We start from the raw sequence: 288,358 nt of genomic DNA, 5'->3' as shown, positions 1-288,358 counted from the left end.
TTACTTTTTCAACTAAAATAAATGTTTTTAAAGTCATTCAGTGCCTGAAATTGGTCAAAATTGAAGCTTCTGAGTAAGCAAAACACTGTAAAAATGGCAATTTTGGTCCCTGTGAGCGTTTAAAAAGTGGTTATTCAACATGATTCACGATCCAATTGACATTTTGAAACATTGTAGGTACAGCCCAAAAAATCAATTTTCTGCCGAAAAACGATGACCGCGGAGCTGTCGAACGTTCCTAAAATGGCCAATTTCGATGAAATTTTAACATTTAATCATTTGGCTGTAAATTGCGGTTGGATGTGAATTATTACTTTTTCAACTAAAATAAATGTGTTTAAAGTCATTTCTGTGCCTGAAATTAGTAAAAATTGAACCTTCTGAGTAAGCAAAAGTCTGTAAAAATGGCAATTTTGTTCCCTGTGAGGGTTTAAAAAATGGATATTCAACATGAGGCACGATCCAATTGACATTTTGAATCATTTTAGGTACAGTCCCAAAAATTAATTTTCTGCCGAAAAACGATGACCGCAGAGCTGTCGAACGTTCCCAAAATGGTCAATTTCGATGAAATTTTAACATTGAATCTTTTGGCTGTAAATTAATGTTGGATGTGAATTATTACTTTTTCAACTAAAATAAATGTGTTTAAAGTCATTTCTGTGCCTGAAATTGGTCAAAATTGAACCTTCTGAGTAAGCAAAACTCTGTAAAAATGGCAATTTTGGTCACGTGAGAGTTTAAAAAGTGGTTATTCAACATGAGGCACGATCCAATCGACATTTTGAATCATTTTAGGTACAGTTCAAAAGATCAATTTTCTGCCAAAAAACGATTACCGCGGAGCTGTTGAACGTTCCCAAAATGGTCAATTTCGATGAAATTTTAACATTGAATCTTTTGGCTGTAAATTAATGTTGGATGTGAATTATTACTTTATCAACTAAAAAAATGTGTTTAAAGTAATTTCTGGGCGTGAAATTGGTCAAAATTAAAGCTTCTGAGTAAGCAAAACTCTGTAAAAATGGCAATTTTGTTCCCTGTGAGGGTTAAAAAAGTGGATATTCAACATGAGGCACAACCCATTTGACATTTTGAATCATATTAGGTACAGTCCAAAAAATGAATTTTCTGCCGAAAAACGATGACCGCAGAGCTGTCGAACGTTCCCAAAATGGTCAATTTCGATGAAATTTTAACATTGAATCTTTTGGCTGTAAATTAATGTTGGATGTGAATTATTACTTTTTCAACTAAAATAAATGTGTTTAAAGTCATTTCTGTGCCTGAAATTGGCCAAAATTGAAGCTTCTGAGTAAGCAAAACTCTGTAAAAATAGCAATTTTGGTCACTGTGAGGGTTTAAAAAGTGGTTATTCAACATGAGGCACGATTCAATTGACATTTTGAATCATTTTAGGTACATTCCAAAAAATCAATTTTCTCCCAGCTGTCGAACGTTCCCAAAATGGTCAATTTCGATGAAATTTTAACATTGAATCTTTTGGCTGTAAATTAATGTTGGATGTGAATTATTACTTTTTCAACTAAAATAAATGTGTTTAAAGTCATTTCTGTGCCTGAAATTGGCCAAAATTGAAGCTTCTGAGTAAGCAAAACTCTGTAAAAATAGCAATTTTGGTCACTGTGAGGGTTTAAAAAGTGGTTATTCAACATGAGGCACGATCCAATTGACATTTTGAATCATTTTAGGTACATTCAAAAAAATAAATTTTCTCCCGAAAAACGATGACTGCGGAGCTGTCGAACGGTCCCAAAATGGTCAATTTCGATGAAATTTTAACATTGAATCTTTTGGCTGTAAATGAATGTTGGATGTGAATTATTACTTTTTCAACTAAAATAAATGTGTTTAAAGTCATTTCTGTGCCTGAAATTGGCCAAAATTGAAGCTTCTGAGTAAGCAAAACTCTGTAAAAATGGCAATTTTGGTCACTGTGAGAGTTTAAAAAGTGGTTATTCAACATGAGGCACGATTCAATTGACATTGTGAATCATTGTAGGTACAGTCCAAAAATTCAATTTTCTTCCGAAAAACGATGACCGCGGAGCTGTCGAACGTTCCCAAAATGGTCAATTTCGATGAAATTTTAACATTTAATCTTTTGGCTGTAAATTGCTGTTGGACGGAATTATTACTTTATCAACTAAAAAAAATGTGTTTAAAGTAATTTCTGGGCGTGAAATTGGTCAAAATTAAAGCTTCTGAGTAAGCAAAACTCTGTAAAAATGGCAATTTTGTTCCCTGTGAGGGTTTAAAAAGTAGATATTCAACATGAGGCACGATCCAATTGACATTTTGAATCATTTTAGGTACAGTCCAAATAATTAATTTTCTGCCAAAAAACGATGACCGCAGAGCAGTCGAACGTTCCCAAAATGGTCAATTTCGATGAAATTTTAACATTGAATCTTTTGGCTGTAAATTAATGTTGGATGTGAATTATTACTTTTTCAACTAAAATAAATGTGTTTAAAGTCATTTCTGTGCCTGAAATTGGTCAAAATTGAACCTTCTGAGTAAGCAAAACTCTGTAAAAATGGCAATTTTGGTCACGTGAGAGTTTAAAAAGTGGTTATTCAACATGAGGCACGATCCAATCGACATTTTGAATCATTTTAGGTACAGTCCAAAAGATCAATTTTCTGCCGAAAAACGATTACCGCGGAGCTGTTGAACGTTCCCAAAATGGTCAATTTCGATGAAATTTTAACATTTAATCTTTTGGCTGTAAATTAATGTTGGATGTGAATTATTACTTTTTCAACTACAATAAATGTGTTTAAAGTCATTTCTGTGCCTGAAATTGGTCAAAATTGAAGCTTCTGAGTAAGCAATACTCTGTAAAAATGGCAATTTTGGTCACTGTGAGAGTTTAAAAAGTGGTTATTCAACATGAGGCACGATCCAATTGACATTTTGAATCATTTTAGGTACAGTCCAAAAAAATCAATTTTCTGCCGAAAAACGATTACCGCGGAGCTGTTGAACGTTCCCAAAATGGTCAATTTCGATGAAATTTTAACATTGAATCTTTTGGCTGTAAATTAATGTTGGATGTGAATTATTACTTTATCAACTAAAAAAAATGTGTTTAAAGTAATTTCTGGCCCTAAAATTGGTCAAAATTAAAGCTTCTGAGTAAGCAAAACTCTGTAAAAATGGCAATTTTGTTCCCTGTGAGGGTTTAAAAAGTGGATATTCAACATGAGGCACGATCCAATTGACATTTTGAATCATTTTAGGTACAGTCCAAAAAATTAATTTTCTGCCGAAAAATGATGACCGCAGAGCTGTCGAACGTTCCCAAAATGGTCAATTTCGATGAAATTTTAACATTGAATCTTTTGGCTGTAAATTAATGTTGGATGTGAATTATTACTTTTTCAACTAAAATAAATGTGTTTAAAGTCATTTCTGTGCCTGAAATTGGTCAAAATTGAACCTTCTGAGTAAGCAAAACTCTCTGTAAAAATGGCAATTTTGGTCACGTGAGAGTTTAAAAAGTGGTTATTCAACATGAGGCACGATCCAATTGACATTTTGAATGATTTTAGGTACAGTCCAAAAAATCAATTTTCTGCCGAAAAACGATGACCGCGGAGCTGTCGAACGTTCCCAAAATGGTCAATTTCTATGAAATTTTAACATTGAATCTTTTGGCTGTAAATTAATGTTGGATGTCAATTATTACTTTTTCAACTAAAATAAATGTTTTTAAAGTCATTTCTGTGCCTGAAATTGGTCAAAATTGAAGCTTCTGAATAAGCAAAACACTGTAAAAATGGCAATTTTGGTCACAGTGAGAGTTTAAAAAGTGGTTATTCAACATGAGGCACGATCCAATTGACATTTTGAATCATTTTAGGTACAGTCCAAAAAATCAATTTTCTGCCGAAAAACGATTACCGCGGAGCTGTTGAACGTTCCCAAAATGGTCAATTTCGATGAAATTTTAACATTGAATCTTTTGGCTGTAAATTAATGTTGGATGTGAATTATTACTTTTTCAACTAAAATAAATGTTTTTAAAGTCATTTCTGTGCCTGAAATTGGTCAAAATTGAAGCTTCTGAATAAGCAAAACACTGTAAAAATGGCAATTTTGGTCACAGTGAGAGTTTAAAAAGTGGTTATTCAACATGAGGCACGATCCAATTGACATTTTGAATCATTTTAGGTACAGTCCAAAAAATCAATTTTCTGCCGAAAAACGATTACCGCGGAGCTGTTGAACGTTCCCAAAATGGTCAATTTCGATGAAATTTTAACATTGAATCTTTTGGCTGTAAATTAATGTTGGATGTGAATTATTACTTTTTCAAATAAAATAAATGTGTTTAAAGTCATTTCTGTGCCTGAAATTGGTCAAAATTGAAGCTTCTGAGTAAGCAAAACTCTGTAAAAATAGCAATTTTGGTCACTGTGAGAGTTTAAAAAGTGGTTATTCAACATGAGGCACGATCCAATTGACATTTTGAATCATTTTAGGTACAGTCCAAAAAATCAATTTTCTGCCGAAAAACGATGACCGCGGAGCTGTCGAACGTTCCCAAAATGGTCAATTTCTATGAAATTTTAACATTGAATCCTTTGGCTGTAAATTGCGGTTGGATGTGAATTATTACTTTTTCAACTAAAATAAATGTGTTTAAAGTCATTTCTGTGCCTGACATTGGTCAAAATTAAAGCTACTGAGTAAGCAAAACTCTGTAAAAATTCCAATTTTGGTCCCTGTGAGGGTTTAAAAAGTGGTTATTCAACATGAGGCACGATTCAATTGACATTTTGAATCCTTTTAGGTACATTCCAAAAAATCAATTTTCTCCCGAAAAACGATGACCGCAGAGCTGTCGAACGTTCCCAAAATGGTCAATTTCGATGAAATTTTAACATTGAATCTTTTGGCTGTAAATTAATGTTGGATGTGAATTATTACTTTTTCAACTAAAATAAATGTGTTTAAAGTCATTTATGTGCCTGAAATTGGTCAAAATTGAACCTTCTGAGTAAGCAAAACTCTGTAAAATGGCAATTTTGGTCACGTGAGAGTTTAAAAAGTGGTTATTCAACATGAGGCACAATCCAATCGACATTTTGAATCATTTTAGGTACAGTCCAAAAGATAAATTTTCTGCCGAAAAACGATTACCGCGGAGCTGTTGAACGTTCCCAAAATGGTCAATTTCGATGAAATTTTAACATTTAATCTTTTGGCTGTAAATTAATGTTGGATGTGAATTATTACTTTTTCAACTAAAATAAATGTGTTTAAAGTCATTTCTGTGCCTGAAATTGGTCAAAATTGAACCTTCTGAGTAAGCAAAACTCTGTAAAAATGGCAATTTTGGCCATGTGAGAGTTTAAAAAGTGGTTATTCAACATGAGGCACGATCCAATCGACATTTTGAATCATTTTAGGTACAGTCCAAAAGATCAATTTTCTGCCGAAAAACGATTACCGCGGAGCTGTTAAACGTTCCCAAAATGGTCAATTTCGATGAAATTTTAACATTTAATCTTTTGGCTGTAAATTAATGTTGGATGTGAATTATTACTTTTTCAAATACAATAAATGTGTTTAAAGTCATTTCGGTGCCTGAAATTGGTCAAAATTGAAGCTTCTGAGTAAGCAAAACTCTGTAAAAATGGCAATTTTGGTCACTGTGAGAGTTTAAAAAGTGGTTATTCAACATGAGGCACGATCCAATTGACATTTTGAATCATTTTAGGTACAGTCCAAAAAATCAATTTTCTGCCGAAAAACGATTACCGCGGAGCTGTTGAACGTTCCCAAAATGGTCAATTTCGATGAAATTTTAACATTGAATCTTTTGGCTGTAAATTAATGTTGGATGTGAATTATTACTTTTTCAACTAAAATAAATGTGTTTAAAGTCATTTCTGTGCCTGAAATTGGTCAAAATTGAAGCTTCTGAGTAAGCAAAACTCTGTAAAAATAGCAATTTTGGTCACTGTGAGAGTTTAAAAAGTGGTTATTCAACATGAGGCACGATCCAATTGACATTTTGAATCATTTTAGGTACAGTCCAAAAAATTAATTTGCTGCCGAAAAACGATGACCGCAGAGCTGTCGAACGTTCCCAAAATGGTCAATTTCGATGAAATTTTAACATTGAATCTTTTGGCTGTAAATTAATGTTGGATGTGAATTATTACTTTATCAACTAAAAAAAATGTGTTTAAAGTAATTTCTGGGCGTGAAATTGGTCAAAATTAAAGCTTCTGAGTAAGCAAAAGTCTGTAAAAATGGCAATTTTGTTCCCTGTGAGGGATTAAAAAGTGGATATTCAACATGAGGCACGATCCAATTGACATTTTGAATCATTTTAGGTACAGTCCAAAAAATCAATTTTCTGCTGAAAAACGATTACCGCGGAGCTGTCGAACGTTCCCAAAATGGTCAATTTCGATGAAATTTTAACATTGAATCTTTTGGCTGTAAATTAATGTTGGATGTGAATTATTACTTTATCAACTAAAAAAATGTCTTTAAAGTAATTTCTGGGCGTGAAATTGGTCAAAATTAAAGCTTCCGAGTAAGCAAAAGTCTGTAAAAATGGCAATTTTGGTCACTGTGAGAGTTTAAAAAGTGGTTATTCAACATGAGGCACGATCCAATTGACATTTTGAATCATTTTAGGTACAGTCCAAAAAATCAATTTTCTGCCGAAAAACGATTACCGCGGAGCTGTTGAACGTTCCCAAAATGGTCAATTTCGATGAAATTTTAACATTGAATCTTTTGGCTGTAAATTAATGTTGGATGTGAATTATTACTTTTTCAACTAAAATAAATGTGTTTAAAGTCATTTCTGTGCCTGAAATTGGTCAAAATTGAAGCTTCTGAGTAAGCAAAACTCTGTAAAAATAGCAATTTTGGTTACTGTGAGAGTTTAAAAAGTGGTTATTCAACATGAGGCACGATCCAATTGACATTTTGAATCATTTTAGGTACAGTCCAAAAAATCAATTTTCTGCCGAAAAACGATGACCGCGGAGCTGTCGAACGTTCCCAAAATGGTCAATTTCTATGAAATTTTAACATTGAATCTTTTGGCTGTAAATAAATGTTGGATGTGAATTATTACTTTTTCAACTAAAATAAATGTTTTTAAAGTCATTCAGTGCCTGAAATTGGTCAAAATTGAAGCTTCTGAGTAAGCAAAACACTGTAAAAATGGCAATTTTGGTCCCTGTGAGCGTTTAAAAAGTGGTTATTCAACATGATTCACGATCCAATTGACATTTTGAAACATTGTAGGTACAGCCCAAAAAATCAATTTTCTGCCGAAAAACGATGACCGCGGAGCTGTCGAACGTTCCTAAAATGGTCAATTTCGATGAAATTTTAACATTTAATCATTTGGCTGTAAATTGCGGTTGGATGTGAATTATTACTTTTTCAACTAAAATAAATGTGTTTAAAGTCATTTCTGTGCCTGAAATTGGCCAAAATTGAAGCTTCTGAGTAAGCAAAACTCTGTAAAAATAGCAATTTTGGTCACTGTGAGGGTTTAAAAAGTGGTTATTCAACATGAGGCACGATTCAATTGACATTTTGAATCATTTTAGGTACATTCAAAAAAATAAATTTTCTCCCGAAAAACGATGACTGCGGAGCTGTCGAACGGTCCCAAAATGGTCAATTTCGATGAAATTTTAACATTGAATCTTTTGGCTGTAAATGAATGTTGGATGTGAATTATTACTTTTTCAACTAAAATAAATGTGTTTAAAGTCATTTCTGTGCCTGAAATTGGCCAAAATTGAAGCTTCTGAGTAAGCAAAACTCTGTAAAAATGGCAATTTTGGTCACTGTGAGAGTTTAAAAAGTGGTTATTCAACATGAGGCACGATTCAATTGACATTGTGAATCATTGTAGGTACAGTCCAAAAATTCAATTTTCTTCCGAAAAACGATGACCGCGGAGCTGTCGAACGTTCCCAAAATGGTCAATTTCGATGAAATTTTAACATTTAATCTTTTGGCTGTAAATTGCTGTTGGACGGAATTATTACTTTATCAACTAAAAAAAATGTGTTTAAAGTAATTTCTGGGCGTGAAATTGGTCAAAATTAAAGCTTCTGAGTAAGCAAAACTCTGTAAAAATGGCAATTTTGTTCCCTGTGAGGGTTTAAAAAGTAGATATTCAACATGAGGCACGATCCAATTGACATTTTGAATCATTTTAGGTACAGTCCAAAAAATTAATTTTCTGCCAAAAAACGATGACCGCAGAGCAGTCGAACGTTCCCAAAATGGTCAATTTCGATGAAATTTTAACATTGAATCTTTTGGCTGTAAATTAATGTTGGATGTGAATTATTACTTTTTCAACTAAAATAAATGTGTTTAAAGTCATTTCTGTGCCTGAAATTGGTCAAAATTGAACCTTCTGAGTAAGCAAAACTCTGTAAAAATGGCAATTTTGGTCACGTGAGAGTTTAAAAAGTGGTTATTCAACATGAGGCACGATCCAATCGACATTTTGAATCATTTTAGGTACAGTCCAAAAGATCAATTTTCTGCCGAAAAACGATTACCGCGGAGCTGTTGAACGTTCCCAAAATGGTCAATTTCGATGAAATTTTAACATTTAATCTTTTGGCTGTAAATTAATGTTGGATGTGAATTATTACTTTATCAACTAAAAAAAATGTGTTTAAAGTAATTTCTGGGCGTGAAATTGGTCAAAATTAAAGCTTCTGAGTAAGCAAAAGTCTGTAAAAATGGCAATTTTGTTCCCTGTGAGGGATTAAAAAGTGGATATTCAACATGAGGCACGATCCAATTGACATTTTGAATCATTTTAGGTACAGTCCAAAAAATCAATTTTCTGCTGAAAAACGATTACCGCGGAGCTGTCGAACGTTCCCAAAATGGTCAATTTCGATGAAATTTTAACATTGAATCTTTTGGCTGTAAATTAATGTTGGATGTGAATTATTACTTTATCAACTAAAAAAATGTCTTTAAAGTAATTTCTGGGCGTGAAATTGGTCAAAATTAAAGCTTCCGAGTAAGCAAAAGTCTGTAAAAATGGCAATTTTGGTCACTGTGAGAGTTTAAAAAGTGGTTATTCAACATGAGGCACGATCCAATTGACATTTTGAATCATTTTAGGTACAGTCCAAAAAATCAATTTTCTGCCGAAAAACGATTACCGCGGAGCTGTTGAACGTTCCCAAAATGGTCAATTTCGATGAAATTTTAACATTGAATCTTTTGGCTGTAAATTAATGTTGGATGTGAATTATTACTTTTTCAACTAAAATAAATGTGTTTAAAGTCATTTCTGTGCCTGAAATTGGTCAAAATTGAAGCTTCTGAGTAAGCAAAACTCTGTAAAAATAGCAATTTTGGTTACTGTGAGAGTTTAAAAAGTGGTTATTCAACATGAGGCACGATCCAATTGACATTTTGAATCATTTTAGGTACAGTCCAAAAAATCAATTTTCTGCCGAAAAACGATGACCGCGGAGCTGTCGAACGTTCCCAAAATGGTCAATTTCTATGAAATTTTAACATTGAATCTTTTGGCTGTAAATAAATGTTGGATGTGAATTATTACTTTTTCAACTAAAATAAATGTTTTTAAAGTCATTCAGTGCCTGAAATTGGTCAAAATTGAAGCTTCTGAGTAAGCAAAACACTGTAAAAATGGCAATTTTGGTCCCTGTGAGCGTTTAAAAAGTGGTTATTCAACATGATTCACGATCCAATTGACATTTTGAAACATTGTAGGTACAGCCCAAAAAATCAATTTTCTGCCGAAAAACGATGACCGCGGAGCTGTCGAACGTTCCTAAAATGGTCAATTTCGATGAAATTTTAACATTTAATCATTTGGCTGTAAATTGCAGTTGGATGTGAATTATTACTTTTTCAACTAAAATAAATGTGTTTAAAGTCATTTCTGTGCCTGAAATTGGCCAAAATTGAAGCTTCTGAGTAAGCAAAACTCTGTAAAAATAGCAATTTTGGTCACTGTGAGGGTTTAAAAAGTGGTTATTCAACATGAGGCACGATTCAATTGACATTTTGAATCATTTTAGGTACATTCAAAAAAATAAATTTTCTCCCGAAAAACGATGACTGCGGAGCTGTCGAACGGTCCCAAAATGGTCAATTTCGATGAAATTTTAACATTGAATCTTTTGGCTGTAAATGAATGTTGGATGTGAATTATTACTTTTTCAACTAAAATAAATGTGTTTAAAGTCATTTCTGTGCCTGAAATTGGCCAAAATTGAAGCTTCTGAGTAAGCAAAACTCTGTAAAAATGGCAATTTTGGTCACTGTGAGAGTTTAAAAAGTGGTTATTCAACATGAGGCACGATTCAATTGACATTGTGAATCATTGTAGGTACAGTCCAAAAATTCAATTTTCTTCCGAAAAACGATGACCGCGGAGCTGTCGAACGTTCCCAAAATGGTCAATTTCGATGAAATTTTAACATTTAATCTTTTGGCTGTAAATTGCTGTTGGACGGAATTATTACTTTATCAACTAAAAAAAATGTGTTTAAAGTAATTTCTGGGCGTGAAATTGGTCAAAATTAAAGCTTCTGAGTAAGCAAAACTCTGTAAAAATGGCAATTTTGTTCCCTGTGAGGGTTTAAAAAGTAGATATTCAACATGAGGCACGATCCAATTGACATTTTGAATCATTTTAGGTACAGTCCAAAAAATTAATTTTCTGCCAAAAAACGATGACCGCAGAGCAGTCGAACGTTCCCAAAATGGTCAATTTCGATGAAATTTTAACATTGAATCTTTTGGCTGTAAATTAATGTTGGATGTGAATTATTACTTTTTCAACTAAAATAAATGTGTTTAAAGTCATTTCTGTGCCTGAAATTGGTCAAAATTGAACCTTCTGAGTAAGCAAAACTCTGTAAAAATGGCAATTTTGGTCACGTGAGAGTTTAAAAAGTGGTTATTCAACATGAGGCACGATCCAATCGACATTTTGAATCATTTTAGGTACAGTCCAAAAGATCAATTTTCTGCCGAAAAACGATTACCGCGGAGCTGTTGAACGTTCCCAAAATGGTCAATTTCGATGAAATTTTAACATTTAATCTTTTGGCTGTAAATTAATGTTGGATGTGAATTATTACTTTTTCAACTACAATAAATGTGTTTAAAGTCATTTCTGTGCCTGAAATTGGTCAAAATTGAAGCTTCTGAGTAAGCAATACTCTGTAAAAATGGCAATTTTGGTCACTGTGAGAGTTTAAAAAGTGGTTATTCAACATGAGGCACGATCCAATTGACATTTTGAATCATTTTAGGTACAGTCCAAAAAAATCAATTTTCTGCCGAAAAACGATTACCGCGGAGCTGTTGAACGTTCCCAAAATGGTCAATTTCGATGAAATTTTAACATTGAATCTTTTGGCTGTAAATTAATGTTGGATGTGAATTATTACTTTATCAACTAAAAAAAATGTGTTTAAAGTAATTTCTGGCCCTAAAATTGGTCAAAATTAAAGCTTCTGAGTAAGCAAAACTCTGTAAAAATGGCAATTTTGTTCCCTGTGAGGGTTTAAAAAGTGGATATTCAACATGAGGCACGATCCAATTGACATTTTGAATCATTTTAGGTACAGTCCAAAAAATTAATTTTCTGCCGAAAAATGATGACCGCAGAGCTGTCGAACGTTCCCAAAATGGTCAATTTCGATGAAATTTTAACATTGAATCTTTTGGCTGTAAATTAATGTTGGATGTGAATTATTACTTTTTCAACTAAAATAAATGTGTTTAAAGTCATTTCTGTGCCTGAAATTGGTCAAAATTGAACCTTCTGAGTAAGCAAAACTCTCTGTAAAAATGGCAATTTTGGTCACGTGAGAGTTTAAAAAGTGGTTATTCAACATGAGGCACGATCCAATTGACATTTTGAATGATTTTAGGTACAGTCCAAAAAATCAATTTTCTGCCGAAAAACGATGACCGCGGAGCTGTCGAACGTTCCCAAAATGGTCAATTTCTATGAAATTTTAACATTGAATCTTTTGGCTGTAAATTAATGTTGGATGTCAATTATTACTTTTTCAACTAAAATAAATGTTTTTAAAGTCATTTCTGTGCCTGAAATTGGTCAAAATTGAAGCTTCTGAATAAGCAAAACACTGTAAAAATGGCAATTTTGGTCACAGTGAGAGTTTAAAAAGTGGTTATTCAACATGAGGCACGATCCAATTGACATTTGAATCATTTTAGGTACAGTCCAAAAAATCAATTTTCTGCCGAAAAACGATTACCGCGGAGCTGTTGAACGTTCCCAAAATGGTCAATTTCGATGAAATTTTAACATTGAATCTTTTGGCTGTAAATTAATGTTGGATGTGAATTATTACTTTTTCAACTAAAATAAAAGTGTTTAAAGTCATTTCTGTGCCTGAAATTGGTCAAAATTGAAGCTTCTGAGTAAGCAAAACTCTGTAAAAATAGCAATTTTGGTTACTGTGAGAGTTTAAAAAGTGGTTATTCAACATGAGGCACGATCCAATTGACATTTTGAATCATTTTAGGTACAGTCCAAAAAATCAATTTTCTGCCGAAAAACGATGACCGCGGAGCTGTCGAACGTTCCCAAAATGGTCAATTTCTATGAAATTTTAACATTGAATCTTTTGGCTGTAAATAAATGTTGGATGTGAATTATTACTTTTTCAACTAAAATAAATGTTTTTAAAGTCATTCAGTGCCTGAAATTGGTCAAAATTGAAGCTTCTGAGTAAGCAAAACACTGTAAAAATGGCAATTTTGGTCCCTGTGAGCGTTTAAAAAGTGGTTATTCAACATGATTCACGATCCAATTGACATTTTGAAACATTGTAGGTACAGCCCAAAAAATCAATTTTCTGCCGAAAAACGATGACCGCGGAGCTGTCGAACGTTCCTAAAATGGCCAATTTCGATGAAATTTTAACATTTAATCATTTGGCTGTAAATTGCGGTTGGATGTGAATTATTACTTTTTCAACTAAAATAAATGTGTTTAAAGTCATTTCTGTGCCTGAAATTAGTAAAAATTGAACCTTCTGAGTAAGCAAAAGTCTGTAAAAATGGCAATTTTGTTCCCTGTGAGGGTTTAAAAAGTGGATATTCAACATGAGGCACGATCCAATTGACATTTTGAATCATTTTAGGTACAGTCCCAAAAATTAATTTTCTGCCGAAAAACGATGACCGCAGAGCTGTCGAACGTTCCCAAAATGGTCAATTTCGATGAAATTTTAACATTGAATCTTTTGGCTGTAAATTAATGTTGGATGTGAATTATTACTTTTTCAACTAAAATAAATGTGTTTAAAGTCATTTCTGTGCCTGAAATTGGTCAAAATTGAACCTTCTGAGTAAGCAAAACTCTGTAAAAATGGCAATTTTGGTCACGTGAGAGTTTAAAAAGTGGTTATTCAACATGAGGCACGATCCAATCGACATTTTGAATCATTTTAGGTACAGTTCAAAAGATCAATTTTCTGCCGAAAAACGATTACCGCGGAGCTGTTGAACGTTCCCAAAATGGTCAATTTCGATGAAATTTTAACATTGAATCTTTTGGCTGTAAATTAATGTTGGATGTGAATTATTACTTTATCAACTAAAAAAATGTGTTTAAAGTAATTTCTGGGCGTGAAATTGGTCAAAATTAAAGCTTCTGAGTAAGCAAAACTCTGTAAAAATGGCAATTTTGTTCCCTGTGAGGGTTAAAAAAGTGGATATTCAACATGAGGCACAACCCATTTGACATTTTGAATCATATTAGGTACAGTCCAAAAAATGAATTTTCTGCCGAAAAACGATGACCGCAGAGCTGTCGAACGTTCCCAAAATGGTCAATTTCGATGAAATTTTAACATTGAATCTTTTGGCTGTAAATTAATGTTGGATGTGAATTATTACTTTTTCAACTAAAATAAATGTGTTTAAAGTCATTTCTGTGCCTGAAATTAGTAAAAATTGAACCTTCTGAGTAAGCAAAAGTCTGTAAAAATGGCAATTTTGTTCCCTGTGAGGGTTTAAAAAGTGGATATTCAACATGAGGCACGATCCAATTGACATTTTGAATCATTTTAGGTACAGTCCCAAAAATTAATTTTCTGCCGAAAAACGATGACCGCAGAGCTGTCGAACGTTCCCAAAATGGTCAATTTCGATGAAATTTTAACATTGAATCTTTTGGCTGTAAATTAATGTTGGATGTGAATTATTACTTTTTCAACTAAAATAAATGTGTTTAAAGTCATTTCTGTGCCTGAAATTGGTCAAAATTGAACCTTCTGAGTAAGCAAAACTCTGTAAAAATGGCAATTTTGGCCATGTGAGAGTTTAAAAAGTGGTTATTCAACATGAGGCACGATCCAATCGACATTTTGAATCATTTTAGGTACAGTCCAAAAGATCAATTTTCTGCCGAAAAACGATTACCGCGGAGCTGTTGAACGTTCCCAAAATGGTCAATTTCGATGAAATTTTAACATTTAATCTTTTGGCTGTAAATTAATGTTGGATGTGAATTATTACTTTTTCAAATACAATAAATGTGTTTAAAGTCATTTCGGTGCCTGAAATTGGTCAAAATTGAAGCTTCTGAGTAAGCAAAACTCTGTAAAAATGGCAATTTTGGTCACTGTGAGAGTTTAAAAAGTGGTTATTCAACATGAGGCACGATCCAATTGACATTTTGAATCATTTTAGGTACAGTCCAAAAAATCAATTTTCTGCCGAAAAACGATTACCGCGGAGCTGTTGAACGTTCCCAAAATGGTCAATTTCGATGAAATTTTAACATTGAATCTTTTGGCTGTAAATTAATGTTGGATGTGAATTATTACTTTTTCAACTAAAATAAATGTGTTTAAAGTCATTTCTGTGCCTGAAATTGGTCAAAATTGAAGCTTCTGAGTAAGCAAAACTCTGTAAAAATAGCAATTTTGGTCACTGTGAGAGTTTAAAAAGTGGTTATTCAACATGAGGCACGATCCAATTGACATTTTGAATCATTTTAGGTACAGTCCAAAAAATCAATTTTCTGCCGAAAAACGATGACCGCGGAGCTGTCGAACGTTCCCAAAATGGTCAATTTCTATGAAATTTTAACATTGAATCTTTTGGCTGAAAATTAATGTTGGATGTGAATTATTACTTTTTCAACTAAAATAAATGTTTTTAAAGTCATTTCTGTGCCTGAAATTGCTCAAAATTGAAGCTTCTCAGTAAGCAAAACTCTGTAAAAATGGCAATTTTGTTCCCTGTGAGGGTTTAAAAAGTGGATATTCAACATGAGGCACGATCCAATTGACATTTTGAATCATTTTACGTAGAGTACAAAAAATTTATTTTCTGCCGAAAAAAGATGCCTGCAGAGCTGTCGAACGTTCCCAAAATGGTCAATTTCGATGAAATTTTAACATTGAATCTTTTGGCTGTAAATTAATGTTGGATGTGAATTATTACTTTTTCAACTAAAATAAATGTGTTTAAAGTCATTTCTGTGCCTGAAATTAGTAAAAATTGAACCTTCTGAGTAAGCAAAAGTCTGTAAAAATGGCAATTGTTTTCCCTGTGAGGGTTTAAAAAGTGGATATTCAACATGAGGCACGATCCAATTGACATTTTGAATCATTTTAGGTACAGTCCCAAAAATTAATTTTCTGCCGAAAAACGATGACCGCAGAGCTGTCGAACGTTCCCAAAATGGTCAATTTCGATGAAATTTTAACATTGAATCTTTTGGCTGTAAATTAATGTTGGATGTGAATTATTACTTTTTCAACTAAAATAAATGTGTTTAAAGTCATTTCTGTGCCTGAAATTGGTCAAAATTGAACCTTCTGAGTAAGCAAAACTCTGTAAAAATGGCAATTTTGGTCCCTGTGAGCGTTTAAAAAGTGGTTATTCAACATGATTCACGATCCAATTGACATTTTGAAACATTGTAGGTACAGCCCAAAAAATCAATTTTCTGCCGAAAAACGATGACCGCGGAGCTGTCGAACGTTCCTAAAATGGCCAATTTCGATGAAATTTTAACATTTAATCATTTGGCTGTAAATTGCGGTTGGATGTGAATTATTACTTTTTCAACTAAAATAAATGTGTTTAAAGTCATTTCTGTGCCTGAAATTAGTAAAAATTGAACCTTCTGAGTAAGCAAAAGTCTGTAAAAATGGCAATTTTGTTCCCTGTGAGGGTTTAAAAAGTGGATATTCAACATGAGGCACGATCCAATTGACATTTTGAATCATTTTAGGTACAGTCCCAAAAATTAATTTTCTGCCGAAAAACGATGACCGCAGAGCTGTCGAACGTTCCCAAAATGGTCAATTTCGATGAAATTTTAACATTGAATCTTTTGGCTGTAAATTAATGTTGGATGTGAATTATTACTTTTTCAACTAAAATAAATGTGTTTAAAGTCATTTCTGTGCCTGAAATTGGTCAAAATTGAACCTTCTGAGTAAGCAAAACTCTGTAAAAATGGCAATTTTGGTCACGTGAGAGTTTAAAAAGTGGTTATTCAACATGAGGCACGATCCAATCGACATTTTGAATCATTTTAGGTACAGTTCAAAAGATCAATTTTCTGCCAAAAAACGATTACCGCGGAGCTGTTGAACGTTCCCAAAATGGTCAATTTCGATGAAATTTTAACATTGAATCTTTTGGCTGTAAATTAATGTTGGATGTGAATTATTACTTTATCAACTAAAAAAATGTGTTTAAAGTAATTTCTGGGCGTGAAATTGGTCAAAATTAAAGCTTCTGAGTAAGCAAAACTCTGTAAAAATGGCAATTTTGTTCCCTGTGAGGGTTAAAAAAGTGGATATTCAACATGAGGCACAACCCATTTGACATTTTGAATCATATTAGGTACAGTCCAAAAAATGAATTTTCTGCCGAAAAACGATGACCGCAGAGCTGTCGAACGTTCCCAAAATGGTCAATTTCGATGCAATTTTAACATTGAATCTTTTGGCTGTAAATTAATGTTGGATGTGAATTATTACTTTTTCAACTAAAATAAATGTGTTTAAAGTCATTTCTGTGCCTGAAATTAGTAAAAATTGAACCTTCTGAGTAAGCAAAAGTCTGTAAAAATGGCAATTTTGTTCCCTGTGAGGGTTTAAAAAGTGGATATTCAACATGAGGCACGATCCAATTGACATTTTGAATCATTTTAGGTACAGTCCCAAAAATTAATTTTCTGCCGAAAAACGATGACCGCAGAGCTGTCGAACGTTCCCAAAATGGTCAATTTCGATGAAATTTTAACATTGAATCTTTTGGCTGTAAATTAATGTTGGATGTGAATTATTACTTTTTCAACTAAAATAAATGTGTTTAAAGTCATTTCTGTGCCTGAAATTGGTCAAAATTGAACCTTCTGAGTAAGCAAAACTCTGTAAAAATGGCAATTTTGGCCATGTGAGAGTTTAAAAAGTGGTTATTCAACATGAGGCACGATCCAATCGACATTTTGAATCATTTTAGGTACAGTCCAAAAGATCAATTTTCTGCCGAAAAACGATTACCGCGGAGCTGTTGAACGTTCCCAAAATGGTCAATTTCGATGAAATTTTAACATTTAATCTTTTGGCTGTAAATTAATGTTGGATGTGAATTATTACTTTTTCAAATACAATAAATGTGTTTAAAGTCATTTCGGTGCCTGAAATTGGTCAAAATTGAAGCTTCTGAGTAAGCAAAACTCTGTAAAAATGGCAATTTTGGTCACTGTGAGAGTTTAAAAAGTGGTTATTCAACATGAGGCACGATCCAATTGACATTTTGAATCATTTTAGGTACAGTCCAAAAAATCAATTTTCTGCCGAAAAACGATTACCGCGGAGCTTTTGAACGTTCCCAAAATGGTCAATTTCGATGAAATTTTAACATTGAATCTTTTGGCTGTAAATTAATGTTGGATGTGAATTATTACTTTTTCAACTAAAATAAATGTGTTTAAAGTCATTTCTGTGCCTGAAATTGGTCAAAATTGAAGCTTCTGAGTAAGCAAAACTCTGTAAAAATAGCAATTTTGGTCACTGTGAGAGTTTAAAAAGTGGTTATTCAACATGAGGCACGATCCAATTGACATTTTGAATCATTTTAGGTACAGTCCAAAAAATCAATTTTCTGCCGAAAAACGATGACCGCGGAGCTGTCGAACGTTCCCAAAATGGTCAATTTCTATGAAATTTTAACATTGAATCTTTTGGCTGAAAATTAATGTTGGATGTGAATTATTACTTTTTCAACTAAAATAAATGTTTTTAAAGTCATTTCTGTGCCTGAAATTGCTCAAAATTGAAGCTTCTCAGTAAGCAAAACTCTGTAAAAATGGCAATTTTGTTCCCTGTGAGGGTTTAAAAAGTGGATATTCAACATGAGGCACGATCCAATTGACATTTTGAATCATTTTAGGTAGAGTACAAAAAATTAATTTTCTGCCGAAAAACGATGACTGCAGAGCTGTCGAACGTTCCCAAAATGGTCAATTTCGATGAAATTTTAACATTGAATCTTTTGGCTGTAAATTAATGTTGGATGTGAATTATTACTTTTTCAACTAAAATAAATGTGTTTAAAGTCATTTCTGTGCCTGAAATTAGTAAAAATTGAACCTTCTGAGTAAGCAAAAGTCTGTAAAAATGGCAATTTTTTTCCCTGTGAGGGTTTAAAAAGTGGATATTCAACATGAGGCACGATCCAATTGACATTTTGAATCATTTTAGGTAGAGTACAAAAAATTAATTTTCTGCCGAAAAACGATGACTGCAGAGCTGTCGAACGTTCCCAAAATGGTCAATTTCGATGAAATTTTAACATTGAATCTTTTGGCTGTAAATTAATGTTGGATGTGAATTATTACTTTTTCAACTAAAATAAATGTGTTTAAAGTCATTTCTGTGCCTGAAATTAGTAAAAATTGAACCTTCTGAGTAAGCAAAAGTCTGTAAAAATGGCAATTTTTTTCCCTGTGAGGGTTTAAAAAGTGGATATTCAACATGAGGCACGATCCAATTGACATTTTGAATCATTTTAGGTACAGTCCCAAAAATTAATTTTCTGCCGAAAAACGATGACCGCAGAGCTGTCGAACGTTCCCAAAATGGTCAATTTCGATGAAATTTTAACATTGAATCTTTTGGCTGTAAATTAATGTTGGATGTGAATTATTACTTTTTCAACTAAAATAAATGTGTTAGTCATTTCTGTGCCTGAAATTGGTCAAAATTGAACCTTCTGAGTAAGCAAAACTCTGTAAAAATGGCAATTTTGGTCACGTGAGAGTTTAAAAAGTGGTTATTCAACATGAGGCACGATCCAATCGACATTTTGAATCATTTTAGGTACAGTTCAAAAGATCAATTTTCTGCCAAAAAACGATTACCGCGGAGCTGTTGAACGTTCCCAAAATGGTCAATTTCGATGAAATTTTAACATTGAATCTTTTGGCTGTAAATTAATGTTGGATGTGAATTATTACTTTATCAACTAAAAAAATGTGTTTAAAGTAATTTCTGGGCGTGAAATTGGTCAAAATTAAAGCTTCTGAGTAAGCAAAACTCTGTAAAAATGGCAATTTTGTTCCCTGTGAGGGTTTAAAAAGTGGATATTCAACATGAGGCACGATCCAATTGACATTTTGAATCATTTTAGGTACAGTCCAAAAAATTAATTTGCTGCCGAAAAACGATGACCGCAGAGCTGTCGAACGTTCCCAAAATGGTCAATTTCGATGAAATTTTAACATTGAATCTTTTGGCTGTAAATTAATGTTGGATGTGAATTATTACTTTATCAACTAAAAAAAATGTGTTTAAAGTAATTTCTGGGCGTGAAATTGGTCAAAATTAAAGCTTCTGAGTAAGCAAAAGTCTGTAAAAATGGCAATTTTGTTCCCTGTGAGGGATTAAAAAGTGGATATTCAACATGAGGCACGATCCAATTGACATTTTGAATCATTTTAGGTACAGTCCAAAAAATCAATTTTCTGCTGAAAAACGATTACCGCGGAGCTGTCGAACGTTCCCAAAATGGTCAATTTCGATGAAATTTTAACATTGAATCTTTTGGCTGTAAATTAATGTTGGATGTGAATTATTACTTTATCAACTAAAAAAATGTCTTTAAAGTAATTTCTGGGCGTGAAATTGGTCAAAATTAAAGCTTCCGAGTAAGCAAAAGTCTGTAAAAATGGCAATTTTGGTCACTGTGAGAGTTTAAAAAGTGGTTATTCAACATGAGGCACGATCCAAATGACATTTTGAATCATTTTAGGTACAGTCCAAAAAATCAATTTTCTGCCGAAAAACGATTACCGCGGAGCTGTTGAACGTTCCCAAAATGGTCAATTTCGATGAAATTTTAACATTGAATCTTTTGGCTGTAAATTAATGTTGGATGTGAATTATTACTTTTTCAACTAAAATAAATGTGTTTAAAGTCATTTCTGTGCCTGAAATTGGTCAAAATTGAAGCTTCTGAGTAAGCAAAACTCTGTAAAAATAGCAATTTTGGTTACTGTGAGAGTTTAAAAAGTGGTTATTCAACATGAGGCACGATCCAATTGACATTTTGAATCATTTTAGGTACAGTCCAAAAAATCAATTTTCTGCCGAAAAACGATGACCGCGGAGCTGTCGAACGTTCCCAAAATGGTCAATTTCTATGAAATTTTAACATTGAATCTTTTGGCTGTAAATAAATGTTGGATGTGAATTATTACTTTTTCAACTAAAATAAATGTTTTTAAAGTCATTCAGTGCCTGAAATTGGTCAAAATTGAAGCTTCTGAGTAAGCAAAACACTGTAAAAATGGCAATTTTGGTCCCTGTGAGCGTTTAAAAAGTGGTTATTCAACATGATTCACGATCCAATTGACATTTTGAAACATTGTAGGTACAGCCCAAAAAATCAATTTTCTGCCGAAAAACGATGACCGCGGAGCTGTCGAACGTTCCTAAAATGGCCAATTTCGATGAAATTTTAACATTTAATCATTTGGCTGTAAATTGCGGTTGGATGTGAATTATTACTTTTTCAACTAAAATAAATGTGTTTAAAGTCATTTCTGTGCCTGAAATTAGTAAAAATTGAACCTTCTGAGTAAGCAAAAGTCTGTAAAAATGGCAATTTTGTTCCCTGTGAGGGTTTAAAAAGTGGATATTCAACATGAGGCACGATCCAATTGACATTTTGAATCATTTTAGGTACAGTCCCAAAAATTAATTTTCTGCCGAAAAACGATGACCGCAGAGCTGTCGAACGTTCCCAAAATGGTCAATTTCGATGAAATTTTAACATTGAATCTTTTGGCTGTAAATTAATGTTGGATGTGAATTATTACTTTTTCAACTAAAATAAATGTGTTTAAAGTCATTTCTGTGCCTGAAATTGGTCAAAATTGAACCTTCTGAGTAAGCAAAACTCTGTAAAAATGGCAATTTTGGTCACGTGAGAGTTTAAAAAGTGGTTATTCAACATGAGGCACGATCCAATCGACATTTTGAATCATTTTAGGTACAGTTCAAAAGATCAATTTTCTGCCAAAAAACGATTACCGCGGAGCTGTTGAACGTTCCCAAAATGGTCAATTTCGATGAAATTTTAACATTGAATCTTTTGGCTGTAAATTAATGTTGGATGTGAATTATTACTTTATCAACTAAAAAAATGTGTTTAAAGTAATTTCTGGGCGTGAAATTGGTCAAAATTAAAGCTTCTGAGTAAGCAAAACTCTGTAAAAATGGCAATTTTGTTCCCTGTGAGGGTTAAAAAAGTGGATATTCAACATGAGGCACAACCCATTTGACATTTTGAATCATATTAGGTACAGTCCAAAAAATGAATTTTCTGCCGAAAAACGATGACCGCAGAGCTGTCGAACGTTCCCAAAATGGTCAATTTCGATGAAATTTTAACATTGAATCTTTTGGCTGTAAATTAATGTTGGATGTGAATTATTACTTTTTCAACTAAAATAAATGTGTTTAAAGTCATTTCTGTGCCTGAAATTAGTAAAAATTGAACCTTCTGAGTAAGCAAAAGTCTGTAAAAATGGCAATTTTGTTCCCTGTGAGGGTTTAAAAAGTGGATATTCAACATGAGGCACGATCCAATTGACATTTTGAATCATTTTAGGTACAGTCCCAAAAATTAATTTTCTGCCGAAAAACGATGACCGCAGAGCTGTCGAACGTTCCCAAAATGGTCAATTTCGATGAAATTTTAACATTGAATCTTTTGGCTGTAAATTAATGTTGGATGTGAATTATTACTTTTTCAACTAAAATAAATGTGTTTAAAGTCATTTCTGTGCCTGAAATTGGTCAAAATTGAACCTTCTGAGTAAGCAAAACTCTGTAAAAATGGCAATTTTGGCCATGTGAGAGTTTAAAAAGTGGTTATTCAACATGAGGCACGATCCAATCGACATTTTGAATCATTTTAGGTACAGTCCAAAAGATCAATTTTCTGCCGAAAAACGATTACCGCGGAGCTGTTGAACGTTCCCAAAATGGTCAATTTCGATGAAATTTTAACATTTAATCTTTTGGCTGTAAATTAATGTTGGATGTGAATTATTACTTTTTCAAATACAATAAATGTGTTTAAAGTCATTTCGGTGCCTGAAATTGGTCAAAATTGAAGCTTCTGAGTAAGCAAAACTCTGTAAAAATGGCAATTTTGGTCACTGTGAGAGTTTAAAAAGTGGTTATTCAACATGAGGCACGATCCAATTGACATTTTGAATCATTTTAGGTACAGTCCAAAAAATCAATTTTCTGCCGAAAAACGATTACCGCGGAGCTGTTGAACGTTCCCAAAATGGTCAATTTCGATGAAATTTTAACATTGAATCTTTTGGCTGTAAATTAATGTTGGATGTGAATTATTACTTTTTCAACTAAAATAAATGTGTTTAAAGTCATTTCTGTGCCTGAAATTGGTCAAAATTGAAGCTTCTGAGTAAGCAAAACTCTGTAAAAATAGCAATTTTGGTCACTGTGAGAGTTTAAAAAGTGGTTATTCAACATGAGGCACGATCCAATTGACATTTTGAATCATTTTAGGTACAGTCCAAAAAATCAATTTTCTGCCGAAAAACGATGACCGCGGAGCTGTCGAACGTTCCCAAAATGGTCAATTTCTATGAAATTTTAACATTGAATCTTTTGGCTGAAAATTAATGTTGGATGTGAATTATTACTTTTTCAACTAAAATAAATGTTTTTAAAGTCATTTCTGTGCCTGAAATTGCTCAAAATTGAAGCTTCTCAGTAAGCAAAACTCTGTAAAAATGGCAATTTTGTTCCCTGTGAGGGTTTAAAAAGTGGATATTCAACATGAGGCACGATCCAATTGACATTTTGAATCATTTTAGGTAGAGTACAAAAAATTAATTTTCTGCCGAAAAACGATTACTGCAGAGCTGTCGAACGTTCCCAAAATGGTCAATTTCGATGAAATTTTAACATTGAATCTTTTGGCTGTAAATTAATGTTGGATGTGAATTATTACTTTTTCAACTAAAATAAATGTGTTTAAAGTCATTTCTGTGCCTGAAATTAGTAAAAATTGAACCTTCTGAGTAAGCAAAAGTCTGTAAAAATGGCAATTTTTTTCCCTGTGAGGGTTTAAAAAGTGGATATTCAACATGAGGCACGATCCAATTGACATTTTGAATCATTTTAGGTACAGTCCCAAAAATTAATTTTCTGCCGAAAAACGATGACCGCAGAGCTGTCGAACGTTCCCAAAATGGTCAATTTCGATGAAATTTTAACATTGAATCTTTTGGCTGTAAATTAATGTTGGATGTGAATTATTACTTTTTCAACTAAAATAAATGTGTTTAAAGTCATTTCTGTGCCTGAAATTGGTCAAAATTGAACCTTCTGAGTAAGCAAAACTCTGTAAAAATGGCAATTTTGGTCACGTGAGAGTTTAAAAAGTGGTTATTCAACATGAGGCACGATCCAATCGACATTTTGAATCATTTTAGGTACAGTTCAAAAGATCAATTTTCTGCCAAAAAACGATTACCGCGGAGCTGTTGAACGTTCCCAAAATGGTCAATTTCGATGAAATTTTAACATTGAATCTTTTGGCTGTAAATTAATGTTGGATGTGAATTATTACTTTATCAACTAAAAAAATGTGTTTAAAGTAATTTCTGGGCGTGAAATTGGTCAAAATTAAAGCTTCTGAGTAAGCAAAACTCTGTAAAAATGGCAATTTTGTTCCCTGTGAGGGTTTAAAAAGTGGATATTCAACATGAGGCACGATCCAATTGACATTTTGAATCATTTTAGGTACAGTCCAAAAAATTAATTTGCTGCCGAAAAACGATGACCGCAGAGCTGTCGAACGTTCCCAAAATGGTCAATTTCGATGAAATTTTAACATTGAATCTTTTGGCTGTAAATTAATGTTGGATGTGAATTATTACTTTATCAACTAAAAAAAATGTGTTTAAAGTAATTTCTGGGCGTGAAATTGGTCAAAATTAAAGCTTCTGAGTAAGCAAAAGTCTGTAAAAATGGCAATTTTGTTCCCTGTGAGGGATTAAAAAGTGGATATTCAACATGAGGCACGATCCAATTGACATTTTGAATCATTTTAGGTACAGTCCAAAAAATCAATTTTCTGCTGAAAAACGATTACCGCGGAGCTGTCGAACGTTCCCAAAATGGTCAATTTCGATGAAATTTTAACATTGAATCTTTTGGCTGTAAATTAATGTTGGATGTGAATTATTACTTTATCAACTAAAAAAATGTCTTTAAAGTAATTTCTGGGCGTGAAATTGGTCAAAATTAAAGCTTCCGAGTAAGCAAAAGTCTGTAAAAATGGCAATTTTGGTCACTGTGAGAGTTTAAAAAGTGGTTATTCAACATGAGGCACGATCCAAATGACATTTTGAATCATTTTAGGTACAGTCCAAAAAATCAATTTTCTGCCGAAAAACGATTACCGCGGAGCTGTTGAACGTTCCCAAAATGGTCAATTTCGATGAAATTTTAACATTGAATCTTTTGGCTGTAAATTAATGTTGGATGTGAATTATTACTTTTTCAACTAAAATAAATGTGTTTAAAGTCATTTCTGTGCCTGAAATTGGTCAAAATTGAAGCTTCTGAGTAAGCAAAACTCTGTAAAAATAGCAATTTTGGTTACTGTGAGAGTTTAAAAAGTGGTTATTCAACATGAGGCACGATCCAATTGACATTTTGAATCATTTTAGGTACAGTCCAAAAAATCAATTTTCTGCCGAAAAACGATGACCGCGGAGCTGTCGAACGTTCCCAAAATGGTCAATTTCTATGAAATTTTAACATTGAATCTTTTGGCTGTAAATAAATGTTGGATGTGAATTATTACTTTTTCAACTAAAATAAATGTTTTTAAAGTCATTCAGTGCCTGAAATTGGTCAAAATTGAAGCTTCTGAGTAAGCAAAACACTGTAAAAATGGCAATTTTGGTCCCTGTGAGCGTTTAAAAAGTGGTTATTCAACATGATTCACGATCCAATTGACATTTTGAAACATTGTAGGTACAGCCCAAAAAATCAATTTTCTGCCGAAAAACGATGACCGCGGAGCTGTCGAACGTTCCTAAAATGGCCAATTTCGATGAAATTTTAACATTTAATCATTTGGCTGTAAATTGCGGTTGGATGTGAATTATTACTTTTTCAACTAAAATAAATGTGTTTAAAGTCATTTCTGTGCCTGAAATTAGTAAAAATTGAACCTTCTGAGTAAGCAAAAGTCTGTAAAAATGGCAATTTTGTTCCCTGTGAGGGTTTAAAAAGTGGATATTCAACATGAGGCACGATCCAATTGACATTTTGAATCATTTTAGGTACAGTCCCAAAAATTAATTTTCTGCCGAAAAACGATGACCGCAGAGCTGTCGAACGTTCCCAAAATGGTCAATTTCGATGAAATTTTAACATTGAATCTTTTGGCTGTAAATTAATGTTGGATGTGAATTATTACTTTTTCAACTAAAATAAATGTGTTTAAAGTCATTTCTGTGCCTGAAATTGGTCAAAATTGAACCTTCTGAGTAAGCAAAACTCTGTAAAAATGGCAATTTTGGTCACGTGAGAGTTTAAAAAGTGGTTATTCAACATGAGGCACGATCCAATCGACATTTTGAATCATTTTAGGTACAGTTCAAAAGATCAATTTTCTGCCAAAAAACGATTACCGCGGAGCTGTTGAACGTTCCCAAAATGGTCAATTTCGATGAAATTTTAACATTGAATCTTTTGGCTGTAAATTAATGTTGGATGTGAATTATTACTTTATCAACTAAAAAAATGTGTTTAAAGTAATTTCTGGGCGTGAAATTGGTCAAAATTCAAGCTTCTGAGTAAGCAAAACTCTGTAAAAATGGCAATTTTGTTCCCTGTGAGGGTTAAAAAAGTGGATATTCAACATGAGGCACAACCCATTTGACATTTTGAATCATATTAGGTACAGTCCAAAAAATGAATTTTCTGCCGAAAAACGATGACCGCAGAGCTGTCGAACGTTCCCAAAATGGTCAATTTCGATGAAATTTTAACATTGAATCTTTTGGCTGTAAATTAATGTTGGATGTGAATTATTACTTTTTCAACTAAAATAAATGTGTTTAAAGTCATTTCTGTGCCTGAAATTAGTAAAAATTGAACCTTCTGAGTAAGCAAAAGTCTGTAAAAATGGCAATTTTGTTCCCTGTGAGGGTTTAAAAAGTGGATATTCAACATGAGGCACGATCCAATTGACATTTTGAATCATTTTAGGTACAGTCCCAAAAATTAATTTTCTGCCGAAAAACGATGACCGCAGAGCTGTCGAACGTTCCCAAAATGGTCAATTTCGATGAAATTTTAACATTGAATCTTTTGGCTGTAAATTAATGTTGGATGTGAATTATTACTTTTTCAACTAAAATAAATGTGTTTAAAGTCATTTCTGTGCCTGAAATTGGTCAAAATTGAACCTTCTGAGTAAGTAAAACTCTGTAAAAATGGCAATTTTGGCCATGTGAGAGTTTAAAAAGTGGTTATTCAACATGAGGCACGATCCAATCGACATTTTGAATCATTTTAGGTACAGTCCAAAAGATCAATTTTCTGCCGAAAAACGATTACCGCGGAGCTGTTGAACGTTCCCAAAATGGTCAATTTCGATGAAATTTTAACATTTAATCTTTTGGCTGTAAATTAATGTTGGATGTGAATTATTACTTTTTCAAATACAATAAATGTGTTTAAAGTCATTTCGGTGCCTGAAATTGGTCAAAATTGAAGCTTCTGAGTAAGCAAAACTCTGTAAAAATGGCAATTTTGGTCACTGTGAGAGTTTAAAAAGTGGTTATTCAACATGAGGCACGATCCAATTGACATTTTGAATCATTTTAGGTACAGTCCAAAAAATCAATTTTCTGCCGAAAAACGATTACCGCGGAGCTGTTGAACGTTCCCAAAATGGTCAATTTCGATGAAATTTTAACATTGAATCTTTTGGCTGTAAATTAATGTTGGATGTGAATTATTACTTTTTCAACTAAAATAAATGTGTTTAAAGTCATTTCTGTGCCTGAAATTGGTCAAAATTGAAGCTTCTGAGTAAGCAAAACTCTGTAAAAATAGCAATTTTGGTCACTGTGAGAGTTTAAAAAGTGGTTATTCAACATGAGGCACGATCCAATTGACATTTTGAATCATTTTAGGTACAGTCCAAAAAATCAATTTTCTGCCGAAAAACGATGACCGCGGAGCTGTCGAACGTTCCCAAAATGGTCAATTTCTATGAAATTTTAACATTGAATCTTTTGGCTGAAAATTAATGTTGGATGTGAATTATTACTTTTTCAACTAAAATAAATGTTTTTAAAGTCATTTCTGTGCCTGAAATTGCTCAAAATTGAAGCTTCTCAGTAAGCAAAACTCTGTAAAAATGGCAATTTTGTTCCCTGTGAGGGTTTAAAAAGTGGATATTCAACATGAGGCACGATCCAATTGACATTTTGAATCATTTTAGGTAGAGTACAAAAAATTAATTTTCTGCCGAAAAACGATGACTGCAGAGCTGTCGAACGTTCCCAAAATGGTCAATTTCGATGAAATTTTAACATTGAATCTTTTGGCTGTAAATTAATGTTGGATGTGAATTATTACTTTTTCAACTAAAATAAATGTGTTTAAAGTCATTTCTGTGCCTGAAATTAGTAAAAATTGAACCTTCTGAGTAAGCAAAAGTCTGTAAAAATGGCAATTTTTTTCCCTGTGAGGGTTTAAAAAGTGGATATTCAACATGAGGCACGATCCAATTGACATTTTGAATCATTTTAGGTACAGTCCCAAAAATTAATTTTCTGCCGAAAAACGATGACCGCAGAGCTGTCGAACGTTCCCAAAATGGTCAATTTCGATGAAATTTTAACATTGAATCTTTTGGCTGTAAATTAATGTTGGATGTGAATTATTACTTTTTCAACTAAAATAAATGTGTTTAAAGTCATTTCTGTGCCTGAAATTGGTCAAAATTGAACCTTCTGAGTAAGCAAAACTCTGTAAAAATGGCAATTTTGGTCACGTGAGAGTTTAAAAAGTGGTTATTCAACATGAGGCACGATCCAATCGACATTTTGAATCATTTTAGGTACAGTTCAAAAGATCAATTTTCTGCCAAAAAACGATTACCGCGGAGCTGTTGAACGTTCCCAAAATGGTCAATTTCGATGAAATTTTAACATTGAATCTTTTGGCTGTAAATTAATGTTGGATGTGAATTATTACTTTATCAACTAAAAAAATGTGTTTAAAGTAATTTCTGGGCGTGAAATTGGTCAAAATTAAAGCTTCTGAGTAAGCAAAACTCTGTAAAAATGGCAATTTTGTTCCCTGTGAGGGTTTAAAAAGTGGATATTCAACATGAGGCACGATCCAATTGACATTTTGAATCATTTTAGGTACAGTCCAAAAAATTAATTTGCTGCCGAAAAACGATGACCGCAGAGCTGTCGAACGTTCCCAAAATGGTCAATTTCGATGAAATTTTAACATTGAATCTTTTGGCTGTAAATTAATGTTGGATGTGAATTATTACTTTATCAACTAAAAAAAATGTGTTTAAAGTAATTTCTGGGCGTGAAATTGGTCAAAATTAAAGCTTCTGAGTAAGCAAAAGTCTGTAAAAATGGCAATTTTGTTCCCTGTGAGGGATTAAAAAGTGGATATTCAACATGAGGCACGATCCAATTGACATTTTGAATCATTTTAGGTACAGTCCAAAAAATCAATTTTCTGCTGAAAAACGATTACCGCGGAGCTGTCGAACGTTCCCAAAATGGTCAATTTCGATGAAATTTTAACATTGAATCTTTTGGCTGTAAATTAATGTTGGATGTGAATTATTACTTTATCAACTAAAAAAATGTCTTTAAAGTAATTTCTGGGCGTGAAATTGGTCAAAATTAAAGCTTCCGAGTAAGCAAAAGTCTGTAAAAATGGCAATTTTGGTCACTGTGAGAGTTTAAAAAGTGGTTATTCAACATGAGGCACGATCCAAATGACATTTTGAATCATTTTAGGTACAGTCCAAAAAATCAATTTTCTGCCGAAAAACGATTACCGCGGAGCTGTTGAACGTTCCCAAAATGGTCAATTTCGATGAAATTTTAACATTGAATCTTTTGGCTGTAAATTAATGTTGGATGTGAATTATTACTTTTTCAACTAAAATAAATGTGTTTAAAGTCATTTCTGTGCCTGAAATTGGTCAAAATTGAAGCTTCTGAGTAAGCAAAACTCTGTAAAAATAGCAATTTTGGTTACTGTGAGAGTTTAAAAAGTGGTTATTCAACATGAGGCACGATCCAATTGACATTTTGAATCATTTTAGGTACTGTCCAAAAAATCAATTTTCTGCCGAAAAACGATGACCGCGGAGCTGTCGAACGTTCCCAAAATGGTCAATTTCTATGAAATTTTAACATTGAATCTTTTGGCTGTAAATAAATGTTGGATGTGAATTATTACTTTTTCAACTAAAATAAATGTTTTTAAAGTCATTCAGTGCCTGAAATTGGTCAAAATTGAAGCTTCTGAGTAAGCAAAACACTGTAAAAATGGCAATTTTGGTCCCTGTGAGCGTTTAAAAAGTGGTTATTCAACATGATTCACGATCCAATTGACATTTTGAAACATTGTAGGTACAGCCCAAAAAATCAATTTTCTGCCGAAAAACGATGACCGCGGAGCTGTCGAACGTTCCTAAAATGGCCAATTTCGATGAAATTTTAACATTTAATCATTTGGCTGTAAATTGCGGTTGGATGTGAATTATTACTTTTTCAACTAAAATAAATGTGTTTAAAGTCATTTCTGTGCCTGAAATTAGTAAAAATTGAACCTTCTGAGTAAGCAAAAGTCTGTAAAAATGGCAATTTTGTTCCCTGTGAGGGTTTAAAAAGTGGATATTCAACATGAGGCACGATCCAATTGACATTTTGAATCATTTTAGGTACAGTCCCAAAAATTAATTTTCTGCCGAAAAACGATGACCGCAGAGCTGTCGAACGTTCCCAAAATGGTCAATTTCGATGAAATTTTAACATTGAATCTTTTGGCTGTAAATTAATGTTGGATGTGAATTATTACTTTTTCAACTAAAATAAATGTGTTTAAAGTCATTTCTGTGCCTGAAATTGGTCAAAATTGAACCTTCTGAGTAAGCAAAACTCTGTAAAAATGGCAATTTTGGTCACGTGAGAGTTTAAAAAGTGGTTATTCAACATGAGGCACGATCCAATCGACATTTTGAATCATTTTAGGTACAGTTCAAAAGATCAATTTTCTGCCAAAAAACGATTACCGCGGAGCTGTTGAACGTTCCCAAAATGGTCAATTTCGATGAAATTTTAACATTGAATCTTTTGGCTGTAAATTAATGTTGGATGTGAATTATTACTTTATCAACTAAAAAAATGTGTTTAAAGTAATTTCTGGGCGTGAAATTGGTCAAAATTAAAGCTTCTGAGTAAGCAAAACTCTGTAAAAATGGCAATTTTGTTCCCTGTGAGGGTTAAAAAAGTGGATATTCAACATGAGGCACAACCCATTTGACATTTTGAATCATATTAGGTACAGTCCAAAAAATGAATTTTCTGCCGAAAAACGATGACCGCAGAGCTGTCGAACGTTCCCAAAATGGTCAATTTCGATGAAATTTTAACATTGAATCTTTTGGCTGTAAATTAATGGTGGATGTGAATTATTACTTTTTCAACTAAAATAAATGTGTTTAAAGTCATTTCTGTGCCTGAAATTAGTAAAAATTGAACCTTCTGAGTAAGCAAAAGTCTGTAAAAATGGCAATTTTGTTCCCTGTGAGGGTTTAAAAAGTGGATATTCAACATGAGGCACGATCCAATTGACATTTTGAATCATTTTAGGTACAGTCCCAAAAATTAATTTTCTGCCGAAAAACGATGACCGCAGAGCTGTCGAACGTTCCCAAAATGGTCAATTTCGATGAAATTTTAACATTGAATCTTTTGGCTGTAAATTAATGTTGGATGTGAATTATTACTTTTTCAACTAAAATAAATGTGTTTAAAGTCATTTCTGTGCCTGAAATTGGTCAAAATTGAACCTTCTGAGTAAGCAAAACTCTGTAAAAATGGCAATTTTGGCCATGTGAGAGTTTAAAAAGTGGTTATTCAACATGAGGCACGATCCAATCGACATTTTGAATCATTTTAGGTACAGTCCAAAAGATCAATTTTCTGCCGAAAAACGATTACCGCGGAGCTGTTGAACGTTCCCAAAATGGTCAATTTCGATGAAATTTTAACATTTAATCTTTTGGCTGTAAATTAATGTTGGATGTGAATTATTACTTTTTCAAATACAATAAATGTGTTTAAAGTCATTTCGGTGCCTGAAATTGGTCAAAATTGAAGCTTCTGAGTAAGCAAAACTCTGTAAAAATGGCAATTTTGGTCACTGTGAGAGTTTAAAAAGTGGTTATTCAACATGAGGCACGATCCAATTGACATTTTGAATCATTTTAGGTACAGTCCAAAAAATCAATTTTCTGCCGAAAAACGATTACCGCGGAGCTGTTGAACGTTCCCAAAATGGTCAATTTCGATGAAATTTTAACATTGAATCTTTTGGCTGTAAATTAATGTTGGATGTGAATTATTACTTTTTCAACTAAAATAAATGTGTTTAAAGTCATTTCTGTGCCTGAAATTGGTCAAAATTGAAGCTTCTGAGTAAGCAAAACTCTGTAAAAATAGCAATTTTGGTCACTGTGAGAGTTTAAAAAGTGGTTATTCAACATGAGGCACGATCCAATTGACATTTTGAATCATTTTAGGTACAGTCCAAAAAATCAATTTTCTGCCGAAAAACGATGACCGCGGAGCTGTCGAACGTTCCCAAAATGGTCAATTTCTATGAAATTTTAACATTGAATCTTTTGGCTGAAAATTAATGTTGGATGTGAATTATTACTTTTTCAACTAAAATAAATGTTTTTAAAGTCATTTCTGTGCCTGAAATTGCTCAAAATTGAAGCTTCTCAGTAAGCAAAACTCTGTAAAAATGGCAATTTTGTTCCCTGTGAGGGTTTAAAAAGTGGATATTCAACATGAGGCACGATCCAATTGACATTTTGAATCATTTTAGGTAGAGTACAAAAAATTAATTTTCTGCCGAAAAACGATGACTGCAGAGCTGTCGAACGTTCCCAAAATGGTCAATTTTGATGAAATTTTAACATTGAATCTTTTGGCTGTAAATTAATGTTGGATGTGAATTATTACTTTTTCAACTAAAATAAATGTGTTTAAAGTCATTTCTGTGCCTGAAATTGGTCAAAATTGAACCTTCTGAGTAAGCAAAACTCTGTAAAAATGTCAATTTTGGTCACGTGAGAGTTTAAAAAGTGGTTATTCAACATGAGGCACGATCCAATCGACATTTTGAATGATTTTAGGTACAGTCCAAAAGATCAATTTTCTGCCGAAAAACGATTACCGCGGAGCTGTTGAACGTTCCCAAAATGGTCAATTTCGATGAAATTTTTACATTTAATTTTTTGGCTGTAAATTAATGTTGGATGTGAATTATTACTTTTTCAAATACAATAAATGTGTTTAAAGTCATTTCTGTGCCTGAAATTGGTCAAAATTGAAGCTTCTGAGTAAGCAAAACTCTGTAAAAATGGCAATTTTGGTCACTGTGAGAGTTTAAAAAGTGGTTATTCAACATGAGGCACGATCCAATTGACATTTTGAATCATTTTAGGTACAGTCCAAAAAATCAATTTTCTGCCGAAAAACGATTACCGCGGAGCTGTTGAACGTTTCCAAAATGGTCAATTTCGATGAAATTTTAACATTGAATCTTTTGGCTGTAAATTAATGTTGGATGTGAATTATTACTTTTTCAACTAAAATAAATGTGTTTAAAGTCATTTCTGTGCCTGAAATTGGTCAAAATTGAAGCTTCTGAGTAAGCAAAACTCTGTAAAAATAGCAATTTTGGTAACTGTGAGAGTTTAAAAAGTGGTTATTCAACATGAGGCACGATCCAATTGACATTGTGAATCATTGTAGGTACAGTCCAAAAATTCAATTTTCTTCCGAAAAACGATGACCGCGGAGCTGTCGAACGTTCCCAAAATGGTCAATTTCGTTGAAATTTTAACATTTAATCTTTTGGCTGTAAATTGCTGTTGGATGTGAATTATTACTTTATCAACTAAAAAAAATGTGTTTAAAGTAATTTCTGGGCGTGAAATTGGTCAAAATTGAAGCTTCTGAGTAAGCAAAACTCTGTAAAAATGGCAATTTTGGTCACTGTGAGAGTTTAAAAAGTGGTTATTCAACATGAGGCACGATTCAATTGACATTTTGAATCATTTTAGGTACATTCCAAAAAATCTATTTTCTCCCGAAAAACGATGACCGCGGAGCTGTCGAACGTTCCCAAAATGGTCAATTTCGATGAAATTTTAACATTGAATCTTTTGGCTGTAAATGAATGTTGGATGTGAATTATTACTTTTTCAACTAAAATAAATGTGTTTAAAGTCATTTCTGTTTCAATGAAATTGGCCAAAATTGAAGCTTCTGAGTAAGCAAAACTCTGTAAAAATGGCAATTTTGATCACTGTGAGAGTTTAAAAAGTGGTTATTCAACATGAGGCACGATCCAATTGACATTGTGAATCATTGTAGGTACATTACAAAAATTCAATTTTCTTCCGAAAAACGATGACTGCGGAGCTGTCGACCGTTCCCAAAATGGTCAATTTCAATGAAATTTTAACATTTAATCTTTTGGCTGTAAATTGCTGTTGGATGTGAATTATTACTTTATCAACTAAAAAAAATGTGTTTAAAGTAATTTCTGGGCGTGAAATTGGTCAAAATTAAAGCTTCTGAGTAAGCAAAACTCTGTAAAAATGGCAATTTTGTTCCCTGTGAGGGTTAAAAAAGTGGATATTCAACATGAGGCACAACCCATTTGACATTTTGAATCATATTAGGTACAGTCCAAAAAATGAATTTTCTGCCGAAAAACGATGACCGCAGAGCTGTCGAACGTTCCCAAAATGGTCAATTTCGATGAAATTTTAACATTGAATCTTTTGGCTGTAAATTAATGTTGGATGTGAATTATTACTTTTTCAACTAAAATAAATGTGTTTAAAGTCATTTCTGTGCCTGAAATTAGTAAAAATTGAACCTTCTGAGTAAGCAAAAGTCTGTAAAAATGGCAATTTTTTTCCCTGTGAGGGTTTAAAAAGTGGATATTCAACATGAGGCACGATCCAATTGACATTTTGAATCATTTTAGGTACAGTCCCAAAAATTAATTTTCTGCCGAAAAACGATGACCGCAGAGCTGTCGAACGTTCCCAAAATGGTCAATTTCGATGAAATTTTAACATTGAATCTTTTGGCTGTAAATTAATGTTGGATGTGAATTATTACTTTTTCAACTAAAATAAATGTGTTTAAAGTCATTTCTGTGCCTGAAATTGGTCAAAATTGAACCTTCTGAGTAAGCAAAACTCTGTAAAAATGGCAATTTTGGTCACGTGAGAGTTTAAAAAGTGGTTATTCAACATGAGGCACGATCCAATCGACATTTTGAATCATTTTAGGTACAGTTCAAAAGATCAATTTTCTGCCAAAAAACGATTACCGCGGAGCTGTTGAACGTTCCCAAAATGGTCAATTTCGATGAAATTTTAACATTGAATCTTTTGGCTGTAAATTAATGTTGGATGTGAATTATTACTTTATCAACTAAAAAAATGTGTTTAAAGTAATTTCTGGGCGTGAAATTGGTCAAAATTAAAGCTTCTGAGTAAGCAAAACTCTGTAAAAATGGCAATTTTGTTCCCTGTGAGGGTTTAAAAAGTGGATATTCAACATGAGGCACGATCCAATTGACTTTTTGAATCATTTTAGGTACAGTCCAAAAAATTAATTTGCTGCCGAAAAACGATGACCGCAGAGCTGTCGAACGTTCCCAAAATGGTCAATTTCGATGAAATTTTAACATTGAATCTTTTGGCTGTAAATTAATGTTGGATGTGAATTATTACTTTATCAACTAAAAAAAATGTGTTTAAAGTAATTTCTGGGCGTGAAATTGGTCAAAATTAAAGCTTCTGAGTAAGCAAAAGTCTGTAAAAATGGCAATTTTGTTCCCTGTGAGGGATTAAAAAGTGGATATTCAACATGAGGCACGATCCAATTGACATTTTGAATCATTTTAGGTACAGTCCAAAAAATCAATTTTCTGCTGAAAAACGATTACCGCGGAGCTGTCGAACGTTCCCAAAATGGTCAATTTCGATGAAATTTTAACATTGAATCTTTTGGCTGTAAATTAATGTTGGATGTGAATTATTACTTTATCAACTAAAAAAATGTCTTTAAAGTAATTTCTGGGCGTGAAATTGGTCAAAATTAAAGCTTCCGAGTAAGCAAAAGTCTGTAAAAATGGCAATTTTGGTCACTGTGAGAGTTTAAAAAGTGGTTATTCAACATGAGGCACGATCCAAATGACATTTTGAATCATTTTAGGTACAGTCCAAAAAATCAATTTTCTGCCGAAAAACGATTACCGCGGAGCTGTTGAACGTTCCCAAAATGGTCAATTTCGATGAAATTTTAACATTGAATCTTTTGGCTGTAAATTAATGTTGGATGTGAATTATTACTTTTTCAACTAAAATAAATGTGTTTAAAGTCATTTCTGTGCCTGAAATTGGTCAAAATTGAAGCTTCTGAGTAAGCAAAACTCTGTAAAAATAGCAATTTTGGTTACTGTGAGAGTTTAAAAAGTGGTTATTCAACATGAGGCACGATCCAATTGACATTTTGAATCATTTTAGGTACAGTCCAAAAAATCAATTTTCTGCCGAAAAACGATGACCGCGGAGCTGTCGAACGTTCCCAAAATGGTCAATTTCTATGAAATTTTAACATTGAATCTTTTGGCTGTAAATAAATGTTGGATGTGAATTATTACTTTTTCAACTAAAATAAATGTTTTTAAAGTCATTCAGTGCCTGAAATTGGTCAAAATTGAAGCTTCTGAGTAAGCAAAACACTGTAAAAATGGCAATTTTGGTCCCTGTGAGCGTTTAAAAAGTGGTTATTCAACATGATTCACGATCCAATTGACATTTTGAAACATTGTAGGTACAGCCCAAAAAATCAATTTTCTGCCGAAAAACGATGACCGCGGAGCTGTCGAACGTTCCTAAAATGGCCAATTTCGATGAAATTTTAACATTTAATCATTTGGCTGTAAATTGCGGTTGGATGTGAATTATTACTTTTTCAACTAAAATAAATGTGTTTAAAGTCATTTCTGTGCCTGAAATTGGCCAAAATTGAAGCTTCTGAGTAAGCAAAACTCTGTAAAAATAGCAATTTTGGTCACTGTGAGGGTTTAAAAAGTGGTTATTCAACATGAGGCACGATTCAATTGACATTTTGAATCATTTTAGGTACATTCCAAAAAATCAATTTTCTCCCAGCTGTCGAACGTTCCCAAAATGGTCAATTTCGATGAAATTTTAACATTGAATCTTTTGGCTGTAAATTAATGTTGGATGTGAATTATTACTTTTTCAACTAAAATAAATGTGTTTAAAGTCATTTCTGTGCCTGAAATTGGCCAAAATTGAAGCTTCTGAGTAAGCAAAACTCTGTAAAAATGGCAATTTTGGTCACTGTGAGAGTTTAAAAAGTGGTTATTCAACATGAGGCACGATTCAATTGACATTGTGAATCATTGTAGGTACAGTCCAAAAATTCAATTTTCTTCCGAAAAACGATGACCGCGGAGCTGTCGAACGTTCCCAAAATGGTCAATTTCGATGAAATTTTAACATTTAATCTTTTGGCTGTAAATTGCTGTTGGACGGAATTATTACTTTATCAACTAAAAAAAATGTGTTTAAAGTAATTTCTGGGCGTGAAATTGGTCAAAATTAAAGCTTCTGAGTAAGCAAAACTCTGTAAAAATGGCAATTTTGTTCCCTGTGAGGGTTTAAAAAGTAGATATTCAACATGAGGCACGATCCAATTGACATTTTGAATCATTTTAGGTACAGTCCAAAAAATTAATTTTCTGCCAAAAAACGATGACCGCAGAGCAGTCGAACGTTCCCAAAATGGTCAATTTCGATGAAATTTTAACATTGAATCTTTTGGCTGTAAATTAATGTTGGATGTGAATTATTACTTTTTCAACTAAAATAAATGTGTTTAAAGTCATTTCTGTGCCTGAAATTGGTCAAAATTGAACCTTCTGAGTAAGCAAAACTCTGTAAAAATGGCAATTTTGGTCACGTGAGAGTTTAAAAAGTGGTTATTCAACATGAGGCACGATCCAATCGACATTTTGAATCATTTTAGGTACAGTCCAAAAGATCAATTTTCTGCCGAAAAACGATTACCGCGGAGCTGTTGAACGTTCCCAAAATGGTCAATTTCGATGAAATTTTAACATTTAATCTTTTGGCTGTAAATTAATGTTGGATGTGAATTATTACTTTTTCAACTACAATAAATGTGTTTAAAGTCATTTCTGTGCCTGAAATTGGTCAAAATTGAAGCTTCTGAGTAAGCAATACTCTGTAAAAATGGCAATTTTGGTCACTGTGAGAGTTTAAAAAGTGGTTATTCAACATGAGGCACGATCCAATTGACATTTTGAATCATTTTAGGTACAGTCCAAAAAATCAATTTTCTGCCGAAAAACGATTACCGCGGAGCTGTTGAACGTTCCCAAAATGGTCAATTTCGATGAAATTTTAACATTGAATCTTTTGGCTGTAAATTAATGTTGGATGTGAATTATTACTTTATCAACTAAAAAAAATGTGTTTAAAGTAATTTCTGGCCATAAAATTGGTCAAAATTAAAGCTTCTGAGTAAGCAAAACTCTGTAAAAATGGCAATTTTGTTCCCTGTGAGGGTTTAAAAAGTGGATATTCAACATGAGGCACGATCCAATTGACATTTTGAATCATTTTAGGTACAGTCCAAAAAATTAATTTTCTGCCGAAAAATGATGACCGCAGAGCTGTCGAACGTTCCCAAAATGGTCAATTTCGATGAAATTTTAACATTGAATCTTTTGGCTGTAAATTAATGTTGGATGTGAATTATTACTTTTTCAACTAAAATAAATGTGTTTAAAGTCATTTCTGTGCCTGAAATTGGTCAAAATTGAACCTTCTGAGTAAGCAAAACTCTCTGTAAAAATGGCAATTTTGGTCACGTGAGAGTTTAAAAAGTGGTTATTCAACATGAGGCACGATCCAATTGACATTTTGAATCATTTTAGGTACAGTCCAAAAAATCAATTTTCTGCCGAAAAACGATTACCGCGGAGCTGTCGAACGTTCCCAAAATGGTCAATTTCGATGAAATTTTAACATTGAATCTTTTGGCTGTAAATTAATGTTGGATGTGAATTATTACTTTATCAACTAAAAAAAATGTGTTTAAAGTAATTTCTGGGCGTGAAATTGGTCAAAATTAAAGCTTCTGAGTAAGCAAAAGTCTGTAAAATTGGCAATTTTGGTCACTGTGAGAGTTTAAAAAGTGGTTATTCAACATGAGGCACGATCCAATTGACATTTTGAATCATTTTAGGTACAGTCCAAAAAATCGATTTTCTGCCGAAAAACGATTACCGCGGAGCTGTTGAACGTTCCCAAAATGGTCAATTTCGATGAAATTTTAACATTGAATCTTTTGGCTGTAAATTAATGTTGGATGTGAATTATTACTTTTTCAACTAAAATAAATGTTTTTAAAGTCATTCAGTGCCTGAAATTGGTCAAAATTGAAGCTTCTGAGTAAGCAAAACACTGTAAAAATGGCAATTTTGGTCCCTGTGAGCGTTTAAAAAGAGGTTATTCAACATGATTCACGATCCAATTGACATTTTGAAACATTGTAGGTACAGCCCAAAAAATCAATTTTCTGCCGAAAAACGATGACCGCGGAGCTGTCGAACGTTCCTAAAATGGTCAATTTCGATGAAATTTTTACATTTAATCATTTGGCTGTAAATTTCGGTTGGATGTGAATTATTACTTTTTCAACTAAAATAAATGTGTTTAAAGTCATTTCTGTGCCTGACATTGGTCAAAATTAAAGCTACTGAGTAAGCAAAACTCTGTAAAAATTCCAATTTTGGTCCCTGTGAGGGTTTAAAAAGTGGTTATTCAACATGAGGCACGATTCAATTGACATTTTGAATCATTTTATGTACATTCCAAAAAATCAATTTTCTCCCGAAAAACGATGACCGCAGAGCTGTCGAACGTTCCCAAAATGGTCAATTTCGATGAAATTTTAACATTGAATCTTTTGGCTGTAAATTAATGTTGGATGTGAATTATTACTTTTTCAACTAAAATAAATGTGTTTAAAGTCATTTCTGTGCCTGAAATTGGCCAAAATTGAAGCTTCTGAGTAAGCAAAACTCTGTAAAAATAGCAATTTTGGTCACTGTGAGGGTTTAAAAAGTGGTTATTCAACATGAGGCACGATCCAATTGACATTTTGAATCATTTTAGGTACATTCAAAAAAATAAATTTTCTCCCGAAAAACGATGACTGCGGAGCTGTCGAACGGTCCCAAAATGGTCAATTTCGATGAAATTTTAACATTGAATCTTTTGGCTGTAAATGAATGTTGGATGTGAATTATTACTTTTTCAACTAAAATAAATGTGTTTAAAGTCATTTCTGTGCCTGAAATTGGCCAAAATTGAAGCTTCTGAGTAAGCAAAACTCTGTAAAAATGGCAATTTTGGTCACTGTGAGAGTTTAAAAAGTGGTTATTCAACATGAGGCACGATTCAATTGACATTGTGAATCATTGTAGGTACAGTCCAAAAATTCAATTTTCTTCCGAAAAACGATGACCGCGGAGCTGTCGAACGTTACCAAAATGGTCAATTTCGATGAAATTTTAACATTTAATCTTTTGGCTGTAAATTGCTGTTGGACGGAATTATTACTTTATCAACTAAAAAAATATGTGTTTAAAGTAATTTCTGGGCGTGAAATTGGTCAAAATTAAAGCTTCTGAGTAAGCAAAACTCTGTAAAAATGGCAATTTTGTTCCCTGTGAGGGTTTAAAAAGTAGATATTCAACATGAGGCACGATCCAATTGACATTTTGAATCCTTTTAGGTACAGTCCAAAAAATTAATTTTCTGCCAAAAAACGATGACCGCAGAGCAGTCGAACGTTCCCAAAATGTCAATTTCGATGAAATTTTAACATTGAATCTTTTGGCTGTAAATTAATGTTGGATGTGAATTATTACTTTTTCAACTAAAATAAATGTGTTTAAAGTCATTTCTGTGCCTGAAATTGGTCAAAATTGAACCTTCTGAGTAAGCAAAACTCTGTAAAAATGGCAATTTTGGTCACGTGAGAGTTTAAAAAGTGGTTATTCAACATGAGGCACGATCCAATTGACATTTTGAATCATTTTAGGTACAGTCCAAAAAATTAATTTTCTGCCAAAAAACGATGACCGCAGAGCAGTCGAACGTTCCCAAAATGGTCAATTTCGATGAAATTTTAACATTGAATCTTTTGGCTGTAAATTAATGTTGGATGTGAATTATTACTTTTTCAACTAAAATAAATGTGTTTAAAGTCATTTCTGTGCCTGAAATTGGTCAAAATTGAACCTTCTGAGTAAGCAAAACTCTGTAAAAATGGCAATTTTGGTCACGTGAGAGATTAAAAAGTGGTTATTCAACATGAGGCACGATCCAATTGACATTTTGAATCATTTTAGGTACAGTCCAAAAAATCAATTTTCTGCCGAAAAACGATTACCGCGGAGCTGTTGAACGTTCCCAAAATGGTCAATTTCGATGAAATTTTAACATTGAATCTTTTGGCTGTAAATTAATGTTGGATGTGAATTATTACTTTTTCAACTAAAATAAATGTGTTTAAAGTCATTTCTGTGCCTGAAATTGGTCAAAATTGAAGCTTCTGAGTAAGCAAAACTCTGTAAAAACAGCAATTTTGGTCACTGTGAGAGTTTAAAAAGTGGTTATTCAACATGAGGCACGATCCAATTGACATTTTGAATTATTTTAGGTACAGTCCAAAAAATCAATTTCCTGCCGACAAACGATGACCGCGGAGCTGTCGAACGTTCCCAAAATGGTCAATTTCTATGAAATTTTAACATTGAATCTTTTGGCTGTAAATTAATGTTGGATGTGAATTATTACTTTTTCAACTAAAATAAATGTTTTTAAAGTCATTTCTGTGCCTGAAATTGGTCAAAATTGAAGCTTCTGAGTAAGCAAAACACTGTAAAAATGGCAATTTTGGTCCCTGTGAGCGTTTAAAAAGTGGTTATTCAACATGATTCACGATCCAATTGACATTTTGAAACATTGTAGGTACAGCCCAAAAAATCAATTTTCTGCCGAAAAACGATGACCGCGGAGCTGTCGAACGTTCCCAAAATGGTCAATTTCGATGAAATTTTAACATTGAATCTTTTGGCTGTAAATTAATGTTGGATGTGAATTATTACTTTTTCAACTAAAATAAATGTGTTTAAATTCATTTCTGTGCCTGAAATTGGTCAAAATTGAAGCTTCTGAGTAAGCAAAACTCTGTAAAAATAGCAATTTTGGTCACTGTGAGAGTTTAAAAAGTGGTTATTCAACATGAGGCACGATCCAATTGACATTTTGAATCATTTTAGGTACAGTCCAAAAAATCAATTTCCTGCCGACAAACGATGACCGCGGAGCTGTCGAACGTTCCCAAAATGGTCAATTTCTATGAAATTTTAACATTGAATCTTTTGGCTGTAAATTAATGTTGGATGTGAATTATTACTTTTTCAACTAAAATAAATGTGTTTAAAGTCATTTCTGTGCCTGAAATTGGTCAAAATTGAACCTTCTGAGTAAGCAAAACTCTGTAAAAATGGCAATTTTGGTCACGTGAGAGTTTAAAAAGTGGTTATTCAACATGAGGCACGATCCAATTGACATTTTGAAACATTGTAGGTACAGCCCAAAAAATCAATTTTCTGCCGAAAAACGATGACCGCGGAGCTGTCGAACGTTCCTAAAATGGCCAATTTCGATGAAATTTTAACATTTAATCATTTGGCTGTAAATTGCAGTTGGATGTGAATTATTACTTTTTCAACTAAAATAAATGTGTTTAAAGTCATTTCTGTGCCTGAAATTGGCCAAAATTGAAGCTTCTGAGTAAGCAAAACTCTGTAAAAATAGCAATTTTGGTCACTGTGAGGGTTTAAAAAGTGGTTATTCAACATGAGGCACGATTCAATTGACATTTTGAATCATTTTAGGTACATTCCAAAAAATCAATTTTCTCCCAGCTGTCGAACGTTCCCAAAATGGTCAATTTCGATGAAATTTTAACATTGAATCTTTTGGCTGTAAATTAATGTTGGATGTGAATTATTACTTTTTCAACTAAAATAAATGTGTTTAAAGTCATTTCTGTGCCTGAAATTGGCCAAAATTGAAGCTTCTGAGTAAGCAAAACTCTGTAAAAATAGCAATTTTGGTCACTGTGAGGGTTTAAAAAGTGGTTATTCAACATGAGGCACGATCCAATTGACATTTTGAATCATTTTAGGTACATTCAAAAAAATAAATTTTCTCCCGAAAAACGATGACTGCGGAGCTGTCGAACGGTCCCAAAATGGTCAATTTCGATGAAATTTTAACATTGAATCTTTTGGCTGTAAATGAATGTTGGATGTGAATTATTACTTTTTCAACTAAAATAAATGTGTTTAAAGTCATTTCTGTGCCTGAAATTGGCCAAAATTGAAGCTTCTGAGTAAGCAAAACTCTGTAAAAATGGCAATTTTGGTCACTGTGAGAGTTTAAAAAGTGGTTATTCAACATGAGGCACGATTCAATTGACATTGTGAATCATTGTAGGTACAGTCCAAAAATTCAATTTTCTTCCGAAAAACGATGACCGCGGAGCTGTCGAACGTTCCCAAAATGGTCAATTTCGATGAAATTTTAACATTTAATCTTTTGGCTGTAAATTGCTGTTGGACGGAATTATTACTTTATCAACTAAAAAAAATGTGTTTAAAGTAATTTCTGGGCGTGAAATTGGTCAAAATTAAAGCTTCTGAGTAAGCAAAACTCTGTAAAAATGGCAATTTTGTTCCCTGTGAGGGTTTAAAAAGTAGATATTCAACATGAGGCACGATCCAATTGACATTTTGAATCATTTTAGGTACAGTCCAAAAAATTAATTTTCTGCCAAAAAACGATGACCGCAGAGCAGTCGAACGTTCCCAAAATGGTCAATTTCGATGAAATTTTAACATTGAATCTTTTGGCTGTAAATTAATGTTGGATGTGAATTATTACTTTTTCAACTAAAATAAATGTGTTTAAAGTCATTTCTGTGCCTGAAATTGGTCAAAATTGAAGCTTCTGAGTAAGCAAAACTCTGTAAAAATAGCAATTTTGGTTACTGTGAGAGTTTAAAAAGTGGTTATTCAACATGAGGCACGATCCAATTGACATTTTGAATCATTTTAGGTACAGTCCAAAAAATCAATTTTCTGCCGAAAAACGATGACCGCGGAGCTGTCGAACGTTCCCAAAATGGTCAATTTCTATGAAATTTTAACATTGAATCTTTTGGCTGTAAATAAATGTTGGATGTGAATTATTACTTTTTCAACTAAAATAAATGTTTTTAAAGTCATTCAGTGCCTGAAATTGGTCAAAATTGAAGCTTCTGAGTAAGCAAAACACTGTAAAAATGGCAATTTTGGTCCCTGTGAGCGTTTAAAAAGTGGTTATTCAACATGATTCACGATCCAATTGACATTTTGAAACATTGTAGGTACAGCCCAAAAAATCAATTTTCTGCCGAAAAACGATGACCGCGGAGCTGTCGAACGTTCCTAAAATGGCCAATTTCGATGAAATTTTAACATTTAATCATTTGGCTGTAAATTGCGGTTGGATGTGAATTATTACTTTTTCAACTAAAATAAATGTGTTTAAAGTCATTTCTGTGCCTGAAATTGGCCAAAATTGAAGCTTCTGAGTAAGCAAAACTCTGTAAAAATAGCAATTTTGGTCACTGTGAGGGTTTAAAAAGTGGTTATTCAACATGAGGCACGATTCAATTGACATTTTGAATCATTTTAGGTACATTCCAAAAAATCAATTTTCTCCCAGCTGTCGAACGTTCCCAAAATGGTCAATTTCGATGAAATTTTAACATTGAATCTTTTGGCTGTAAATTAATGTTGGATGTGAATTATTACTTTTTCAACTAAAATAAATGTGTTTAAAGTCATTTCTGTGCCTGAAATTGGCCAAAATTGAAGCTTCTGAGTAAGCAAAACTCTGTAAAAATAGCAATTTTGGTCACTGTGAGGGTTTAAAAAGTGGTTATTCAACATGAGGCACGATCCAATTGACATTTTGAATCATTTTAGGTACATTCAAAAAAATAAATTTTCTCCCGAAAAACGATGACTGCGGAGCTGTCGAACGGTCCCAAAATGGTCAATTTCGATGAAATTTTAACATTGAATCTTTTGGCTGTAAATGAATGTTGGATGTGAATTATTACTTTTTCAACTAAAATAAATGTGTTTAAAGTCATTTCTGTGCCTGAAATTGGCCAAAATTGAAGCTTCTGAGTAAGCAAAACTCTGTAAAAATGGCAATTTTGGTCACTGTGAGAGTTTAAAAAGTGGTTATTCAACATGAGGCACGATTCAATTGACATTGTGAATCATTGTAGGTACAGTCCAAAAATTCAATTTTCTTCCGAAAAACGATGACCGCGGAGCTGTCGAACGTTCCCAAAATGGTCAATTTCGATGAAATTTTAACATTTAATCTTTTGGCTGTAAATTGCTGTTGGACGGAATTATTACTTTATCAACTAAAAAAAATGTGTTTAAAGTAATTTCTGGGCGTGAAATTGGTCAAAATTAAAGCTTCTGAGTAAGCAAAACTCTGTAAAAATGGCAATTTTGTTCCCTGTGAGGGTTTAAAAAGTAGATATTCAACATGAGGCACGATCCAATTGACATTTTGAATCATTTTAGGTACAGTCCAAAAAATTAATTTTCTGCCAAAAAACGATGACCGCAGAGCAGTCGAACGTTCCCAAAATGGTCAATTTCGATGAAATTTTAACATTGAATCTTTTGGCTGTAAATTAATGTTGGATGTGAATTATTACTTTTTCAACTAAAATAAATGTGTTTAAAGTCATTTCTGTGCCTGAAATTGGTCAAAATTGAACCTTCTGAGTAAGCAAAACTCTGTAAAAATGGCAATTTTGGTCACGTGAGAGTTTAAAAAGTGGTTATTCAACATGAGGCACGATCCAATCGACATTTTGAATCATTTTAGGTACAGTCCAAAAGATCAATTTTCTGCCGAAAAACGATTACCGCGGAGCTGTTGAACGTTCCCAAAATGGTCAATTTCGATGAAATTTTAACATTTAATCTTTTGGCTGTAAATTAATGTTGGATGTGAATTATTACTTTTTCAACTACAATAAATGTGTTTAAAGTCATTTCTGTGCCTGAAATTGGTCAAAATTGAAGCTTCTGAGTAAGCAATACTCTGTAAAAATGGCAATTTTGGTCACTGTGAGAGTTTAAAAAGTGGTTATTCAACATGAGGCACGATCCAATTGACATTTTGAATCATTTTAGGTACAGTCCAAAAAATCAATTTTCTGCCGAAAAACGATTACCGCGGAGCTGTTGAACGTTCCCAAAATGGTCAATTTCGATGAAATTTTAACATTGAATCTTTTGGCTGTAAATTAATGTTGGATGTGAATTATTACTTTATCAACTAAAAAAAATGTGTTTAAAGTAATTTCTGGCCATAAAATTGGTCAAAATTAAAGCTTCTGAGTAAGCAAAACTCTGTAAAAATGGCAATTTTGTTCCCTGTGAGGGTTTAAAAAGTGGATATTCAACATGAGGCACGATCCAATTGACATTTTGAATCATTTTAGGTACAGTCCAAAAAATTTATTTTCTGCCGAAAAATGATGACCGCAGAGCTGTCGAACGTTCCCAAAATGGTCAATTTCGATGAAATTTTAACATTGAATCTTTTGGCTGTAAATTAATGTTGGATGTGAACTATTACTTTTTCAACTAAAATAAATGTGTTTAAAGTCATTTCTGTGCCTGAAATTGGTCAAAATTGAACCTTCTGAGTAAGCAAAACTCTCTGTAAAAATGGCAATTTTGGTCACGTGAGAGTTTAAAAAGTGGTTATTCAACATGAGGCACGATCCAATTGACATTTTGAATCATTTTAGGTACAGTCCAAAAAATCAATTTTCTGCCGAAAAACGATTACCGCGGAGCTGTCGAACGTTCCCAAAATGGTCAATTTCGATGAAATTTTAACATTGAATCTTTTGGCTGTAAATTAATGTTGGATGTGAATTATTACTTTATCAACTAAAAAAAATGTGTTTAAAGTAATTTCTGGGCGTGAAATTGGTCAAAATTAAAGCTTCTGAGTAAGCAAAAGTCTGTAAAATTGGCAATTTTGGTCACTGTGAGAGTTTAAAAAGTGGTTATTCAACATGAGGCACGATCCAATTGACATTTTGAATCATTTTAGGTACAGTCCAAAAAATCGATTTTCTGCCGAAAAACGATTACCGCGGAGCTGTTGAACGTTCCCAAAATGGTCAATTTCGATGAAATTTTAACATTGAATCTTTTGGCTGTAAATTAATGTTGGATGTGAATTATTACTTTTTCAACTAAAATAAATGTTTTTAAAGTCATTCAGTGCCTGAAATTGGTCAAAATTGAAGCTTCTGAGTAAGCAAAACACTGTAAAAATGGCAATTTTGGTCCCTGTGAGCGTTTAAAAAGTGGTTATTCAACATGATTCACGATCCAATTGACATTTTGAAACATTGTAGGTACAGCCCAAAAAATCAATTTTCTGCCGAAAAACGATGACCGCGGAGCTGTCGAACGTTCCTAAAATGGTCAATTTCGATGAAATTTTTACATTTAATCATTTGGCTGTAAATTACGGTTGGATGTGAATTATTACTTTTTCAACTAAAATAAATGTGTTTAAAGTCATTTCTGTGCCTGACATTGGTCAAAATTAAAGCTACTGAGTAAGCAAAACTCTGTAAAAATTCCAATTTTGGTCCCTGTGAGGGTTTAAAAAGTGGTTATTCAACATGAGGCACGATTCAATTGACATTTTGAATCATTTTAGGTACATTCCAAAAAATCAATTTTCTCCCGAAAAACGATGACCGCAGAGCTGTCGAACGTTCCCAAAATGGTCAATTTCGATGAAATTTTAACATTGAATCTTTTGGCTGTAAATTAATGTTGGATGTGAATTATTACTTTTTCAACTAAAATAAATGTGTTTAAAGTCATTTCTGTGCCTGAAATTGGCCAAAATTGAAGCTTCTGAGTAAGCAAAACTCTGTAAAAATAGCAATTTTGGTCACTGTGAGGGTTTAAAAAGTGGTTATTCAACATGAGGCACGATCCAATTGACATTTTGAATCATTTTAGGTACATTCAAAAAAATAAATTTTCTCCCGAAAAACGATGACTGCGGAGCTGTCGAACGGTCCCAAAATGGTCAATTTCGATGAAATTTTAACATTGAATCTTTTGGCTGTAAATGAATGTTGGATGTGAATTATTACTTTTTCAACTAAAATAAATGTGTTTAAAGTCATTTCTGTGCCTGAAATTGGCCAAAATTGAAGCTTCTGAGTAAGCAAAACTCTGTAAAAATGGCAATTTTGGTCACTGTGAGAGTTTAAAAAGTGGTTATTCAACATGAGGCACGATTCAATTGACATTGTGAATCATTGTAGGTACAGTCCAAAAATTCAATTTTCTTCCGAAAAACGATGACCGCGGAGCTGTCGAACGTTCCCAAAATGGTCAATTTCGATGAAATTTTAACATTTAATCTTTTGGCTGTAAATTGCTGTTGGACGGAATTATTACTTTATCAACTAAAAAAAATGTGTTTAAAGTAATTTCTGGGCGTGAAATTGGTCAAAATTAAAGCTTCTGAGTAAGCAAAACTCTGTAAAAATGGCAATTTTGTTCCCTGTGAGGGTTTAAAAAGTAGATATTCAACATGAGGCACGATCCAATTGACATTTTGAATCATTTTAGGTACAGTACAAAAAATTAATTTTCTGCCAAAAAACGATGACCGCAGACCAGTCGAACGTTCCCAAAATGGTCAATTTCGATGAAATTTTAACATTGAATCTTTTGGCTGTAAATTAATGTTGGATGTGAATTATTACTTTTTCAACTAAAATAAATGTGTTTAAAGTCATTTCTGTGCCTGAAATTGGTCAAAATTGAACCTTCTGAGTAAGCAAAACTCTGTAAAAATGGCAATTTTGGTCACGTGAGAGTTTAAAAAGTGGTTATTCAACATGAGGCACGATCCAATTGACATTTTGAATCATTTTAGGTACAGTCCAAAAAATTAATTTTCTGCCAAAAAACGATGACCGCAGAGCAGTCGAACGTTCCCAAAATGGTCAATTTCGATGAAATTTTAACATTGAATCTTTTGGCTGTAAATTAATGTTGGATGTGAATTATTACTTTTTCAACTAAAATAAATGTGTTTAAAGTCATTTCTGTGCCTGAAATTGGTCAAAATTGAACCTTCTGAGTAAGCAAAACTCTGTAAAAATGGCAATTTTGGTCACGTGAGAGATTAAAAAGTGGTTATTCAACATGAGGCACGATCCAATTGACATTTTGAATCATTTTAGGTACAGTCCAAAAAATCAATTTTCTGCCGAAAAACGATTACCGCGGAGCTGTTGAACGTTCCCAAAATGGTCAATTTCGATGAAATTTTAACATTGAATCTTTTGGCTGTAAATTAATGTTGGATGTGAATTATTACTTTTTCAACTAAAATAAATGTGTTTAAAGTCATTTCTGTGCCTGAAATTGGTCAAAATTGAAGCTTCTGAGTAAGCAAAACTCTGTAAAAATAGCAATTTTGGTCACTGTGAGAGTTTAAAAAGTGGTTATTCAACATGAGGCACGATCCAATTGACATTTTGAATTATTTTAGGTACAGTCCAAAAAATCAATTTCCTGCCGACAAACGATGACCGCGGAGCTGTCGAACGTTCCCAAAATGGTCAATTTCTATGAAATTTTAACATTGAATCTTTTGGCTGTAAATTAATGTTGGATGTGAATTATTACTTTTTCAACTAAAATAAATGTTTTTAAAGTCATTTCTGTGCCTGAAATTGGTCAAAATTGAAGCTTCTGAGTAAGCAAAACACTGTAAAAATGGCAATTTTGGTCCCTGTGAGCGTTTAAAAAGTGGTTATTCAACATGATTCACGATCCAATTGACATTTTGAAACATTGTAGGTACAGCCCAAAAAATCAATTTTCTGCCGAAAAACGATGACCGCGGAGCTGTCGAACGTTCCCAAAATGGTCAATTTCGATGAAATTTTAACATTTAATCCTTTGGCTGTAAATTGCGGTTGGATGTGAATTATTACTTTTTCAACTAAAATAAATGTGTTTAAAGTCATTTCTGTGCCTGACATTGGTCAAAATTAAAGCTACTGAGTAAGCAAAACTCTGTAAAAATTCCAATTTTGGTCCCTGTGAGGGTTTAAAAAGTGGTTATTCAACATGAGGCACGATTCAATTAACATTTTGAATAATTTTAGGTACATTCCAAAAAAATCAATTTTCTCCCGAAAAACGATGACCGCAGAGCTGTCGAATGTTCCCAAAATGGTCAATTTCGATGAAATTTTAACATTGAATCTTTTGGCTGTAAATTAATGTTGGATGTGAATTATTACTTTTTCAACTAAAATAAATGTGTTTAAAGTCATTTCTGTGCCTGAAATTGGTCAAAATTGAACCTTCTGAGTAAGCAAAACTCTGTAAAAATGGCAATTTTGGTCACGTGAGAGTTTAAAAAGTGGTTATTCAACATGAGGCTTGATCCAATCGACATTTTGAATCATTTTAGGTACAGTCCAAAAGATAAATTTTCTGCCGAAAAACGATTACCGCGGAGCTGTTGAACGTTCCCAAAATGGTAAATTTCGATGAAATTTTAACATTTAATCTTTTGGCTGTAAATTAATGTTGGATGTGAATTATTACTTTTTCAACTACAATAAATGTGTTTAAAGTCATTTCTGTGCCTGAAATTGGTCAAAATTGAAGCTTCTGAGTAAGCAAAACTCTGTAAAAATGGCAATTTTGGTCACTGTGAGAGTTTAAAAAGTGGTTATTCAACATGAGGCACGATCCAATTGACATTTTGAATCATTTTAGGTACAGTCCAAAAAATCAATTTTCTGCCGAAAAACGATTACCGCGGAGCTGTTGAACGTTCCCAAAATGGTCAATTTCGATGAAATTTTAACATTGAATCTTTTGGCTGTAAATTAATGTTGGATGTGAATTATTACTTTTTCAACTAAAATAAATGTGTTTAAATTCATTTCTGTGCCTGAAATTGGTCAAAATTGAAGCTTCTGAGTAAGCAAAACTCTGTAAAAATAGCAATTTTGGTCACTGTGAGAGTTTAAAAAGTGGTTATTCAACATGAGGCACGATCCAATTGACATTTTGAATCATTTTAGGTACAGTCCAAAAAATCAATTTCCTGCCGACAAACGATGACCGCGGAGCTGTCGAACGTTCCCAAAATGGTCAATTTCTATGAAATTTTAACATTGAATCTTTTGGCTGTAAATTAATGTTGGATGTGAATTATTACTTTTTCAACTAAAATAAATGTGTTTAAAGTCATTTCTGTGCCTGAAATTGGTCAAAATTGAACCTTCTGAGTAAGCAAAACTCTGTAAAAATGGCAATTTTGGTCACGTGAGAGTTTAAAAAGTGGTTATTCAACATGAGGCACGATCCAATTGACATTTTGAATCATTTTAGGTACAGTCCAAAAAATCAATTTTCTGCCGAAAAACGATTACCGCGGAGCTGTCGAACGTTCCCAAAATTGTCAATTTCGATTAAATTTTAACATTGAATCTTTTGGCTGTAAATTAATGTTGGATGTGAATTATTACTTTATCAACTAAAAAAAATGTGTTTAAAGTAATTTCTGGGCGTGAAATTGGTCAAAATTAAAGCTTCTGAGTAAGCAAAAGTCTGTAAAATTGGCAATTTTGGTCACTGTGAGAGTTTAAAAAGTGGTTATTCAACATGAGGCACGATCCAATTGACATTTTGAATCATTTTAGGTACAGTCCAAAAAATCGATTTTCTGCCGAAAAACGATTACCGCGGAGCTGTTGAACGTTCCCAAAATGGTCAATTTCGATGAAATTTTAACATTGAATCTTTTGGCTGTAAATTAATGTTGGATGTGAATTATTACTTTTTCAACTAAAATAAATGTTTTTAAAGTCATTCAGTGCCTGAAATTGGTCAAAATTGAAGCTTCTGAGTAAGCAAAACACTGTAAAAATGGCAATTTTGGTCCCTGTGAGCGTTTAAAAAGTGGTTATTCAACATGATTCACGATCCAATTGACATTTTGAAAAATTGTAGGTACAGCCCAAAAAATCAATTTTCTGCCGAAAAACGATGACCGCGGAGCTGTCGAACGTTCCTAAAATGGTCAATTTCGATGAAATTTTTACATTTAATCATTTGGCTGTAAATTACGGTTGGATGTGAATTATTACTTTTTCAACTAAAATAAATGTGTTTAAAGTCATTTCTGTGCCTGACATTGGTCAAAATTAAAGCTACTGAGTAAGCAAAACTCTGTAAAAATTCCAATTTTGGTCCCTGTGAGGGTTTAAAAAGTGGTTATTCAACATGAGGCACGATTCAATTGACATTTTGAATCATTTTAGGTACATTCCAAAAAATCAATTTTCTCCCGAAAAACGATGACCGCAGAGCTGTCGAACGTTCCCAAAATGGTCAATTTCGATGAAATTTTAACATTGAATCTTTTGGCTGTAAATTAATGTTGGATGTGAATTATTACTTTTTCAACTAAAATAAATGTGTTTAAAGTCATTTCTGTGCCTGAAATTGGCCAAAATTGAAGCTTCTGAGTAAGCAAAACTCTGTAAAAATAGCAATTTTGGTCACTGTGAGGGTTTAAAAAGTGGTTATTCAACATGAGGCACGATCCAATTGACATTTTGAATCATTTTAGGTACATTCAAAAAAATAAATTTTCTCCCGAAAAACGATGACTGCGGAGCTGTCGAACGGTCCCAAAATGGTCAATTTCGATGAAATTTTAACATTGAATCTTTTGGCTGTAAATGAATGTTGGATGTGAATTATTACTTTTTCAACTAAAATAAATGTGTTTAAAGTCATTTCTGTGCCTGAAATTGGCCAAAATTGAAGCTTCTGAGTAAGCAAAACTCTGTAAAATTGGCAATTTTGGTCACTGTGAGAGTTTAAAAAGTGGTTATTCAACATGAGGCACGATTCAATTGACATTGTGAATCATTGTAGGTACAGTCCAAAAATTCAATTTTCTTCCGAAAAACGATGACCGCGGAGCTGTCGAACGTTCCCAAAATGGTCAATTTCGATGAAATTTTAACATTTAATCTCTTGGCTGTAAATTGCTGTTGGACGGAATTATTACTTTATCAACTAAAAAAAATGTGTTTAAAGTAATTTCTGGGCGTGAAATTGGTCAAAATTAAAGCTTCTGAGTAAGCAAAACTCTGTAAAAATGGCAATTTTGTTCCCTGTGAGGGTTTAAAAAGTAGATATTCAACATGAGGCACGATCCAATTGACATTTTGAATCATTTTAGGTACAGTCCAAAAAATTAATTTTCTGCCAAAAAACGATGACCGCAGAGCAGTCGAACGTTCCCAAAATGGTCAATTTCGATGAAATTTTAACATTGAATCTTTTGGCTGTAAATTAATGTTGGATGTGAATTATTACTTTTTCAACTAAAATAAATGTGTTTAAAGTCATTTCTGTGCCTGAAATTGGTCAAAATTGAACCTTCTGAGTAAGCAAAACTCTGTAAAAATGGCAATTTTGGTCACGTGAGAGTTTAAAAAGTGGTTATTCAACATGAGGCACGATCCAATTGACATTTTGAATCATTTTAGGTACAGTCCAAAAAATTAATTTTCTGCCAAAAAACGATGACCGCAGAGCAGTCGAACGTTCCCAAAATGGTCAATTTCGATGAAATTTTAACATTGAATCTTTTGGCTGTAAATTAATGTTGGATGTGAATTATTACTTTTTCAACTAAAATAAATGTGTTTAAAGTCATTTCTGTGCCTGAAATTGGTCAAAATTGAACCTTCTGAGTAAGCAAAACTCTGTAAAAATGGCAATTTTGGTCACGTGAGAGATTAAAAAGTGGTTATTCAACATGAGGCACGATCCAATTGACATTTTGAATCATTTTAGGTACAGTCCAAAAAATCAATTTTCTGCCGAAAAACGATTACCGCGGAGCTGTTGAACGTTCCCAAAATGGTCAATTTCGATGAAATTTTAACATTGAATCTTATGGCTGTAAATTAATGTTGGATGTGAATTATTACTTTTTCAACTAAAATAAATGTGTTTAAAGTCATTTCTGTGCCTGAAATTGGTCAAAATTGAAGCTTCTGAGTAAGCAAAACTCTGTAAAAATAGCAATTTTGGTCACTGTGAGAGTTTAAAAAGTGGTTATTCAACATGAGGCACGATCCAATTGACATTTTGAATTATTTTAGGTACAGTCCAAAAAATCAATTTCCTGCCGACAAACGATGACCGCGGAGCTGTCGAACGTTCCCAAAATGGTCAATTTCTATGAAATTTTAACATTGAATCTTTTGGCTGTAAATTAATGTTGGATGTGAATTATTACTTTTTCAACTAAAATAAATGTTTTTAAAGTCATTTCTGTGCCTGAAATTGGTCAAAATTGAAGCTTCTGAGTAAGCAAAACACTGTAAAAATGGCAATTTTGGTCCCTGTGAGCGTTTAAAAAGTGGTTATTCAACATGATTCACGATCCAATTGACATTTTGAAACATTGTAGGTACAGCCCAAAAAATCAATTTTCTGCCGAAAAACGATGACCGCGGAGCTGTCGAACGTTCCCAAAATGGTCAATTTCGATGAAATTTTAACATTTAATCCTTTGGCTGTAAATTGCGGTTGGATGTGAATTATTACTTTTTCAACTAAAATAAATGTGTTTAAAGTCATTTCTGTGCCTGACATTGGTCAAAATTAAAGCTACTGAGTAAGCAAAACTCTGTAAAAATTCCAATTTTGGTCCCTGTGAGGGTTTAAAAGTGGTTATTCAACATGAGGCACGATTCAATTAACATTTTGAATAATTTTAGGTACATTCCAAAAAAATCAATTTTCTCCCGAAAAACGATGACCGCAGAGCTGTCGAATGTTCCCAAAATGGTCAATTTCGATGAAATTTTAACATTGAATCTTTTGGCTGTAAATTAATGTTGGATGTGAATTATTACTTTTTCAACTAAAATAAATGTGTTTAAAGTCATTTCTGTGCCTGAAATTGGTCAAAATTGAACCTTCTGAGTAAGCAAAACTCTGTAAAAATGGCAATTTTGGTCACGTGAGAGTTTAAAAAGTGGTTATTCAACATGAGGCACGATCCAATCGACATTTTGAATCATTTTAGGTACAGTCCAAAAGATCAATTTTCTGCCGAAAAACGATTACCGCGGAGCTGTTGAACGTTCCCAAAATGGTAAATTTCGATGAAATTTTAACATTTAATCTTTTGGCTGTAAATTAATGTTGGATGTGAATTATTACTTTTTCAACTAAAATAAATGTTTTTAAAGTCATTTCTGTGCCTGAAATTGGTCAAAATTGAAGCTTCTGAGTAAGCAAAACTCTGTAAAAATGGCAATTTTGGTCCCTGTGAGCGTTTAAAAAGTGGTTATTCAACATGATTCACGATCCCATTGACATTTTGAATCATTGTAGGTACAGCCCAAAAAATCAATTTCCTGCCGAAAAACGATGACCGCGGAGCTGTCGAACGTTCCCAAAATGGTCAATTTCGATGAAATTTTACCATTTAATCTTTTGGCTGTAAATTGTGGTTGGATGTGAATTATTACTTTTTCAACTTTAATAAATGTGTTTAAAGTCATTTCTGTGCCTGACATTGGTCAAAATTAAAGCTACTGAGTAAGCAAAACTCTGTAAAAATTCCAATTTTGGTCCCTGTGAGGGTTTAAAAAGTGGTTATTCAACATGAGGCACGATCCAATTGACATTTTGAATCATTTTAGGTACATTCCAAAAAAATCAATTTTCTCCCGAAAAACGATGACCGCGGAGCTGTCGAACGGTCCCAAAATGGTCAATTTCGATGAAATTTTAACATTGAATCTTTTGGCTGTAAATGAATGTTGGATGTGAATTATTACTTTTTCAACTAAAATAAATGTGTTTAAAGTCATTTCTGTGCCTGAAATTGGCCAAAATTGAAGCTTCTGAGTAAGCAAACTCTGTAAAAATGGCAATTTTGGTCACTGTGAGAGTTTAAAAAGTGGTTATTCAACATGAGGCACGATCCAATTGACATTGTGAATCATTGTAGGTACAGTCCAAAAATTCAATTTTCTTCCGAAAAACGATGACCGCGGAGCTGTTGAACGTTCCCAGAATGGTCAATTTCGTTGAAATTTTAACATTTAATCTTTTGGCTGTAAATTGCTGTTGGATGTGAATTAATACTTTATCAACTAAAAAAAATGTGTTTAAAGTAATTTCTGGGCGTGAAATTGGTCAAAATTGAAGCTTCTGAGTAAGCAAAACTCTGTAAAAATGGCAATTTTGGTCACGTGAGAGTTTAAAAAGTGGTTATTCAACATGAGGCACAATTCAATTGACATTTTGAATCATTTTAGGTACATTCCAAAAAATCAATTTTCTCCCGAAAAACGATGACCGCGGAGCTGTCGAACGTTCCCAAAATGGTCAATTTCGATGAAATTTTAACATTGAATCTTTTGGCTGTAAATGAATGTTGGATGTGAATTATTACTTTTTCAACTAAAATAAATGTGTTTAAAGTCATTTCTGTTTCAATGAAATTGGCCAAAATTGAAGCTTCTGAGTAAGCAAAACTCTGTAAAAATGGCAATTTTGGTCACTGTGAGAGTTTAAAAAGTGGTTATTCAACATGAGGCACGATCCAATTGACATTGTGAATCATTGTAGGTGCATTACAAAAATTCAATTTTCTTCCAAAAAACGATGACTGCGGAGCTGTCGACCGTTCGTAAAAAGGTCAATTTCAATTAAATTTTAACATTTAATCTTTTGGCTGTAAATTGCTGTTGGATGTGAATTATTACTTTATCAACTAAAAAAAATGTGTTTAAATTAATTTCTGGGCGTGAAATTGGTCAAAATTAAAGCTTCTGAGTAAGCAAAACTCTGTAAAAATGGCAATTTTGTTCCCTGTGAGGGTTAAAAAAGTGGATATTCAACATGAGGCACAACCCATTTGACATTTTGAATCATATTAGGTACAGTCCAAAAAATGAATTTTCTGCCGAAAAACGATGACCGCAGAGCTGTCGAACGTTCCCAAAATGGTCAATTTCGATGAAATTTTAACATTGAATCTTTTGGCTGTAAATTAATGTTGGATGTGAATTATTACTTTTTCAACTAAAATAAATGTGTTTAAAGTCATTTCTGTGCCTGAAATTAGTAAAAATTGAACCTACTGAGTAAGCAAAAGTCTGTAAAAATGGCAATTTTGTTCCCTGTGAGGGTTTAAAAAGTGGATATTCAACATGAGGCACGATCCAATTGACATTTTGAATCATTTTAGGTACAGTCCAAAAAATTAATTTTCTGCCGAAAAACGATGACCGCAGAGCTGTCGAACGTTCCCAAAATGGTCAATTTCGATGAAATTTTAACATTGAATCTTTTGGCTGTAAATTAATGTTGGATGTGAATTATTACTTTTTCAACTAAAATAAATGTGTTTAAAGTCATTTCTGTGCCTGAAATTGGTCAAAATTGAACCTTCTGAGTAAGCAAAACTCTGTAAAAATGGCAATTTTGGTCACGTGAGAGTTTAAAAAGTGGTTATTCAACATGAGGCACGATCCAATCGACATTTTGAATCATTTTAGGTACAGTTCAAAAGATCAATTTTCTGCCAAAAAACGATTACCGCGGAGCTGTTGAACGTTCCCAAAATGGTCAATTTCGATGAAATTTTAACATTGAATCTTTTGGCTGTAAATTAATGTTGGATGTGAATTATTACTTTATCAACTAAAAAAATGTGTTTAAAGTAATTTCTGGGCGTGAAATTGGTCAAAATTAAAGCTTCTGAGTAAGCAAAAGTCTGTAAAAATGGCAATTTTGGTCACTGTGAGAGTTTAAAAAGTGGTTATTCAACATGAGGGACGATCCAATTGACATTTTGAATCATTTTAGGTACAGTCCAAAAAATTAATTTTCTGCCGAAAAACGATGACCGCAGAGCTGTCGAACGTTCCCAAAATGGTCAATTTCGATGAAATTTTAACATTGAATCTTTTGGCTGTAAATTAATGTTGGATGTGAATTATTACTTTATGAACTAAAAAAAATGTGTTTAAAGTAATTTCTGGGCGTGAAATTGGTCAAAATTAAAGCTTCTGAGTAAGCAAAAGTCTGTAAAAATGGCAATTTTGTTCCCTGTGAGGGATTAAAAAGTGGATATTCAACATGAGGCACGATCCAATTGACATTTTGAATCATTTTAGGTACAGTCCAAAAAATTAATTTTCTGCCGAAAAACGATGACCGCAGAGCTGTCGAACGTTCCCAAAATGGTCAATTTCGATGAAATTTTAACATTGAATCTTTTGGCTGTAAATTAATGTTGGATGTGAATTATTACTTTTTCAACTAAAATAAATGTGTTTAAAGTCATTTCTGTGCCTGAAATTGGTCAAAATTGAACCTTCTGAGTAAGCAAAACTCTGTAAAAATGGCAATTTTGGTCACGTGAGAGTTTAAAAAGTGGTTATTCAACATGAGGCACGATCCAATTGACATTTTGAATCATTTTAGGTACAGTCCAAAAAATCAATTTTCTGCCGAAAAACGATTACCGCGGAGCTGTTGAACGTTCCCAAAATGGTCAATTTCGATGAAATTTTAACATTGAATCTTTTGGCTGTAAATTAATGTTGGATGTGAATTATTACTTTTTCAACTGAAATAAATGTGTTTAAAGTCATTTCTGTGCCTGAAATTGGTCAAAATTGAACCTTCTGACTAAGCAAAACTCTGTAAAAATGCAATTTTGGTCACTGTGAGAGTTTAAAAAGTGGTTATTCAACATGAGGCACGATCCAATTGACATTTTGAATCATTTTAGGTACAGTCCAAAAAATCAATTTTCTGCCGAAAAACGATGACCGCGGAGCTGTCGAACGTTCCCAAAATGGTCAATTTCTATGAAATTTTAACATTGAATCTTTTGGCTGTAAATTAATGTTGAATGTGAATTATTACTTTTTCAACTAAAATAAATGTTTTTAAAGTCATTTCTGTGCCTGAAATTGGTCAAAATTGAAGCTTCTGAGTAAGCAAAACTCTGTAAAAATGGCAATTTTGGTCCTTGTGAGGGTTTAAAAAGTGGTTATTCAACATGATTCACGATCCAATTGACATTTTGAATCATTGTAGTTACAGCCCAAAAAATCAATTTTCTGCCGAAAAACGATGACCGCGGAGCTGTCGAACGTTCCCAAAATGGTCAATTTCGATGAAACTTTAACATTTAATCTTTTGGCTGTAAATTGCGGTTGGATGTGAATTATTACTTTTTCAACTACAATAAATGTGTTTAAAGTCATTTCTGTGCCTGACATTGGTCAAAATTAAAGCTACTGAGTAAGCAAAACTCTGTAAAAATTCCAATTTTGGTCCCTGTGAGGGTTTAAAAAGTGGTTATTCAACATGAGGCACGATTCAATTGACATTTTGAATCATTTTAGGTACATTCCAAAAAATCAATTTTCTCCCGAAAAACGATGACCGCGGAGCTGTCGAACGTTCCCAAAATGGTCAATTTCGATGAAATTTTAACATTGAATCTTTTGGCTGTAAATTAATGTTGGATGTGAATTATTAATTTTTCAACTACAATAAATGTTTTTAAAGTCATTTCTGTGCCTGAAATTGGTCAAAATTGAAGCTTCTGAGTAAGCAAAACTCTGTAAAAATAGCAATTTTGGTCACTGTGAGAGTTTAAAAAGTGGTTATTCAACATGTGGCACGATCCAATTGACATTTTGAATCATTTTAGGTACAGTCCAAAAAATCAATTTTCTGCCGAAAAACAATGACCGCGGAGCTGTCGAACGTTCCCAAAATGGTCAATTTCAATGAAATTTTAACATTGAATCTTTTGGCTGTAAATTAATGTTGGATGTGAATTATTAATTTTTCAACTAAAATAAATGTTTTTAAAGTCATTTCTGTGCCTGAAATTGGTCAAAATTGAAGCTTCTGAGTAAGCAAAACTCTGTAAAAATAGCAATTTTGGTCACTGTGAGAGTTTAAAAAGTGGTTATTCAACATGTGGCACGATCCAATTGACATTTTGAATCATTTTAGGTACAGTCCAAAAAATCAATTTTCTGCCGAAAAACGATGACCGCGGAGCTGTCGAACGTTCCCAAAATGGTCAATTTCTATGAAATTTTAACATTGAATCTTTTGGCTGTAAATTAATGTTGGATGTGAATTATTACTTTTTCAACTAAAATAAATGTTTTTAAAGTCATTTCTGTGCCTGAAATTGGTCAAAATCGAAGCTTCTGAGTAGGCAAAATTCTGTAAAAATGGCAATTTTGGTCCCTGTGAGGGTTTAAAAAGTGGTTATTCAACATGATTCACGATCCAATTGACATTTTGAATCATTGTAGGTACAGCCCAAAAAATCCATTTTCTGCCGAAAAACGATGACCGCAGAGCTGTCGAACGTTCCCAAAATGGTCAATTTCGATGAAATTTTAACATTTAATCTTTTGGCTGTAAATTAATGTTGGATGTGAATTATTACTTTTTCAAATACAATAAATGTGTTTAAAGTCATTTCTGTGCCTGAAATTGGTCAAAATTAAGGCTTCTGAGTAAGCAAAACTCTGTAAAAATGGCAATTTTGGTCACTGTGAGAGTTTAAAAAGTGGTTATTCAACATGAGGCACGATCCAATTGACATTTTGAATAATTTTAGGTACAGTCCAAAAAATCAATTTTCTGCCGAAAAACGATTACCGCGGAGCTGTTGAACGTTCACAAAATGGTCAATTTCGATGAAATTTTAACATTGAATCTTTTGGCTGTAAATTAATGTTGGATGTGAATTATTACTTTTTCAACTAAAATAAATGTGTTTAAAGTCATTTCTGTGCCTGAAATTGGTCAAAATTGAAGCTTCTGAGTAAGCAAAACTCTGTAAAAATAGCAATTTTGGTCACTGTGAGAGTTTAAAAAGTGGTTATTCAACATGAGGCACTGTCCAATTGACATTTTGAATCATTTTAGGTACAGTCCAAAAAATAAATTTTCTGCCGAAAAACGATGACCGCGGAGCTGTCGAACGTTCCCAAAATTGTCAATTTCTAAGAAATTTTAACATTGAATCTTTTGGCTGTAAATTAATGTTGGATGTGAATTATTACTTTTTCACCTAAAATAAATGTTTTTAAAGTCATTTCTGTGCCTGAAATTGGTCAAAATTGAAGCTTCTGAGTAAGCAAAACACTGTAAAAATGGCAATTTTGGTCCCTGTGAGCGTTTAAAAAGTGGTTATTCAACATGATTCACGATCCAATTGACATTTTGAAACATTGTAGGTACAGCCCAAAAAAATCAATTTTCTGCCGAAAAACGATGACCGCGAAGCTGTCGAACGTTCCCAAAATGGTCAATTTAGATGAAATTTTAACATTTAATCCTTTGGCTGTAAATTGCGGTTGGATGTGAATTATTACTTTTTCAACTAAAATAAATGTGTTTAAAGTCATTTCTGTGCCTGACATTGGTCAAAATTAAAGCTACTGAGTAAGCAAAACTCTGTAAAAATTCCAATTTTTGTCCCTGTGAGGGTTTAAAAAGTGGTTATTCAACATGAGGCACGATTCAATTGACATTTTGAATCATTTTAGGTACATTCCAAAAAATCAATTTTCTCCCGAAAAACGATGACCGCAGAGCTGTCGAACGTTCCCAAAATGGTCAATTTCGATGAAATTTTAACATTGAATCTTTTGGCTGTAAATTAATGTTGGATGTGAATTATTACTTTTTCAACTAAAATAAATGTGTTTAAAGTCATTTCTGTGCCTGAAATTGGTCAAAATTGAACCTTCTGAGTAAGCAAAACTCTGTAAAAATGGCAATGTTGGTCACGTGAGAGTTTAAAAAGTGGTTATTCAACATGAGGCACGATCCAATCGACATTTTGAATCATTTTAGGTACAGTCCAAAAGATAAATTTTCTGCCGAAAAACGATTACCGCGGAGCTGTTGAACGTTCCCAAAATGGTCAATTTCGATGAAATTTTAACATTTAATCTTTTGGCTGTAAATTAATGTTGGATGTGAATTATTACTTTTTCAACTACAATAAATGTGTTTAAAGTCATTTCTGTGCCTGAAATTGGTCAAAATTGAAGCTTCTGAGTAAGCAAAACTCTGTAAAAATGGCAATTTTGGTCACAGTGAGAGTTTAAAAAGTTGTTATTCAACATGAGGCACGATCCAATTGACATTTTGAATCATTTTATGTACAGTCCAAAAAATCAATTTTCTGGCGAAAAACGATGACCGCGGAGCTGTCGAACGTTCCCAAAATGGTCAATTTCGAAGAAATTTTAACATTGAATCTTTTGGCTGTAAATTAATGTTGGATGTGAATTATTACTTTTTCAACTAAAATAAATGTTTTTAAAGTCATTTCTGTGCCTGAAATTGGTCAAAATTGAAGCTTCTGAGTAAGCAAAACTCTGTAAAAATGGCAATTTTGTTCCCTGTGAGGGTTTAAAAAGTGGATATTCAACATGAGGCACGATCCAATTGACATTTTGAATCATTTTAGGTACAGTCCAAAAAATTAATTTTCTGCCGAAAAACGATGACCGCAGAGCTGTCGAACGTTCCCAAAATGGTCAATTTCGATGAAATTTTAACATTTAATCTTTTGGCTGTAAATTAATGTTGGATGTGAATTATTACTTTTTCAAATACAATAAATGTGTTTAAAGTCATTTCTGTGCCTGAAATTGGTCAAAATTAAGGCTTCTGAGTAAGCAAAACTCTGTAAAAATGGCAATTTTGGTCACTGTGAGAGTTTAAAAAGTGGTTATTCAACATGAGGCACGATCCAATTGACATTTTGAATAATTTTAGGTACAGTCCAAAAAATCAATTTTCTGCCGAAAAACGATTACCGCGGAGCTGTTGAACGTTCACAAAATGGTCAATTTCGATGAAATTTTAACATTGAATCTTTTGGCTGTAAATTAATGTTGGATGTGAATTATTACTTTTTCAACTAAAATAAATGTGTTTAAAGTCATTTCTGTGCCTGAAATTGGTCAAAATTGAAGCTTCTGAGTAAGCAAAACTCTGTAAAAATAGCAATTTTGGTCACTGTGAGAGTTTAAAAAGTGGTTATTCAACATGAGGCACTGTCCAATTGACATTTTGAATCATTTTAGGTACAGTCCAAAAAATAAATTTTCTGCCGAAAAACGATGACCGCGGAGCTGTCGAACGTTCCCAAAATTGTCAATTTCTAAGAAATTTTAACATTGAATCTTTTGGCTGTAAATTAATGTTGGATGTGAATTATTACTTTTTCACCTAAAATAAATGTTTTTAAAGTCATTTCTGTGCCTGAAATTGGTCAAAATTGAAGCTTCTGAGTAAGCAAAACACTGTAAAAATGGCAATTTTGGTCCCTGTGAGCGTTTAAAAAGTGGTTATTCAACATGATTCACGATCCAATTGACATTTTGAAACATTGTAGGTACAGCCCAAAAAAATCAATTTTCTGCCGAAAAACGATGACCGCGAAGCTGTCGAACGTTCCCAAAATGGTCAATTTAGATGAAATTTTAACATTTAATCCTTTGGCTGTAAATTGCGGTTGGATGTGAATTATTACTTTTTCAACTAAAATAAATGTGTTTAAAGTCATTTCTGTGCCTGACATTGGTCAAAATTAAAGCTACTGAGTAAGCAAAACTCTGTAAAAATTCCAATTTTTGTCCCTGTGAGGGTTTAAAAAGTGGTTATTCAACATGAGGCACGATTCAATTGACATTTTGAATCATTTTAGGTACATTCCAAAAAATCAATTTTCTCCCGAAAAACGATGACCGCAGAGCTGTCGAACGTTCCCAAAATGGTCAATTTCGATGAAATTTTAACATTGAATCTTTTGGCTGTAAATTAATGTTGGATGTGAATTATTACTTTTTCAACTAAAATAAATGTGTTTAAAGTCATTTCTGTGCCTGAAATTGGTCAAAATTGAACCTTCTGAGTAAGCAAAACTCTGTAAAAATGGCAATGTTGGTCACGTGAGAGTTTAAAAAGTGGTTATTCAACATGAGGCACGATCCAATCGACATTTTGAATCATTTTAGGTACAGTCCAAAAGATAAATTTTCTGCCGAAAAACGATTACCGCGGAGCTGTTGAACGTTCCCAAAATGGTCAATTTCGATGAAATTTTAACATTTAATCTTTTGGCTGTAAATTAATGTTGGATGTGAATTATTACTTTTTCAACTACAATAAATGTGTTTAAAGTCATTTCTGTGCCTGAAATTGGTCAAAATTGAAGCTTCTGAGTAAGCAAAACTCTGTAAAAATGGCAATTTTGGTCACAGTGAGAGTTTAAAAAGTTGTTATTCAACATGAGGCACGATCCAATTGACATTTTGAATCATTTTATGTACAGTCCAAAAAATCAATTTTCTGGCGAAAAACGATGACCGCGGAGCTGTCGAACGTTCCCAAAATGGTCAATTTCGAAGAAATTTTAACATTGAATCTTTTGGCTGTAAATTAATGTTGGATGTGAATTATTACTTTTTCAACTAAAATAAATGTTTTTAAAGTCATTTCTGTGCCTGAAATTGGTCAAAATTGAAGCTTCTGAGTAAGCAAAACTCTGTAAAAATGGCAATTTTGTTCCCTGTGAGGGTTTAAAAAGTGGATATTCAACATGAGGCACGATCCAATTGACATTTTGAATCATTTTAGGTACAGTCCAAAAAATTAATTTTCTGCCGAAAAACGATGACCGCAGAGCTGTCGAACGTTCCCAAAATGGTCAATTTCGAAGAAATTTTAACATTGAATCTTTTGGCTGTAAATTAATGTTGGATGTGAATTATTACTTTTTCAACTAAAATAAATGTGTTTAAAGTCATTTCTGTGCCTGAAATTGGTCAAAATTGAACCTTCTGAGTAAGCAAAACTCTGTAAAAATGGCAATTTTGGTCATGTGAGAGTTTAAAAAGTGGTTATTCAACATGAGGCACGATCCAATCGACATTTTGAATCATTTTAGGTACAGTCCAAAAGATCAATTTTCTGCCGAAAAACGATTACCGCGGAGCTGTTGAACGTTCCCAAAATGGTCAATTTCTATGAAATTTTAACATTGAATCTTTTGGCTGTAAATTAATGTTGGATGTGAATTATTACTATTTCAACTAAAATAAATGTGTTTAAAGTCATTTCTGTGCCTGAAATTGGTCAAAATTGAAGCTTCTGAGTAAGCAAAACTCTGTAAAAATGGCAATTTTGTTCCCTGTGAGGGTTTAAAAAGTGGATATTCAACATGAGGCACGATCCAATTGACATTTTGAATCATTTTAGGTAGAGTCCAAAAAATTAATTTTCTGCCGAAAAACGATGACTGCAGAGCTGTCGAACGTTCCCAAAATGGTCAATTTCGATGAAATTTTAACATTGAATCTTTTGGCTGTAAATTAATGTTGGATGTGAATTATTACTTTTTCACCTAAAATAAATGTGTTTAAAGTCATTTCTGTGCCTGAAATTGGTCAAAATTAAGGCTTCTGAGTAAGCAAAACTCTGTAAAAATGGCAATTTTGGTCACTGTGAGAGTTTAAAAAGTGGTTATTCAACATGAGGCACGATCCAATTGACATTTTGAATAATTTTAGGTACAGTCCAAAAAATCAATTTTCTGCCGAAAAACGATTACCGCGGAGCTGTTGAACGTTCACAAAATGGTCAATTTCGATGAAATTTTAACATTGAATCTTTTGGCTGTAAATTAATGTTGGATGTGAATTATTACTTTTTCAACTAAAATAAATGTGTTTAAAGTCATTTCTGTGCCTGAAATTGGTCAAAATTGAAGCTTCTGAGTAAGCAAAACTCTGTAAAAATAGCAATTTTGGTCACTGTGAGAGTTTAAAAAGTGGTTATTCAACATGAGGCACTGTCCAATTGACATTTTGAATCATTTTAGGTACAGTCCAAAAAATAAATTTTCTGCCGAAAAACGATGACCGCGGAGCTGTCGAACGTTCCCAAAATTGTCAATTTCTAAGAAATTTTAACATTGAATCTTTTGGCTGTAAATTAATGTTGGATGTGAATTATTACTTTTTCACCTAAAATAAATGTTTTTAAAGTCATTTCTGTGCCTGAAATTGGTCAAAATTGAAGCTTCTGAGTAAGCAAAACACTGTAAAAATGGCAATTTTGGTCCCTGTGAGCGTTTAAAAAGTGGTTATTCAACATGATTCACGATCCAATTGACATTTTGAAACATTGTAGGTACAGCCCAAAAAAATCAATTTTCTGCCGAAAAACGATGACCGCGAAGCTGTCGAACGTTCCCAAAATGGTCAATTTAGATGAAATTTTAACATTTAATCCTTTGGCTGTAAATTGCGGTTGGATGTGAATTATTACTTTTTCAACTAAAATAAATGTGTTTAAAGTCATTTCTGTGCCTGACATTGGTCAAAATTAAAGCTACTGAGTAAGCAAAACTCTGTAAAAATTCCAATTTTTGTCCCTGTGAGGGTTTAAAAAGTGGTTATTCAACATGAGGCACGATTCAATTGACATTTTGAATCATTTTAGGTACATTCCAAAAAATCAATTTTCTCCCGAAAAACGATGACCGCAGAGCTGTCGAACGTTCCCAAAATGGTCAATTTCGATGAAATTTTAACATTGAATCTTTTGGCTGTAAATTAATGTTGGATGTGAATTATTACTTTTTCAACTAAAATAAATGTGTTTAAAGTCATTTCTGTGCCTGAAATTGGTCAAAATTGAACCTTCTGAGTAAGCAAAACTCTGTAAAAATGGCAATGTTGGTCACGTGAGAGTTTAAAAAGTGGTTATTCAACATGAGGCACGATCCAATCGACATTTTGAATCATTTTAGGTACAGTCCAAAAGATAAATTTTCTGCCGAAAAACGATTACCGCGGAGCTGTTGAACGTTCCCAAAATGGTCAATTTCGATGAAATTTTAACATTTAATCTTTTGGCTGTAAATTAATGTTGGATGTGAATTATTACTTTTTCAACTACAATAAATGTGTTTAAAGTCATTTCTGTGCCTGAAATTGGTCAAAATTGAAGCTTCTGAGTAAGCAAAACTCTGTAAAAATGGCAATTTTGGTCACAGTGAGAGTTTAAAAAGTTGTTATTCAACATGAGGCACGATCCAATTGACATTTTGAATAATTTTATGTACAGTCCAAAAAATCAATTTTCTGGCGAAAAACGATGACCGCGGAGCTGTCGAACGTTCCCAAAATGGTCAATTTCGAAGAAATTTTAACATTGAATCTTTTGGCTGTAAATTAATGTTGGATGTGAATTATTACTTTTTCAACTAAAATAAATGTTTTTAAAGTCATTTCTGTGCCTGAAATTGGTCAAAATTGAAGCTTCTGAGTAAGCAAAACTCTGTAAAAATGGCAATTTTGTTCCCTGTGAGGGTTTAAAAAGTGGATATTCAACATGAGGCACGATCCAATTGACATTTTGAATCATTTTAGGTACAGTCCAAAAAATTAATTTTCTGCCGAAAAACGATGACCGCAGAGCTGTCGAACGTTCCCAAAATGGTCAATTTCGAAGAAATTTTAACATTGAATCTTTTGGCTGTAAATTAATGTTGGATGTGAATTATTACTTTTTCAACTAAAATAAATGTGTTTAAAGTCATTTCTGTGCCTGAAATTGGTCAAAATTGAACCTTCTGAGTAAGCAAAACTCTGTAAAAATGGCAATTTTGGTCATGTGAGAGTTTAAAAAGTGGTTATTCAACATGAGGCACGATCCAATCGACATTTTGAATCATTTTAGGTACAGTCCAAAAGATCAATTTTCTGCCGAAAAACGATTACCGCGGAGCTGTTGAACGTTCCCAAAATGGTCAATTTCTATGAAATTTTAACATTGAATCTTTTGGCTGTAAATTAATGTTGGATGTGAATTATTACTATTTCAACTAAAATAAATGTGTTTAAAGTCATTTCTGTGCCTGAAATTGGTCAAAATTGAAGCTTCTGAGTAAGCAAAACTCTGTAAAAATGGCAATTTTGTTCCCTGTGAGGGTTTAAAAAGTGGATATTCAACATGAGGCACGATCCAATTGACATTTTGAATCATTTTAGGTAGAGTCCAAAAAATTAATTTTCTGCCGAAAAACGATGACTGCAGAGCTGTCGAACGTTCCCAAAATGGTCAATTTCGATGAAATTTTAACATTGAATCTTTTGGCTGTAAATTAATGTTGGATGTGAATTATTACTTTTTCAACTAAAATAAATGTGTTTAAAGTCATTTCTGTGCCTGAAATTGGTCAAAATTGAACCTTCTGAGTAAGCAAAACTCTGTAAAAATGGCAATTTTGGTAACGTGAGAGTTTAAAAAGTGGTTATTCAACATGAGGCACGATCCAATCGACATTTTGAATCATTTTAGGTACAGTCCAAAAGATCAATTTTCTGCCGAAAAACGATTACCGCGGAGCTGTTGAATGTTCCCAAAATGGTCAATTTCGATGAAATTTTAACATTTAATCTTTTGGCTGTAAATTAATGTTGGATGTGAATTATTACTTTTTCAAATACAATAAATGTGTTTAAAGTCATTTCTGTGCCTGAAATTGGTCAAAATTGAAGCTTCTGAGTAAGCAAAACTCTGTAAAAATGGCAATTTTGGTCACTGTGAGAGTTTAAAAAGTGGTTATTCAACATGAGGCACGATCCAATTGACATTTTGAATCATTTTATGTACAGTCCAAAAAATCAATTTTCTGGCGAAAAACGATGACCGCGGAGCTGTCGAACGTTCCCAAAATGGTCAATTTCTATGAAATTTTAACATTGAATCTTTTGGCTGTAAATTAATGTTGGATGTGAATTATTACTTTTTCAACTAAAATAAATGTTTTTAAAGTCATTTCTGTGCCTGAAATTGGTCAAAATTGAAGCTTCTTAGTAAGCAAAACTCTGTAAAAATGGCAATTTTGTTCCCTGTGAGGGTTTAAAAAGTGGATATTCAACATGAGGCACGATCCAATTGACATTTTGAATCATTTTAGGTACAGTCCAAAAAATCAATTTTCTGCCGAAAAACGATGACCGCGGAGCTGTCGAACGTTCCCAAAATGGTCAATTTCTATGAAATTTTAACATTGAATCTTTTGGCTGTAAATTAATGTTGGATGTGAATTATTACTTTTTCAACTAAAATAAATGTTTTTAAAGTCATTTCTGTGCCTGAAATTGGTCAAAATTGAAGCTTCTGAGTAAGCAAAACTCTGTAAAAATGGCAATTTTGTTCCCTGTGAGGGTTTAAAAAGTGGATATTCAACATGAGGCACGATCCAATTGACATTTTGAATCATTTTAGGTACAGTCCAAAAAATTAATTTTCTGCCGAAAAACGATGACCGCAGAGCTGTCGAACGTTCCCAAAATGGTCAATTTCGATGAAATTTTAACATTGAATCTTTTGGCTGTAAATTAATGTTGGATGTGAATTATTACTTTTTCAACTAAAATAAATGTGTTTAAAGTCATTTCTGTGCCTGAAATTGGTCAAAATTGAACCTTCTGAGTAAGCAAAACTCTGTAAAAATGGCAATTTTGGTCATGTGAGAGTTTAAAAAGTGGTTATTCAACATGAGGCACGATCCAATCGACATTTTGAATCATTTTAGGTACAGTCCAAAAGATCAATTTTCTGCCGAAAAACGATTACCGCGGAGCTGTTGAACGTTCCCAAAATGGTCAATTTCGATGAAATTTTAACATTTAATCTTTTGGCTGTAAATTAATGTTGGATGTGAATTATTACATTTTCAAATACAATAAATGTGTTTAAAGTCATTTCTGTGCCTGAAATTGGTCAAAATTGAAGCTTCTGAGTAAGCAAAACTCTGTAAAAATGGCAATTTTGGTCACTGTGAGAGTTTAAAAAGTGGTTATTCAACATGAGGCACGATCCAATTGACATTTTGAATCATTTTAGGTACAGTCCAAAAAATCAATTTTCTGCCGAAAAACGATTACCGCGGAGCTGTTGAACGTTCCCAAAATGGTCAATTTCGATGAAATTTTAACATTGAATCTTTTGGCTGTAAATTAATGTTGGATGTGAATTATTACTTTTTCAACTAAAATAAATGTGTTTAAAGTCATTTCTGTGCCTGAAATTGGTCAAAATTGAAGCTTCTGAGTAAGCAAAACTCTGTAAAAATAGCAATTTTGGTCACTGTGAGAGTTTAAAAAGTGGTTATTCAACATGAGGCACGATCCAATTGACATTTTGAATCATTTTAGGTACAGTCCAAAAAATTAATTTTCTGCCGAAAAACGATGACCGCGGAGCTGTCGAACGTTCCCAAAATGGTCAATTTCTATGAAATTTTAACATTGAATCTTTTGGCTGTAAATTAATGTTGGATGTGAATTATTACTATTTCAACTAAAATAAATGTGTTTAAAGTCATTTCTGTGCCTGAAATTGGTCAAAATTGAAGCTTCTGAGTAAGCAAAACTCTGTAAAAATGGCAATTTTGTTCCCTGTGAGGGTTTAAAAAGTGGATATTCAACATGAGGCACGATCCAATTGACATTTTGAATCATTTTAGGTAGAGTCCAAAAAATTAATTTTCTGCCGAAAAACGATGACTGCAGAGCTGTCGAACGTTCCCAAAATGGTCAATTTCGATGAAATTTTAACATTGAATCTTTTGGCTGTAAATTAATGTTGGATGTGAATTATTACTTTTTCAACTAAAATAAATGTGTTTAAAGTCATTTCTGTGCCTGAAATTGGTCAAAATTGAACCTTCTGAGTAAGCAAAACTCTGTAAAAATGGCAATTTTGGTAACGTGAGAGTTTAAAAAGTGGTTATTCAACATGAGGCACGATCCAATCGACATTTTGAATCATTTTAGGTACAGTCCAAAAGATCAATTTTCTGCCGAAAAACGATTACCGCGGAGCTGTTGAATGTTCCCAAAATGGTCAATTTCGATGAAATTTTAACATTTAATCTTTTGGCTGTAAATTAATGTTGGATGTGAATTATTACTTTTTCAAATACAATAAATGTGTTTAAAGTCATTTCTGTGCCTGAAATTGGTCAAAATTGAAGCTTCTGAGTAAGCAAAACTCTGTAAAAATGGCAATTTTGGTCACTGTGAGAGTTTAAAAAGTGGTTATTCAACATGAGGCACGATCCAATTGACATTTTGAATCATTTTAGGTACAATCCAAAAAATCAATTTTCTGCCGAAAAACGATTACCGCGGAGCTGTTGAACGTTTCCAAAATGGTCAATTTCGATGAAATTTTAACATTGAATCTTTTGGCTGTAAATTAATGTTGGATGTGAATTATTACTTTTTCAACTAAAATAAATGTTTTTAAAGTCATTTCTGTGCCTGAAATTGGTCAAAATTGAAGCTTCTGAGTAAGCAAAACACTGTAAAAATGGCAATTTTGGTCCCTGTGAGCGTTTAAAAAGTGGTTATTCAACATGATTCACGATCCAATTGACATTTTGAAACATTGTAGGTACAGCCCAAAAAATCAATTTTCTGCCGAAAAACGATGACCGCGGAGCTGTCGAACGTTCCCAAAATGGTCAATTTCGATGAAATTTTAACATTTAATCCTTTGGCTGTAAATTGCGGTTGGATGTGAATTATTACTTTTTCAACTAAAATAAATGTGTTTAAAGTCATTTCTGTGCCTGACATTGGTCAAAATTAAAGCTACTGAGTAAGCAAAACTCTGTAAAAATTCCAATTTTGGTCCCTGTGAGGGTTTAAAAAGTGGTTATTCAACATGAGGCACGATTCAATTGACATTTTGAATCATTTTAGGTACAGTCCAAAAAATCAATTTTCTGCCGAAAAACGATTACCGCGGAGCTGTTGAACGTTCCCAAAATGGTCAATTTCGATGAAATTTTAACATTGAATCTTTTGGCTGTAAATTAATGTTGGATGTGAATTATTACTTTTTCAACTAAAATAAATGTGTTTAAAGTCATTTCTGTGCCTGAAATTGGTCAAAATTGAAGCTTCTGAGTAAGCAAAACTCTGTAAAAATAGCAATTTTGGACACTGTGAGAGTTTAAAAAGTGGTTATTCAACATGAGGCACGATCCAATTGACATTTTGAATCATTTTAGGTACAGTCCAAAAAATCAATTTTCTGCCGAAAAACGATGACCGCGGAGCTGTCGAACGTTCCCAAAATGGTCAATTTCTATGAAATTTTAACATTGAATCTTTTGGCTGTAAATTAATGTTGGATGTGAATTATTAATTTTTCAACTAAAATAAATGTGTTTAAAGTCATTTCTGTGCCTGAAATTGGTCAAAATTGAAGCTTCTGAGTAAGCAAAACTCTGTAAAAATGGCAATTTTGGTCACTGTGAGAGTTTAAAAAGTGGTTATTCAACATGAGGCACGATCCAATTGACATTTTGAATCATTTTAGGTACAGTCCAAAAAATCAATTTTCTGCCGAAAAACGATTACCGCGGAGCTGTTGAACGTTCCCAAAATGGTCAATTTCGATGAAATTTTAACATTGAATCTTTTGGCTGTAAATTAATGTTGGATGTGAATTATTACTTTTTCAACTATAATAAATGTGTTTAAATTCATTTCTGTGCCTGAAATTGGTCAAAATTGAAGCTTCTGAGTAAGCAAAACTCTGTAAAAATAGCAATTTTGGTCACTGTGAGAGTTTAAAAAGTGGTTATTCAACATGAGGCACGATCCAATTGACATTTTGAATCATTTTAGGTACAGTCCAAAAAATCAATTTTCTGCCGAAAAACGATGACCGCGGAGCTGTCGAACGTTCCCAAAATGGTCAATTTCAATGAAATTGTAACATTGAATCTTTTGGCTGTAAATTAATGTTGGATGTGAATTATTACTTTTTCAAATACAATAAATGTGTTTAAAGTCATTTCTGTGCCTGAAATTGGTCAAAATTGAAGCTTCTGAGTAAGCAAAACTCTGTAAAAATGGCAATTTTGGTCACTGTGAGAGTTTAAAAAGTGGTTATTCAACATGAGGCACGATCCAATTGACATTTTGAATCATTTTAGGTACAATCCAAAAAATCAATTTTCTGCCGAAAAACGATTACCGCGGAGCTGTCGAACGTTCCCAAAATGGTCAATTTCGATGAAATTTTAACATTGAATTTTTTGGCTGTATATTGCGGTTGGATGTGAATTATTACTTTTTCAACTAAAATAAATGTGTTTAAAGTCATTTCTGTGCCTGACATTGGTCAAAATTAAAGCTACTGAGTAAGCAAAACTCTGTAAAAATTCCAATTTTGGTCCCTGTGAGGGTTTAAAAAGTGGTTATTCAACATGAGGCACGATTCAATTGACCTCTTGAATCATTTTAGGTACATTCCAAAAAATCAATTTTCTCCCGAAAAACGATGACCGCGGAGCTGTCGAACGTTCCCAAAATGGTCAATTTCGATGAAATTTTAACATTGAATCTTTTGGCTGTAAATTAATGTTGGATGTGAATTATTACTTTTTCAACTAAAATAAATGTTTTTAAAGTCATTTCTGTGCCTGAAATTGGTCAAAATTGAAGCTTCTGAGTAAGCAAAACACTGTAAAAATGGCAATTTTGGTCCCTGTGAGCGTTTAAAAAGTGGTTATTCAACATGATTCACGATCCAATTGACATTTTGAAACATTGTAGGTACAGCCCAAAAAAATCAATTTTCTGCCGAAAAACGATGACCGCGGAGCTGTCGAACGTTCCCAAAATGGTCAATTTCTATGAAATTTTAACATTGAATCTTTTGGCTGTAAATGAATGTTGGATGTGAATTATTACTTTTTCAACTAAAATAAATGTGTTTAAAGTCATTCCTGTACCTGAAATTGGTCAAAATTGAAGCTTCTGAGTAAGCAAAACTCTGTAAAAATGGCAATTTTGTTCCCTGTGAGAGTTTAAAAAGTGGATATTCAACATGAGGCACGATCCAATTGACATTTTGAATCATTTTAGATACAGTCCAAAAAATTAATTTTCTGCCGAAAAACGATGACTGCAGAGCTGTCGAACGTTCCCAAAATGGTCAATTTCGATGAAATTTTAACATTGAATCTTTTGGCTGTAAATTAATGTTGGATGTGAATTATTACTTTTTCAACTAAAATAAATGTGTTTAAAGTCATTTCTGTGCCTGAAATTGGTCAAAATTGAACCTTCTGAGTAAGCAAAACTCTGTAAAAATGGCAATTTTGGTCACGTGAGAGTTTAAAAAGTGGTTATTCAACATGAGGCACGATCCAATCGACATTTTGAATCATTTTAGGTACAGTCCAAAAGATCAATTTTCTGCCGAAAAACGATTACCGCGGAGCTGTTGAACGTTCCCAAAATGGTCAATTTCGATGAAATTTTAACATTTAATCTTTTGGCTGTAAATTAATGTTGGATGTGAATTATTACTTTTTCAAATACAATAAATATGTTTAAAGTCATTTCTGTGCCTGAAATTGGTCAAAATTAAGGCTTCTGAGTAAGCAAAACTCTGTAAAAATGGCAATTTTGGTCACTGTGAGAGTTTAAAAAGTGGTTATTCAACATGAGGCACGATCCAATTGACATTTTGAATCATTTTAGGTACAGTCCAAAAAATCAATTTTCTGCCGAAAAACGATTACCGCGGAGCTGTTGAACGTTCCCAAAATGGTCAATTTCGATGAAATTTTAACATTGAATCTTTTGGCTGTAAATTAATGTTGGATGTGAATTATTACTTTTTCAACTATAATAAATGTGTTTAAATTCATTTCTGTGCCTGAAATTGGTCAAAATTGAAGCTTCTGAGTAAGCAAAACTCTGTAAAAATAGCAATTTTGGTCACTGTGAGAGTTTAAAAAGTGGTTATTCAACATGAGGCACGATCCAATTGACATTTTGAATCATTTTAGGTACAGTCCAAAAAATCAATTTTCTGCCGAAAAACGATGACCGCGGAGCTGTCGAACGTTCCCAAAATGGTCAATTTCTATGAAATTGTAACATTGAATCTTTTGGCTGTAAATTAATGTTGGATGTGAATTATTACTTTTTCAAATACAATAAATGTGTTTAAAGTCATTTCTGTGCCTGAAATTGGTCAAAATTGAAGCTTCTGAGTAAGCAAAACTCTGTAAAAATGGCAATTTTGGTCACTGTGAGAGTTTAAAAAGTGGTTATTCAACATGAGGCACGATCCAATCGACATTTTGAATCATTTTAGGTACAGTCCAAAAGATAAATTTTCTGCCGAAAAACGATTACCGCGGAGCTGTTGAACGTTCCCAAAATGGTAAATTTCGATGAAATTTTAACATTTAATCTTTTGGCTGTAAATTAATGTTGGATGTGAATTATTACTTTTTCAACTACAATAAATGTGTTTAAAGTCATTTCTGTGCCTGAAATTGGTCAAAATTGAAGCTTCTGAGTAAGCAAAACTCTGTAAAAATGGCAATTTTGGTCACTGTGAGAGTTTAAAAAGTGGTTATTCAACATGAGGCACGATCCAATTGACATTTTGAATCATTTTAGGTACAGTCCAAAAAATCAATTTTCTGCCGAAAAACGATTACCGCGGAGCTGTTGAACGATCCCAAAATGGTCAATTTCGATGAAATTTTAACATTGAATCTTTTGGCTGTAAATTAATGTTGGATGTGAATTATTACTTTTTCAACTAAAATAAATGTGTTTAAATTCATTTCTGTGCCTGAAATTGGTCAAAATTGAAGCTTCTGAGTAAGCAAAACTCTGTAAAAATAGCAATTTTGGTCACTGTGAGAGTTTAAAAAGTGGTTATTCAACATGAGGCACGATCCAATTGACATTTTGAATCATTTTAGGTACAGTCCAAAAAATCAATTTCCTGCCGACAAACGATGACCGCGGAGCTGTCGAACGTTCCCAAAATGGTCAATTTCTATGAAATTTTAACATTGAATCTTTTGGCTGTAAATTAATGTTGGATGTGAATTATTACTTTTTCAACTAAAATAAATGTGTTTAAAGTCATTTCTGTGCCTGAAATTGGTCAAAATTGAACCTTCTGAGTAAGCAAAACTCTGTAAAAATGGCAATTTTGGTCACGTGAGAGTTTAAAAAGTGGTTATTCAACATGAGGCACGATCCAATTGACATTTTGAATCATTTTAGGTACAGTCCAAAAAATCAATTTTCTGCCGAAAAACGATTACCGCGGAGCTGTCGAACGTTCCCAAAATTGTCAATTTCGATTAAATTTTAACATTGAATCTTTTGGCTGTAAATTAATGTTGGATGTGAATTATTACTTTATCAACTAAAAAAAATGTGTTTAAAGTAATTTCTGGGCGTGAAATTGGTCAAAATTAAAGCTTCTGAGTAAGCAAAAGTCTGTAAAATTGGCAATTTTGGTCACTGTGAGAGTTTAAAAAGTGGTTATTCAACATGAGGCACGATCCAATTGACATTTTGAATCATTTTAGGTACAGTCCAAAAAATCGATTTTCTGCCGAAAAACGATTACCGCGGAGCTGTTGAACGTTCCCAAAATGGTCAATTTCGATGAAATTTTAACATTGAATCTTTTGGCTGTAAATTAATGTTGGATGTGAATTATTACTTTTTCAACTAAAATAAATGTTTTTAAAGTCATTCAGTGCCTGAAATTGGTCAAAATTGAAGCTTCTGAGTAAGCAAAACACTGTAAAAATGGCAATTTTGGTCCCTGTGAGCGTTTAAAAAGTGGTTATTCAACATGATTCACGATCCAATTGACATTTTGAAAAATTGTAGGTACAGCCCAAAAAATCAATTTTCTGCCGAAAAACGATGACCGCGGAGCTGTCGAACGTTCCTAAAATGGTCAATTTCGATGAAATTTTTACATTTAATCATTTGGCTGTAAATTACGGTTGGATGTGAATTATTACTTTTTCAACTAAAATAAATGTGTTTAAAGTCATTTCTGTGCCTGACATTGGTCAAAATTAAAGCTACTGAGTAAGCAAAACTCTGTAAAAATTCCAATTTTGGTCCCTGTGAGGGTTTAAAAAGTGGTTATTCAACATGAGGCACGATTCAATTGACATTTTGAATCATTTTAGGTACATTCCAAAAAATCAATTTTCTCCCGAAAAACGATGACCGCAGAGCTGTCGAACGTTCCCAAAATGGTCAATTTCGATGAAATTTTAACATTGAATCTTTTGGCTGTAAATTAATGTTGGATGTGAATTATTACTTTTTCAACTAAAATAAATGTGTTTAAAGTCATTTCTGTGCCTGAAATTGGCCAAAATTGAAGCTTCTGAGTAAGCAAAACTCTGTAAAAATAGCAATTTTGGTCACTGTGAGGGTTTAAAAAGTGGTTATTCAACATGAGGCACGATCCAATTGACATTTTGAATCATTTTAGGTACATTCAAAAAAATAAATTTTCTCCCGAAAAACGATGACTGCGGAGCTGTCGAACGGTCCCAAAATGGTCAATTTCGATGAAATTTTAACATTGAATCTTTTGGCTGTAAATGAATGTTGGATGTGAATTATTACTTTTTCAACTAAAATAAATGTGTTTAAAGTCATTTCTGTGCCTGAAATTGGCCAAAATTGAAGCTTCTGAGTAAGCAAAACTCTGTAAAAATGGCAATTTTGGTCACTGTGAGAGTTTAAAAAGTGGTTATTCAACATGAGGCACGATTCAATTGACATTGTGAATCATTGTAGGTACAGTCCAAAAATTCAATTTTCTTCCGAAAAACGATGACCGCGGAGCTGTCGAACGTTCCCAAAATGGTCAATTTCGATGAAATTTTAACATTTAATCTTTTGGCTGTAAATTGCTGTTGGACGGAATTATTACTTTATCAACTAAAAAAAATGTGTTTAAAGTAATTTCTGGGCGTGAAATTGGTCAAAATTAAAGCTTCTGAGTAAGCAAAACTCTGTAAAAATGGCAATTTTGTTCCCTGTGAGGGTTTAAAAAGTAGATATTCAACATGAGGCACGATCCAATTGACATTTTGAATCATTTTAGGTACAGTCCAAAAAATTAATTTTCTGCCAAAAAACGATGACCGCAGAGCAGTCGAACGTTCCCAAAATGGTCAATTTCGATGAAATTTTAACATTGAATCTTTTGGCTGTAAATTAATGTTGGATGTGAATTATTACTTTTTCAACTAAAATAAATGTGTTTAAAGTCATTTCTGTGCCTGAAATTGGTCAAAATTGAACCTTCTGAGTAAGCAAAACTCTGTAAAAATGGCAATTTTGGTCACGTGAGAGTTTAAAAAGTGGTTATTCAACATGAGGCACGATCCAATTGACATTTTGAATCATTTTAGGTACAGTCCAAAAAATTAATTTTCTGCCAAAAAACGATGACCGCAGAGCAGTCGAACGTTCCCAAAATGGTCAATTTCGATGAAATTTTAACATTGAATCATTTGGCTGTAAATTAATGTTGGATGTGAATTATTACTTTTTCAACTAAAATAAATGTGTTTAAAGTCATTTCTGTGCCTGAAATTGGTCAAAATTGAACCTTCTGAGTAAGCAAAACTCTGTAAAAATGGCAATTTTGGTCACGTGAGAGATTAAAAAGTGGTTATTCAACATGAGGCACGATCCAATTGACATTTTGAATCATTTTAGGTACAGTCCAAAAAATCAATTTTCTGCCGAAAAACGATTACCGCGGAGCTGTTGAACGTTCCCAAAATGGTCAATTTCGATGAAATTTTAACATTGAATCTTATGGCTGTAAATTAATGTTGGATGTGAATTATTACTTTTTCAACTAAAATAAATGTGTTTAAAGTCATTTCTGTGCCTGAAATTGGTCAAAATTGAAGCTTCTGAGTAAGCAAAACTCTGTAAAAATAGCAATTTTGGTCACTGTGAGAGTTTAAAAAGTGGTTATTCAACATGAGGCACGATCCAATTGACATTTTGAATTATTTTAGGTACAGTCCAAAAAATCAATTTCCTGCCGACAAACGATGACCGCGGAGCTGTCGAACGTTCCCAAAATGGTCAATTTCTATGAAATTTTAACATTGAATCTTTTGGCTGTAAATTAATGTTGGATGTGAATTATTACTTTTTCAACTAAAATAAATGTTTTTAAAGTCATTTCTGTGCCTGAAATTGGTCAAAATTGAAGCTTCTGAGTAAGCAAAACACTGTAAAAATGGCAATTTTGGTCCCTGTGAGCGTTTAAAAAGTGGTTATTCAACATGATTCACGATCCAATTGACATTTTGAAACATTGTAGGTACAGCCCAAAAAATCAATTTTCTGCCGAAAAACGATGACCGCGGAGCTGTCGAACGTTCCCAAAATGGTCAATTTCGATGAAATTTTAACATTTAATCCTTTGGCTGTAAATTGCGGTTGGATGTGAATTATTACTTTTTCAACTAAAATAAATGTGTTTAAAGTCATTTCTGTGCCTGACATTGGTCAAAATTAAAGCTACTGAGTAAGCAAAACTCTGTAAAAATTCCAATTTTGGTCCCTGTGAGGGTTTAAAAGTGGTTATTCAACATGAGGCACGATTCAATTAACATTTTGAATAATTTTAGGTACATTCCAAAAAAATCAATTTTCTCCCGAAAAACGATGACCGCAGAGCTGTCGAATGTTCCCAAAATGGTCAATTTCGATGAAATTTTAACATTGAATCTTTTGGCTGTAAATTAATGTTGGATGTGAATTATTACTTTTTCAACTAAAATAAATGTGTTTAAAGTCATTTCTGTGCCTGAAATTGGTCAAAATTGAACCTTCTGAGTAAGCAAAACTCTGTAAAAATGGCAATTTTGGTCACGTGAGAGTTTAAAAAGTGGTTATTCAACATGAGGCACGATCCAATCGACATTTTGAATCATTTTAGGTACAGTCCAAAAGATCAATTTTCTGCCGAAAAACGATTACCGCGGAGCTGTTGAACGTTCCCAAAATGGTAAATTTCGATGAAATTTTAACATTTAATCTTTTGGCTGTAAATTAATGTTGGATGTGAATTATTACTTTTTCAACTAAAATAAATGTTTTTAAAGTCATTTCTGTGCCTGAAATTGGTCAAAATTGAAGCTTCTGAGTAAGCAAAACTCTGTAAAAATGGCAATTTTGGTCCCTGTGAGCGTTTAAAAAGTGGTTATTCAACATGATTCACGATCCCATTGACATTTTGAATCATTGTAGGTACAGCCCAAAAAATCAATTTCCTGCCGAAAAACGATGACCGCGGAGCTGTCGAACGTTCCCAAAATGGTCAATTTCGATGAAATTTTACCATTTAATCTTTTGGCTGTAAATTGTGGTTGGATGTGAATTATTACTTTTTCAACTTTAATAAATGTGTTTAAAGTCATTTCTGTGCCTGACATTGGTCAAAATTAAAGCTACTGAGTAAGCAAAACTCTGTAAAAATTCCAATTTTGGTCCCTGTGAGGGTTTAAAAAGTGGTTATTCAACATGAGGCACGATCCAATTGACATTTTGAATCATTTTAGGTACATTCCAAAAAAATCAATTTTCTCCCGAAAAACGATGACCGCGGAGCTGTCGAACGGTCCCAAAATGGTCAATTTCGATGAAATTTTAACATTGAATCTTTTGGCTGTAAATGAATGTTGGATGTGAATTATTACTTTTTCAACTAAAATAAATGTGTTTAAAGTCATTTCTGTGCCTGAAATTGGCCAAAATTGAAGCTTCTGAGTAAGCAAACTCTGTAAAAATGGCAATTTTGGTCACTGTGAGAGTTTAAAAAGTGGTTATTCAACATGAGGCACGATCCAATTGACATTGTGAATCATTGTAGGTACAGTCCAAAAATTCAATTTTCTTCCGAAAAACGATGACCGCGGAGCTGTTGAACGTTCCCAAAATGGTCAATTTCGTTGAAATTTTAACATTTAATCTTTTGGCTGTAAATTGCTGTTGGATGTGAATTAATACTTTATCAACTAAAAAAAATGTGTTTAAAGTAATTTCTGGGCGTGAAATTGGTCAAAATTGAAGCTTCTGAGTAAGCAAAACTCTGTAAAAATGGCAATTTTGGTCACGTGAGAGTTTAAAAAGTGGTTATTCAACATGAGGCACAATTCAATTGACATTTTGAATCATTTTAGGTACATTCCAAAAAATCAATTTTCTCCCGAAAAACGATGACCGCGGAGCTGTCGAACGTTCCCAAAATGGTCAATTTCGATGAAATTTTAACATTGAATCTTTTGGCTGTAAATGAATGTTGGATGTGAATTATTACTTTTTCAACTAAAATAAATGTGTTTAAAGTCATTTCTGTTTCAATGAAATTGGCCAAAATTGAAGCTTCTGAGTAAGCAAAACTCTGTAAAAATGGCAATTTTGGTCACTGTGAGAGTTTAAAAAGTGGTTATTCAACATGAGGCACGATCCAATTGACATTGTGAATCATTGTAGGTGCATTACAAAAATTCAATTTTCTTCCAAAAAACGATGACTGCGGAGCTGTCGACCGTTCGTAAAAAGGTCAATTTCAATTAAATTTTAACATTTAATCTTTTGGCTGTAAATTGCTGTTGGATGTGAATTATTACTTTATCAACTAAAAAAAATGTGTTTAAATTAATTTCTGGGCGTGAAATTGGTCAAAATTAAAGCTTCTGAGTAAGCAAAACTCTGTAAAAATGGCAATTTTGTTCCCTGTGAGGGTTAAAAAAGTGGATATTCAACATGAGGCACAACCCATTTGACATTTTGAATCATATTAGGTACAGTCCAAAAAATGAATTTTCTGCCGAAAAACGATGACCGCAGAGCTGTCGAACGTTCCCAAAATGGTCAATTTCGATGAAATTTTAACATTGAATCTTTTGGCTGTAAATTAATGTTGGATGTGAATTATTACTTTTTCAACTAAAATAAATGTGTTTAAAGTCATTTCTGTGCCTGAAATTGGTCAAAATTGAACCTTCTGAGTAAGCAAAACTCTGTAAAAATGGCAATTTTGGTCACGTGAGAGTTTAAAAAGTGGTTATTCAACATGAGGCACGATCCAATTGACATTTTGAATCATTTTAGGTACAGTCCAAAAAATTAATTTTCTGCCAAAAAACGATGACCGCAGAGCAGTCGAACGTTCCCAAAATGGTCAATTTCGATGAAATTTTAACATTGAATCTTTTGGCTGTAAATTAATGTTGGATGTGAATTATTACTTTTTCAACTAAAATAAATGTGTTTAAAGTCATTTCTGTGCCTGAAATTGGTCAAAATTGAACCTTCTGAGTAAGCAAAACTCTGTAAAAATGGCAATTTTGGTCACGTGAGAGATTAAAAAGTGGTTATTCAACATGAGGCACGATCCAATTGACATTTTGAATCATTTTAGGTACAGTCCAAAAAATCAATTTTCTGCCGAAAAACGATTACCGCGGAGCTGTTGAACGTTCCCAAAATGGTCAATTTCGATGAAATTTTAACATTGAATCTTATGGCTGTAAATTAATGTTGGATGTGAATTATTACTTTTTCAACTAAAATAAATGTGTTTAAAGTCATTTCTGTGCCTGAAATTGGTCAAAATTGAAGCTTCTGAGTAAGCAAAACTCTGTAAAAATAGCAATTTTGGTCACTGTGAGAGTTTAAAAAGTGGTTATTCAACATGAGGCACGATCCAATTGACATTTTGAATTATTTTAGGTACAGTCCAAAAAATCAATTTCCTGCCGACAAACGATGACCGCGGAGCTGTCGAACGTTCCCAAAATGGTCAATTTCTATGAAATTTTAACATTGAATCTTTTGGCTGTAAATTAATGTTGGATGTGAATTATTACTTTTTCAACTAAAATAAATGTTTTTAAAGTCATTTCTGTGCCTGAAATTGGTCAAAATTGAAGCTTCTGAATAAGCAAAACACTGTAAAAATGGCAATTTTGGTCACAGTGAGAGTTTAAAAAGTGGTTATTCAACATGAGGCACGATCCAATTGACATTTTGAATCATTTTAGGTACAGTCCAAAAAATCAATTTCCTGCCGAAAAACGATGACCGCGGAGCTGTCGAACGTTCCCAAAATGGTCAATTTCGATGAAATTTTACCATTTAATCTTTTGGCTGTAAATTGTGGTTGGATGTGAATTATTACTTTTTCAACTTTAATAAATGTGTTTAAAGTCATTTCTGTGCCTGACATTGGTCAAAATTAAAGCTACTGAGTAAGCAAAACTCTGTAAAAATTCCAATTTTGGTCCCTGTGAGGGTTTAAAAAGTGGTTATTCAACATGAGGCACGATCCAATTGACATTTTGAATCATTTTAGGTACATTCCAAAAAAATCAATTTTCTCCCGAAAAACGATGACCGCGGAGCTGTCGAACGGTCCCAAAATGGTCAATTTCGATGAAATTTTAACATTGAATCTTTTGGCTGTAAATGAATGTTGGATGTGAATTATTACTTTTTCAACTAAAATAAATGTGTTTAAAGTCATTTCTGTGCCTGAAATTGGCCAAAATTGAAGCTTCTGAGTAAGCAAACTCTGTAAAAATGGCAATTTTGGTCACTGTGAGAGTTTAAAAAGTGGTTATTCAACATGAGGCACGATCCAATTGACATTGTGAATCATTGTAGGTACAGTCCAAAAATTCAATTTTCTTCCGAAAAACGATGACCGCGGAGCTGTTGAACGTTCCCAAAATGGTCAATTTCGTTGAAATTTTAACATTTAATCTTTTGGCTGTAAATTGCTGTTGGATGTGAATTAATACTTTATCAACTAAAAAAAATGTGTTTAAAGTAATTTCTGGGCGTGAAATTGGTCAAAATTGAAGCTTCTGAGTAAGCAAAACTCTGTAAAAATGGCAATTTTGGTCACGTGAGAGTTTAAAAAGTGGTTATTCAACATGAGGCACAATTCAATTGACATTTTGAATCATTTTAGGTACATTCCAAAAAATCAATTTTCTCCCGAAAAACGATGACCGCGGAGCTGTCGAACGTTCCCAAAATGGTCAATTTCGATGAAATTTTAACATTGAATCTTTTGGCTGTAAATGAATGTTGGATGTGAATTATTACTTTTTCAACTAAAATAAATGTGTTTAAAGTCATTTCTGTTTCAATGAAATTGGCCAAAATTGAAGCTTCTGAGTAAGCAAAACTCTGTAAAAATGGCAATTTTGGTCACTCTGAGAGTTTAAAAAGTGGTTATTCAACATGAGGCACGATCCAATTGACATTGTGAATCATTGTAGGTGCATTACAAAAATTCAATTTTCTTCCAAAAAACGATGACTGCGGAGCTGTCGACCGTTCGTAAAAAGGTCAATTTCAATTAAATTTTAACATTTAATCTTTTGGCTGTAAATTGCTGTTGGATGTGAATTATTACTTTATCAACTAAAAAAAATGTGTTTAAATTAATTTCTGGGCGTGAAATTGGTCAAAATTAAAGCTTCTGAGTAAGCAAAACTCTGTAAAAATGGCAATTTTGTTCCCTGTGAGGGTTAAAAAAGTGGATATTCAACATGAGGCACAACCCATTTGACATTTTGAATCATATTAGGTACAGTCCAAAAAATGAATTTTCTGCCGAAAAACGATGACCGCAGAGCTGTCGAACGTTCCCAAAATGGTCAATTTCGATGAAATTTTAACATTGAATCTTTTGGCTGTAAATTAATGTTGGATGTGAATTATTACTTTTTCAACTAAAATAAATGTGTTTAAAGTCATTTCTGTGCCTGAAATTAGTAAAAATTGAACCTACTGAGTAAGCAAAAGTCTGTAAAAATGGCAATTTTGTTCCCTGTGAGGGTTTAAAAAGTGGATATTCAACATGAGGCACGATCCAATTGACATTTTGAATAATTTTAGGTACATTCCAAAAAAATCAATTTTCTCCCGAAAAACGATGACCGCAGAGCTGTCGAATGTTCCCAAAATGGTCAATTTCGATGAAATTTTAACATTGAATCTTTTGGCTGTAAATTAATGTTGGATGTGAATTATTACTTTTTCAACTAAAATAAATGTGTTTAAAGTCATTTCTGTGCCTGAAATTGGTCAAAATTGAACCTTCTGAGTAAGCAAAACTCTGTAAAAATGGCAATTTTGGTCACGTGAGAGTTTAAAAAGTGGTTATTCAACATGAGGCACGATCCAATCGACATTTTGAATCATTTTAGGTACAGTCCAAAAGATCAATTTTCTGCCGAAAAACGATTACCGCGGAGCTGTTGAACGTTCCCAAAATGGTAAATTTCGATGAAATTTTAACATTTAATCTTTTGGCTGTAAATTAATGTTGGATGTGAATTATTACTTTTTCAACTAAAATAAATGTTTTTAAAGTCATTTCTGTGCCTGAAATTGGTCAAAATTGAAGCTTCTGAGTAAGCAAAACTCTGTAAAAATGGCAATTTTGGTCCCTGTGAGCGTTTAAAAAGTGGTTATTCAACATGATTCACGATCCCATTGACATTTTGAATCATTGTAGGTACAGCCCAAAAAATCAATTTCCTGCCGAAAAACGATGACCGCGGAGCTGTCGAACGTTCCCAAAATGGTCAATTTCGATGAAATTTTACCATTTAATCTTTTGGCTGTAAATTGTGGTTGGATGTGAATTATTACTTTTTCAACTTTAATAAATGTGTTTAAAGTCATTTCTGTGCCTGACATTGGTCAAAATTAAAGCTACTGAGTAAGCAAAACTCTGTAAAAATTCCAATTTTGGTCCCTGTGAGGGTTTAAAAAGTGGTTATTCAACATGAGGCACGATCCAATTGACATTTTGAATCATTTTAGGTACATTCCAAAAAAATCAATTTTCTCCCGAAAAACGATGACCGCGGAGCTGTCGAACGGTCCCAAAATGGTCAATTTCGATGAAATTTTAACATTGAATCTTTTGGCTGTAAATGAATGTTGGATGTGAATTATTACTTTTTCAACTAAAATAAATGTGTTTAAAGTCATTTCTGTGCCTGAAATTGGCCAAAATTGAAGCTTCTGAGTAAGCAAACTCTGTAAAAATGGCAATTTTGGTCACTGTGAGAGTTTAAAAAGTGGTTATTCAACATGAGGCACGATCCAATTGACATTGTGAATCATTGTAGGTACAGTCCAAAAATTCAATTTTCTTCCGAAAAACGATGACCGCGGAGCTGTTGAACGTTCCCAAAATGGTCAATTTCGTTGAAATTTTAACATTTAATCTTTTGGCTGTAAATTGCTGTTGGATGTGAATTAATACTTTATCAACTAAAAAAAATGTGTTTAAAGTAATTTCTGGGCGTGAAATTGGTCAAAATTGAAGCTTCTGAGTAAGCAAAACTCTGTAAAAATGGCAATTTTGGTCACGTGAGAGTTTAAAAAGTGGTTATTCAACATGAGGCACAATTCAATTGACATTTTGAATCATTTTAGGTACATTCCAAAAAATCAATTTTCTCCCGAAAAACGATGACCGCGGAGCTGTCGAACGTTCCCAAAATGGTCAATTTCGATGAAATTTTAACATTGAATCTTTTGGCTGTAAATGAATGTTGGATGTGAATTATTACTTTTTCAACTAAAATAAATGTGTTTAAAGTCATTTCTGTTTCAATGAAATTGGCCAAAATTGAAGCTTCTGAGTAAGCAAAACTCTGTAAAAATGGCAATTTTGGTCACTGTGAGAGTTTAAAAAGTGGTTATTCAACATGAGGCACGATCCAATTGACATTGTGAATCATTGTAGGTGCATTACAAAAATTCAATTTTCTTCCAAAAAACGATGACTGCGGAGCTGTCGACCGTTCGTAAAAAGGTCAATTTCAATTAAATTTTAACATTTAATCTTTTGGCTGTAAATTGCTGTTGGATGTGAATTATTACTTTATCAACTAAAAAAAATGTGTTTAAATTAATTTCTGGGCGTGAAATTGGTCAAAATTAAAGCTTCTGAGTAAGCAAAACTCTGTAAAAATGGCAATTTTGTTCCCTGTGAGGGTTAAAAAAGTGGATATTCAACATGAGGCACAACCCATTTGACATTTTGAATCATATTAGGTACAGTCCAAAAAATGAATTTTCTGCCGAAAAACGATGACCGCAGAGCTGTCGAACGTTCCCAAAATGGTCAATTTCGATGAAATTTTAACATTGAATCTTTTGGCTGTAAATTAATGTTGGATGTGAATTATTACTTTTTCAACTAAAATAAATGTGTTTAAAGTCATTTCTGTGCCTGAAATTGGTCAAAATTGAACCTTCTGAGTAAGCAAAACTCTGTAAAAATGGCAATTTTGGTCACGTGAGAGTTTAAAAAGTGGTTATTCAACATGAGGCACGATCCAATTGACATTTTGAATCATTTTAGGTACAGTCCAAAAAATTAATTTTCTGCCAAAAAACGATGACCGCAGAGCAGTCGAACGTTCCCAAAATGGTCAATTTCGATGAAATTTTAACATTGAATCTTTTGGCTGTAAATTAATGTTGGATGTGAATTATTACTTTTTCAACTAAAATAAATGTGTTTAAAGTCATTTCTGTGCCTGAAATTGGTCAAAATTGAACCTTCTGAGTAAGCAAAACTCTGTAAAAATGGCAATTTTGGTCACGTGAGAGATTAAAAAGTGGTTATTCAACATGAGGCACGATCCAATTGACATTTTGAATCATTTTAGGTACAGTCCAAAAAATCAATTTTCTGCCGAAAAACGATTACCGCGGAGCTGTTGAACGTTCCCAAAATGGTCAATTTCGATGAAATTTTAACATTGAATCTTATGGCTGTAAATTAATGTTGGATGTGAATTATTACTTTTTCAACTAAAATAAATGTGTTTAAAGTCATTTCTGTGCCTGAAATTGGTCAAAATTGAAGCTTCTGAGTAAGCAAAACTCTGTAAAAATAGCAATTTTGGTCACTGTGAGAGTTTAAAAAGTGGTTATTCAACATGAGGCACGATCCAATTGACATTTTGAATTATTTTAGGTACAGTCCAAAAAATCAATTTCCTGCCGACAAACGATGACCGCGGAGCTGTCGAACGTTCCCAAAATGGTCAATTTCTATGAAATTTTAACATTGAATCTTTTGGCTGTAAATTAATGTTGGATGTGAATTATTACTTTTTCAACTAAAATAAATGTTTTTAAAGTCATTTCTGTGCCTGAAATTGGTCAAAATTGAAGCTTCTGAGTAAGCAAAACACTGTAAAAATGGCAATTTTGGTCCCTGTGAGCGTTTAAAAAGTGGTTATTCAACATGATTCACGATCCAATTGACATTTTGAAACATTGTAGGTACAGCCCAAAAAATCAATTTTCTGCCGAAAAACGATGACCGCGGAGCTGTCGAACGTTCCCAAAATGGTCAATTTCGATGAAATTTTAACATTTAATCCTTTGGCTGTAAATTGCGGTTGGATGTGAATTATTACTTTTTCAACTAAAATAAATGTGTTTAAAGTCATTTCTGTGCCTGACATTGGTCAAAATTAAAGCTACTGAGTAAGCAAAACTCTGTAAAAATTCCAATTTTGGTCCCTGTGAGGGTTTAAAAGTGGTTATTCAACATGAGGCACGATTCAATTAACATTTTGAATAATTTTAGGTACATTCCAAAAAAATCAATTTTCTCCCGAAAAACGATGACCGCAGAGCTGTCGAATGTTCCCAAAATGGTCAATTTCGATGAAATTTTAACATTGAATCTTTTGGCTGTAAATTAATGTTGGATGTGAATTATTACTTTTTCAACTAAAATAAATGTTTTTAAAGTCATTTCTGTGCCTGAAATTGGTCAAAATTGAAGCTTCTGAGTAAGCAAAACTCTGTAAAAATGGCAATTTTGGTCCCTGTGAGCGTTTAAAAAGTGGTTATTCAACATGATTCACGATCCCATTGACATTTTGAATCATTGTAGGTACAGCCCAAAAAATCAATTTCCTGCCGAAAAACGATGACCGCGGAGCTGTCGAACGTTCCCAAAATGGTCAATTTCGATGAAATTTTACCATTTAATCTTTTGGCTGTAAATTGTGGTTGGATGTGAATTATTACTTTTTCAACTTTAATAAATGTGTTTAAAGTCATTTCTGTGCCTGACATTGGTCAAAATTAAAGCTACTGAGTAAGCAAAACTCTGTAAAAATTCCAATTTTGGTCCCTGTGAGGGTTTAAAAAGTGGTTATTCAACATGAGGCACGATCCAATTGACATTTTGAATCATTTTAGGTACATTCCAAAAAAATCAATTTTCTCCCGAAAAACGATGACCGCGGAGCTGTCGAACGGTCCCAAAATGGTCAATTTCGATGAAATTTTAACATTGAATCTTTTGGCTGTAAATGAATGTTGGATGTGAATTATTACTTTTTCAACTAAAATAAATGTGTTTAAAGTCATTTCTGTGCCTGAAATTGGCCAAAATTGAAGCTTCTGAGTAAGCAAACTCTGTAAAAATGGCAATTTTGGTCACTGTGAGAGTTTAAAAAGTGGTTATTCAACATGAGGCACGATCCAATTGACATTGTGAATCATTGTAGGTACAGTCCAAAAATTCAATTTTCTTCCGAAAAACGATGACCGCGGAGCTGTTGAACGTTCCCAAAATGGTCAATTTCGTTGAAATTTTAACATTTAATCTTTTGGCTGTAAATTGCTGTTGGATGTGAATTAATACTTTATCAACTAAAAAAAATGTGTTTAAAGTAATTTCTGGGCGTGAAATTGGTCAAAATTGAAGCTTCTGAGTAAGCAAAACTCTGTAAAAATGGCAATTTTGGTCACGTGAGAGTTTAAAAAGTGGTTATTCAACATGAGGCACAATTCAATTGACATTTTGAATCATTTTAGGTACATTCCAAAAAATCAATTTTCTCCCGAAAAACGATGACCGCGGAGCTGTCGAACGTTCCCAAAATGGTCAATTTCGATGAAATTTTAACATTGAATCTTTTGGCTGTAAATGAATGTTGGATGTGAATTATTACTTTTTCAACTAAAATAAATGTGTTTAAAGTCATTTCTGTTTCAATGAAATTGGCCAAAATTGAAGCTTCTGAGTAAGCAAAACTCTGTAAAAATGGCAATTTTGGTCACTCTGAGAGTTTAAAAAGTGGTTATTCAACATGAGGCACGATCCAATTGACATTGTGAATCATTGTAGGTGCATTACAAAAATTCAATTTTCTTCCAAAAAACGATGACTGCGGAGCTGTCGACCGTTCGTAAAAAGGTCAATTTCAATTAAATTTTAACATTTAATCTTTTGGCTGTAAATTGCTGTTGGATGTGAATTATTACTTTATCAACTAAAAAAAATGTGTTTAAATTAATTTCTGGGCGTGAAATTGGTCAAAATTAAAGCTTCTGAGTAAGCAAAACTCTGTAAAAATGGCAATTTTGTTCCCTGTGAGGGTTAAAAAAGTGGATATTCAACATGAGGCACGATCCAATTGACATTTTGAATCATTTTAGGTACAGTCCAAAAAATGAATTTTCTGCCGAAAAACGATGACCGCAGAGCTGTCGAACGTTCCCAAAATGGTCAATTTCGATGAAATTTTAACATTGAATCTTTTGGCTGTAAATTAATGTTGGATGTGAATTATTACTTTTTCAACTAAAATAAATGTGTTTAAAGTCATTTCTGTGCCTGAAATTGGTCAAAATTGAACCTTCTGAGTAAGCAAAACTCTGTAAAAATGGCAATTTTGGTCACGTGAGAGTTTAAAAAGTGGTTATTCAACATGAGGCACGATCCAATCGACATTTTGAATCATTTTAGGTACAGTTCAAAAGATCAATTTTCTGCCAAAAAACGATTACCGCGGAGCTGTTGAACGTTCCCAAAATGGTCAATTTCGATGAAATTTTAACATTGAATCTTTTGGCTGTAAATTAATGTTGGATGTGAATTATTACTTTATCAACTAAAAAAATGTGTTTAAAGTAATTTCTGGGCGTGAAATTGGTCAAAATTAAAGCTTCTGAGTAAGCAAAAGTCTGTAAAAATGGCAATTTTGGTCACTGTGAGAGTTTAAAAAGTGGTTATTCAACATGAGGGACGATCCAATTGACATTTTGAATCATTTTAGGTACAGTCCAAAAAATTAATTTTCTGCCGAAAAACGATGACCGCAGAGCTGTCGAACGTTCCCAAAATGGTCAATTTCGATGAAATTTTAACATTGAATCTTTTGGCTGTAAATTAATGTTGGATGTGAATTATTACTTTATCAACTAAAAAAAATGTGTTTAAAGTAATTTCTGGGCGTGAAATTGGTCAAAATTAAAGCTTCTGAGTAAGCAAAAGTCTGTAAAAATGGCAATTTTGTTCCCTGTGAGGGATTAAAAAGTGGATATTCAACATGAGGCACGATCCAATTGACATTTTGAATCATTTTAGGTACAGTCCAAAAAATTAATTTTCTGCCGAAAAACGATGACCGCAGAGCTGTCGAACGTTCCCAAAATGGTCAATTTCGATGAAATTTTAACATTGAATCTTTTGGCTGTAAATTAATGTTGGATGTGAATTATTACTTTTTCAACTAAAATAAATGTGTTTAAAGTCATTTCTGTGCCTGAAATTGGTCAAAATTGAACCTTCTGAGTAAGCAAAACTCTGTAAAAATGGCAATTTTGGTCACGTGAGAGTTTAAAAAGTGGTTATTCAACATGAGGCACGATCCAATTGACATTTTGAATCATTTTAGGTACAGTCTAAAAAATCAATTTTCTGCCGAAAAACGATTACCGCGGAGCTGTTGAACGTTCCCAAAATGGTCAATTTCGATGAAATTTTAACATTGAATCTTTTGGCTGTAAATTAATGTTGGATGTGAATTATTACTTTTTCAACTGAAATAAATGTGTTTAAAGTCATTTCTGTGCCTGAAATTGGTCAAAATTGAACCTTCTGACTAAGCAAAACTCTGTAAAAATGCAATTTTGGTCACTGTGAGAGTTTAAAAAGTGGTTATTCAACATGAGGCACGATCCAATTGACATTTTGAATCATTTTAGGTACAGTCCAAAAAATCAATTTTCTGCCGAAAAACGATGACCGCGGAGCTGTCGAACGTTCCCAAAATGGTCAATTTCTATGAAATTTTAACATTGAATCTTTTGGCTGTAAATTAATGTTGAATGTGAATTATTACTTTTTCAACTAAAATAAATGTTTTTAAAGTCATTTCTGTGCCTGAAATTGGTCAAAATTGAAGCTTCTGAGTAAGCAAAACTCTGTAAAAATGGCAATTTTGGTCCTTGTGAGGGTTTAAAAAGTGGTTATTCAACATGATTCACGATCCAATTGACATTTTGAATCATTGTAGTTACAGCCCAAAAAATCAATTTTCTGCCGAAAAACGATGACCGCGGAGCTGTCGAACGTTCCCAAAATGGTCAATTTCGATGAAACTTTAACATTTAATCTTTTGGCTGTAAATTGCGGTTGGATGTGAATTATTACTTTTTCAACTACAATAAATGTGTTTAAAGTCATTTCTGTGCCTGACATTGGTCAAAATTAAAGCTACTGAGTAAGCAAAACTCTGTAAAAATTCCAATTTTGGTCCCTGTGAGGGTTTAAAAAGTGGTTATTCAACATGAGGCACGATTCAATTGACATTTTGAATCATTTTAGGTACATTCCAAAAAATCAATTTTCTCCCGAAAAACGATGACCGCGGAGCTGTCGAACGTTCCCAAAATGGTCAATTTCGATGAAATTTTAACATTGAATCTTTTGGCTGTAAATTAATGTTGGATGTGAATTATTAATTTTTCAACTACAATAAATGTTTTTAAAGTCATTTCTGTGCCTGAAATTGGTCAAAATTGAAGCTTCTGAGTAAGCAAAACTCTGTAAAAATAGCAATTTTGGTCACTGTGAGAGTTTAAAAAGTGGTTATTCAACATGTGGCACGATCCAATTGACATTTTGAATCATTTTAGGTACAGTCCAAAAAATCAATTTTCTGCCGAAAAACGATGACCGCGGAGCTGTCGAACGTTCCCAAAATGGTCAATTTCAATGAAATTTTAACATTGAATCTTTTGGCTGTAAATTAATGTTGGATGTGAATTATTAATTTTTCAACTAAAATAAATGTTTTTAAAGTCATTTCTGTGCCTGAAATTGGTCAAAATTGAAGCTTCTGAGTAAGCAAAACTCTGTAAAAATAGCAATTTTGGTCACTGTGAGAGTTTAAAAAGTGGTTATTCAACATGTGGCACGATCCAATTGACATTTTGAATCATTTTAGGTACAGTCCAAAAAATCAATTTTCTGCCGAAAAACGATGACCGCGGAGCTGTCGAACGTTCCCAAAATGGTCAATTTCTATGAAATTTTAACATTGAATCTTTTGGCTGTAAATTAATGTTGGATGTGAATTATTACTTTTTCAACTAAAATAAATGTTTTTAAAGTCATTTCTGTGCCTGAAATTGGTCAAAATCGAAGCTTCTGAGTAGGCAAAATTCTGTAAAAATGGCAATTTTGGTCCCTGTGAGGGTTTAAAAAGTGGTTATTCAACATGATTCACGATCCAATTGACATTTTGAATCATTGTAGGTACAGCCCAAAAAATCCATTTTCTGCCGAAAAACGATGACCGCGGAGCTGTCGAACGTTCCCAAAATGGTCAATTTCGATGAAATTTTAACATTGAATTTTTTTTGGCTGTAAATTGCGGTTGGATGTGAATTATTACTTTTTCAACTAAAATAAATGTGTTTAAAGTCATTTCTGTGCCTGACATTGGTCAAAATTAAAGCTACTGAGTAAGCAAAACTCTGTAAAAATTCCAATTTTGGTCCCTGTGAGGGTTTAAAAAGTGGTTATTCAACATGAGGCACGATTCAATTGACCTCTTGAATCATTTTAGGTACATTCCAAAAAATCCATTTTCTCCCGAAAAACGATGACCGCGGAGCTGTCGAACGTTCCCAAAATGGTCAATTTCGATGAAATTTTAACATTGAATCTTTTGGCTGTAAATTAATGTTGGATGTGAATTATTACTTTTTCAACTAAAATAAATGTTTTTAAAGTCATTTCTGTGCCTGAAATTGGTCAAAATTGAAGCTTCTGAGTAAGCAAGCAAAACACTGTAAAAATGGCAATTTTGGTCCCTGTGAGCGTTTAAAAAGTGGTTATTCAACATGATTCACGATCCAATTGACATTTTGAAACATTGTAGGTACAGCCCAAAAAAATCAATTTTCTGCCGAAAAACGATGACCGCGGAGCTGTCGAACGTTCCCAAAATGGTCAATTTCTATGAAATTTTAACATTGAATCTTTTGGCTGTAAATGAATGTTGGATGTGAATTATTACTTTTTCAACTAAAATAAATGTGTTTAAAGTCATTTCTGTACCTGAAATTGGTCAAAATTGAAGCTTCTGAGTAAGCAAAACTCTGTAAAAATGGCAATTTTGTTCCCTGTGAGGGTTTAAAAAGTGGATATTCAACATGAGGCACGATCCAATTGACATTTTGAATCATTTTAGGTACAGTCCAAAAAATTAATTTTCTGCCGAAAAACGATGACTGCAGAGCTGTCGAACGTTCCCAAAATGGTCAATTTCGATGAAATTTTAACATTTAATCTTTTGGCTGTAAATTAATGTTGGATGTGAATTATTACTTTTTCAAATACAATAAATGTGTTTAAAGTCATTTCTGTGCCTGAAATTGGTCAAAATTAAGGCTTCTGAGTAAGCAAAACTCTGTAAAAATGGCAATTTTGGTCACTGTGAGAGTTTAAAAAGTGGTTATTCAACATGAGGCACGATCCAATTGACATTTTGAATAATTTTAGGTACAGTCCAAAAAATCAATTTTCTGCCGAAAAACGATTACCGCGGAGCTGTTGAACGTTCACAAAATGGTCAATTTCGATGAAATTTTAACATTGAATCTTTTGGCTGTAAATTAATGTTGGATGTGAATTATTACTTTTTCAACTAAAATAAATGTGTTTAAAGTCATTTCTGTGCCTGAAATTGGTCAAAATTGAAGCTTCTGAGTAAGCAAAACTCTGTAAAAATAGCAATTTTGGTCACTGTGAGAGTTTAAAAAGTGGTTATTCAACATGAGGCACTGTCCAATTGACATTTTGAATCATTTTAGGTACAGTCCAAAAAATAAATTTTCTGCCAAAAAACGATGACCGCGGAGCTGTCGAACGTTCCCAAAATTGTCAATTTCTAAGAAATTTTAACATTGAATCTTTTGGCTGTAAATTAATGTTGGATGTGAATTATTACTTTTTCACCTAAAATAAATGTTTTTAAAGTCATTTCTGTGCCTGAAATTGGTCAAAATTGAAGCTTCTGAGTAAGCAAAACACTGTAAAAATGGCAATTTTGGTCCCTGTGAGCGTTTAAAAAGTGGTTATTCAACATGATTCACTATCCAATTGACATTTTGAAACATTGTAGGTACAGCCCAAAAAAATCAATTTTCTGCCGAAAAACGATGACCGCGGAGCTGTCGAACGTTCCCAAAATGGTCAATTTAGATGAAATTTTAACATTTAATCCTTTGGCTGTAAATTGCGGTTGGATGTGAATTATTACTTTTTCAACTAAAATAAATGTGTTTAAAGTCATTTCTGTGCCTGACATTGGTCAAAATTAAAGCTACTGAGTAAGCAAAACTCTGTAAAAATTCCAATTTTGGTCCCTGTGAGGGTTTAAAAAGTGGTTATTCAACATGAGGCACGATTCAATTGACATTTTGAATCATTTTAGGTACATTCCAAAAAATCAATTTTCTCCCGAAAAACGATGACCGCAGAGCTGTCGAACGTTCCCAAAATGGTCAATTTCGATGAAATTTTAACATTGAATCTTTTGGCTGTAAATTAATGTTGGATGTGAATTATTACTTTTTCAACTAAAATAAATGTGTTTAAAGTCATTTCTGTGCCTGAAATTGGTCAAAATTGAACCTTCTGAGTAAGCAAAACTCTGTAAAAATGGCAATGTTGGTCACGTGAGAGTTTAAAAAGTGGTTATTCAACATGAGGCACGATCCAATCGACATTTTGAATCATTTTAGGTACAGTCCAAAAGATAAATTTTCTGCCGAAAAACGATTACCGCGGAGCTGTTGAACGTTCCCAAAATGGTCAATTTCGATGAAATTTTAACATTTAATCTTTTGGCTGTAAATTAATGTTGGATGTGAATTATTACTTTTTCAACTACAATAAATGTGTTTAAAGTCATTTCTGTGCCTGAAATTGGTCAAAATTGAAGCTTCTGAGTAAGCAAAACTCTGTAAAAATGGCAATTTTGGTCACAGTGAGAGTTTAAAAAGTTGTTATTCAACATGAGGCACGATCCAATTGACATTTTGAATCATTTTATGTACAGTCCAAAAAATCAATTTTCTGGCGAAAAACGATGACCGCGGAGCTGTCGAACGTTCCCAAAATGGTCAATTTCGAAGAAATTTTAACATTGAATCTTTTGGCTGTAAATTAATGTTGGATGTGAATTGTTACTTTTTCAACTAAAATAAATGTTTTTAAAGTCATTTCTGTGCCTGAAATTGGTCAAAATTGAAGCTTCTGAGTAAGCAAAACTCTGTAAAAATGGCAATTTTGTTCCCTGTGAGGGTTTAAAAAGTGGATATTCAACATGAGGCACGATCCAATTGACATTTTGAATCATTTCAGGTACAGTCCAAAAAATTAATTTTCTGCCGAAAAACGATGACCGCAGAGCTGTCGAACGTTCCCAAAATGGTCAATTTCGATGAAATTTTAACATTGAATCTTTTGGCTGTAAATTAATGTTGGATGTGAATTATTACTTTTTCAACTAAAATAAATGTGTTTAAAGTCATTTCTGTGCCTGAAATTGGTCAAAATTGAACCTTCTGAGTAAGCAAAACTCTGTAAAAATGGCAATTTTGGTCATGTGAGAGTTTAAAAAGTGTTTATTCAACATGAGGCACGATCCAATCGACATTTTGAATCATTTTAGGTACAGTCCAAAAGATCAATTTTCTGCCGAAAAACGATTACCGCGGAGCTGTTGAACGTTCCCAAAATGGTCAATTTCTATGAAATTTTAACATTGAATCTTTTGGCTGTAAATTAATGTTGGATGTGAATTATTACTATTTCAACTAAAATAAATGTGTTTAAAGTCATTTCTGTGCCTGAAATTGGTCAAAATTGAAGCTTCTGAGTAAGCAAAACTCTGTAAAAATGGCAATTTTGTTCCCTGTGAGGGTTTAAAAAGTGGATATTCAACATGAGGCACGATCCAATTGACATTTTGAATCATTTTAGGTAGAGTCCAAAAAATTAATTTTCTGCCGAAAAACGATGACTGCAGAGCTGTCGAACGTTCCCAAAATGGTCAATTTCGATGAAATTTTAACATTGAATCTTTTGGCTGTAAATTAATGTTGGATGTGAATTATTACTTTTTCAACTAAAATAAATGTGTTTAAAGTCATTTCTGTGCCTGAAATTGGTCAAAATTGAACCTTCTGAGTAAGCAAAACTCTGTAAAAATGGCAATTTTGGTAACGTGAGAGTTTAAAAAGTGGTTATTCAACATGAGGCACGATCCAATCGACATTTTGAATCATTTTAGGTACAGTCCAAAAGATCAATTTTCTGCCGAAAAACGATTACCGCGGAGCTGTTGAATGTTCCCAAAATGGTCAATTTCGATGAAATTTTAACATTTAATCTTTTGGCTGTAAATTAATGTTGGATGTGAATTATTACTTTTTCAAATACAATAAATGTGTTTAAAGTCATTTCTGTGCCTGAAATTGGTCAAAATTGAAGCTTCTGAGTAAGCAAAACTCTGTAAAAATGGCAATTTTGGTCAATGTGAGAGTTTAAAAAGTGGTTATTCAACATGAGGCACGATCCAATTGACATTTTGAATCATTTTATGTACAGTCCAAAAAATCAATTTTCTGGCGAAAAACGATGACCGCGGAGCTGTCGAACGTTCCCAAAATGGTCAATTTCTATGAAATTTTAACATTGAATCTTTTGGCTGTAAATTAATGTTGGATGTGAATTATTACTTTTTCAACTAAAATAAATGTTTTTAAAGTCATTTCTGTGCCTGAAATTGGTCAAAATTGAAGCTTCTGAGTAAGCAAAACTCTGTAAAAATGGCAATTTTGTTCCCTGTGAGGGTTTAAAAAGTGGATATTCAACATGAGGCACGATCCAATTGACATTTTGAATCATTTTAGGTACAGTCCAAAAAATCAATTTTCTGCCGAAAAACGATGACCGCGGAGCTGTCGAACGTTCCCAAAATGGTCAATTTCTATGAAATTTTAACATTGAATCTTTTGGCTGTAAATTAATGTTGGATGTGAATTATTACTTTTTCAACTAAAATAAATGTTTTTAAAGTCATTTCTGTGCCTGAAATTGGTCAAAATTGAAGCTTCTGAGTAAGCAAAACTCTGTAAAAATGGCAATTTTGTTCCCTGTGTGGGTTTAAAAAGTGGATATTCAACATGAGGCACGATCCAATTGACATTTTGAATCATTTTAGGTACAGTCCAAAAAATTAATTTTCTGCCGAAAAACGATGACCGCAGAGCTGTCGAACGTTCCCAAAATGGTCAATTTCGATGAAATTTTAACATTGAATCTTTTGGCTGTAAATTAATGTTGGATGTGAATTATTACTTTTTCAACTAAAATAAATGTGTTTAAAGTCATTTCTGTGCCTGAAATTGGTCAAAATTGAACCTTCTGAGTAAGCAAAACTCTGTAAAAATGGCAATTTTGGTCATGTGAGAGTTTAAAAAGTGGTTATTCAACATGAGGCACGATCCAATCGACATTTTGAATCATTTTAGGTACAGTCCAAAAGATCAATTTTCTGCCGAAAAACGATTACCGCGGAGCTGTTGAACGTTCTCAAAATGGTCAATTTCGATGAAATTTTAACATTTAATCTTTTGGCTGTAAATTAATGTTGGATGTGAATTATTACATTTTCAAATACAATAAATGTGTTTAAAGTCATTTCTGTGCCTGAAATTGGTCAAAATTGAAGCTTCTGAGTAAGCAAAACTCTGTAAAAATGGCAATTTTGGTCACTGTGAGAGTTTAAAAAGTGGTTATTCAACATGAGGCACGATCCAATTGACATTTTGAATCATTTTAGGTACAGTCCAAAAAATCAATTTTCTGCCGAAAAACGATTACCGCGGAGCTGTTGAACGTTCCCAAAATGGTCAATTTCGATGAAATTTTAACATTGAATCTTTTGGCTGTAAATTAATGTTGGATGTGAATTATTACTTTTTCAACTAAAATAAATGTGTTTAAAGTCATTTCTGTGCCTGAAATTGGTCAAAATTGAAGCTTCTGAGTAAGCAAAACTCTGTAAAAATAGCAATTTTGGTCACTGTGAGAGTTTAAAAAGTGGTTAACAACATGAGGCACGATCCAATTGACATTTTGAATCATTTTAGGTACAGTCCAAAAAATTAATTTTCTGCCGAAAAACGATGACCGCGGAGCTGTCGAACGTTCCCAAAATGGTCAATTTCTATGAAATTTTAACATTGAATCTTTTGCCTGTAAATTAATGTTGGATGTGAATTATTACTATTTCAACTAAAATAAATGTGTTTAAAGTCATTTCTGTGCCTGAAATTGGTCAAAATTGAAGCTTCTGAGTAAGCAAAACTCTGTAAAAATGGCAATTTTGTTCCCTGTGAGGGTTTAAAAAGTGGATATTCAACATGAGGCACGATCCAATTGACATTTTGAATCATTTTAGGTAGAGTCCAAAAAATTAATTTTCTGCCGAAAAACGATGACTGCAGAGCTGTCGAACGTTCCCAAAATGGTCAATTTCGATGAAATTTTAACATTGAATCTTTTGGCTGTAAATTAATGTTGGATGTGAATTATTACTTTTTCAACTAAAATAAATGTGTTTAAAGTCATTTCTGTGCCTGAAATTGGTCAAAATTGAACCTTCTGAGTAAGCAAAACTCTGTAAAAATGGCAATTTTGGTAACGTGAGAGTTTAAAAAGTGGTTATTCAACATGAGGCACGATCCAATCGACATTTTGAATCATTTTAGGTACAGTCCAAAAGATCAATTTTCTGCCGAAAAACGATTACCGCGGAGCTGTTGAATGTTCCCAAAATGGTCAATTTCGATGAAATTTTAACATTTAATCTTTTGGCTGTAAATTAATGTTGGATGTGAATTATTACTTTTTCAAATACAATAAATGTGTTTAAAGTCATTTCTGTGCCTGAAATTGGTCAAAATTGAAGCTTCTGAGTAAGCAAAACTCTGTAAAAATGGCAATTTTGGTCACTGTGAGAGTTTAAAAAGTGGTTATTCAACATGAGGCACGATCCAATTGACATTTTGAATCATTTTAGGTACAATCCAAAAAATCAATTTTCTGCCGAAAAACGATTACCGCGGAGCTGTTGAACGTTTCCAAAATGGTCAATTTCGATGAAATTTTAACATTGAATCTTTTGGCTGTAAATTAATGTTGGATGTGAATTATTACTTTTTCAACTAAAATAAATGTTTTTAAAGTCATTTCTGTGCCTGAAATTGGTCAAAATTGAAGCTTCTGAGTAAGCAAAACACTGTAAAAATGGCAATTTTGGTCCCTGTGAGCGTTTAAAAAGTGGTTATTCAACATGATTCACGATCCAATTGACATTTTGAAACATTGTAGGTACAGCCCAAAAAATCAATTTTCTGCCGAAAAACGATGACCGCGGAGCTGTCGAACGTTCCCAAAATGGTCAATTTCGATGAAATTTTAACATTTAATCCTTTGGCTGTAAATTGCGGTTGGATGTGAATTATTACTTTTTCAACTAAAATAAATGTGTTTAAAGTCATTTCTGTGCCTGACATTGGTCAAAATTAAAGCTACTGAGTAAGCAAAACTCTGTAAAAATTCCAATGTTGGTCCCTGTGAGGGTTTAAAAAGTGGTTATTCAACATGAGGCACGATTCAATTGACATTTTGAATATTTTAGGTACATTCCAAAAAATCAATTTTCTCCCGAAAAACGATGACCGCAGAGCTGTCGAACGTTCCCAAAATGGTCAATTTCGATGAAATTTTAACATTGAATCTTTTGGCTGTAAATTAATGTTGGATGTGAATTATTACTTTTTCAACTAAGATAAATGTGTTTAAAGTCATTTCTGTGCCTGAAATTGGTCAAAATTGAACCTTCTGAGTAAGCAAAACTCTGTAAAAATGGCAATTTTGGTCACGTGAGAGTTTAAAAAGTGGTTATTCAACATGAGGCACGATCCAATTGACATTTGAATCATTTTAGGTACAGTCCAAAAAATCAATTTTCTGCCGAAAAACGATTACCGCGGAGCTGTTGAACGTTCCCAAAATGGTCAATTTCGATGAAATTTTAACATTGAATCTTTTGGCTGTAAATTAATGTTGGATGTGAATTATTACTTTTTCAACTAAAATAAATGTGTTTAAAGTCATTTCTGTGCCTGAAATTGGTCAAAATTGAAGCTTCTGAGTAAGCAAAACTCTGTAAAAATAGCAATTTTGGACACTGTGAGAGTTTAAAAAGTGGTTATTCAACATGAGGCACGATCCAATTGACATTTTGAATCATTTTAGGTACAGTCCAAAAAATCAATTTTCTGCCGAAAAACGATGACCGCGGAGCTGTCGAACGTTCCCAAAATGGTCAATTTCTATGAAATTTTAACATTGAATCTTTTGGCTGTAAATTAATGTTGGATGTGAATTATTACTTTTTCAACTAAAATAAATGTGTTTAAAGTCATTTCTGTGCCTGAAATTGGTCAAAATTGAAGCTTCTGAGTAAGCAAAACTCTGTAAAAATGGCAATTTTGGTCACTGTGAGAGTTTAAAAAGTGGTTATTCAACATGAGGCACGATCCAATTGACATTTTGAATCATTTTAGGTACAGTCCAAAAAATCAATTTTCTGCCGAAAAACGATTACCGCGGAGCTGTTGAACGTTCCCAAAATGGTCAATTTCGATGAAATTTTAACATTGAATCTTTTGGCTGTAAATTAATGTTGGATGTGAATTATTACTTTTTCAACTATAATAAATGTGTTTAAATTCATTTCTGTGCCTGAAATTGGTCAAAATTGAAGCTTCTGAGTAAGCAAAACTCTGTAAAAATAGCAATTTTGGTCACTGTGAGAGTTTAAAAAGTGGTTATTCAACATGAGGCACGATCCAATTGACATTTTGAATCATTTTAGGTACAGTCCAAAAAATCAATTTTCTGCCGAAAAACGATGACCGCGGAGCTGTCGAACGTTCCCAAAATGGTCAATTTCTATGAAATTGTAACATTGAATCTTTTGGCTGTAAATTAATGTTGGATGTGAATTATTACTTTTTCAAATACAATAAATGTGTTTAAAGTCATTTCTGTGCCTGAAATTGGTCAAAATTGAAGCTTCTGAGTAAGCAAAACTCTGTAAAAATGGCAATTTTGGTCACTGTGAGAGTTTAAAAAGTGGTTATTCAACATGAGGCACGATCCAATTGACATTTTGAATCATTTTAGGTACAATCCAAAAAATCAATTTTCTGCCGAAAAACGATTACCGCGGAGCTGTCGAACGTTCCCAAAATGGTCAATTTCGATGAAATTTTAACATTGAATTTTTTGGCTGTATATTGCGGTTGGATGTGAATTATTACTTTTTCAACTAAAATAAATGTGTTTAAAGTCATTTCTGTGCCTGACATTGGTCAAAATTAAAGCTACTGAGTAAGCAAAACTCTGTAAAAATTCCAATTTTGGTCCCTGTGAGGGTTTAAAAAGTGGTTATTCAACATGAGGCACGATTCAATTGACCTCTTGAATCATTTTAGGTACATTCCAAAAAATCAATTTTCTCCCGAAAAACGATGACCGCGGAGCTGTCGAACGTTCCCAAAATGGTCAATTTCGATGAAATTTTAACATTGAATCTTTTGGCTGTAAATTAATGTTGGATGTGAATTATTACTTTTTCAACTAAAATAAATGTTTTTAAAGTCATTTCTGTGCCTGAAATTGGTCAAAATTGAAGCTTCTGAGTAAGCAAAACACTGTAAAAATGGCAATTTTGGTCCCTGTGAGCGTTTAAAAAGTGGTTATTCAACATGATTCACGATCCAATTGACATTTTGAAACATTGTAGGTACAGCCCAAAAAAATCAATTTTCTGCCGAAAAACGATGACCGCGGAGCTGTCGAACGTTCCCAAAATGGTCAATTTAGATGAAATTTTAACATTTAATCCTTTGGCTGTAAATTGCGGTTGGATGTGAATTATTACTTTTTCAACTAAAATAAATGTGTTTAAAGTCATTTCTGTGCCTGACATTGGTCAAAATTGAACCTTCTGAGTAAGCAAAACTCTGTAAAAATTCCAATTTTGGTCCCTGTGAGGGTTTAAAAAGTGGTTATTCAACATGAGGCACGATTCAATTGACATTTTGAATCATTTGAGGTACATTCCAAAAAATCAATTTTCTCCCGAAAAACGATGACCGCAGAGCTGTTGAACGTTCCCAAAATGGTCAATTTCGATGAAATTTTAACATTTAATCTTTTGGCTGTAAATTAATGTTGGATGTGAATTATTACTTTTTCAACTAAAATAAATGTGTTTAAAGTCATTTCTGTGCCTGAAATAGGTCAAAATTGAAGCTTCTGAGTAAGCAAAACTCTGTAAAAATAGCAATTTTGGTCACTGTGAGAGTTTAAAAAGTGGTTATTCAACATGAGGCACTGTCCAATTGACATTTTGAATCATTTTAGGTACAGTCCAAAAAATCAATTTTCTGCCGAAAAACGATGACCGCGGAGCTGTCGAACGTTCCCAAAATGGTCAATTTCTAAGAAATTTTAACATTGAATCTTTTGGCTGTAAATTAATGTTGGATGTGAATTATTACTTTTTCACCTAAAATAAATGTTTTTAAAGTCATTTCTGTGCCTGAAATTGGTCATAATTGAAGCTTCTGAGTAAGCAAAACACTGTAAAAATGGCAATTTTGGTCCCTGTGAGCGTTTAAAAAGTGGTTATTCAACATGATTCACGATCCAATTGACATTTTGAAACATTGTAGGTACAGCCCAAAAAAATCAATTTTCTGCCGAAAAACGATGACCGCGGAGCTGTCGAACGTTCCCAAAATGGTCAATTTCTAAGAAATTTTAACATTGAATCTTTTGGCTGTAAATTAATGTTGGATGTGAATTATTACTTTTTCACCTAAAATAAATGTTTTTAAAGTCATTTCTGTGCCTGAAATTGGTCATAATTGAAGCTTCTGAGTAAGCAAAACACTGTAAAAATGGCAATTTTGGTCCCTGTGAGCGTTTAAAAAGTGGTTATTCAACATGATTCACGATCCAATTGACATTTTGAAACATTGTAGGTACAGCCCCAAAAAATCAATTTTCTGCCGAAAAACGATGACCGCGGAGCTGTCGAACGTTCCCAAAATGGTCAATTTAGATGAAATTTTAACATTTAATCCTTTGGCTGTAAATTGCGGTTGGATGTGAATTATTACTTTTTCAACTAAAATAAATGTGTTTAAAGTCATTTCTGTGCCTGACATTGGTCAAAATTGAACCTTCTGAGTAAGCAAAACTCTGTAAAAATTCCAATTTTGGTCCCTGTGAGGGTTTAAAAAGTGGTTATTCAACATGAGGCACGATTCAATTGACATTTTGAATCATTTGAGGTACATTCCAAAAAATCAATTTTCTCCCGAAAAACGATGACCGCAGAGCTGTTGAACGTTCCCAAAATGGTCAATTTCGATGAAATTTTAACATTTAATCTTTTGGCTGTAAATTAATGTTGGATGTGAATTATTACTTTTTCAACTACAATAAATGTGTTTAAAGTCATTTCTGTGCCTGAAATTGGTCAAAATTGAAGCTTCTGAGTAAGCAAAACTCTGTAAAAATGGCAATTTTGGTCACAGTGAGAGTTTAAAAAGTTGTTATTCAACATGAGGCACGATCCAATTGACATTTTGAATCATTTTAGGTACAGTCCAAAAAACCAATTTTCTGCCAAAAAACGATTACCGCGGAGCTGTTGAACGTTCCCAAAATGGTCAATTTCGAAGAAATTTTAACATTGAATCTTTTGGCTGTAAATTAATGTTGGATGTGAATTATTACTTTTTCAACTAAAATAAATGTGTTTAAATTCATTTCTGTGCCTGAAATTGGTCAAAATTGAAGCTTCTGAGTAAGCAAAACTCTGTAAAAATAGCAATTTTGGTCACTGTGAGAGTTTAAAAAGTGGTTATTCAACATGAGGCACGATCCAATTGACATTTTGAATCATTTTATGTACAGTCCAAAAAATCAATTTTCTGGCGAAAAACGATGACCGCGGAGCTGTCGAACGTTCCCAAAATGGTCAATTTCTATGAAATTTTAACATTGAATCTTTTGGCTGTAAATTAATGTTGGATGTGAATTATTACTTTTTCAACTAAAATAAATGTTTTTAAAGTCATTTCTGTGCCTGAAATTGGTCAAAATTGAAGCTTCTGAGTAAGCAAAACTCTGTAAAAATGGCAATTTTGTTCCCTGTGAGGGTTTAAAAAGTGGATATTCAACATGAGGCACGATCCAATTGACATTTTGAATCATTTTAGGTACAGTCCAAAAAATCAATTTTCTGCCGAAAAACGATGACCGCGGAGCTGTCGAACGTTCCCAAAATGGTCAATTTCTATGAAATTTTAACATTGAATCTTTTGGCTGTAAATTAATGTTGGATGTGAATTATTACTTTTTCAACTAAAATAAATGTTTTTAAAGTCATTTCTGTGCCTGAAATTGGTCAAAATTGAAGCTTCTGAGTAAGCAAAACTCTGTAAAAATGGCAATTTTGGTCACTGTGAGAGTTTAAAAAGTGGTTATTCAACATGAGGCACGATCCAATTGACATTTTGAATCATTTTAGGTACAGTCCAAAAAATCAATTTTCTGCCGAAAAACGATTACCGCGGAGCTGTTGAACGTTCACAAAATGGTCAATTTCGATGAAATTTTAACATTGAATCTTTTGGCTGTAAATTAATGTTGGATGTGAATTATTACTTTTTCAACTAAAATAAATGTGTTTAAAGTCATTTCTGTGCCTGAAATAGGTCAAAATTGAAGCTTCTGAGTAAGCAAAACTCTGTAAAAATAGCAATTTTGGTCACTGTGAGAGTTTAAAAAGTGGTTATTCAACATGAGGCACTGTCCAATTGACATTTTGAATCATTTTAGGTACAGTCCAAAAAAACAATTTTCTGCCGAAAAACGATGACCGCGGAGCTGTCGAACGTTCCCAAAATGGTCAATTTCTAAGAAATTTTAACATTGAATCTTTTGGCTGTAAATTAATGTTGGATGTGAATTATTACTTTTTCACCTAAAATAAATGTTTTTAAAGTCATTTCTGTGCCTGAAATTGGTCATAATTGAAGCTTCTGAGTAAGCAAAACACTGTAAAAATGGCAATTTTGGTCCCTGTGAGCGTTTAAAAAGTGGTTATTCAACATGATTCACGATCCAATTGACATTTTGAAACATTGTAGGTACAGTCCAAAAAATCAATTTTCTGCCGAAAAACGATTACCGCGGAGCTGTTGAACGTTCCCAAAATGGTCAATTTCGATGAAATTTTAACATTGAATCTTTTGGCTGTAAATTAATGTTGGATGTGAATTATTACTTTTTCAACTAAAATAAATGTGTTTAAAGTCATTTCTGTGCCTGAAATTGGTCAAAATTGAAGCTTCTGAGTAAGCAAAACTCTGTAAAAATAGCAATTTTGGTCACTGTGAGAGTTTAAAAAGTGGTTATTCAACATGAGGCACGATCCAATTGACATTTTGAATCATTTTAGGTACAGTCCAAAAAATCAATTTTCTGCCGAAAAACGATGACCGCGGAGCTGTCGAACGTTCCCAAAATGGTCAATTTCTATGAAATTTTAACATTGAATCTTTTGGCTGTAAATTAATGTTGGATGTGAATTATTACTATTTCAACTAAAATAAATGTGTTTAAAGTCATTTCTGTGCCTGAAATTGGTCAAAATTGAAGCTTCTGAGTAAGCAAAACTCTGTAAAAATGGCAATTTTGTTCCCTGTGAGGGTTTAAAAAGTGGATATTCAACATGAGGCACGATCCAATTGACATTTTGAATCATTTTAGGTAGAGTCCAAAAAATTAATTTTCTGCCGAAAAACGATGACTGCAGAGCTGTCGAACGTTCCCAAAATGGTCAATTTCGATGAAATTTTAACATTGAATCTTTTGGCTGTAAATTAATGTTGGATGTGAATTATTACTTTTTCAACTAAAATAAATGTGTTTAAAGTCATTTCTGTGCCTGAAATTGGTCAAAATTGAACCTTCTGAGTAAGCAAAACTCTGTAAAAATGGCAATTTTGGTAACGTGAGAGTTTAAAAAGTGGTTATTCAACATGAGGCACGATCCAATCGACATTTTGAATCATTTTAGGTACAGTCCAAAAGATCAATTTTCTGCCGAAAAACGATTACCGCGGAGCTGTTGAATGTTCCCAAAATGGTCAATTTCGATGAAATTTTAACATTTAATCTTTTGGCTGTAAATTAATGTTGGATGTGAATTATTACTTTTTCAAATACAATAAATGTGTTTAAAGTCATTTCTGTGCCTGAAATTGGTCAAAATTGAAGCTTCTGAGTAAGCAAAACTCTGTAAAAATAGCAATTTTGGTCACTGTGAGAGTTTAAAAAGTGGTTATTCAACATGAGGCACGATTCAATTGACATTTTGAATCATTTTAGGTACAGTCCAAAAGATCAATTTTCTGCCGAAAAACGATGACCGCGGAGCTGTCGAACGTTCCCAAAATGGTCAATTTCTATGAAATTTTAACATTGAATCTTTTGGCTGTAAATTAATGTTGGATGTGAATTATTACTTTTCAACTAAAATAAATGTTTTTAAAGTCATTTCTGTGCCTGAAATTGGTCAAAATTGAAGCTTCTGAGTAAGCAAAACACTGTAAAAATGGCAATTTTGGTCCCTGTGAGCGTTTAAAAAGTGGTTATTCAACATGATTCACGATCCAATTGACATTTTGAAACATTGTAGGTACAGCCCAAAAAAATCAATTTTCTGCCGAAAAACGATGACCGCGGAGCTGTCGAACGTTCCCAAAATGGTCAATTTCGATGAAATTTTAACATTTAATCCTTTGGCTGTAAATTGCGGTTGGATGTGAATTATTACTTTTTCAACTAAAATAAATGTGTTTAAAGTCATTTCTGTGCCTGACATTGGTCAAAATTAAAGCTACTGAGTAAGCAAAACTCTGTAAAAATTCCAATTTTGGTCCCTGTGAGGGTTTAAAAAGTGGTTATTCAACATGAGGCACGATTCAATTGACATTTTGAATATTTTAGGTACATTCCAAAAAATCAATTTTCTCCCGAAAAACGATGACCGCAGAGCTGTCGAACGTTCCCAAAATGGTCAATTTCGATGAAATTTTAACATTGAATCTTTTGGCTGTAAATTAATGTTGGATGTGAATTATTACTTTTTCAACTAAAATAAATGTGTTTAAAGTCATTTCTGTGCCTGAAATTGGTCAAAATTGAACCTTCTGAGTAAGCAAAACTCTGTAAAAATGGCAATTTTGGTCACTGTGAGAGTTTAAAAAGTGGTTATTCAACATGAGGCACGATCCAATTGACATTTTGAATCATTTTAGGTACAGTCCAAAAAATCAATTTTCTGCCGAAAAACGATTACCGCGGAGCTGTTGAACGTTCCCAAAATGGTCAATTTCGATGAAATTTTAACATTTAATCTTTTGGCTGTAAATTAATATTGGATGTGAATTATTACTTTTTCACCTAAAATAAATGTTTTTAAAGTCATTTCTGTGCCTGAAATTGGTCAAAATTGAAGCTTCTGAGTAAGCAAAACACTGTAAAAATGGCAATTTTGGTCCCTGTGAGCGTTTAAAAAGTGGTTATTCAACATGATTCACGATCCAATTGACATTTTGAAACATTGTAGGTACAGCCCAAAAAAATCAATTTTCTGCCGAAAAACGATGACCGCGGAGCTGTCGAACGTTCCCAAAATGGTCAATTTAGATGAAATTTTAACATTTAATCCTTTGGCTGTAAATGGCGGTTGGATGTGAAATATTACTTTTTCAACTAAAATAAATGTGTTTAAAGTCATTTCTGTGCCTGACATTTGTCAAAATTAAAGCTACTGAGTAAGCAAAACTCTGTAAAAATTCCAATTTTGGTCCCTGTGAGGGTTTAAAAAGTGGTTATTCAACATGAGGCACGATTCAATTGACATTTTGAATCATTTTAGGTACATTCCAAAAAATCAATTTTCTCCCGAAAAACGATGACCGCAGAGCTGTCGAACGTTCCCAAAATGGTCAATTTCGATGAAATTTTAACATTGAATCTTTTGGCTGTAAATTAATGTTGGATGTGAATTATTACTTTTTCAACTAAAATAAATGTGTTTAAAGTCATTTCTGTGCCTGAAATTGGTCAAAATTGAACCTTCTGAGTAAGCAAAACTCTGTAAAAATGGCAATTTTGGTCACGTGAGAGTTTAAAAAGTGGTTATTCAACATGAGGCACGATCCAATCGACATTTTGAATCATTTTAGGTACAGTCCAAAAGATAAATTTTCTGCCGAAAAACGATTACCGCGGAGCTGTTGAACGTTCCCAAAATGGTCAATTTCGATGAAATTTTAACATTTAATCTTTTGGCTGTAAATTAATGTTGGATGTGAATTATTACTTTTTCAACTACAATAAATGTGTTTAAAGTCATTTCTGTGCCTGAAATTTGTCAAAATTGAAGCTTCTGAGTAAGCAAAACTCTGTAAAAATGGCAATTTTGGTCACAGTGAGAGTTTAAAAAGTTGTTATTCAACATGAGGCACGATCCAATTGACATTTTGAATCATTTTAGGTACAGTCCAAAAAATCAATTTTCTGGCGAAAAACGATGACCGCGGAGCTGTCGAACGTTCCCAAAATGGTCAATTTCTATGAAATTTTAACATTGAATCTTTTGGCTGTAAATTAATGTTGGATGTGAATTATTACTTTTTCAACTAAAATAAATGTTTTTAAAGTCATTTCTGTGCCTGAAATTGGTCAAAATTGAAGCTTCTGAGTAAGCAAAACTCTGTAAAAATGGCAATTTTGTTCCCTGTGAGGGTTTAAAAAGTGGATATTCAACATGAGGCACGATCCAATTGACATTTTGAATCATTTTAGGTACAGTCCAAAAAATCAATTTTCTGCCGAAAAACGATGACCGCGGAGCTGTCGAACGTTCCCAAAATGGTCAATTTCTATGAAATTTTAACATTGAATCTTTTGGCTGTAAATTAATGTTGGATGTGAATTATTACTTTTTCAACTAAAATAAATGTTTTTAAAGTCATTTCTGTGCCTGAAATTGGTCAAAATTGAAGCTTCTGAGTAAGCAAAACTCTGTAAAAATGGCAATTTTGTTCCCTGTGAGGGTTTAAAAAGTGGATATTCAACATGAGGCACGATCCAATTGACATTTTGAATCATTTTAGGTACAATCCAAAAAATCAATTTTCTGCCGAAAAACGATTACCGCGGAGCTGTCGAACGTTCCCAAAATGGTCAATTTCGATGAAATTTTAACATTGAATTTTTTGGCTGTATATTGCGGTTGGATGTGAATTATTACTTTTTCAACTAAAATAAATGTGTTTAAAGTCATTTCTGTGCCTGACATTGGTCAAAATTAAAGCTACTGAGTAAGCAAAACTCTGTAAAAATTCCAATTTTGGTCCCTGTGAGGGTTTAAAAAGTGGTTATTCAACATGAGGCACGATTCAATTGACCTCTTGAATCATTTTAGGTACATTCCAAAAAATCAATTTTCTCCCGAAAAACGATGACCGCGGAGCTGTCGAACGTTCCCAAAATGGTCAATTTCGATGAAATTTTAACATTGAATCTTTTGGCTGTAAATTAATGTTGGATGTGAATTATTACTTTTTCAACTAAAATAAATGTTTTTAAAGTAATTTCTGTGCCTGAAATTGGTCAAAATTGAAGCTTCTGAGTAAGCAAAACACTGTAAAAATGGCAATTTTGGTCCCTGTGAGCGTTTAAAAAGTGGTTATTCAACATGATTCACGATCCAATTGACATTTTGAAACATTGTAGGTACAGCCCAAAAAAATCAATTTTCTGCCGAAAAACGATGACCGCGGAGCTGTCGACCGTTCCCAAAATGGTCAATTTCTATGAAATTTTAACATTGAATCTTTTGGCTGTAAATGAATGTTGGATGTGAATTATTACTTTTTCAACTAAAATAAATGTGTTTAAAGTCATTTCTGTACCTGAAATTGGTCAAAATTGAAGCTTCTGAGTAAGCAAAACTCTGTAAAAATGGCAATTTTGTTCCCTGTGAGGGTTTAAAAAGTGGATATTCAACATGAGGCACGATCCAATTGACATTTTGAATCATTTTAGGTACAGTCCAAAAAATTAATTTTCTGCCGAAAAACGATGACTGCAGAGCTGTCGAACGTTCCCAAAATGGTCAATTTCGATGAAATTTTAACATTGAATCTTTTGGCTGTAAATTAATGTTGGATGTGAATTATTACTTTTTCAACTAAAATAAATGTGTTTAAAGTCATTTCTGTGCCTGAAATTGGTCAAAATTGAACCTTCTGAGTAAGCAAAACTCTGTAAAAATGGCAATTTTGGTCACGTGAGAGTTTAAAAAGTGGTTATTCAACATGAGGCACGATCCAATCGACATTTTGAATCATTTTAGGTACAGTCCAAAAGATCAATTTTCTGCCGAAAAACGATTACCGCGGAGCTGTTGAACGTTCCCAAAATGGTCAATTTCGATGAAATTTTAACATTTAATCTTTTGGCTGTAAATTAATGTTGGATGTGAATTATTACTTTTTCAAATACAATAAATATGTTTAAAGTCATTTCTGTGCCTGAAATTGGTCAAAATTAAGGCTTCTGAGTAAGCAAAACTCTGTAAAAATGGCAATTTTGGTCACTGTGAGAGTTTAAAAAGTGGTTATTCAACATGAGGCACGATCCAATTGACATTTTGAATCATTTTAGGTACAGTCCAAAAAATCAATTTTCTGCCGAAAAACGATTACCGCGGAGCTGTTGAACGTTCACAAAATGGTCAATTTCGATGAAATTTTAACATTGAATCTTTTGGCTGTAAATTAATGTTGGATGTGAATTATTACTTTTTAAACTAAAATAAATGTGTTTAAAGTCATTTCTGTGCCTGAAATAGGTCAAAATTGAAGCTTCTGAGTAAGCAAAACTCTGTAAAAATAGCAATTTTGGTCACTGTGAGAGTTTAAAAAGTGGTTATTCAACATGAGGCACTGTCCAATTGACATTTTGAATCATTTTAGGTACAGTCCAAAAAATCAATTTTCCGCCGAAAAACGATGACCGCGGAGCTGTCGAACGTTCCAAAAATGGTCAATTTCTAAGAAATTTTAACATTGAATCTTTTGGCTGTAAATTAATGTTGGATGTGAATTATTACTTTTTCACCTAAAATAAATGTTTTTAAAGTCATTTCTGTGCCTGAAATTGGTCATAATTGAAGCTTCTGAGTAAGCAAAACACTGTAAAAATGGCAATTTTGGTCCCTGTGAGCGTTTAAAAAGTGGTTATTCAACATGATTCACGATCCAATTGACATTTTGAAACATTGTAGGTACAGCCCAAAAAAATCAATTTTCTGCCGAAAAACGATGACCGCGGAGCTGTCGAACGTTCCCAAAATGGTCAATTTCTAAGAAATTTTAACATTGAATCTTTTGGCTGTAAATTAATGTTGGATGTGAATTATTACTTTTTCACCTAAAATAAATGTTTTTAAAGTCATTTCTGTGCCTGAAATTGGTCATAATTGAAGCTTCTGAGTAAGCAAAACACTGTAAAAATGGCAATTTTGGTCCCTGTGAGCGTTTAAAAAGTGGTTATTCAACATGATTCACGATCCAATTGACATTTTGAAACATTGTAGGTACAGCCCAAAAAAATCAATTTTCTGCCGAAAAACGATGACCGCGGAGCTGTCGAACGTTCCCAAAATGGTCAATTTAGATGAAATTTTAACATTTAATCCTTTGGCTGTAAATTGCGGTTGGATGTGAATTATTACTTTTTCAACTAAAATAAATGTGTTTAAAGTCATTTCTGTGCCTGACATTGGTCAAAATTGAACCTTTTGAGTAAGCAAAACTCTGTAAAAATTCCAATTTTGGTCCCTGTGAGGGTTTAAAAAGTGGTTATTCAACATGAGGCACGATTCAATTGACATTTTGAATCATTTGAGGTACATTCCAAAAAATCAATTTTCTCCCGAAAAACGATGACCGCAGAGCTGTTGAACGTTCCCAAAATGGTCAATTTCGATGAAATTTTAACATTTAATCTTTTGGCTGTAAATTAATGTTGGATGTGAATTATTACTTTTTCAACTAAAATAAATGTGTTTAAAGTCATTTCTGTGCCTGAAATAGGTCAAAATTGAAGCTTCTGAGTAAGCAAAACTCTGTAAAAATAGCAATTTTGGTCACTGTGAGAGTTTAAAAAGTGGTTATTCAACATGAGGCACTGTCCAATTGACATTTTGAATCATTTTAGGTACAGTCCAAAAAATCAATTTTCTGCCGAAAAACGATGACCGCGGAGCTGTCGAACGTTCCCAAAATGGTCAATTTCTAAGAAATTTTAACATTGAATCTTTTGGCTGTAAATTAATGTTGGATGTGAATTATTACTTTTTCACCTAAAATAAATGTTTTTAAAGTCATTTCTGTGCCTGAAATTGGTCATAATTGAAGCTTCTGAGTAAGCAAAACACTGTAAAAATGGCAATTTTGGTCCCTGTGAGCGTTTAAAAAGTGGTTATTCAACATGATTCACGATCCAATTGACATTTTGAAACATTGTAGGTACAGCCCAAAAAAATCAATTTTCTGCCGAAAAACGATGACCGCGGAGCTGTCGAACGTTCCCAAAATGGTCAATTTCTAAGAAATTTTAACATTGAATCTTTTGGCTGTAAATTAATGTTGGATGTGAATTATTACTTTTTCACCTAAAATAAATGTTTTTAAAGTCATTTCTGTGCCTGAAATTGGTCATAATTGAAGCTTCTGAGTAAGCAAAACACTGTAAAAATGGCAATTTTGGTCCCTGTGAGCGTTTAAAAAGTGGTTATTCAACATGATTCACGATCCAATTGACATTTTGAAACATTGTAGGTACAGCCCCAAAAAATCAATTTTCTGCCGAAAAACGATGACCGCGGAGCTGTCGAACGTTCCCAAAATGGTCAATTTAGATGAAATTTTAACATTTAATCCTTTGGCTGTAAATTGCGGTTGGATGTGAATTATTACTTTTTCAACTAAAATAAATGTGTTTAAAGTCATTTCTGTGCCTGACATTGGTCAAAATTGAACCTTCTGAGTAAGCAAAACTCTGTAAAAATTCCAATTTTGGTCCCTGTGAGGGTTTAAAAAGTGGTTATTCAACATGAGGCACGATTCAATTGACATTTTGAATCATTTGAGGTACATTCCAAAAAATCAATTTTCTCCCGAAAAACGATGACCGCAGAGCTGTTGAACGTTCCCAAAATGGTCAATTTCGATGAAATTTTAACATTTAATCTTTTGGCTGTAAATTAATGTTGGATGTGAATTATTACTTTTTCAACTACAATAAATGTGTTTAAAGTCATTTCTGTGCCTGAAATTGGTCAAAATTGAAGCTTCTGAGTAAGCAAAACTCTGTAAAAATGGCAATTTTGGTCACAGTGAGAGTTTAAAAAGTTGTTATTCAACATGAGGCACGATCCAATTGACATTTTGAATCATTTTAGGTACAGTCCAAAAAACCAATTTTCTGCCAAAAAACGATTACCGCGGAGCTGTTGAACGTTCCCAAAATGGTCAATTTCGAAGAAATTTTAACATTGAATCTTTTGGCTGTAAATTAATGTTGGATGTGAATTATTACTTTTTCAACTAAAATAAATGTGTTTAAATTCATTTCTGTGCCTGAAATTGGTCAAAATTGAAGCTTCTGAGTAAGCAAAACTCTGTAAAAATAGCAATTTTGGTCACTGTGAGAGTTTAAAAAGTGGTTATTCAACATGAGGCACGATCCAATTGACATTTTGAATCATTTTATGTACAGTCCAAAAAATCAATTTTCTGGCGAAAAACGATGACCGCGGAGCTGTCGAACGTTCCCAAAATGGTCAATTTCTATGAAATTTTAACATTGAATCTTTTGGCTGTAAATTAATGTTGGATGTGAATTATTACTTTTTCAACTAAAATAAATGTTTTTAAAGTCATTTCTGTGCCTGAAATTGGTCAAAATTGAAGCTTCTGAGTAAGCAAAACTCTGTAAAAATGGCAATTTTGTTCCCTGTGAGGGTTTAAAAAGTGGATATTCAACATGAGGCACGATCCAATTGACATTTTGAATCATTTTAGGTACAGTCCAAAAAATCAATTTTCTGCCGAAAAACGATGACCGCGGAGCTGTCGAACGTTCCCAAAATGGTCAATTTCTATGAAATTTTAACATTGAATCTTTTGGCTGTAAATTAATGTTGGATGTGAATTATTACTTTTTCAACTAAAATAAATGTTTTTAAAGTCATTTCTGTGCCTGAAATTGGTCAAAATTGAAGCTTCTGAGTAAGCAAAACTCTGTAAAAATGGCAATTTTGGTCACTGTGAGAGTTTAAAAAGTGGTTATTCAACATGAGGCACGATCCAATTGACATTTTGAATCATTTTAGGTACAGTCCAAAAAATCAATTTTCTGCCGAAAAACGATTACCGCGGAGCTGTTGAACGTTCACAAAATGGTCAATTTCGATGAAATTTTAACATTGAATCTTTTGGCTGTAAATTAATGTTGGATGTGAATTATTACTTTTTCAACTAAAATAAATGTGTTTAAAGTCATTTCTGTGCCTGAAATAGGTCAAAATTGAAGCTTCTGAGTAAGCAAAACTCTGTAAAAATAGCAATTTTGGTCACTGTGAGAGTTTAAAAAGTGGTTATTCAACATGAGGCACTGTCCAATTGACATTTTGAATCATTTTAGGTACAGTCCAAAAAAACAATTTTCTGCCGAAAAACGATGACCGCGGAGCTGTCGAACGTTCCCAAAATGGTCAATTTCTAAGAAATTTTAACATTGAATCTTTTGGCTGTAAATTAATGTTGGATGTGAATTATTACTTTTTCACCTAAAATAAATGTTTTTAAAGTCATTTCTGTGCCTGAAATTGGTCATAATTGAAGCTTCTGAGTAAGCAAAACACTGTAAAAATGGCAATTTTGGTCCCTGTGAGCGTTTAAAAAGTGGTTATTCAACATGATTCACGATCCAATTGACATTTTGAAACATTGTAGGTACAGTCCAAAAAATCAATTTTCTGCCGAAAAACGATTACCGCGGAGCTGTTGAACGTTCCCAAAATGGTCAATTTCGATGAAATTTTAACATTGAATCTTTTGGCTGTAAATTAATGTTGGATGTGAATTATTACTTTTTCAACTAAAATAAATGTGTTTAAAGTCATTTCTGTGCCTGAAATTGGTCAAAATTGAAGCTTCTGAGTAAGCAAAACTCTGTAAAAATAGCAATTTTGGTCACTGTGAGAGTTTAAAAAGTGGTTATTCAACATGAGGCACGATCCAATTGACATTTTGAATCATTTTAGGTACAGTCCAAAAAATCAATTTTCTGCCGAAAAACGATGACCGCGGAGCTGTCGAACGTTCCCAAAATGGTCAATTTCTATGAAATTTTAACATTGAATCTTTTGGCTGTAAATTAATGTTGGATGTGAATTATTACTATTTCAACTAAAATAAATGTGTTTAAAGTCATTTCTGTGCCTGAAATTGGTCAAAATTGAAGCTTCTGAGTAAGCAAAACTCTGTAAAAATGGCAATTTTGTTCCCTGTGAGGGTTTAAAAAGTGGATATTCAACATGAGGCACGATCCAATTGACATTTTGAATCATTTTAGGTAGAGTCCAAAAAATTAATTTTCTGCCGAAAAACGATGACTGCAGAGCTGTCGAACGTTCCCAAAATGGTCAATTTCGATGAAATTTTAACATTGAATCTTTTGGCTGTAAATTAATGTTGGATGTGAATTATTACTTTTTCAACTAAAATAAATGTGTTTAAAGTCATTTCTGTGCCTGAAATTGGTCAAAATTGAACCTTCTGAGTAAGCAAAACTCTGTAAAAATGGCAATTTTGGTAACGTGAGAGTTTAAAAAGTGGTTATTCAACATGAGGCACGATCCAATCGACATTTTGAATCATTTTAGGTACAGTCCAAAAGATCAATTTTCTGCCGAAAAACGATTACCGCGGAGCTGTTGAATGTTCCCAAAATGGTCAATTTCGATGAAATTTTAACATTTAATCTTTTGGCTGTAAATTAATGTTGGATGTGAATTATTACTTTTTCAAATACAATAAATGTGTTTAAAGTCATTTCTGTGCCTGAAATTGGTCAAAATTGAAGCTTCTGAGTAAGCAAAACTCTGTAAAAATAGCAATTTTGGTCACTGTGAGAGTTTAAAAAGTGGTTATTCAACATGAGGCACGATTCAATTGACATTTTGAATCATTTTAGGTACAGTCCAAAAGATCAATTTTCTGCCGAAAAACGATGACCGCGGAGCTGTCGAACGTTCCCAAAATGGTCAATTTCTATGAAATTTTAACATTGAATCTTTTGGCTGTAAATTAATGTTGGATGTGAATTATTACTTTTCAACTAAAATAAATGTTTTTAAAGTCATTTCTGTGCCTGAAATTGGTCAAAATTGAAGCTTCTGAGTAAGCAAAACACTGTAAAAATGGCAATTTTGGTCCCTGTGAGCGTTTAAAAAGTGGTTATTCAACATGATTCACGATCCAATTGACATTTTGAAACATTGTAGGTACAGCCCAAAAAAATCAATTTTCTGCCGAAAAACGATGACCGCGGAGCTGTCGAACGTTCCCAAAATGGTCAATTTCGATGAAATTTTAACATTTAATCCTTTGGCTGTAAATTGCGGTTGGATGTGAATTATTACTTTTTCAACTAAAATAAATGTGTTTAAAGTCATTTCTGTGCCTGACATTGGTCAAAATTAAAGCTACTGAGTAAGCAAAACTCTGTAAAAATTCCAATTTTGGTCCCTGTGAGGGTTTAAAAAGTGGTTATTCAACATGAGGCACGATTCAATTGACATTTTGAATATTTTAGGTACATTCCAAAAAATCAATTTTCTCCCGAAAAACGATGACCGCAGAGCTGTCGAACGTTCCCAAAATGGTCAATTTCGATGAAATTTTAACATTGAATCTTTTGGCTGTAAATTAATGTTGGATGTGAATTATTACTTTTTCAACTAAAATAAATGTGTTTAAAGTCATTTCTGTGCCTGAAATTGGTCAAAATTGAACCTTCTGAGTAAGCAAAACTCTGTAAAAATGGCAATTTTGGTCACTGTGAGAGTTTAAAAAGTGGTTATTCAACATGAGGCACGATCCAATTGACATTTTGAATCATTTTAGGTACAGTCCAAAAAATCAATTTTCTGCCGAAAAACGATTACCGCGGAGCTGTTGAACGTTCCCAAAATGGTCAATTTCGATGAAATTTTAACATTTAATCTTTTGGCTGTAAATTAATATTGGATGTGAATTATTACTTTTTCACCTAAAATAAATGTTTTTAAAGTCATTTCTGTGCCTGAAATTGGTCAAAATTGAAGCTTCTGAGTAAGCAAAACACTGTAAAAATGGCAATTTTGGTCCCTGTGAGCGTTTAAAAAGTGGTTATTCAACATGATTCACGATCCAATTGACATTTTGAAACATTGTAGGTACAGCCCAAAAAAATCAATTTTCTGCCGAAAAACGATGACCGCGGAGCTGTCGAACGTTCCCAAAATGGTCAATTTAGATGAAATTTTAACATTTAATCCTTTGGCTGTAAATTGCGGTTGGATGTGAAATATTACTTTTTCAACTAAAATAAATGTGTTTAAAGTCATTTCTGTGCCTGACATTTGTCAAAATTAAAGCTACTGAGTAAGCAAAACTCTGTAAAAATTCCAATTTTGGTCCCTGTGAGGGTTTAAAAAGTGGTTATTCAACATGAGGCACGATTCAATTGACATTTTGAATCATTTTAGGTACATTCCAAAAAATCAATTTTCTCCCGAAAAACGATGACCGCAGAGCTGTCGAACGTTCCCAAAATGGTCAATTTCGATGAAATTTTAACATTGAATCTTTTGGCTGTAAATTAATGTTGGATGTGAATTATTACTTTTTCAACTAAAATAAATGTGTTTAAAGTCATTTCTGTGCCTGAAATTGGTCAAAATTGAACCTTCTGAGTAAGCAAAACTCTGTAAAAATGGCAATTTTGGTCACGTGAGAGTTTAAAAAGTGGTTATTCAACATGAGGCACGATCCAATCGACATTTTGAATCATTTTAGGTACAGTCCAAAAGATAAATTTTCTGCCGAAAAACGATTACCGCGGAGCTGTTGAACGTTCCCAAAATGGTCAATTTCGATGAAATTTTAACATTTAATCTTTTGGCTGTAAATTAATGTTGGATGTGAATTATTACTTTTTCAACTACAATAAATGTGTTTAAAGTCATTTCTGTGCCTGAAATTTGTCAAAATTGAAGCTTCTGAGTAAGCAAAACTCTGTAAAAATGGCAATTTTGGTCACAGTGAGAGTTTAAAAAGTTGTTATTCAACATGAGGCACGATCCAATTGACATTTTGAATCATTTTAGGTACAGTCCAAAAAATCAATTTTCTGGCGAAAAACGATGACCGCGGAGCTGTCGAACGTTCCCAAAATGGTCAATTTCTATGAAATTTTAACATTGAATCTTTTGGCTGTAAATTAATGTTGGATGTGAATTATTACTTTTTCAACTAAAATAAATGTTTTTAAAGTCATTTCTGTGCCTGAAATTGGTCAAAATTGAAGCTTCTGAGTAAGCAAAACTCTGTAAAAATGGCAATTTTGTTCCCTGTGAGGGTTTAAAAAGTGGATATTCAACATGAGGCACGATCCAATTGACATTTTGAATCATTTTAGGTACAGTCCAAAAAATCAATTTTCTGCCGAAAAACGATGACCGCGGAGCTGTCGAACGTTCCCAAAATGGTCAATTTCTATGAAATTTTAACATTGAATCTTTTGGCTGTAAATTAATGTTGGATGTGAATTATTACTTTTTCAACTAAAATAAATGTTTTTAAAGTCATTTCTGTGCCTGAAATTGGTCAAAATTGAAGCTTCTGAGTAAGCAAAACTCTGTAAAAATGGCAATTTTGTTCCCTGTGAGGGTTTAAAAAGTGGATATTCAACATGAGGCACGATCCAATTGACATTTTGAATCATTTTAGGTACAGTCCAAAAAATAAATTTTCTGCCGAAAAACGATGACCGCAGAGCTGTCGAACGTTCCCAAAATGGTCAATTTCGATGAAATTTTAACATTGAATCTTTTGGCTGTAAATTAATGTTGGATGTGAATTATTACTTTTTCAACTAAAATAAATGTGTTTAAAGTCATTTCTGTGCCTGAAATTGGTCAAAATTGAACCTTCTGAGTAAGCAAAACTCTGTAAAAATGGCAATTTTGGTCATGTGAGAGTTTAAAAAGTGGTTATTCAACATGAGGCACGATCCAATCGACATTTTGAATCATTTTAGGTACAGTCCAAAAGATCAATTTTCTGCCGAAAAACGATTACCGCGGAGCTGTTGAACGTTCCCAAAATGGTCAATTTCGATGAAATTTTAACATTTAATCTTTTGGCTGTAAATTAATGTTGGATGTGAATTATTACTTTTTCAAATACAATAAATGTGTTTACAGTCATTTCTGTGCCTGAAATTGGTCAAAATTGAAGCTTCTGAGTAAGCAAAACTCTGTAAAAATGGCAATTTTGGTCACTGTGAGAGTTTAAAAAGTGGTTATTCAACAAGAGGCACGATCCAATTGACATTTTGAATCATTTTAGGTACAGTCCAAAAAATCAATTTTCTGCCGAAAAACGATTACCGCGGAGCTGTTGAACGTTCCCAAAATGGTCAATTTCGATGAAATTTTAACATTGAATCTTTTGGCTGTAAATTAATGTTGGATGTGAATTATTACTTTTTCAACTAAAATAAATGTGTTTAAAGTCATTTCTGTGCCTGAAATTGGTCAAAATTGAAGCTTCTGAGTAAGCAAAACTCTGTAAAAATGGCAATTTTGTTCCCTGTGAGGGTTTAAAAAGTGGATATTCAACATGAGGCACGATCCAATTGACATTTTGAATCATTTTAGGTAGAGTCCAAAAAATTAATTTTCTGCCGAAAAACGATGACTGCAGAGCTGTCGAACGTTCCCAAAATGGTCAATTTCGATGAAATTTTAACATTGAATCTTTTGGCTGTAAATTAATGTTGGATGTGAATTATTACTTTTTCAACTAAAATAAATGTGTTTAAAGTCATTTCTGTGCCTGAAATTGGTCAAAATTGAACCTTCTGAGTAAGCAAAACTCTGTAAAAATGGCAATTTTGGTAACGTGAGAGTTTAAAAAGTGGTTATTCAACATGAGGCACGATCCAATCGACATTTTGAATCATTTTAGGTACAGTCCAAAAGATCAATTTTCTGCCGAAAAACGATTACCGCGGAGCTGTTGAATGTTCCCAAAATGGTCAATTTCGATGAAATTTTAACATTTAATCTTTTGGCTGTAAATTAATGTTGGATGTGAATTATTACTTTTTCAAATACAATAAATGTGTTTAAAGTCATTTCTGTGCCTGAAATTGGTCAAAATTGAAGCTTCTGAGTAAGCAAAACTCTGTAAAAATGGCAATTTTGGTCACTGTGAGAGTTTAAAAAGTGGTTATTCAACATGAGGCACGATCCAATTGACATTTTGAATCATTTTAGGTACAGTCCAAAAAATCAATTTTCTGCGGAAAAACGATTACCGCGGAGCTGTTGAACGTTTCCAAAATGGTCAATTTCGATGAAATTTTAACATTGAATCTTTTGGCTGTAAATTAATGTTGGATGTGAATTATTACTTTTTCAACTAAAATAAATGTGTTTAAAGTCATTTCTGTGCCTGAAATTGGTCAAAATTGAAGCTTCTGAGTAAGCAAAACTCTGTAAAAATAGCAATTTTGGTCACTGTGAGAGTTTAAAAAGTGGTTATTCAACATGAGGCACGATTCAATTGACATTTTGAATCATTTTAGGTACAGTCCAAAAAATCAATTTTCTGCCGAAAAACGATGACCGCGGAGCTGTCGAACGTTCCCAAAATGGTCAATTTCTATGAAATTTTAACATTGAATCTTTTGGCTGTAAATTAATGTTGGATGTGAATTATTACTTTTTCAACTAAAATAAATGTTTTTAAAGTCATTTCTGTGCCTGAAATTGGTCAAAATTGAAGCTTCTGAGTAAGCAAAACACTGTAAAAATGGCAATTTTGGTCCCTGTGAGCGTTTAAAAAGTGGTTATTCAACATGATTCACGATCCAATTGACATTTTGAAACATTGTAGGTACAGCCCAAAAAATCAATTTTCTGCCGAAAAACGATGACCGCGGAGCTGTCGAACGTTCCCAAAATGGTCAATTTCGATGAAATTTTAACATTTAATCCTTTGGCTGTAAATTGCGGTTGGATGTGAATTATTACTTTTTCAACTAAAATAAATGTGTTTAAAGTCATTTCTGTGCCTGACATTGGTCAAAATTAAAGCTACTGAGTAAGCAAAACTCTGTAAAAATTCCAATTTTGGTCCCTGTGAGGGTTTAAAAAGTGGTTATTCAACATGAGGCACGATTCAATTGACATTTTGAATATTTTAGGTACATTCCAAAAAATCAATTTTCTCCCGAAAAACGATGACCGCAGAGCTGTCGAACGTTCCCAAAATGGTCAATTTCGATGAAATTTTAACATTGAATCTTTTGGCTGTAAATTAATGTTGGATGTGAATTATTACTTTTTCAACTAAAATAAATGTGTTTAAAGTCATTTCTGTGCCTGAAATTGGTCAAAATTGAACCTTCTGAGTAAGCAAAACTCTGTAAAAATGGCAATTTTGGTCACGTGAGAGTTTAAAAAGTGGTTATTCAACATGAGGCACGATCCAATTGACATTTTGAAACATTGTAGGTACAGCCCAAAAAAATCAATTTTCTGCCGAAAAACGATGACCGCGGAGCTGTCGAACGTTCCCAAAATGGTCAATTTAGATGAAATTTTAACATTTAATCCTTTGGCTGTAAATTGCGGTTGGATGTGAATTATTACTTTTTCAACTAAAATAAATGTGTTTAAAGTCATTTCTGTGCCTGACATTGGTCAAAATTAAAGCTACTGAGTAAGCAAAACTCTGTAAAAATTCCAATTTTGGTCCCTGTGAGGGTTTAAAAAGTGGTTATTCAACATGAGGCACGATTCAATTGACATTTTGAATCATTTTAGGTACATTCCAAAAAATCAATTTTCTCCCGAAAAACGATGACCGCAGAGCTGTCGAACGTTCCCAAAATGGTCAATTTCGATGAAATTTTAACATTGAATCTTTTGGCTGTAAATTAATGTTGGATGTGAATTATTACTTTTTCAACTAAAATAAATGTGTTTAAAGTCATTTCTGTGCCTGAAATTGGTCAAAATTGAACCTTCTGAGTAAGCAAAACTCTGTAAAAATGGCAATTTTGGTCACGTGAGAGTTTAAAAAGTGGTTATTCAACATGAGGCACGATCCAATCGACATTTTGAATCATTTTAGGTACAGTCCAAAAGATAAATTTTCTGCCGAAAAACGATTACCGCGGAGCTGTTGAACGTTCCCAAAATGGTCAATTTCGATGAAATTTTAACATTTAATCTTTTGGCTGTAAATTAATGTTGGATGTGAATTATTACTTTTTCAACTACAATAAATGTGTTTAAAGTCATTTCTGTGCCTGAAATTGGTCAAAATTGAAGCTTCTGAGTAAGCAAAACTCTGTAAAAATGGCAATTTTGGTCACAGTGAGAGTTTAAAAAGTTGTTATTCAACATGAGGCACGATCCAATTGACATTTTGAATCATTTTAGGTACAGTCCAAAAAATCAATTTTCTGGCGAAAAACGATGACCGCGGAGCTGTCGAACGTTCCCAAAATGGTCAATTTCTATGAAATTTTAACATTGAATCTTTTGGCTGTAAATTAATGTTGGATGTGAATTATTACTTTTTCAACTAAAATAAATGTTTTTAAAGTCATTTCTGTGCCTGAAATTGGTCAAAATTGAAGCTTCTGAGTAAGCAAAACTCTGTAAAAATGGCAATTTTGTTCCCTGTGAGGGTTTAAAAAGTGGATATTCAACATGAGGCACGATCCAATTGACATTTTGAATCATTTTAGGTACAGTCCAAAAAATCAATTTTCTGCCGAAAAACGATGACCGCGGAGCTGTCGAACGTTCCCAAAATGGTCAATTTCTATGAAATTTTAACATTGAATCTTTTGGCTGTAAATTAATGTTGGATGTGAATTATTACTTTTTCAACTAAAATAAATGTTTTTAAAGTCATTTCTGTGCCTGAAATTGGTCAAAATTGAAGCTTCTGAGTAAGCAAAACTCTGTAAAAATGGCAATTTTGTTCCCTGTGAGGGTTTAAAAAGTGGATATTCAACATGAGGCACGATCCAATTGACATTTTGAATCATTTTAGGTACAGTCCAAAAAATAAATTTTCTGCCGAAAAACGATGACCGCAGAGCTGTCGAACGTTCCCAAAATGGTCAATTTCGATGAAATTTTAACATTGAATCTTTTGGCTGTAAATTAATGTTGGATGTGAATTATTACTTTTTCAACTAAAATAAATGTGTTTAAAGTCATTTCTGTGCCTGAAATTGGTCAAAATTGAACCTTCTGAGTAAGCAAAACTCTGTAAAAATGGCAATTTTGGTCATGTGAGAGTTTAAAAAGTGGTTATTCAACATGAGGCACGATCCAATCGACATTTTGAATCATTTTAGGTACAGTCCAAAAGATCAATTTTCTGCCGAAAAACGATTACCGCGGAGCTGTTGAACGTTCCCAAAATGGTCAATTTCGATGAAATTTTAACATTTAATCTTTTGGCTGTAAATTAATGTTGGATGTGAATTATTACTTTTTCAAATACAATAAATGTGTTTACAGTCATTTCTGTGCCTGAAATTGGTCAAAATTGAAGCTTCTGAGTAAGCAAAACTCTGTAAAAATGGCAATTTTGGTCACTGTGAGAGTTTAAAAAGTGGTTATTCAACAAGAGGCACGATCCAATTGACATTTTGAATCATTTTAGGTACAGTCCAAAAAATCAATTTTCTGCCGAAAAACGATTACCGCGGAGCTGTTGAACGTTCCCAAAATGGTCAATTTCGATGAAATTTTAACATTGAATCTTTTGGCTGTAAATTAATGTTGGATGTGAATTATTACTTTTTCAACTAAAATAAATGTGTTTAAAGTCATTTCTGTGCCTGAAATTGGTCAAAATTGAAGCTTCTGAGTAAGCAAAACTCTGTAAAAATGGCAATTTTGTTCCCTGTGAGGGTTTAAAAAGTGGATATTCAACATGAGGCACGATCCAATTGACATTTTGAATCATTTTAGGTAGAGTCCAAAAAATTAATTTTCTGCCGAAAAACGATGACTGCAGAGCTGTCGAACGTTCCCAAAATGGTCAATTTCGATGAAATTTTAACATTGAATCTTTTGGCTGTAAATTAATGTTGGATGTGAATTATTACTTTTTCAACTAAAATAAATGTGTTTAAAGTCATTTCTGTGCCTGAAATTGGTCAAAATTGAACCTTCTGAGTAAGCAAAACTCTGTAAAAATGGCAATTTTGGTAACGTGAGAGTTTAAAAAGTGGTTATTCAACATGAGGCACGATCCAATCGACATTTTGAATCATTTTAGGTACAGTCCAAAAGATCAATTTTCTGCCGAAAAACGATTACCGCGGAGCTGTTGAATGTTCCCAAAATGGTCAATTTCGATGAAATTTTAACATTTAATCTTTTGGCTGTAAATTAATGTTGGATGTGAATTATTACTTTTTCAAATACAATAAATGTGTTTAAAGTCATTTCTGTGCCTGAAATTGGTCAAAATTGAAGCTTCTGAGTAAGCAAAACTCTGTAAAAATGGCAATTTTGGTCACTGTGAGAGTTTAAAAAGTGGTTATTCAACATGAGGCACGATCCAATTGACATTTTGAATCATTTTAGGTACAGTCCAAAAAATCAATTTTCTGCCGAAAAACGATTACCGCGGAGCTGTTGAACGTTTCCAAAATGGTCAATTTCGATGAAATTTTAACATTGAATCTTTTGGCTGTAAATTAATGTTGGATGTGAATTATTACTTTTTCAACTAAAATAAATGTGTTTAAAGTCATTTCTGTGCCTGAAATTGGTCAAAATTGAAGCTTCTGAGTAAGCAAAACTCTGTAAAAATAGCAATTTTGGTCACTGTGAGAGTTTAAAAAGTGGTTATTCAACATGAGGCACGATTCAATTGACATTTTGAATCATTTTAGGTACAGTCCAAAAAATCAATTTTCTGCCGAAAAACGATGACCGCGGAGCTGTCGAACGTTCCCAAAATGGTCAATTTCTATGAAATTTTAACATTGAATCTTTTGGCTGTAAATTAATGTTGGATGTGAATTATTACTTTTTCAACTAAAATAAATGTTTTTAAAGTCATTTCTGTGCCTGAAATTGGTCAAAATTGAAGCTTCTGAGTAAGCAAAACACTGTAAAAATGGCAATTTTGGTCCCTGTGAGCGTTTAAAAAGTGGTTATTCAACATGATTCACGATCCAATTGACATTTTGAAACATTGTAGGTACAGCCCAAAAAATCAATTTTCTGCCGAAAAACGATGACCGCGGAGCTGTCGAACGTTCCCAAAATGGTCAATTTCGATGAAATTTTAACATTTAATCCTTTGGCTGTAAATTGCGGTTGGATGTGAATTATTACTTTTTCAACTAAAATAAATGTGTTTAAAGTCATTTCTGTGCCTGACATTGGTCAAAATTAAAGCTACTGAGTAAGCAAAACTCTGTAAAAATTCCAATTTTGGTCCCTGTGAGGGTTTAAAAAGTGGTTATTCAACATGAGGCACGATTCAATTGACATTTTGAATATTTTAGGTACATTCCAAAAAATCAATTTTCTCCCGAAAAACGATGACCGCAGAGCTGTCGAACGTTCCCAAAATGGTCAATTTCGATGAAATTTTAACATTGAATCTTTTGGCTGTAAATTAATGTTGGATGTGAATTATTACTTTTTCAACTAAAATAAATGTGTTTAAAGTCATTTCTGTGCCTGAAATTGGTCAAAATTGAACCTTCTGAGTAAGCAAAACTCTGTAAAAATGGCAATTTTGGTCACGTGAGAGTTTAAAAAGTGGTTATTCAACATGAGGCACGATCCAATTGACATTTTGAATCATTTTAGGTACAGTCCAAAAAATCAATTTTCTGCCGAAAAACGATTACCGCGGAGCTGTTGAACGTTCCCAAAATGGTCAATTTCGATGAAATTTTAACATTGAATCTTTTGGCTGTAAATTAATGTTGGATGTGAATTATTACTTTTTCAACTAAAATAAATGTGTTTAAAGTCATTTCTGTGCCTGAAATTGGTCAAAATTGAAGCTTCTGAGTAAGCAAAACTCTGTAAAAATAGCAATTTTGGTCACGTGAGAGTTTAAAAAGTGGTTATTCAACATGAGGCACGATCCAATTGACATTTTGAATCATTTTAGGTACAGTCCAAAAAATCAATTTTCTGCCGAAAAACGATTACCGCGGAGCTGTTGAACGTTCCCAAAATGGTAAATTTCGATGAAATTTTAACATTTAATCTTTTGGCTGTAAATTAATGTTGGATGTGAATTATTACTTTTTCAACTACAATAAATGTGTTTAAAGTCATTTCTGTGCCTGAAATTGGTCAAAATTGAAGCTTCTGAGTAAGCAAAACTCTGTAAAAATGGCAATTTTGGTCACTGTGAGAGTTTAAAAAGTGGTTATTCAACATGAGGCACGATCCAATTGACATTTTGAATCATTTTAGGTACAGTCCAAAAAATCAATTTTCTGCCGAAAAACGATTACCGCGGAGCTGTTGAACGTTCCCAAAATGGTCAATTTCGATGAAATTTTAACATTGAATCTTTTGGCTGTAAATTAATGTTGGATGTGAATTATTACTTTTTCAACTATAATAAATGTGTTTAAATTCATTTCTGTGCCTGAAATTGGTCAAAATTGAAGCTTCTGAGTAAGCAAAACTCTGTAAAAATAGCAATTTTGGTCACTGTGAGAGTTTAAAAAGTGGTTATTCAACATGAGGCACGATCCAATTGACATTTTGAATCATTTTAGGTACAGTCCAAAAAATCAATTTTCTGCCGAAAAACGATGACCGCGGAGCTGTCGAACGTTCCCAAAATGGTCAATTTCTATGAAATTTTAACATTGAATCTTTTGGCTGTAAATTAATGTTGGATGTGAATTATTACTTTTTCAACTAAAATAAATGTTTTTAAAGTCATTTCTGTGCCTGAAATTGCTCAAAATTGAAGCTTCTGAGTAAGCAAAACTCTGTAAAAATGGCAATTTTGGTCCCTGTGAGCGTTTAAAAAGTGGTTATTCAACATGATTCACGATCCAATTGACATTTTGAATCATTGTAGGTACAGCCCAAAAAATCAATTTTCTGCCGAAAAACGATGACCGCGGAGCTGTCGAACGTTCCCAAAATGGTCAATTTCGATGAAATTTTACCATTTAATCTTTTGGCTGTAAATTGTGGTTGGATGTGAATTATTACTTTTTCAACTAAAATAAATGTGTTTAAAGTCATTTCTGTGCCTGGCATTGGTCAAAATTAAAGCTACTGAGTAAGCAAAACTCTGTAAAAATTCCAATTTTGGTCCCTGTGAGGGTTTAAAAAGTGGTTATTCAACATGAGGCACAATTCAATTGACATTTTGAATCATTTTAGGTACATTCCAAAAAATCAATTTTCTCCCGAAAAACGATGACCGCGGAGCTGTCGAACGGTCCCAAAATGGTCAATTTCGATGAAATTTTAACATTGAATCTTTTGGCTGTAAATGAATGTTGGATGTGAATTATTACTTTTTCAACTAAAATAAATGTGTTTAAAGTCATTTCTGTGCCTGAAATTGGCCAAAATTGAAGCTTCTGAGTAAGCAAAACTCTGTAAAAATGGCAATTTTGGTCACTGTGAGAGTTTAAAAAGTGGTTATTCAACATGAGGCACGATCCAATTGACATTGTGAATCATTGTAGGTACAGTCCAAAAATTCAATTTTCCTCCGAAAAACGATGACCGCGGAGCTGTCGAACGTTCCCAAAATGGTCAATTTCGATGAAATTTTAACATTTATTCTTTTGGCTGTAAATTGCTGTTGGATGTGAATTATTACTTTATCAACTAAAAAAAATGTGTTTAAAGTAATTTCTGGGCGTGAAGTTGGTCAAAATTGAAGCTTCTGAGTAAGCAAAACTCTGTAAAAATGGCAATTTTGGTCACTGTGAGAGTTTAAAAAGTGGTTATTCAACATTAGGCACGATCCAATTGACATTTTGAATCATTTTAGGTACAGTCCAAAAAATCAATTTTCTGCCGAAAAACGATTACCGCGGAGCTGTTGAACGTTCCCAAAATGGTCAATTTCGATGAAATTTTAACATTGAATCTGTTAGACCTGGCATCTTTGGCGTGGTTTCCCCTATCTTTTTGCCTCTACCTCCTGTATTTTTGATGCTGTGCTGGATTTCGTTTTTGCTGGTTTAGATGCTTTGGACACTCTGCCACTGCTGACCAGTGCCAGAGTGTAAGTGCTCCCTGTGTAAATTGTTATTCTGATTGAATATACATGTTTGGCATATTTGTATCACCATGAAGTCCCTAGTAAAGTGCACTGGGTGTGCCAGGGCTGGCGATGACAAATGCTACTAGTGGGCCTGCAGCACTGATTGTGCCACCTACATGAGTAGCTCTAAAATGGTGTCTCAGGCCTGCCACTGCAGTGCCTATGGGCAGTTTAGAACTGCCATGTCCTCCTGGTCAGTGTCCCCACTGACCAGGCCTAACCCTTCCCTTTTTGTGCACATCAGTCACCCCTATGGAAGGCCCAAGGTACCCCCCTGGGCAGGGTGCAGTGTATGTAAAAGGTAGAGCATGTACTGGTGCAGGTAACATGTTCTGGTAGTGAATTACAGCCATTTTCGTTTTTCACTATTGTAAGGCTATCTTGCTCCATAGATTAACATGGGGGATGCTGGCTACAGTGGTTAACAGCATTTCTTCCCATAGGAACAAGATAGGACATAAGTATCTAGTATCCCTGAACTCAGAATTTAATAACACATCTTTTAGGAAAGGTTGTTTTTAAATCCTGTGTTTGAGAACAGCACTTTTAGAAAGTTGCTGTTCTCTTGTCTGAACCTTCTGTGTGCCTGGGCCTGTTTGTGTATTGACTGTCTGGTTTGTGAGTGACAGGGGCTGGGGAACTCCCCGGCAGGATGGATGAGTCAGCACTAGGCTGAATGACTTGAGTGGTGGGAGGAGTTAGCACCTGGGCTGAATAGGGCTGTGCCTGCCTTCCACAATGCTGGCTCCACCCCCCTGCTGGGCGGCTGAGGACCCTGCCCCTCACTCTGAAAGGAAAGATGCAGCCACCAAAACAAAGTGCTCAGGATCCACCCAGAACTGGTTCAGACCGGGCACAGGGCCCACATGCACCAAGAGAACAAAGACTTTAGGGGTATAAGTACTGGACCCCTGACAACAGAAAATTAGATCATCCTGGAAATCAAGAAGGAACCTCTGCCAAGGAGAAAGCTGACTCTGAAGAAGGAAGATTGTCTTGCTGTTGCTCTGCTGGACTGACCTGCTGTTGCTTTGCTGCCAAGGAGAGGGGAAGGACTTTGCTGTGAGCTGTGTCCCCTGTCTTGAAAGGAATCTCCAAGGGCCTGAGAAGAGCTGGCTCCCTGTTTTGAAGTCCCAGGAACAAAAGGACTTCACCCCCAGCTTCCCTGAACTCTGCTGAGTGAGTTCTGTCCCTCCTAGAGTGCTTGATCCAGTTGTGGGGCCTCTGGAGGTTGGACCTGTGCTGGGAAGCTTGAGACTAAAGCTTGAGAGACTTTTGAAATTGAAAAGTGTCGCATCGCTCGCTTGCGGAGCGCATCCCCGACAGTGCGAGAAGTTTCCCGCCGCTACGGAGGTCGAGATCGTCGCAGCGCCTGACGCCGCTGCCAGAGACGTCGCATCCTCCGTTTGCGGGACGCACCAGACCGGTGCGGGAGAATCGAACATCGCTGCGAGTATCGTCGCAGAGCCTGTCGTCGCTGGGTGAGAACGCCGCACCGCTTGCTTGCGGACCGCATCACGTCGCTGCGAGTGTCGTCGCAGAATCATCGCATCGAGGAGCTGCGAGAGAAAGGATCGCCGCTGGACCGCGCATCGTCGCCCCGGAGATCGTCGCAGCACCTACGAGATCGTCGCATCGTGCCTTTGCGAGAACAGACTTCCTACGGAACCTACGCACCGGAATCCATACAAGTGTCCTTCCTCCCCATACAGACCGGATTCGTCGCAACACGCCCGCTGCTGCAGCGGGGCTGTCGCATCGCCTCCCCAGGGTCTCAGGAGCAACGCATCGCTTGTTTTCCACCGCACCAGCTTCTGCTTTTGGAACTTTGTTGCAACTAAAGGTACTGTGAGTAAACGTGACGCAACTGTGAACTTTTCACGCAACTGTGGTTTATTTTTACCGCAACTTGACGAACTTTAACGCAACCTTAAGAACTCTTTGAAACCATATTCTTGAACCGTGTATGTTGGATTTTTATCGTTTTGGTCTTGTGTAGTTTTAGAATAAATACCTTTATTTTTCTAAACTGTTGTGGAATCAGTTTGTGGTGTTTTCACTGTGTTACTGTGAGTGTTGGTACAAATACTTTACGCATTGCCTCTGATTAGCCTAGACTGCTCAGGCCAAGCTACCTAGAGGGCGAGCAGGGGTTATCTCAGAGAGTTATCTCCTTGTCCTGACTAGAAGCAAGGGTCCCTATTTGGACAGTGGTACCTACCCCTGCCAACTAGAGACCCCCAGATCTAACATTGGTGGTCAGGCGGTGGGATTTGAACTTGTATTTGTACTTGACCCACAGTAATTGGTGTACATCACTAGTGAGTGCAGACCACTACGCCACCGCATACTACTGGTTTTTGGTTTTGATTTTTCTATTTTTGAGTAACTCTTCAACACATCATGTCTGTGCATGGGAAGGCACCCAGTAAAGAGGCAGAAGTAGAGATGGAGTTTGCCATTGGAGATTTGTATTCATACAAAGTTGAGCAACTTAGGAAATTCTGCCTTGAGTTTGAGTGCCCCATAAAAAGCGCCTACAGAAAGGAGGAGCTTCAGAAAATCTTGATGGCCCATTGGGAGGCACAAGAGGGAGAAGATGATGTGGATGTAGAAAATGGTTTTCAAATCAAAGATCTGCCAGTGGGCAGAGTAGGCTCAGGAGCTGGCAGCAACCACTCCGGTAGGGGCCTCACCCCAGAAGAGTTACAAGAAAATCAGAGAGTAAGAGAATATGAATTGGAAGTCATGAAAATGAGAATGCAAATGAAGCAATTTGAAATGGATAAAGAGAGAGAAAAGGCGGCGGAGGAGAGCAAAAGTGCCCGCGCCTTAGAAGAGAAGAAATTGCTTTTGGCTCATGAGTTGAGCATGAGAGAACTGGATCTTAAAGCCAAGGAGGTGGATGCCAGTTCTAATGGTGGCAGCGCGCAGCCAGTGCATGGGGGTAAAGTATATATTCCCAAGGACCTGGTACAGAATTACCATAGGGGTGAGGATATTTATGCCTGGTTCACTTCGTATGAAATTGCATTGAAGATGAATGGTGTGCCTGATCAGCATTGGGGGGCGGGCCTGTGGAAACATTTTGAGGCATCTGGGAGGAGTGCTCTAGAGCCCTTAGAATTAGCAGGTGCCATGACCTACCCCAATATGAAGGAGGCCTTATGTCTCAGGTATGGCCTTACCCCAGAGCAGTACAGACTGCAGTTTAGGAACTCCAAGAAGAAAGAGTCTGAGACTTGGATGGAGTGTGTGAATTTGTACTCGCGTGCACTGGAAGGTTGGATGAAGGGCAGTAAAGTAACTGATTTTAAGGGGTTGTTGCATTTAATCAGTTGGGAGCACTTGAGTAGTCTTTGTGTTCCAGAGCTGCGCCAGCATCTTTTAGACAGCAAGCTGACAGACCCCATTGAGCTTGCTAAGGAGGCGGACCGCTGGACCAGTACCAGGGTCCACAGAGGAATTGTGGGTACCACAGCCAAAGGTGGGCAGGGTCCCCAGCAGAAGAGTGGGGGGGACAAGGGTAACCAAAAGGAGTTCTCAGAAGGGCCCCAAAATAGTTCCCAGGGAAAGGAATCCCAAACCCCCAAACCTAAGCAGCCATGGCCCTCTAAGGGCAGGCGGGACAATAAAGACAACAGGGGCCCACCTACCTGCTATCACTGCAATGAGGTGGGCCACATAGCTCCAAAATGTCCCAAGAAGAAGCAAGCACCCACTGGTGCCCCCACCCCAGCGTTAGCTAGTGTAGCTTTGGGAGGGGATTTGGTTTCTAGTGATTGGGGGGAGTTAGCGGTTATGACCCTTGTCTCTCTAGGAGACCAAGAGATGGTCCAGGAAACCTTACTGCCCCCTAACACTAAGAAATATGGGCAGAAGGTGACCATCAATGGGAGGGAGGTTGAGGCTTTGAGAGACACAGGAGCCAGCGTGACATCCGTGAGGTGTCAGTGGGTGTCTGAAGAGCAAATCATCCCTGGTGTACTCCGCCCTGTAGTGGCAGCTGACAGTTCAGTGCGCCTCTGCAAGCTGGCGAAAGTTCCCTTTGCATGGGGAGGAGTCTCTGGTCTTTTGGAGGTAGTTGTCAGTGATGCCTTGCCTGTAGACTGTCTGTTAGGTAACGACCTGGAGAGTTCTCCATGGAAGGATGTAGAACACAGAACTCACTTGGAGATGTTGGGTCTGCCTGCGTGGATCTGTGTGACCACGCGTGCTATGGCAGCCAGTAAGGGTGATTCAGCAGAACTGGAGCCTGAAACAGTGGCCCAGAGACCTGCCAGGAGAGGAAGAGGCCGAGGGCGCGGGAAACCAGCCCCAGCCGTTCCCACGGTCCAGGAAGGAGCAGAACCTGAGGGGGATGCCCTGGAACCTACAGGGGAACAGGTAGCCGAACTGGGAGAATTGCCTGAGCTGACCCATTGGCAGCAAGAAGGTGGTCCCTCCAGGGAGGAATTCTGCCAGGCGCAGAAAGAATGCCCTTCCCTCGAGGGTCTGCGGCAACAGGCTGTAGACCAGGCAGCAGGTGGAGCAGCCAGAGATCACTTTATCTACTGGGAAGATGACTTGTTGTATAGTGAGCCTAAGTTTGCTGAGCCCGGTGCAGCCCGTGTGCTGGTGGTACCCGAGCGCTTCAGAAACTTCCTAATGGGTCTGGCTCATGACGTGCCTCTTGCAGGACATCTGGGGCAAGACAAGACCCTAAACCGGCTTGTCACCCACTTTCACTGGCCCCAGATGAGAAAGCACGTTGGTTCCTTTTGCAGATCTTGCCAAACCTGTCAAGCCAGTGGCAAGACTGGAATGAAGCTGAAGGCCCCCCTTCAGCCCTTCCCAGTGGTGAGCACCCCTTTCGAGCGGGTGGGCATAGACATCGTAGGGCCCCTGGATCCCAAGACAGCCTTAGGCAACAGGTTCATCCTGGTCTTGGTGGACCATGCCACTCGGTACCCGGAAGCAGTCCCTCTCCGGACAATCACAGCAGCCCGTGGTGGGCCGTGCATTGATGGGGATCTTTTCCCGTGTGGGGTTCCCCAGAGAGGTGGTCTCCGACCGGGGTACCAACTTCATCTCTAGGTATATGAAGTCTCTATGGGAGGAGTGTGGGGTAACTTATAAGTTCACCACTCCTTACCACCCGCAAGGAAATGGGTTGGTTGAAAGGTTCAACCGGACCCTGAAAGGTATGATTATGGGCCTAGCGGAGCCCATGAGACGTAAGTGGGACGTCTTGTTACCATGCCTGTTGTTTGCCTACAGGGAGGTGCCTCAGAAGTCCTTAGGGTTCAGTCCCTTCGAACTCCTGTATGGCCACCCTGTTAGGGGACCTCTCTCACTGGTGAAGGAGGGTTGGGAAAAGTCCCGTGGGAAAACCCCCCAGGATGTGTTCAGCTATGTGCTGGCCATCCGCAACCAGACACAACGCTTCAGGAAGCTCGCTCAGGCGAACCTGGAAGCAAGCCAGGAAGAAATGAAGAGATGGTATGACCAGAATACCACTCTGGTCGAATTTCAACCTGGGCAGGAAGTGTGGGTGATGGCACCAGTGGAGCCTTGTGCGCTCCAAGACAAGTGGACTGGGCCATATGAGGTGGTGGAAAGGAAGAGCGAGGTAACCTACCTGGTTGACATGAAGACTCCCAGGCAGCCCCTGAGAGTCTTGCACGTGAACCGCCTCAAACCCCACTTTAAGAGGTCTGAAGTAACCATGCTCCTGGCTACAGATGCAGGAATGGAAGAGGATAGTGATCCTCTCCCTGACCTCCTGGCAGTTAAGGAGCAAGATGGGTCAGTGGATGGTGTGGTCCTCTCGCCCACCCTGACCCCAGAACAGCAGAGTGACTGTCGCCAAGTGTTGGGTCAGTTCTCCTCCCTGTTCTCCCTGACCCCAGGAGTCACCAACTGGTGCGTCCATGATGTGGACACTGGAGATAGTCTGCCTGTGAAACAGAAATTTTACAGGGTAGCTGACAAGGTCAGGGCCAGCATCAAGGAAGAGGTTTCCAAGATGTTGGCGCTAGGGGTGATTGAGCCCTCCAGCAGCCCCTGGGCTAGCCCAGTGGTCTTGGTCCCCAAGAAAGCTGCTACCCCCGGTGGCCCCACAGAACTCCGGTTTTGCGTGGACTACCGTGGGCTCAATGCGGTCACGAAGACTGACGCACACCCCATCCCCAGAGCTGATGAGCTTGTGGATCGGTTAGGAGCTGCCCGCTACCTCAGTACATTTGATTTGACTTCGGGGTACTGGCAGATTGCCTTAACTGATGGGGCCAAAGAGAGGTCTGCATTTTCAACACCAGAGGGGCACTTCCAGTTCCGTGTCATGCCCTTTGGGTTGAAGAATGCCCCTGCCACATTCCAGAGGCTGGTTAACCAGGTACTGACCGGGCTGGAGGAATTCAGCGCCGCATACCTGGATGACATTGCTGTGTTCAGCTCCACGTGGGAGGAACATCTGCAACACCTCTGCGAAGTGTTGAAGGCTCTGCAAAGGGCAGGCCTCACTATCAAGGCCAGCAAGTGCCAGATAGGGCAGGGATCTGTGGTGTATTTGGGACACCAGGTGGGGAGCGGCCAGGTGGCGCCCCTACAGGCCAAGATTGATACCATTCTGGCTTGGGAGCCCCCCAAGACCCAGACGGAGGTGAGAGCCTTTTTAGGACTCACCGGGTATTACAGGCGTTTTGTCAAGGGCTACGGCACCATTGTCGCCCCTTTGACAGAACTCACTTCCAAGAAGTTGCCCAAAAGAGTTGACTGGACTGACGCCTGCCAAACTGCTTTTGAAACCCTGAAAACTGCTATGTGCACAGCGCCGGTGCTCAAGGCACCTGACATTTCTCGTGAGTTCATAGTTCAGACAGACGCTTCAGAGCATGGTGTGGGAGCAGTACTCTCACAGATCACTGAGGAGGGAGGAGACCAGCCGGTAGCCTTCATTAGCAGGAGACTACTCCCCAGGGAACAGAGGTGGAGTGCGATTGAGAGAGAAGCATTTGCTGTGGTCTGGGCTCTGAAAAAGTTGAGGCCCTACCTGTTTGGGACTCACTTCCGTGTTCAGACCGACCACAGGCCCCTCAGATGGTTAATGCATATGAGGGGTGAGAACCCAAAGCTGTTGAGGTGGTCCATCTCCCTACAGGGAATGGACTTTACGGTGGAACACCGCCCTGGGACGGAACACGCCAACGCTGATGGTCTGTCCAGGTTTTTCCGCCTTAGTGAAGAGAACTCCCAAGAGGGTGGGTAGTTCTCCCCATTTTCAGCTGGAGGGGACACGTGTTAGACCTGGCATCTTTGGCGTGGTTTCCCCTATCTTTTTGCCTCTACCTCCTGTATTTTTGATGCTGTGCTGGATTTCGTTTTTGCTGGTTTAGATGCTTTGGACACTCTGCCACTGCTGACCAGTGCCAGAGTGTAAGTGCTCCCTGTGTAAATTGTTATTCTGATTGAATATACATGTTTGGCATATTTGTATCACCATGAAGTCCCTAGTAAAGTGCACTGGGTGTGCCAGGGCTGGCGATGACAAATGCTACTAGTGGGCCTGCAGCACTGATTGTGCCACCTACATGAGTAGCTCTAAAATGGTGTCTCAGGCCTGCCACTGCAGTGCCTATGGGCAGTTTAGAACTGCCATGTCCTCCTGGTCAGTGTCCCCACTGACCAGGCCTAACCCTTCCCTTTTTGTGCACATCAGTCACCCCTATGGAAGGCCCAAGGTACCCCCCTGGGCAGGGTGCAGTGTATGTAAAAGGTAGAGCATGTACTGGTGCAGGTAACATGTTCTGGTAGTGAATTACAGCCATTTTCGTTTTTCACTATTGTAAGGCTATCTTGCTCCATAGATTAACATGGGGGATGCTGGCTACAGTGGTTAACAGCATTTCTTCCCATAGGAACAAGATAGGACATAAGTATCTAGTATCCCTGAACTCAGAATTTAATAACACATCTTTTAGGAAAGGTTGTTTTTAAATCCTGTGTTTGAGAACAGCACTTTTAGAAAGTTGCTGTTCTCTTGTCTGAACCTTCTGTGTGCCTGGGCCTGTTTGTGTATTGACTGTCTGGTTTGTGAGTGACAGGGGCTGGGGAACTCCCCGGCAGGATGGATGAGTCAGCACTAGGCTGAATGACTTGAGTGGTGGGAGGAGTTAGCACCTGGGCTGAATAGGGCTGTGCCTGCCTTCCACAATGCTGGCTCCACCCCCCTGCTGGGCGGCTGAGGACCCTGCCCCTCACTCTGAAAGGAAAGATGCAGCCACCAAAACAAAGTGCTCAGGATCCACCCAGAACTGGTTCAGACCGGGCACAGGGCCCACATGCACCAAGAGAACAAAGACTTTAGGGGTATAAGTACAGGACCCCTGACAACAGAAAATTAGATCATCCTGGAAATCAAGAAGGAACCTCTGCCAAGGAGAAAGCTGACTCTGAAGAAGGAAGATTGTCTTGCTGTTGCTCTGCTGGACTGACCTGCTGTTGCTTTGCTGCCAAGGAGAGGGGAAGGACTTTGCTGTGAGCTGTGTCCCCTGTCTTGAAAGGAATCTCCAAGGGCCTGAGAAGAGCTGGCTCCCTGTTTTGAAGTCCCAGGAACAAAAGGACTTCACGCCCAGCTTCCCTGAACTCTGCTGAGTGAGTTCTGTCCCTCCTAGAGTGCTTGATCCAGTTGTGGGGCCTCTGGAGGTTGGACCTGTGCTGGGAAGCTTGAGACTAAAGCTTGAGAGACTTTTGAAATTGAAAAGTGTCGCATCGCTCGCTTGCGGAGCGCATCCCCGACAGTGCGAGAAGTTTCCCGCCGCTACGGAGGTCGAGATCGTCGCAGCGCCTGACGCCGCTGCCAGAGACGTCGCATCCTCCGTTTGCGGGACGCACCAGACCGGTGCGGGAGAATCGAACATCGCTGCGAGTATCGTCGCAGAGCCTGTCGTCGCTGGGTGAGAACGCCGCACCGCTTGCTTGCGGACCGCATCACGTCGCTGCGAGTGTCGTCGCAGAATCATCGCATCGAGGAGCTGCGAGAGAAAGGATCGCCGCTGGACCGCGCATCGTCGCCCCGGAGATCGTCGCAGCACCTACGAGATCATCGCATCGTGCCTTTGCGAGAACAGACTTCCTACGGAACCTACGCACCGGAATCCATACAAGTGGCCTTCCTCCCCATACAGACCGGATTCGTCGCAACACGCCCGCTGCTGCAGCGGGGCTGTCGCATCGCCTCCCCAGGGTCTCAGGAGCAACGCATCGCTTGTTTTCCACCGCACCAGCTTCTGCTTTTGGAACTTTGTTGCAACTAAAGGTACTGTGAGTAAACGTGATGCAACTGTGAACTTTTCACGCAACTGTGGTTTATTTTTACCGCAACTTGACGAACTTTAACGCAACCTTAAGAACTCTTTGAAACCATATTCTTGAACCGTGTATGTTGGATTTTTATCGTTTTGGTCTTGTGTAGTTTTAGAATAAATACCTTTATTTTTCTAAACTGTTGTGGAATCAGTTTGTGGTGTTTTCACTGTGTTACTGTGAGTGTTGGTACAAATACTTTACGCATTGCCTCTGATTAGCCTAGACTGCTCAGGCCAAGCTACCTAGAGGGCGAGCAGGGGTTATCTCAGAGAGTTATCTCCTTGTCCTGACTAGAAGCAAGGGTCCCTATTTGGACAGTGGTACCTACCCCTGCCAACTAGAGACCCCCAGATCTAACAGAATCTTTTGGCTGTAAATTAATGTTGGATGTGAATTATTACTTTATCAACTAAAATAAATGTGCTTAAAGTAATTTCTGTGCGTGAAATTGGTCATAATTAAAGCTACTGAGTAAGCAAAACTCTGTAAAAATGGCAATTTTGGTCACTGTGAGAGTTTAAAAAGTGGTTATTCAACATGAGGCACGATCCAATTGACATTGTGAATCATTGTGGGTACATTACAAAAATTCAATTTTCTTCTGAAAAACGATGACCGCGGAGCTGTCGAACGTTCCCAAAATGGTCAATTTCGATGAAATTTTAACATTTAATCTTCTGGCTGTAAATTGCTGTTGGATGTGAATTATTACTTTTTCAACTACAATAAATGTGTTTAAAGTAATTTCTGGGCGTGAAATTGGTCAAAATTAAAGCTTCTGAGTAAGCAAAACTCTGTAAAAATGGCAATTTTGGTCACTGTGAGAGTTTGCAAAGTGGTTATTCAACATGAGGCACGATCCAATTGACATTTTGAATCATTTTAGGTACAGTCCAAAAAATTAATTTTCTGCCGAAAAACGATGACCGCAGAGCTGTCGAACGTTCCCAAAATGGTCAATTTCGATGAAATTTTAACATTTAATCTTCTGGCTGTAAATTGCTGTTGGATGTGAATTATTACTTTTTCAACTACAATAAATGTGTTTAAAGTAATTTCTGGGCGTGAAATTGGTCAAAATTAAAGCTTCTGAGCAAGCAAAACTCTGTAAAAATGGCAATTTTGGTCACTGTGAGAGTTTACACAGTGGTTATTCAACACGAGGCACGATCCAATTGACATTTTGAATCATTTTAGGTACAGTCCAAAAAATTAATTTTCTGCCGAAAAACGATGACCGCAGAGCTGTCGAACGTTCCCAAAATGGTAAATTTCGATGAAATTTTAACATTGAATCTTTTGGCTGTAAATTAATGTTGGATGTGAATTATTACTTTTTCAACTACAATAAATGTGTTTAAAGTCATTTCTGTGCCTGAAATTGGTCAAAATTGAAGCTTCTGAGTAAGCAAAACTCTGTAAAAATGGCAATTTTGGTCACTGTGAGAGTTTAAAAAGTGTCATTCAACATGAGGCACGATCCAATTGACATTTTGAATCATTTTAGGTACAGTCCAAAAAATCAATTTTCTGCCGAAAAACGATTACCGCGGAGCTGTCGAACGTTCCCAAAATGGTAAATTTTGATGAAATTTTAACATTGAATCTTTTGGCTGTAAATTCATGTTGGATGTGAATTATTACTTTTTCAACTAAAATAAATGTGTTTAAAGTAATTTCTGTGCTTGAAATTGGTCAAAATTAAAGCTTTTGAGTAAGCAAAACTCTGTAAAAATGGCAATTTTGGTCACTGTGAGGGTTTAAAAAGTGGTTATTCAACATGAGGCACGATCCAATTGACATTTTGAATCATTTTAGGTACAGTCCAAAAAATCAATTTTCTGCCGAAAAACGATTACCGCGGAGCTGTCGAACGTTCCCAAAATGGTCAATTTCGATGAAATTTTAACATTGAATCTTTTGGCTGTAAATTAATGTTGGATGTGAATTATTACTTTTTCAACTAAAATAAATGTGTTTAAAGTCATTTCTGTGCCTGACATTGGTCAAAATTGAAGCTTCTGAGTAAGCAAAACTCTGTAAAAATGGCAATTTTGGTCCCTGTGAGGGTTTAAAAAGTGGTTATTCAACGTGAGGCACGATCCAATTGACATTTTGAATCATTGTAGGTACAGTCCAAAAATTCTATTTTCTGCCGAAAAACGATGACCGCGGAGCTGTTGAACGTTCCCAAAATGGTCAATTTCGATGAAATTTTAACATTTAATCTTCTGGCTGTAAATTGCTGTTGGATGTGAATTATCACTTTTTCAACTACAATAAATGTGTTTAAAGTAATTTCTGGGCGTGAAATTGGTCAAAATTAAAGCTTCTGAGTAAGCAAAACTCTGTAAAAATGGCAATTTTGGTCACTGTGAGAGTTTACAAAGTGGTTATTCAACATGAGGCACGATCCAATTGACATTTTGAATCATTTTAGGTACAGTCCAAAAAATTAATTTTCTGCCGAAAAACGATGACCGCAGAGCTGTCGAACGTTCCCAAAATGGTAAATTTCGATGAAATTTTAACATTGAATCTTTTGGCTGTAAATTAATGTTGGATGTGAAATATTACTTTTTCAACTACAATAAATGTGTTTAAAGTCATTTCTGTGCCTGAAATTGGTCAAAATTGAAGCTTCTGAGTAAGCAAAACTCTGTAAAAATGGCAATTTTGGTCACTGTGAGAGTTTAAAAAGTGTCATTCAACATGAGGCACGATCCAATTAACATTTTGAATCATTTTAGGTACAGTCCAAAAAATCAATTTTCTGCCGAAAAACGATTACCGCGGAGCTGTCGAACGTTCCCAAAATGGTAAATTTTGATGAAATTTTAACATTGAATCTTTTGGCTGTAAATTCATGTTGGATGTGAATTATTACTTTTTCAACTAAAATAAATGTGTTTAAAGTAATTTCTGTGCGTGAAATTGGTCAAAATTAAAGCTTTTGAGTAAGCAAAACTCTGTAAAAATGGCAATTTTGGTCACTGTGAGGGTTTAAAAAGTGGTTATTCAACATGAGGCACAATCCAATTGACATTTTGAATCATTTTAGGTACAGTCCAAAAAATCAATTTTCTGCCGAAAAACGATTACCGCGGAGCTGTCGAACGTTCCCAAAATGGTAAATTTCGATGAAATTTTAACATTGAATCTTTTGGCTGTAAATTAATGTTGGATGTGAATTATTACTTTTTCAACTAAAATAAATGTGTTTAAAGTCATTTCTGTGCCTGAAATTGGCCAAAATTGAAGCTTCTGAGTAAGCAAAACTCTGTAAAAATGGCAATTTTGGTCACTGTGAGAGTTTAAAAAGTGGTTATTCAACATGAGGCACGATCCAATTGACATTTTGAATCATTTCAGGTACAGTCCAAAAAATCATTTTTCTCCCGAAAAGCGATGACCGCGGAGCTGTCGAACGTTCCCAAAATGGTCAATTTCGATGAAATTTTAACATTTAATCTTCTGGCTGTAAATTGCTGTTGGATGTGAATTATTACTTTATCAACTAAAAAAAATGTGTTTAAAGTAATTTCTGGGCGTGAAATTGGTCAAAATTAAAGCTTCTGAGTAAGCAAAACTCTGTAAAAATGGCAATTTTGGTCACTGTGAGAGTTTAAAAAGTGTCATTCAACATGAGGCACGATCCAATTGACATTTTGAATCATTTTAGGTACAGTCCAAAAAATCAATTTTCTGCCGAAAAACGATTACCGCGGAGCTGTCGAACGTTCCCAAAATGGTCAATTTCGATGAAATTTTAACATTGAATCTTTTGGCTGTAAATGAATGTTGGATGTGAATTATTACTTTTTCAACTAAAATAAATGTGTTTAAAGTCATTTCTGTGCCTGAAATTGGCCAAAATTGAAGCTTCTGAGTAAGCAAAACTCTGTAAAAATGGCAATTTTGGTCACTGTGAGAGTTTAAAAAGTGGTTATTCAACATGAGGCACGATCCAATTGACATTTTGAATCATTTCAGGTACAGTCCAAAAAAATCAATTTTCTCCCGAAAAGCGATGACCGCGGAGCTGTCGAACGTTCCCAAAATGGTCAATTTTGATGAAATTTTAACATTTAATCTTTTGGCTGTAAATTCATGTTGGATGTGAATTATTACTTTTTCAACTAAAATAAATGTGTTTAAAGTAATTTCTGTGCGTGAAATTGGTCAAAATTAAAGCTTTTGAGTAAGCAAAACTCTGTAAAAATGGCAATTTTGGTCACTGTGAGAGTTTAAAAAGTGTCATTCAACATGAGGCACGATCCAATTGACATTTTGAATCATTTTAGGTACAGTCCAAAAAATCAATTTTCTGCCGAAAAACGATTACCGCGGAGCTGTCGAACGTTCCCAAAATGGTCAATTTCGATGAAATTTTAACATTGAATCTTTTGGCTGTAAATTAATGTTGGATGTGAATTATTACTTTTTCAACTAAAATAAATGTGTTTAAAGTCATTTCTGTGCCTGACATTGGTCAAAATTGAAGCTTCTGAGTAAGCAAAACTCGGTAAAAATGGCAATTTTGGTCCCTGTGAGGGTTTAAAAAGTGGTTATTCAACGTGAGGCACGATCCAATTGACATTTTGAATCATTGTAGGTACAGTCCAAAAATTCAATTATTTGCCGAAAAACGATGACCGCGGAGCTGTTGAACGTTCCCAAAATGGTCAATTTCGATGAAATTTTAACATTGAATCTTTTGGCTGTAAATTGCTGTTGGATGTGAATTATTACTTTATCAACTAAAATAAATGTGTTTAAAGTAATTTCTGTGCGTGAAATTGGTCATAATTAAAGCTACTGAGTAAGCAAAACTCTGTAAAAATTCCCAAATTGGTCCCTGTGAGGGTTTAAAAAGTGGATATTCAACATGAGGCACGATCCAATTGACATTTTGAATCATTTTAGGTACAGTCAAAAAATTAATTTTCTGCCGAAAAACGATGACCGTAGAGCTGTCGAACGTTCCCAAAATGGTAACTTTCGATGAAATTTTAACATTGAATCTTTTGGCTGTAAATTAATGTTGGATGTGAATTATTACTTTTTCAACTACAATAAATGTGTTTAAAGTCATTTCTGTGCCTGAAATTGGTCAAAATTGAAGCTTCTGAGTAAGCAAAACTCTGTAAAAATGGCAATTTTGGTCACTGTGAGAGTTTAAAAAGTGTCATTCAACATGAGGCATGATCCAATTGACATTTTGAATCATTTTAGGTACAGTCTAAAAAATCAATTTTCTGCCGAAAAACGATTACCGCGGAGCTGTCGAACGTTCCCAAAATGGTCAATTTTGATGAAATTTTAACATTGAATCTTTTGGCTGTAAATTCATGTTGGATGTGAAATATTACTTTTTCAACTAAAATAAATGTGTTTAAAGTAATTTCTGTGCGTGAAATTGGTCAAAATTAAAGCTTTTGAGTAAGCAAAACTCTGTAAAAATGGCAATTTTGGTCACTGTGAGGGTTTAAAAAGTGGTTATTCAACATGAGGCACGATCCAATTGACATTTTGAATCATTTTAGGTACAGTCCAAAAAATCAATTTTCTGCCGAAAAACGATTACCGCGGAGCTGTCGAACGTTCCCAAAATGGTCAATTTCGATGAAATTTTAACATTGAATCTTTTGGCTGTAAATTAATGTTGGATGTGAATTATTACTTTTTCAACTAAAATAAATGTGTTTAAAGTCATTTCTGTGCCTGACATTGGTCAAAATTGAAGCTTCTGAGTAAGCAAAACTCTGTAAAAATGGCAATTTTGGTCCCTGTGAGGGTTTAAAAAGTGGTTATTCAACGTGAGGCACGATCCAATTGACATTTTGAATCATTGTAGGTACAGTCCAAAAATTCAATTTTCTGCCTAAAAACGATGACCGCGGAGCTGTTGAACGTTCCCAAAATGGTCAATTTCGATGAAATTTTAACATTTAATCTTTTGGCTGTAAATTGCTGTTGGATGTGAATTATTACTTTATCAACTAAAATAAATGTGTTTAAAGTAATTTCTGTGCGTGAAATTGGTCATAATTAAAGCGACTGAGTAAGCAAAACTCTGTAAAAATTCCAAAATTGGTCCCTGTGAGGGTTTAAGAAGTGGATATTCAACATGAGGCACGATCCAATTGACATTTTGAATCATTTTAGGTACAGTCCAAAAAATAAATTCTCTGCCGAAAAACGATGACCGCAGAGCTGTCGAACGTTCCCAAAATGGTAAATTTCGATGAAATTTTAACATTGAATCTTTTGGCTGTAAATTAATGTTGGATGTGAATTATTACTTTTTCAACTACAATAAATGTGTTTAAAGTCATTTCTGTGCCTGAAATTGGTCAAAATTGAAGCTTCTGAGTAAGCAAAACACTGTAAAAATGGCAATTTTGGTCACTGTGAGAGTTTAAAAAGTGTCATTCAACATGAGGCACGATCCAATTGACATTTTGAATCATTTTAGGTACAGTCCAAAAAATCAATTTTCTGCCGAAAAACGATGACCGCAGAGCTGTCGAACGTTCCCAAAATGGTAAATTTCGATGAAATTTTAACATTGAATCTTTTGGCTGTAAATTAATGTTGGATGTGAATTATTACTTTTTCAACTACAATAAATGTGTTTAAAGTCATTTCTGTGCCTGAAATTGGTCAAAATTGAAGCTTCTGAGTAAGCAAAACTCTGTAAAAATGGCAATTTTGGTCACTGTGAGGGTTTAAAAAGTGGTTATTCAACATGAGGCACGATCCAATTGACATTTTGAATCATTTTAGGTAGAGTCCAAAAAATCAATTTTCTGACGAAAAACGATGACCGCGGAGTTGTCGAACGTTCCCAAAATGGTCAATTTCGGTGAAATTTTAACATTTAATCTTTTGGCTGTAAATTGCTGTTGGATATGAATTATTACTTTTTCAACTAAAATAAATGTGTTTAAAGTTATTTCTGTGCCTGAAATTGGTCAAAATTAAAGCTTCTGAGTAAGCAAAACTCTGTAAAAATGGCAATTTTGGTCACTGTGAGGGTTTAAAAAGTGGTTATTCAACATGAGGCACGATCCAATTGACATTTTGAATCATTTTAGGTAGAGTCCAAAAAATCAATTTTCTGCCGAAAAACGATGACCGCGGAGCTGTCAAACGTTCCCAAAATGGTCAATTTTGATGAAATTTTAACATTGAATCTTTTGGCTGTAAATTCATGTTGGATGTGAATTATTACTTTTTCAACTAAAATAAATGTGTTTAAAGTAATTTCTGTGCGTGAAATTGGTCAAAATTAAAGCTTTTGAGTAAGCAAAACTCTGTAAAAATGGCAATTTTGGTCACTGTGAGGGTTTAAAAAGTGGTTATTCAACATGAGGCACGATCCAATTGACATTTTGAATCATTTTAGGTACAGTCCAAAAAATCAATTTTCTGCCGAAAAACGATTACCGCGGAGCTGTCGAACGTTCCCAAAATGGTCAATTTCGATGAAATTTTAACATTGAATCTTTTGGCTGTAAATTAATGTTGGATGTGAATTATTACTTTTTCAACTAAAATAAATGTGTTTAAAGTCATTTCTGTGCCTGACATTGGTCAAAATTGAAGCTTCTGAGTAAGCAAAACTCTGTAAAAATGGCAATTTTGGTCCCTGTGAGGGTTTAAAAAAGTGATTATTCAACGTGAGGCACGATCCAATTGACATTTTGAATCATTGTAGGTACAGTCCAAAAATTCAATTTTCTGCCAAAAAACGATGACCGCGGAGCTGTTGAACGTTCCCAAAATGGTCAATTTCGATGAAATTTTAACATTTAATCTTTTGGCTGTAAATTGCTGTTGGATGTGAATTATTACTTTATCAACTAAAATAAATGTGTTTAAAGTCATTTCTGTGCCTGAAATTGGCCAAAATTGAAGCTTCTGAGTAAGCAAAACTCTGTAAAAATGGCAATTTTGGTCACTGTGAGGGTTTAAAAAGTGGTTATTCAACATGAGGCACGATTCAATTGACATTTTGAATCATTTTAGGTACATTCCAAAAAATCCATTTTCTCCCGAAAAACGATGACCGCGGAGCTGTCGAACGTTCCCAAAATGGTCAATTTCGATGAAATTTTAACATTGAATCTTTTGGCTGTAAATTCATGTTGGATGTGAATTATTACTTTTTCAACTAAAATAAATGTGTTTAAAGTAATTTCTGTGCGTGAAATTGGTCAAAATTAAATCTTTTGAGTAAGCAAAACTCTGTAAAAATGGCAATTTTGGTCACTGTGAGGGTTTAAAAAGTGGTTATTCAACATGAGGCACGATCCAATTGACATTTTGAATCATTTTAGGTACAGTCCAAAAAATCAATTTTCTGCCGAAAAACGATTACCGCGGAGCTGTCGAACGTTCCCAAAATGGTCAATTTCGATGAAATTTTAACATTGAATCTTTTGGCTGTAAATTAATGTTGGATGTGAATTATTACTTTTTCAACTAAAATACATGTGTTTAAAGTCATTTCTGTGCCTGACATTGGTCAAAATTGAAGCTTCTGAGTAAGCAAAACTCTGTAAAAATGGCAATTTTGGTCCCTGTGAGGGTTTAAAAAGTGATTATTCAACGTGAGGCACGATCCAATTGACATTTTGAATCATTGTAGGTACAGTCCAAAAATTCAATTTTCTGCCAAAAAACGATGACCGCGGAGCTGTTGAACGTTCCCAAAATGGTCAATTTCGATGAAATTTTAACATTTAATCTTTTGGCTGTAAATTGCTGTTGGATGTGAATTATTACTTTATCAACTAAATAAATGTGTTTAAAGTCATTTCTGTGCCTGAAATTGGCCAAAATTGAAGCTTCTGAGTAAGCAAAACTCTGTAAAAATGGCAATTTTGGTCACTGTGAGGGTTTAAAAAGTGGTTATTCAACATGAGGCACGATTCAATTGACATTTTGAATCATTTTAGGTACATTCCAAAAAATCAATTTTCTCCCGAAAAACGATGACCGCGGAGCTGTCGAACGTTCCCAAAATGGTCAATTTCGATGAAATTTTTAACATTGAATCTTTTGGCTGTAAATGAATGTTGGATGTGAATTATTACTTTTTCAACTAAAATAAATGTGTTTAAAGTCATTTCTGTGCCTGAAATTGGCCAAAATTGAAGCTTCTGAGTAAGCAAAACTCTGTAAAAATGGCAATTTTGGTCACTGTGAGAGTTTAAAAAGTGGTTATTCAACATGAGGCACGATCCAATTGACATTTTGAATCATTTCAGGTACAGTCCAAAAAATCAATTTTCTCCCGAAAAGCGATGACCGCGGAGCTGTCGAACGTTCCCAAAATGGTCAATTTCGATGAAATTTTAACATTTAATCTTCTGGCTGTAAATTGCTGTTGGATGTGAATTATTACTTTATCAACTAAAAAAATGTGTTTAAAGTAATTTCTGGGCGTGAAATTGGTCAAAATTAAAGCTTCTGAGTAAGCAAAACTCTGTAAAAATGGCAATTTTGGTCACTGTGAGAGTTTAAAAAGTGTCATTCAACATGAGGCACGATCCAATTGACATTTTGAATCATTTTAGGTACAGTCCAAAAAATCAATTTTCTGCCGAAAAACGATTACCGCGGAGCTGTCGAACGTTCCCAAAATGGTCAATTTTGATGAAATTTTAACATTGAATCTTTTGGCTGTAAATTCATGTTGGATGTGAATTATTACTTTTTCAACTAAAATAAATGTGTTTAAAGTAATTTCTGTGCGTGAAATTGGTCATAATTAAAGCTACTGAGGAAGCAAAACTCTGTAAAAATTCCAAAATTGGTCCTTGTGAGGGTTTAAAAAGTGGTTATTCAACATGAGGCACGATTCAATTGACATTTTGAATCATTTTAGGTACATTCCAAAAAATCCATTTTCTCCCGAAAAACGATGACCGCGGACCTGTCGAACGTTCCCAAAATGGTCAATTTCGATGAAATTTTAACATTGAATCTTTTGGCTGTAAATGAATGTTGGATGTGAATTATTACTTTTTCAACTAAAATAAATGTGTTTAAAGTCATTTCTGTGCCTGAAATTGGCCAAAATTGAAGCTTCTGAGTAAGCAAAACTCTGTAAAAATGGCAATTTTGGTCACTGTGAGAGTTTAAAAAGTGGTTATTCAACATGAGGCACGATCCAATTGACATTTTGAATCATTTCAGGTACAGTCCAAAAAATCTATTTTCTCCCGAAAAGCGATGACCGCGGAGCTGTCGAACGTTCCCAAAATGGTCAATTTTGATGAAATTTTAACATTTAATCTTTTGGCTGTAAATTCATGTTGGATGTGAATTATTACTTTTTCAACTAAAATAAATGTGTTTAAAGTAATTTCTGTGCGTGAAATTGGTCAAAATTAAAGCTTTTGAGTAAGCAAAACTCTGTAAAAATGGCAATTTTGGTCACTGTGAGGGTTTAAAAAGTGGTTATTCAACATGAGGCACGATCCAATTGACATTTTGAATCATTTTAGGTACAGTCCAAAAAATCAATTTTCTGCCGAAAAACGATTACCGCGGAGCTGTCGAACGTTCCCAAAATGGTCAATTTCGATGAAATTTTAACATTGAATCTTTTGGCTGTAAATTAATGTTGGATGTGAATTATTACTTTTTCAACTAAAATAAATGTGTTTAAAGTCATTTCTGTGCCTGACATTGGTCAAAATTGAAGCTTCTGAGTAAGCAAAACTCGGTAAAAATTGCAATTTTGGTCCCTGTGAGGGTTTAAAAAGTGGTTATTCAACGTGAGGCACGATCCAATTGACATTTTGAATCATTGTAGGTACAGTCCAAAAATTCAATTATTTGCCGAAAAACGATGACCGCGGAGTTGTCGAACGTTCCCAAAATGGTCAATTTCGGTGAAATTTTAACATTTAATCTTTTGGCTGTAAATTGCTGTTGGATATGAATTATTACTTTTTCAACTAAAATAAATGTGTTTAAAGTTATTTCTGTGCCTGAAATTGGTCAAAATTAAAGCTTCTGAGTAAGCAAAACTCTGTAAAAATGGCAATTTTGGTCACTGTGAGGGTTTAAAAAGTGGTTATTCAACATGAGGCACGATCCAATTGACATTTTGAATCATTTTAGGTAGAGTCCAAAAAATCAATTTTCTGCCGAAAAACGATGACCGCGGAGCTGTCAAACGTTCCCAAAATGGTCAATTTTGATGAAATTTTAACATTGAATCTTTTGGCTGTAAATTCATGTTGGATGTGAATTATTACTTTTTCAACTAAAATAAATGTGTTTAAAGTAATTTCTGTGCGTGAAATTGGTCAAAATTAAAGCTTTTGAGTAAGCAAAACTCTGTAAAAATGGCAATTTTGGTCACTGTGAGGGTTTAAAAAGTGGTTATTCAACATGAGGCACGATCCAATTGACATTTTGAATCATTTTAGGTACAGTCCAAAAAATCAATTTTCTGCCGAAAAACGATTACCGCGGAGCTGTCGAACGTTCCCCAAAATGGTAAATTTCGATGAAATTTTAACATTGAATCTTTTGGCTGTAAATTAATGTTGGATGTGAATTATTACTTTTTCAACTAAAATAAATGTGTTTAAAGTCATTTCTGTGCCTGACATTGGTCAAAATTGAAGCTTCTGAGTAAGCAAAACTCTGTAAAAATGGCAATTTTGGTCCCTGTGAGGGTTTAAAAAGTGATTATTCAACGTGAGGCACGATCCAATTGACATTTTGAATCATTGTAGGTACAGTCCAAAAATTCAATTTTCTGCCAAAAAACGATGACCGCGGAGCTGTTGAACATTCCCAAAATGGTCAATTTCGATGAAATTTTAACATTTAATCTTCTGGCTGTAAATTGCTGTTGGATGTGAATTATTACTTTATCAACTAAAAAAAATGTGTTTAAAGTAATTTCTGGGCGTGAAATTGGTCAAAATTAAAGCTTCTGAGTAAGCAAAACTCTGTAAAAATGGCAATTTTGGTCACTGTGAGAGTTTAAAAAGTGTCATTCAACATGAGGCACGATCCAATTGACATTTTGAATCATTTTAGGTACAGTCCAAAAAATCAATTTTCTGCCGAAAAACGATTACCGCGGAGCTGTCGAACGTTCCCAAAATGGTCAATTTTGATGAAATTTTAACATTGAATCTTTTGGCTGTAAATTCATGTTGGATGTGAATTATTACTTTTTCAACTAAAATAAATGTGTTTAAAGTAATTTCTGTGCGTGAAATTGGTCATAATTAAAGCTACTGAGGAAGCAAAACTCTGTAAAAATTCCAAAATTGGTCCTTGTGAGGGTTTAAAAAGTGGTTATTCAACATGAGGCACGATTCAATTGACATTTTGAATCATTTTAGGTACATTCCAAAAAATCCATTTTCTCCCGAAAAATGATGACCGCGGAACTGTCGAACGTTCCCAAAATGGTCAATTTCGATGAAATTTTAACATTGAATCTTTTGGCTGTAAATGAATGTTGGATGTGAATTATTACATTTTCAACTAAAATAAATGTGTTTAAAGTCATTTCTGTGCCTGAAATTGGCCAAAATTGAAGCTTCTGAGTAAGCAAAACTCTGTAAAAATGGCAATTTTGGTCACTGTGAGAGTTTAAAAAGTGGTTATTCAACATGAGGCACGATCCAATTGACATTTTGAATCATTTCAGGTACAGTCCAAAAAATCAATTTTCTCCCGAAAAGCGATGACCGCGGAGCTGTCGAACGTTCCCAAAATGGTCAATTTTGATGAAATTTTAACATTTAATCTTTTGGCTGTAAATTCATGTTGGATGTGAATTATTACTTTTTCAACTAAAATAAATGTGTTTAAAGTAATTTCTGTGCGTGAAATTGGTCAAAATTAAAGCTTTTGAGTAAGCAAAACTCTGTAAAAATGGCAATTTTGGTCACTGTGAGGGTTTAAAAAGTGGTTATTCAACATGAGGCACGATCCAATTGACATTTTGAATCATTTTAGGTACAGTCCAAAAAATCAATTTTCTGCCGAAAAACGATTACCGCGGAGCTGTCGAACGTTCCCAAAATGGTCAATTTCGATGAAATTTTAACATTGAATCTTTTGGCTGTAAATTAATGTTGGATGTGAATTATTACTTTTTCAACTAAAATAAATGTGTTTAAAGTCATTTCTGTGCCTGACATTGGTCAAAATTGAAGCTTCTGAGTAAGCAAAACTCTGTAAAAATGGCAATTTTGGTCACTGTGAGGGTTTAAAAAGTGGTTATTCAACATGAGGCACGATTCAATTGACATTTTGAATCATTTTAGGTACATTCCAAAAAATCCATTTTCTCCCGAAAAACGATGACCGCGGAGCTGTCGAACGTTCCCAAAATGGTCAATTTCGATGAAATTTTAACATTGAATCTTTTGGCTGTAAATGAATGTTGGATGTGAATTATTACTTTTTCAACTAAAATAAATGTGTTTAAAGTCATTTCTGTGCCTGAAATTGGCCAAAATTGAAGCTTCTGAGTAAGCAAAACTCTGTAAAAATGGCAATTTTGGTCACTGTGAGAGTTTAAAAAGTGGTTATTCAACATGAGGCACGATCCAATTGACATTTTGAATCATTTCAGGTACAGTCCAAAAAATCAATTTTCTCCCGAAAAGCGATGACCGCGGAGCTGTCGAACGTTCCCAAAATGGTCAATTTCGATGAAATTTTAACATTTAATCTTCTGGCTGTAAATTGCTGTTGGATGTGAATTATTACTTTATCAACTAAAAAAAATGTGTTTAAAGTAATTTCTGGGCGTGAAATTGGTCAAAATTAAAGCTTCTGAGTAAGCAAAACTCTGTAAAAATGGCAATTTTGGTCACTGTGAGAGTTTAAAAAGTGTCATTCAACATGAGGCACGATCCAATTGACATTTTGAATCATTTTAGGTACAGTCCAAAAAATCAATTTTCTGCCGAAAAACGATTACCGCGGAGCTGTCGAACGTTCCCAAAATGGTCAATTTTGATGAAATTTTAACATTGAATCTTTTGGCTGTAAATTCATGTTGGATGTGAATTATTACTTTTTCAACTAAAATAAATGTGTTTAAAGTAATTTCTGTGCGTGAAATTGGTCATAATTAAAGCTACTGAGGAAGCAAAACTCTGTAAAAATTCCAAAATTGGTCCTTGTGAGGGTTTAAAAAGTGGTTATTCAACATGAGGCACGATTCAATTGACATTTTGAATCATTTTAGGTACATTCCAAAAAATCCATTTTCTCCCGAAAAACGATGACCGCGGACCTGTCGAACGTTCCCAAAATGGTCAATTTCGATGAAATTTTAACATTGAATCTTTTGGCTGTAAATGAATGTTGGATGTGAATTATTACTTTTTCAACTAAAATAAATGTGTTTAAAGTCATTTCTGTGCCTGAAATTGGCCAAAATTGAAGCTTCTGAGTAAGCAAAACTCTGTAAAAATGGCAATTTTGGTCACTGTGAGAGTTTAAAAAGTGGTTATTCAACATGAGGCACGATCCAATTGACATTTTGAATCATTTCAGGTACAGTCCAAAAAATCTATTTTCTCCCGAAAAGCGATGACCGCGGAGCTGTCGAACGTTCCCAAAATGGTCAATTTTGATGAAATTTTAACATTTAATCTTTTGGCTGTAAATTCATGTTGGATGTGAATTATTACTTTTTCAACTAAAATAAATGTGTTTAAAGTAATTTCTGTGCGTGAAATTGGTCAAAATTAAAGCTTTTGAGTAAGCAAAACTCTGTAAAAATGGCAATTTTGATCACTGTGAGGGTTTAAAAAGTGGTTATTCAACATGAGGCACGATCCAATTGACATTTTGAATCATTTTAGGTACAGTCCAAAAAATCAATTTTCTGCCGAAAAACGATTACCGCGGAGCTGTCGAACGTTCCCAAAATGGTCAATTTCGATGAAATTTTAACATTGAATCTTTTGGCTGTAAATTAATGTTGGATGTGAATTATTACTTTTTCAACTAAAATAAATGTGTTTAAAGTCATTTCTGTGCCTGACATTGGTCAAAATTGAAGCTTCTGAGTAAGCAAAACTCGGTAAAAATGGCAATTTTGGTCCCTGTGAGGGTTTAAAAAGTGGTTATTCAACGTGAGGCACGATCCAATTGACATTTTGAATCATTGTAGGTACAGTCCAAAAAATAAATTTTCTGCCGAAAAACGATGACCGCAGAGCTGTCGAACGTTCCCAAAATGGTAAATTTCGATGAAATTTTAACATTGAATCTTTTGGCTGTAAATTAATGTTGGATGTGAATTATTACTTTTTCAACTACAATAAATGTGTTTAAAGTCATTTCTGTGCCTGAAATTGGTCAAAATTGAAGCTTCTGAGTAAGCAAAACACTGTAAAAATGGCAATTTTGGTCACTGTGAGAGTTTAAAAAGTGTCATTCAACATGAGGCACGATCCAATTGACATTTTGAATCATTTTAGGTACAGTCCAAAAAATCAATTTTCTGCCGAAAAACGATGACCGCAGAGCTGTCGAACGTTCCCAAAATGGTAAATTTCGATGAAATTTTAACATTGAATCTTTTGGCTGTAAATTAATGTTGGATGTGAATTATTACTTTTTCAACTACAATAAATGTGTTTAAAGTCATTTCTGTGCCTGAAATTGGTCAAAATTGAAGCTTCTGAGTAAGCAAAACTCTGTAAAAATGGCAATTTTGGTCACTGTGAGGGTTTAAAAAGTGGTTATTCAACATGAGGCACGATCCAATTGACATTTTGAATCATTTTAGGTAGAGTCCAAAAAATCAATTTTCTGACGAAAAACGATGACCGCGGAGTTGTCGAACGTTCCCAAAATGGTCAATTTCGGTGAAATTTTAACATTTAATCTTTTGGCTGTAAATTGCTGTTGGATATGAATTATTACTTTTTCAACTAAAATAAATGTGTTTAAAGTTATTTCTGTGCCTGAAATTGGTCAAAATTAAAGCTTCTGAGTAAGCAAAACTCTGTAAAAATGGCAATTTTGGTCACTGTGAGGGTTTAAAAAGTGGTTATTCAACATGAGGCACGATCCAATTGACATTTTGAATCATTTTAGGTAGAGTCCAAAAAATCAATTTTCTGCCGAAAAACGATGACCGCGGAGCTGTCAAACGTTCCCAAAATGGTCAATTTTGATGAAATTTTAACATTGAATCTTTTGGCTGTAAATTCATGTTGGATGTGAATTATTACTTTTTCAACTAAAATAAATGTGTTTAAAGTAATTTCTGTGCGTGAAATTGGTCAAAATTAAAGCTTTTGAGTAAGCAAAACTCTGTAAAAATGGCAATTTTGGTCACTGTGAGGGTTTAAAAAGTGGTTATTCAACATGAGGCACGATCCAATTGACATTTTGAATCATTTTAGGTACAGTCCAAAAAATCAATTTTCTGCCGAAAAACGATTACCGCGGAGCTGTCGAACGTTCCCAAAATGGTAAATTTCGATGAAATTTTAACATTGAATCTTTTGGCTGTAAATTAATGTTGGATGTGAATTATTACTTTTTCAACTAAAATAAATGTGTTTAAAGTCATTTCTGTGCCTGACATTGGTCAAAATTGAAGCTTCTGAGTAAGCAAAACTCTGTAAAAATGGCAATTTTGGTCCCTGTGAGGGTTTAAAAAGTGATTATTCAACGTGAGGCACGATCCAATTGACATTTTGAATCATTGTAGGTACAGTCCAAAAATTCAATTTTCTGCCAAAAAACGATGACCGCGGAGCTGTTGAACGTTCCCAAAATGGTCAATTTCGATGAAATTTTAACATTTAATCTTCTGGCTGTAAATTGCTGTTGGATGTGAATTATTACTTTATCAACTAAAAAAAATGTGTTTAAAGTAATTTCTGGGCGTGAAATTGGTCAAAATTAAAGCTTCTGAGTAAGCAAAACTCTGTAAAAATGGCAATTTTGGTCACTGTGAGAGTTTAAAAAGTGTCATTCAACATGAGGCACGATCCAATTGACATTTTGAATCATTTTAGGTACAGTCCAAAAAATCAATTTTCTGCCGAAAAACGATTACCGCGGAGCTGTCGAACGTTCCCAAAATGGTCAATTTTGATGAAATTTTAACATTGAATCTTTTGGCTGTAAATTCATGTTGGATGTGAATTATTACTTTTTCAACTAAAATAAATGTGTTTAAAGTAATTTCTGTGCGTGAAATTGGTCATAATTAAAGCTACTGAGGAAGCAAAACTCTGTAAAAATTCCAAAATTGGTCCTTGTGAGGGTTTAAAAAGTGGTTATTCAACATGAGGCACGATTCAATTGACATTTTGAATCATTTTAGGTACATTCCAAAAAATCCATTTTCTCCCGAAAAACGATGACCGCGGAGCTGTCGAACGTTCCCAAAATGGTCAATTTCGATGAAATTTTAACATTGAATCTTTTGGCTGTAAATGAATGTTGGATGTGAATTATTACATTTTCAACTAAAATAAATGTGTTTAAAGTCATTTCTGTGCCTGAAATTGGTCAAAATTAAAGCTTTTGAGTAAGCAAAACTCTGTAAAAATGGCAATTTTGGTCACTGTGAGGGTTTAAAAAGTGGTTATTCAACATGAGGCACGATCCAATTGACATTTTGAATCATTTTAGGTACAGTCCAAAAAATCAATTTTCTGCCGAAAAACGATTACCGCGGAGCTGTCGAACGTTCCCAAAATGGTCAATTTCGATGAAATTTTAACATTGAATCTTTTGGCTGTAAATTAATGTTGGATGTGAATTATTACTTTTTCAACTAAAATAAATGTGTTTAAAGTCATTTCTGTGCCTGACATTGGTCAAAATTGAAGCTTCTGAGTAAGCAAAACTCTGTAAAAATGGCAATTTTGGTCACTGTGAGGGTTTAAAAAGTGGTTATTCAACATGAGGCACGATTCAATTGACATTTTGAATCATTTTAGGTACATTCCGAAAAATCCATTTTCTCCCGAAAAACGATGACCGCGGAGCTGTCGAACGTTCCCAAAATGGTCAATTTCGATGAAATTTTAACATTGAATCTTTTGGCTGTAAATGAATGTTGGATGTGAATTATTACTTTTTCAACTAAAATAAATGTGTTTAAAGTCATTTCTGTGCCTGAAATTGGCCAAAATTGAAGCTTCTGAGTAAGCAAAACTCTGTAAAAATGGCAATTTTGGTCACTGTGAGAGTTTAAAAAGTGGTTATTCAACATGAGGCACGATCCAATTGACATTTTGAATCATTTCAGGTACAGTCCAAAAAATCAATTTTCTCCCGAAAAGCGATGACCGCGGAGCTGTCGAACGTTCCCAAAATGGTCAATTTCGATGAAATTTTAACATTTAATCTTCTGGCTGTAAATTGCTGTTGGATGTGAATTATTACTTTATCAACTAAAAAAAATGTGTTTAAAGTAATTTCTGGGCGTGAAATTGGTCAAAATTAAAGCTTCTGAGTAAGCAAAACTCTGTAAAAATGGCAATTTTGGTCACTGTGAGAGTTTAAAAAGTGTCATTCAACATGAGGCACGATCCAATTGACATTTTGAATCATTTTAGGTACAGTCCAAAAAATCAATTTTCTGCCGAAAAACGATTACCGCGGAGCTGTCGAACGTTCCCAAAATGGTCAATTTTGATGAAATTTTAACATTGAATCTTTTGGCTGTAAATTCATGTTGGATGTGAATTATTACTTTTTCAACTAAAATAAATGTGTTTAAAGTAATTTCTGTGTGTGAAATTGGTCATAATTAAAGCTACTGAGGAAGCAAAACTCTGTAAAAATTCCAAAATTGGTCCTTGTGAGGGTTTAAAAAGTGGTTATTCAACATGAGGCACGATTCAATTGACATTTTGAATCATTTTAGGTACATTCCAAAAAATCCATTTTCTCCCGAAAAACGATGACCGCGGACCTGTCGAACGTTCCTAAAATGGTCAATTTCGATGAAATTTTAACATTGAATCTTTTGGCTGTAAATGAATGTTGGATGTGAATTATTACTTTTTCAACTAAAATAAATGTGTTTAAAGTCATTTCTGTGCCTGAAATTGGCCAAAATTGAAGCTTCTGAGTAAGCAAAACTCTGTAAAAATGGCAATTTTGGTCACTGTGAGAGTTTAAAAAGTGGTTATTCAACATGAGGCACGATCCAATTGACATTTTGAATCATTTCAGGTACAGTCCAAAAAATCTATTTTCTCCCGAAAAGCGATGACCGCGGAGCTGTCGAACGTTCCCAAAATGGTCAATTTTGATGAAATTTTAACATTTAATCTTTTGGCTGTAAATTCATGTTGGATGTGAATTATTACTTTTTCAACTAAAATAAATGTGTTTAAAGTAATTTCTGTGCGTGAAATTGGTCAAAATTAAAGCTTTTGAGTAAGCAAAACTCTGTAAAAATGGCAATTTTGGTCACTGTGAGGGTTTAAAAAGTGGTTATTCAACATGAGGCACGATCCAATTGACATTTTGAATCATTTTAGGTACAGTCCAAAAAATCAATTTTCTGCCGAAAAACGATTACCGCGGAGCTGTCGAACGTTCCCAAAATGGTCAATTTCGATGAAATTTTAACATTGAATCTTTTGGCTGTAAATTAATGTTGGATGTGAATTATTACTTTTTCAACTAAAATAAATGTGTTTAAAGTAATTTCTGTGCCTGACATTGGTCAAAATTGAAGCTTCTGAGTAAGCAAAACTCGGTAAAAATGGCAATTTTGGTCCCTGTGAGGGTTTAAAAAGTGGTTATTCAACGTGAGGCACGATCCAATTGACATTTTGAATCATTGTAGGTACAGTCCAAAAATTCAATTATTTGCCGAAAAACGATGACCGCGGAGCTGTTGAACGTTCCCAAAATGGTCAATTTCGATGAAATTTTAACATTTAATCTTTTGGCTGTAAATTGCTGTTGGATGTGAATTATTACTTTATCAACTAAAATAAATGTGTTTAAAGTAATTTCTGTGCGTGAAATTGGTCATAATTAAAGCTACTGAGTAAGCAAAACACTGTAAAAATGGCAATTTTGGTCACTGTGAGAGTTTAAAAAGTGTCATTCAACATGAGGCACGATCCAATTGACATTTTGAATCATTTTAGGTACAGTCCAAAAAATCAATTTTCTGCCGAAAAACGATGACCGCAGAGCTGTCGAACGTTCCCAAAATGGTAAATTTCGATGAAATTTTAACATTGAATCTTTTGGCTGTAAATTAATGTTGGATGTGAATTATTACTTTTTCAACTACAATAAATGTGTTTAAAGTCATTTCTGTGCCTGAAATTGGTCAAAATTGAAGCTTCTGAGTAAGCAAAACTCTGTAAAAATGGCAATTTTGGTCACTGTGAGGGTTTAAAAAGTGGTTATTCAACATGAGGCACGATCCAATTGACATTTTGAATCATTTTAGGTAGAGTCCAAAAAATCAATTTTCTGACGAAAAACGATGACCGCGGAGTTGTCGAACGTTCCCAAAATGGTCAATTTCGGTGAAATTTTAACATTTAATCTTTTGGCTGTAAATTGCTGTTGGATATGAATTATTACTTTTTCAACTAAAATAAATGTGTTTAAAGTTATTTCTGTGCCTGAAATTGGTCAAAATTAAAGCTTCTGAGTAAGCAAAACTCTGTAAAAATGGCAATTTTGGTCACTGTGAGGGTTTAAAAAGTGGTTATTCAACATGAGGCACGATCCAATTGACATTTTGAATCATTTTAGGTAGAGTCCAAAAAATCAATTTTCTGCCGAAAAACGATGACCGCGGAGCTGTCAAACGTTCCCAAAATGGTCAATTTTGATGAAATTTTAACATTGAATCTTTTGGCTGTAAATTCATGTTGGATGTGAATTATTACTTTTTCAACTAAAATAAATGTGTTTAAAGTAATTTCTGTGCGTGAAATTGGTCAAAATTAAATCTTTTGAGTAAGCAAAACTCTGTAAAAATGGCAATTTTGGTCACTGTGAGGGTTTAAAAAGTGGTTATTCAACATGAGGCACGATCCAATTGACATTTTGAATCATTTTAGGTACAGTCCAAAAAATCAATTTTCTGCCGAAAAACGATTACCTCGGAGCTGTCGAACGTTCCCAAAATGGTAAATTTCGATGAAATTTTAACATTGAATCTTTTGGCTGTAAATTAATGTTGGATGTGAATTATTACTTTTTCAACTAAAATAAATGTGTTTAAAGTCATTTCTGTGCCTGACATTGGTCAAAATTGAAGCTTCTGAGTAAGCAAAACTCTGTAAAAATGGCAATTTTGGTCCCTGTGAGGGTTTAAAAAGTGATTATTCAACGTGAGGCACGATCCAATTGACATTTTGAATCATTGTAGGTACAGTCCAAAAATTCAATTTTCTGCCAAAAAACGATGACCGCGGAGCTGTTGAACGTTCCCAAAATGGTCAATTTCGATGAAATTTTAACATTTAATCTTCTGGCTGTAAATTGCTGTTGGATGTGAATTATTACTTTATCAACTAAAAAAAATGTGTTTAAAGTAATTTCTGGGCGTGAAATTGGTCAAAATTAAAGCTTCTGAGTAAGCAAAACTCTGTAAAAATGGCAATTTTGGTCACTGTGAGAGTTTAAAAAGTGTCATTCAACATGAGGCACGATCCAATTGACATTTTGAATCATTTTAGGTACAGTCCAAAAAATCAATTTTCTGCCGAAAAACGATTACCGCGGAGCTGTCGAACGTACCCAAAATGGTCAATTTTGATGAAATTTTAACATTGAATCTTTTGGCTGTAAATTCATGTTGGATGTGAATTATTACTTTTTCAACTAAAATAAATGTGTTTAAAGTAATTTCTGTGCGTGAAATTGGTCATAATTAAAGCTACTGAGGAAGCAAAACTCTGTAAAAATTCCAAAATTGGTCCTTGTGAGGGTTTAAAAAGTGGTTATTCAACATGAGGCACGATTCAATTGACATTTTGAATCATTTTAGGTACATTCCAAAAAATCCATTTTCTCCCGAAAAACGATGACCGCGGAGCTGTCGAACGTTCCCAAAATGGTCAATTTCGATGAAATTTTAACATTGAATCTTTTGGCTGTAAATGAATGTTGGATGTGAATTATTACATTTTCAACTAAAATAAATGTGTTTAAAGTCATTTCTGTGCCTGAAATTGGCCAAAATTGAAGCTTCTGAGTAAGCAAAACTCTGTAAAAATGGCAATTTTGGTCACTGTGAGAGTTTAAAAAGTGGTTATTCAACATGAGGCACGATCCAATTGACATTTTGAATCATTTCAGGTACAGTCCAAAAAATCAATTTTCTCCCGAAAAGCGATGACCGCGGAGCTGTCGAACGTTCCCAAAATGGTCAATTTTGATGAAATTTTAACATTTAATCTTTTGGCTGTAAATTCATGTTGGATGTGAATTATTACTTTTTCAACTAAAATAAATGTGTTTAAAGTAATTTCTGTGCGTGAAATTGGTCAAAATTACAGCTTTTGAGTAAGCCAAACTCTGTAAAAATGGCAATTTTGGTCACTGTGAGGGTTTAAAAAGTGGTTATTCAACATGAGGCACGATCCAATTGACATTTTGAATCATTTTAGGTACAGTCCAAAAAATCAATTTTCTGCCGAAAAACGATTACCGCGGAGCTGTCGAACGTTCCCAAAATGGTCAATTTCGATGAAATTTTAACATTGAATCTTTTGGCTGTAAATTAATGTTGGATGTGAATTATTACTTTTTCAACTAAAATAAATGTGTTTAAAGTCATTTCTGTGCCTGACATTGGTCAAAATTGAAGCTTCTGAGTAAGCAAAACTCGGTAAAAATGGCAATTTTGGTCCCTGTGAGGGTTTAAAAAGTGGTTATTCAACGTGAGGCACGATCCAATTGACATTTTGAATCATTGTAGGTACAGTCCAAAAATTCAATTATTTGCCGAAAAACGATGACCGCGGAGCTGTTGAACGTTCCCAAAATGGTCAATTTCGATGAAATTTTAACATTTAATCTTTTGGCTGTAAATTGCTGTTGGATGTGAATTATTACTTTATCAACTAAAATAAATGTGTTTAAAGTAATTTCTGTGCGTGAAATTGGTCATAATTAAAGCTACTGAGTAAGCAAAACTCTGTAAAAATTCCAAAATTGGTCCCTGTGAGGGTTTAAAAAGTGGATATTCAACATGAGGCACGATCCAATTGACATTTTGAATCATTTTAGGTACAGTCCAAAAAATAAATTTTCTGCCGAAAAACGATGACCGTAGAGCTGTCGAACGTTCCCAAAATGGTAAATTTCGATGAAATTTTAACATTGAATCTTTTGGCTGTAAATTAATGTTGGATGTGAATTATTACTTTTTCAACTACAATAAATGTGTTTAAAGTCATTTCTGTGCCTGAAATTGGTCAAAATTGAAGCTTCTGAGTAAGCAAAACTCTGTAAAAATGGCAATTTTGGTCACTGTGAGAGTTTAAAAAGTGTCATTCAACATGAGGCACGATCCAATTGACATTTTGAATCATTTTAGGTACAGTCCAAAAAATCAATTTTCTGCCGAAAAACGATTACCGCGGAGCTGTCGAACGTTCCCAAAATGGTCAATTTTGATGAAATTTTAACATTGAATCTTTTGGCTGTAAATTCATGTTGGATGTGAAATATTACTTTTTCAACTAAAATAAATGTGTTTAAAGTAATTTCTGTGCGTGAAATTGGTCAAAATTAAAGCTTTTGAGTAAGCAAAACTCTGTAAAAATGGCAATTTTGGTCACTGTGAGGGTTTAAAAAGTGGTTATTCAACATGAGGCACGATCCAATTGACATTTTGAATCATTTTAGGTACAGTCCAAAAAATCTATTTTCTGCCGAAAAACGATTACCGCGGAACTGTCGAACGTTCCCAAAATGGTCAATTTCGATGAAATTTTAACATTGAATCTTTTGGCTGTAAATTAATGTTGGATGTGAATTATTACTTTTTCAACTAAAATAAATGTGTTTAAAGTCATTTCTGTGCCTGACATTGGTCAAAATTGAAGCTTCTGAGTAAGCAAAACTCTGTAAAAATGGCAATTTTGGTCCCTGTGAGGGTTTAAAAAGTGGTTATTCAACGTGAGGCACGATCCAATTGACATTTTGAATCATTGTAGGTACAGTCCAAAAATTCAATTTTCTGCCGAAAAACGATGACCGCGGAGCTGTTGAACGTTCCCAAAATGGTCAATTTCGATGAAATTTTAACATTTAATCTTTTGGCTGTAAATTGCTGTTGGATGTGAATTATTACTTTATCAACTAAAATAAATGTGTTTAAAGTAATTTCTGTGCGTGAAATTGGTCATAATTAAAGCGACTGAGTAAGCAAAACTCTGTAAAAATTCCAAAATTGGTCCCTGTGAGGGTTTAAAAAGTGGTTATTCAACATGAGGCACGATTCAATTGACATTTTGAATCATTTTAGGTACATTCCAAAAAATCAATTTTCTCCCGAAAAACGATGACCGCGGAGCTGTCGAACGTTCCCAAAATGGTCAATTTCGATGAAATTTTAACATTTAATCTTCTGGCTGTAAATTGCTGTTGGATGTGAATTATTACTTTATCAACTAAAAAAAATTTGTTTAAAGTAATTTCTGGGCGTGAAATTGGTCAAAATTAAAGCTTCTGAGTAAGCAAAACTCTGTAAAAATGGCAATTTATTTCCCTGTGAGGGTTTAAAAAGTGGATATTCAACATGAGGCACGATCCAATTGACATTTTGAATCATTTTAGGTACAGTCCAAAAAATCAATTTTCTCCCGAAAAGCGATGACCGCGGAGCTGTCGAACGTTCCCAAAATGGTCAATTTCGATGAAATTTTAACATTGAATCTTTTGGCTGTAAATTAATGTTGGATGTGAATTATTACTTTTTCAACTAAAATAAATGTGTTTAAAGTCATTTCTGTGCCTGACATTGGTCAAAATTGAAGCTTCTGAGTAAGCAAAACTCTGTAAAAATGGCAATTTTGGTCCCTGTGAGGGTTTAAAAAGTGGTTATTCAACGTGAGGCACGATCCAATTGACATTTTGAATCATTGTAGGTACAGTCCAAAAATTCAATTTTCTGCCGAAAAACGATGACCGCGGAGCTGTTGAACGTTCCCAAAATGGTCAATTTCGATGAAATTTTAACATTTAATCTTTTGGCTGTAAATTGCTGTTGGATGTGAATTATTACTTTATCAACTAAAATAAATGTGTTTAAAGTAATTTCTGTGCGTGAAATTGGTCATAATTAAAGCTTCTGAGTAAGCAAAACTCTGTAAAAATGGCAATTTTTTCCCTGTGAGGGTTTAAAAAGTGGATATTCAACATGAGGCACGATCCAATTGACATTTTGAATCATTTCAGGTACAGTCCAAAAAATCAATTTTCTCACGAAAAGCGATGACCGCGGAGCTGTCGAACGTTCCCAAAATGGTCAATTTCGATGAAATTTTAACATTGAATCTTTTGGCTGTAAATTAATGTTGGATGTGAATTATTACTTTTTCAACTAAAATAAATGTGTTTAAAGTCATTTCTGTGCCTGAAATTGGTCAAAATTGAAGCTTCTGAGTAAGCAAAACTCTGTAAAAATGGCAATTTTGGTCCCTGTGAGGGTTTAAAAAGTGGTTATTCAACATGAGGCACGATCCAATTAACATTGTGAATCATTGTAGGTACAGTCCAAAAATTCAATTTTCTTCCGAAAAACGATGACCGCGGAGCTGTCGAACGTTCCCAAAATGGTCAATTTCGATGAAATTTTAACATTTAATCTTCTGGCTGTAAATTGCTGTTGGATGTGAAATATTACTTTATCAACTAAAAAAATGTGTTTAAAGTAATTTCTGGGCGTGAAATTGGTCAAAATTAAAGCTTCTGAGTAAGCAAAACTCTGTAAAAATGGCAATTTTGGTCACTGTGAGAGTTTAAAAAGTGTCATTCAACATGAGGCACGATCCAATTGACATTTTGAATCATTTTAGGTACAGTCCAAAAAATCAATTTTCTGCCGAAAAACGATGACCGCAGAGCTGTCGAACGTTCCCAAAATGGTAAATTTTGATGAAATTTTAACATTGAATCTTTTGGCTGTAAATTAATGTTGGATGTGAATTATTACTTTTTCAACTACAATAAATGTGTTTAAAGTCATTTCTGTGCCTGAAATTGGTCAAAATTGAAGCTTCTGAGTAAGCAAAACTCTGTAAAAATGGCAGTTTTGGTCACTGTGAGAGTTTAAAAAGTGTCATTCAACATGAGGCACGATCCAATTGACATTTTGAATCATTTTAGGTACAGTCCAAAAAATCAATTTTCTGCCGAAAAACGATTACCGCGGAGCTGTCGAACGTTCCCAAAATGGTCAATTTTGATGAAATTTTAACATTGAATCTTTTGGCTGTAAATTCATGTTGGATGTGAATTATTACTTTTTCAACTATAATAAATGTGTTTAAAGTAATTTCTGTGCGTGAAATTGGTCAAAATTAAAGCTTTTGAGTAAGCAAAACTCTGTAAAAATGGCAATTTTGGTCACTGTGAGGGTTTAAAAAGTGGTTATTCAACATGAGGCACGATCCAATTGACATTTTGAATCATTTTAGGTACAGTCCAAAAAATCAATTTTCTGCCGAAAAACGATTACCGCGGAGCTGTCGAACGTTCCCAAAATGGTCAATTTCGATGAAATTTTAACATTGAATCTTTTGGCTGTAAATTAATGTTGGATGTGAATTATTACTTTTTCAACTAAAATAAATGTGTTTAAAGTCATTTCTGTGCCTGACATTGGTCAAAATTGAAGCTTCTGAGTAAGCAAAACTCTGTAAAAATGGCAATTTTGGTCCCTGTGAGGGTTTAAAAAGTGGTTATTCAACGTGAGGCACGATCCAATTGACATTTTGAATCATTGTAGGTACAGTCCAAAAAATTAATTTTCTGCCGAAAAACGATGACTGCGGAGCTGTTGAACGTTCCCAAAATGGTAAATTTCGATGAAATTTTAACATTTAATCTTTTGGCTGTAAATTGCTGTTGGATGTGAATTATTACTTTATCAACTAAAATAAATGTGTTTAAAGTCATTTCTGTGCCTGAAATTGGTCAAAATTGAAGCTTCTGAGTAAGCAAAACTCTGTAAAAATGGCAATTTTGGTCACTGTGAGAGTTTAAAAAGTGTCATTCAACATGAGGCACGATCCAATTGACATTTTGAATCATTTTAGGTACAGTCCAAAAAATCAATTTTCGCCCGAAAAACGATTACCGCGGAGCTGTCGAACGTTCCCAAAATGGTCAATTTCGATGAAATTTTAACATTGAATCTTTTGGCTGTAAATTAATGTTGGATGTGAATTATTACTTTCTCAACTAAAATAAATGTGTTTAAAGTCATTTCTGTGCCTGACATTGGTCAAAATTGAAGCTTCTGAGTAAGCAAAACTCTGTAAAAATGGCAATTTTGGTCCCTGTGAGGGTTTAAAAAGTGGTTATTCAATGTGAGGCACGATCCAATTGACATTTTGAATCATTGTAGGTACAGTCCAATAATTCAATTTTCTACCGAAAAACGATGACCGCGGAGCTGTTGAACGTTCCCAAAATGGTCAATTTCGATGAAATTTTAACATTTAATCTTTTGGCTGTAAATTGCTGTTGAATGTGAATTATTACTTTATCAACTAAAATAAATGTGTTTAAAGTAATTTCTGCGCGTGAAATTGGTCATAATTAAAGCTACTGAGTAAGCAAAACTATGTAAAAATTCCAAAATTGGTCCTTGTGAGGGTTTAAAAAGTGGTTATTCAATATGAGGCACGATCCAATTGACATTTTGAATCATTTCAGGTACAGTCCAAAAAATCAATTTTCTCCCGAAAAGCGATGACCGCGGAGCTGTCGAACGTTCCCAAAATGGTCAATTTCGATGAAATTTTAACATTGAATCTTTTGGCTGTAAATGAATGTTGGATGTGAATTATTACTTTTTCAACTAAAATAAATGTGTTTAAAGTCATTTCTGTGCCTGACATTGGTCAAAATTGAAGCTTCTGAGTAAGCAAAACTCTGTAAAAATGGCAATTTTGGTCCCTGTGAGGCTTTAAAAAGTGGTTATTCAACGTGAGGCACGATCCAATTGACATTTTGAATCATTGTAGGTACAGTCCAAAAAATTAATTTTCTGCCGAAAAACGATTACCGCGGAGCTGTCGAACGTTCCCAAAATGGTCAATTTCGATGAAATTTTAACATTTAATCTTCTGGCTGTAAATTGCTGTTGGATGTGAAATATTACTTTATCAACTAAAAAATGTGTTTAAAGTAATTTCTGGGCGTGAAATTGGTCAAAATTAAAGCTTCTGAGTAAGCAAAACTCTGTAAAAATGGCAATTTTGGTCACTGTGAGAGTTTAAAAAGTGTCATTCAACATGAGGCACGATCCAATTGACATTTTGAATCATTTTAGGTACAGTCCAAAAAATCAATTTTCGCCCGAAAAACGATTACCGCGGAGCTGTCGAACGTTCCCAAAATGGTCAATTTCGATGAAATTTTAACATTGAATCTTTTGGCTGTAAATTAATGTTGGATGTGAATTATTACTTTTTCAACTAAAATAAATGTGTTTAAAGTCATTTCTGTGCCTGACATTGGTCAAAATTGAAGCTTCTGAGTAAGCAAAACTCTGTAAAAATGGCAATTTTGGTCCCTGTGAGGGTTTAAAAAGTGGTTATTCAATGTGAGGCACGATCCAATTGACATTTTGAATCATTGTAGGTACAGTCCAATAATTCAATTTTCTACCGAAAAACGATGACCGCGGAGCTGTTGAACATTCCCAAAATGGTCAATTTCGATGAAATTTTAACATTTAATCTTTTGGCTGTAAATTGCTGTTGAATGTGAATTATTACTTTATCAACTAAAATAAATGTGTTTAAAGTAATTTCTGCGCGTGAAATTGGTCATAATTAAAGCTACTGAGTAAGCAAAACTATGTAAAAATGGCAATTTTGGTCACTGTGAGAGTTTAAAAAGTGGTTATTCAACATGAGGCACGATCCAATTGACATTTTGAATCATTTCAGGTACAGTCCAAAAAATCAATTTTCTCCCGAAAAGCGATGACCGCGGAGCTGTCGAACGTTCCCAAAATGGTCAATTTCGATGAAATTTTAACATTTAATCTTCTGGCTGTAAATTGCTGTTGGATGTGAAATATTACTTTATCAACTAAAAAATGTGTTTAAAGTAATTTCTGGGCGTGAAATTGGTCAAAATTAAAGCTTCTGAGTAAGCAAAACTCTGTAAAAATGGCAATTTTGGTCCCTGTGAGGGTTTAAAAAGTGGTTATTCAACGTGAGGCACGATCCAATTGACATTTTGAATCATTGTAGGTACAGTCCAAAAAATTAATTGTCTGCCGAAAAACGATGACTGCGGAGCTGTTGAACGTTCCCAAAATGGTAAATTTCGATGAAATTTTAACATTTAATCTTTTGGCTGTAAATTGCTGTTGGATGTGAATTATTACTTTATCAACTAAAATAAATGTGTTTAAAGTCATTTCTGTGCCTGAAATTGGTCAAAATTGAAGCTTCTGAGTAAGCAAAACTCTGTAAAAATGGCAATTTTGGTCACTGTGAGGGTTTAAAAAGTGTCATTCAACATGAGGCACGATCCAATTGACATTTTGAATCATTTTAGGTACAGTCCAAAAAATCAATTTTCGCCCGAAAAACGATTACCGCGGAGCTGTCGAACGTTCCCAAAATGGTCAATTTCGATGAAATTTTAACATTGAATCTTTTGGCTGTAAATTAATGTTGGATGTGAATTATTACTTTTTCAACTAAAATAAATGTGTTTAAAGTCATTTCTGTGCCTGACATTGGTCAAAATTGAAGCTTCTGAGTAAGCAAAACTCTGTAAAAATGGCAATTTTGGTCCCTGTGAGGGTTTAAAAAGTGATTATTCAACGTGAGGCACGATCCAATTGACATTTTGAATCATTGTAGGTACAGTCCAAAAATTCAATTTTCTGCCAAAAAACGATGACCGCGGAGCTGTTGAACGTTCCCAAAATGGTCAATTTCGATGAAATTTTAACATTTAATCTTCTGGCTGTAAATTGCTGTTGGATGTGAATTATTACTTTATCAACTAAAAAAAATGTGTTTAAAGTAATTTCTGGGCGTGAAATTGGTCAAAATTAAAGCTTCTGAGTAAGCAAAACTCTGTAAAAATGGCAATTTTGGTCACTGTGAGAGTTTAAAAAGTGTCATTCAACATGAGGCACGATCCAATTGACATTTTGAATCATTTTAGGTACAGTCCAAAAAATCAATTTTCTGCCGAAAAACGATTACCGCGGAGCTGTCGAACGTACCCAAAATGGTCAATTTTGATGAAATTTTAACATTGAATCTTTTGGCTGTAAATTCATGTTGGATGTGAATTATTACTTTTTCAACTAAAATAAATGTGTTTAAAGTAATTTCTGTGCGTGAAATTGGTCATAATTAAAGCTACTGAGGAAGCAAAACTCTGTAAAAATTCCAAAATTGGTCCTTGTGAGGGTTTAAAAAGTGGTTATTCAACATGAGGCACGATTCAATTGACATTTTGAATCATTTTAGGTACATTCCAAAAAATCCATTTTCTCCCGAAAAACGATGACCGCGGAGCTGTCGAACGTTCCCAAAATGGTCAATTTCGATGAAATTTTAACATTGAATCTTTTGGCTGTAAATGAATGTTGGATGTGAATTATTACATTTTCAACTAAAATAAATGTGTTTAAAGTCATTTCTGTGCCTGAAATTGGCCAAAATTGAAGCTTCTGAGTAAGCAAAACTCTGTAAAAATGGCAATTTTGGTCACTGTGAGAGTTTAAAAAGTGGTTATTCAACATGAGGCACGATCCAATTGACATTTTGAATCATTTCAGGTACAGTCCAAAAAATCAATTTTCTCCCGAAAAGCGATGACCGCGGAGCTGTCGAACGTTCCCAAAATGGTCAATTTTGATGAAATTTTAACATTTAATCTTTTGGCTGTAAATTCATGTTGGATGTGAATTATTACTTTTTCAACTAAAATAAATGTGTTTAAAGTAATTTCTGTGCGTGAAATTGGTCAAAATTACAGCTTTTGAGTAAGCCAAACTCTGTAAAAATGGCAATTTTGGTCACTGTGAGGGTTTAAAAAGTGGTTATTCAACATGAGGCACGATCCAATTGACATTTTGAATCATTTTAGGTACAGTCCAAAAAATCAATTTTCTGCCGAAAAACGATTACCGCGGAGCTGTCGAACGTTCCCAAAATGGTCAATTTCGATGAAATTTTAACATTGAATCTTTTGGCTGTAAATTAATGTTGGATGTGAATTATTACTTTTTCAACTAAAATAAATGTGTTTAAAGTCATTTCTGTGCCTGACATTGGTCAAAATTGAAGCTTCTGAGTAAGCAAAACTCGGTAAAAATGGCAATTTTGGTCCCTGTGAGGGTTTAAAAAGTGGTTATTCAACGTGAGGCACGATCCAATTGACATTTTGAATCATTGTAGGTACAGTCCAAAAATTCAATTATTTGCCGAAAAACGATGACCGCGGAGCTGTTGAACGTTCCCAAAATGGTCAATTTCGATGAAATTTTAACATTTAATCTTTTGGCTGTAAATTGCTGTTGGATGTGAATTATTACTTTATCAACTAAAATAAATGTGTTTAAAGTAATTTCTGTGCGTGAAATTGGTCATAATTAAAGCTACTGAGTAAGCAAAACTCTGTAAAAATTCCAAAATTGGTCCCTGTGAGGGTTTAAAAAGTGGATATTCAACATGAGGCACGATCCAATTGACATTTTGAATCATTTTAGGTACAGTCCAAAAAATAAATTTTCTGCCGAAAAACGATGACCGTAGAGCTGTCGAACGTTCCCAAAATGGTAAATTTCGATGAAATTTTAACATTGAATCTTTTGGCTGTAAATTAATGTTGGATGTGAATTATTACTTTTTCAACTACAATAAATGTGTTTAAAGTCATTTCTGTGCCTGAAATTGGTCAAAATTGAAGCTTCTGAGTAAGCAAAACTCTGTAAAAATGGCAATTTTGGTCACTGTGAGAGTTTAAAAAGTGTCATTCAACATGAGGCACGATCCAATTGACATTTTGAATCATTTTAGGTACAGTCCAAAAAATCAATTTTCTGCCGAAAAACGATTACCGCGGAGCTGTCGAACGTTCCCAAAATGGTCAATTTTGATGAAATTTTAACATTGAATCTTTTGGCTGTAAATTCATGTTGGATGTGAAATATTACTTTTTCAACTAAAATAAATGTGTTTAAAGTAATTTCTGTGCGTGAAATTGGTCAAAATTAAAGCTTTTGAGTAAGCAAAACTCTGTAAAAATGGCAATTTTGGTCACTGTGAGGGTTTAAAAAGTGGTTATTCAACATGAGGCACGATCCAATTGACATTTTGAATCATTTTAGGTACAGTCCAAAAAATCTATTTTCTGCCGAAAAACGATTACCGCGGAACTGTCGAACGTTCCCAAAATGGTCAATTTCGATGAAATTTTAACATTGAATCTTTTGGCTGTAAATTAATGTTGGATGTGAATTATTACTTTTTCAACTAAAATAAATGTGTTTAAAGTCATTTCTGTGCCTGACATTGGTCAAAATTGAAGCTTCTGAGTAAGCAAAACTCTGTAAAAATGGCAATTTTGGTCCCTGTGAGGGTTTAAAAAGTGGTTATTCAACGTGAGGCACGATCCAATTGACATTTTGAATCATTGTAGGTACAGTCCAAAAATTCAATTTTCTGCCGAAAAACGATGACCGCGGAGCTGTTGAACGTTCCCAAAATGGTCAATTTCGATGAAATTTTAACATTTAATCTTTTGGCTGTAAATTGCTGTTGGATGTGAATTATTACTTTATCAACTAAAATAAATGTGTTTAAAGTAATTTCTGTGCGTGAAATTGGTCATAATTAAAGCGACTGAGTAAGCAAAACTCTGTAAAAATTCCAAAATTGGTCCCTGTGAGGGTTTAAAAAGTGGTTATTCAACATGAGGCACGATTCAATTGACATTTTGAATCATTTTAGGTACATTCCAAAAAATCAATTTTCTCCCGAAAAACGATGACCGCGGAGCTGTCGAACGTTCCCAAAATGGTCAATTTCGATGAAATTTTAACATTTAATCTTCTGGCTGTAAATTGCTGTTGGATGTGAATTATTACTTTATCAACTAAAAAAAATTTGTTTAAAGTAATTTCTGGGCGTGAAATTGGTCAAAATTAAAGCTTCTGAGTAAGCAAAACTCTGTAAAAATGGCAATTTATTTCCCTGTGAGGGTTTAAAAAGTGGATATTCAACATGAGGCACGATCCAATTGACATTTTGAATCATTTTAGGTACAGTCCAAAAAATCAATTTTCTCCCGAAAAGCGATGACCGCGGAGCTGTCGAACGTTCCCAAAATGGTCAATTTCGATGAAATTTTAACATTGAATCTTTTGGCTGTAAATTAATGTTGGATGTGAATTATTACTTTTTCAACTAAAATAAATGTGTTTAAAGTCATTTCTGTGCCTGACATTGGTCAAAATTGAAGCTTCTGAGTAAGCAAAACTCTGTAAAAATGGCAATTTTGGTCCCTGTGAGGGTTTAAAAAGTGGTTATTCAACGTGAGGCACGATCCAATTGACATTTTGAATCATTGTAGGTACAGTCCAAAAATTCAATTTTCTGCCGAAAAACGATGACCGCGGAGCTGTTGAACGTTCCCAAAATGGTCAATTTCGATGAAATTTTAACATTTAATCTTTTGGCTGTAAATTGCTGTTGGATGTGAATTATTACTTTATCAACTAAAATAAATGTGTTTAAAGTAATTTCTGTGCGTGAAATTGGTCATAATTAAAGCTTCTGAGTAAGCAAAACTCTGTAAAAATGGCAATTTTTTCCCTGTGAGGGTTTAAAAAGTGGATATTCAACATGAGGCACGATCCAATTGACATTTTGAATCATTTCAGGTACAGTCCAAAAAATCAATTTTCTCACGAAAAGCGATGACCGCGGAGCTGTCGAACGTTCCCAAAATGGTCAATTTCGATGAAATTTTAACATTGAATCTTTTGGCTGTAAATTAATGTTGGATGTGAATTATTACTTTTTCAACTAAAATAAATGTGTTTAAAGTCATTTCTGTGCCTGAAATTGGTCAAAATTGAAGCTTCTGAGTAAGCAAAACTCTGTAAAAATGGCAATTTTGGTCCCTGTGAGGGTTTAAAAAGTGGTTATTCAACATGAGGCACGATCCAATTAACATTGTGAATCATTGTAGGTACAGTCCAAAAATTCAATTTTCTTCCGAAAAACGATGACCGCGGAGCTGTCGAACGTTCCCAAAATGGTCAATTTCGATGAAATTTTAACATTTAATCTTCTGGCTGTAAATTGCTGTTGGATGTGAAATATTACTTTATCAACTAAAAAAATGTGTTTAAAGTAATTTCTGGGCGTGAAATTGGTCAAAATTAAAGCTTCTGAGTAAGCAAAACTCTGTAAAAATGGCAATTTTGGTCACTGTGAGAGTTTAAAAAGTGTCATTCAACATGAGGCACGATCCAATTGACATTTTGAATCATTTTAGGTACAGTCCAAAAAATCAATTTTCTGCCGAAAAACGATGACCGCAGAGCTGTCGAACGTTCCCAAAATGGTAAATTTTGATGAAATTTTAACATTGAATCTTTTGGCTGTAAATTAATGTTGGATGTGAATTATTACTTTTTCAACTACAATAAATGTGTTTAAAGTCATTTCTGTGCCTGAAATTGGTCAAAATTGAAGCTTCTGAGTAAGCAAAACTCTGTAAAAATGGCAGTTTTGGTCACTGTGAGAGTTTAAAAAGTGTCATTCAACATGAGGCACGATCCAATTGACATTTTGAATCATTTTAGGTACAGTCCAAAAAATCAATTTTCTGCCGAAAAACGATTACCGCGGAGCTGTCGAACGTTCCCAAAATGGTCAATTTTGATGAAATTTTAACATTGAATCTTTTGGCTGTAAATTCATGTTGGATGTGAATTATTACTTTTTCAACTATAATAAATGTGTTTAAAGTAATTTCTGTGCGTGAAATTGGTCAAAATTAAAGCTTTTGAGTAAGCAAAACTCTGTAAAAATGGCAATTTTGGTCACTGTGAGGGTTTAAAAAGTGGTTATTCAACATGAGGCACGATCCAATTGACATTTTGAATCATTTTAGGTACAGTCCAAAAAATCAATTTTCTGCCGAAAAACGATTACCGCGGAGCTGTCGAACGTTCCCAAAATGGTCAATTTCGATGAAATTTTAACATTGAATCTTTTGGCTGTAAATTAATGTTGGATGTGAATTATTACTTTTTCAACTAAAATAAATGTGTTTAAAGTCATTTCTGTGCCTGACATTGGTCAAAATTGAAGCTTCTGAGTAAGCAAAACTCTGTAAAAATGGCAATTTTGGTCCCTGTGAGGGTTTAAAAAGTGGTTATTCAACGTGAGGCACGATCCAATTGACATTTTGAATCATTGTAGGTACAGTCCAAAAAATTAATTTTCTGCCGAAAAACGATGACTGCGGAGCTGTTGAACGTTCCCAAAATGGTAAATTTCGATGAAATTTTAACATTTAATCTTTTGGCTGTAAATTGCTGTTGGATGTGAATTATTACTTTATCAACTAAAATAAATGTGTTTAAAGTCATTTCTGTGCCTGAAATTGGTCAAAATTGAAGCTTCTGAGTAAGCAAAACTCTGTAAAAATGGCAATTTTGGTCACTGTGAGAGTTTAAAAAGTGTCATTCAACATGAGGCACGATCCAATTGACATTTTGAATCATTTTAGGTACAGTCCAAAAAATCAATTTTCGCCCGAAAAACGATTACCGCGGAGCTGTCGAACGTTCCCAAAATGGTCAATTTCGATGAAATTTTAACATTGAATCTTTTGGCTGTAAATTAATGTTGGATGTGAATTATTACTTTCTCAACTAAAATAAATGTGTTTAAAGTCATTTCTGTGCCTGACATTGGTCAAAATTGAAGCTTCTGAGTAAGCAAAACTCTGTAAAAATGGCAATTTTGGTCCCTGTGAGGGTTTAAAAAGTGGTTATTCAATGTGAGGCACGATCCAATTGACATTTTGAATCATTGTAGGTACAGTCCAATAATTCAATTTTCTACCGAAAAACGATGACCGCGGAGCTGTTGAACGTTCCCAAAATGGTCAATTTCGATGAAATTTTAACATTTAATCTTTTGGCTGTAAATTGCTGTTGAATGTGAATTATTACTTTATCAACTAAAATAAATGTGTTTAAAGTAATTTCTGCGCGTGAAATTGGTCATAATTAAAGCTACTGAGTAAGCAAAACTATGTAAAAATTCCAAAATTGGTCCTTGTGAGGGTTTAAAAAGTGGTTATTCAATATGAGGCACGATCCAATTGACATTTTGAATCATTTCAGGTACAGTCCAAAAAATCAATTTTCTCCCGAAAAGCGATGACCGCGGAGCTGTCGAACGTTCCCAAAATGGTCAATTTCGATGAAATTTTAACATTGAATCTTTTGGCTGTAAATGAATGTTGGATGTGAATTATTACTTTTTCAACTAAAATAAATGTGTTTAAAGTCATTTCTGTGCCTGACATTGGTCAAAATTGAAGCTTCTGAGTAAGCAAAACTCTGTAAAAATGGCAATTTTGGTCCCTGTGAGGCTTTAAAAAGTGGTTATTCAACGTGAGGCACGATCCAATTGACATTTTGAATCATTGTAGGTACAGTCCAAAAAATTAATTTTCTGCCGAAAAACGATTACCGCGGAGCTGTCGAACGTTCCCAAAATGGTCAATTTCGATGAAATTTTAACATTTAATCTTCTGGCTGTAAATTGCTGTTGGATGTGAAATATTACTTTATCAACTAAAAAATGTGTTTAAAGTAATTTCTGGGCGTGAAATTGGTCAAAATTAAAGCTTCTGAGTAAGCAAAACTCTGTAAAAATGGCAATTTTGGTCACTGTGAGAGTTTAAAAAGTGTCATTCAACATGAGGCACGATCCAATTGACATTTTGAATCATTTTAGGTACAGTCCAAAAAATCAATTTTCGCCCGAAAAACGATTACCGCGGAGCTGTCGAACGTTCCCAAAATGGTCAATTTCGATGAAATTTTAACATTGAATCTTTTGGCTGTAAATTAATGTTGGATGTGAATTATTACTTTTTCAACTAAAATAAATGTGTTTAAAGTCATTTCTGTGCCTGACATTGGTCAAAATTGAAGCTTCTGAGTAAGCAAAACTCTGTAAAAATGGCAATTTTGGTCCCTGTGAGGGTTTAAAAAGTGGTTATTCAATGTGAGGCACGATCCAATTGACATTTTGAATCATTGTAGGTACAGTCCAATAATTCAATTTTCTACCGAAAAACGATGACCGCGGAGCTGTTGAACATTCCCAAAATGGTCAATTTCGATGAAATTTTAACATTTAATCTTTTGGCTGTAAATTGCTGTTGAATGTGAATTATTACTTTATCAACTAAAATAAATGTGTTTAAAGTAATTTCTGCGCGTGAAATTGGTCATAATTAAAGCTACTGAGTAAGCAAAACTATGTAAAAATGGCAATTTTGGTCACTGTGAGAGTTTAAAAAGTGGTTATTCAACATGAGGCACGATCCAATTGACATTTTGAATCATTTCAGGTACAGTCCAAAAAATCAATTTTCTCCCGAAAAGCGATGACCGCGGAGCTGTCGAACGTTCCCAAAATGGTCAATTTCGATGAAATTTTAACATTTAATCTTCTGGCTGTAAATTGCTGTTGGATGTGAAATATTACTTTATCAACTAAAAAATGTGTTTAAAGTAATTTCTGGGCGTGAAATTGGTCAAAATTAAAGCTTCTGAGTAAGCAAAACTCTGTAAAAATGGCAATTTTGGTCCCTGTGAGGGTTTAAAAAGTGGTTATTCAACGTGAGGCACGATCCAATTGACATTTTGAATCATTGTAGGTACAGTCCAAAAAATTAATTGTCTGCCGAAAAACGATGACTGCGGAGCTGTTGAACGTTCCCAAAATGGTAAATTTCGATGAAATTTTAACATTTAATCTTTTGGCTGTAAATTGCTGTTGGATGTGAATTATTACTTTATCAACTAAAATAAATGTGTTTAAAGTCATTTCTGTGCCTGAAATTGGTCAAAATTGAAGCTTCTGAGTAAGCAAAACTCTGTAAAAATGGCAATTTTGGTCACTGTGAGAGTTTAAAAAGTGTCATTCAACATGAGGCACGATCCAATTGACATTTTGAATCATTTTAGGTACAGTCCAAAAAATCAATTTTCGCCCGAAAAACGATTACCGCGGAGCTGTCGAACGTTCCCAAAATGGTCAATTTCGATGAAATTTTAACATTGAATCTTTTGGCTGTAAATTAATGTTGGATGTGAATTATTACTTTTTCAACTAAAATAAATGTGTTTAAAGTCATTTCTGTGCCTGACATTGGTCAAAATTGAAGCTTCTGAGTAAGCAAAACTCTGTAAAAATGGCAATTTTGGTCCCTGTGAGGGTTTAAAAAGTGGTTATTCAATGTGAGGCACGATCCAATTGACATTTTGAATCATTGTAGGTACAGTCCAATAATTCAATTTTCTACCGAAAAACGATGACCGCGGAGCTGTTGAACATTCCCAAAATGGTCAATTTCGATGAAATTTTAACATTTAATCTTTTGGCTGTAAATTGCTGTTGAATGTGAATTATTACTTTATCAACTAAAATAAATGTGTTTAAAGTAATTTCTGCGCGTGAAATTGGTCATAATTAAAGCTACTGAGTAAGCAAAACTATGTAAAAATGGCAATTTTGGTCACTGTGAGAGTTTAAAAAGTGGTTATTCAACATGAGGCACGATCCAATTGACATTTTGAATCATTTCAGGTACAGTCCAAAAAATCAATTTTCTCCCGAAAAGCGATGACCGCGGAGCTGTCGAACGTTCCCAAAATGGTCAATTTCGATGAAATTTTAACATTGAATCTTTTGGCTGTAAATTAATGTTGGATGTGAATTATTACTTTTTCAACTAAAATAAATGTGTTTAAAGTCATTTCTGTGCCTGAAATTGGTCAAAATTGAAGCTTCTGAGTAAGCAAAACTCTGTAGAAATGGCAATTTTGGTCCCTGTGAGGGTTTAAAAAGTGGTTATTCAACATGAGGCACGATCCAATTAACATTGTGAATCATTGTAGGTACAGTCCAAAAATTCAATTTTCTTCTGAAAAACGATGACCGCGGTGCTGTCGAACATTCCCAAAATGGTCAATTTCGATGAAATTTTAACATTTAATCTTCTGGCTGTAAATTGCTGTTGGATGTGAATTATTACTTTATCAACTAAAAAAATTTGTTTAAAGTAATTTCTGGGCGTGAAATTGGTCAAAATTAAAGCTTCTGAGTAAGCAAAACTCTGTAAAAATGGCAATTTTGGTCACTGTGAGAGTTTAAAAAGTGTCATTCAACATGAGGCACGATCCAATTGACATTTTGAATCATTTTAGGTACAGTCCAAAAAATCAATTTTCTGGCGAAAAATGATTACCGCGGAGCTGTCGAACGTTCCCAAAATGGTCAATTTTGATGAAATTTTAACATTGAATCTTTTGGCTGTAAATTCATGTTGGATGTGAATTATTACTTTTTCAACTAAAATAAATGTGTTTAAAGTAATTTCTGTGCGTGAAATTGGTCAAAATTAAAGCTTTTGAGTAAGCAAAACTCGGTAAAAATGGCAATTTTGGTCACTGTGAGGGTTTAAAAAGTGGTTATTCAACATGAGGCACGATCCAATTGACATTTTGAATCATTTTAGGTACAGTCCAAAAAATCAATTTTCTGCCGAAAAACGATTACCTCGGAGCTGTCGAACGTTCCCAAAATGGTCAATTTCGATGAAATTTTAACATTGAATCTTTTGGCTGTAAATTAATGTTGGATGTGAATTATTACTTTTTCAACTAAAATAAATGTGTTTAAAGTCATTTCTGTGCCTGACATTGGTCAAAATTGAAGCTTCTGAGTAAGCAAAACTCTGTAAAAATTGCAATTGTGGTCCCTGTGAGGGTTTAAAAAGTGGTTATTTAACATGAGGCACGATCCAATTACCATTGTGAATCATTGTAGGTACAGTCCAAAAATTCAATCTTCTTCTGAAAAACGATGACCGCGGAGCTGTCGAACGTTCCCAAAATGGTCAATTTCGATGAAATTTTAACATTTAATCTTCTGGCTGTAAATTGCTGTTGGATGTGAATTATTACTTTATCAACTAAAAAAAATGTGTTTAAAGTAATTTCTGGGCGTGAAATTGGTCAAAATTAAAGCTTCTGAGTAAGCAAAACTCTGTAAAAATGGCAATTTTGGTCACTGTGAGAGTTTAAAAAGTGTCATTCAACATGAGGCACGATCCAATTGACATTTTGAATCATTTTAGGTACAGTCCAAAAAAATCAATTTTCTGCCGAAAAACAATTACCACGGAGCTGTCGAACGTTCCCAAAATGGTCAATTTTGATGACATTTTAACATTGAATCTTTTGGCTGTAAATTCATGTTGGATGTGAATTATTACTTTTTCAACTAAAATAAATGTGTTTAAAGTAATTTCTGTGCGTGAAATTGGTCAAAATTAAAGCTTTTGAGTAAGCAAAACTCTGTAAAAATGGCAATTTTGGTCACTGTGAGGGTTTAAAAAGTGGTTATTCAACATGAGGCACGATCCAATTGACATTTTGAATCATTTTAGGTACAGTCCAAAAAATCAATTTTCTGCCGAAAAACGATTACCGCGGAGCTGTCGAACGTTCCCAAAATGGTCAATTTCGATGAAATTTTAACATTGAATCTTTTGGCTGTAAATTAATGTTGGATGTGAATTATTACTTTTTCAACTAAAATAAATGTGTTTAAAGTAATTTCTGTGCCTGACATTGGTCAAAATTGAAGCTTCTGAGTAAGCAAAACTCTGTAAAAATAGCAATTTTGGTCCCTGTGAGGGTTTAAAAAGTGGTTATTCAACGTGAGGCACGATCCAATTGACATTTTGAATCATTGTAGGTACAGTCCAAAAATTCAATTTTCTGCCGAAAAACGATGACCACGGAGCTGTTGAACGTTCCCAAAATGGTCAATTTCGATGAAATTTTAACATTTAATCTTTTGGCTGTAAATTGCTGTTGGATGTGAATTATTACTTTATCAACTAAAATAAATGTGTTTAAAGTAATTTCTGTGCGTGAAATTGGTCATAATTAAAGCTACTGAGTAAGCAAAACTCTGTAAAAATTCCAATTTTGGTCCCTGTGAGGGTTTAAAAAGTGGTTATTCAACATGAGGCACGATTCAATTGACATTTTGAATCATTTTAGGTACATTCCAAAAAATAAATTTTCTCCCGAAAAACGATGACCGCGGAGCTGTCGAACGTTCCCAAAATGGTTAATTTCGATGAAATTTTAACATTTAATCTTCTGGCTGTAAATTGCTGTTGGATGTGAATTATTACTTTATCAACTAAAAAAAATGTGTTTAAAGTAATTTCTGGGCGTGAAATTGGTCAAAATTAAAGCTTCTGAGTAAGCAAAACTCTGTAAAAATGGCAATTTTTTTCCCTGTGAGGGTTTAAAAAGTGGATATTCAACATGAGGCACGATCCAATTGACATTTTGAATCATTTTAGGTACAGTCCAAAAAATTAATTTTCTGCCAAAAAACGATGACCGCAGAGCTGTCGAACGTTCCCAAAATGGTCAATTTCGATGAAATATTAACATTGAATCTTTTGGCTGTAAATTAATGTTGGATGTGAATTATTACTTTTTTAACTAAAATAAATGTGTTTAAAGTCATTTCTGTGCCTGAAATTGGTCAAAATTGAACCTTCTGAGTAAGCAAAACTCTGTAAAAATGGCAATTTTGGTCCCTGTGAGGGTTTAAAAAGTGGTTATTCAACATGAGGCACGATCCAATTGACATTGTGAATCATTGTAGGTACAGTCCAAAAATTCAATTTTCTTCCGAAAAACGATGACCGCGGAGCTGTCGAACGTTCCCAAAATGGTCAATTTCTATGAAATTTTAACATTTAATCTTCTGGCTGTAAATTGCTGTTGGATGTGAATTATTACTTTATCAACTAAAAAAAATGTGTTTAAAGTAATTTCTGGGCGAGAAATTGGTCAAAATTAAAGCTTCTGAGTAAGCAAAACTCTGTAAAAATGGCAATTTTTTTCCCTGTGAGGGTTTAAAAAGTGGATATTCAACATGAGGCACGATCCAATTGACATTTTGAATCATTTTAGGTACAGTCCAAAAAATTAATTTTCTGCCGAAAAACGATGACCGCAGAGCTGTCGAACGTTCCCAAAATGGTCAATTTCGATGAAATTTTAACATTGAATCTTTTGGCTGTAAATTAATGTTGGATGTGAATTATTACTTTTTCAACTACAATAAATGTGTTTAAAGTCATTTCTGTGCCTGAAATTGGTCAAAATTGAAGCTTCTGAGTAAGCAAAACTCTGTAAAAATGGCAATTTTGGTCACTGTGATAGTTTAAAAAGTGGTTATTCAACATGAGGCACGATCCAATTGACATTTTGAATCATTTTAGGTACAGTCCAAAAAATCAATTTTCTGCCGAAAAACGATGACCGCAGAGCTGTCGAACGTTCCCAAAATGGTCAATTTCGATGACATTTTAACATTGAATCTTTTGGCTGTAAATTAATGTTGGATGTGAATTATTACTTTTTTAACTAAAATAAATGTGTTTAAAGTCATTTCTGTGCCTGAAATTGGTCAAAATTGAACCTTCTGAGTAAGCAAAACTCTGTAAAAATGGCAATTTTGGTCACGTGAGAGTTTAAAAAGTGGTTATTCAACATGAGGCACGATCCAATCGACATTTTGAATCATTTTAGGTACAGTCCAAAAGATCAATTTTCTGCCGAAAAACGATTACCGCGGAGCTGTTGAACGTTCCCAAAAAGGTCAATTTCGATGAAATTTTAACATTTAATCTTCTGGCTGTAAATTAATGTTGGATATGAATTATTACTTTTTCAACTAAAATAAATGTGTTTAAAGTCATTTCTGTGCCTGAAATTGGTCAAAATTGAAGCTTCTGAGTAAGCAAAACTCTGCAAAAATGACAATTTTGGTCCCTGTGAGGGTTTAAAAAGTGGTTATTGAACATGATTCACGATCCAATTGACATTTTGAATCATTGTAGGTACAGCCCAAAAAATCAATTTTCTGGCGAAAAACGATGACCGCGGAGCTGTCGAACGTTCCCAAAATGGTCAATTTCGATGAAATTTTAACATTTAATCTTTTGGCTGTAAATGAATGTTGGATGTGAATTATTACTTTTTCAACTAAAATAAATGTGTTTAAAGTCATTTCTGTGCCTGAAATTGGCCAAAATTGAAGCTTCTGAGTAAGCAAAACTCTGTAAAAATGGCAATTTTGGTCACTGTGAGAGTTTAAAAAGTGGTTATTCAACATGAGGCACGATCCAATTGACATTTTGAATCATTTCAGGTACAGTCCAAAAAATCAATTTTCTCCCGAAAAGCGATGACCGCGGAGCTGTCGAACGTTCCCAAAATGGTCAATTTCGATGAAATTTTAACATTGAATCTTTTGGCTGTAAATTAATGTTGGATGTGAATTATTACTTTTTCAACTAAAATAAATGTGTTTAAAGTCATTTCTGTGCCTGAAATTGGTCAAAATTGAAGCTTCTGAGTAAGCAAAACTCTGTAAAAATAGCAATTTTAGTCACTGTGAGAGTTTAAAAAGTGGTTATTCAACATGAGGCACGATCCAATTGACATTTTGAATCATTTTAGGTACAGTCCAAAAAATCAATTTTCTGCCGAAAAACGATGACCTCGGAGCTGTCGGACGTTCCCAAAATGGTCAATTTCTTTGAAATTTTAACATTGAATCTTTTGGCTGTAAATTAATGTTGGATGTGAATTATTACTTTTTCAACTAAAATAAATGTTTTTAAAGTCATTTCTGTGCCTGAAATTGGTCAAAATTGAAGCTTCTGAGTAAGCAAAACTCTGTAAAAATGGCAATTTTGGTCCCTGTGAGGGTTTAAAAAGTGGTTATTCAACATGATTCACGATCCAATTGACATTTTGAATCATTTTAGGTACAGTCCAAAAAATCAATTTTCTGCCGAAAAACGATGACCGCGGAGCTGTCGAACGTTCCCAAAATGGTCAATTTCTATGAAATTTTAACATTGAATCTTTTGGCTGTAAATTAATGTTGGATGTGAATTATTACTTTTTCAACTAAAATAAATGTGTTTAAAGTCATTTCTGTGCCTGACATTGGTCAACATTGAAGCTTCTGAGTAAGAAAAACTCTGTAAAAATGGCAATTTTGGTCCCTTTGAGGGTTTAAAAAGTGGTTATTCAACATGAGGCACGATCCAATTGACATTTTGAATCATTGTAGGTACAGTCCAAAAATTCAATTTTCTGCCGAAAAACGATGACCGTGGAGCTGTTGAACGTTCCAAAAATGGTCAATTTCGATTAAATTTTAACATTGAATCTTTTGGCTGTAAATGAATGTTGGATGTGAATTATTACTTTTTCAACTAAAATAAATGTGTTTAAATTCATTTCTGTGCCTGAAATTGGCCAAAATTGAAGCTTCTGAGTAAGCAAAACTCTGTAAAAATGGCAATTTTGGTCACTGTGAGAGTTTAAAAAGTGGTTATTCAACATGAGGCACGATTCAATTGACATTTTGAATCATTTTAGGTACATTCCAAAAAATAAATTTTCTCCCGAAAAACGATGACCGCGGAGCTGTCGAACGTTCCCAAAATGGTTAATTTCGATGAAATTTTAACATTGAATCTTTTGGCTGTAAATTAATGTTGGATGTGAATTATTACTTTTTTAACTAAAATAAATGTGTTTAAAGTCATTTCTGTGCCTGAAATTGGTCATAATTGAACCTTCTGAGTAAGCAAAACTCTGTAAAAATGGCAATTTTGGTCACGTGAGAGTTTAAAAAGTGGTTATTCAACATGAGGCACGATCCAATCGACATTTTGAATCATTTTAGGTACAGTCCAAAAGATCAATTTTCTGCCGAAAAACGATTACCGCGGAGCTGTTGAACGTTCCCAAAAAGGTCAATTTCGATGAAATTTTAACATTTAATCTTCTGGCTGTAAATTAATGTTGGATATGAATTATTACTTTTTCAACTACAATAAATGTGATTAAAGTAATTTCTGTGCCTGAAATTGGTCAAAATTGAAGCTTCTGAGTAAGCAAAACTCTGTAAAAATGGCAATTTTGGTCACTGTGAGAGTTTAAAAAGTGGTTATTCAACATGAGGCACGATCCAATTGACATTTTGAATCATTTTAGGTACAGTCCAAAAAAATCAATTTTCTGCCGAAAAACGATTACCGCGGAGCTGTTGAACGTTCCCAAAATGGTCAATTTCGATGAAATTTTAACATTGAATCTTTTGGCTGTAAATTAATGTTGGATGTGAATTATTACTTTTTCAACTAAAATAAATGTGTTTAAAGTCATTTCTGTGCCTGAAATTGGTCAAAATTGAAGCTTCTGAGTAAGCAAAACTCTGCAAAAATGGCAATTTTGGTCCCTGTGAGGGTTTAAAAAGTGGTTATTGAACATGATTCACGATCCAATTGACATTTTGAATCATTGTAGGTACAGCCCAAAAAATCAATTTTCTGGCGAAAAACGATGACCGCGGAGCTGTCGAACGTTCCCAAAATGGTCAATTTCGATGAAATTTTAACATTGAATCTTTTGGCTGTAAATTAATGTTGGATGTGAATTATTACTTTTTCAACTAAAATAAATGTTTTTAAAGTCATTTCTGTGCCTGAAATTGGTCAAAATTGAAGCTTCTGAGTAAGCAAAACTCTGTAAAAATGGCAATTTTGGTCCCTGTGAGGGTTTAAAAAGTGGTTATTCAACATGATTCACGATCCAATTGACATTTTGAATCATTTTAGGTACAGTCCAAAAAATCAATTTTCTGCCGAAAAATGATGACCGCGGAGCTGTCGAACGTTCCCAAAATGGTCAATTTCTATGAAATTTTAACATTGAATCTTTTGGCTGTAAATTAATGTTGGATGTGAATTATTACTTTTTCAACTAAAATAAATGTGTTTAAAGTCATTTCTGTGCCTGACATTGGTCAACATTGAAGCTTCTGAGTAAGAAAAACTCTGTAAAAATGGCAATTTTGGTCCCTTTGAGGGTTTAAAAAGTGGTTATTCAACATGAGGCACGATCCAATTGACATTTTGAATCATTGTAGGTACAGTCCAAAAATTCAATTTTCTGCCGAAAAACGATGACCGTGGAGCTGTTGAACGTTCCAAAAATGGTCAATTTCGATTAAATTTTAACATTGAATCTTTTGGCTGTAAATGAATGTTGGATGTGAATTATTACTTTTTCAACTAAAATAAATGTGTTTAAATTCATTTCTGTGCCTGAAATTGGCCAAAATTGAAGCTTCTGAGTAAGCAAAACTCTGTAAAAATGGCAATTTTGGTCACTGTGAGAGTTTAAAAAGTGGTTATTCAACATGAGGCACGATTCAATTGACATTTTGAATCATTTTAGGTACATTCCAAAAAATAAATTTTCTCCCGAAAAACGATGACCGCGGAGCTGTCGAACGTTCCCAAAATGGTTAATTTCGATGAAATTTTAACATTTAATCTTCTGGCTGTAAATTGCTGTTGGATGTGAATTATTACTTTATCAACTAAAAAAAATGTGTTTAAAGTAATTTCTGGGCGTGAAATTGGTCAAAATTAAAGCTTCTGAGTAAGCAAAACTCTGTAAAAATGGCAATTTTTTTCCCTGTGAGGGTTTAAAAAGTGGATATTCAACATGAGGCACGATCCAATTGACATTTTGAATCATTTTAGGTACAGTCCAAAAAATTAATTTTCTGCCAAAAAACGATGACCGCAGAGCTGTAGAACGTTCCCAAAATGGTCAATTTCGATGAAATATTAACATTGAATCTTTTGGCTGTAAATTAATGTTGGATGTGAATTATTACTTTTTTAACTAAAATAAATGTGTTTAAAGTCATTTCTGTGCCTGAAATTGGTCAAAATTGAAGCTTCTGAGTAAGCAAAACTCTGTAAAAATAGCAATTTTAGTCACTGTGAGAGTTTAAAAAGTGGTTATTCAACATGAGGCACGATCCAATTGACATTTTGAATCATTTTAGGTACAGTCCAAAAAATCAATTTTCTGCCGAAAAACGATGACCTCGGAGCTGTCGAACGTTCCCAAAATGGTCAATTTCTTTGAAATTTTAACATTGAATCTTTTGGCTGTAAATTAATGTTGGATGTGAATTATTACTTTTTCAACTAAAATAAATGTTTTTAAAGTCATTTCTGTGCCTGAAATTGGTCAAAATTGAAGCTTCTGAGTAAGCAAAACTCTGTAAAAATGGCAATTTTGGTCCCTGTGAGGGTTTAAAAAGTGGTTATTCAACATGATTCACGATCCAATTGACATTTTGAATCATTTTAGGTACAGTCCAAAAAATCAATTTTCTGCCGAAAAACGATGACCGCGGAGCTGTCGAACGTTCCCAAAATGGTCAATTTCTATGAAATTTTAACATTGAATCTTTTGGCTGTAAATTAATGTTGGATGTGAATTATTACTTTTTCAACTAAAATAAATGTGTTTAAAGTCATTTCTGTGCCTGACATTGGTCAACATTGAAGCTTCTGAGTAAGAAAAACTCTGCAAAAATGGCAATTTTGGTCCCTTTGAGGGTTTAAAAAGTGGTTATTCAACATGAGGCACGATCCAATTGACATTTTGAATCATTGTAGGTACAGTCCAAAAATTCAATTTTCTGCCGAAAAACGATGACCGTGGAGCTGTTGAACGTTCCAAAAATGGTCAATTTCGATTAAATTTTAACATTGAATCTTTTGGCTGTAAATGAATGTTGGATGTGAATTATTACTTTTTCAACTAAAATAAATGTGTTTAAATTCATTTCTGTGCCTGAAATTGGCCAAAATTGAAGCTTCTGAGTAAGCAAAACTCTGTAAAAATGGCAATTTTGGTCACTGTGAGAGTTTAAAAAGTGGTTATTCAACATGAGGCACGATTCAATTGACATTTTGAATCATTTTAGGTACATTCCAAAAAATAAATTTTCTCCCGAAAAACGATGACCGCGGAGCTGTCGAACGTTCCCAAAATGGTTAATTTCGATGAAATTTTAACATTTAATCTTCTGGCTGTAAATTGCTGTTGGATGTGAATTATTACTTTATCAACTAAAAAAAATGTGTTTAAAGTAATTTCTGGGCGTGAAATTGGTCAAAATTAAAGCTTCTGAGTAAGCAAAACTCTGTAAAAATGGCAATTTTTTTCCCTGTGAGGGTTTAAAAAGTGGATATTCAACATGAGGCACGATCCAATTGACATTTTGAATCATTTTAGGTACAGTCCAAAAAATTAATTTTCTGCCAAAAAACGATGACCGCAGAGCTGTCGAACGTTCCCAAAATGGTCAATTTCGATGAAATATTAACATTGAATCTTTTGGCTGTAAATTAATGTTGGATGTGAATTATTACTTTTTTAACTAAAATAAATGTGTTTAAAGTCATTTCTGTGCCTGAAATTGGTCAAAATTGAACCTTCTGAGTAAGCAAAACTCTGTAAAAATGGCAATTTTGGTCCCTGTGAGGGTTTAAAAAGTGGTTATTCAACATGAGGCACGATCCAATTGACATTGTGAATCATTGTAGGTACAGTCCAAAAATTCAATTTTCTTCCGAAAAACGATGACCGCGGAGCTGTCGAACGTTCCCAAAATGGTCAATTTCTATGAAATTTTAACATTTAATCTTCTGGCTGTAAATTGCTGTTGGATGTGAATTATTACTTTATCAACTAAAAAAAATGTGTTTAAAGTAATTTCTGGGCGAGAAATTGGTCAAAATTAAAGCTTCTGAGTAAGCAAAACTCTGTAAAAATGGCAATTTTTTTCCCTGTGAGGGTTTAAAAAGTGGATATTCAACATGAGGCACGATCCAATTGACATTTTGAATCATTTTAGGTACAGTCCAAAAAATTAATTTCCTGCCGAAAAACGATGACCGCAGAGCTGTCGAACGTTCCCAAAATGGTCAATTTCGATGAAATTTTAACATTGAATCTTTTGGCTGTAAATTAATGTTGGATGTGAATTATTACTTTTTCAACTACAATAAATGTGTTTAAAGTCATTTCTGTGCCTGAAATTGGTCAAAATTGAAGCTTCTGAGTAAGCAAAACTCTGTAAAAATGGCAATTTTGGTCACTGTGAGAGTTTAAAAAGTGGTTATTCAACATGAGGCACGATCCAATTGACATTTTGAATCATTGTAGGTACAGTCCAAAAATTCAATTTTCTGCCGAAAAACGATGACCGCAGAGCTGTCGAACGTTCCCAAAATGGTCAATTTCGATGAAATTTTAACATTGAATCTTTTGGCTGTAAATTAATGTTGGATGTGAATTATTACTTTTTTAACTAAAATAAATGTGTTTAAAGTCATTTCTGTGCCTGAAATTGGTCAAAATTGAACCTTCTGAGTAAGCAAAACTCTGTAAAAATGGCAATTTTGGTCACGTGAGAGTTTAAAAAGTGGTTATTCAACATGAGGCACGATCCAATCGACATTTTGAATCATTTTAGGTACAGTCCAAAAGATCAATTTTCTGCCGAAAAACGATTACCGCGGAGCTGTTGAACGTTCCAAAAAGGTCAATTTCGATGAAATTTTAACATTTAATCTTCTGGCTGTAAATTAATGTTGGATATGAATTATTACTTTTTCAACTACAATAAATGTGATTAAAGTAATTTCTGTGCCTGAAATTGGTCAAAATTGAAGCTTCTGAGTAAGCAAAACTCTGTAAAAATGGCAATTTTGGTCACTGTGAGAGTTTAAAAAGTGGTTATTCAACATGAGGCACGATCCAATTGACATTTTGAATCATTTTAGGTACAGTCCAAAAAAATCAATTTTCTGCCGAAAAACGATTACCGCGGAGCTGTTGAACGTTCCCAAAATGGTCAATTTCGATGAAATTTTAACATTGAATCTTTTGGCTGTAAATTAATGTTGGATGTGAATTATTACATTTTCAACTAAAATAAATGTGTTTAAAGTCATTTCTGTGCCTGAAATTGGTCAAAATTGAAGCTTCTGAGTAAGCAAAACTCTGCAAAAATGGCAATTTTGGTCCCTGTGAGAGTTTAAAAAGTGGTTATTCAACATGAGGCACGATCCAATTGACATTTTGAATCATTGTAGGTACAGCCCAAAAAATCAATTTTCTGGCGAAAAACGATGACCGCGGAGCTGTCGAACGTTCCCAAAATGGTCAATTTCGATGAAATTTTAACATTTAATCTTTTGGCTGTAAATTGCGGTTGGATGTGAATTATCAATTTTTCAACTAAAATAAATGTGTTTAAAGTCATTTCTGTGCCTGGGATGGGTCAAAATTAAAGCTTCTGAGTAAGCAAAACTCTGTGAAAATGGCAATTTTGTTCCCTGTGAGGGTTTAAAAAGTGGATATTCAACATGAGGCACGATCCAATTGACATTTTGAATTATTTTAGGTACAGTCCAAAAAATCAATTTTCTGCCGAAAAACGATTACCGCGGAGCTGTCGAACGTTCCCAAAATGGTCAATTTCGATGAAATTTTAACATTAAATCTTTTGGCTGTAAATGAATGTTGGATGTGAATTATTACTTTTTCAACTAAAATAAATGTGTTTAAAGTCATTTCTGTGCCTGAAATTGGCCAAAATTGAAGCTTCTGAGTAAGCAAAACTCTGTAAAAATGGCAATTTTGGTCACTGTGAGAGTTTAAAAAGTGGTTATTCAACATGAGGCACGATCCAATTGACATTTTGAATCATTTCAGGTACAGTCCAAAAAATCAATTTTCTCCCGAAAAGCGATGACCGCGGAGCTGTCGAACGTTCCCAAAATGGTCAATTTCGATGAAATTTTAACATTGAATCTTTTGGCTGTAAATTAATGTTGGATGTGAATTATTACTTTTTCAACTAAAATAAATGTGTTTAAAGTCATTTCTGTGCCTGAAATTGGTCAAAATTGAAGCTTCTGAGTAAGCAAAACTCTGTAAAAATAGCAATTTTAGTCACTGTGAGAGTTTAAAAAGTGGTTATTCAACATGAGGCACGATCCAATTGACATTTTGAATCATTTTAGGTACAGTCCAAAAAATCAATTTTCTGCCGAAAAACGATGACCTCGGAGCTGTCGAACGTTCCCAAAATGGTCAATTTCTTTGAAATTTTAACATTGAATCTTTTGGCTGTAAATTAATGTTGGATGTGAATTATTACTTTTTCAACTAAAATAAATGTTTTTAAAGTCATTTCTGTGCCTGAAATTGGTCAAAATTGAAGCTTCTGAGTAAGCAAAACTCTGTAAAAATGGCAATTTTGGTCCCTGTGAGGGTTTAAAAAGTGGTTATTCAACATGATTCACGATCCAATTGACATTTTGAATCATTTTAGGTACAGTCCAAAAAATCAATTTTCTGCCGAAAAACGATGACCGCGGAGCTGTCGAACGTTCCCAAAATGGTCAATTTCTATGAAATTTTAACATTGAATCTTTTGGCTGTAAATTAATGTTGGATGTGAATTATTACTTTTTCAACTAAAATAAATGTGTTTAAAGTCATTTCTGTGCCTGACATTGGTCAACATTGAAGCTTCTGAGTAAGAAAAACTCTGTAAAAATGGCAATTTTGGTCCCTTTGAGGGTTTAAAAAGTGGTTATTCAACATGAGGCACGATCCAATTGACATTTTGAATCATTGTAGGTACAGTCCAAAAATTCAATTTTCTGCCGAAAAACGATGACCGTGGAGCTGTTGAACGTTCCAAAAATGGTCAATTTCGATTAAATTTTAACATTGAATCTTTTGGCTGTAAATGAATGTTGGATGTGAATTATTACTTTTTCAACTAAAATAAATGTGTTTAAATTCATTTCTGTGCCTGAAATTGGCCAAAATTGAAGCTTCTGAGTAAGCAAAACTCTGTAAAAATGGCAATTTTGGTCACTGTGAGAGTTTAAAAAGTGGTTATTCAACATGAGGCACGATTCAATTGACATTTTGAATCATTTTAGGTACATTCCAAAAAATAAATTTTCTCCCGAAAAACGATGACCGCGGAGCTGTCGAACGTTCCCAAAATGGTCAATTTCTATGAAATATTAACATTGAATCTTTTGGCTGTAAATTAATGTTGGATGTGAATTATTACTTTTTTAACTAAAATAAATGTGTTTAAAGTCATTTCTGTGCCTGAAATTGGTCAAAATTGAACCTTCTGAGTAAGCAAAACTCTGTAAAAATGGCAATTTTGGTCCCTGTGAGGGTTTAAAAAGTGGTTATTCAACATGAGGCACGATCCAATTGACATTGTGAATCATTGTAGGTACAGTCCAAAAATTCAATTTTCTTCCGAAAAACGATGACCGCGGAGCTGTCGAACGTTCCCAAAATGGTCAATTTCTATGAAATTTTAACATTTAATCTTCTGGCTGTAAATTGCTGTTGGATGTGAATTATTACTTTATCAACTAAAAAAAATGTGTTTAAAGTAATTTCTGGGCGAGAAATTGGTCAAAATTAAAGCTTCTGAGTAAGCAAAACTCTGTAAAAATGGCAATTTTTTTCCCTGTGAGGGTTTAAAAAGTGGATATTCAACATGAGGCACGATCCAATTGACATTTTGAATCATTTTAGGTACAGTCCAAAAAATTAATTTTCTGCCGAAAAACGATGACCGCAGAGCTGTCGAACGTTCCCAAAATGGTCAATTTCGATGAAATTTTAACATTGAATCTTTTGGCTGTAAATTAATGTTGGATGTGAATTATTACTTTTTCAACTACAATAAATGTGTTTAAAGTCATTTCTGTGCCTGAAATTGGTCAAAATTGAAGCTTCTGAGTAAGCAAAACTCTGTAAAAATGGCAATTTTGGTCACTGTGAGAGTTTAAAAAGTGGTTATTCAACATGAGGCACGATCCAATTGACATTTTGAATCATTGTAGGTACAGTCCAAAAATTCAATTTTCTGCCGAAAAACGATGACCGCAGAGCTGTCGAACGTTCCCAAAATGGTCAATTTCGATGAAATTTTAAGATATGAATCTTTTGGCTGTAAATTAATGTTGGATGTGAATTATTACTTTTTTAACTAAAATAAATGTGTTTAAAGTCATTTCTGTGCCTGAAATTGGTCAAAATTGAACCTTCTGAGTAAGCAAAACTCTGTAAAAATGGCAATTTTGGTCACGTGAGAGTTTAAAAAGTGGTTATTCAACATGAGGCACGATCCAATCGACATTTTGAATCATTTTAGGTACAGTCCAAAAGATCAATTTTCTGCCGAAAAACGATTACCGCGGAGCTGTTGAACGTTCCCAAAAAGGTCAATTTCGATGAAATTTTAACATTTAATCTTCTGGCTGTAAATTAATGTTGGATATGAATTATTACTTTTTCAACTACAATAAATGTGATTAAAGTAATTTCTGTGCCTGAAATTGGTCAAAATTGAAGCTTCTGAGTAAGCAAAACTCTGTAAAAATGGCAATTTTGGTCACTGTGAGAGTTTAAAAAGTGGTTATTCAACATGAGGCACGATCCAATTGACATTTTGAATCATTTTAGGTACAGTCCAAAAAAATCAATTTTCTGCCGAAAAACGATTACCGCGGAGCTGTTGAACGTTCCCAAAATGGTCAATTTCGATGAAATTTTAACATTGAATCTTTTGGCTGTAAATTAATGTTGGATGTGAATTATTACATTTTCAACTAAAATAAATGTGTTTAAAGTCATTTCTGTGCCTGAAATTGGTCAAAATTGAAGCTTCTGAGTAAGCAAAACTCTGCAAAAATGGCAATTTTGGTCCCTGTGAGGGTTTAAAAAGTGGTTATTGAACATGATTCACGATCCAATTGACATTTTGAATCATTGTAGGTACAGCCCAAAAAATCAATTTTCTGGCGAAAAACGATGACCGCGGAGCTGTCGAACGTTCCCAAAATGGTCAATTTCGATGAAATTTTAACATTTAATCTTTTGGCTGTAAATTGCGGTTGGATGTGAATTATCAATTTTTCAACTAAAATAAATGTGTTTAAAGTCATTTCTGTGCCTGGGATGGGTCAAAATTAAAGCTTCTGAGTAAGCAAAACTCTGTGAAAATGGCAATTTTGTTCCCTGTGAGGGTTTAAAAAGTGGATATTCAACATGAGGCACGATCCAATTGACATTTTGAATTATTTTAGGTACAGTCCAAAAAATCAATTTTCTGCCGAAAAACGATTACCGCGGAGCTGTCGAACGTTCCCAAAATGGTCAATTTCGATGAAATTTTAACATTAAATCTTTTGGCTGTAAATGAATGTTGGATGTGAATTATTACTTTTTCAACTAAAATAAATGTGTTTAAAGTCATTTCTGTGCCTGAAATTGGCCAAAATTGAAGCTTCTGAGTAAGTAAAACTCTGTAAAAATGGCAATTTTGGTCACTGTGAGAGTTTAAAAAGTGGTTATTCAACATGAGGCACGATCCAATTGACATTTTGAATCATTTCAGGTACAGTCCAAAAAATCAATTTTCTCCCGAAAAGCGATGACCGCGGAGCTGTCGAACGTTCCCAAAATGGTCAATTTCGATGAAATTTTAACATTTAATCTTTTGGCTGTAAATTAATGTTGGATGTGAATTATTACTTTTTCAACTAAAATAAATGTGTTTAAAGTCATTTCTGTGCCTGAAATTGGTCAAAATTGAAACTTCTGAGTAAGCAAAACTCTGTAAAAATGGCAATTTTGGTCACTGTGAGAGTTTAAAAAGTGGTTATTCAACATGAGGCACGATCCAATTGACATTTTGAATCATTTTAGGTACAGTCCAAAAAATCAATTTTCTGCCGAAAAACGATTACCGCGGAGCTGTTGAACGTTCCCAAAATGGTCAATTTCGATGAAATTTTAACATTGAATCTTTTGGCTGTAAATTAATGTTGGATGTGAATTATTACTTTTTCAACTAAAATAAATGTGTTTAAAGTCATTTCTGTGCCTGAAATTGGTCAAAATTGAAGCTTCTGAGTAAGCAAAACTCTGTAAAAATAGCAATTTTAGTCACTGTGAGAGTTTAAAAAGTGGTTATTCAACATGAGGCACGATCCAATTGACATTTTGAATCATTTTAGGTACAGTCCAAAAAATCAATTTTCTGCCGAAAAACGATGACCTCGGAGCTGTCGAACGTTCCCAAAATGGTCAATTTCTTTGAAATTTTAACATTGAATCTTTTGGCTGTAAATTAATGTTGGATGTGAATTATTACTTTTTCAACTAAAATAAATGTTTTTAAAGTCATTTCTGTGCCTGAAATTGGTCAAAATTGAAGCTTCTGAGTAAGCAAAACTCTGTAAAAATGGCAATTTTGGTCCCTGTGAGGGTTTAAAAAGTGGTTATTCAACATGATTCACGATCCAATTGACATTTTGAATCATTGTAGGTACAGCCCAAAAAATCAATTTTCTGCCGAAAAACGATGACCGCGGAGCTGTCGAACGTTCCCAAAATGGTCAATTTCGATGACATTTTAACATTTAATCTTTTGGCTGTAAATTGCGGTTGGATGTGAATTATTACTTTTTCAACTAAAATAAATGTGTTTAAAGTCATTTCTGTGCCTGACATTGGTCAACATTGAAGCTTCTGAGTAAGAAAAACTCTGTAAAAATGGCAATTTTGGTCCCTTTGAGGGTTTAAAAAGTGGTTATTCAACATGAGGCACGATCCAATTGACATTTTGAATCATTGTAGGTACAGTCCAAAAATTCAATTTTCCGCCGAAAAACGATGACCGTGGAGCTGTTGAACGTTCCAAAAATGGTCAATTTCGATGAAATTTTAACATTGAATCTTTTGGCTGTAAATGAATGTTGGATGTGAATTATTACTTTTTCAACTAAAATAAATGTGTTTAAAGTCATTTCTGTGCCTGAAATTGGTCAAAATTGAAGCTTCTGAGTAAGCAAAACTCTGTAAAAATGGCAATTTTGGTCCCTGTGAGGGTTTAAAAAGTGGTTATTCAACATGAGGCACGATCCAATTGACATTGTGAATCATTGTAGGTACAGTCCAAAAATTCAATTTTCTTCCGAAAAACGATGACCGCGGAGCTGTCGAACGTTCCCAAAATGGTCAATTTCGATGAAATTTTAACATTGAATCTTTTGGCTGTAAATTGCTGTTGGATGTGAATTATTACTTTATCAACTAAAATAAATGTGTTTAAAGTAATTTCTGTGCGTGAAATTGGTCATAATTAAAGCTACTGAGTAAGCAAAACTCTGTAAAAATTCCAATTTTGGTCCCTGTGAGTGTTTAAAAAGTGGTTATTCAACATGAGGCACGATTCAATTGACATTTTGAATCATTTTAGGTACATTCCAAAAAATAAATTTTCTCCCGAAAAACGATGACCGCGGAGCTGTCGAACGTTCCCAAAATGGTTAATTTCGATGAAATTTTAACATTTAATCTTCTGGCTGTAAATTGCTGTTGGATGTGAATTATTACTTTATCAACTAAAAAAAATGTGTTTAAAGTATTTTCTGGGCGTGAAATTGGTCAAAATTAAAGCTTCTGAGTAAGCAAAACTCTGTAAAAATGGCAATTTTTTTCCCTGTGAGGGTTTAAAAAGTGGATATTGAACATGAGGCACGATCCAATTGACATTTTGAATCATTTTAGGTACAGTCCAAAAAATTAATTTTCTGCCAAAAAACGATGACCGCAGAGCTGTCGAACGTTCCCAAAATGGTCAATTTCGATGAAATATTAACATTGAATCTTTTGGCTGTAAATTAATGTTGGATGTGAATTATTACTTTTTTAACTAAAATAAATGTGTTTAAAGTCATTTCTGTGCCTGAAATTGGTCAAAATTGAACCTTCTGAGTAAGCAAAACTCTGTAAAAATGGCAATTTTGGTCCCTGTGAGGGTTTAAAAAGTGGTTATTCAACATGAGGCACGATCCAATTGACATTGTGAATCATTGTAGGTACAGTCCAAAAATTCAATTTTCTTCCGAAAAACGATGACCGCGGAGCTGTCGAACGTTCCCAAAATGGTCAATTTCTATGAAATTTTAACATTTAATCTTCTGGCTGTAAATTGCTGTTGGATGTGAATTATTACTTTATCAACTAAAAAAAATGTGTTTAAAGTAATTTCTGGGCGAGAAATTGGTCAAAATTAAAGCTTCTGAGTAAGCAAAACTCTGTAAAAATGGCAATTTTTTTCCCTGTGAGGGTTTAAAAAGTGGATATTCAACATGAGGCACGATCCAATTGACATTTTGAATCATTTTAGGTACAGTCCAAAAAATTAATTTTCTGCCGAAAAACGATGACCGCAGAGCTGTCGAACGTTCCCAAAATGGTCAATTTCGATGAAATTTTAACATTGAATCTTTTGGCTGTAAATTAATGTTGGATGTGAATTATTACTTTTTCAACTACAATAAATGTGTTTAAAGTCATTTCTGTGCCTGAAATTGGTCAAAATTGAAGCTTCTGAGTAAGCAAAACTCTGTAAAAATGGCAATTTTGGTCACTGTGAGAGTTTAAAAAGTGGTTATTCAACATGAGGCACGATCCAATTGACATTTTGAATCATTGTAGGTACAGTCCAAAAATTCAATTTTCTGCCGAAAAACGATGACCGCAGAGCTGTCGAACGTTCCCAAAATGGTCAATTTCGATGAAATTTTAACATTGAATCTTTTGGCTGTAAATTAATGTTGGATGTGAATTATTACTTTTTTAACTAAAATAAATGTGTTTAAAGTCATTTCTGTGCCTGAAATTGGTCAAAATTGAAGCTTCTGAGTAAGCAAAACTCTGTAAAAATGGCAATTTTGGTCCCTGTGAGGGTTTAAAAAGTGGTTATTCAACATGAGGCACGATCCAATTGACATTGTGAATCATTGTAGGTACAGTCCAAAAATTCAATTTTCTTCCGAAAAACGATGACCGCGGAGCTGTCGAACGTTCCCAAAATGGTCAATTTCTATGAAATTTTAACATTTAATCTTCTGGCAGTAAATTGCTGTTGGATGTGAATTATTACTTTATCAACTAAAAAAAATGTGTTTAAAGTAATTTCTGGGCGAGAAATTGGTCAAAATTAAAGCTTCTGAGTAAGCAAAACTCTGTAAAAATGGCAATTTTTTTCCCTGTGAGGGTTTAAAAAGTGGATATTCAACATGAGGCACGATCCAATTGACATTTTGAATCATTTTAGGTACAGTCCAAAAAATTAATTTTCTGCCGAAAAACGATGACCGCAGAGCTGTCGAACGTTCCCAAAATGGTCAATTTCGATGAAATTTTAACATTGAATCTTTTGGCTGTAAATTAATGTTGGATGTGAATTATTACTTTTTCAACTACAATAAATGTGTTTAAAGTCATTTCTGTGCCTGAAATTGGTCAAAATTGAAGCTTCTGAGTAAGCAAAACTCTGTAAAAATGGCAATTTTGGTCACTGTGAGAGTTTAAAAAGTGGTTATTCAACATGAGGCACGATCCAATTGACATTTTGAATCATTGTAGGTACAGTCCAAAAATTCAATTTTCTGCCGAAAAACGATGACCGCAGAGCTGTCGAACGTTCCCAAAATGGTCAATTTCGATGAAATTTTAACATTGAATCTTTTGGCTGTAAATTAATGTTGGATGTGAATTATTACTTTTTTAACTAAAATAAATGTGTTTAAAGTCATTTCTGTGCCTGAAATTGGTCAAAATTGAACCTTCTGAGTAAGCAAAACTCTGTAAAAATGGCAATTTTGGTCACGTGAGAGTTTAAAAAGTGGTTATTCAACATGAGGCACGATCCAATCGACATTTTGAATCATTTTAGGTACAGTCCAAAAGATCAATTTTCTGCCGAAAAACGATTACCGCGGAGCTGTTGAACGTTCCCAAAAAGGTCAATTTCGATGAAATTTTAACATTTAATCTTCTGGCTGTAAATTAATGTTGGATATGAATTATTACTTTTTCAACTACAATAAATGTGATTAAAGTCATTTCTGTGCCTGAAATTGGTCAAAATTGAAGCTTCTGAGTAAGCAAAACTCTGTAAAAATGGCAATTTTGGTCACTGTGAGAGTTTAAAAAGTGGTTATTCAACATGAGGCACGATCCAATTGACATTTTGAATCATTTTAGGTACAGTCCAAAAAAATCAATTTTCTGCCGAAAAACGATTACCGCGGAGCTGTTGAACGTTCCCAAAATGGTCAATTTCGATGAAATTTTAACATTGAATCTTTTGGCTGTAAATTAATGTTGGATGTGAATTATTACTTTTTCAACTAAAATAAATGTGTTTAAAGTCATTTCTGTGCCTGAAATTGGTCAAAATTGAAGCTTCTGAGTAAGCAAAACTCTGCAAAAATGGCAATTTTGGTCCCTGTGAGGGTTTAAAAAGTGGTTATTGAACATGATTCACGATCCAATTGACATTTTGAATCATTGTAGGTACAGCCCAAAAAATCAATTTTCTGGCGAAAAACGATGACCGCGGAGCTGTCGAACGTTCCCAAAATGGTCAATTTCGATGAAATTTTAAGATTTAATCTTTTGGCTGTAAATTGCGGTTGGATGTGAATTATCAATTTTTCAACTAAAATAAATGTGTTTAAAGTCATTTCTGTGCCTGGGATGGGTCAAAATTAAAGCTTCTGAGTAAGCAAAACTCTGTGAAAATGGCAATTTTGTTCCCTGTGAGGGTTTAAAAAGTGGATATTCAACATGAGGCACGATCCAATTGACATTTTGAATTATTTTAGGTACAGTCCAAAAAATCAATTTTCTGCCGAAAAACGATTACCGCGGAGCTGTCGAACGTTCCCAAAATGGTCAATTTCGATGAAATTTTAACATTAAATCTTTTGGCTGTAAATGAATGTTGGATGTGAATTATTACTTTTTCAACTAAAATAAATGTGTTTAAAGTCATTTCTGTGCCTGAAATTGGCCAAAATTGAAGCTTCTGAGTAAGCAAAACTCTGTAAAAATGGCAATTTTGGTCACTGTGAGAGTTTAAAAAGTGGTTATTCAACATGAGGCACGATCCAATTGACATTTTGAATCATTTCAGGTACAGTCCAAAAAATCAATTTTCTCCCGAAAAGCGATGACCGCGGAGCTGTCGAACGTTCCCAAAATGGTCAATTTCGATGAAATTTTAACATTGAATCTTTTGGCTGTAAATTAATGTTGGATGTGAATTATTACTTTTTCAACTAAAATAAATGTGTTTAAAGTCATTTCTGTGCCTGAAATTGGTCAAAATTGAAACTTCTGAGTAAGCAAAACTCTGTAAAAATGGCAATTTTGGTCACTGTGAGAGTTTAAAAAGTGGTTATTCAACATGAGGCACGATCCAATTGACATTTTGAATCATTTTAGGTACAGTCCAAAAAATCAATTTTCTGCCGAAAAACGATTACCGCGGAGCTGTTGAACGTTCCCAAAATGGTCAATTTCGATGAAATTTTAACATTGAATCTTTTGGCTGTAAATTAATGTTGGATGTGAATTATTACTTTTTCAACTAAAATAAATGTGTTTAAAGTCATTTCTGTGCCTGAAATTGGTCAAAATTGAAGCTTCTGAGTAAGCAAAACTCTGTAAAAATAGCAATTTTAGTCACTGTGAGAGTTTAAAAAGTGGTTATTCAACATGAGGCACGATCCAATTGACATTTTGAATCATTTTAGGTACAGTCCAAAAAATCAATTTTCTGCCGAAAAACGATGACCTCGGAGCTGTCGAACGTTCCCAAAATGGTCAATTTCTTTGAAATTTTAACATTGAATCTTTTGGCTGTAAATTAATGTTGGATGTGAATTATTACTTTTTCAACTAAAATAAATGTTTTTAAAGTCATTTCTGTGCCTGAAATTGGTCAAAATTGAAGCTTCTGAGTAAGCAAAACTCTGTAAAAATGGCAATTTTGGTCCCTGTGAGGGTTTAAAAAGTGGTTATTCAACATGATTCACGATCCAATTGACATTTTGAATCATTGTAGGTACAGCCCAAAAAATCAATTTTCTGCCGAAAAACGATGACCGCGGAGCTGTCGAACGTTCCCAAAATGGTCAATTTCGATGACATTTTAACATTTAATCTTTTGGCTGTAAATTGCGGTTGGATGTGAATTATTACTTTTTCAACTAAAATAAATGTGTTTAAAGTCATTTCTGTGCCTGACATTGGTCAACATTGAAGCTTCTGAGTAAGAAAAACTCTGTAAAAATGGCAATTTTGGTCCCTTTGAGGGTTTAAAAAGTGGTTATTCAACATGAGGCACGATCCAATTGACATTTTGAATCATTGTAGGTACAGTCCAAAAATTCAATTTTCTGCCGAAAAACGATGACCGTGGAGCTGTTGAACGTTCCAAAAATGGTCAATTTCGATGAAATTTTAACATTGAATCTTTTGGCTGTAAATGAATGTTGGATGTGAATTATTACTTTTTCAACTAAAATAAATGTGTTTAAAGTCATTTCTGTGCCTGAAATTGGCCAAAATTGAAGCTTCTGAGTAAGCAAAACTCTGTAAAAATGGCAATTTTGGTCACTGTGAGAGTTTAAAAAGTGGTTATTCAACATGAGGCACGATCCAATTGACATTTTGAATCATTTCAGGTACAGTCCAAAAAATCAATTTTCTCCCGAAAAGCGATGACCGCGGAGCTGTCGAACGTTCCCAAAATGGTCAATTTCGATGAAATTTTAACATTGAATCTTTTGGCTGTAAATTAATGTTGGATGTGAATTATTACTTTTTCAACTAAAATAAATGTGTTTAAAGTCATTTCTGTGCCTGAAATTGGTCAAAATTGAAGCTTCTGAGTAAGCAAAACTCTGTAAAAATGGCAATTTTGGTCCCTGTGAGGGTTTAAAAAGTGGTTATTCAACATGAGGCACGATCCAATTGACATTGTGAATCATTGTAGGTACAGTCCAAAAATTCAATTTTCTCCTCCGAAAAACGATGACCGCGGAGCTGTCGACCGTTCCCAAAATGGTCAATTTCTATGACATTTTAACATTTAATCTTCTGGCTGTAAATTGCTGTTGGATGTGAATTATTACTTTATCAACTAAAAAAAATGTGTTTAAAGTAATTTCTGGGCGAGAAATTGGTCAAAATTAAAGCTTCTGAGTAAGCAAAACTCTGTAAAAATGGCCATTTTTTTCCCTGTGAGGGTTTAAAAAGTGGATATTCAACATGAGGCACGATCCAATTGACATTTTGAATCATTTTAGGTACAGTCCAAAAAATTTATTTTCTGCCGAAAAACGATGACCGCAGAGCTGTCGAACGTTCCCAAAATGGTCAATTTCGATGAAATTTTAACATTGAATCTTTTGGCTGTAAATTGCTGTTGGATGTGAATTATTACTTTATCAACTAAAATAAATGTGTTTAAAGTAATTTCTGTGCGTGAAATTGGTCATAATTAAAGCTACTGAGTAAGCAAAACTCTGTAAAAATTCCAATTTTGGTCCCTGTGAGGGTTTAAAAAGTGGTTATTCAACATGAGGCACGATTCAATTGACATTTTGAATCATTTTAGGTACATTCCAAAAAATACATTTTCTCCCGAAAAACGATGACCGCGGAGCTGTCGAACGTTCCCAAAATGGTTAATTTCGATGAAATTTTAACATTTAATCTTCTGGCTGTAAATTGCTGTTGGATGTGAATTATTACTTTATCAACTAAAAAAAATGTGTTTAAAGTAATTTCTGGGCGTGAAATTGGTCAAAATTAAAGCTTCTGAGTAAGCAAAACTCTGTAAAAATGGCAATTTTTTTCCCTGTGAGGGTTTAAAAAGTGGATATTCAACATGAGGCACGATCCAATTGACATTTTGAATCATTTTAGGTACAGTCCAAAAAATTAATTTTCTGCCAAAAAACGATGACCGCAGAGCTGTCGAACGTTCCCAAAATGGTCAATTTCGATGAAATATTAACATTGAATCTTTTGGCTGTAAATTAATGTTGGATGTGAATTATTACTTTTTTAACTAAAATAAATGTGTTTAAAGTCATTTCTGTGCCTGAAATTGGTCAAAATTGAACCTTCTGAGTAAGCAAAACTCTGTAAAAATGGCAATTTTGGTCCCTGTGAGGGTTTAAAAAGTGGTTATTCAACATGAGGCACGATCCAATTGACATTGTGAATCATTGTAGGTACAGTCCAAAAATTCAATTTTCTTCCGAAAAACGATGACCGCGGAGCTGTCGAACGTTCCCAAAATGGTCAATTTCTATGAAATTTTAACATTTAATCTTCTGGCTGTAAATTGCTGTTGGATGTGAATTATTACTTTATCAACTAAAAAAAATGTGTTTAAAGTAATTTCTGGGCGAGAAATTGGTCAAAATTAAAGCTTCTGAGTAAGCAAAACTCTGTAAAAATGGCAATTTTTTTCCCTGTGAGGGTTTAAAAAGTGGATATTCAACATGAGGCACGATCCAATTGACATTTTGAATCATTTTAGGTACAGTCCAAAAAATTAATTTTCTGCCGAAAAACGATGACCGCAGAGCTGTCGAACGTTCCCAAAATGGTCAATTTCGATGAAATTTTAACATTGAATCTTTTGGCTGTAAATTAATGTTGGATGTGAATTATTACTTTTTCAACTACAATAAATGTGTTTAAAGTCATTTCTGTGCCTGAAATTGGTCAAAATTGAAGCTTCTGAGTAAGCAAAACTCTGTAAAAATGGCAATTTTGGTCACTGTGAGAGTTTAAAAAGTTGTTATTCAACATGAGGCACGATCCAATTGACACTTTGAATCATTGTAGGTACAGTCCAAAAATTCAATTTTCTGCCGAAAAACGATGACCGCAGAGCTGTCGAACGTTCCCAAAATGGTCAATTTCGATGAAATTTTAACATTGAATCTTTTGGCTGTAAATTAATGTTGGATGTGAATTATTACTTTTTTAACTAAAATAAATGTGTTTAAAGTCATTTCTGTGCCTGAAATTGGTCAAAATTGAACCTTCTGAGTAATAAGTATGAGCGGATCTAGCGGATCTCGCGTACGCGAACTTGCGGATTTACGGATTCGCAATCCGCGAAGATCCGCGAACTCTAGCGGATTTGCGGATTTTTCCGTTTTTTGTGTTGGCGCGTGTTTGCGCCGATTTTGGGACAAGTTCGCAATTGCGAACTTACTTTTCGGCTCGCAACGGCCGCGACTATGTTGTTTCTACGTCTGGTTTATCATCACAGGTTCACAGCACCCTCTGTTTCACCACTGCCACCCTCTGGGACACCCATGCCACCCTCTGGTACATCCTCACTGGCACCTATTAGGTTTATTTATCACTGTAGATTATGGTGGTTGAAAAAAGCAAGCACACCTGCCCTTCTTCAACTGCCATCAATTAATTTGTGTTTCATTAATGTGTCAGTAATTTTGAAAGTTCCAGTCTGGCTGGCACCTGCTTCCTTCCTTATCTGTAATTTGCTTTTTATTGCAGTGAAATTTTTTTTCACAGGACCTTTATGGTCTACTTGTAGCTATTCTATGAGCCTGCTGTTTGGGTCATAGCAGGGTCATAGAATAGTTGCAAACTCTGGAGGGGCCCATCAGGAAGCACTACCTTGAAAGTTACTAATGTTAAGTTTGAACTTTTGCACCTGCTCATTGCTTTCAGTTTAGCTAAAATCGTTTTTTCTGCAATTTCGCGCGTTTTTTGGGGCGCAAATCCGTGCGAGATCGATTTCGGAAGCCGCGAATACGTGCGAATACAAAAGTGTTTTTTTTGCGACGTGTATGTTCGCGTGATCTTGCGCGTGTTCGCGAGGCGCTTCTAGCTATACGTTTGCCAAGTTACCCTATCGGTCGTACACGGGCGCGGCCATCTTGTTGGCGTGACGTAATTCCGTTTCCGCCCGCTATGTGTAATCTCGCAAAGTGTGCTGCTCGCTAGTACAATTTCGCGCGTACTTACCCACGCGGTCGTGAACGGGCGCGGCCATCTTGTTTCTCATTCATTGCTATGGTTCTGGGCATGCTTTCTCTATCCTCTCTCAATCTCTGCCATCCTTTGCTTGTTTGAAGTTTTTTTGATCTAATTTTACTTATTATCTATCCCTCTATTTTTCTAGCTCTATATTTTTGTGTTTTCTGCAGCTTTTAGTTACTTTTAAACTACTTTTTTAAACTCTTTTCTTTTCTTCTTCACTATTCTATTTCTTGTTTATCATTTAACTCTATTTCTGCCCAGACCATGGTGAAGGGAGCCGGGAAGCACCCTGAGAAGGGGAAGGGTCCCGCACCCCGTGCCCGGCTCCCGTGCGGGCGTTTAAGGGGGGAGCAAGTGGTCCCGAGGGAGATCTTCAGCACGGAGGAAGTGGCGGCACTGATCTTCCACGTCCAGCGCCGCCTCCCCAAGACGATCCTGGGAGGCGGCAAGATCGCGACCGGCTATGGCATCCGGGAGCGTCGCAAGCGGTGGGAGAAGGTGTGCCGGGCCATGTACAAGATCTCTGGGGTCCGGCGCACATATAACCAGGCCACCCACCGCTGGACCGATGTCATGGACCGGGAGCGGGACTTCCTGGACGCGCTCGGCGTAGAGGTCCCCGGGCTTGGTGAGTAGTAGTAGTAGTACATTTACTACTCTGTTTTATCCTGCTCTGTTATTTGCAAATCTTTGTTCTTTACCAAGAGCAATAATGCTGCCGATTACATTGAGGTAAATTATATTTCAAAATCTTCTATGCATTTCAGGTGCACTCCTCTCCTTCTCAGTAGCCTTGCTTGCTACTATGCTTCTTTGTTTTGTATGTTGTGTTCAGAAGCATTTCATTGGCCTGAGAAATTATGTATGAGTGTACTGTAAAGAAAAGAACTGCGTAATGCTAGACAGTAAGGGTCATATTTTCAATTACCGGCGCATCCCTGCAAAGTAGCAGGGATGCGGCAGTAATTGTGTGCCATGCCACCACCACCCATTGGCCCAAAACGTCACAGAAGCCTTACGCATCTGTGCCGTAAAGGCAGCGCATTGCTGGAGTTGCGTGCCAACGATGGCGCAGCTCCAGCAATGCTCTGGGGTACCCTATCTCCCCAATGCTGCATCAAGCCGTACGTCGGCTTCAAGCGCGCAGGGTTTGAGTCATGCATCATTGTCCTAAAAGTGACTGATTGACATCTTGTAGATTTCCCTCAGCCACTTTTAGGATTCGTTCCTGCGCAGGTACGCCCTCCCTTGCGCCGGAACGCCCCCTGATGGCGCAGGGCTTTACAACGTGATGCATCACCCATATGCCCATATGTGTTTTTTTTTTAATATATACGCCGCACCAACACCATGGCGAGTCTTTTGTTCTGCCGCTGCGTCAGAAAAGGCACGCAACAATGGAGAAAAATGAGCCGCAACTTCCGCAAGGGACTTCTAAATCAGCCCCAACAGACTGAAGTCCAGTCCTTCCTTTAGACACATGGCTATAAGAAGAAATAGTGGCGGTGGTGGCGGGTGGATTGATAGTTTGAGTATTCACTGATCTGCAAGCAGGATGGACTTTGTCTGTCACGTGTTGCGCACTGCTGCCTGCAATGCCAGGCCTAGGCAAACCTCTTTAGTAGTCTGTTTATTGAGTTACATGAACTTTCTAAGTCAACGTTCCGCAAATCAGGCAATACGAATAACGTAGTATACCACATGAGATAGATCCCGTGGAATAGTTGTCTATCTATTTGCTATTTTTCCAAAATATGTTGTTATTGTTCTTTTGAAATGTTTGATTTGGTTGAAAAATCTCATCCATGTTTTCTGGTTTTTCTTTCTTTCATGTTGTACATCAGCTCCCCCCAAGGGCAAAAGGACACAGGAGGAGGGTGCTGAGGATGCAGGCCAGGATCGGGCAGGCGAGGGCTCCTTTGCTGGCCCCAGTAAGTTTACATTTTAATAAACAGTACCTATTTTTTCCTAGCGTTCCTCATTCGATTTTTTCTAAATCGTCTTTGATCTTCTTGTAGACTGGATATAAATTCTTATCCTGCCTCGAATATGACTCCCTGTGGTATTACTAGACTATTCTTATTAGTCTGTCTGTGTAGCTAACTAAGATTGGACATTTGGCAATTCCATTGGACTCCCATTATATTCAGCAATACCTCTATGCACTGTCTCCTTACTGACTAGATAGTGTGGCAGAGTCATTCAGCTCCCGAAGTCACCGAATATAGATCCCCAATGATCTCTAGATTATCGTACGCAGGACAAGAGAGTAGTACGGAGTCACAGCACAGTCAAGAAGTGTCAGAGGCACTCATGCTTGCAAAAATTCCAAAACCTTTAGCTCATCCACTCTAGTCTAGAGGAACAAAAACCACAGAGTCTATTTAAGTTTAAAAGCTTTATTAAAAGTAAACACATTTATTAAAATCTACTTTGTCATAAAACTATTTAACTGTAAACGGAAAAGTGGTTAGTGCTGACGATTAATTGGACACATTTCTTGTGGTCGAGCCGAACTCTCACCTGGTTTGAACTTGATCCTGGTCGTGTTCTTAGGACTCAGGAGTCAAGCTTCTGTCTGTTAGGAGAAAAAGTGGTGCGTGTTAAAAATCAAAAGCAAGCATTCATCAGTTGTGCATAAAAGTGCAGCAAGACAACAGCCTTCCCTGGAAAATGGGACATTTTTACTATGGAGTAGACAGTCACAAATTATTACATTGTATTCTGTTTTTTTAACATTTCTCCTAGACCAAATATTATATAGTAGTGAGTGGTGTATTCTAACATTCTTAAATGTACTTTGTAGGTGTAACATCTGGTGACGGGGCCAGTGCGGAGGTGGCTGTGTTGGACCAGGACTCGGAGGCCTCTGGGGAGGAGGCGGCGGTAGAAGAGCTGGCGGACGTTCCTGTGGGGGATCAAACGGTGGTGGCGGAAACAGGTAAGCTATATATTCCTTACTTATTGAGATTGAAGACTGCATAGTGTGCTTTCTGCACGGGTGTATTACAATTACAAATCAACCAGGTAGTAGCCTCCTCGAAATGTACTTCGACTTAGCTGTGAAGTTTTTGGTGAGAAGAATCCCAATAAGTTCTTAGACGAACGTGATGGATGGGATGAACGAAAAGCGAAAGAAGGGTGTAAGTAAGTGGGACGCGAACTTGTATGATGGCTGGCAAAGAAGAACGATATGTGTTTGCTTGGCCCCCGAGGTGGCTGGGAAGGAAAGAATATGGTATGGTGCATGGCTGGGTCAATGATGAAGCAAGGATGGGTGGAAGGACAGCAGCCTGGGTGGGTGAAACAGAAACTGTATGTGTGCGTATACTTTGACTGAATGGATGCCTGGAGCATGGTATTCTCTGACTCTTAGATAGCACATGTGTATCTAGAGAGAGTAGATGGTCGCCAGGTGAAGTAAGTGTTACCATTGAAGAGCATGTACCACCGCACCCGCACGTCCGTTCCAGTGCAGGGAAGGCAAGGAAAAGAAATTGTAAATGTGTCCAATACTACCATGAATAGTAGCAGTACTTTGTATTGCGTTTGCATTCACAGCATATATCTGGTTATTACGGTGGACACTCCGTACCTCTCTTAATAACTTTAGTTTACTTGTAGTACGTCATTCATGTGTGGGTGTATCACTGTTCACTCAATATTAAGCAAAGCACCTAAAGTCATCTCATCTGTCATTAAATACGTCCCATGTGAAGTGATAGATAATCAAATTAGTTAGCTTCTTCAGTTTCCTTTTCTAGTACTCATTTGCACTGTAGGGTGAAAGGTAAATTAATTAAGCAGTAGCCCTTGTAACAGAGTATTCTCAGTGCCACCCGTAATAGAAAAGTAATAGCTTCACCACCTGCATGTACTGGACCGGTACAGTAACGCAAGTCTGTCTCACTCATCATGGTGTGCAACTTTTTTTCTCGGGTGCAAGTTCACTGTGCTGTGTCCATGTCATTCTGCCAGCTTGCATAAGATAACGTACCCATTTCCCTAAACAAGAGAGAAGAAGAAGAATAAGACTGGTGTACTGTCATAGTCGACTGTAATGGAAGTCCATAGTGGTCGTAGAATTAGTTCATTAAACTACCACTACTGTTAGAGCAAGGATGCAGAAGTGGGAGGTTACATAGATACTGTCCTCAATAGTTATGTACTGTGCTTTCAATTTGCTACTTGTACTCTGTGACCCAACTTTCGGCTCAATCACTTTGTGTTATTAATAAGGAGCATTGGTTACAGACTATGTCTTTCTTTCTTCATATAGTTGCTCCTTCCAAATCAACAACAAGGAGGGAGCAGGCTAGATTGGCCCGGCAACGGAGGCTGGAGGCCACAGTCGCCGAATATCGGCGGCTGGTGGCCCTGGAGGAGGAGGAGGACACGCAGTCGAGCGGGGCAACATCCTCGACTGTGACCACTGCATCCTCCTCCGTGACTAAGCCAGTGGGACCGAGCCGGGCTAAGAAAGACGACCGCCACCGCCAAGCAACCGAAATACTAGCTGCCCCCCACAGGAGCTGCAAGGAACGCCAACGCCGCCTACGAGTCCGCATGTCCAACCTGGAGCAGGAGGTCCTGAGGTATAAGAACTTAGTTAAGGGCCTCCGCTCCGAGCTTGCCACCCTCCGCAAGGAGTATGATGCCCATGCCGCATCATGCACCAGCACCAGCACCCTCCAGTAGTGGAGTGTCCCTTGCCCTTTTTTTATAGACTTTTGGGGGGTGGGATTTGGGAGTTGGGATCGTTTTGGGACGTTTCAGAGACAATCGTTGGGGTTAGGGTGGGTGAGGGAGATTATTTTGTTAGGGCTAAATAAATATATTTTTCAACTTTATCTGACCATACCTGTTTTTTACTGCTTTTCAGTCTGGTGGGTGGGGGGCGGGGGTGTAACAGTAACTTTGTTTTCCTGAACAGTCGTAGGACTTTAGTAGTACAACCGTCAATCTCTTGTCTACTCCGAAATAATACTCCATTATACTACCTCCCACCAAACGCTTATCTTACCTGTAATTTGTGTTAGAAATTAGGGCTAGGCCCAGGGCTGGCTCCAGGTGAAATGGGGATTAACGTTGTCAATCCTGGGCGGGTGACATTTCCTCATTGCGGTGGTACTAGTGGTGTGACACAGTGGCAGTTGCATGCCTATGGAAAAAAAGAAAACGAAACCTTGTTTGTCCTCCTTACTGTAGCATTACAACGGTTACGGTACGATCGAGAAAATAGCAGGTGACAGTACACTAGAACAGTGCCATAATGTAGCCTAACAAATGGTAAAGTATTTGCTTGCAAGTATAACTAGTACTTGCGTTGAATTTATTTGACATTGGCTACTACTACTAGAAGATATAGTACTGAAGCTGAGTAAGTCTAGAAGATATCCTCGTATTCCTTCACCAGCCTGTTGCTGCTATGACCTTATCCTCCCCAGCAAGTGTGTGGAATTATTGATGTCATTTTAGTCAGACATCAAGCAAAACAACACAGCCCGGGGGAAGAGGGTTTGTAAAATGGATGGGAATGGGGGTTTCTTTTTGGGTAGGTTTTGTTGAGAGAAGAAAAAAAAAGCAGAGCATGGACAAACAATAATTGAAGATACAGACAATCTTTGGTTACAAACTAAAGGTAAGCACATGCAGTCACACTCATAGAATAAAAGACAACAATGGATACTGTATCTGTATTGCGTATGTTGTTGGAGTTGTCCTGTTGAATTTGGTAAGTAATAAGCATGCAGCAAACAATTCCTCTTATTGGCGGCACTCCTCCATTCCAGCTGACGCTTCGTCCATCAATGTGGTGACCACTGACAGAAGACACCCTGTCCACTGCCTGCCTGGCGGATGTTGACTGAAACCCGGCCTGTAATTATTGAACGGAAAACAGGAAGTGCTATTACAATACCACTGATAAATAAATAAAAGGTATGTACGCTGTGTGGTGCAAAAAGTCACACTTTGATTTCCCTAATAGACAGTACAATATTTTAGAAATTGCGTGCTCTGTCTGAGTCACCTTTTTAAGGATCAATAAGTATGGCCAAAATATTATAGCGGATCTTTCCCCTCAAGGTAGGTGTACTACTGTGTTTTAGAACAAAATTTGACCTTGAAAAAAAGGCTGTTCCTTATGGATTTTGTCCAAAACACTTCTATCCGGTATTAGACCTTCCCAGGAATGCCCCAGGCAAGACCCGCCGGCGCCAACCCACCCGCAAAAAACCACCCGACAACACCCCCAAACAGCGAAAAAGCTAAATCTCATACTTACAATATCTCTCGGCCTTCGGTCCAAATGCGGCGCTGTTCAGCTAGGTCATCATCATCATCAATCATCATAACTCCTGTTTTCCACCACGGATTTCCTGAAAAGCAAATGCAATCAAGATTAGACTGTCGCAGCAGTGCTTCGACAGAGACCCCGGCCGCAACCCACCCACGAACAGCAGGAAGCCCCCCAAAACGCTACATTGAGCAAGATGTCAGAAGAAATAGCAAAAACAAGGCTGTTCCTTATGGATTTTGTCCAAAACACTTCTATCCGGTATTAGACCTTCCCAGGAATGCCCCAGGCAAGACCCGCCAACCCACCCGCAAAAAACCACCCGACAACACCCCCAAACAGCGAAAAAGCGAAATCTCATACTTACAATATCTCTCGGCCTTCGGTCCAAATGCGGCTCTGTTCAGCTAGGTCATCATCATCATCAATCATCATAACTCCTGTTTTCCACCACGGATTTCCTGAAAAGCAAATGCAATCAAGATTAGACTGTCGCAGCAGTGCTTCGACAGAGACCCCGGCCGCAACCCACCCACGAACAGCAGGAAGCCCCCCAAAACGCTACATTGAGCAAGATGTCAGAAGAAATAGCAAAAACAAGGCTGTTCCTTATGGATTTTGTCCAAAACACTTCTATCCGGTATTAGACCTTCCCAGGAATGCCCCAGGCAAGACCCGCCAACCCACCCGCAAAAAACCACCCGACAACACCCCCAAACAGCGAAAAAGCTAAATCTCATACTTACAATATCTCTCGGCCTTCGGTCCAAATGCGGCGCTGTTCAGCTAGGTCATCATCATCATCAATCATCATAACTCCTGTTTTCCACCACGGATTTCCTGAAAAGCAAATGCAATCAAGATTAGACTGTCGCAGCAGTGCTTCGACAGAGACCCCGGCCGCAACCCACCCACGAACAGCAGGAAGCCCCCCAAAACGCTACATTGAGCAAGATGTCAGAAGAAATAGCAAAAACAAGGCTGTTCCTTATGGATTTTGTCCAAAACACTTCTATCCGGTATTAGACCTTCCCAGGAATGCCCCAGGCAAGACCCGCCAACCCACCCACAAAAAACCACCCAACAACACCCCCAAACAGCGAAAAAGCTAAATCTCATACTTACAATATCTCTCGGCCTTCGGTCCAAATGCGGCGCTGTTCAGCTAGGTCATCATCATCATCAATCATCATAACTCCTGTTTTCCACCACGGATTTCCTGAAAAGCAAATGCAATCAAGATTAGACTGTCGCAGCAGTGCTTCGACAGAGATTCCGGCCGCAACCCACCCACGAACAGCAGGAAGCCCCCCAAAACGCTACATTGAGCAAGATGTCAGAAGAAATAGCAAAAACAAGGCTGTTCCTTATGGATTTTGTCCAAAACACTTCTATCCGGTATTAGACCTTCCCAGGAATGCCCCAGGCAAGACCCGCCAACCCACCCGCAAAAAACCACCCGACAACACCCCCAAACAGCGAAAAAGCTAAATCTCATACTTACAATATCTCTCGGCCTTCGGTCCAAATGCGGCGCTGTTCAGCTAGGTCATCATCATCATCAATCATCATAACTCCTGTTTTCCACCACGGATTTCCTGAAAAGCAAATGCAATCAAGATTAGACTGTCGCAGCAGTGCTTCGACAGAGACCCCGGCCGCAACCCACCCACGAACAGCAGGAAGCCCCCCAAAACGCTACATTGAGCAAGATGTCAGAAGAAATAGCAAAAACAAGGCTGTTCCTTATGGATTTTGTCCAAAACACTTCTATCCGGTATTAGACCTTCCCAGGAATGCCCCAGGCAAGACCCGCCAACCCACCCGCAAAAAACCACCCGACAACACCCCCAAACAGCGAAAAAGCTAAATCTCATACTTACAATATCTCTCGGCCTTCGGTCCAAATGCGGCGCTGTTCAGCTAGGTCATCATCATCATCAATCATCATAACTCCTGTTTTCCACCACGGATTTCCTGAAAAGCAAATGCAATCAAGATTAGACTGTTGCAGCAGTGCTTCGACAGAGACCCCGGCCGCAACCCACCCACGAACAGCAGGAAGCCCCCCAAAACGCTACATTGAGCAAGATGTCAGAAGAAATAGCAAAAACAAGGCTGTTCCTTATGGATTTTGTCCAAAACACTTCTATCCGGTATTAGACCTTCCCAGGAATGCCCCAGGCAAGACCCGCCAACCCACCCACAAAAAACCACCCGACAACACCCCCAAACAGCGAAAAAGCTAAATCTCATACTTACAATATCTCTCGGCCTTCGGTCCAAATGCGGCGCTGTTCAGCTAGGTCATCATCATCATCAATCATCATAACTCCTGTTTTCCACCACGGATTTCCTGAAAAGCAAATGCAATCAAGATTAGACTGTCGCAGCAGTGCTTCGACAGAGACCCCGGCCGCAACCCACCCACGAACAGCAGGAAGCCCCCCAAAACGCTACATTGAGCAAGATGTCAGAAGAAATAGCAAAAACAAGGCTGTTCCTTATGGATTTTGTCCAAAACACTTCTATCCGGTATTAGACCTTCCCAGGAATGCCCCAGGCAAGACCCGCCAACCCACCCGCAAAAAACCACCCGACAACACCCCCAAACAGCGAAAAAGCTAAATCTCATACTTACAATATCTCTCGGCCTTCGGTCCAAATGCGGCGCTGTTCAGCTAGGTCATCATCATCATCAATCATCATAACTCCTGTTTTCCACCACGGATTTCCTGAAAAGCAAATGCAATCAAGATTAGACTGTCGCAGCAGTGCTTCGACAGACACCAAAAATTACCCACAAACCCCCGGAACCCCGCCAAAGAGCACCTCAAAGGCAAGCAAGTCAGCAAAAACGGCAAGAAATTTCCACCTCATATTTGGTCCAAAACACTTTTGTCCATTATTAGAGCTTCACAGCAATGGGCCCAAATCCGTCAACTCACCCGCAAAGAAGTACAACACCCCCACAAGTGCTGAGTCTTTCTTCATTGGGCGTAATCCAGCACTCTGCTTGGAGGGAAATCGCAGTCTGGAGGAGGAGGATAGAGGAGCATGTTCTTCGGAACTTGTGAACCTGAGGAATGTAGACTGCGGCACCTTCAAAGCAATAAGCAAACAAGTGAAGACAGTTCTGATGATGGTCTTGTTTTTGGGATTAGGTGATTAAAGTTTGAATTAAATTAACTGTGCAAAACAAAGAAAGAGAGACACAAAGCACACAGGAATAAAAGGGAATAAGGACGAAAAAGAAAGTTCTTGATTGATTGTCTCATTTTCAGTGCTCAGTGTCAGGGAATAAGAACAAGATTTCGTCATCATACTCTGCGAATTCAGGCTGGATGAGGTCAGTGCCACCGAACAGAGAAAAAATCCCCTCATCTACGTTGCCGTCCTCCTCGTCTTCATGCGGCGTGCTTTCTCGTACTTTGTAATCAGGTGGTATGAGGTGCTGATTCATCTTGATCATTGTCAGCCGCTCCACATTTTTGGGCGAGAGGCGGCTCCGTTTGGGAGTTACAATGCCACCAGCAGCACTGAAAACACGTTCAGAAGACACACTTGCGAGTGGGCAAGACAAATAGTTTATAGCCAGGTTGTAGAGCTGTGGCCACAATTGTTTTTTGCCATGCCAATACTGCAATGGCTCCTCATTAAGAAAGACCACTGTTGAGTCATTCATATAGTCCTGCACCATCGACTCAAGGTCATCAACGGTTCCTCCACTTTGCTTACTTTTTGCTGTGGCTGTGACATTTTTTCGAGAACCATATCCCATCAAACTTAGCCAATCCTCCTCCGCAGCCACTGTTAGTGTTGTCATTGTGTGTGGTGCAGATGATCCAGTTGCCGGTGTCTTTAACGGCTGAGAGGTCACTTGTGCCCCAGCCACAGGTGCAGAAGTGGATTCTTGTGACTGGGGATGGCCTGCTGATGCTGATGCTGATGTACTGGCTTCTCCTTCAATAACCTGCCGTTCTTGTTCAAACCTCTTGGCTGACCAGGCTAACCAATGTTTGTACTTTTGAACATCTGCATCATCAAAAGGAAAGAATGCTTCGTCTGCCAGCGCCTTTTTGTAGCGTGGATCCAGAATAGTAGCACAAATGTAATGCTGATCGGACTTGATCTTTTGAAGACGTTCATCACCACGTAGGCGCTCTAATAATTTCTCTGACAAAATGAAATGGTTTTTTTTTTCTTCATCTTCTTTTTCAAACTCAGAAGACACCGCCATCAGTTGGTGCTCCAGCATGCACAACAATGGGATAGCTTTTCCCAAATTACAGTCCTCCTGGCTGACTGCACGCGTGAAGAACTCAAAAGGACGAAGCATGTCTGTCAGGCTTTTAACTATGTCCCATTGCGCCGCAGTCATCCGCAGGTCCTCCTTCTGAGATTTACCCTCTGTGAAGAAATAGTGATCGAGTACCGTATACTGCTCATACAGACGCTCAAGCATGTAGAAGGTTGAGTTCCAACGTGTTGCCACCTCCTGGATGAGTGCTTTCACTGGCATTCTACGTTGAAGTAGCAGTCTCCGCAGATGCTTCCGGGCCTTAAAAGAATGGCTGAAATGGTTGCACATTTTGCGGCAGGTGGCCATTACCGCGAACGCTGCACTGTCTCTATCACTCAAGAATTTTTGAACTACCAGGTTGATACAGTGCGCCAAACATGGCACTCTGAAATAGCCACCCTCCGACATGGCCTTAACTACATTGGAGCCATTATCCGTGGAAACATAACCAATCTTGCGTTTTAGGGGGGATAGCATTGTCAAGACCTTTTTGTTAAACTCTTGCAAAAGGTTTTCTGCTGTGTGACTTTTCTCCAAGCCAAACATGGCTAGTGTTGCATGTTTCCGAGCAGCTTTGAAAACTTGGTCCGGGTCAACACCTGCGTTTAGCTTTGCTTTAACACCTGAAAAAGAGACCCAGTGTGCAGTGATGCACATGTAATCATGGCCTGGGCCACTGGTCCACATGTCTGTTGTCAGATGTATTGTGTGAACAGCACTCTTCTGCAAAGCTGCCCCAATCGCCTGCAGCACATCTTCATGTAGTGCTGGAACCGCAACTCTGGCAAAATAGAACCGGCTCGGAACTTTCCATTTAGGGCAGAGCGTTGCCACTAATTCAAGAAAACCTACCGCTTCTACAAAAGAAAAAGGTAGAAGGTCCACAGCTAGCATTTTAGCCAGCTTAGTGTTATACAGACGCGTCAGTGGGTGGTTGCGTTCATATGGCACGTCTGAAGTAAGCATTGTTCTAATGTTGGCCTGGACCAAGCATTTACGGGCTGATAATGACTTCGTTGACCCAATTTTGCTCGCTGGTGAACTTTTGTGCGTTGGTGTCTCACTCGCTCCAACACTCTTAGTGTGCCTCACATTGGGTGTGCTGCTGACAGGGGTACTGGGTGTAAGGGACGTGTTTGACACGTCTTCTTCCTGCTCGTCATCATCAGATGAAACATCAACGTTTCCTTGATTTTGGCCTTTCTTGATCTCATCTAGGTGCGCAAACCATTTGACAGCGTGCTTTCTCTCAAGATGACCACTCTGACCGCCGGTACCATAGTTGGTACCTGACTTACCACGACTAACTGCAAGCTTACAAAGGGTACAAATGGCAAACTTTGGATTTTTGGGACAAACAGTAAAGAAGTCCCAAACTGGGGACTTGAAGTGTCTGTGGGACCTGGAGGAGGCGGCGATACTGGTGGTGGTGGTCATGAAGCTAATGCCAGATGAAGTGGAGGATCTGGATTGCCCAACATTTGTACGTTTTGCACTCTCACCGCCACTAATTAAGGTCGAGGTTGACGGAGGTCTCTTCTTGCCAGAAAGAAATATGGAAGCGGGACGAGTTGGTGTACTACTTAACTCCAATGATTGTGGTGTTTCCACTGCCTCCTCATCGACAACATCATCATCATCATCATCACGCGCAGCAGCTCTTCGGGCTAGGGTCAAAATGTCTGTTTGCTGCATGCCCGCTGGGGCTGCAGTGACCTTTATGATGACTGGGTCGTCGTTGGCAGAGTCTTCATCAGCAGCAGTATCCGCCACTTCTTGTTGAGCCTCATCACACTCCATAACTCTGAGACTTTGGACGAGCTTCCTTTTACGCTTAACTACCTTTGTTGGATCATGGTGTGCCTCACTCTCAGACGGCTGTGGTGCTGGTTCCCAAGTTTGATCCGTATCATCAGAAGGAGGTGTGCTTGAAGAGGATGTAGACACCACCCTTGATCTCTTCCTTGCTAGGGGTGTGGAAGACAATGAAGGATCATCAGGAGGAGTGGCTTCCTCAAATGATACCTCGCCTTGATTGTCGATTTCCTGATGTGCCCCTACTTCGGGAGGAACAACTATTGTGGGCACTTGTGACCCTCCATGCACCTCTGCTTGCGCATCTCCTTGCGCTGCCTCTCCTTCCACATGTACTTGGGCTTGTACTTGCACATGTGATTGTTGTTGCGGCTGTGGTTGTTCAACACTCGTCAGATGAGCTACAACAACCTGTGTTGATTGAGGGACATTGCTGCTGCTTTCTTGCGATGAGCCAACATCACTGGTCGATGGTGATTGAAGAACTATACTGGCTGCCTCTGCAGCACTCAAGGGCTTGGACTTAAGTTGGCGTGGTGGTGGTGGTGGCACTGAGCCCAATGGAGCGGGGGTGCTGCTGCCAGCTTGGTCCCCAGCAGATCCCGCTGCTGCTGCTGCAGGCATACTTTTTTTTTTACTCCCAAAAAAAGGGGCGGGCGGCACACCAGTCTCCTTGGTAACTTGCTTCTTCTGCTCCTTACTGGCACCTTTCTTGCTAGAGGAGCTACGGGTTACTTTTTTTGGGGCCATCCTCTTCAGAGCAGGTCAGCAGGCAGCAGTTGCACGAGTTGCAGAGGGTTCTGTGTCCAGACGTGACGTCGCGTGACGTTATGCTGCACACACCGCTGCAGGACTTCTTCCTGGCACTGGTGGTTCTCTTGAGTCTTCTTGTCAGACCCTCCAGCTTATCGCGATTTCGCGATTTGCAAAAAAATCGCGAAATCGGCCGATCTCGGGAAATGCCGCGATATTTGCAAAAAAGCCCGCGAAATTTGCCGTCCGCCCGTTTTCGCCGTCTTTCCGCCCGTTTTCGCCTTAAAAGAAGGAGCGCGAGGCACCCATTTTCCCTTTCCCCCCAGGATTGACCCAGGAATGATTTGCGGTCGAGGACGGTGGCCGAGCGAGGGAGAAGACCAGCACCACAGCAGCAAGAGGGTGAGAGCGCACGAAGCGGCAGCGACACACACGAAGACCCTTCCTCAGAGACCAGGGCGAGCAGAACACAGGTAAGTCCGCCCGCCGCACACATAGGGAAGAGCGCTGCCCGGGTGGGAGGGGGGCAGTGGAGATGTGGCCGACCGAAAGGGAAGCGCTGTGGTTCGGCCAAGGCGGATAACGTGCGCCATCTCTGCCCTCTCCCCGGGATGAATGCGATGGTGTGTTTGTGGTGCTGCCTCATTTGAGATACAATTGTGTGACGAGACACTGATATTTGAAACACTGGCCCTCGCTGTTGTCGCGCCACCGCTCTCCTAAATGAATAGCCTTAAAAACTTAAACAAATTTCACCGCCATGACAGCTCTGTGGCTGCAGCGGTTGAGGGCCCTGCTTAAGCCGGAGTAGTAGTTTGCCGGCGCAATCTAATCAGCCGCAGTGCATTTCTGCCATTATTCCCTTTGAGATTATAATAATTTAATGTTTTATTGATTCATAGTTCTTGGCTTATTGTATAACGCAATTTAAACTCCAGCTTGGTGGTAATTTTATCTTCCAGTCCCATTTGTCAGCGAATTCATTTTGATTTTAAAAGCGGAGCGCAACTCTGAGATGACACAAAAGCAGAAAAGATGCAAGAGCGCACGGAAGAGCAAAGTAGCACTTAAAAAGAATGTGCTTTACCTGGTAAATTATGGCGGTGCAGGAATGAAAAGCTGTCATGGCGAGGCGCACTTTCATTTAGATAGAAGAAGCCTGAATGGCATAGCTCTACGGCTCGCTGTTTTTTTTATTTTTTATTGTGAGCTTGATATAATACGGTTCTTTAATCATCAGTGTGAACCGTTGCTCTCAAGGCAAGGGGGTGAAGACTTTTATGGTCTGATAGTTTTGATGTAGCATGGAATTTGAAACACTAGTGGGGGCAGTGCTTAATTTATGCAGGTGGGGGACCGGGGTTTATTTTTCGTTATCATTTACTAATGCTTTCCGAAACGTCAGGAAGTGATATCCCACTAGGATGAGTATTTCGCTTTATAAAAACTCTAAATAATATTAACAAGCACTTTCTGGATTTACAGCGTCCTTCAATTTAATTGGTCAAGTGCCTTCACCACTGTAAATAAGGTAAAGATTTGACTCTGACAACACAAAAAAAAACTGAGACAATGTATGAAGAATGCCTTGCGAGGATGCACAAGTCTCCAGGTGGTCTTCAATGTAAGCACGATGCATTTATGATACAGGGACAGAAAAAAAATGTTTCTTGCAAAAGATATACCCAAGCATGCAATCGGCTGAACATTTAGAATAGCAAAGTCTTCTAGAATTCTTAAAATGGCAGGGTTACGTTCTCTCAGCTCTAAATATTTACGCTTATGGTCACCACTTACTTTTATTTTTCATTTTTCATTTACATTTTATTACAATGGTGTTTACAGGCAAAAGTGCAATACATTTTCAATATAGCTGTTTAGATTTAAAACCAAAAAGTAAATACTGCCTAATTGGGCATGTTTTCCAACTAGGTTATATATTTTAGAGAACATGCCTTTTAACTAAAACAAATGGGCTGAATTGTAAATAAACAAAATGTACATAGCTCCATGTTGTCAAATAACTCAAACAGTAAGATATCTGTGTTTGGTGTTGCAAAAACCACAAAATAAAATGCCGCTAAATGCCGCTAAATTTCCATTTTTGTGCCGCTAAATTTGCCAATCCATGCCGCTATATCCTGGGGGGTCTGTCTTGTGCACCTAAAAGCAATGGAAGACAGAGGAACATCAGTTCAGTTATACACCCCAAAAAATCGACAAAACACAGAAAAATGAGCACAATCCCATGCCATCCTTGATGTTTACATTGAAGACACCCCACAGAAAGACTACGGACATGCAAGTATGCAACACTCACTACCCCTGGGCATAATGGATGAAAAGTAGTAGGCCTCAGACACTGCCTCTCCTCAAAATGGCCCCCTTACACCCCAAGCACATGTTGCCTGTACCAGCCAGCACTCAAGATGGCCACCACCACCACCCACATGGCCAGTCCACATCAACAGTACACCCCCAAAAAACAGAAAAACAGCCAGAAATCACCACAATCCAATGCCATCCATGATGTTTACATCAAAGAGAGTGAGACCACACCACAGGCACACTCAGTCCATGCACCACCACCACCCCTGGGCAAGCAAAAGGCCACACCAGCAGCCCCCCAAAAACGACAAAAAACAATAAAATAAGCACAATCCCAGCCCATCCATGGCCTCAATTATGTTTAAATTCAAGAAGACACCCCACAGAAAGACTAGGCCCATGCAACACTCACCACCCCTGGGCAAAGGGCCACACCAGCAGGCCCAAAAAAACGACAAAAAACAATAAAATCTGCACAATCCCAGCCCATCCATGGCCTCAATGGTGTTTAAATTCAAGAAGACACCCCTCAGAAACACTAGGCCCATGCAACACTCACTACCCCTGGGCATAAGGGATGAAAAGTAGGCAAAATAAGTGCAGGCCTCAGACACTGCCTCTCCTCAAAATGGCCCCCTTACTCCCCAAGCACATGTTGCCTGTACCAGCCAGCACTCAAGATGGCCACCACCACCACCCACATGGCCAGTCCACATCAACAGTACACCCCCAAAAAACAGAAAAACAGCCAGAAATCACCACAATCCAATGCCATCCATGATGTTTACATCAAAGAGAGTGAGACCACACCACAGGCACACTCAGTCCATGCACCACCACCACCCCTGGGCAAGCAAAAGGCCACACCAGCAGCCCCCCAAAAACGACAAAAAACAATAAAATAAGCACAATCCCAGCCCATCCATGGCCTCAATTATGTTTAAATTCAAGAAGACACCCCAGAGAAAGACTAGGCCCATGCAACACTCACCACCCCTGGTCAAAGGGCCACACCAGCAGGCCCAAAAAAACGACAAAAAACAATAAAATCTGCACAATCCCAGCCCATCCATGGCCTCAATGGTGTTTAAATTCAAGAAGACACCCCTCAGAAACACTAGGCCCATGCAACACTCACTACCCCTGGGCATAAGGGATGAAAAGTAGGCAAAATAAGTGCAGGCCTCAGACACTGCCTCTCCTCAAAATGGCCCCCTTACACCCCAAGCACATGTTGCCTGTACCAGCCAGCACTCAAGATGGCCACCACCACCACCCACATGGCCAGTCCACATCAACAGTACACCCCCAAAAAACAGAAAAACAGCCAGAAATCACCACAATCCAATGCCATCCATGATGTTTACATCAAAGAGAGTGAGACCACACCACAGGCACACTCAGTCCATGCACCACCACCACCCCTGGGCAAGCAAAAGGCCACACCAGCAGCCCCCCAAAAACGACAAAAAACAATAAAATAAGCACAATCCCAGCCCATCCATGGCCTCAATTATGTTTAAATTCAAGAAGACACCCCACAGAAAGACTAGGCCCATGCAACACTCACCACCCCTGGGCAAAGGGCCACACCAGCAGGCCCAAAAAAACGACAAAAAACAATAAAATCTGCACAATCCCAGCCCATCCATGGCCTCAATGGTGTTTAAATTCAACAAAACAGTTGTATCATGCACCCATAACCAACCCTGGTCCTACTGGATACTGTGGCTACCCACAATATAATTTATTTAATTTTCTGAAAAAGTTCAAAAATTGTACTTGCAGCAACTGTAATGCCCCAAACAAACTTACTTGTGAAAGTTGATTTCTAATCCAAAAGTGATCCAAAGACAGTCAAAAAGGCCTCAAATCCAAATATCCAGCAGCACCCACAAAAAGTAATCCTTCCAGCTCCAGATCCAAATGAAAGTGACCAGGAGATGGACAAAGCACTGGGAGGAGCCTGCTGGACAGGAACAGGAAGTTGGAGACTGTGGGGCACTTCCTTACTCCCCCCCCCAAAATGGACTCCTTGCAAAAAAAAAGGCCATGCAAATGTCAACCTGAGGAGTGATTCTGATAAAAATCATAATTTTCTGAAGGTTTATCCTGTTTGCTGGTGATTTTCTTGTGCGAAATTGCAAAATCTCTATTTCGCAAGTGCGAGATTGTTCCTTTCCGCCGCAACTACGTGTTCGCAATTGCGAACTCTCGCGAGGTGTGCTGTGCAAGGTGGCAAGCCGCGAGTACGTATTCGCGGGCGACAAACTCCCGCGGGAACACGCAGCAAGATCTAAAATGGCGCGTCACTCGCAAAGAAAAACAACTCGGCAAACGCTAAAATGACGGAAAGTGAACGCCGTGCACCACGCCGCGCGCCGCAACCAAGCAAAAAATCCGCCGCGAGCGGATTCACGGATTTTCGACAAATTCGCGAGAGTTCGCGGATTGCGAATTTGCCGAAAATCCGAAAAATCCGCGAGCGGAGCGGATTTTACGCCCATGCTTACTGAGTAAGCAAAACTCTGTAAAAATGGCAATTTTGGTCACGTGAGAGTTTAAAAAGTGGTTATTCAACATGAGGCACGATCCAATCGACATTTTGAATCATTTTAGGTACAGTCCAAAAGATCAATTTTCTGCCGAAAAACGATTACCGCGGAGCTGTTGAACGTTCCCAAAAAGGTCAATTTCGATGAAATTTTAACATTTAATCTTCTGGCTGTAAATTAATGTTGGATATGAATTATTACTTTTTCAACTACAATAAATGTGATTAAAGTCATTTCTGTGCCTGAAATTGGTCAAAATTGAAGCTTCTGAGTAAGCAAAACTCTGTAAAAATGGCAATTTTGGTCACTGTGAGAGTTTAAAAAGTGGTTATTCAACATGAGGCACGATCCAATTGACATTTTGAATCATTTTAGGTACAGTCCAAAAAAATCAATTTTCTGCCGAAAAACGATTACCGCGGAGCTGTTGAACGTTCCCAAAATGGTCAATTTCGATGAAATTTTAACATTGAATCTTTTGGCTGTAAATTAATGTTGGATGTGAATTATTACTTTTTCAACTAAAATAAATGTGTTTAAAGTCATTTCTGTGCCTGAAATTGGTCAAAATTGAAGCTTCTGAGTAAGCAAAACTCTGCAAAAATGGCAATTTTGGTCCCTGTGAGGGTTTAAAAAGTGGTTATTGAACATGATTCACGATCCAATTGACATTTTGAATCATTGTAGGTACAGCCCAAAAAATCAATTTTGTGGCGAAAAACGATGACCGCGGAGCTGTCGAACGTTCCCAAAATGGTCAATTTCGATGAAATTTTAACATTTAATCTTTTGGCTGTAAATTGCGGTTGGATGTGAATTATCAATTTTTCAACTAAAATAAATGTGTTTAAAGTCATTTCTGTGCCTGGGATGGGTCAAAATTAAAGCTTCTGAGTAAGCAAAACTCTGTGAAAATGGCAATTTTGTTCCCTGTGAGGGTTTAAAAAGTGGATATTCAACATGAGGCACGATCCAATTGACATTTTGAATTATTTTAGGTACAGTCCAAAAAATTCAATTTTCTGCCGAAAAACGATTACCGCGGAGCTGTCGAACGTTCCCAAAATGGTCAATTTCGATGAAATTTTAACATTAAATCTTTTGGCTGTAAATGAATGTTGGATGTGAATTATTACTTTTTCAACTAAAATAAATGTGTTTAAAGTCATTTCTGTGCCTGAAATTGGCCAAAATTGAAGCTTCTGAGTAAGCAAAACTCTGTAAAAATGGCAATTTTGGTCACTGTGAGAGTTTAAAAAGTGGTTATTCAACATGAGGCACGATCCAATTGACATTTTGAATCATTTCAGGTACAGTCCAAAAAATCAATTTTCTCCCGAAAAGCGATGACCGCGGAGCTGTCGAACGTTCCCAAAATGGTCAATTTCGATGAAATTTTAACATTGAATCTTTTGGCTGTAAATTAATGTTGGATGTGAATTATTACTTTTTCAACTAAAATAAATGTGTTTAAAGTGATTTCTGTGCCTGAAATTGGTCAAAATTGAAACTTCTGAGTAAGCAAAACTCTGTAAAAATGGCAATTTTGGTCACTGTGAGAGTTTAAAAAGTGGTTATTCAACATGAGGCACAATCCAATTGCCATTTTGAATCATTTTAGGTACAGTCCAAAAAATCAATTTTCTGCCGAAAAACGATTACCGCGGAGCTGTTGAACGTTCCCAAAATGGTCAATTTTGATGAAATTTTAACATTGAATCTTTTGGCTGTAAATTAATGTTGGATGTGAATTATTACTTTTTCAACTAAAATAAATGTGTTTAAAGTCATTTCTGTGCCTGAAATTGGTCAAAATTGAAGCTTCTGAGTAAGCAAAACTCTGTAAAAATAGCAATTTTAGTCACTGTGAGAGTTTAAAAAGTGGTTATTCAACATGAGGCACGATCCAATTGACATTTTGAATCATTTTAGGTACAGTCCAAAAAATCAATTTTCTGCCGAAAAACGATGACCTCGGAGCTGTCGAACGTTCCCAAAATGGTCAATTTCTTTGAAATTTTAACATTGAATCTTTTGGCTGTAAATTAATGTTGGATGTGAATTATTACTTTTTCAACTAAAATAAATGTTTTTAAAGTCATTTCTGTGCCTGAAATTGGTCAAAATTGAAGCTTCTGAGTAAGCAAAACTCTGTAAAAATGGCAATTTTGGTCCCTGTGAGGGTTTAAAAAGTGGTTATTCAACATGATTCACGATCCAATTGACATTTTGAATCATTGTAGGTACAGCCCAAAAAATCAATTTTCTGCCGAAAAACGATGACCGCGGAGCTGTCGAACGTTCCCAAAATGGTCAATTTCGATGACATTTTAACATTTAATCTTTTGGCTGTAAATTGCGGTTGGATGTGAATTATTACTTTTTCAACTAAAATAAATGTGTTTAAAGTCATTTCTGTGCCTGACATTGGTCAACATTGAAGCTTCTGAGTAAGAAAAACTCTGTAAAAATGGCAATTTTGGTCCCTTTGAGGGTTTAAAAAGTGGTTATTCAACATGAGGCACGATCCAATTGACATTTTGAATCATTGTAGGTACAGTCCAAAAATTCAATTTTCTGCCGAAAAACGATGACCGTGGAGCTGTTGAACGTTCCAAAAATGGTCAATTTCGATGAAATTTTAACATTGAATCTTTTGGCTGTAAATGAATGTTGGATGTGAATTATTACTTTTTCAACTAAAATAAATGTGTTTAAAGTCATTTCTGTGCCTGAAATTGGCCAAAATTGAAGCTTCTGAGTAAGCAAAACTCTGTAAAAATGGCAATTTTGGTCACTGTGAGAGTTTAAAAAGTGGTTATTCAACATGAGGCACGATCCAATTGACATTTTGAATCATTTCAGGTACAGTCCAAAAAATCAATTTTCTCCCGAAAAGCGATGACCGCGGAGCTGTCGAACGTTCCCAAAATGGTCAATTTCGATGAAATTTTAACATTGAATCTTTTGGCTGTAAATTAATGTTGGATGTGAATTATTACTTTTTCAACTAAAATAAATGTGTTTAAAGTCATTTCTGTGCCTGAAATTGGTCAAAATTGAAGCTTCTGAGTAAGCAAAACTCTGTAAAAATGGCAATTTTGGTCCCTGTGAGGGTTTAAAAAGTGGTTATTCAACATGAGGCACGATCCAATTGACATTGTGAATCATTGTAGGTACAGTCCAAAAATTCAATTTTCTTCCGAAAAACGATGACCGCGGAGCTGTCGAACGTTCCCAAAATGGTCAATTTCTATGAAATTTTAACATTTAATCTTCTGGCTGTAAATTGCTGTTGGATGTGAATTATTACTTTATCAACTAAAAAAAATTTGTTTAAAGTAATTTCTGGGCGAGAAATTGGTCAAAATTAAAGCTTCTGAGTAAGCAAAACTCTGTAAAAATGGCAATTTTTTTCCCTGTGAGGGTTTAAAAAGTGGATATTCAACATGAGGCACGATCCAATTGACATTTTGAATCATTTTAGGTACAGTCCAAAAAATTAATTTTCTGCCAAAAAACGATGACCGCAGAGCTGTCGAACGTTCCCAAAATGGTCAATTTCGATGAAATATTAACATTGAATCTTTTGGCTGTAAATTAATGTTGGATGTGAATTATTACTTTTTTAACTAAAATAAATGTGTTTAAAGTCATTTCTGTGCCTGAAATTGGTCAAAATTGAACCTTCTGAGTAAGCAAAACTCTGTAAAAATGGCAATTTTGGTCCCTGTGAGGGTTTAAAAAGTGGTTATTCAACATGAGGCACGATCCAATTGACATTGTGAATCATTGTAGGTACAGTCCAAAAATTCAATTTTCTTCCGAAAAACGATGACCGCGGAGCTGTCGAACGTTCCCAAAATGGTCAATTTCTATGAAATTTTAACATTTAATCTTCTGGCTGTAAATTGCTGTTGGATGTGAATTATTACTTTATCAACTAAAAAAAATGTGTTTAAAGTAATTTCTGGGCGAGAAATTGGTCAAAATTAAAGCTTCTGAGTAAGCAAAACTCTGTAAAAATGGCAATTTTTTTCCCTGTGAGGGTTTAAAAAGTGGATATTCAACATGAGGCACGATCCAATTGACATTTTGAATCATTTTAGGTACAGTCCAAAAAATTAATTTTCTGCCGAAAAACGATGACCGCAGAGCTGTCGAACGTTCCCAAAATGGTCAATTTCGATGAAATTTTAACATTGAATCTTTTGGCTGTAAATTGCAGTTGGATGTGAATTATTACTTTATCAACTAAAATAAATGTGTTTAAAGTAATTTCTGTGCGTGAAATTGGTCATAATTAAAGCTACTGAGTAAGCAAAACTCTGTAAAAATTCCAATTTTGGTCCCTGTGAGGGTTTAAAAAGTGGTTATTCAACATGAGGCACGATTCAATTGACATTTTGAATCATTTTAGGTACATTCCAAAAAATAAATTTTCTCCCGAAAAACGATGACCGCGGAGCTGTCGAACGTTCCCAAAATGGTTAATTTCGATGAAATTTTAACATTTAATCTTCTGGCTGTAAATTGCTGTTGGATGTGAATTATTACTTTATCAACTAAAAAAAATGTGTTTAAAGTAATTTCTGGGCGTGAAATTGGTCAAAATTAAAGCTTCTGAGTAAGCAAAACTCTGTAAAAATGGCAATTTTTTTCCCTGTGAGGGTTTAAAAAGTGGATATTCAACATGAGGCACGATCCAATTGACATTTTGAATCATTTTAGGTACAGTCCAAAAAATTAATTTTCTGCCAAAAAACGATGACCGCAGAGCTGTCGAACGTTCCCAAAATGGTCAATTTCGATGAAATATTAACATTGAATCTTTTGGCTGTAAATTAATGTTGGATGTGAATTATTACTTTTTTAACTAAAATAAATGTGTTTAAAGTCATTTCTGTGCCTGAAATTGGTCAAAATTGAACCTTCTGAGTAAGCAAAACTCTGTAAAAATGGCAATTTTGGTCCCTGTGAGGGTTTAAAAAGTGGTTATTCAACATGAGGCACGATCCAATTGACATTGTGAATCATTGTAGGTACAGTCCAAAAATTCAATTTTCTTCCGAAAAACGATGACCGCGGAGCTGTCGAACGTTCCCAAAATGGTCAATTTCTATGAAATTTTAACATTTAATCTTCTGGCTGTAAATTGCTGTTGGATGTGAATTATTACTTTATCAACTAAAAAAAATGTGTTTAAAGTAATTTCTGGGCGAGAAATTGGTCAAAATTAAAGCTTCTGAGTAAGCAAAACTCTGTAAAAATGGCAATTTTTTTCCCTGTGAGGGTTTAAAAAGTGGATATTCAACATGAGGCACGATCCAATTGACATTTTGAATCATTTTAGGTACAGTCCAAAAAATTCATTTTCTGCCGAAAAACGATGACCGCAGAGCTGTCGAACGTTCCCAAAATGGTCAATTTCGATGAAATTTTAACATTGAATCTTTTGGCTGTAAATTAATGTTGGATGTGAATTATTACTTTTTCAACTACAATAAATGTGTTTAAAGTCATTTCTGTGCCTGAAATTGGTCAAAATTGAAGCTTCTGAGTAAGCAAAACTCTGTAAAAATGGCAATTTTGGTCACTGTGAGAGTTTAAAAAGTGGTTATTCAACATGAGGCACGATCCAATTGACATTTTGAATCATTGTAGGTACAGTCCAAAAATTCAATTTTCTGCCGAAAAACGATGACCGCAGAGCTGTCGAACGTTCCCAAAATGGTCAATTTCGATGAAATTTTAACATTGAATCTTTTGGCTGTAAATTAATGTTGGATGTGAATTATTACTTTTTTAACTAAAATAAATGTGTTTAAAGTCATTTCTGTGCCTGAAATTGGTCAAAATTGAACCTTCTGAGTAAGCAAAACTCTGTAAAAATGGCAATTTTGGTCACGTGAGAGTTTAAAAAGTGGTTATTCAACATGAGGCACGATCCAATCGACATTTTGAATCATTTTAGGTACAGTCCAAAAGATCAATTTTCTGCCGAAAAACGATTACCGCTGAGCTGTTGAACGTTCCCAAAAAGGTCAATTTCGATGAAATTTTAACATTTAATCTTCTGGCTGTAAATTAATGTTGGATATGAATTATTACTTTTTCAACTACAATAAATGTGATTAAAGTCATTTCTGTGCCTGAAATTGGTCAAAATTGAAGCTTCTGAGTAAGCAAAACTCTGTAAAAATGGCAATTTTGGTCACTGTGAGAGTTTAAAAAGTGGTTATTCAACATGAGGCACGATCCAATTGACATTTTGAATCATTTTAGGTACAGTCCAAAAAAATCAATTTTCTGCCGAAAAACGATTACCGCGGAGCTGTTGAACGTTCCCAAAATGGTCAATTTCGATGAAATTTTAACATTGAATCTTTTGGCTGTAAATTAATGTTGGATGTGAATTATTACTTTTTCAACTAAAATAAATGTGTTTAAAGTCATTTCTGTGCCTGAAATTGGTCAAAATTGAAGCTTCTGAGTAAGCAAAACTCTGCAAAAATGGCAATTTTGGTCCCTGTGAGGGTTTAAAAAGTGGTTATTGAACATGATTCACGATCCAATTGACATTTTGAATCATTGTAGGTACAGCCCAAAAAATCAATTTTCTGGCGAAAAACGATGACCGCGGAGCTGTCGAACGTTCCCAAAATGGTCAATTTCGATGAAATTTTAACATTTAATCTTTTGGCTGTAAATTGCGGTTGGATGTGAATTATCAATTTTTCAACTAAAATAAATGTGTTTAAAGTCATTTCTGTGCCTGGGATGGGTCAAAATTAAAGCTTCTGAGTAAGCAAAACTCTGTGAAAATGGCAAGTTTGTTCCCTGTGAGGGTTTAAAAAGTGGATATTCAACATGAGGCACGATCCAATTGACATTTTGAATTATTTTAGGTACAGTCCAAAAGATCAATTTTCTTCCGAAAAACGATGACCGCGGAGCTGTCGAACGTTCCCAAAATGGTCAATTTCTATGAAATTTTAACATTTAATCTTCTGGCTGTAAATTGCTGTTGGATGTGAATTATTACTTTATCAACTAAAAAAAATTTGTTTAAAGTAATTTCTGGGCGAGAAATTGGTCAAAATTAAAGCTTCTGAGTAAGCAAAACTCTGTAAAAATGGCAATTTTTTTCCCTGTGAGGGTTTAAAAAGTGGATATTCAACATGAGGCACGATCCAATTGACATTTTGAATCATTTTAGGTACAGTCCAAAAAATTAATTTTCTGCCAAAAAACGATGACCGCAGAGCTGTCGAACGTTCCCAAAATGGTCAATTTCGATGAAATATTAACATTGAATCTTTTGGCTGTAAATTAATGTTGGATGTGAATTATTACTTTTTTAACTAAAATAAATGTGTTTAAAGTCATTTCTGTGCCTGAAATTGGTCAAAATTGAACCTTCTGAGTAAGCAAAACTCTGTAAAAATGGCAATTTTGGTCCCTGTGAGGGTTTAAAAAGTGGTTATTCAACATGAGGCACGATCCAATTGACATTGTGAATCATTGTAGGTACAGTCCAAAAATTCAATTTTCTTCCGAAAAACGATGACCGCGGAGCTGTCGAACGTTCCCAAAATGGTCAATTTCTATGAAATTTTAACATTTAATCTTCTGGCTGTAAATTGCTGTTGGATGTGAATTATTACTTTATCAACTAAAAAAAATGTGTTTAAAGTAATTTCTGGGCGAGAAATTGGTCAAAATTAAAGCTTCTGAGTAAGCAAAACTCTGTAAAAATGGCAATTTTTTTCCCTGTGAGGGTTTAAAAAGTGGATATTCAACATGAGGCACGATCCAATTGACATTTTGAATCATTTTAGGTACAGTCCAAAAAATTAATTTTCTGCCGAAAAACGATGACCGCAGAGCTGTCGAACGTTCCCAAAATGGTCAATTTCGATGAAATTTTAACATTGAATCTTTTGGCTGTAAATTGCAGTTGGATGTGAATTATTACTTTATCAACTAAAATAAATGTGTTTAAAGTAATTTCTGTGCGTGAAATTGGTCATAATTAAAGCTACTGAGTAAGCAAAACTCTGTAAAAATTCCAATTTTGGTCCCTGTGAGGGTTTAAAAAGTGGTTATTCAACATGAGGCACGATTCAATTGACATTTTGAATCATTTTAGGTACATTCCAAAAAATAAATTTTCTCCCGAAAAACGATGACCGCGGAGCTGTCGAACGTTCCCAAAATGGTTAATTTCGATGAAATTTTAACATTTAATCTTCTGGCTGTAAATTGCTGTTGGATGTGAATTATTACTTTATCAACTAAAAAAAATGTGTTTAAAGTAATTTCTGGGCGTGAAATTGGTCAAAATTAAAGCTTCTGAGTAAGCAAAACTCTGTAAAAATGGCAATTTTTTTCCCTGTGAGGGTTTAAAAAGTGGATATTCAACATGAGGCACGATCCAATTGACATTTTGAATCATTTTAGGTACAGTCCAAAAAATTAATTTTCTGCCAAAAAACGATGACCGCAGAGCTGTCGAACGTTCCCAAAATGGTCAATTTCGATGAAATATTAACATTGAATCTTTTGGCTGTAAATTAATGTTGGATGTGAATTATTACTTTTTTAACTAAAATAAATGTGTTTAAAGTCATTTCTGTGCCTGAAATTGGTCAAAATTGAACCTTCTGAGTAAGCAAAACTCTGTAAAAATGGCAATTTTGGTCCCTGTGAGGGTTTAAAAAGTGGTTATTCAACATGAGGCACGATCCAATTGACATTGTGAATCATTGTAGGTACAGTCCAAAAATTCAATTTTCTTCCGAAAAACGATGACCGCGGAGCTGTCGAACGTTCCCAAAATGGTCAATTTCTATGAAATTTTAACATTTAATCTTCTGGCTGTAAATTGCTGTTGGATGTGAATTATTACTTTATCAACTAAAAAAAATGTGTTTAAAGTAATTTCTGGGCGAGAAATTGGTCAAAATTAAAGCTTCTGAGTAAGCAAAACTCTGTAAAAATGGCAATTTTTTTCCCTGTGAGGGTTTAAAAAGTGGATATTCAACATGAGGCACGATCCAATTGACATTTTGAATCATTTTAGGTACAGTCCAAAAAATTCATTTTCTGCCGAAAAACGATGACCGCAGAGCTGTCGAACGTTCCCAAAATGGTCAATTTCGATGAAATTTTAACATTGAATCTTTTGGCTGTAAATTAATGTTGGATGTGAATTATTACTTTTTCAACTACAATAAATGTGTTTAAAGTCATTTCTGTGCCTGAAATTGGTCAAAATTGAAGCTTCTGAGTAAGCAAAACTCTGTAAAAATGGCAATTTTGGTCACTGTGAGAGTTTAAAAAGTGGTTATTCAACATGAGGCACGATCCAATTGACATTTTGAATCATTGTAGGTACAGTCCAAAAATTCAATTTTCTGCCGAAAAACGATGACCGCAGAGCTGTCGAACGTTCCCAAAATGGTCAATTTCGATGAAATTTTAACATTGAATCTTTTGGCTGTAAATTAATGTTGGATGTGAATTATTACTTTTTTAACTAAAATAAATGTGTTTAAAGTCATTTCTGTGCCTGAAATTGGTCAAAATTGAACCTTCTGAGTAAGCAAAACTCTGTAAAAATGGCAATTTTGGTCACGTGAGAGTTTAAAAAGTGGTTATTCAACATGAGGCACGATCCAATCGACATTTTGAATCATTTTAGGTACAGTCCAAAAGATCAATTTTCTGCCGAAAAACGATTACCGCTGAGCTGTTGAACGTTCCCAAAAAGGTCAATTTCGATGAAATTTTAACATTTAATCTTCTGGCTGTAAATTAATGTTGGATATGAATTATTACTTTTTCAACTACAATAAATGTGATTAAAGTCATTTCTGTGCCTGAAATTGGTCAAAATTGAAGCTTCTGAGTAAGCAAAACTCTGTAAAAATGGCAATTTTGGTCACTGTGAGAGTTTAAAAAGTGGTTATTCAACATGAGGCACGATCCAATTGACATTTTGAATCATTTTAGGTACAGTCCAAAAAAATCAATTTTCTGCCGAAAAACGATTACCGCGGAGCTGTTGAACGTTCCCAAAATGGTCAATTTCGATGAAATTTTAACATTGAATCTTTTGGCTGTAAATTAATGTTGGATGTGAATTATTACTTTTTCAACTAAAATAAATGTGTTTAAAGTCATTTCTGTGCCTGAAATTGGTCAAAATTGAAGCTTCTGAGTAAGCAAAACTCTGCAAAAATGGCAATTTTGGTCCCTGTGAGGGTTTAAAAAGTGGTTATTGAACATGATTCACGATCCAATTGACATTTTGAATCATTGTAGGTACAGCCCAAAAAATCAATTTTCTGGCGAAAAACGATGACCGCGGAGCTGTCGAACGTTCCCAAAATGGTCAATTTCGATGAAATTTTAACATTTAATCTTTTGGCTGTAAATTGCGGTTGGATGTGAATTATCAATTTTTCAACTAAAATAAATGTGTTTAAAGTCATTTCTGTGCCTGGGATGGGTCAAAATTAAAGCTTCTGAGTAAGCAAAACTCTGTGAAAATGGCAAGTTTGTTCCCTGTGAGGGTTTAAAAAGTGGATATTCAACATGAGGCACGATCCAATTGACATTTTGAATTATTTTAGGTACAGTCCAAAAGATCAATTTTCTGCCGAAAAACGATTACCGCTGAGCTGTTGAACGTTCCCAAAAAGGTCAATTTCGATGAAATTTTAACATTTAATCTTCTGGCTGTAAATTAATGTTGGATATGAATTATTACTTTTTCAACTACAATAAATGTGATTAAAGTCATTTCTGTGCCTGAAATTGGTCAAAATTGAAGCTTCTGAGTAAGCAAAACTCTGTAAAAATGGCAATTTTGGTCACTGTGAGAGTTTAAAAAGTGGTTATTCAACATGAGGCACGATCCAATTGACATTTTGAATCATTTTAGGTACAGTCCAAAAAAATCAATTTTCTGCCGAAAAACGATTACCGCGGAGCTGTTGAACGTTCCCAAAATGGTCAATTTCGATGAAATTTTAACATTGAATCTTTTGGCTGTAAATTAATGTTGGATGTGAATTATTACTTTTTCAACTAAAATAAATGTGTTTAAAGTCATTTCTGTGCCTGAAATTGGTCAAAATTGAAGCTTCTGAGTAAGCAAAACTCTGCAAAAATGGCAATTTTGGTCCCTGTGAGGGTTTAAAAAGTGGTTATTGAACATGATTCACGATCCAATTGACATTTTGAATCATTGTAGGTACAGCCCAAAAAATCAATTTTCTGGCGAAAAACGATGACCGCGGAGCTGTCGAACGTTCCCAAAATGGTCAATTTCGATGAAATTTTAACATTTAATCTTTTGGCTGTAAATTGCGGTTGGATGTGAATTATCAATTTTTCAACTAAAATAAATGTGTTTAAAGTCATTTCTGTGCCTGGGATGGGTCAAAATTAAAGCTTCTGAGTAAGCAAAACTCTGTGAAAATGGCAAGTTTGTTCCCTGTGAGGGTTTAAAAAGTGGATATTCAACATGAGGCACGATCCAATTGACATTTTGAATCATTTCAGGTACAGTCCAAAAAATCAATTTTCTCCCGAAAAGCGATGACCGCGGAGCTGTCGAACGTTCCCAAAATGGTCAATTTCGATGAAATTTTAACATTGAATCTTTTGGCTGTAAATTAATGTTGGATGTGAATTATTACTTTTTCAACTAAAATAAATGTGTTTAAAGTCATTTCTGTGCCTGAAATTGGTCAAAATTGAAACTTCTGAGTAAGCAAAACTCTGTAAAAATGGCAATTTTGGTCACTGTGAGAGTTTAAAAAGTGGTTATTCAACATGAGGCACGATCCAATTGACATTTTGAATCATTTTAGGTACAGTCCAAAAAATCAATTTTCTGCCGAAAAACGATTACCGCGGAGCTGTTGAACGTTCCCAAAATGGTCAATTTCGATGAAATTTTAACATTGAATCTTTTGGCTGTAAATTAATGTTGGATGTGAATTATTACTTTTTCAACTAAAATAAATGTGTTTAAAGTCATTTCTGTGCCTGAAATTGGTCAAAATTGAAGCTTCTGAGTAAGCAAAACTCTGTAAAAATAGCAATTTTAGTCACTGTGAGAGTTTAAAAAGTGGTTATTCAACATGAGGCACGATCCAATTGACATTTTGAATCATTTTAGGTACAGTCCAAAAAATCAATTTTCTGCCGAAAAACGATGACCTCGGAGCTGTCGAACGTTCCCAAAATGGTCAATTTCTTTGAAATTTTAACATTGAATCTTTTGGCTGTAAATTAATGTTGGATGTGAATTATTACTTTTTCAACTAAAATAAATGTTTTTAAAGTCATTTCTGTGCCTGAAATTGGTCAAAATTGAAGCTTCTGAGTAAGCAAAACTCTGTAAAAATGGCAATTTTGGTCCCTGTGAGGGTTTAAAAAGTGGTTATTCAACATGATTCACGATCCAATTGACATTTTGAATCATTGTAGGTACAGCCCAAAAAATCAATTTTCTGACGAAAAACGATGACCGCGGAGCTGTCGAACGTTCCCAAAATGGTCAATTTCGATGACATTTTAACATTTAATCTTTTGGCTGTAAATTGCGGTTGGATGTGAATTATTACTTTTTCAACTAAAATAAATGTGTTTAAAGTCATTTCTGTGCCTGACATTGGTCAACATTGAAGCTTCTGAGTAAGAAAAACTCTGTAAAAATGGCAATTTTGGTCCCTTTGAGGGTTTAAAAAGTGGTTATTCAACATGAGGCACGATCCAATTGACATTTTGAATCATTGTAGGTACAGTCCAAAAATTCAATTTTCTGCCGAAAAACGATGACCGTGGAGCTGTTGAACGTTCCAAAAATGGTCAATTTCGATGAAATTTTAACATTGAATCTTTTGGCTGTAAATGAATGTTGGATGTGAATTATTACTTTTTCAACTAAAATAAATGTGTTTAAAGTCATTTCTGTGCCTGAAATTGGCCAAAATTGAAGCTTCTGAGTAAGCAAAACTCTGTAAAAATGGCAATTTTGGTCACTGTGAGAGTTTAAAAAGTGGTTATTCAACATGAGGCACGATCCAATTGACATTTTGAATCATTTCAGGTACAGTCCAAAAAATCAATTTTCTCCCGAAAAGCGATGACCGCGGAGCTGTCGAACGTTCCCAAAATGGTCAATTTCGATGAAATTTTAACATTGAATCTTTTGGCTGTAAATTAATGTTGGATGTGAATTATTACTTTTTCAACTAAAATAAATGTGTTTAAAGTCATTTCTGTGCCTGAAATTGGTCAAAATTGAAGCTTCTGAGTAAGCAAAACTCTGTAAAAATGGCAATTTTTTTCCCTGTGAGGGTTTAAAAAGTGGATATTCAACATGAGGCACGATCCAATTGACATTTTGAATCATTTTAGGTACAGTCCAAAAAATTAATTTTCTGCCGAAAAACGATGACCGCAGAGCTGTCGAACGTTCCCAAAAAGGTCAATTTCTTTGAAATTTTAACATTGAATCTTTTGGCTGTAAATTAATGTTGGATGTGAATTATTACTTTTTCAACTAAAATAAATGTGATTAAAGTCATTTCTGTGCCTGAAATTGGTCAAAATTGAAGCTTCTGAGTAAGCAAAACTCTGTAAAAATGGCAATTTTGGTCACTGTGAGAGTTTAAAAAGTGGTTATTCAACATGAGGCACAATCCAATTGACATTTTGAATCATTTTAGGTACAGTCCAAAAAAATCAATTTTCTGCCGAAAAACGATTACCGCGGAGCTGTTGAACGTTCCCAAAATGGTCAATTTCGATGAAATTTTAACATTGAATCTTTTGGCTGTAAATTAATGTTGGATGTGAATTATTACTTTTTCAACTAAAATAAATGTGTTTAAAGTCATTTCTGTGCCTGAAATTGGTCAAAATTGAAGCTTCTGAGTAAGCAAAACTCTGCAAAAATGGCAATTTTGGTCCCTGTGAGGGTTTAAAAAGTGGTTATTGAACATGATTCACGATCCAATTGACATTTTGAATCATTGTAGGTACAGCCCAAAAAATCAATTTTCTGGCGAAAAACGATGACCGCGGAGCTGTCGAACGTTCCCAAAATGGTCAATTTCGATGAAATTTTAACATTTAATCTTTTGGCTGTAAATTGCGGTTGGATGTGAATTATCAATTTTTCAACTAAAATAAATGTGTTTAAAGTCATTTATGTGCCTGGGATGGGTCAAAATTAAAGCTTATGAGTAAGCAAAACTCTGTGAAAATGGCAAGTTTGTTCCCTGTGAGGGTTTAAAAAGTGGATATTCAACATGAGGCACGATCCAATTGACATTTTGAATTATTTTAGGTACAGTCCAAAAAATCAATTTTCTGCCGAAAAACGATTACCGCGGAGCTGTCGAACGTTCCCAAAATGGTCAATTTCGATGAAATTTTAACATTAAATCTTTTGGCTGTAAATGAATGTTGGATGTGAATTATTACTTTTTCAACTAAAATAAATGTGTTTAAAGTCATTTCTGTGCCTGAAATTGGCCAAAATTGAAGCTTCTGAGTAAGCAAAACTCTGTAAAAATGGCAATTTTGGTCACTGTGAGAGTTTAAAAAGTGGTTATTCAACATGAGGCACGATCCAATTGACATTTTGAATCATTTCAGGTACAGTCCAAAAAATCAATTTTCTCCCGAAAAGCGATGACCGCGGAGCTGTCGAACGTTCCCAAAATGGTCAATTTCGATGAAATTTTAACATTGAATCTTTTGGCTGTAAATTAATGTTGGATGTGAATTATTACTTTTTCAACTAAAATAAATGTGTTTAAAGTCATTTCTGTGCCTGAAATTGGTCAAAATTGAAACTTCTGAGTAAGCAAAACTCTGTAAAAATGGCAATTTTGGTCACTGTGAGAGTTTAAAAAGTGGTTATTCAACATGAGGCACGATCCAATTGACATTTTGAATCATTTTAGGTACAGTCCAAAAAATCAATTTTCTGCCGAAAAACGATTACCGCGGAGCTGTTGAACGTTCCCAAAATGGTCAATTTCGATGAAATTTTAACATTGAATCTTTTGGCTGTAAATTAATGTTGGATGTGAATTATTACTTTTTCAACTAAAATAAATGTGTTTAAAGTCATTTCTGTGCCTGAAATTGGTCAAAATTGAAGCTTCTGAGTAAGCAAAACTCTGTAAAAATAGCAATTTTAGTCACTGTGAGAGTTTAAAAAGTGGTTATTCAACATGAGGCACGATCCAATTGACATTTTGAATCATTTTAGGTACAGTCCAAAAAATAAATTTTCTGCCGAAAAACGATGACCTCGGAGCTGTCGAACGTTCCCAAAATGGTCAATTTCTTTGAAATTTTAACATTGAATCTTTTGGCTGTAAATTAATGTTGGATGTGAATTATTACTTTTTCAACTAAAATAAATGTTTTTAAAGTCATTTCTGTGCCTGAAATTGGTCAAAATTGAAGCTTCTGAGTAAGCAAAACTCTGTAAAAATGGCAATTTTGGTCCCTGTGAGGGTTTAAAAAGTGGTTATTCAACATGATTCACGATCCAATTGACATTTTGAATCATTGTAGGTACAGCCCAAAAAATCAATTTTCTGACGAAAAACGATGACCGCGGAGCTGTCGAACGTTCCCAAAATGGTCAATTTCGATGACATTTTAACATTTAATCTTTTGGCTGTAAATTGCGGTTGGATGTGAATTATTACTTTTTCAACTAAAATAAATGTGTTTAAAGTCATTTCTGTGCCTGACATTGGTCAACATTGAAGCTTCTGAGTAAGAAAAACTCTGTAAAAATGGCAATTTTGGTCCCTTTGAGGGTTTAAAAAGTGGTTATTCAACATGAGGCACGATCCAATTGACATTTTGAATCATTGTAGGTACAGTCCAAAAATTCAATTTTCTGCCGAAAAACGATGACCGTGGAGCTGTTGAACGTTCCAAAAATGGTCAATTTCGATGAAATTTTAACATTGAATCTTTTGGCTGTAAATGAATGTTGGATGTGAATTATTACTTTTTCAACTAAAATAAATGTGTTTAAAGTCATTTCTGTGCCTGAAATTGGCCAAAATTGAAGCTTCTGAGTAAGCAAAACTCTGTAAAAATGGCAATTTTGGTCACTGTGAGAGTTTAAAAAGTGGTTATTCAACATGAGGCACGATCCAATTGACATTTTGAATCATTTCAGGTACAGTCCAAAAAATCAATTTTCTCCCGAAAAGCGATGACCGCGGAGCTGTCGAACGTTCCCAAAATGGTCAATTTCGATGAAATTTTAACATTGAATCTTTTGGCTGTAAATTAATGTTGGATGTGAATTATTACTTTTTCAACTAAAATAAATGTGTTTAAAGTCATTTCTGTGCCTGAAATTGGTCAAAATTGAAGCTTCTGAGTAAGCAAAACTCTGTAAAAATGGCAATTTTTTTCCCTGTGAGGGTTTAAAAAGTGGATATTCAACATGAGGCACGATCCAATTGACATTTTGAATCATTTTAGGTACAGTCCAAAAAATTAATTTTCTGCCGAAAAACGATGACCGCAGAGCTGTCGAACGTTCCCAAAATGGTCAATTTCGATGAAATTTTAACATTGAATCTTTTGGCTGTAAATTGCTGTTGGATGTGAATTATTACTTTATCAACTAAAATAAATGTGTTTAAAGTAATTTCTGTGCGTGAAATTGGTCATAATTAAAGCTACTGAGTAAGCAAAACTCTGTAAAAATTCCAATTTTGGTCCCGGTGAGGGTTTAAAAAGTGGTTATTCAACATGAGGCACGATTCAATTGACATTTTGAATCATTTTAGGTACATTCCAAAAAATAAATTTTCTCCCGAAAAACGATGACCGCGGAGCTGTCGAACGTTCCCAAAATGGTTAATTTCGATGAAATTTTAACATTTAATCTTCTGGCTGTAAATTGCTGTTGGATGTGAATTATTACTTTATCAACTAAAAAAAATGTGTTTAAAGTAATTTCTGGGCGTGAAATTGGTCAAAATTAAAGCTTCTGAGTAAGCAAAACTCTGTAAAAATGGCAATTTTTTTCCCTGTGAGGGTTTAAAAAGTGGATATTCAACATGAGGCACGATCCAATTGACATTTTGAATCATTTTAGGTACAGTCCAAAAAATTAATTTTCTGCCAAAAAACGATGACCGCAGAGCTGTCGAACGTTCCCAAAATGGTCAATTTCGATGAAATATTAACATTGAATCTTTTGGCTGTAAATTAATGTTGGATGTGAATTATTACTTTTTTAACTAAAATAAATGTGTTTAAAGTCATTTCTGTGCCTGAAATTGGTCAAAATTGAACCTTCTGAGTAAGCAAAACTCTGTAAAAATGGCAATTTTGGTCCCTGTGAGGGTTTAAAAAGTGGTTATTCAACATGAGGCACGATCCAATTGACATTGTGAATCATTGTAGGTACAGTCCAAAAATTCAATTTTCTTCCGAAAAACGATGACCGCGGAGCTGTCGAACGTTCCCAAAATGGTCAATTTCTATGAAATTTTAACATTTAATCTTCTGGCTGTAAATTGCTGTTGGATGTGAATTATTACTTTATCAACTAAAAAAAATGTGTTTAAAGTAATTTCTGGGCGAGAAATTGGTCAAAATTAAAGCTTCTGAGTAAGCAAAACTCTGTAAAAATGGCAATTTTTTTCCCTGTGAGGGTTTAAAAAGTGGATATTCAACATGAGGCACGATCCAATTGACATTTTGAATCATTTTAGGTACAGTCCAAAAAATTAATTTTCTGCCGAAAAACGATGACCGCAGAGCTGTCGAACGTTCCCAAAATGGTCAATTTCGATGAAATTTTAACATTGAATCTTTTGGCTGTAAATTAATGTTGGATGTGAATTATTACTTTTTCAACTACAATAAATGTGTTTAAAGTCATTTCTGTGCCTGAAATTGGTCAAAATTGAAGCTTCTGAGTAAGCAAAACTCTGTAAAAATGGCAATTTTGGTCACTGTGAGAGTTTAAAAAGTGGTTATTCAACATGAGGCACGATCCAATTGACATTTTGAATCATTGTAGGTACAGTCCAAAAATTCAATTTTCTGCCGAAAAACGATGACCGCAGAGCTGTCGAACGTTCCCAAAATGGTCAATTTCGATGAAATTTTAACATTGAATCTTTTGGCTGTAAATTAATGTTGGATGTGAATTATTACTTTTTTAACTAAAATAAATGTGTTTAAAGTCATTTCTGTGCCTGAAATTGGTCAAAATTGAACCTTCTGAGTAAGCAAAACTCTGTAAAAATGGCAATTTTGGTCACGTGAGAGTTTAAAAAGTGGTTATTCAACATGAGGCACGATCCAATCGACATTTTGAATCATTTTAGGTACAGTCCAAAAGATCAATTTTCTGCCGAAAAACGATTACCGCGGAGCTGTTGAACGTTCCCAAAAAGGTCAATTTCGATGAAATTTTAACATTTAATCTTCTGGCTGTAAATTAATGTTGGATGTGAATTATTACTTTTTCAACTAAAATAAATGTGTTTAAAGTCATTTCTGTGCCTGAAATTGGTCAAAATTGAAACTTCTGAGTAAGCAAAACTCTGTAAAAATGGCAATTTTGGTCACTGTGAGAGTTTAAAAAGTGGTTATTCAACATGAGGCACGATCCAATTGACATTTTGAATCATTTTAGGTACAGTCCAAAAAATCAATTTTCTGCCGAAAAACGATTACCGCGGAGCTGTTGAACGTTCCCAAAATGGTCAATTTCGATGACATTTTAACATTGAATCTTTTGGCTGTAAATGAATGTTGGATGTGAATTATTACTTTTTCAACTAAAATAAATGTGTTTAAAGTCATTTCTGTGCCTGAAATTGGCCAAAATTGAAGCTTCTGAGTAAGCAAAACTCTGTAAAAATGGCAATTTTGGTCACTGTGAGAGTTTAAAAAGTGGTTATTCAACATGAGGCACGATCCAATTGACATTTTGAATCATTTCAGGTACAGTCCAAAAAATCAATTTTCTCCCGAAAAGCGATGACCGCGGAGCTGTCGAACGTTCCCAAAATGGTCAATTTCGATGAAATTTTAACATTGAATCTTTTGGCTGTAAATTAATGTTGGATGTGAATTATTACTTTTTCAACTAAAATAAATGTGTTTAAAGTCATTTCTGTGCCTGAAATTGGTCAAAATTGAAGCTTCTGAGTAAGCAAAACTCTGTAAAAATGGCAATTTTGGTCCCTGTGAGGGTTTAAAAAGTGGTTATTCAACATGAGGCACGATCCAATTGACATTGTGAATCATTGTAGGTACAGTCCAAAAATTCAATTTTCTTCCGAAAAACGATGACCGCGGAGCTGTCGAACGTTCCCAAAATGGTCAATTTCTATGAAATTTTAACATTTAATCTTCTGGCTGTAAATTGCTGTTGGATGTGAATTATTACTTTATCAACTAAAAAAAATTTGTTTAAAGTAATTTCTGGGCGAGAAATTGGTCAAAATTAAAGCTTCTGAGTAAGCAAAACTCTGTAAAAATGGCAATTTTTTTCCCTGTGAGGGTTTAAAAAGTGGATATTCAACATGAGGCACGATGCAATTGACATTTTGATTCATTTTAGGTACAGTCCAAAAAATTAATTTTCTGCCGAAAAACGATGACCGCAGAGCTGTCGAACGTTCCCAAAATGGTCAATTTCGATGAAATTTTAACATTGAATCTTTTGGCTGTAAATTGCTGTTGGATGTGAATTATTACTTTATCAACTAAAATAAATGTGTTTAAAGTAATTTCTGTGCGTGAAATTGGTCATAATTAAAGCTACTGAGTAAGCAAAACTCTGTAAAAATTCCAATTTTGGTCCCTGTGAGGGTTTAAAAAGTGGTTATTCAACATGAGGCACGATTCAATTGACATTTTGAATCATTTTAGGTACATTCCAAAAAATAAATTTTCTCCCGAAAAACGATGACCGTGGAGCTGTCGAACGTTCCCAAAATGGTTAATTTCGATGAAATTTTAACATTTAATCTTCTGGCTGTAAATTGCTGTTGGATGTGAATTATTACTTTATCAACTAAAAAAAATGTGTTTAAAGTAATTTCTGGGCGTGAAATTGGTCAAAATTAAAGCTTCTGAGTAAGCAAAACTCTGTAAAAATGGCATTTTTTTTCCCTGTGAGGGTTTAAAAAGTGGATATTCAACATGAGGCACGATCCAATTGACATTTTGAATCATTTTAGGTACAGTCCAAAAAATTAATTTTCTGCCAAATAACGATGACCGCAGAGCTGTCGAACGTTCCCAAAATGGTCAATTTCGATGTAATATTAACATTGAATCTTTTGCCTGTAAATTAATGTTGGATGTGAATTATTACTTTTTTAACTAAAATAAATGTGTTTAAAGTCATTTCTGTGCCTGAAATTGGTCAAAATTGAACCTTCTGAGTAAGCAAAACTCTGTAAAAATGGCAATTTTGGTCCCTGTGAGGGTTTAAAAAGTGGTTATTCAACATGAGGCACGATCCAATTGACATTGTGAATCATTGTAGGTACAGTCCAAAAATTCAATTTTCTTCCGAAAACGATGACCGCGGAGCTGTCGAACGTTCCCAAAATGGTCAATTTCTATGAAATTTTAACATTTAATCTTCTGGCTGTAAATTGCTGTTGGATGTGAATTATTACTTTATCAACTAAAAAAAATGTGTTTAAAGTAATTTCTGGGCGAGAACTTGGTCAAAATTAAAGCTTCTGAGTAAGCAAAACTCTGTAAAAATGGCAATTTTTTTCCCTGTGAGGGTTTAAAAAGTGGATATTCAACATGAGGCACGATCCAATTGACATTTTGAATCATTTTAGGTACAGTCCAAAAAATTAATTTTCTGCCGAAAAACGATGACCGCAGAGCTGTCGAACGTTCCCAAAATGGTCAATTTCGATGAAATTTTAACATTGAATCTTTTTGCTGTAAATTAATGTTGGATGTGAATTATTACTTTTTCAACTACAATAAATGTGTTTAAAGTCATTTCTGTGCCTGAAATTGGTCAAAATTGAAGCTTCTGAGTAAGCAAAACTCTGTAAAAATGGCAATTTTGGTCACTGTGAGAGTTTAAAAAGTGGTTATTCAACATGAGGCACGGTCCAATTGACATTTTGAATCATTGTAGGTACAGTCCAAAAATTCAATTTTCTGCCAAAAAACGATGACCGCAGAGCTGTCGAACGTTCCCAAAATGGTCAATTTCGATGAAATTTTAACATTGAATCTTTTGGCTGTAAATTAATGTTGGATGTGAATTATTACTTTTTTAACTAAAATAAATGTGTTTAAAGTCATTTCTGTGCCTGAAATTGGTCAAAATTGAACCTTCTGAGTAAGCAAAACTCTGTAAAAATGGCAATTTTGGTCACGTGAGAGTTTAAAAAGTGGTTATTCAACATGAGGCACGATCCAATCGACATTTTGAATCATTTTAGGTACAGTCCAAAAGATAAATTTTCTGCCGAAAAACGATTACCGCGGAGCTGTTGAACGTTCCCAAAAAGGTCAATTTCGATGAAATTTTAACATTTAATCTTCTGGCTGTAAATTAATGTTGGATATGAATTATTACTTTTTCAACTACAATAAATGTGATTAAAGTCATTTCTGTGCCTGAAATTGGTCAAAATTGAAGCTTCTGAGTAAGCAAAACTCTGTAAAAATGGCAATTTTGGTCACTGTGAGAGTTTAAAAAGTGGTTATTCAACATGAGGCACGATCCAATTGACATTTTGAATCATTTTAGGTACAGTCCAAAAAAATCAATTTTCTGCCGAAAAACGATTACCGCGGAGCTGTTGAACGTTCCCAAAATGGCCAATTTCGATGAAATTTTAACATTGAATCTTTTGGCTGTAAATTAATGTTGGATGTGAATTATTACTTTTTCAACTAAAATAAATGTGTTTAAAGTCATTTCTGTGCCTGAAATTGGTCAAAATTGAAGCTTCTGAGTAAGCAAAACTCTGCAAAAATGGCAATTTTGGTCCCTGTGAGGGTTTAAAAAGTGGTTATTGAACATGATTCACGATCCAATTGACATTTTGAATCATTGTAGGTACAGCCCAAAAAATCAATTTTCTGGCGAAAAACGATGACCGCGGAGCTGTCGAACGTTCCCAAAATGGTCAATTTCTATGAAATTTTAACATTTAATCTTCTGGCTGTAAATTGCTGTTGGATGTGAATTATTACTTTATCAACTAAAAAAAATGTGTTTAAAGTAATTTCTGGGCGAGAACTTGGTCAAAATTAAAGCTTCTGAGTAAGCAAAACTCTGTAAAAATGGCAATTTTTTTCCCTGTGAGGGTTTAAAAAGTGGATATTCAACATGAGGCACGATCCAATTGACATTTTGAATCATTTTAGGTACAGTCCAAAAAATTCAATTTTCTTCCGAAAACGATGACCGCGGAGCTGTCGAACGTTCCCAAAATGGTCAATTTCTATGAAATTTTAACATTTAATCTTCTGGCTGTAAATTGCTATTGGATGTGAATTATTACTTTATCAACTAAAAAAAATGTGTTTAAAGTAATTTCTGGGCGAGAACTTGGTCAAAATTAAAGCTTCTGAGTAAGCAAAACTCTGTAAAAATGGCAATTTTTTTCCCTGTGAGGGTTTAAAAAGTGGATATTCAACATGAGGCACGATCCAATTGACATTTTGAATCATTTTAGGTACAGTCCAAAAAATTAATTTTCTGCCGAAAAACGATGACCGCAGAGCTGTCGAACGTTCCCAAAATGGTCAATTTCGATGAAATTTTAACATTGAATCTTTTTGCTGTAAATTAATGTTGGATGTGAATTATTACTTTTTCAACTACAATAAATGTGTTTAAAGTCATTTCTGTGCCTGAAATTGGTCAAAATTGAAGCTTCTGAGTAAGCAAAACTCTGTAAAAATGGCAATTTTGGTCACTGTGAGAGTTTAAAAAGTGGTTATTCAACATGAGGCACGATCCAATTGACATTTTGAATCATTGTAGGTACAGTCCAAAAATTCAATTTTCTGCCAAAAAACGATGACCGCAGAGCTGTCGAACGTTCCCAAAATGGTCAATTTCGATGAAATTTTAACATTGAATCTTTTGGCTGTAAATTAATGTTGGATGTGAATTATTACTTTTTTAACTAAAATAAATGTGTTTAAAGTCATTTCTGTGCCTGAAATTGGTCAAAATTGAACCTTCTGAGTAAGCAAAACTCTGTAAAAATGGCAATTTTGGTCACGTGAGAGTTTAAAAAGTGGTTATTCAACATGAGGCACGATCCAATCGACATTTTGAATCATTTTAGGTACAGTCCAAAAGATCAATTTTCTGCCGAAAAACGATTACCGCGGAGCTGTTGAACGTTCCCAAAAAGGTCAATTTCGATGAAATTTTAACATTTAATCTTCTGGCTGTAAATTAATGTTGGATATGAATTATTACTTTTTCAACTACAATAAATGTGATTAAAGTCATTTCTGTGCCTGAAATTGGTCAAAATTGAAGCTTCTGAGTAAGCAAAACTCTGTAAAAATGGCAATTTTGGTCACTGTGAGAGTTTAAAAAGTGGTTATTCAACATGAGGCACGATCCAATTGACATTTTGAATCATTTTAGGTACAGTCCAAAAAAATCAATTTTCTGCCGAAAAACGATTACCGCGGAGCTGTTGAACGTTCCCAAAATGGCCAATTTCGATGAAATTTTAACATTGAATCTTTTGGCTGTAAATTAATGTTGGATGTGAATTATTACTTTTTCAACTAAAATAAATGTGTTTAAAGTCATTTCTGTGCCTGAAATTGGTCAAAATTGAAGCTTCTGAGTAAGCAAAACTCTGCAAAAATTGCAATTTTGGTCCCTGTGAGGGTTTAAAAAGTGGTTATTGAACATGATTCACGATCCAATTGACATTTTGAATCATTGTAGGTACAGCCCAAAAAATCAATTTTCTGGCGAAAAACGATGACCGCGGAGCTGTCGAACGTTCCCAAAATGGTCAATTTCGATGAAATTTTAACATTTAATCTTTTGGCTGTAAATTGCGGTTGGATGTGAATTATCAATTTTTCAACTAAAATAAATGTGTTTAAAGTCATTTCTGTGCCTGGGATGGGTCAAAATTAAAGCTTCTGAGTAAGCAAAACTCTGTGAAAATGGCAATTTTGTTCCCTGTGAGGGTTTAAAAAGTGGATATTCAACATGAGGCACGATCCAATTGACATTTTGAATTATTTTAGGTACAGTCCAAAAAATCAATTTTCTGCCGAAAAACGATTACCGCGGAGCTGTCGAACGTTCCCAAAATGGTCAATTTCGATGAAATTTTAACATTAAATCTTTTGGCTGTAAATGAATGTTGGATGTGAATTATTACTTTTTCAACTAAAATAAATGTGTTTAAAGTCATTTCTGTGCCTGAAATTGGCCAAAATTGAAGCTTCTGAGTAAGCAAAACTCTGTAAAAATGGCAATTTTGGTCACTGTGAGAGTTTAAAAAGTGGTTATTCAACATGAGGCACGATCCAATTGACATTTTGAATCATTTCAGGTACAGTCCAAAAAATCAATTTTCTCCCGAAAAGCGATGACCGCGGAGCTGTCGAACGTTCCCAAAATGGTCAATTTCGATGAAATTTTAACATTGAATCTTTTGGCTGTAAATTAATGTTGGATGTGAATTATTACTTTTTCAACTAAAATAAATGTGTTTAAAGTCATTTCTGTGCCTGAAATTGGTCAAAATTGAAACTTCTGAGTAAGCAAAACTCTGTAAAAATGGCAATTTTGGTCACTGTGAGAGTTTAAAAAGTGGTTATTCAACATGAGGCACGATCCAATTGACATTTTGAATCATTTTAGGTACAGTCCAAAAAATCAATTTTCTGCCGAAAAACGATTACCGCGGAGCTGTTGAACGTTCCCAAAATGGTCAATTTCGATGAAATTTTAACATTGAATCTTTTGGCTGTAAATTAATGTTGGATGTGAATTATTACTTTTTCAACTAAAATAAATGTGTTTAAAGTCATTTCTGTGCCTGAAATTAGTCAAAATTGAAGCTTCTGAGTAAGCAAAACTCTGTAAAAATAGCAATTTTAGTCACTGTGAGAGTTTAAAAAGTGGTTATTCAACATGAGGCACGATCCAATTGACATTTTGAATCATTTTAGGTACAGTCCAAAAAATCAATTTTCTGCCGAAAAACGATGACCTCGGAGCTGTCGAACGTTCCCAAAATGGTCAATTTCTTTGAAATTTTAACATTGAATCTTTTGTCTGTAAATTAATGTTGGATGTGAATTATTACTTTTTCAACTAAAATAAATGTTTTTAAAGTCATTTCTGTGCCTGAAATTGGTCAAAATTGAAGCTTCTGAGTAAGCAAAACTCTGTAAAAATGGCAATTTTGGTCCCTGTGAGGGTTTAAAAAGTGGTTATTCAACATGATTCACGATCCAATTGACATTTTGAATCATTGTAGGTACAGCCCAAAAAATCAATTTTCTGACGAAAAACGATGACCGCGGAGCTGTCGAACGTTCCCAAAATGGTCAATTTCGATGACATTTTAACATTTAATCTTTTGGCTGTAAATTGCGGTTGGATGTGAATTATTACTTTTTCAACTAAAATAAATGTGTTTAAAGTCATTTCTGTGCCTGACATTGGTCAACATTGAAGCTTCTGAGTAAGAAAAACTCTGTAAAAATGGCAATTTTGGTCCCTTTGAGGGTTTAAAAAGTGGTTATTCAACATGAGGCACGATCCAATTGACATTTTGAATCATTGTAGGTACAGTCCAAAAATTCAATTTTCTGCCGAAAAACGATGACCGTGGAGCTGTTGAACGTTCCAAAAATGGTCAATTTCGATAAAATTTTAACATTGAATCTTTTGGCTGTAAATGAATGTTGGATGTGAATTATTACTTTTTCAACTAAAATAAATGTGTTTAAAGTCATTTCTGTGCCTGAAATTGGCCAAAATTGAAGCTTCTGAGTAAGCAAAACTCTGTAAAAATGGCAATTTTGGTCACTGTGAGAGTTTAAAAAGTGGTTATTCAACATGAGGCACGATCCAATTGACATTTTGAATCATTTCAGGTACAGTCCAAAAAATCAATTTTCTCCCGAAAAGCGATGACCGCGGAGCTGTCGAACGTTCCCAAAATGGTCAATTTCGATGAAATTTTAACATTGAATCTTTTGGCTGTAAATTAATGTTGGATGTGAATTATTACTTTTTCAACTAAAATAAATGTGTTTAAAGTCATTTCTGTGCCTGAAATTGGTCAAAATTGAAGCTTCTGAGTAAGCAAAACTCTGTAAAAATGGCAATTTTTTTCCCTGTGAGGGTTTAAAAAGTGGATATTCAACATGAGGCACGATCCAATTGACATTTTGAATCATTTTAGGTACAGTCCCAAAAATTAATTTTCTGCCGAAAAACGATGACCGCGGAGCTGTCGAACGTTCCCAAAATGGTCAATTTCGATGAAATTTTAACATTAAATCTTTTGGCTGTAAATGAATGTTGGATGTGAATTATTACTTTTTCAACTAAAATAAATGTGTTTAAAGTCATTTCTGTGCCTGAAATTGGCCAAAATTGAAGCTTCTGAGTAAGCAAAACTCTGTAAAAATGGCAATTTTGGTCACTGTGAGAGTTTAAAAAGTGGTTATTCAACATGAGGCACGATCCAATTGACATTTTGAATCATTTCAGGTACAGTCCAAAAAATCAATTTTCTCCCGAAAAGCGATGACCGCGGAGCTGTCGAACGTTCCCAAAATGGTCAATTTCGATGAAATTTTAACATTGAATCTTTTGGCTGTAAATTAATGTTGGATGTGAATTATTACTTTTTCAACTAAAATAAATGTGTTTAAAGTCATTTCTGTGCCTGAAATTGGTCAAAATTGAAACTTCTGAGTAAGCAAAACTCTGTAAAAATGGCAATTTTGGTCACTGTGAGAGTTTAAAAAGTGGTTATTCAACATGAGGCACGATCCAATTGACATTTTGAATCATTTTAGGTACAGTCCAAAAAATCAATTTTCTGCCGAAAAACGATTACCGCGGAGCTGTTGAACGTTCCCAAAATGGTCAATTTCGATGAAATTTTAACATTGAATCTTTTGGCTGTAAATTAATGTTGGATGTGAATTATTACTTTTTCAACTAAAATAAATGTGTTTAAAGTCATTTCTGTGCCTGAAATTGGTCAAAATTGAAGCTTCTGAGTAAGCAAAACTCTGTAAAAATAGCAATTTTAGTCACTGTGAGAGTTTAAAAAGTGGTTATTCAACATGAGGCACGATCCAATTGACATTTTGAATCATTTTAGGTACAGTCCAAAAAATCAATTTTCTGCCGAAAAACGATGACCTCGGAGCTGTCGAACGTTCCCAAAATGGTCAATTTCTTTGAAATTTTAACATTGAATCTTTTGGCTGTAAATTAATGTTGGATGTGAATTATTACTTTTTCAACTAAAATAAATGTTTTTAAAGTCATTTCTGTGCCTGAAATTGGTCAAAATTGAAGCTTCTGAGTAAGCAAAACTCTGTAAAAATGGCAATTTTGGTCCCTGTGAGGGTTTAAAAAGTGGTTATTCAACATGAGGCACGATCCAATTGACATTGTGAATCATTGTAGGTACAGTCCAAAATTAAATTTTCTTCCGAAAAACGATGACCGCGGAGCTGTCGAACGTTCCCAAAATGGTCAATTTCTATGAAATTTTAACATTTAATCTTCTGGCTGTAAATTGCTGTTGGATGTGAATTATTACTTTATCAACTAAAAAAAATGTGTTTAAAGTAATTTCTGGGCGAGAAATTGGTCAAAATTAAAGCTTCTGAGTAAGCAAAACTCTGTAAAAATGGCAATTTTTTTCCCTGTGAGGGTTTAAAAAGTGGATATTCAACATGAGGCACGATCCAATTGACATTTTGAATCATTTTAGGTACAGTCCAAAAAATTAATTTTCTGCCGAAAAACGATGACCGCAGAGCTGTCGAACGTTCCCAAAATGGTCAATTTCGATGAAATTTTAACATTGAATCTTTTGGCTGTAAATTAATGTTGGATGTGAATTATTACTTTTTCAACTACAATAAATGTGTTTAAAGTCATTTCTGTGCCTGAAATTGGTCAAAATTGAAGCTTCTGAGTAAGCAAAACTCTGTAAAAATGGCAATTTTGGTCACTGTGAGAGTTTAAAAAGTGGTTATTCAACATGAGGCACGATCCAATTGACATTTTGAATCATTGTAGGTACAGTCCAAAAATTCAATTTTCTGCCGAAAAACGATGACCGCAGAGCTGTCGAACGTTCCCAAAATGGTCAATTTCGATGAAATTTTAACATTGAATCTTTTGGCTGTAAATTAATGTTGGATGTGAATTATTACTTTTTTAACTAAAATAAATGTGTTTAAAGTCATTTCTGTGCCTGAAATTGGTCAAAATTGAACCTTCTGAGTAAGCAAAACTCTGTAAAAATGGCAATTTTGGTCACGTGAGAGTTTAAAAAGTGGTTATTCAACATGAGGCACGATCCAATCGACATTTTGAATCATTTTAGGTACAGTCCAAAAGATCAATTTTCTGCCGAAAAACGATTACCGCGGAGCTGTTGAACGTTCCCAAAAAGGTCAATTTCGATGAAATTTTAACATTTAATCTTCTGGCTGTAAATTAATGTTGGATATGAATTATTAATTTTTCAACTACAATAAATGTGATTAAAGTCATTTCTGTGCCTGAAATTGGTCAAAATTGAAGCTTCTGAGTAAGCAAAACTCTGTAAAAATGGCAATTTTGGTCACTGTGAGAGTTTAAAAAGTGGTTATTCAACATGAGGCACGATCCAATTGACATTTTGAATCATTTTAGGTACAGTCCAAAAAAATCAATTTTCTGCCGAAAAACGATTACCGCGGAGCTGTTGAACGTTCCCAAAATGGCCAATTTCGATGAAATTTTAACATTGAATCTTTTGGCTGTAAATTAATGTTGGATGTGAATTATTACTTTTTCAACTAAAATAAATGTGTTTAAAGTCATTTCTGTGCCTGAAATTGGTCAAAATTGAAGCTTCTGAGTAAGCAAAACTCTGCAAAAATGGCAATTTTGGTCCCTGTGAGGGTTTAAAAAGTGGTTATTGAACATGATTCACGATCCAATTGACATTTTGAATCATTGTAGGTACAGCCCAAAAAATCAATTTTCTGGCGAAAAACGATGACCGCGGAGCTGTCGAACGTTCCCAAAATGGTCAATTTCGATGAAATTTTAACATTTAATCTTTTGGCTGTAAATTGCGGTTGGATGTGAATTATCAATTTTTCAACTAAAATAAATGTGTTTAAAGTCATTTCTGTGCCTGGGATGGGTCAAAATTAAAGCTTCTGAGTAAGCAAAACTCTGTGAAAATGGCAATTTTGTTCCCTGTGAGGGTTTAAAAAGTGGATATTCAACATGAGGCACGATCCAATTGACATTTTGAATTATTTTAGGTACAGTCCAAAAAATCAATTTTCTGCCGAAAAACGATTACCGCGGAGCTGTCGAACGTTCCCAAAATGGTCAATTTCGATGAAATTTTAACATTAAATCTTTTGGCTGTAAATGAATGTTGGATGTGAATTATTACTTTTTCAACTAAAATAAATGTGTTTAAAGTCATTTCTGTGCCTGAAATTGGCCAAAATTGAAGCTTCTGAGTAAGCAAAACTCTGTAAAAATGGCAATTTTGGTCACTGTGAGAGTTTAAAAAGTGGTTATTCAACATGAGGCACGATCCAATTGACATTTTGAATCATTTCAGGTACAGTCCAAAAAATCAATTTTCTCCCGAAAAGCGATGACCGCGGAGCTGTCGAACGTTCCCAAAATGGTCAATTTCGATGAAATTTTAACATTGAATCTTTTGGCTGTAAATTAATGTTGGATGTGAATTATTACTTTTTCAACTAAAATAAATGTGTTTAAAGTCATTTCTGTGCCTGAAATTGGTCAAAATTGAAACTTCTGAGTAAGCAAAACTCTGTAAAAATGGCAATTTTGGTCCCTGTGAGGGTTTAAAAAGTGGTTATTCAACATGAGGCACGATCCAATTGACATTGTGAATCATTGTAGGTACAGTCCAAAATTCAATTTTCTTCCGAAAAACGATGACCGCGGAGCTGTCGAACGTTCCCAAAATGGTCAATTTCTATGAAATTTTAACATTTAATCTTCTGGCTGTAAATTGCTGTTGGATGTGAATTATTACTTTATCAACTAAAAAAAATGTGTTTAAAGTAATTTCTGGGCGAGAAATTGGTCAAAATTAAAGCTTCTGAGTAAGCAAAACTCTGTAAAAATGGCAATTTTTTTCCCTGTGAGGGTTTAAAAAGTGGATATTCAACATGAGGCACGATCCAATTGACATTTTGAATCATTTTAGGTACAGTCCAAAAAATTAATTTTCTGCCGAAAAACGATGACCGCAGAGCTGTCGAACGTTCCCAAAATGGTCAATTTCGATGAAATTTTAACATTGAATCTTTTGGCTGTAAATTAATGTTGGATGTGAATTATTACTTTTTCAACTACAATAAATGTGTTTAAAGTCATTTCTGTGCCTGAAATTGGTCAAAATTGAAGCTTCTGAGTAAGCAAAACTCTGTAAAAATGGCAATTTTGGTCACTGTGAGAGTTTAAAAAGTGGTTATTCAACATGAGGCACGATCCAATTGACATTTTGAATCATTGTAGGTACAGTCCAAAAATTCAATTTTCTGCCGAAAAACGATGACCGCAGAGCTGTCGAACGTTCCCAAAATGGTCAATTTCGATGAAATTTTAACATTGAATCTTTTGGCTGTAAATTAATGTTGGATGTGAATTATTACTTTTTTAACTAAAATAAATGTGTTTAAAGTCATTTCTGTGCCTGAAATTGGTCAAAATTGAACCTTCTGAGTAAGCAAAACTCTGTAAAAATGGCAATTTTGGTCACGTGAGAGTTTAAAAAGTGGTTATTCAACATGAGGCACGATCCAATCGACATTTTGAATCATTTTAGGTACAGTCCAAAAGATCAATTTTCTGCCGAAAAACGATTACCGCGGAGCTGTTGAACGTTCCCAAAAAGGTCAATTTCGATGAAATTTTAACATTTAATCTTCTGGCTGTAAATTAATGTTGGATATGAATTATTAATTTTTCAACTACAATAAATGTGATTAAAGTCATTTCTGTGCCTGAAATTGGTCAAAATTGAAGCTTCTGAGTAAGCAAAACTCTGTAAAAATGGCAATTTTGGTCACTGTGAGAGTTTAAAAAGTGGTTATTCAACATGAGGCACGATCCAATTGACATTTTGAATCATTTTAGGTACAGTCCAAAAAAATCAATTTTCTGCCGAAAAACGATTACCGCGGAGCTGTTGAACGTTCCCAAAATGGCCAATTTCGATGAAATTTTAACATTGAATCTTTTGGCTGTAAATTAATGTTGGATGTGAATTATTACTTTTTCAACTAAAATAAATGTGTTTAAAGTCATTTCTGTGCCTGAAATTGGTCAAAATTGAAGCTTCTGAGTAAGCAAAACTCTGCAAAAATGGCAATTTTGGTCCCTGTGAGGGTTTAAAAAGTGGTTATTGAACATGATTCACGATCCAATTGACATTTTGAATCATTGTAGGTACAGCCCAAAAAATCAATTTTCTGGCGAAAAACGATGACCGCGGAGCTGTCGAACGTTCCCAAAATGGTCAATTTCGATGAAATTTTAACATTTAATCTTTTGGCTGTAAATTGCGGTTGGATGTGAATTATCAATTTTTCAACTAAAATAAATGTGTTTAAAGTCATTTCTGTGCCTGGGATGGGTCAAAATTAAAGCTTCTGAGTAAGCAAAACTCTGTGAAAATGGCAATTTTGTTCCCTGTGAGGGTTTAAAAAGTGGATATTCAACATGAGGCACGATCCAATTGACATTTTGAATTATTTTAGGTACAGTCCAAAAAATCAATTTTCTGCCGAAAAACGATTACCGCGGAGCTGTCGAACGTTCCCAAAATGGTCAATTTCGATGAAATTTTAACATTAAATCTTTTGGCTGTAAATGAATGTTGGATGTGAATTATTACTTTTTCAACTAAAATAAATGTGTTTAAAGTCATTTCTGTGCCTGAAATTGGCCAAAATTGAAGCTTCTGAGTAAGCAAAACTCTGTAAAAATGGCAATTTTGGTCACTGTGAGAGTTTAAAAAGTGGTTATTCAACATGAGGCACGATCCAATTGACATTTTGAATCATTTCAGGTACAGTCCAAAAAATCAATTTTCTCCCGAAAAGCGATGACCGCGGAGCTGTCGAACGTTCCCAAAATGGTCAATTTCGATGAAATTTTAACATTGAATCTTTTGGCTGTAAATTAATGTTGGATGTGAATTATTACTTTTTCAACTAAAATAAATGTGTTTAAAGTCATTTCTGTGCCTGAAATTGGTCAAAATTGAAACTTCTGAGTAAGCAAAACTCTGTAAAAATGGCAATTTTGGTCACTGTGAGAGTTTAAAAAGTGGTTATTCAACATGAGGCACGATCCAATTGACATTTTGAATCATTTTAGGTACAGTCCAAAAAATCAATTTTCTGCCGAAAAACGATTACCGCGGAGCTGTTGAACGTTCCCAAAATGGTCAATTTCGATGACATTTTAACATTGAATCTTTTGGCTGTAAATGAATGTTGGATGTGAATTATTACTTTTTCAAGTAAAATAAATGTGTTTAAAGTCATTTCTGTGCCTGAAATTGGCCAAAATTGAAGCTTCTGAGTAAGCAAAACTCTGTAAAAATGGCAATTTTGGTCACTGTGAGAGTTTAAAAAGTGGTTATTCAACATGAGGCACGATCCAATTGACATTTTGAATCATTTCAGGTACAGTCCAAAAAATCAATTTTCTCCCGAAAAGCGATGACCGCGGAGCTGTCGAACGTTCCCAAAATGGTCAATTTCGATGAAATTTTAACATTGAATCTTTTGGCTGTAAATTAATGTTGGATGTGAATTATTACTTTTTCAACTAAAATAAATGTGTTTAAAGTCATTTCTGTGCCTGAAATTGGTCAAAATTGAAGCTTCTGAGTAAGCAAAACTCTGTAAAAATGGCAATTTTGGTCCCTGTGAGGGTTTAAAAAGTGGTTATTCAACATGAGGCACGATCCAATTGACATTGTGAATCATTGTAGGTACAGTCCAAAAATTCAATTTTCTTCCGAAAAACGATGACCGCGGAGCTGTCGAACGTTCCCAAAATGGTCAATTTCTATGAAATTTTAACATTTAATCTTCTGGCTGTAAATTGCTGTTGGATGTGAATTATTACTTTATCAACTAAAAAAAATTTGTTTAAAGTAATTTCTGTGCGTGAAATTGGTCATAATTAAAGCTACTGAGTAAGCAAAACTCTGTAAAAATTCCAATTTTGGTCCCTGTGAGGGTTTAAAAAGTGGTTATTCAACATGAGGCACGATTCAATTGACATTTTGAATCATTTTAGGTACATTCCAAAAAATAAATTTTTTCCCGAAAAACGATGACCGTGGAGCTGTCGAACGTTCCCAAAATGGTTAATTTCGATGAAATTTTAACATTTAATCTTCTGGCTGTAAATTGCTGTTGGATGTGAATTATTACTTTATCAACTAAAAAAAATGTGTTTAAAGTAATTTCTGGGCGTGAAATTGGTCAAAATTAAAGCTTCTGAGTAAGCAAAACTCTGTAAAAATGGCAATTTTTTTCCCTGTGAGGGTTTAAAAAGTGGATATTCAACATGAGGCACGATCCAATTGACATTTTGAATCATTTTAGGTACAGTCCAAAAAATTAATTTTCTGCCAAATAACGATGACCGCAGAGCTGTCGAACGTTCCCAAAATGGTCAATTTCGATGAAATATTAACATTGAATCTTTTGGCTGTAAATTAATGTTGGATGTGAATTATTACTTTTTTAACTAAAATAAATGTGTTTAAAGTCATTTCTGTGCCTGAAATTGGTCAAAATTGAACCTTCTGAGTAAGCAAAACTCTGTAAAAATGGCAATTTTGGTCCCTGTGAGGGTTTAAAAAGTGGTTATTCAACATGAGGCACGATCCAATTGACATTGTGAATCATTGTAGGTACAGTCCAAAAATTCAATTTTCTTCCGAAAAACGATGACCGCGGAGCTGTCGAACGTTCCCAAAATGGTCAATTTCTATGAAATTTTAACATTTAATCTTCTGGCTGTAAATTGCTGTTGGATGTGAATTATTACTTTATCAACTAAAAAAAATGTGTTTAAAGTAATTTCTGGGCGAGAACTTGGTCAAAATTAAAGCTTCTGAGTAAGCAAAACTCTGTAAAAATGGCAATTTTTTTCCCTGTGAGGGTTTAAAAAGTGGATATTCAACATGAGGCACGATCCAATTGACATTTTGAATCATTTTAGGTACAGTCCAAAAAATTAATTTTCTGCCGAAAAACGATGACCGCAGAGCTGTCGAACGTTCCCAAAATGGTCAATTTCGATGAAATTTTAACATTGAATCTTTTTGCTGTAAATTAATGTTGGATGTGAATTATTACTTTTTCAACTACAATAAATGTGTTTAAAGTCATTTCTGTGCCTGAAATTGGTCAAAATTGAAGCTTCTGATTAAGCAAAACTCTGTAAAAATGGTAATTTTGGTCACTGTGAGAGTTTAAAAAGTGGTTATTCAACATGAGGCACGATCCAATTGACATTTTGAATCATTGTAGGTACAGTCCAAAAATTCAATTTTCTGCCAAAAAACGATGACCGCAGAGCTGTCGAACGTTCCCAAAAAGGTCAATTTCGATGAAATTTTAACATTTAATCTTCTGGCTGTAAATTAATGTTGGATATGAATTATTACTTTTTCAACTACAATAAATGTGATTAAAGTCATTTCTGTGCCTGAAATTGGTCAAAATTGAAGCTTCTGAGTAAGCAAAACTCTGTAAAAATGGCAATTTTGGTCACTGTGAGAGTTTAAAAAGTGGTTATTCAACATGAGGCACGATCCAATTGACATTTTGAATCATTTTAGGTACAGTCCAAAAAAATCAATTTTCTGCCGAAAAACGATTACCGCGGAGCTGTTGAACGTTCCCAAAATGGCCAATTTCGATGAAATTTTAACATTGAATCTTTTGGCTGTAAATTAATGTTGGATGTGAATTATTACTATTTCAACTAAAATAAATGTCTTTAAAGTCATTTCTGTGCCTGAAATTGGTCAAAATTGAAGCTTCTGAGTAAGCAAAACTCTGCAAAAATGGCAATTTTGGTCCCTGTGAGGGTTTAAAAAGTGGTTATTGAACATGATTCACGATCCAATTGACATTTTGAATCATTGTAGGTACAGCCCAAAAAATCAATTTTCTGGCGAAAAACGATGACCGCGGAGCTGTCGAACGTTCCCAAAATGGTCAATTTCGATGAAATTTTAACATTTAATCTTTTGGCTGTAAATTGCGGTTGGATGTGAATTATCAATTTTTCAACTAAAATAAATGTGTTTAAAGTCATTTCTGTGCCTGGGATGGGTCAAAATTAAAGCTTCTGAGTAAGCAAAACTCTGTGAAAATGGCAATTTTGTTCCCTGTGAGGGTTTAAAAAGTGGATATTCAACATGAGGCACGATCCAATTGACATTTTGAATTATTTTAGGTACAGTCCAAAAAATCAATTTTCTGCCGAAAAACGATTACCGCGGAGCTGTCGAACGTTCCCAAAATGGTCAATTTCGATGAAATTTTAACATTAAATCTTTTGGCTGTAAATGAATGTTGGATGTGAATTATTACTTTTTCAACTAAAATAAATGTGTTTAAAGTCATTTCTGTGCCTGAAATTGGCCAAAATTGAAGCTTCTGAGTAAGCAAAACTCTGTAAAAATGGCAATTTTGGTCACTGTGAGAGTTTAAAAAGTGGTTATTCAACATGAGGCACGATCCAATTGACATTTTGAATCATTTCAGGTACAGTCCAAAAAATCAATTTTCTCCCGAAAAGCGATGACCGCGGAGCTGTCGAACGTTCCCAAAATGGTCAATTTCGATGAAATTTTAACATTGAATCTTTTGGCTGTAAATTAATGTTGGATGTGAATTATTACTTTTTCAACTAAAATAAATGTGTTTAAAGTCATTTCTGTGCCTGAAATTGGTCAAAATTGAAACTTCTGAGTAAGCAAAACTCTGTAAAAATGGCAATTTTGGTCACTGTGAGAGTTTAAAAAGTGGTTATTCAACATGAGGCACGATCCAATTGACATTTTGAATCATTTTAGGTACAGTCCAAAAAATCAATTTTCTGCCGAAAAACGATTACCGCGGAGCTGTTGAACGTTCCCAAAATGGTCAATTTCGATGAAATTTTAACATTGAATCTTTTGGCTGTAAATTAATGTTGGATGTGAATTATTACTTTTTCAACTAAAATAAATGTGTTTAAAGTCATTTCTGTGCCTGAAATTTGTCAAAATTGAAGCTTCTGAGTAAGCAAAACTCTGTAAAAATAGCAATTTTAGTCACTGTGAGAGTTTAAAAAGTGGTTATTCAACATGAGGCACGATCCAATTGACATTTTGAATCATTTTAGGTACAGTCCAAAAAATCAATTTTCTGCCGAAAAACGATGACCTCGGAGCAGTCGAACGTTCCCAAAATGGTCAATTTCTTTGAAATTTTAACATTGAATCTTTTGGCTGTAAATTAATGTTGGATGTGAATTATTACTTTTTCAACTAAAATAAATGTTTTTAAAGTCATTTCTGTGCCTGAAATTGGTCAAAATTGAAGCTTCTGAGTAAGCAAAACTCTGTAAAAATGGCAATTTTGGTCCCTGTGAGGGTTTAAAAAGTGGTTATTCAACATGATTCACGATCCAATTGACATTTTGAATCATTGTAGGTACAGCCCAAAAAATCAATTTTCTGCCGAAAAACGATGACCGCGGAGCTGTCGAACGTTCCCAAAATGGTCAATTTCGATGACATTTTAACATTTAATCTTTTGGCTGTAAATTGCGGTTGGATGTGAATTATTACTTTTTCAACTAAAATAAATGTGTTTAAAGTCATTTCTGTGCCTGACATTGGTCAACATTGAAGCTTCTGAGTAAGAAAAACTCTGTAAAAATGGCAATTTTCATCCCTTTGAGGGTTTAAAAAGTGGTTATTCAACATGAGGCACGATCCAATTGACATTTTGAATCATTTTAGGTACAGTCCAAAAATTCAATTTTCTGCCGAAAAACGATGACCGTGGAGCTGTTGAACGTTCCAAAAATGGTAAATTTCGATGAAATTTTAACATTGAATCTTTTGGCTGTAAATGAATGTTGGATGTGAATTATTACTTTTTCAACTAAAATAAATGTGTTTAAAGTCATTTCTGTGCCTGAAATTGGCCAAAGTTGAAGCTTCTGAGTAAGCAAAACTCTGTAAAAATGGCAATTTTGGTCACTGTGAGAGTTTAAAAAGTGGTTATTCAACATGAGGCACGATCCAATTGACATTTTGAATCATTTCAGGTACAGTCCAAAAAATCAATTTTCTCCCGAAAAGCGATGACCGCGGAGCTGTCGAACGTTCCCAAAATGGTCAATTTCGATGAAATTTTAACATTGAATCTTTTGGCTGTAAATTAATGTTGGATGTGAATTATTACTTTTTCAACTAAAATAAATGTGTTTAAAGTCATTTCTGTGCCTGAAATTGGTCAAAATTGAAGCTTCTGAGTAAGCAAAACTCTGTAAAAATGGCAATTTTGGTCCCTGTGAGGGTTTAAAAAGTGGTTATTCAACATGAGGCACGATCCAATTGACATTGTGAATCATTGTAGGTACAGTCCAAAAATTCAATTTTCTTCCGAAAAACGATGACCGCGGAGCTGTCGAACGTTCCCAAAATGGTCAATTTCTATGAAATTTTAACATTTAATCTTCTGGCTGTAAATTGCTGTTGGATGTGAATTATTACTTTATCAACTAAAAAAAATGTGTTTAAAGTAATTTCTGGGCGAGAAATTGGTCAAAATTAAAGCTTCTGAGTAAGCAAAACTCTGTAAAAATGGAAATTTTTTTCCCTGTGAGGGTTTAAAAAGTGGATATTCAACATGAGGCACGATCCAATTGACATTTTGAATCATTTTAGGTACAGTCCAAAAAATTAATTTTCTGCCGAAAAACGATGACCGCAGAGCTGTCGAACGTTCCCAAAATGGTCAATTTCGATGAAATTTTAACATTTAATCTTCTGGCTGTAAATTGCTGTTGGATGTGAATTATTACTTTATCAACTAAAAAAAATGTGTTTAAAGTAATTTCTGGGCGTGAAATTGGTCAAAATTAAAGCTTCTGAGTAAGCAAAACTCTGTAAAAATGGCAATTTTTTTCCCTGTGAGGGTTTAAAAAGTGGATATTCAACATGAGGCACGATCCAATTGACATTTTGAATCATTTTAGGTACAGTCCAAAAATTCAATTTTCTGCCGAAAAACGATGACCGCAGAGCTGTCGAACGTTCCCAAAATGGTCAATTTCGATGAAATTTTAACATTGAATCTTTTGGCTGTAAATTAATGTTGGATGTGAATTATTACTTTTTTAACTAAAATAAATGTGTTTAAAGTCATTTCTGTGCCTGAAATTGGTCAAAATTGAACCTTCTGAGTAAGCAAAACTCTGTAAAAATGGCAATTTTGGTCACGTGAGAGTTTACAAAGTGGTTATTCAACATGAGGCACGATCCAATCGACATTTTGAATCATTTTAGGTACAGTCCAAAAGATCAATTTTCTGCCGAAAAACGATTACCGCGGAGCTGTTGAACGTTCCCAAAAAGGTCAATTTCGATGAAATTTTAACATTTAATCTTCTGGCTGTAAATTAATGTTGGATATGAATTATTACTTTTTCAACTACAATAAATGTGATTAAAGTCATTTCTGTGCCTGAAATTGGTCAAAATTGAAGCTTCTGAGTAAGCAAAACTCTGTAAAAATGGCAATTTTGGTCACTGTGAGAGTTTAAAAAGTGGTTATTCAACATGAGGCACGATCCAATTGACATTTTGAATCATTTTAGGTACAGTCCAAAAAAATCAATTTTCTGCCGAAAAACGATTACCGCGGAGCTGTTGAACGTTCCCAAAATGGTCAATTTCGATGAAATTTTAACATTGAATCTTTTGGCTGTAAATTAATGTTGGATGTGAATTATTACTTTTTCAACTAAAATAAATGTCTTTAAAGTCATTTCTGTGCCTGAAATTGGTCAAAATTGAAGCTTCTGAGTAAGCAAAACTCTGCAAAAATGGCAATTTTGGTCCCTGTGAGGGTTTAAAAAGTGGTTATTGAACATGATTCACGATCCAATTGACATTTTGAATCATTGTAGGTACAGCCCAAAAAATCAATTTTCTGGCAAAAAACGATGACCGCGGAGCTGTCGAACGTTCCCAAAATGGTCAATTTCGATGAAATTTTAACATTTAATCTTTTGGCTGTAAATTGCGGTTGGATGTGAATTATCAATTTTTCAACTAAAATAAATGTGTTTAAAGTCATTTCTGTGCCTGGGATGGGTCAAAATTAAAGCTTCTGAGTAAGCAAAACTCTGTGAAAATGGCAAGTTTGTTCCCTGTGAGGGTTTAAAAAGTGGATATTCAACATGAGGCACGATCCAATTGACATTTTGAATTATTTTAGGTACAGTCCAAAAAATCAATTTTCTGCCGAAAAACGATTACCGCGGAGCTGTCGAACGTTCCCAAAATGGTCAATTTCGATGAAATTTTAACATTAAATCTTTTGGCTGTAAATGAATGTTGGATGTGAATTATTACTTTTTCAACTAAAATAAATGTGTTTAAAGTCATTTCTGTGCCTGAAATTGGCCAAAATTGAAGCTTCTGAGTAAGCAAAACTCTGTAAAAATGGCAATTTTGGTCACTGTGAGAGTTTAAAAAGTGGTTATTCAACATGAGGCACGATCCAATTGACATTTTGAATCATTTCAGGTACAGTCCAAAAAATCAATTTTCTCCCGAAAAGCGATGACCGCAGAGCTGTCGAACGTTCCCAAAATGGTCAATTTCGATGAAATTTTAACATTGAATCTTTTGGCTGTAAATTAATGTTGGATGTGAATTATTACTTTTTCAACTAAAATAAATGTGTTTAAAGTCATTTCTGTGCCTGAAATTGGTCAAAATTGAAACTTCTGAGTAAGCAAAACTCTGTAAAAATGGCAATTTTGGTCACTGTGAGAGTTTAAAAAGTGGTTATTCAACATGAGGCACGATCCAATTGACATTTTGAATCATTTTAGGTACAGTCCAAAAAATCAATTTTCTGCCGAAAAACGATTACCGCGGAGCTGTTGAACGTTCCCAAAATGGTCAATTTCGATGAAATTTTAACATTGAATCTTTTGGCTGTAAATTAATGTTGGATGTGAATTATTACTTTTTCAACTAAAATAAATGTGTTTAAAGTCATTTCTGTGCCTGAAATTGGTCAAAATTGAAGCTTCTGAGTAAGCAAAACTCTGTAAAAATAGCAATTTTAGTCACTGTGAGAGTTTAAAAAGTGGTTATTCAACATGAGGCACGATCCAATTGACATTTTGAATCATTTTAGGTACAGTCCAAAAAATCAATTTTCTGCCGAAAAACGATGACCTCGGAGCTGTCGAACGTTCCCAAGATGGTCAATTTCTTTGAAATTTTAACATTGAATCTTTTGGCTGTAAATTGCGGTTGGATGTGAATTATTACTTTTTCAACTAAAATAAATGTGTTTAAAGTCATTTCTGTGCCTGACATTGGTCAACATTGAAGCTTCTGAGTAAGAAAAACTCTGTAAAAATGGCAATTTTGGTCCCTTTGAGGGTTTAAAAAGTGGTTATTCAACATGAGGCACGATCCAATTGACATTTTGAATCATTGTAGGTACAGTCCAAAAATTCAATTTTCTGCCGAAAAACGATGACCGTGGAGCTGTTGAACGTTCCAAAAATGGTCAATTTCGATGAAATTTTAACATTGAATCTTTTGGCTGTAAATGAATGTTGGATGTTAATTATTACTTTTTCAACTAAAATAAATGTGTTTAAAGTCATTTCTGTGCCTGAAATTGGCCAAAATTGAAGCTTCTGAGTAAGCAAAACTCTGTAAAAATGGCAATTTTGGTCACTGTGAGAGTTTAAAAAGTGGTTATTCAACATGAGGCACGATCCAATTGACATTTTGAATCATTTCAGGTACAGTCCAAAAAATCAATTTTCTCCCGAAAAGCGATGACCGCGGAGCTGTCGAACGTTCCCAAAATGGTCAATTTCAATGAAATTTTAACATTGAATCTTTTGGCTGTAAATTAATGTTGGATGTGAATTATTACTTTTTCAACTAAAATAAATGTGTTTAAAGTCATTTCTGTGCCTGAAATTGGTCAAAATTGAAGCTTCTGAGTAAGCAAAACTCTGTAAAAATGGCAATTTTGGTCCCTGTGAGGGTTTAAAAAGTGGTTATTCAACATGAGGCACGATCCAATTGACATTGTGAATCATTGTAGGTACAGTCCAAAAATTCAATTTTCTTCCGAAAAACGATGACCGCGGAGCTGTCGAACGTTCCCAAAATTGTCAATTTCAATGAAATTTTAACATTGAATCTTTTGGCTGTAAATTAATGTTGGATGTGAATTATTACTTTATCAACTAAAATAAATGTGTTTAAAGTCATTTCTGTGCCTGAAATTGGTCAAAATTGAAGCTTCTGAGTAAGCAAATTCTGTAAAAATAGCAATTTTAGTCACTGTGAGAGTTTAAAAAGTGGTTATTCAACATGAGGCACGATCCAATTGACATTTTGAATCATTGTAGGTACAGTCCAAAAATTCAATTTTCTTCCGAAAAACGATGACCGCGGAGCTGTCGAACGTTCCCAAAATGGTCAATTTCGATGAAATTTTAACATTGAATCTTTTGGCTGTAAATTAATGTTGGATGTGAATTATTACTTTTTTAACTAAAATAAATGTGTTTAAAGTCATTTCTGTGCCTGAAATTGGTCAAAATTGAACCTTCTGAGTAAGCAAAACTCTGTAAAAATGGCAATTTTGGTCACGTGAGAGTTTAAAAAGTGGTTATTCAACATGAGGCACGATCCAATCGACATTTTGAATCATTTTAGGTACAGTCCAAAAGATCAATTTTCTGCCGAAAAACGATTACCGCGGAGCTGTTGAACGTTCCCAAAAAGGTCAATTTCGATGAAATTTTAACATTTAATCTTCTGGCTGTAAATTAATGTTGGATATGAATTATTACTTTTTCAACTACAATAAATGTGATTAAAGTCATTTCTGTGCCTGAAATTGGTCAAAATTGAAGCTTCTGAGTAAGCAAAACTCTGTAAAAATGGCAATTTTGGTCACTGTGAGAGTTTAAAAAGTGGTTATTCAACATGAGGCACGATCCAATTGACATTTTGAATCATTTTAGGTACAGTCCAAAAAAATCAATTTTCTGCCGAAAAACGATTACCGCGGAGCTGTTGAACGTACCCAAAATGGTCAATTTCGATGAAATTTTAACATTGAATCTTTTGGCTGTAAATTAATGTTGGATGTGAATTATTACTTTTTCAACTGAAATAAATGTGTTTAAAGTCATTTCTGTGCCTGAAATTGGTCAAAATTGAAGCTTCTGAGTAAGCAAAACTCTGCAAAAATGGCAATTTTGGTCCCTGTGAGGGTTTAAAAAGTGGTTATTGAACATGATTCACGATCCAATTGACATTTTGAATCATTGTAGGTACAGCCCAAAAAATCAATTTTCTGGCGAAAAACAATGACCGCGGAGCTGTCGAACGTTCCCAAAATGGTCAATTTCGATGAAATTTTAACATTTAATCTTTTGGCTGTAAATTGCGGTTGGATGTGAATTATCAATTTTTCAACTAAAATAAATGTGTTTAAAGTCATTTCTGTGCCTGGGATGGGTCAAAATTAAAGCTTCTGAGTAAGCAAAACTCTGTGAAAATGGCAAGTTTGTTCCCTGTGAGGGTTTAAAAAGTGGATATTCAACATGAGGCACGATCCAATTGACATTTTGAATTATTTTAGGTACAGTCCAAAAAATCAATTTTCTGCCGAAAAACGATTACCGCGGAGCTGTCGAACGTTCCCAAAATGGTCAATTTCGATGAAATTTTAACATTAAATCTTTTGGCTGTAAATGAATGTTGGATGTGAATCATTACTTTTTCAACTAAAATAAATGTGTTTAAAGTCATTTCTGTGCCTGAAATTGGTCAAAATTGAAGCTTCTGAGTAAGCAAAACTCTGTAAAAATGGCAATTTTGGTCACTGTGAGAGTTTAAAAAGTGGTTATTCAACATGAGGCACGATCCAATTGAGATTTTGAATCATTTTAGGTACAGTCCAAAAAATCAATTTTCTGCCGAAAAACGATTACCGCGGAGCTGTTGAACGTTCCCAAAATGGTCAATTTCGATGAAATTTTAACATTGAATCTTTTGGCTGTAAATTAATGTTGGATGTGAATTATTACTTTTTCAACTACAATAAATGTGTTTAAAGTCATTTCTGTGCCTGAAATTGGTCAAAATTGAAGCTTCTGAGTAAGCAAAACTCTGTAAAAATGGCAATTTTGGTCACTGTGAGAGTTTAAAAAGTGGTTATTCAACATGAGGCACGATCCAATTGACATTTTGAATCATTTTAGGTACAGTCCAAAAAATCAATTTTCTGCCGAAAAACGATTACCGCGGAGCTGTTGAACGTTCCCAAAATGGTCAATTTCGATGAAATTTTAACATTGAATCTTTTGGCTGTAAATTAATGTTGGATGTGAATTATTACTTTTTCAACTAAAATAAATGTGTTTAAAGTCATTTCTGTGCCTGAAATTGGTCAAAATTGAAGCTTCTGAGTAAGCAAAACTCTGTAAAAAATAGCAATTTTAGTCACTGTGAGAGTTTAAAAAGTGGTTATTCAACATGAGGCACGATCCAATTGACATTTTGAATCATTGTAGGTACAGTCCAAAAAATCAATTTTCTGCCGAAAAACGATGACCTCGGAGCTGTCGAACGTTCCCAAAATGGTCAATTTCTTTGAAATTTTAACATTGAATCTTTTGGCTGTAAATTGCGGTTGGATGTGAATTATTACTTTTTCAACTAAAATAAATGTGTTTAAAGTCATTTCTGTGCCTGACATTGGTCAACATTGAAGCTTCTGAGTAAGAAAAACTCTGTAAAAATGGCAATTTTGGTCCCTTTGAGGGTTTAAAAAGTGGTTATTCAACATGAGGCACGATCCAATTGACATTTTGAATCATTGTAGGTACAGTCCAAAAATTCAATTTTCTGCCGAAAAACGATGACCGTGGAGCTGTTGAACGTTCCAAAAATGGTCAATTTCGATGAAATTTTAACATTGAATCTTTTGGCTGTTAATGAATGTTGGATGTGAATTATTACTTTTTCAACTAAAATAAATGTGTTTAAAGTCATTTCTGTGCCTGAAATTGGCCAAAATTGAAGCTTCTGAGTAAGCAAAACTCTGTAAAAATGGCAATTTTGGTCACTGTGAGAGTTTAAAAAGTGGTTATTCAACATGAGGCACGATCCAATTGACATTTTGAATCATTTCAGGTACAGTCCAAAAAATCAATTTTCTCCCGAAAAGCGATGACCGCGGAGCTGTCGAACGTTCCCAAAATGGTCAATTTCAATGAAATTTTAACATTGAATCTTTTGGCTGTAAATTAATGTTGGATGTGAATTATTACTTTTTCAACTAAAATAAATGTGTTTAAAGTCATTTCTGTGCCTGAAATTGGTCAAAATTGAAGCTTCTGAGTAAGCAAAACTCTGTAAAAATGGCAATTTTGGTCCCTGTGAGGGTTTAAAAAGTGGTTATTCAACATGAGGCACGATCCAATTGACATTGTGAATCATTGTAGGTACAGTCCAAAAATTCAATTTTCTTCCGAAAAACGATGACCGCGGAGCTGTCGAACGTTCCCAAAATGGTCAATTTCTATGAAATTTTAACATTTAATCTTCTGGCTGTAAATTGCTGTTGGATGTGAATTATTACTTTATCAACTAAAAAAAATTTGTTTAAAGTAATTTCTGGGCGAGAAATTGGTCAAAATTAAAGCTTCTGAGTAAGCAAAACTCTGTAAAAATGGCAATTTTTTTCCCTGTGAGGGTTTAAAAAGTGGATATTCAACATGAGGCACGATCCAATTGACATTTTGAATCATTTTAGGTACAGTCCAAAAAATTAATTTTCTGCCGAAAAACGATGACCGCAGAGCTGTCGAACGTTCCCAAAATGGTCAATTTCGATGAAATTTTAACATTGAATCTTTTGGCTGTAAATTGCTGTTGGATGTGAATTATTACTTTATCAACTAAAATAAATGTGTTTAAAGTAATTTCTGTGCGTGAAATTGGTCATAATTAAAGCTACTGAGTAAGCAAAACTCTGTAAAAATTCCAATTTTGGTCCCTGTGAGGGTTTAAAAAGTGGTTATTCAACATGAGGCACGATTCAATTGACATTTTGAATCATTTTAGGTACATTCCAAAAAATAAATTTTCTCCCGAAAAACGATGACCGCGGAGCTGTCGAACGTTTCCAAAATGGTTAATTTCGATGAAATTTTAACATTTAATCTTCTGGCTGTAAATTGCTGTTGGATGTGAATTATTACTTTATCAACTAAAAAAAATGTGTTTAAAGTAATTTCTGGGCGTGAAATTGGTCAAAATTAAAGCTTCTGAGTAAGCAAAACTCTGTAAAAATGGCAATTTTTTTCCCTGTGAGGGTTTAAAAAGTGGATATTCAACATGAGGCACGATCCAATTGACATTTTGAATCATTTTAGGTACAGTCCAAAAAATTAATTTTCTGCCAAAAAACGATGACCGCAGAGCTGTCGAACGTTCCCAAAATGGTCAATTTCGATGAAATATTAACATTGAATCTTTTGGCTGTAAATTAATGTTGGATGTGAATTATTACTTTATCAACTAAAAAAAATTTGTTTAAAGTAATTTCTGGGCGAGAAATTGGTCAAAATTAAAGCTTCTGAGTAAGCAAAACTCTGTAAAAATGGCAATTTTTTACCCTGTGAGGGTTTAAAAAGTGGATATTCAACATGAGGCACGATCCAATTGACATTTTGAATCATTTTAGGTACAGTCCAAAAAATTAATTTTCTGCCGAAAAACGATGACCGCAGAGCTGTCGAACGTTCCCAAAATGGTCAATTTCGATGAAATTTTAACATTGAATCTTTTGGCTGTAAATTAATGTTGGATGTGAATTATTACTTTTTCAACTACAATAAATGTGTTTAAAGTCATTTCTGTGCCTGAAATTGGTCAAAATTGAAGCTTCTGAGTAAGCAAAACTCTGTAAAAATGGCAATTTTGGTCACTGTGAGAGTTTAAAAAGTGGTTATTCAACATGAGGCACGATCCAATTGACATTTTGAATCATTGTAGGTACAGTCCAAAAATTCAATTTTCTGCCGAAAAACGATGACCGCAGAGCTGTCGAACGTTCCCAAAATGGTCAATTTCGATGAAATTTTAACATTGAATCTTTTGGCTGTAAATTAATGTTGGATGTGAATTATTACTTTTTTAACTAAAATAAATGTGTTTAAAGTCATTTCTGTGCCTGAAATTGGTCAAAATTGAACCTTCTGAGTAAGCAAAACTCTGTAAAAATGGCAATTTTGGTCACGTGAGAGTTTAAAAAGTGGTTATTCAACATGAGGCACGATCCAATCGACATTTTGAATCATTTTAGGTACAGTCCAAAAGATCAATTTTCTGCCGAAAAACGATTACCGCGGAGCTGTTGAACGTTCCCAAAAAGGTCAATTTCGATGAAATTTTAACATTTAATCTTCTGGCTGTAAATTAATGTTGGATATGAATTATTACTTTTTCAACTACAATAACTGTGATTAAAGTCATTTCTGTGCCTGAAATTGGTCAAAATTGAAGCTTCTGAGTAGGCAAAACTCTGTAAAAATGGCAATTTTGGTCACTGTGAGAGTTTAAAAAGTGGTTATTCAACATGAGGCACGATCCAATTGACATTTTGAATCATTTTAGGTACAGTCCAAAAAAATCAATTTTCTGCCGAAAAACGATTACCGCGGAGCTGTTGAACGTTCCCAAAATGGCCAATTTCGATGAAATTTTAACATTGAATCTTTTGGCTGTAAATTAATGTTGGATGTGAATTATTACTTTTTCAACTAAAATAAATGTGTTTAAAGTCATTTCTGTGCCTGAAATTGGTCAAAATTGAAGCTTCTGAGTAAGCAAAACTCTGCAAAAATGGCAATTTTGGTCCCTGTGAGGGTTTAAAAAGTGGTTATTGAACATGATTCACGATCCAATTGACATTTTGAATCATTGTAGGTACAGCCCAAAAAATCAATTTTCTGGCGAAAAACGATGACCGCGGAGCTGTCGAACGTTCCCAAAATGGTCAATTTCGATGAAATTTTAACATTTAATCTTTTGGCTGTAAATTGCGGTTGGATGTGAATTATCAATTTTTCAACTAAAATAAATGTGTTTAAAGTCATTTCTGTGCCTGGGATGGGTCAAAATTAAAGCTTCTGAGTAAGCAAAACTCTGTGAAAATGGCAATTTTGTTCCCTGTGAGGGTTTAAAAAGTGGATATTCAACATGAGGCACGATCCAATTGACATTTTGAATTATTTTAGGTACAGTCCAAAAAATCAATTTTCTGCCGAAAAACGATTACCGCGGAGCTGTCGAACGTTCCCAAAATGGTCAATTTCGATGAAATTTTAACATTAAATCTTTTGGCTGTAAATGAATGTTGGATGTGAATTATTACTTTTTCAACTAAAATAAATGTGTTTAAAGTCATTTCTGTGCCTGAAATTGGCCAAAATTGAAGCTTCTGAGTAAGCAAAACTCTGTAAAAATGGCAATTTTGGTCACTGTGAGAGTTTAAAAAGTGGTTATTCAACATGAGGCACGATCCAATTGACATTTTGAATCATTTCAGGTACAGTCCAAAAAATCAATTTTCTCCCGAAAAGCGATGACCGCGGAGCTGTCAAACGTTCCCAAAATGGTCAATTTCGATGAAATTTTAACATTGAATCTTTTGGCTGTAAATTAATGTTGGATGTGAATTATTACTTTTTCAACTAAAATAAATGTGTTTAAAGTCATTTCTGTGCCTGAAATTGGTCAAAATTGAAACTTCCGAGTAAGCAAAACTCTGTAAAAATGGCAATTTTGGTCACTGTGAGAGTTTAAAAAGTGGTTATTCAACATGAGGCACGATCCAATTGACATTTTGAATCATTTTAGGTACAGTCCAAAAAATCAATTTTCTGCCGAAAAACGATTACCGCGGAGCTGTTGAACGTTCCCAAAATGGTCAATTTCGATGAAATTTTAACATTGAATCTTTTGGCTGTAAATGAATGTTGGATGTGAATTATTACTTTTTCAACTAAAATAAATGTGTTTAAAGTCATTTCTGTGCCTGAAATTGGCCAAAATTGAAGCTTCTGAGTAAGCAAAACTCTGTAAAAATGGCAATTTTGGTCACTGTGAGAGTTTAAAAAGTGGTTATTCAACATGAGGCACGATCCAATTGACATTTTGAATCATTTCAGGTACAGTCCAAAAAATCAATTTTCTCCCGAAAAGCGATGACCGCGGAGCTGTCGAACGTTCCCAAAATGGTCAATTTCGATGAAATTTTAACATTGAATCTTTTGGCTGTAAATTAATGTTGGATGTGAATTATTACTTTTTCAACTAAAATAAATGTGTTTAAAGTCATTTCTGTGCCTGAAATTGGTCAAAATTGAAGCTTCTGAGTAAGCAAAACTCTGTAAAAATGGCAATTTTGGTCCCTGTGAGGGTTTAAAAAGTGGTTATTCAACATGAGGCACGATCCAATTGACATTGTGAATCATTGTAGGTACAGTCCAAAAATTCAATTTTCTTCCGAAAAACGATGACCGCGGAGCTGTCGAACGTTCCCAAAATGGTCAATTTCTATGAAATTTTAACATTTAATCTTCTGGCTGTAAATTGCTGTTGGATGTGAATTATTACTTTATCAACTAAAAAAAATTTGTTTAAAGTAATTTCTGGGCGAGAAATTGGTCAAAATTAAAGCTTCTGAGTAAGCAAAACTCTGTAAAAATGGCAATTTTTTTCCCTGTGAGGGTTTAAAAAGTGGATATTCAACATGAGGCACGATCCAATTGACATTTTGAATCATTTTAGGTACAGTCCGAAAAATTAATTTTCTGCCGAAAAACGATGACCGCAGAGCTGTTGAACGTTCCCAAAATGGTCAATTTCGATGAAATTTTAACATTGAATCTTTTGGCTGTAAATTGCTGTTGGATGTGAATTATTACTTTATCAACTAAAATAAATGTGTTTAAAGTAATTTCTGTGCGTGAAATTGGTCATAATTAAAGCTACTGAGTAAGCAAAACTCTGTAAAAATTCCAATTTTGGTCCCTGTGAGGGTTTAAAAAGTGGTTATTCAACATGAGGCACGATTCAATTGACATTTTGAATCATTTTAGGTACATTCCAAAAAATAAATTTTCGCCCGAAAAACGATGACCGCGGAGCTGTCGAACGTTCCCAAAATGGTTAATTTCGATGAAATTTTAACATTTAATCTTCTGGCTGTAAATTGCTGTTGGATGTGAATTATTACTTTATCAACTAAAAAAAATGTGTTTAAAGTAATTTCTGGGCGTGAAATTGGTCAAAATTAAAGCTTCTGAGTAAGCAAAACTCTGTAAAAATGGCAATTTTTTTCCCTGTGAGGGTTTAAAAAGTGGATATTCAACATGAGGCACGATCCAATTGACATTTTGAATCATTTTAGGTACAGTCCAAAAAATTAATTTTCTGCCAAAAAACGATGACCGCAGAGCTGTCGAACGTTCCCAAAATGGTCAATTTCGATGAAATATTAACATTGAATCTTTTGGCTGTAAATTAATGTTGGATGTGAATTATTACTTTTTTAACTAAAATAAATGTGTTTAAAGTCATTTCTGTGCCTGAAATTGGTCAAAATTGAACCTTCTGAGTAAGCAAAACTCTGTAAAAATGCCAATTTTGGTCCCTGTGAGGGTTTAAAAAGTGGTTATTCAACATGAGGCATGATCCAATTGACATTGTGAATCATTGTAGGTACAGTCCAAAAATTCAATTTTCTTCCGAAAAACGATGACCGCGGAGCTGTCGAACGTTCCCAAAATGGTCAATTTCTATGAAATTTTGACATTTAATCTTCTGGCTGTAAATTGCTGTTGGATGTGAATTATTACTTTATCAACTAAAAAAAATGTGTTTAAAGTAATTTCTGGGCGAGAAATTGGTCAAAATTAAAGCTTCTGAGTAAGCAAAACTCTGTAAAAATGGCAATTTTTTTCCCTGTGAGGGTTTAAAAAGTGGATATTCAACGTGAGGCACGATCCAATTGACATTTTGAATCATTTTAGGTACAGTCCAAAAAATTAATTTTCTGCCGAAAAACGATGACCGCAGAGCTGTCGAACGTTCCCAAAATGGTCAATTTCGATGAAATTTTAACATTGAATCTTTTGGCTGTAAATTAATGTTGGATGTGAATTATTACTTTTTCAACTACAATAAATGTGTTTAAAGTCATTTCTGTGCCTGAAATTGGTCAAAATTGAAGCTTCTGAGTAAGCAAAACTCTGTAAAAATGGCAATTTTGGTCACTGTGAGAGTTTAAAAAGTGGTTATTCAACATGAGGCACGATCCAATTGACATTTTGAATCATTGTAGGTACAGTCCAAAAATTCAATTTTCTGCCGAAAAACGATGACCGCAGAGCTGTCGAACGTTCCCAAAATGGTCAATTTCGATGAAATTTTAACATTGAATCTTTTGGCTGTAAATTAATGTTGGATGTGAATTATTACTTTTTTAACTAAAATAAATGTGTTTAAAGTCATTTCTGTGCCTGAAATTGGTCAAAATTGAACCTTCTGAGTAAGCAAAACTCTGTAAAAATGGCAATTTTGGTCACGTGAGAGTTTAAAAAGTGGTTATTCAACATGAGGCACGATCCAATCGACATTTTGAATCATTTTAGGTACAGTCCAAAAGATCAATTTTCTGCCGAAAAACGATTACCGCGGAGCTGTTGAACGTTCCCAAAAAGGTCAATTTCGATGAAATTTTAACATTTAATCTTCTGGCTGTAAATTAATGTTGGATATGAATTATTACTTTTTCAACTACAATAAATGTGATTAAAGTCATTTCTGTGCCTGAAATTGGTCAAAATTGAAGCTTCTGAGTAAGCAAAACTCTGTAAAAATGGCAATTTTGGTCACTGTGAGAGTTTAAAAAGTGGTTATTCAACATGAGGCACGATCCAATTGACATTTTGAATCATTTTAGGTACAGTCCAAAAAAATCAATTTTCTGCCGAAAAACGATTACCGCGGAGCTGTTGAACGTTCCCAAAATGGTCAATTTCGATGAAATTTTAACATTGAATCTTTTGGCTGTAAATTAATGTTGGATGTGAATTATTACTTTTTCAACTAAAATAAATGTGTTTAAAGTCATTTCTGTGCCTGAAATTGGTCAAAATTGAAGCTTCTGAGTAAGCAAAACTCTGCAAAAATGGCAATTTTGATCCCTGTGAGGGTTTAAAAAGTGGTTATTGAACATGATTCACGATCCAATTGACATTTTGAATCATTTCAGGTACAGTCCAAAAAATCAATTTTCTCCCGAAAAGCGATGACCGCGGAGCTGTCGAACGTTCCCAAAATGGTCAATTTCGATGAAATTTTAACATTGAATCTTTTGGCTGTAAATTAATGTTGGATGTGAATTATTACTTTTTCAACTAAAATAAATGTGTTTAAAGTCATTTCTGTGCCTGAAATTGGTCAAAATTGAAGCTTCTGAGTAAGAAAAACTCTGTAAAAATGGCAATTTTGGTCCCTTTGAGGGTTTAAAAAGTGGTTATTCAACATGAGGCACGATCCAATTGACATTTTGAATCATTGTAGGTACAGTCCAAAAATTCAATTTTCTTCCGAAAAACGATGACCGCGGAGCTGTCGAACGTTCCCAAAATGGTCAATTTCTATGAAATTTTAACATTTAATCTTTTGGCTGTAAATTGCTGTTGGATGTGAATTATTACTTTATCAACTAAAATAAATGTGTTTAAAGTAATTTCTGGGCGAGAAATTGGTCAAAATTAAAGCTTCTGAGTAAGCAAAACTCTGTAAAAAAGGCAATTTTTTTCCCTGTGAGGGTTTAAAAAGTGGATATTCAACATGAGGCACGATCCAATTGACATTTTGAATCATTTTAGGTACAGTCCAAAAAATTAATTTTCTGCCGAAAAACGATGACCGCAGAGCTGTCGAACGTTCCCAAAATGGTCAATTTCGATGAAATTTTAACATTGAATCTTTTGGCTGTAAATTGCTGTTGGATGTGAATTATTACTTTATCAACTAAAATAAATGTGTTTAAAGTAATTTCTGTGCGTGAAATTGGTCATAATTAAAGCTACTGAGTAAGCAAAACTCTGTACAAAATTCCAATTTTGGTCCCTGTGAGGGTTTAAAAAGTGGTTATTCAACATGAGGCACGATTCAATTGACATTTTGAATCATTTTAGGTACATTCCAAAAAATAAATTTTCTCCCGAAAAACGATGACCGCGGAGCTGTCGAACGTTCCCAAAATGGTTAATTTCGATGAAATTTTAACATTTAATCTTCTGGCTGTAAATTGCTGTTGGATGTGAATTATTACTTTATCAACTAAAAAAAATGTGTTTAAAGTAATTTCTGGGCATGAAATTGGTCAAAATTAAAGCTTCTGAGTAAGCAAAACTCTGTAAAAATGGCAATTTTTTTCCCTGTGAGGGTTTAAAAAGTGGATATTCAACATGAGGCACGATCCAATTGACATTTTGAATCATTTTAGGTACAGTCCAAAAAATTAATTTTCTGCCAAAAAACGATGACCGCAGAGCTGTCGAACGTTCCCAAAATGGTCAATTTCGATGAAATATTAACATTGAATCTTTTGCCTGTAAATTAATGTTGGATGTGAATTATTACTTTTTTAACTAAAATAAATGTGTTTAAAGTCATTTCTGTGCCTGAAATTGGTCATAATTAAAGCTACTGAGTAAGCAAAACTCTGTAAAAATTCCAATTTTGGTCCCTGTGAGGGTTTAAAAAGTGGTTATTCAACATGAGGCACGATTCAATTGACATTTTGAATCATTTTAGGTACATTCCAAAAAATAAATTTTCTCCCGAAAAACGATGACCGCGGAGCTGTCGAACGTTCCCAAAATGGTTAATTTCGATGAAATTTTAACATTTAATCTTCTGGCTGTAAATTGCTGTTGGATGTGAATTATTACTTTATCAACTAAAAAAAATGTGTTTAAAGTAATTTCTGGGCGTGAAATTGGTCAAAATTAAAGCTTCTGAGTAAGCAAAACTCTGTAAAAATGGCAATTTTTTTCCCTGTGAGGGTTTAAAAAGTGGATATGCAACATGAGGCACGATCCAATTGACATTTTGAATCATTTTAGTTACAGTCCAAAAAATTAATTTTCTGCCAAAAAACGATGACCGCAGAGCTGTCGAACGTTCCCAAAATGGTCAATTTCGATGAAATATTAACATTGAATCTTTTGGCTGTAAATTAATGTTGGATGTGAATTATTACTTTTTTAACTAAAATAAATGTGTTTAAAGTCATTTCTGTGCCTGAAATTGGTCAAAATGTAACCTTCTGAGTAAGCAAAACTCTGTAAAAATGGCAATTTTGGTCCCTGTGAGGGTTTAAAAAGTGGTTATTCAACATGAGGCACGATCCAATTGACATTGTGAATCATTGTAGGTACAGTCCAAAAATTCAATTTTCTTCCGAAAAACGATGACCGCGGAGCTGTCGAAGGTTCCCAAAATGGTCAATTTCTATGAAATTTTAACATTTAATCTTCTGGCTGTAAATTGCTGTTGGATGTGAATTATTACTTTATCAACTAAAAAAGATGTGTTTAAAGTAATTTCTGGGCGAGAAATTGGTCAAAATTAAAGCTTCTGAGTAAGCAAAACTCTGTAAAAATGGCAATTTTTTTCCCTGTGAGGGTTTAAAAAGTGGATATTCAACATGAGGCACGATCCAATTGACATTTTGAATCATTTTAGGTACAGTCCAAAAAATTAATTTTCTGCCGAAAAACGATGACCGCAGAGCTGTCGAACGTTCCCAAAATGGTCAATTTCGATGAAATTTTAACATTGAATCTTTTGGCTGTAAATTAATGTTGGATGTGAATTATTACTTTTTCAACTACAATAAATGTGTTTAAAGTCATTTCTGTGCCTGAAATTGGTCAAAATTGAAGCTTCTGAGTAAGCAAAACTCTGTAAAAATGGCAATTTTGGTCACTGTGAGAGTTTAAAAAGTGGTTATTCAACATGAGGCACGATCCAATTGACATTTTGAATCATTGTAGGTACAGTCCAAAAATTCAATTTTCTGCCGAAAAACGATGACCGCAGAGCTGTCGAACGTTCCCAAAATGGTCAATTTCGGTGAAATTTTAACATTGAATCTTTTGGCTGTAAATTAATGTTGGATGTGAATTATTACTTTTTTAACTAAAATAAATGTGTTTAAAGTCATTTCTGTGCCTGAAATTGGTCAAAATTGAACCTTCTGAGTAAGCAAAACTCTGTAAAAATGGCAATTTTGGTCACGTGAGAGTTTAAAAAGTGGTTATTCAACATGAGGCACGATCCAATCGACATTTTGAATCATTTTAGGTACAGTCCAAAAGATCAATTTTCTGCCGAAAACGATTACCGCGGAGCTGTTGAACGTTCCCAAAAAGGTCAATTTCGATGAAATTTTAACATTTAATCTTCTGGCTGTAAATTAATGTTGGATATGAATTATTACTTTTTCAACTACAATAAATGTGATTAAAGTCATTTCTGTGCCTGAAATTGGTCAAAATTGAAGCTTCTGAGTAAGCAAAACTCTGTAAAAATGGCAATTTTGGTCACTGTGAGAGTTTAAAAAGTGGTTATTCAACATGAGGCACGATCCAATTGACATTTTGAATCATTTTAGGTACAGTCCAAAAAAATCAATTTTCTGCCGAAAAACGATTACCGCGGAGCTGTTGAACGTTCCCAAAATGGTCAATTTCGATGAAATTTTAACATTGAATCTTTTGGCTGTAAATTAATGTTGGATGTGAATTATTACTTTTTCAACTAAAATAAATGTGTTTAAAGTCATTTCTGTGCCTGAAATTGGTCAAAATTGAAGCTTCTGAGTAAGCAAAACTCTGCAAAAATGGCAATTTTGGTCCCTGTTAGGGTTTAAAAAGTGGTTATTGAACATGATTCACGATCCAATTGACATTTTGAATCATTGTAGGTACAGCCCAAAAAATCTATTTTCTGGCGAAAAACGATGACCGCGGAGCTGTCGAACGTTCCCAAAATGGTCAATTTCGATGAAATTTTAACATTTAATCTTTTGGCTGTAAATTGCGGTTGGATGTGAATTATCAATTTTTCAACTAAAATAAATGTGTTTAAAGTCATTTCTGTGCCTGGGATGGGTCAAAATTAAAGCTTCTGAGTAAGCAAAACTCTGTGAAAATGGCAATTTTGTTCCCTGTGAGGGTTTAAAAAGTGGATATTCAACATGAGGCACGATCCAATTGACATTTTGAATTATTTTAGGTACAGTCCAAAAAATCAATTTTCTGCCGAAAAACGATTACCGCGGAGCTGTCGAACGTTCCCAAAATGGTCAATTTCGATGAAATTTTAACATTAAATCTTTTGGCTGTAAATGAATGTTGGATGTGAATTATTACTTTTTCAACTAAAATAAATATGTTTAAAGTCATTTCTGTGCCTGAAATTGGCCAAAATTGAAGCTTCTGAGTAAGCAAAACTCTGTAGAAATGGCAATTTTGGTCACTGTGAGAGTTTAAAAAGTGGTTATTCAACATGAGGCACGATCCAATTGACATTTTGAATCATTTCAGGTACAGTCCAAAAAATCAATTTTCTCCCGAAAAGCGATGACCGCGGAGCTGTCGAACGTTCCCAAAATGGTCAATTTTGATGAAATTTTAACATTGAATCTTTTGGCTGTAAATTAATGTTGGATGTGAATTATTACTTTTTCAACTAAAATAAATGTGTTTAAAGTCATTTCTGTGCCTGAAATTGGTCAAAATTGAAACTTCTGAGTAAGCAAAACTCTGTAAAAATGGCAATTTTGGTCACTGTGAGAGTTTAAAAAGTGGTTATTCAACATGAGGCACGATCCAATTGACATTTTGAATCATTTTAGGTACAGTCCAAAAAATCAATTTTCTGCCGAAAAACGATTACCGCGGAGCTGTTGAACGTTCCCAAAATGGTCAATTTCGATGAAATTTTAACATTGAATCTTTTGGCTGTAAATTAATGTTGGATGTGAATTATTACTTTTTCAACTAAATTAAATGTGTTTAAAGTCATTTCTGTGCCTGAAATTGGTCAAAATTGAAGCTTCTGAGTAAGCAAAACTCTGTAAAAATAGCAATTTTAGTCACTGTGAGAGTTTAAAAAGTGGTTATTCAACATGAGGCACGATCCAATTGACATTTTGAATCATTTTAGGTACAGTCCAAAAAATCAATTTTCTGCCGAAAAACGATGACCTCGGAGCTGTCGAACGTTCCCAAAATGGTCAATTTCTTTGAAATTTTAACATTGAATCTTTTGGCTGTAAATTAATGTTGGATGTGAATTATTACTTTTTCAACTAAAATAAATGTTTTTAAAGTCATTTCTGTGCCTGAAATTGGTCAAAATTGAAGCTTCTGAGTAAGCAAAACTCTGTAAAAATGGCAATTTCGGTCCCTGTGAGGGTTTAAAAAGTGGTTATTCAACATGATTCACGATCCAATTGACATTTTGAATCATTGTAGGTACAGCCCAAAAAATCAATTTTCTGCCGAAAAACGATGACCGCGGAGCTGTCGAACGTTCCCAAAATGGTCAATTTCGATGACATTTTAACATTTAATCTTTTGGCTGTAAATTGCGGTTGGATGTGAATTATTACTTTTTCAACTAAAATAAATGTGTTTAAAGTCATTTCTGTGCCTGACATTGGTCAACATTGAAGCTTCTGAGTAAGATAAACTCTGTAAAAATGGCAATTTTGGTCCCTTTGAGGGTTTAAAAAGTGGTTATTCAACATGAGGCACGATCCAATTGACATTTTGAATCATTGTAGGTACAGTCCAAAAATTCAATTTTCTGCCGAAAAACGATGACCGTGGAGCTGTTGAACGTTCCAAAAATGGTCAATTTCGATGAAATTTTAACATTGAATCTTTTGGCTGTAAATGAATGTTGGATGTGAATTATTACTTTTTCAACTAAAATAAATGTGTTTAAAGTCATTTCTGTGCCTGAAATTGGCCAAAATTGAAGCTTCTGAGTAAGCAAAACTCTGTAAAAATGGCAATTTTGGTCACTGTGAGAGTTTAAAAAGTGGTTATTCAACATGAGGCACGATCCAATTGACATTTTGAATCATTTCAGTTACAGTCCAAAAAATCAATTTTCTCCCGAAAAGCGATGACCGCGGAGCTGTCGAACGTTCCCAAAATGGTCAATTTCTATGAAATTTTAACATTTAATCTTCTGGCTGTAAATTGCTGTTGGATGTGAATTATTACTTTATCAACTAAAAAAAATGTGTTTAAAGTAATTTCTGGGCGAGAAATTGGTCAAAATTAAAGCTTCTGAGTAAGCAAAACTCTGTAAAAATTGCAATTTTTTTCCCTGTGAGGGTTTAAAAAGTGGATATTCAACATGAGGCACGATCCAATTGACATTTTGAATCATTTTAGGTACAGTCCCAAAAATTAATTTTCTGCCGAAACACGATGACCGCAGAGCTGTCGAACGTTCCCAAAATGGTCAATTTCGATGAAATTTTAACATTGAATCTTTTGGCTGTAAATTGCTGTTGGATGTGAATTATTACTTTATCAACTAAAATAAATATGTTTAAAGTAATTTCTGTGCATGAAATTGGTCATAATTAAAGCTACTGAGAAAGCAAAACTCTGTAAAAATTCCAATTTTGGTCCCTGTGAGGGTTTAAAAAGTGGTTATTCAACATGAGGCACGATTCAATTGACATTTTGAATCATTTTAGGTACATTCCAAAAAATAAATTTTCTCCCGAAAAGCGATGACCGCGGAGCTGTCGAACGTTCCCAAAATGGTCAATTTCGATGAAATTTTAACATTGAATCTTTTGGCTGTAAATTAATGTTGGATGTGAATTATTACTTTTTCAACTAAAATAAATGTGTTTAAAGTCATTTCTGTGCCTGAAATTGGTCAAAATTGAAGCTTCTGAGTAAGCAAAACTCTGTAAAAATGGCAATTTTGGTCCCTGTGAGGGTTTAAAAAGTGGTTATTCAACATGAGGCACGATCCAATTGACATTGTGAATCATTGTAGGTACAGTCCAAAAATTCAATTTTCTTCCGAAAAACGATGACCGCGGAGCTGTCGAACGTTCCCAAAATGGTCAATTTCTATGAAATTTTAACATTTAATCTTCTGGCTGTAAATTGCTGTTGGATGTGAATTATTACTTTATCAACTAAAAAAAATTTGTTTAAAGTAATTTCTGGGCGAGAAATTGGTCAAAATGAAAGCTTCTGAGTAAGCAAAACTCTGTAAAAATGGCAATTTTTTTCCCTGTGAGGGTTTAAAAAGTGGATATTCAACATGAGGCACGATCCAATTGACATTTTGAATCATTTTAGGTACAGTCCAAAAAATTAATTTTCTGCCGAAAAACGATGACCGCAGAGCTGTCGAACGTTCCCAAAATGGTCAATTTCGATGAAATTTTAACATTGAATCTTTTGGCTGTAAATTGCTGTTGGATGTGAATTATTACTTTATCAACTAAAATAAATGTGTTTAAAGTAATTTCTGTGCGTGAAATTGGTCATAATTAAAGCTACTGAGTAAGCAAAACTCTGTAAAAATTCCAATTTTGGTCCCTGTGAGGGTTTAAAAAGTGGTTATTCAACATGAGGCACGATTCAATTGACATTTTGAATCATTTTAGGTACATTCCAAAAAATAAATTTTCTCCCGAAAAACGATGACCGCGGAGCTGTCGAACGTTCCCAAAATGGTTAATTTCGATGAAATTTTAACATTTAATCTTCTGGCTGTAAATTGCTGTTGGATGTGAATTATTACTTTATCAACTAAAAAAAATGTGTTTAAAGTAATTTCTGGGCGTGAAATTGGTCAAAATTAAAGCTTCTGAGTAAGCAAAACTCTGTAAAAATGGCAATTTTTTTCCCTGTGAGGGTTTAAAAAGTGGATATTCAACATGAGGCACGATCCAATTGACATTTTGAATCATTTTAGGTACAGTCCAAAAAATTAATTTTCTGCCAAAAAACGATGACCGCAGAGCTGTCGAACGTTCCCAAAATGGTCAATTTCGATGAAATATTAACATTGAATCTTTTGGCTGTAAATTAATGTTGGATGTGAATTATTACTTTTTTAACTAAAATAAATGTGTTTAAAGTCATTTCTGTGCCTGAAATTGGTCAAAATTGAACCTTCTGAGTAAGCAAAACTCTGTAAAAATGGCAATTTTGGTCCCTGTGAGGGTTTAAAAAGTGGTTATTCAACATGAGGCACGATCCAATTGACATTGTGAATCATTGTAGGTACAGTCCAAAAATTCAATTTTCTTCCGAAAAACGATGACCGCGGAGCTGTCGAACGTTCCCAAAATGGTCAATTTCTATGAAATTTTGACATTTAATCTTCTGGCTGTAAATTGCTGTTGGATGTGAATTATTACTTTATCAACTAAAAAAAATGTGTTTAAAGTAATTTCTGGGCGAGAAATTGGTCAAAATTAAAGCTTCTGAGTAAGCAAAACTCTGTAAAAATGGCAATTTTTTTCCCTGTGAGGGTTTAAAAAGTGGATATTCAACATGAGGCACGATCCAATTGACATTTTTAATCATTTTAGGTACAGTCCAAAAAATTAATTTTCTGCCGAAAAACGATGACCGCAGAGCTGTCGAACGTTCCCAAAATGGTCAATTTCGATGAAATTTTAACATTGAATCTTTTGGCTGTAAATTAATGTTGGATGTGAATTATTACTTTTTCAACTACAATAAATGTGTTTAAAGTCATTTCTGTGCCTGAAATTGGTCAAAATTGAAGCTTCTGAGTAAGCAAAACTCTGTAAAAATGGCAATTTTGGTCACTGTGAGAGTTTAAAAAGTGGTTATTCAACATGAGGCACGATCCAATTGACATTTTGAATCATTGTAGGTACAGTCCAAAAATTCAATTTTCTGCCGAAAAACGATGACCGCAGAGCTGTCGAACGTTCCCAAAATGGTCAATTTCGATGAAATTTTAACATTGAATCTTTTGGCTGTAAATTAATGTTGGATGTGAATTATTACTTTTTTAACTAAAATAAATGTGTTTAAAGTCATTTCTGTGCCTGAAATTGGTCAAAATTGAACCTTCTGAGTAAGCAAAACTCTGTAAAAATGGCAATTTTGGTCACGTGAGAGTTTAAAAAGTGGTTATTCAACATGAGGCACGATCCAATCGACATTTTGAATCATTTTAGGTACAGTCCAAAAGATCAATTTTCTGCCGAAAAACGATTACCGCGGAGCTGTTGAACGTTCCCAAAAAGGTCAATTTCGATGAAATTTTAACATTTAATCTTCTGGCTGTAAATTAATGTTGGATATGAATTATTACTTTTTCAACTACAATAAATGTGATTAAAGTCATTTCTGTGCCTGAAATTGGTCAAAATTGAAGCTTCTGAGTAAGCAAAACTCTGTAAAAATGGCAATTTTGGTCACTGTGAGAGTTTAAAAAGTGGTTATTCAACATGAGGCACGATCCGATTGACATTTTGAATCATTTTAGGTACAGTCCAAAAAAATCAATTTTCTGCCGAAAAACGATTACCGCGGAGCTGTTGAACGTTCCCAAAATGGTCAATTTCGATGAAATTTTAACATTGAATCTTTTGGCTGTAAATTAATGTTGGATGTGAATTATTACTTTTTCAACTAAAATAAATGTGTTTAAAGTCATTTCTGTGCCTGAAATTGGTCAAAATTGAAGCTTCTGAGTAAGCAAAACTCTGCAAAAATGGCAATTTTGGTCCCTGTGAGGGTTTAAAAAGTGGTTATTGAACATGATTCACGATCCAATTGACATTTTGAATCATTTCAGGTACAGTCCAAAAAATCAATTTTCTCCCGAAAAGCGATGACCGCGGAGCTGTCGAACGTTCCCAAAATGGTCAATTTCGATGAAATTTTAACATTGAATCTTTTGGCTGTAAATTAATGTTGGATGTGAATTATTACTTTTTCAACTAAAATAAATGTGTTTAAAGTCATTTCTGTGCCTGAAATTGGTCAAAATTGAAGCTTCTGAGTAAGCAAAACTCTGCAAAAATGGCAATTTTGGTCCCTGTGAGGGTTTAAAAAGTGGATATTCAACATGAGGCACGATCCAATTGACATTTTGAATTATTTTAGGTACAGTCCAAAAAATCAATTTTCTGCAGAAAAACGATTACCGCGGAGCTGTCGAACGTTCCCAAAATGGTCAATTTCGATGAAATTTTAACATTGAATCTTTTGGCTGTAAATGAATGTTGGATGTGAATTATTACTTTTTCAACTAAAATAAATGTGTTTAAAGTCATTTCTGTGCCTGAAATTGGCCAAAATTGAAGCTTCTGAGTAAGCAAAACTCTGTAAAAATGGCAATTTTGGTCACTGTGAGAGTTTAAAAAGTGGTTATTCAACATGAGGCACGATCCAATTGACATTTTGAATCATTTTAGGTACAGTCCAAAAAAATCAATTTTCTGCCGAAAAACGATTACCGCGGAGCTGTTGAACGTTCCCAAAATGGCCAATTTCGATGAAATTTTAACATTGAATCTTTTGGCTGTAAATTAATGTTGGATGTGAATTATTACTTTTTCAACTAAAATAAATGTGTTTAAAGTCATTTCTGTGCCTGAAATTGGTCAAAATTGAAGCTTCTGAGTAAGCAAAACTCTGCAAAAATGGCAATTTTGGTCCCTGTGAGGGTTTAAAAAGTGGTTATTGAACATGATTCACGATCCAATTGACATTTTGAATCATTGTAGGTACAGCCCAAAAAATCAATTTTCTGGCGAAAAACGATGACCGCGGAGCTGTCGAACGTTCCCAAAATGGTCAATTTCGATGAAATTTTAACATTTAATCTTTTGGCTGTAAATTGCGGTTGGATGTGAATTATCAATTTTTCAACTAAAATAAATGTGTTTAAAGTCATTTCTGTGCCTGGGATGGGTCAAAATTAAAGCTTCTGAGTAAGCAAAACTCTGTGAAAATGGCAATTTTGTTCCCTGTGAGGGTTTAAAAAGTGGATATTCAACATGAGGCACGATCCAATTGACATTTTGAATTATTTTAGGTACAGTCCAAAAAATCAATTTTCTGCCGAAAAACGATTACCGCGGAGCTGTCGAACGTTCCCAAAATGGTCAATTTCGATGAAATTTTAACATTAAATCTTTTGGCTGTAAATGAATGTTGGATGTGAATTATTACTTTTTCAACTAAAATAAATGTGTTTAAAGTCATTTCTGTGCCTGAAATTGGCCAAAATTGAAGCTTCTGAGTAAGCAAAACTCTGTAAAAATGGCAATTTTGGTCACTGTGAGAGTTTAAAAAGTGGTTATTCAACATGAGGCACGATCCAATTGACATTTTGAATCATTTCAGGTACAGTCCAAAAAATCAATTTTCTCCCGAAAAGCGATGACCGCGGAGCTGTCAAACGTTCCCAAAATGGTCAATTTCGATGAAATTTTAACATTGAATCTTTTGGCTGTAAATTAATGTTGGATGTGAATTATTACTTTTTCAACTAAAATAAATGTGTTTAAAGTCATTTCTGTGCCTGAAATTGGTCAAAATTGAAACTTCCGAGTAAGCAAAACTCTGTAAAAATGGCAATTTTGGTCACTGTGAGAGTTTAAAAAGTGGTTATTCAACATGAGGCACGATCCAATTGACATTTTGAATCATTTTAGGTACAGTCCAAAAAATCAATTTTCTGCCGAAAAACGATTACCGCGGAGCTGTTGAACGTTCCCAAAATGGTCAATTTCGATGAAATTTTAACATTGAATCTTTTGGCTGTAAATGAATGTTGGATGTGAATTATTACTTTTTCAACTAAAATAAATGTGTTTAAAGTCATTTCTGTGCCTGAAATTGGCCAAAATTGAAGCTTCTGAGTAAGCAAAACTCTGTAAAAATGGCAATTTTGGTCACTGTGAGAGTTTAAAAAGTGGTTATTCAACATGAGGCACGATCCAATTGACATTTTGAATCATTTCAGGTACAGTCCAAAAAATCAATTTTCTCCCGAAAAGCGATGACCGCGGAGCTGTCGAACGTTCCCAAAATGGTCAATTTCGATGAAATTTTAACATTGAATCTTTTGGCTGTAAATTAATGTTGGATGTGAATTATTACTTTTTCAACTAAAATAAATGTGTTTAAAGTCATTTCTGTGCCTGAAATTGGTCAAAATTGAAGCTTCTGAGTAAGCAAAACTCTGTAAAAATGGCAATTTTGGTCCCTGTGAGGGTTTAAAAAGTGGTTATTCAACATGAGGCACGATCCAATTGACATTGTGAATCATTGTAGGTACAGTCCAAAAATTCAATTTTCTTCCGAAAAACGATGACCGCGGAGCTGTCGAACGTTCCCAAAATGGTCAATTTCTATGAAATTTTAACATTTAATCTTCTGGCTGTAAATTGCTGTTGGATGTGAATTATTACTTTATCAACTAAAAAAAAATTGTTTAAAGTAATTTCTGGGCGAGAAATTGGTCAAAATTAAAGCTTCTGAGTAAGCAAAACTCTGTAAAAATGGCAATTTTTTTCCCTGTGAGGGTTTAAAAAGTGGATATTCAACATGAGGCACGATCCAATTGACATTTTGAATCATTTTAGGTACAGTCCGAAAAATTAATTTTCTGCCGAAAAACGATGACCGCAGAGCTGTTGAACGTTCCCAAAATGGTCAATTTCGATGAAATTTTATCATTGAATCTTTTGGCTGTAAATTGCTGTTGGATGTGAATTATTACTTTATCAACTAAAATAAATGTGTTTAAAGTAATTTCTGTGCGTGAAATTGGTCATAATTAAAGCTACTGAGTAAGCAAAACTCTGTAAAAATTCCAATTTTGGTCCCTGTGAGGGTTTAAAAAGTGGTTATTCAACATGAGGCACGATTCAATTGACATTTTGAATCATTTTAGGTACATTCCAAAAAATAAATTTTCTCCCGAAAAACGATGACCGCGGAGCTGTCGAACGTTCCCAAAATGGTTAATTTCGATGAAATTTTAACATTTAATCTTCTGGCTGTAAATTGCTGTTGGATGTGAATTATTACTTT

Source organism: Lissotriton helveticus, chromosome 9, assembly GCF_964261635.1.
Source record: "Lissotriton helveticus chromosome 9, aLisHel1.1, whole genome shotgun sequence".
Taxonomy (NCBI): Eukaryota; Metazoa; Chordata; class Amphibia; order Caudata; family Salamandridae; genus Lissotriton; species Lissotriton helveticus.
Note: the sequence above shows the minus strand (reverse complement) of the source record.